At 48.7% G+C, this 282,728-nt stretch overlaps 3 protein-coding genes across 4 annotated transcripts in view; 1 reads left to right on the plus strand and 2 right to left on the minus strand.

Annotated features, from left to right (window-relative positions):
• The first annotated feature begins 5,175 nt into the window (after positions 1–5,175).
• On the plus strand, positions 5,176–194,230 carry LOC148140679 (IgGFc-binding protein-like). Its single transcript, XM_087978994.1, has 6 exons — positions 5,176–5,317; positions 166,826–168,055; positions 178,889–179,082; positions 181,523–181,890; positions 190,500–190,765; positions 194,064–194,230. The coding sequence occupies exons 1-6, from the start codon at positions 5,176–5,178 to the stop codon at positions 194,228–194,230; spliced, it is 2,367 nt and encodes a 788-aa protein (XP_087835120.1).
• Positions 194,231–205,375: 11,145 nt separating this feature from the next.
• On the minus strand, positions 205,376–243,462 carry LOC122541161 (IgGFc-binding protein-like). 2 transcript variants are annotated; one of them, XM_043677774.2, is made up of 7 exons: positions 242,722–243,462; positions 242,530–242,580; positions 234,043–235,272; positions 232,203–232,402; positions 222,940–223,307; positions 217,822–218,087; positions 205,376–206,106 (listed from the first exon to the last, which is right to left on the minus strand). In XM_043677774.2, the coding sequence occupies exons 1-7, from the start codon at positions 242,786–242,788 to the stop codon at positions 205,976–205,978; spliced, it is 2,313 nt and encodes a 770-aa protein (XP_043533709.1). In that variant the 5' UTR covers positions 242,789–243,462; the 3' UTR covers positions 205,376–205,975. The 2 variants fall into 2 exon arrangements, with proteins under 2 accessions (XP_043533709.1, XP_043533711.1); XM_043677776.2 differs by lacking the exon at positions 217,822–218,087 and adding an exon at positions 217,535–217,687 and having other exon boundaries at positions 205,971–206,106; positions 223,140–223,307.
• A 19,260-nt stretch (positions 243,463–262,722) lies between these two features.
• The window catches only part of LOC122541314 (uncharacterized), a 20,977-nt gene continuing 971 nt past the window's right edge, over positions 262,723–282,728 (minus strand). Inside the window, exons 2-13 of the mRNA XM_043677949.2 lie at positions 282,712–282,725; positions 282,460–282,607; positions 280,737–281,000; positions 279,546–279,652; positions 275,205–275,280; positions 274,694–274,927; positions 272,364–272,464; positions 270,976–271,057; positions 269,836–270,075; positions 268,870–268,959; positions 267,404–267,525; positions 262,723–262,972 (exon numbers count right to left, since the gene is read on the minus strand). Coding sequence (XP_043533884.2) covers positions 268,890–268,959; positions 269,836–270,075; positions 270,976–271,057; positions 272,364–272,464; positions 274,694–274,927; positions 275,205–275,280; positions 279,546–279,652; positions 280,737–281,000; positions 282,460–282,607; positions 282,712–282,725 — 1,336 coding nt within the window. The 3' untranslated portion in view covers positions 262,723–262,972; positions 267,404–267,525; positions 268,870–268,889. The remainder of the gene's footprint in view (positions 262,973–267,403; positions 267,526–268,869; positions 268,960–269,835; positions 270,076–270,975; positions 271,058–272,363; positions 272,465–274,693; positions 274,928–275,204; positions 275,281–279,545; positions 279,653–280,736; positions 281,001–282,459; positions 282,608–282,711; positions 282,726–282,728) is intronic.

Raw genomic sequence — 282,728 nt, forward strand, 5'->3', positions numbered from 1 at the left:
AAACGGGGGTCTCGAGCACAAGATGTTTTCACCAGACGCTGAGGGGGTGACCCGATAGAAGTATTTACGGTTTATGAGAAACCTGAATAGGGTGGATGATCAGAGGGTGGAAATGTCAAACCCTCGAGGGTGCAGGTTTAAGGTGAGAGGGGGAACATTTAAAGGAGGTGTTTGAGGCATGTTCTTTACCCAGTGGGTGGTAGGGGTGCCTGGAACACACCGCCAGGAGAGGCAGCAGAACGATAACACTGTTATTTACACACACACACACACATGAGCAATAGGGAGATACGGACCGTGTGCAGGCAAATGGGATTACTTCTGAATGGCATCATGGTCAGCACAGTCAGGGTGGGCCAAAGGGCCCGTTCCTGTGCTGCACTGCTCTATGAAAGTGGGAGCAGAGGTAAAGCGTTTTATCACACTGCGTGTGGTCAGATTCGGGAAGCTACTCCCTTGAGAGGGTGGGACGGGGGCAGATTCAGTCGAGGCAGGATTTAGACCACAGCCTGAAGAAAGAAATGAAGAGGGTGTGTTGTGGTAGTGAGGAGGCGGGAAACCAGCACCCAATGAATTTCTCATTCCACAGACAGGATCGGGGTTAATCTTAAGTTTGCACTCCAGTCTCCCTGTCTGTTCCCCTCGTCCAATGTATCAGCAGTGACCAACCCTCCAGTCTGACATCTACGGACGGTCCACCACACCTCCGAGATTTCCAAAGAATCGCACAACCTCCTTCATCAGGTGGTTGTGGAGCAGCACTATAAGTCACAGAATTTATAGCAAAAGATCAAAGTGTCATTCAACTGATGCGACATATTCAACAAATCTAGATTCTGAGACTTAACAGCAATGTCAGTTTGTTCAACACATGGCATCAGTTTTCATACAGATGTACAGCACAGAAACAGACCCTTCAGTCCAACTCGTCCATGCCAACCAGATATCCTAAACTGATGAAGGGCCTTTGCCTGAAACATCAATTTTCCTGCTCCTCGGATGCTGCCTGACCTACTGTGCTTTTCCAGCACCACCCTCTTGACAGATATCCTAAACTAACCCAGTCCCATTTGCCAGCACTTGGCTCATATCCCTCCATACCCTTTGGATTCATGTACCCATCCGGATGCCTTTTAGATGACAAAATTCCTGCTTTAACGGACAGACTGAGTGTGGAACTGTGGAAGAGTTGTATGGCACTTTGATCTTTTACTATAGACTCTGCACTCGCCCCTCTGAAAGTTCCCTTATTCGGTCACTCCCTCGTTTCAGCCTCTCTCCCACTAATGGATATGTGTTCTTGACATCTAACCTGCGAAGTCTCCCCAGATTCTCGGAGGTTTCGATAAAATCACCTCTCATTCTTTTAATCAATCTGTTCAGAGGTGCTGTAACACACCTCTGGAGTGGGTGGGACTTGAACCCAGGTCTTCAGGCTTAGAGGCAGGGACAATATCACAGACACAACCTTTCCCCTCATTCACCCAAACTCCAATGAATACATTGGATCATAGAGATGTACAGCACAGAAACAGACCCTTCGGTCCAACCCGTCCATGCTGACCAGATATCCCAACCCAATCTAGTCCCGTTTGTCAGTATTTGGCCCAGATCCCTCCAAACCCTTCCTGTTCATATACCCATCCAAATGCCTCTTAAATGTTGTAATTGCACCAGCCTCCACCACTTCCTCTGGCAGCTCATTCCACACACGTACCATCCTCTGTGTGAAAAAGTTGGCCCTTGGGTCTCTTCTACATCCTGCCTGGTCTCTAGCCTTGCCCCACGAGCTCCCTGAGGGAGCTTCGAACTTCCAAATAAACCTGTTGGACTGTGGCCTGGTGGTGTGAGCGTGTGTGCGTTTTAAAGCTTTGTCTGCCCCATCACTGTTAAAAGGAGGCTTGCTCCTTGTGCCCCTTCCCCCTCGCTCCCCCTGGAGGAGGGGGAGGGGGGGGGGCGCGGGGAGTGAACCGACCCCGGCTCACCTTGAAGCGCTCGGCGGCTTCCTTGATGGGGATGGTGCGGCACTTGGGGTGCTCCTTGGCCAGCTTGTCGCACATCAGCCGCATGTCATCCAGGCAGAAGACGGTGTAGGGCAGGTTATGTTCCTCGCAGTAGCTGCTGTCGGACGGGCTGAGCTCCAGGATCTTGCGCAGGGTCTCCACCAGCTTGGCGGCCAGCTCGTTGTCCACGATGTCGACCGGGGAGCACTCGCTGGAGCAGCTCGGGCAGCTCACCTTGCCGTCCTTGCTGATGACCAGCTTGGCCACGCAGTCCTTGCAGGAGGTGTGCCCGCAGCCCATGGTCACCGGGTCCTTGAAGAGCAGGCCGCACAGGGCGCAGGTCACCTGCTCCTTCAGCTTGTTGACCTCCTCCTCGCAGGCCATCTCTCCTTCAGCAGGCTGCAGGAACTGACTGAGGCTGGGGGCAGAGAGAGAGAGAGAGAGAGAGATTGCCAGTGCAGTCCTGACTCTGCCTGCAGAGCTCCGCCCTCCCCTGACCCAGTGCAGCCTGCCCAATGGCCATTACTCTAACATTGTTTCAGCTCCCAATAGGATCTCAACTCCTTGCCCTTGAATTTCCTTCCCAGCTCCCCTGGGAGCAAGAGACTGCTTTGAGCTTCTTTCTCTCTCTCTCTCTCTTTCTTCCTGCCCCTCCTTTCTCCCTGCCTCAAGTCAGGGAGCCCTGCTGCCACAGTGAGCTTTACATTTGCCCCCTTCTTTATTCAAGGAGAACGTGAGGACTGCAGATGCTGGAGATCACCTCCAAACGGACCCCACCACCAGGGATATATTTCCCTCCCCTCCCCTATCAGCGTTCCGAAAAGACCACTCCCTCCGTGACTCCCTCGTCAGGTCCACACCCCCCACCAACCCAACCTCCACTCCCGGCACCTTCCCCTGCAACCGCAAGAAATGCAAAACTTGCGCCCACACCTCCCCCCTCACTTCCCTCCAAGGCCCCAAGGGATCCTTCCATATCCGCCACAAATTCACCTGCACCTCCACACACATCATCTATTGCATCCGCTGCACCCGATGTGGCCTCCTCTATATTGGGGAGACAGGCCGCCTACTTGCGGAGCATTTCAGAGAACACCTCTGGGACACCCGGACCAACCAACCCAACCATCCCGTGGCTCAACACTTCAACTCCCCCTCCCACTCCACCAAGGACATGCAGGTCCTTGACTCCTCCATCGCCAGACCATAGCAACACGACGGTTGGAGGAAGAGCGTCTCATCTTCCGCCTAGGAACCCTCCAACCACAAAGGATGAACTCAGATTTCTCCAGTTTCCTCATTTCCCCTCCCCCCACCTTGTCTCAGTCAAATCCCTCGAACTCAGCACCGCCTTCCTAACCTGCAATCTTCTTCCTGACCTCTCCGCCCCCACCCTCACTCCGGCCTATCACCCTCACCTTAACCTCCTCCCACCTATCGCATTTCCAACGCCCCTCCCCCAAGTGCCTCCTCCCTACCTTTTATCTTAGCCTGCTGGACACACCTTCCTCATTCCTGAAGAAGGGCTCATGCCTGAAACGTCGATTCTTCTGCTCCTTGGATGCTGCCTGACCTGCTGCGCTTTTCCAGCAACACATTTTCAGCCCTTCTTTATTCAGCCCAATTTGTGAGCTCGCTGTCCTGCCGTCTGCAATCACAATCAGCAAATGTCTTGAAGGAAGTGAACCTTGACCAAGAGGCTCAAGGGGAACAGATGAAACTTAGGTGGCTCAGCACCAGGGACCCAGGTTCGATTCCCGCCCCCACTAGACTGGCTGGGTGGAGTTTCCACATTCTCCCCCTGTCTGTGTGGGTTTCCTCCCACAATCGAAAGATGCGCAGTTTAGGGTGAATTGACCTTGGGAATTTGCCCAGAGTGTTAGGTGCATTAGTAAATATAGGATAGGGGAACGGGTCTGGGTGGGCTTATACTGGGCGACTCTCCAGAGGGTGTGAATGGACTTGTTGGGCTGAAGGGCCTGTTTCCATACTGTCGGGAATCTAATCCAATCTTTAAAATAAGTCCAGGTTCACCCTCCCCATTACATCTGAGATTAGAATGTTACACCTTTGGATTCCATGATGGCCAGGCCAGCCACAAAGCTAGGCGCTGACTTTTCAGGTTCCTGCCCTCAAATGCTAGAGAGGGTCTTGAACCAGGTACCGTCCTGATTCAGGAAGAAGGGGTGTGGCCACCCCATTCCTGCATTTCCCATGGCTAATCCACCTAGCCTGCACATCCCCGGACGCTATGGGCAATTTCCCAATCCACCTGAGCTGCACATCCCTGAACACTGGGCAATTTAGCATGGCCCATTCACCCGAAGCTGCACACCTTTGGATTGTGGGAGGAAACTGGAGCACCCAGAAAAAACCTAAATGGGCACAGGGAGAACGTGCAAACAGACAGTTATAGAGTCACAGCACAGAAACTGACCATTCGGTCCAACCAGTCCATGCCGACCCAAGCTAAACTAGTTTGTGCTTGGCCCATACCCCTCCAAACATTTTTTTCATGTACTTGTGTTAGTGTCTTCTAAATATAATTGTGACCACATCCACCTTTTCCTCTGGAAGCGCATTCCATATACCAACCACTCTCTGTTTAAAAAAAACTGCCCCCATGTCCTTTTTAAAATGGTTTTCCTCACATCTTAAAATGTGCCCCCTAGTCTTGGAATCCCCCACCCTAGGGAAAAGACACCTGCCTTTCACCTTATCTACAGCCCTCATGATTTTATAAACCTCTGTAAGGACACTTCTCAACCTCCTACACTCCAGCGAAAACATCCAAGCTCTTCCTATATCTCAAACCCTCCGCTGTTGGCAGCATCCTGGTGACTATCTTCTGAACCCTCTCCAGCTCAATAATATCACAGGGTGACCAGAGTGGACACAGTTCTCCACAAGTAGTCTTACTAACATCCTGTACAATCTCAATATGACATCCTAACTCCTATACTCAAAGGACTGAGCTATGAAGTCAAGTATGCCAAATGTCTTTTTAACCACTCCGTGATGGAAACTTTAAAGAATTATGTACCTGAGCCAAAGTTGCCCGAAGCTGGAATCGAACCCAGGTCCCTGGCATGTGAAGCAGCAGTTCTAGCCACTATGCCACCCCTAATTCCTTATTTTTCATTAGCAAGCACTTTGGAAAGACAATAAGACAATGGATCAATACAAACGACATTGTGTTTTCAATGTAGCAACATATCCAAGGTGTTCGTGGGAGCTTGAACAAGCAAGATCAAACACCGAACCTGGTGAAGGCCTTTCACCTCAGGTGGCTAAAAACTTGGGCAAAGAGGCAGGTTTGTGGAGAATGTCTTTGGGAGGGGTGGTAGGGAGGCAGTGAGTTTGAGGGACGGAGTTCCCAGGCAACTGAAGGCACAGCCGTCAATGGCAGAGCAATTAAAATCGCGGTGTGAAAGAAGCCAGAGTTTGGAGGAGGGGAATATCTCAAAGGGCCGTGAGGTGGCAGGAGGTCAGGGAGGCGTAAGACTGCAAAGGGATTTGAAAACAACAAGGAGAATTTTAAAAGCAAAATATTCATTGACCCAGAGCCAATGTAGGTCAGATAGCACAGACAAATATATGACTGAGATGTTTTCAAGTCCTTTCCTAAGATTTTATGCTGCTTAGACAAACTCTCTGTAGTTATTGTAACAAGGTCTGCCAAGGGACCTCAGAATATGAGTTCCCTGTTTGGGGCTGTTAATCTGGCCTAACCAGGAAGCCCCGGCTGAGAGACGGAGTGTCAGAGGTTCTCCTCTCTCTGAGAGCTGGCTCTGAGGATGTCAGACTACGGTCTCGTGTGAATAACGGGTGACTGGGTGACAGGACACCGGCTTCTGTGGAGCTAGTTCACTATCGATTTTACTATTCCATCTGCTATAAGTTTTTAAAATTCTCTCATAGTACATGGAACGTGGGTGTTGCTGACTGGCCAGCATTAAGTGGCCATTCCTAGCTGTGGCCATTGAACTGTGTGGCTTGTTGGACCATTTCGGAAGGAAGTTGAGAGTCGACTCTATTGCTTCAAGTCTGGAATGACATGTAGGCCAGACCAGGAAGGATGGCAGAGTTCCTTGCCTAAGGGACATTAGTGAGTTTTTTTTCCTGACATTGGTTCCATGATCATCAGTACAATCTTAATCCCAGATTTTTTTTAAAAGCTGAATTCAAATTCCATCATCTGCCATGGTAGGATTTGAGTCCAGGTCCCTAGAATATTGGTTAGGTTTTCGAATGAATAGTCTTGTGATAATATCACTCAGCCCCAACTACAAATATCCCAATTATGGAAAACTTCCACCCTAACAAAGAGGTTATTCTGTCCAACCTGGTCAACACTTCAACAAGGGAGCTTGGTGTTTGAGAACATATAAAATCCTGAGTGATCTTGGTTGGTTTGGTTTGATTTATTAATGTCACACGTACCTAGGTACAATGAAAAGTTTTGTTTTGCATGCAATGCAAGCAGATCATACCGTGCACAGAAACAGAGCAAGGAATGTTACGGAAGCTGAGAAGGTGCACAAAGAGTGAGATCACCCATTAAATGTAAAAGTTGAGAGGTCCGTTCAGAAGTCTAACAACAGCAGGGAAGAAGCACTTTTCAAATCTATTGGTACACGTGGTTAAGCTTTTGCATCTTCTGTCCAATGGAAGAGTTTGGAAGAGATTATAACCGGGGTGGGAGGGGTCTCTTCCCGAGGCAGTGTGAAGTGTAAATGGAGTCAATGGATGGAAGGTTGGATTATGGCACGTACGAAATGAAAACCAAAAGAGCTGCGGGTGCTGTAAATCAGAAATGAATCCTGAAGTTTGCTGGAAAAGCTCTAGGCAGCATCTGTGCAGAGAAATCAGAGTTTTGAGAAAGGACCATTGGACCCGTGACGTTAACTCTGATTTCTCTGCACAGATGCTGCCGCACCTGCTGAGCTTTTCCAGCAAACTTCTGTTTTTGATTATGAATAGAATCCTGGGAGAGGTGAAGAAATGGAAAAAAGGCAAAGAAGGTGGGGAGTGCTGGCAAATCCAACAGGGAGCTGGATGGGATAACGGGCAGAGGAAATGACTGAGTGAGCAAGTGGACCATTGGATCCTTTCAGATCACGGCAGGGTAGTTGAGGGTAGATGCTGAGAGGAGGCTTCCTGCTGTGGGAGAGACTAAAATGCAGTGATAGAGGTTAAAGCAAGCGGTCTCCCATTTAAGATGAGGTCTTTCTTTCTCTCAGAGGCTGGTGAAGAGTAAGAGACGTTCTGATTTTTCTGAGCGATCTTGGCTGGTTTAGTTTGATTTGGTTTGGTTTATTCTTGTCACATGTACCTCGGGACAATGAAATGTTTTGTATGCAGTGCAATCAGATCATTCCATATAAAGTGCATGAGACACTGAAACAGAGAAAGGAATGGTATGGAAGATGAGAAGGTGTGAAAAGTGTGAGATCACCTTTAAATGTAAAATTTGAGAGGCCCATTCAGAAATCTAATAACAGCAGGGAAGAAGCAGTTTTGAAATCTGTTGGCACACAAGTTTAACCTTCTGAATCTTCTGTCCACTGGAAGAGATTATAACCGGGGTGGGAGGGGTCTCTGATTATATTGGCTGCCTTTCTGAGGCAGTGAGAAGTGTAAATGGAGTCAGTGGATAGAAGGTTGGCTTATGTAATGGGCTGTGTTCACAACTCTCTGTAGTTTCTTATGGTCCTGTGCATACCAGTTGGCATACCAAGCCATAAAGCATTCAAGTAGAATGCTTTCTATGGTGCACCTATAAAGATTGGTAAGAGTCTGTATGGACATACCAAATGTCCTCAGCCTCCTAAGGAAATAAAGGCATTCTTGACCCTAGCATCAATGAGAACATGGAAAGAATGTTTCCTCTTATAGAGTATACTCATAGAATCATACAGCATCGAAACAGACCAACCAGCCCATGCTGACCATGTTCCCAAACTAAACTAGTCCCACCTGCCTGCTCCTGGTCCATATCCCTCCAAACCTTTCCTATTCATGGACTTATCAAAATGCCTTTTAAACTCTAAAACTGGGGGGTTACAGTTTCAAAATGAAGATAAAATGTAAGATAAAGATGAGGCAAAATTATTGCACACAAAGAGTCATGAGCCTTTGGAGCTGTCTTCCACAAAAGAGGTTGGAAGCAGAGTCTTTGAACATTTTCAAGGCAAAAAGAAATAGAGTCTTGATAATGCAAGGGGTTGAAAGTTTATTGGGTGCCGAGAGGAGTGTCTATCAATCATATTAGCAAGCGATCAGGCCACTGCTGCACCTAATTTGTGTGTTTGTATGTAAGGCTGCGTGACCCTGCCCCAGAGAGTGGTGGAGATGGGGGCATTGAATATTTTGAAGGCAATGATAGATTGATTCTTGATGAATGGGGTGTGGGGAGTCAAAGGGTATCAGAGCTGAACAGGAAATTGGAGTCAAGGCCAGACTCAGATCTGCGGTGATTTTATCGAACAGTGAAGCAGACTCCTGCTCCATTTTGTCTCTTTGTATAATGTGCAACAATTGCATCCTGTCTGTGCATTTTGAGTTGCACAGTGCAGGCTAGAGATGGATAAGAGGTGGTCAGAAAAAAAGCTCAGATAAAACAAAACAGTCAAGACAGATCGGACCTGATCCGAATATGATGTTGTCACTTTGGGTTTGCATGAGGGGTCAGATGATTATAGTACTGAAATACGAATGAGTTCTATACTGACAAGAAGCCTACCTCAGAACTGCTATTATACATTAGAGCAATAAATCATAATGTTCATTCTGTTAAACATCTGAAAAATGACTTTTCTGGTTACATTTAATTTCTTCTTCTTTGAAATGAACTTGCACTTTATGCAGTTGTTTATAAAACCAGTCTTGTCTTCAATGACAGAGCACTTATTTGCTCAATTTTGTGCTCACTTACTATTCCAGCACACCCAGCACCAATATACAGTTGTTAAGATGTGGAGTCAATGAAGATATAAGTGAAGGTGGGCGACACAGTGGTTAGCATTGCCCCCGAACAGCCCCAAGAGCCCAGGTTCAATTCCTCCCTCAGGCGACTGGTGTGTGGAATTTGCACATTCTCTCTGTGCCTACATGGGTTTCCTCCAGTTTCCTCCCATAGTCCAAAGATATGCAGGTTAGGTGGATTGCCCATGCTAAATTGACCCATTGTGGCCGGGGATGTGCAGACTAGGTGGGTTAGCCATGAGGAAATCCGGGGTTACAGAGATGGGGTGGGATGTGGATTCAATGGGGGGAATGAACTGCTTCCACACAGTAGGCATTCCTTAATTCTATGAGATGCTTGTTTGACATCCCTTCCACTGCTTTCGACATTCACTCTGTTCACCAGAGACAACCCACGGCATCAATATGTGCTGTCGATAAGCTAACCTACTGCAGCTCCTCAAACAGCACTTTCTAAACATGGGACCTCTACTACCTTGAAGGTCAGGGACAACAAATGCAAGGGAACAATGCAATCTGCAGGATTCCCCTCAAAGCCAAGCACCATCCTGACTAGGAACAATATTGCCATTCCCTCACTGTCACTGGCTCTAAATCCTGGAACTCCCTCTCAATCAGTGCTGAGAGTGCTCCTGCACCCCCAGGAATGTAGCATTTCGAGAGTACAAGTCACCCCCAAGCCAGCGATGCTTGCATCCATGAATGAGTAAGTAAGAAAACCTGAACATCAGAAGTGATCTGCATGTCTGAGATTGCAATTGTTGTCAAGTTAGGATCATCTCTGTGGTGTGTGTTGGGGCCAGCTGTATTCATTGAATGTGGTAAATCTACAGCCAACAGATAAGAGGTATAGCTTCATCTGATCGCTCTGAGCAGATATCAGCATGCACCTTAGAGGTGAAAAGTCATCGCCCCAGCCCAGTTCCCACTGGCAGTCTGATTATACAATTTCAGCACTTGGCCTTCACTGTCAGGAAGTGCTGCATTGGATACAACTGATAAGCCATCAGTCATTTTCTTTGCATTTGCATTTGTTTACAGCCCACTTGTCACTTAGGTAACATTATCAGTTTGAAACGTTGTTTATGAATGTTTCGGATCATTAACCCTTACAATGCTGGTCGGAGCTCACTAGGTGGCCCTGGTTATGGGTGGCACACTGGCTCAGCGGTTAGCACTGCTGCCTCACAACTCCAGGGATGTGTTCGATTCCAGCCTTGGACTCCTGCCTGTGTGGAGTTTCCACATTCACTCCGTGTCTGTGTGGGTTACCTTCGGGTCTCTGGTTTCCTCCCATAATACAAAGATGTTCAGGTTAGGTGGATTTGTCATGTTAAATTGCCCATAGTGCTCAGGGATTAGATTACATTACAGTGTGGAAACAGGCCCTTCGGCCCAACAAGTCCACACCGACCCGCCGAAGCGAAACCCACCCATACCCCTACATTTACCCCTTACCTAACACTACGGGCAATTTAGCATGGCCAATTCACCTGGCCCTGCACATCTTTGGACTGTGGGAGGAAACCGGAGAACCCGGAGGAAACCCACGCAGGCACGGGGAGAACGTGCAAACTCCACACAGTTAGTCGCCTGAGGTGGGAAGTGAACCCGGGTCTCAGGCGCTGTAAGGCAGCAGTGCTAACCACTGTGCCACCGTGCCGCCCACTTACCACCGTGCCGCCCACAATGCCATTAGGTGCATTAGGTGCATTAGTCGGGAGTAAATGTAGAGTAATAGGGTAAGGAGTGAGTTACTCTTCAGCGGGTTGGTGTGGACTTGTTGGGCCAAATGGCCTGTTTCCCCACTGTAGGGAATTCTATGATATCCTTGGTTTGTGGATATCCACAAAGCCAACATTTGTTACTCATCCCCAACTGTCCTTGGCGACCCTTAGGTTAAACTCACCACTCATTGTTTCTCTCTGATGAGAGAGCATTCCTATGGTCCTCTGGGATGAAGCTGACTTTATGTTAACTTTCATTGAGTTGAGTGACTTGCCCAGCCATTGCAGAAGCCAGAAAGCATCAAGGCGTGTAGACCAGACTAGGCCAAGATGGCATATTTTATTTCCAAAAGGATTATAGTGAACCAGATGGATTTTTAACAATGATCTATTATCATTGTCATGGCCAACATTACTGAGATGAGATTTCAACTACAGGTTTATTAATTGGAGTTAAATTTCACCAGCAGCCCTAGTGTGATGTGAACTCATGTCCCCAGAACATTTTCATCAACCTCTGAATGGCTAGTTATTGTGAATTATTTATTATTAACATTAAAAACTATCTCAAAACTGAGAGATTGGAAGGACACATGACTGACAAAAAACATTTACATTAGTATAGCATCTTTGACAACCACATGGTGCCCAAAGTGCAGTGTAGTCATTGTTGTAACGTAGGAAATGCAGCAGCTGCTTTTTCACATAACAAACCCCCATCAACTGAAATAGGATGCTGACAGATAATTTGTTATTTCATATCATTTGAGGGTTTAAAAATTGACCAGGAATCTCAGGATAAGCTCCTGTGCTCATCTCCAGAGTCTTCACACACAAGATCCTTTTGCATCCACCTCAGAGAGCCTTGGTCTCACCTCAGACGTGGCACTGCCAACAGTGCAGCACTCCGTCCATACCAGACTGTCAGCCTAGATTAGTGCTTTGAAATTCTGGAGCAAAATTGAAACCCACAGCCTTCTGCCTTGGGCTGAGAACACTTACAACTGAGCCAAAGGTGGCTATACATGTATAAGCTCCACTCATAAAAACAGAGAAGATAGGAGCAGGAGTAGGCCATTTGGCCCCTCAAGCCTACCTTGCCATTAAGTACCCTAATCCCACTATCTCTCCACATCCATTGATTCTTCTACCTACAAGACCCATATCTATCTCCTTCTTAAAAACACATAACATTTTGGCTTCAATCTCTTTCCAGGGAAGTGAATTCCACAGGCTCTCTGAGTGAAGAACTTTCTCCTCATCTCAGTCCAAAAAGCTTTATTTATAAATAATGTCCCCCCTGGTTCTGGACTCCATCACCATCAGGAACACCTTTCCTATATCTCACCTGTTCAGTCCTGTTTAAATTTTGTAATATTCTATGAGATCCAACCTCATTCTTCTAACCTCAAGTGAATCCAATCATTACTGACCTAATCACTCCTCATGTGTCATTCCTGCCATCCCAGGAATCAATTTGGCAATTCTTTGATACACTCTCTGTATAGCAAGAATATTCTCCTCAGATAAGGAGAGCAAAATTGCATACAATCTTCCATGTGCCCTCTCCATTGGCCTGTATATTTGCAGCAAGACATCCTCGTTCCCTGTACGTGAATTCTCATGGGATTACCCCACTGAATGGATTGTAGTTCTCTTCAGTTTGCAATGTTCTAAGACATTGGTAGCAGGAATGATTTTTAGTTCCTTATTCAGATCTGCCAGCTGGTCTGTGAATTTGAAAAACAGTAGTGGGAAGGCTCAGCTGTTGCTTTTATTAGTTTAACAGTTGGGATGCAACAGAGAAAATCTTGTTGAATTTTATTGATGCTTCCTTGGAAAAATGAGCTCCTGACGCTATCATGAGGTGCCTAAAGTGAATCTTGCTCAAATCTCTAGCCCGAATGGGTCAGTGGGAATGCCAGTGAGAACAGCAGTCTAATTAATGACCAGTTTATAAAAGCAAAATACTGCAGATTCTGGAAATCTGAAACAAATGCAGAGAACCTTCAAAAAAACTCAGCAGGTTTGGTTGCATTTGTGGAGAGAGAAGCAGTTAATGCTTCAAGTTTGGTGTGAACTTGAAACAACTGGTCAGAACTAATGACCCGTTAAATCATTTCTTCTGCACAGGGGAAATTTACTTCTTTGGTTGTCTCGTGGACACCACAAGGATGGCCGGTGGATGAAGTGGAAAGTGATAGAGCTGAGGATGTACTCTGAGATTGGGTTGTTGTCCGGACTAAACTGCAGGCCATGACTGACCAAGATATGTCATTAGATGCTTCAAATAGGATAGTATTATAAATTAGTCACTATAACCACACTCTCAATAGAGACAGACACCTGGTGGTAGTTTAACCTAAGAGTCAAAGAACAAAGAACAAAGAAAATCTACAGCCCAGTAACAGGCCCTTCGGCCCTCCAAGCCTGAACCAATCAAAATGTCATGTCTAAGCCGGTCAGTCAATTCCTAAGCATCTGTAATCCCTCTACTCCCCACCTACTCATGCATTTATCCAGACCCATCTTAAATGAATCTACCGTGCCTGCCTCTACCACCTCTGCTGGCAACACGTTCCAAATGCCCACCACCCTCTGTGTGAAGTACTTGCCGCGTGTATCCCCCTTAAACTTTCCACCTCTCACCTTGAAAGCGTGACCTCTCGTTATTGAATCCTTCACCCTGGCAAAAAGCTTGTGTCTATCCACCCTGTCTATACCCTTCATGATTTTGTAGACCCCAATCAGGTCCCCTCTCAATCTACTTTTTTCTAATGAAAATAAACCTAACCTACTCAACCTCTTTTCATAGCTAGCACCTTCCATACCTGGCAACATCCTCGTAAACCTTCTCTGCACCCTCTCCAAAGCATCCAGATCCTTTTGGTAATGTGGCGACCAGAACTGTACACAGTATTCTAAATGCGGCTGAACTAATGTCTTGTACAATGTTAACATGACTTGCCAGCTGTTATACTCAATACCCCGTCCAATGAAGGCAAGCCTACTATATGCCTTCTTGACCACTCTATCCACCTGTGCAGCAGCCTTCAGGGTACAATGGACCTGCACTCCCAGATCTCTCTGCCCATCAACTTTTCCCAAGGCTCTTCCATTCATTGCATAATTCGCTCTAGAATTAGTCTTGCCTAAATCCATCACCTCACATTTGTCTGGATTGAAAACCATCTGCCACCTTTCTGCCCAACTCTCCAGTCTATCTATATCCTCCTGTATTCTCTGACAGTCCCTTATGCTGACTGCTACTCCGCCAATCTTCATGTCTTCTGCAAACTTGCTGATCATATCAACAGTGCCCTCTTCAGATCATTTAGCTATATTACAAACAACAGTGGCCCCAACACTGACCACTGTGGAACACCACTGGTCAACTTTCTCCGTTTTGAGAAACTCCCTTCAACTACTACTCTCTGTCTCCTGTTGCTCAACCAGTTCTTTATCCACCTAGCTAGAACACCCTGCACACCATGTGACTTCACTTTGTCTATTAGTTTACCATGGGGGACTTTATCAAACGCCTTAAAGTCCATGTATATGACATCAATGGCCCTCCCTTCATCTATCAACTTGGTCACTTCCTTGAAAAACTCTATTAAATTGGTAAGGCACAATCTCCCCTGCACAAAACCATGTTGCCTATCACTGATAAGCCCATTCTTTTCTAAGTATAAATAGATCCTATCCCTCAGTACCTTCTCCAGCAACTTTCCCACCACCGATGTCAGGCTCACTGGTCTGTAGCTACCCAGAATATCCCTACTACCCTTCTTGTACAGGGGGACAACATGAGCAACCCTCCAGTTCTCCAGCTCCTCACCTGTATTTAAGGATGCCACAAAGATGTGTGTCAGGGCCACAACTATTTCCTCTCTCACCTCCCTCAGCAACCTGGATGCATCCCATCCGGTCCTGGGGATTTGTCCACCTTAATAACCTCTAGCCTACCCAACACATCTTCCCTACTTCTGACAGTGTGATCCAGATTAATCAAACTTTTATCTCTAATCTCAAGATTCATCATGTTCCTCTCCTTAGTAAACAACTGATGCAAAGTAATCATTCAGAATCTCACCCATTCTCTCAGGTTCGACACACAGCCTTCCTTCATTATCCTTTAGTGGACCAATCCTTTCTCCAACTGCACCTCAAAAGCCATTCAGAAACTGCACATCTCTTTGCCATTCAGAAACTGCACACCTCTTTGTCCCAGCTGTTCAGGGACCTAAAAGCAATGTTAGAGGCAGCTTAATTTCTTTTTTCTTCATTCCCGAATGTCCTTGCAAAGTCTTTGATCAGACAACTTCTCTGGAGGATTCTCTGCAGCATGGAGAGAGTAAGAGCCCACAAACGCCTTTTTCTGGCTCCCAGGTACCCTTTAGTCCGTCCCTCCTCCATACACTTCCTGCAGCGTGTTGAAATGTCACAATAATTAATTTACTCGACGAAAATTGCTAATTATTTTCTCCCTCTGACCAATTTCAGATAAAACAGTGGAAAAGGAAGAAGGAGAAGAGCCTCTCTAAGTTTTCTGGGGCTCATTAGTTTGCAGCGGCGCCCAGAAGCATTTGCCAGCATGTTCAGCCTTTGAAACAAATGCTCAATGGAGGCGAAGTCACCCACAATTCTTTGCGCCCAGGAAAGTTATCTATCTGAAACACAGGACTTTGCGCCAGCTGCGCTTCGGACCTGCCTGGAGGCCAGTGCAGCTGCTGCCAGGACAGTGATCGTGAGTGGAGAAGGGGATGAGAGGTGGAGGGGAGAAGACGCCGGGGGTCTACTGTAGTGATCTAAAGTAGAACAACACTGAGAGAGAGAGAGGGAGAGAGAGGACAAAGCCGAAATGTAGAGGTATTGCACCAGCCCCAGTCACTAAAGATGCAATGATGTTAGAAGAGAGAGAGAGAGCTGGAAATACATGTAAACTGGGTACTCTCAGCAGGTCTAGTGCCCCTTATGGTGAGAAAGAGTTTGTAAATGGCTTATATTTTTATTTTACTTTTTCTCTCTCCTTGGTTGTCGCTGGCTGTCTTTTCGTTTGACACATCTACCAATTGCAGTTGTGACTGCAAATCACAGTAATTTCCATGTATTTTTTTTTTCTGTCTGCCTTTGAATGGATCATTATCGAACCTGTCTTCCAGAGCTCTCATATTACACTAGCTGAAAATGTGTTGCTGGAAAAGCGCAGCAGGTCAGGCAGCATCCAGGGAACAGGAGAATCGACGTTTCGGGCATGAGCCCTTCTTCAGGAATGAGGAAAGTGTGTCCAGGCAGGGACACCTCTGGGACACCCGGACCAACCAACCTAACCACCCTGTGGCTCAACACTTCAACTCCCCCTCCCACTCCACCAAGGATATGCAGGTCTTTGGACTCCTCCATCGCCAGACCATAGCAACACAACGGTTGGAGGAAGAGCGCCTCATCTTCCGCCTAGGAACCCTCCAACCACAAGGGATGAACTCGGATTTCTCCAGTTTCCTCATTTCTCCTCTCCCCACCTTGTCTCAGTCAAATCCAGCATCTGCAGTCCTCACTTTCTCCTCTCATATTACACTATCTAAGTTCATCTTACCTGTTCCTGGATCCAAATCTTTTTCCATCTCTCATTTCTTTTTACCTGTGGCACAGGAAGCACAATTTCTGACTGTTAGTCTACTCCCTTCCCTTTTGTTTATTTTCAAAATATAACCCATATGACGCATTTTACCTGAGCGATCACTATAATTCCCATTCAAACCTCAACCCTCCCCCATCCACACCACTCAAAACCTCATTTGCTAGTTCAAAGTCCTTGACTGAATCAAATGTCCCAGGATGTGCTTTGATCATTTTCCAAAGCGAAGTTTGATGCTGAGCCACACTGGGCAGAGGGCCAAGATCTCGGTCCAAGGTAGGTTTTTAAGGAACTTCTTAAAGGAGGAGCAGAGAGGTAAAGACATTTCTGGGGTGAATTCCAGAATGTAGAGCGCAGGTAGCTGATAGTGTACCAGCACGTTTAGGAGCAGAATTAAATCATTTGGCCCATCAAATTTGCTCTGCCTTTGATCATACCCACTGTGGTGAGATGATTAAAATTGGGGAAACTTAAGGGGCCAGAATGAGAGGAACTCTGATGTCTCAGAAGGTTAGATTAGATTCCCTACAGTATGGAAACAGGCTCTTCGGCCCAACAACTCCACACAGACCCTCCGAAGAGTAACCCACCCAGACCCATTCCCCTCTGACTAATGCACCTAACACTTCGGGTTTTTAGCATGGCCAATCCACCCTGACCTGCACATCTTTGGACTGTGGGAGGAAACCGGAGCAAACCCGCACAGACACAGGGAGAATGTGCAAACTCCACCCAGACAGTCACCCGAGGCTGGAATCAAACTTGGGACCCTGGTGCTGTAAGGCATCAGTGCTAACCACTGAGCTCTGTGCCACCCTAAGCTTGAGGGTTTTAGAACAGAACACAGACAGTGAAGTTTAATGAAGTGGAGAGGTGATGGAGGGACAGAAGTGGAGGTCAATGGTGGTATTGTTGTAACATGTGTCCTGTTGGTCATATACTAATAACATGAGTTCAAATTACCCAAAAACATGATGTGGAATTTAAATTAAATCCACAAATGGTGACTGTTAAATATCATTTTTGGTTAGGTTAGATTATCTACAGTGTGGAAACAGGCCCTTCGGCCCAACAAGTCCACACTGACCATCCAAAGAGTAACCCACCCAGACCCATTTCCTTCTAAATGATGCACTTAACACTACAGGTAATTTAACATGGCCAATACACCTGACCTGCTCATCATTGGACTGTGGGAGGAAACTGGAGCACCCAGAGGAAACCCACAGAGACACAGGGAGAATGTGCAAACTCCACACAGACCAAGGCTGGAATTGAACCTGGGTCTTTGGTGCTGTGAGGCAGCAGTGCTAACCACCGTGCCACCCCAATTTGTTGTTTCACAAGTCTATCTGGATCACTGATTTTTATCAACAAGGCAAATATGCCATTGTTTTTAGCGTTGGCCTACATGTGACTCTAGACCCAGAGGATAGGGGGCATGGTAACACCATTGAATGTCAAGGGGCAATAGTTACCTATCTCTTGTTGGAGGCTGTCATTGCCTGGCACATGTGTGCCCTGAATGTGAGTTATCACTCACAGCCCGAGACTGGATATTGACCAAGGCTTGTTGCAATCAGACATGGACTGCTACGGTATGTGAGGAGTCAAGAATGGTTCTGAACATTGTTCAATCTTCAGCAAACATTCCAACCTTTGATCTTATGAAGGAAGATTATTGATGAAGCAGCTGAAGATGGTTGGGCCTAGGACACTACCCTGAGGAACTCCTGCAGAGATGTCCTGGAGCTGAGATGACTGACCTCCAACAACCAAGACCATTTACCTGTGTGCCAGGTATGGCTCTGACCCGTGGAGAGCTTTCCTGTCCATTCCCAGTGAATCTAGTTTAACTTGGGCTCCTTGATGCCACACTTAGTTGAATACAGCTTTGATGTCAAGGGCTGTCCCACTCCCCTCCCCCCTGGAATTCAGCTCTTTTGTCCACGTTTGAACCAGGGCTGTAATGAGGTCAGGAGCTGAGTGGCCCCGACAGAACTTGAACTGGGCTCCACTGAGCAGGCTATTGCTCTGAAAGCACTGCTTGGTAGCACTGGTGATGACCCCTTCCATCACTTTGCTGCTGATCGAGAGTAGACTGATGTGTTGGTGATTACTGGATTTGATATGACTGACCTGGGCAATTTTCCACATTTCTGGATGGATGACAGTGCAGGGCTCATGCCCGAAACGTCGATTCTCCTGTTCCCTAGATGCTGCCTGACCTGCTGCGTTTTTCCAGCAACACATTTCCATCGCTGGACAGGAACAGCCTGGCAAGGGGATGAAGCTAGTTTTGGGTCACAAGCCATCTGTACAATCAATGGAATATTGTCAGGGCCTTTGGCTTCAGCCACTTCTTGGTATCACGTGGATTAAATCAAGTCAGCTGTGATGCTGGGACATTAGGAGGAGGCCAGGATGGATCGTCCACTTGGTCCTTCTGGCTGAAGATGATTGTGGCTTGTCTTTTAAGAGGTGCCATCTGAATGTAACTTGTTGGTATTCACCTATCAGCATCAGCCAATGCTAACTTTACAGCAGCAGCCACCTTGGGTAATGCCCTTGATGGTTGGGGGTTTCACTTCTGACTCTGTGGATGGTTGTAGAAGATTCATAGCAACCCCTGGTCGAATGGCATTAGAGTCAGTTATGTTTCCCAGGGATTTAAGGCAACAAAGATGACCCATTTCCCATCCCAGGAACTCAATTCTTGGAATGCCCTGGGAGTTGGGATCTGTGACACATTAATTGAAAGCGAAGGCAAGTTCTGCCTGTGCTCGCAGACAATTTAAGACAAGAGGTAAGACAGCACCAATGACCCATGACTGCTGTGTAACAGCTTCCCGGTCCTCAAACTGCTGTGATGTTCCTGCAGAGCCAAGGGTCACGTTCAGCGGGTGTGAAGAACACTCGCTGTTAGATGCACTCCATTAACTTTGGGACAGACATTAGCGGGGGCACGGATGGGTGAGTGAGACACTGTCGATAACCCAGCACTTGAGATTCCACATGACCACATTGGTGACCTCCAGGTAGATCAAAGGCAAAGCAGGAGATATAAAGCAGAGTGAGAGAGTCTGCGGGAGAGTAAGAGACCGTAAAGAAAGAGGATATCCTAACACTGCGAGCTGCACTGAGGTTTGTGTTGGAGTGACCAGGCAGAATTTCTGACTCAGAGAGAGATCACTGTTGGAGGAGCAGAATGCATCAGACTTTCGTGAGTTTGCAGCTAGTCATGTAGTACTGTCTTCTTTTCGGATGCTTGCTTCAGTTTGTGAAAAATGACAGTGCATGCGAACCCAGGAAAGTTGATTCGATATGTAATTCTAACTTTTACTTGCGCACACGTTTGTAGTACAGAGATGCGAGAAAAGTTATTAACCTTTCTGAATGCGAGGGAAATGGAACTGTACTATAGCTCTCAGACAGTTGGTACGATATACATATATTATGGTAAGACACAAAAGATTGCACATAAGACCAAGAGGACACACAAGATCTCTAAACAGGGTTTATAAAAACATAATCTGGATTACTAAAAGTAGCCACACAGGTTTTCAAAACCAAGCAAGTGGAATCAAAGATCTGGGGTTTGTTCCGAGAGGGGTAGATTTGAAAAGCAGTAAGGTTCTGTTAAACTTGTATCTAAGACCTTATAAGAATCTTGCACATTCAGAATTCTATATTATTGAACACCAGTGTATCTAGAAACTGGGGAAGGAGTATACAAAATTTACTCAAATGCTACCTGAATGAGAGGAGCTAATTGTCAGACAAACACTTGGGTTACCTGACACAGGGCTTCAAATTTATTAAAGAGTTTGACAGTATAGTCGATGGAAATACTTCCACTCGTGGGAGAGTCTAAAAGTCGGGGCAACAATTATCAGAATGTCACTAATAAATTCAGGAAAGACCACTGTACTCAGGGATCAGTGAGAAAATGGAAATTGCTGGCACAGGTAACTGGCTTCAAGGGGGAGCAGGTCAATGCATGAGCGAGGAAGGAAGAGAAGAAAGTGTGTGTTAATGGGAGGAGATAAAGAAGAGGAGGGTTGGTGGGGGACAGTAGGAGAGAGGTCTGTGCAGATCAGAATACACTATTATAGATGGTTGGGCCAAATGCCTTGCTCTGTGCTGCAATTAATATGTTACTCTTTGTGATGAGTTTAAACTTGAGCACAAGGTATGTGACCAGTAGCTTAAAAAAAGATGTTTTCATGCATGACCCCTCCACTCAGCTGATGTAGGTACCCTTGCTGTTTTATTTTGCTTGCCTGCCTGCTATTAAAGTATTGAGAACAGTGTTATCAGCCTTTTGCAATCCTGCACCCTGCAGCAATCCTGCCTGCTCTGAAGGGTGCCAACATGTTTAACCTTCACAGGAATAGTCCAAGATCGACTTGGGGCACCCAATAAAGGGAAGAGAGAAAGACTTGAATTTATGCAATGCTGTTTGCAACCACCAGATGACTCGAAAGCACTTCACAGCCAAGCCAGGACTTGGGGAAATACAGTCACTGTGCTAACGTAGAAAACTCAACAGCCAATGTCTCTGCACAGCAACTGCCCACAAGCAGCAATGCGTACATAACCAGAAACTATTTTTTGCTTCGTGACAGTAATCGAGGCTGAGATGTCAGTCAAGATGCCAGAGACAAACTCCAATGGAGTTTACCAAATTAATGTCATTAAATCAATCTTTCTCCAAATCCACAAAGGGCCAGATTTAATTTCACATCTAAAAGGCAGCACCTCTGACAGTGCAGTAATCCCGCAGCACCAAGTCTTCGACAATGTAGCACTAACTCAGTACTGACCCTCTGACAGTGCAGTAATACCGCAGCACCAAGTCTTCGACAATGTAGCACTAACTCAGTACTGACCCTCTGACAGTGCAGTAATACCGCAGCACCAAGTCTTCACCAATGTAGCACTACCTCAGTACTGACCCTCTGACAGTGCAGTAATCCCGCAGCACCAAGTCTTCGACAATGTAGCACTACCTCAGTACTGACCCTCTGACAGTGCAGTAATCCCGCAGCACCAAGTCTTCGACAATGTAGCACTAACTCAGTACTGACCCTCTGACAGTGCAGTAATCCCGCAGCACCAAGTCTTCGACAATGTAGCACTAACTCAGTACTGACCCTCTGACAGTGCAGTAATCCCGCAGCACCAAGTCTTCGACAATGTAGCACTACCTCAGTACTGACCCTCTGACAGTGCAGTAATCCCGCAGCACCAAGTCTTCGACAATGTAGCACTAACTCAGTACTGACCCTCTGACAGTGCAGTAATCCCGCAGCACCAAGTCTTCGACAATGTAGCACTAACTCAGTACTGACCCTCTGACAGTGCAGTAATACCGCAGCACCAAGTCTTCGACAATGTAGCACTAACTCAGTACTGACCCTCTGACAGTGCAGTAATCCCGCAGCACCAAGTCTTCGACAATGTAGCACTAACTCAGTGCTGTACTCCCTCACTATTGCACCTTCAACAGTGCAGAACACCCTCAGTACTGACCCTCTGACAGTGCTGTACTCCCTCACTATTGCACCTCCAACAATGGAAAACACCCTCAGTACTGCCTCTCAAACAGAGCAACACTCCCTCAGAACTGACCCTCTGACAGTGCAGCACTCCCTCAGTACTGACCCTCTGACAGTGTGGCACTCCCTCAGTACTGACCCTCCGACAGTGCTGCAGTCCCTCAGCACTGACCCTCTGACAGTGTGGCACTCCCTCAGCACTGACCCTCCGACAGTGCGGCACTCCCTCAGTACTGACCCTCTGACAGTCCAGTACCTCCTCCGTACTGACCCTCTGACACTGGGTGCTCCCTCAGGACGGACCCTCTGTTAGTGCAGCATTCCCTCAGTACTGACCCTCTGACAGTGCGGCACTCCCTCAGTACTGACCTTCTGACAGTGTGGCACTCCCTCAATACTGAAACCCTGACAGTGTGGCACTCCCTCAGTACTGACCCTCTGATAGTGCGGCACTCCCTCAGTACATACCCTCTGACAGTGTGGCACTACCTTAGTGCTGACCATCTGACAGTGATAGAATCCCTCACAATTGCACCTTCAACAGTGGAGAACACCCTCAGTACTGCCTCTCTGACAGTGCGACACTCCCTCAGTACTGACGCTCTGACAGTGTGGCACTCCCTCAGTACTGAACCTCTGGCAGTGTAACACTCCCTCAGTACTGTCAGAGCTGTCCTTTTGACAGGGCTGCACTCCCTCAGTCCTGACCCTCTGACAGTGCTGCGCACCTTCAGAACTGACCCTCTGACAGTGCGGCACTCCCCCAGTACTGACCCTCTGACAGTGCTGCACTCCCTCAGTACTGACCCTCTGACAGTGTTGGGCAACCTCAGCACTGACCCTCTGACAGTTCTGCACTCCCTCAGTACTGACCCTCTGACAGTACTGGGCACCCTCAATACTGACCCTCTGACAGTGCTGCGCTCCCTCAGTCCTGATCCTCTGACAGTGTGGCACTCCCTCAGTACTGATCCTGTGATAGTGCCGCACGCCCACTGTAGTGACCCTCTGACAGTGTGGCATTCCCTAAGTACTGACCCTCAGATAGTGCGGCATTCCCTCATTACTGAAAATCTGACAGTGCGGCACTGCCTCAGTGCTCACCCTCTGGCAGTGTAACATTCCCTCAGTACTGGCCCTATGACAGTGCGGCACTCCCTCAGTACAGACCCTCTGACAGTGTGGTGCTCTCTCAGTACTGAATGCCTGATAGTGCTGCACACCCTCAGTACTGACCCTCTGCAAGTGTGGCACTCCCTCAGTACTGACCTTCTGACAGTGCGGCACTCCCTCAGTACTGACCCTCTGACAGTGCGGCACTCCCTCAATACTGACCTGACAGTGCAGCACTCCCTCAGTCCTGATCCTCTGACAGCGTGGCGCTCCCTCAATACTTACCCTCTGACAGTGCGGCACTCCCTCAGTACTGACCCTCTGATAGTGCAGCACTCCGTCAGTATTGACCCACTGACAGTGTAGCACTCCCTCAGTAATGTGTGGTGCACCCTCAGTACAGACCCTCTGGCAGTACGGCACACACTCATTACTGACCCTCTGACAGTGTGGTGCTCCTTCAGTACTGATCCTCTGACAGTGTGGCACTCCCTCAGTACTGACCCTCTGACAGTGCAACACTCCCTTAATACTAACCCTCTGACAGTGTGGCACTCCCTCAGTACTGAACCCCTGACAGTGTGGCACTCCTTGAGTGCTGACCCTCTGACAGTGCGGCACTCCCTCAGTACTGACCCTCTGACAGTGCGGCACTCCCTCAGTACTGACCCTCTGACAGTGCGGCACTCCCTCAGTACTGATCCTCTGACAGTGCGGCACTCCCTCAGTGCTGACCCTCTGACAGTGCGGCACTCCCTCAGTAATGACCCTCTGACAGTGCGGCACTCCCTCAGTGCTGACCCTCTGAAAGTGTGGCATTCCATCAGTACTGATCCTCTGACAGTCCGGCCCGACATCAGTACTGACCCTCTGACAGTGTGGCACTCCCTCAGTACTGACCATCAGACAGTGTGGCACTCCCTCAGTACTGACCCTCTGACAGTGCTGTGCACCCTCAGTACTGACCCGATGGCAGTGTAAGACTCCCTTAATACTAACTCTCTGACAGTGTGGCACTCCCTCAGTACTGACCCTCTGAAAGTGCGGCACTGCCTCAGTACTGACCCTCTGACAGTGCGACACTCACTCAGTACTGATCCTCTGACAGTGCGGCACTCCATCAGTGCTGTCCCTCTGACAGTGCAGCACTCCCTCAGCCCTGACCCTCTGACAGTGTGGCAGTCCCTCAGTACTGATCCTCAGACAGTGTGGCACTCCCTCAGTCCTGACCCTCTGACAGTGTGGCACTCCCTCAGTACTGACCCTCTGACAGTGCAACACTCCCTTAATACTAACCCTCTGACAGTGTGGCACTCCCTCAGTACTGAACCCCTGACAGTGTGGCACTCCTTGTTTATTGAACCCTCAAACAGGGCAACACTCCCTCAGTACTGAACCCCTGACAGTGTGACACTCCCTCAGGACTGACCCTCTGACAGTGTGGCACTCCCTCAGTACTGACCCTCTGACAGTGCAGCACTCCCTCAGTACTGACCCTCTGGCAGTATGGCACTCCCTCAGTACTTACCCTCTGACAGTGCAGCACTCCCTCAGTACTGACCCTCTGACAGTGCGGCACTCCTGCAGTACTGACCCTCTGACAGTGTGGCACTCCCTCAGTACTGACCTTCTGAAAGTGTGGTGCACCCTCAGTACAGACCCTCTGAAAGTACGGCACACACTCATTACTGACCCTCTGATAGTGTGGTGCTCCCTAGGTACTGATCCTCTGACAGTGTGGCACTCCCTCATTACTGAGCCCCTGGCAGTGTTGCACTCCCTCAGTACTGAACCCCTGACAGTGTGGCACTCCCTGAGTGCTGACCCTCTGACAGTGTGGTGCTCCTTCAGTACTGACCCTCTGACAGTGTGGTACTCCCTCATTACTGAACCCCTGACAGTGTGGTACTCCCTCAATACTGACCCTCTGCCAGTGTAAGACTCCCTTAATACTAACCCTCTGACAGTGTGGCACTCCCTCATTACTGAACCCCTGACATTGCGGCACTCCCTCAGTACTGATTCTTTGACAGTGCTTGCACTGCCTCAGTACTGACCCTCTGACAGTGCGGCACTCCCTCAGTAGTGACCCTGTGACAGTTCGACACGCCCTCAGTACTGACCCTCTGACAGTGCAGCACTCCCTCAGTACTGACCCTCTGACATTGCGGCACTCCCTCAGTACTGACTCTTTGACAGTGCAACTCTCCCTCTGTATTGACCCTCTGACAGTGTGGCACTCCCTCAGTAGTGACCCTGTGATAGTTCGACACTCCCTCTGTATTGACTCTCTGACAGTGTGGCACTCCCTCAGTACTGACCCTCTGACAGTGTGGCACGGCCTCAGTACTGACCCTCTGACAGTGCGGCACTCCCTCAGTACTGACCCTCTGACAGTGCGGCACTGCCTCAGTACTGACCCTCTGACAGTGCGGCACTGCCTCAGTACTGACCCTCTGACAGTGCGACACTCCCTCAGTACTGACCCACTGACAGCGTGGTAGTCCCTCAGTACTGACCCACTGACTGTTGAACTCACCCTCTGCTTTTTACCATGTCTTTCCAATTCCAAAACCCTTTCAAATTTTTCTATGACAGATGACGATCTTGGACTGTCGGAAATTGAATTCAATTTCCCAAGTTTCAGTCACATTAACATTAAGGAGCTAAATATGGCTGTGTTAAAGCCATTCAGTAAATTTCGTTCTCTCTGTCTGTTTTTGTTTAATTTTGCCAACATTCAATGTAGCCAGGTAGCTGAATGCAATAACATTGTTGTTTTCTTCATACCTGTCAGAGACAGGTGTTCTTTCCAGACTATTGCCAATAATACAGACACAAAAACGTCTCAGGCAAGGTTCTGTTGGACTGTCGAGGTGACTGGAGACACTGGTGAAAATGACGGCTGTTGTGACAGTGAATCTTTTGCACATCCTGCTGTTTTATTTGGTGGTAGACTGCAATGGTGAGAACAGATCTCAAAGCAATTTACATTAACTGTGATATGCTCAGATCAACTTTGCAATCTGTGCTCTTGGTATTCTGTTCCCCTTCTGCTACTATCCTCACCAAGTGATCAAAATGCGATTTTTTGTGTTCAAAATGAAACTCAGTTTCGTTTTTGGTCAATTAGGCATTGACCGAATCATCCTGTTAACCTTTTCTGATTCTGTAGCCAAATATGAACCAACCCATACCATTCTCCATTCCCACCACTGTATGTCCCACACCACTGTCCATCCCACACCATTGATCATCTCACACAATGCCATAGAAATGACAAACCAAACCAATGATAATTCCACACCATTGTCTATCTATTATCACATCCCATTCATCATCACTGACCACCCCCTACACTGACTGTCCCTCGTCACTGATCTTCAGTAAACCACCAACTCACAGCACTGCTGATGCTCAAACACTAACCTCATGCTTACCACAGTCTAAACCTTCATTGACCATTCCTCAGCAGTAACCACACCTTATCTGTCCATCTCACATGCTGAACCTTCACTTGACAGTCCATCCTGCACCATCTGCTACCACCTCCCATGCCATGCCCCCCATCCTTCTGACCACACATCCACTCCCTAAACCACATCACTATCTGTTCCATGTTACTGACCAGTACAATTCACCAACTATCACTCATCAATAACCGTCAATCAACACTGATTATCGATCACCATTGACCATCTCACACGAGTGATCATCCCTCACAACTCCCCATCTACATCACTTCCATTACACACCCCTGTCAATCTCACACTGCTGATTATTTCCCTCACCACTGACCATTCCACTCCATGATCTACCTCCCACCACTGACCATCTGAGCCACTATAAGCCTAAGCTGCTGACCATTCCTCAGCACTGAGCATTCCTCAACACCATCCAATCCTCATTACACTCCATTGCTCAGCACTACCATCCCATGACATGGGATGACACTCGACTGTGCATCTAAGCCATGGACCATCCCACCACCGTCCATCCCACACCATAATCTAGCTCTCTTGCAGACCACCCCACACCACTGACTGTCCCACACCACTGACTATCCCACACCACTGACTATCCCACACCTCTGACGATCCCACACCTCTGACTGTCCCACACCTCTGACTGTCCCACACCTCTGACTGTCCCACACCACTGACTGTCCCACACCACTGACTATCCCACACCTCTGACGATCCCACACCTCTGACTGTCCCACACCACTGACTGTCCCACACCACTGACTGTCCCACACCTCTGACTATCCCACACCTCTGACGATCCCACACCTCTGACTGTCCCACACCTCTGACTGTCCCACACCTCTGACTGTCCCACACCACTGACTATCCCACACCACTGACTATCCCACACCTCTGACGATCCCACACCTCTGACTATCCCACACCACTGACTATCCCACACCTCTGACTATCCCACACCTCTGACTGTCCCACACCACTGACTATCCCACACCTCTGACTGTCCCACACCACTGACTATCCCACACCACTGACTGTCCCACACCACGGACTGTCCCACACCACTGACTGTCCCACACCTCTGACTATCCCACACCTCTGACTGTCCCACACCACTGACTATCCCACACCACTGACTGTCCCACACCTCTGACTGTCCCACACCACTGACTGTCCCACACCTCTGACTGTCCCACACCACTGACTGTCCCACACCTCTGACTGTCCCACACCACTGACTATCCCACACCTCTGACTATCCCACACCTCTGACTGTCCCACACCACTGACTATCCCACACCACTGACTGTCCCACACCACTGACTATCCCACACCTCCGACTATCCCACACCTCTGACTGTCCCACACCACTGACTGTCCCACACCACTGACTGTCCCACACCACTGACTATCCCACACCTCCGACTATCCCACACCACTGACTGTCCCACACCACTGACTATCCCACACCACTGACTATCCCACACCTCTGACTGTCCCACACCTCTGACTGTCCCACACCACTGACTATCCCACACCTCTGACTGTCCCACACCACTGACTGTCCCACACCTCTGACTGTCCCACACCACTGACTGTCCCACACCACTGACTGTCCCACACCACTGACTATCCCACACCACTGACTATCCCACACCACTGACTGTCCCACACCTCTGACTGTCCCACACCACTGACTGTCCCACACCACTGACTGTCCCACACCACTGACTATCCCACACCTCCGACTATCCCACACCTCTGACTGTCCCACACCACTGACTGTCCCACACCACTGACTGTCCCACACCTCTGACTGTCCCACACCACTGACTGTCCCACACCTCTGACTGTCCCACACCACTGACTGTCCCACACCACTGACTGTCCCACACCTCTGACTGTCCCACACCTCTGACTGTCCCACACCTCTGACTGTCCCACACCACTGACTGTCCCACACCACTGACTATCCCACACCACTGACTATCCCACACCTCTAACTGTCCCACACCACTGACTGTCCCACACCTCTGACTATCCCACACCTCCGACTATCCCACACCACTGACTGTCCCACACCTCTGACTATCCCACACCTCCGACTATCCCACACCTCTAACTGTCCCACACCACTGACTATCCCACACCACTGACTATCCCACACCACTGACTATCCCACACCACTGACTGTCCCACACCACTGACTGTCCCACACCACTGACTGTCCCACACCTCTGACTATCCCACACCACTGACTGTCCCACACCACTGACTGTCCCACACCTCTGACTGTCCCACACCACTGACTGTCCAACACCTCTGACTGTCCCACACCACTGACTGTCCCACACCACTGACTGTCCCACACCTCTGACTGTCCCACACCTCTGACTATCCCACACCTCCGACTATCCCACACCTCTAACTGTCCCACACCACTGACTATCCCACACCACTGACTATCCCACACCACTGACTATCCCACACCACTGACTGTCCCACACCACTGACTATCCCACACCACTGACTATCCCACACCACTGACTATCCCACACCTCCGACTGTCCCACACCTCTGACTGTCCCACACCACTGACTGTCCCACACCACTGACTGTCCCACACCACTGACTATCCCACACCTCCGACTATCCCACACCACTGACTGTCCCACACCACTGACTATCCCACACCACTGACTATCCCACACCTCTGACTGTCCCACACCTCTGACTGTCCCACACCACTGACTATCCCACACCTCTGACTGTCCCACACCACTGACTGTCCCACACCTCTGACTGTCCCACACCACTGACTGTCCAACACCTCTGACTATCCCACACCACTGACTATCCCACACCACTGACTATCCCACACCACTGACTGTCCCACACCACTGACTGTCCCACACCACTGACTGTCCCACACCTCTGACTATCCCACACCACTGACTGTCCCACACCACTGACTGTCCCACACCTCTGACTGTCCCACACCACTGACTATCCCACACCACTGACTGTCCCACACCTCTGACTGTCCCACACCACTGACTATCCCACACCTCTGACTGTCCCACACCACTGACTGTCCCACACCACTGACTGTCCCACACCACTGACTATCCCACACCACTGACTGTCCCACACCTCTGACTATCCCACACCTCTGACTGTCCCACACCACTGACTGTCCCACACCTCTGACTGTCCCACACCACTGACTGTCCCACACCACTGACTGTCCCACACCTCTGACTGTCCCACACCACTGACTATCCTACAAATGATGGACTAATGGTATTATTGCTGGGCTATTAATCCAGAGACCCAGCTAACGTTTTGGAGATACTGCCATGGTGGATAGTGGAGTTTGAATTCAGTAGAACATTCTGAAATTAGGAATCTACTGATGACCATGGAATCATTGTTGTTGGTCAGAAAGACCCATCTAGCTCACTAATGTCCTTCAGGCAAGAGAATACGCCATCTTCACTTCTTCTGGCATATATTTAATACCAAACCACATTCATGATTCTGAACTGATCTTTGAAATGGCCGAGGATGCATTGAGTTCTATCAATTGCTACAAAGTCTCAACAAAGAAATGAAACCAGATGGATCACCCAGCATCAATCCAGGCACAGGAAAAGACAATGGCAGGAACAGGCCTGTTGACCCCACAAAGTCCTCCTCACTAACATCTGGGGGATAGTGACAAAATTGGGACAGCTGTCCCACAGTCAAGATTAGAGTGGTGCTAGAAAAGCACAGCATGTCAGGCAGCATCCGAGGAGCAGGAAAATCGACGTTTTGGGCAGGAGCCCTTCAATAGGTCTCCTGATGAAGGGTTCCTGCCCTAAACGTTGATTTTCCTGCTCCTCGGATGATGCCTGACTACTGTGCTTTTCCAGAACACTCTCTAATCTTGACTGTGATCTCCAGCATTTGCAGTTCTCACTTTTGCCAGGGCTGTGTCACAGACTAGTCAAGCAACAGCTTGGCACAGTCATACCCATGGAATCATACCTTACAGACAATGTCCCAGACACCCCCATCACCATCCCTGGATATGTCCTGTCCCATCAGCAGGACAGATCCACAGTGGGATACAGTCGGGAGGGAGTTGCTCTGGGACTCCTCACCCCTGACTCTTGATCATGGGTAAGGAAACCTCCTGCTGATTACCACATACCGCCCTCCCTCAGCTGAGGAATCGGTACTCCTCCATGTTGGAGGCAGTAGTGAGGGTGGCAAAAGTACAAGATGTACTCAGGGTGGGGGGATTTCAATGTCCACCACCAAGAGTGACTCAGCAGCAGCAGTACGACTGATTGAGCTGGTAGGTTCCTAAAGGACAGAGCTGCTAGACTGGGTCTACGGCAGGTGGTGAGGGAACCAACAAGAGGGAAAAACAGGCTTGTCCTCATTCTTACTAACCTGTCAGCTGCAGATATATCTGTCCATGACAGTGTCAGTGTGAGCGACTATGCACAGCCCTTGTGGAGACAAAGACCCATCTTCACATTGAGAATAACTTCCATCGCTGTGTGGCACTATCACTGTGCTCAACGGGACAGACTTCAAACAGATCGAGCAACTCAAGACTAGGCATCCATGAGGCACTGTGGGCCAACAACAGCAGCAGAACTATACCCCAGTGCAATCTGTAACCTCATGACCCAGCATATCCCCCACTCAACCATTATCACCAAGCCAGGGGATTAACCCTGGTTCTGTGGAGAGTGCAGGAGGGTAGGCCAGGAGCAGCACCAGGCAGACCTGAAGGTGAGGTGTCAACCTGGTGAAGCCACCAAACAGGGCTACTTGCATCCCAACAGCATAAGCAACAAGTATGAGAGCTAAGCAATCCCACACCCAACGGATCAGCTCTAAACTCTGCAGTCCTGCCACATCAGGTCATGAATAGTGATGGCGAACTCACTGGAGGAGAAGGCTCCACAAATATCCCCATCCTCAATGATGGAAGAGCCCAGCTCATCAGTGTGAAAGATAAGGCTGCAGCTTTCCCGGCAATCTTCAGCCAGAAGTACCAAGTACCAAGTGGCGAAGAATCCCTCATGGCCTTTTCCAGTTGTCCCCACCATCACATATCACAGTCTTGAGCCAACTTGATTCACTCCATATCAAGACATAGTTAGAGACACTGGAATCTGCAAAGGTTCTTACAGCATTCCAGCAATAGTACTGTGCTCCAGAACTCGCCGCTCCCCTAGCCAAGCTGTTCCAGTCCAGTTGCGACACTGGCATCTATCCGACAATGTGGAAAATTGTCCAGGTACATCCTATTCACAAAAAGCAGAATAAATCCAACCTGGTCAATTACCACCCCATCGGTCTACTGTCGATCATCAGGAAAGTGATGGAAGGGGTCATCAACAGCACTATCAAGCAGCACCCGCTCAGCAATAACCTGCTCAGTGATGCCCAGTTTGGGTTCTGTCAGGGTCACTCAGCTCCTGACCTCATTACAGCCTTGGTTCATACATGGACAAAAGAGCTGAATCCCAGGGGGGAGGGGAGAGGGACAGCCCCTGACACCAAGGCTGCATTCGACCGAGTGTGGCATCAAGGAGCCCTGGCAAAACTGGAATCGATGGGTATGAGGGCAAACTCTCTACTGGTTATAATCATACCTGGCACACAGTAAGATGGTTGTGGGTCAGTCATCTCAGCTCCAGGACATCTCTGCAGGAGTTCCTCAGGGTAGTGTCCAAGGCCCAACTACCTTCAGCTACTTCATCAATCACTTCCCTTCATAAGATCAAAAGTGGGCAATTTCGTCAATGATTGTATAATGTTCAGAACCATTGTGACTCCTCAGATACTGAAGCAATCCATGTCCAAATACAGCAAGTCTTGGACATATCCAGTCTTGGGCTGAAAAGTGGCAAGTAGCATTTGTGCCACACAAATGCCAGCCAATGACCATCTTCAAGAAGAGACAATCTAACTATCACCCCCTGACACTTAATGGTGTTACCATCACTGAATCCCCACGATCAACATCCTGGGGGTTACCATTGACCAGAAAGTGACTGGACCGGCTATAAGACCAGAGGCTCGGAACACCCTGACTCTCTGAAGTTCGTCCACAAGGAATAAGTCAGGAGTGTGATGGAATACTCCCCACTTGCCTGGATGGGTATAGCCACAACAACACTCAAGAAGCCTGACACCATCCAGGACAAAGCAGCCCACTTGTTTGGCACCACACCTACAAGCATCCACTCCCTCCACCACCGATGCACAGTAGCAGCAGTGTGTACTATCCACATGATGCACTGCAGAAATTCACCAAAGATCTGTAAGCAGCACTTTTCAATCCCCCTGACTTCTACCATCTGGAAGGGCAAGATACATGGGAACACCACAATGTGCAAGTTCCCCTCCAAATCACTCACTGTCCTGACTTGGAAATATATCCCTGTTCATTCACCGTCACTGTCCTGGAATTCCTTCCCTTTGGCATTGTGGGTCAACCCACATAGACTGCAGCGGTTTAAGAAGGCAGCTCACCACCACCTTCTCAAGGGCAACTAGGGAAGGGTAAAAAAATGCTAGCCTGGCTAGCAATAGCCATATCCCACCAGTGAAGAAGACTACGATGCGTCAGTGTTTAACACTGTTGCCTCACAGTACCAGGGACCCGGTTCAATTCCACCCTCGGGCAACTGTCTGTGTGGAGTTTGCACATTCTTCCCATGTCTGCGTGGGTTTCCTCTGGGTGCTCCAGTTTACAGGGTAGGATGGGGGATACAGAGGTATTGAGTGCAGGTTAGATGAATTGGCTATGCTAAATTGCCCGTAGTGTTCAGGGATGTGTAGGTTAGGTGCATTAGTCAGGGGAAGGTAGAATAGTAGGGGAATGAGTCTGGGTGGGTTACTCTTCGGAGGGTTGGTGTGGATGTGTTTGGCCGTTCCCACACTGTAGGGATTCTGTGACTACTGGATGTAACACACAGCTGCCTAATGTACACTGACTTTCCCCACTCCTGGTCACTGTTCACCCTCCGTAGAACATGCCACATTGCTGATTCTATCTCAGTGCTGCCCATTTCTTCCTGCTGACAGCACTTCCCAAATGATAATTCACACTACTCACTATATCTCATTGACCATTCAATGAGATTGACCATTGACCATTCCTCAATGCTGATTGTTGCCCATTTCATGGTTCTGGACAAATTTTATTGGTGGATATGTCTCATTGTTGACCATTCCATACCGCTCACAGTATCATGTAACTGATAATGGTTAATTGCTACATAATGCCACTGCCCTACTATCAATCATGGAATCCCTGTAGTATGAAAGCAGGCCATTCAGCCCATCAAGTCCACGCCGACCCACTAATCCAGACTCACCCTACCCCTGCTACCCCACATTTACCATGGCCAATCCACCTAACCTGCACATCTTTGGACTGTGGGAGAAAACCCACTCAAACATGGGGAGAGTATGCAAACTCCACACAGAGACAGTTGCCTGAGCATGGAATTGAACCAGGGTCTCTGACACTGAGCTAACATGCCATCCCAAATCAGTGCTGTATGTACCGCACAACTGATCATATCTCACTGCTGCCAGTAACACATGTTAGACATCACACAGGGCTGACCATCCCACTCTGCTGACAATATCTGTTTGGAAAGCTAAAAGAATCTTATATTTGGTCACAAGGCAGTTAAACATGAAAGTCAGGAGATTATGCTTAAGCCCATGGGTGAAATGGTACCTGGACGTACTGTGCATAGTACTGGTCACCTTCTTCAAGAAAGAATGTAAATGGTTTAGCGGCTGTTCAGAGAAGGTTTAGTTGACACGTACCTGCAATGTGGAGGTTGTCTCAGGACGAAATATTGGACAGGCTGAGCTTGGATCTGATGGAAATTAGAAGACACAAAAGCAATATGTTTGAAAAGTTTAAAATCCTGAAGGATCTTGCCAAGGTGGATGTGGAAATGATGAGGCCTCTTCTGGGAAAATAAGGTCATTGTTTAAAAGTCAAGGACGCGTGTTTGAAACAGAGATGAAGTTGAAATTTCCTCACAGCGGGTCACGGGTGTTTAGAGCTCTCTTCCTGAGAAGCAAGTGGGGTGCAGAGTCCTTGAATTGTTTCAAAACAAAAGTAAATAGATTCCTGAAAATGAAAGAGGGGAAAGGTTATCATGCGTTGGGGGGAATATGAATTCAAGGCTACAAACAGGTCAGCCATGCTGTTATAGAATGGTGGAGCAATGTTCGAGGAATTGAGTGGTCCATTACAGGTTATACAGTCAGATGCTACACATCCGATAATGTTGCTGACATTTCCATCCTGCTGGTCATACTGAATAAAACTGTATCACCCATCTAGACCTGCTGATCACACTCAAAACCTCCATGTCACCCAATCCCACCTTGTTGATCATACTCAATACCGCTGTATCACCCAATCCCACCCTGCTGATCATACTCAATACCTCTGTATCGCCCAATCCCACTCTGCTGATCACACTCAATACCTCTGTATCTCCCCATCCCACTCTGCTGATCATACTCAATACCTCTGTATCGCCCAATCCCACTCTGCTGATCACACTCAATACCTCTGTATCTCCCCATCCCACTCTGCTGATCATACTCAATACCTCTGTATCACCCCATCCCACTCTGCTGATCATACTCAATACCTCTGTATCGCCCAATCCCACTCTGCTGATCACACTCAATACCTCTGTATCTCCCCATCCCACTCTGCTGATCATACTCAATACCTCTGTATCACCCAATCCCACTCTGCTGATCATACTCAATACCTCTGTATCACCCAATCCCACTCTGCTGATCATACTCAATACCTCTGTATCTCCCCATCCCACTCTGCTGATCATACTCAATACCTCTGTATCCCCCATCCTACCCTGCTGATCATACTCAATACCTCTGTATCACGCCATCCCATCCTGCTGATCACACTCAATACCTCTGTATCCCCCATCCTACCCTGCTGATCATACTCAATACCTCTGTATCCCCCATCCTACCCTGCTGATCATACTCAATACCTCTGTATCACCCAATCCCATCCTGCTGATGACACTCAATACCTCTGTATCCCCCATCCTACCCTGCTGTTCATACTCAATACCTCTGTATCACCCAATCCCATCCTGCTGATCACACTCAATACCTCTGTATCCCCCATCCTACCCTGCTGTTCATACTCAATACCTCTGTATCAAAAAAACCCACCCAGCTGATCATACTCCATACCTCCATACCACCCCATCCCACCCTTCTGTTCACACTCAATAACTCCATATCACCCCATCCCATCCTGCTGATCCCACTCATTAACTCTGTATCACCCACTACCACCATGCTAATCATACTCAATACCTCCATATCACCCATCCCACCCTGCTGATCATACTCAATACCTCTGTATCACCCCATCCCACCCTGTTGAACACACTTAATACCTCCATATCACCCCATCCCACCCTGCTCATCCCACTCATTAACTCTGTATCACCCCTACCACCCTGCTGATCATACTCAATACCTCTGTATTCACCTCTCCAGATGAAGGCCTTTTGCCTGAAATGTTGATTTTCCTGCTCCTCGGATGCTGTCTGATCTGCTGTGCTTTTCCAGCCCCACTCTGATCCACACTTCTATATCACCCCATCCCACCCTGATGATCATACTCAATACCCTCCATATCACCCTCTGCCACCTTGCTGATCATACTCAATACTTCTGTACCGCCTCGGAACACTTTAACCTCAGGGCATCAATATGGATTTTGACAGTTTCCTCATTTCCCCTTCCCCCACCCTCTTCTCTGACCTATCACCTCCATCCACACCCCCATTCAACTATTGTACTCTACGCTGCTTTCTCCCCGAACTGCACCCCCCACCCACCCACCCTGCCACCTCACTTAGCTCTCCACTCTACAGGCACCCAATCTTTGTTTCGGATGAAAGGCTTTGACCGAAAAGTCGATTTTCCTGCTCCTCGGATGCTGCTTGACCGGCTGTGCTTTTCCAGCACCACTCTTAACACCAATACCTCTGCATCGCCTCATCCCACCCTGCTGATCATACTTAATACATTTGTATCCCCACATACCATCCGGCTGATCATACTCAATACCTCTGTATCTCCCCATCCCACCCTTCTAATCATATTCAATACCTCTGTATCACCCAATCCCACTCAGCTGATCATACTCAATACCTCTGTATCTCCCCATCCCACCCAGCTGATCATACTCAATACCTCTGTATCTCCCCATCCCACACTGCTGATCATACTCAATACCTCTGTATCTCCCCATCCCACCCAGCTGATCATACCCAATACGTCTGTATCTCCCCATCCCACCCTGCTGATCATACTCAATACTGCCATTTCACCCCATCCCACCCTGCTGATCATACTCAATACCTCTGTATCTCCCCATCCCATCCTGCTGATCAAACTCAATACCTTTGTATTCCCCCCATCCCATCCTGCTGATCATACTCAATACCTTTGTATCACCCTATCGCACCCTGCTGGTCACAGTCAATACCTGTGTCTCCAAATCCCACTCTGCTGATAAAACTCAATAGCTCTGTATCACCCATCCAACCCTGCTGATCATACTCAGTACCTGTGTATTACCCCATCTCACCCTTCTGACCATACTCAATATCTGTGCATCACCCCATCCCACCCTGCTGACCATACTCAATGCTTCTACATCACCCCATCGCACCCTGCTGATCGTACTCAATACCTCTGTATCTCCCCATCCCACCCTGCTGATCATACTCAATACCTCTGTATCTCCCCATCCCACCCTGCTGATCATACTAAATACCTCCGTATCACCCCATCTCACTCTGCCGATCATACTCAATACCTCTGTATCTCCCCATCCCACCCTGCTGAACATAATCAATGCCTCCATTTCACCCCATCCCTCCCTGCTGTTCATACTCAATACCTTAGTTCCATCCCATCCCACCCTGCTGATCAGCATCCATGCCTCAATATCACGCCATCCTACCCTGCTGATCATAGTCAATACCTCTGTATCTCCCCATCCCACCCTGCTGATCATACTCTGTACCTATGTATTACCCAATCACACCCTTCTCACCATACTCAGTACCTGTGTATCACTCCATCCCACCCTGATGATCATCCTCAATACCGCTGTATCCTCCCATCCCACCCTGCTGATCATTCTCAATATCTCTGTATCACCCCATCCCACCCTGCTGATCATGTTCAATACCTCCATATCACTCCATCCCACCCTGCTGATCATGCTCAATAACGCTGTATCATCCCATTCCACCCTGATCATACTCAATACCTCTGTATTCCCCCCCCCGCTGATCATATTCAATACATCTGTATCATCCCATCCCACCCTGCTGATCATACTCAATACCTCTGTATCTCCCCATCCCACCCAGCTGATCATACTCAATACCTCTGTATCTCCCCATCCCACCCAGCTGATCTTACCCACTAACTCTGTATCTCCCCATCCCACCCTGCTGATCATTTCCATTAACTCTGTATCTCCCCATCCCACTCTGCTGATCATACCCATTAACTCTGTATCTCCCCATCCCACCCTGCTGAACATACCCATTAACTCTGTATCTCCCCATCCCACCCTGCTGATCATACCCATTAACTCTGTATCTCCCCATCCCACCCTGCTGATCATTCTCAATACCTCTGTATCTCCCCATCCCACCCTGCTGAACATACCCATTAACTCTGTATCTCCCCATCCCACCCTGCTGATCATACCCATTAACTCTGTATCTCCCCATCCCACCCTGCTGAACATACCCATTAACTCTGTATCTCCCCATCCCACCCTGCTGATCATTTCCATTAACTCTGTATCTCCCCATCCCACTCTGCTGATCATACCCATTAACTCTGTATCTCCCCATCCCACCCTGCTGATCATTCTCAATACCTCTGTATCTCCCCATCCCACCCTGCTGATCATACTCAATACCTCTGTATCTCCCCATCCCACCCTGCTGATCATACTCAATATCTCTGTATCTCCCCATCCCACCCTGGTGATCATCCTCAATACCTCTGTATCTCCCCATCCCACCCAGCTGATCATACTCAATATCTCTGTATCTCCCCATCCCACCCTGCTGATCATACTCAATACCTCCAAATCACAACATCACACCATGCTGGTCATATTCAATACATCTGTATCTCCCCGTCCCTCCCTGCTGATCATACTCAGTACATCCATATCACCCCATCCCACCCTGCTGATCATACACAATACCTCTATATCACCCCATACCACCCTGCTGCTCATACTCAACACCTCTGTGTCATCCCATTCCAGCCAGGTGATCAAACTCCACACCTCTGTATCTCCCCATCCCACCCTGCTGACTATAGCCAATACCTCTATGTCGCCCCATACAACCCTGCTAATTATAATCAATTTTTTTAATAATCAATTCTTTCCTGAAGAAGGGCTCATGCCTGAAATGTCGATTCTCCTGCTCCTTGGATGCTGCCTGACCTGCTGCGCTTTTCCAGCAACATTTTTTCAGTTCTGATCTCCAGCATCTGCAGTCCCCACTTTCTCCTAGAAAATTATAATCAATGCCCCCGTATCACCCCATCCCACCCTACTGATCACACTCAATACCTCTGTATTTCCCCATGCCACCCAGCTGATCACACTCAACACCTCTGTATCACCCCATCCCACCCTGCTGATCATACTCAACACCTCTGTATCTCCCCACCCCACCCAGCTGATCATACTCAACACCTCTGTATCTCCCCTTCCCACCCAGCTGACCATACTCAATACCGATGTTTTACCTCATCCCACCCTGCTGATCACAATCATTACGTCTGTGTCACCCATTCCCACCCTGGTTATCATACTCAATTCCTCTGTATCACCCCACCCCACCCTGCTGATCATACTCAATGCCTCCATATCACCCATTCCCACCCTGCTGATCATACTCAATACCTTTGTATCACACCTTACCACCCTGCTGATCATACTCAATACCTCTGTATCACCCCATCCCACCCTGCTGATCATACTCAATGCCTCCATATCACCCCATCCCACCCTGCTGATCATACTCAATGCCTCCATATCACCCCATCCCACCCTGCTGATCATACTCAATGCCTCCATATCACCCCATCCCACCCTGCTGATCATACTCAATACCTCCGTATCACACCATCCCACCCTGCTGATCATACTCAATACCTCTGTATCGCTCCATCCCACCCTGCTGATCATACTCAATACCTTTGTATCACACCTTACCACCCTGCTGATCATACTCAATACCTCTGTATTTCCCCATCCCACCTTGCTGATCATACTCAATACCTCTGTATCACCCCATCTCACTCTGCTGATTATACTCAATACCACTGTTTCACCCCATCCCCCCCTGCTGATCTTACTCAATACCTCTGTATCACACCATCCCACCCTGCTGATCATACTCAATACCGCTGTATCACACCATCCCACCCTGCTGATCATACTCAATACCTCTGTATCTCCCCATCCCACTCTGCTGATCATACTCAATACCTCTGTATCACACCATCCCACCCTGCTGATCATACTCAATACCGCTGTATCACACCATCCCACCCTGCTGATCTTACTCAATACCTCCGTATCACACCATCCCACCCTGCTGATCATACTCAATACCTCTGTATCACCCCATCCCACCCTGCTGATCTTACTCAATACCTCTGTATCACCCCATCCCACCCTGCTGATCATACTCAATACCGCTGTATCACACCATCCCACCCTGCTGATCACATTCAATGCCTCCATTTCACCCCATCCCTCCCTGCTGTTCATACTCAATACCTTTGTACTACCCCATTCCACCCTGCTGATCGGCATCCATGCCTCAATATCTCCCCATCCCACCCTGCTGATCATCGTCAATACCACTGTATCAACCGATCCCACCCTGCTGATCATACTCAGTACCTCTGTATCATTCCATCCCACCCTGCTGATCATACTCAGTACCTCGATATCACCCCACACCATCCTGCTGATCATACTCAATACCTCTGTATCACCCCTTCCCACCCTACTGATCATACTCTGTACCTATGTATTACCCCATCACACCCTACTGATCATATTCTGTACCTGTGTATTACCTCGTCTCACCCTTCTGACCATACTCAGTACCTGTGTATCACTCCATCCCACCCTGATGATCATACTCTGTACCGCTGTATCATCCCATCCCCTCCCGCTGATCATACTCAATATATCTGTATCACCCCATCCCACCCTGCTGATCATACTCAATACTACAGTATCACCCCATCCCACCCTGCTGATCATACTCAATGCCTCCATATCACTCCATCCCACCCTGCGGTTCATACTCAATACCTCTGTATCCCCCATCCTACCCTGCTGATCATACTCAATACCTCCGCATCACGGCATCCCATCCTGCTGATCATACTCAATACTGCTGGATCATCCCATCCCATCCTGCTGGTCATTTTCACTGCCTCCATATCACCACATGCCACTCTGCTGATCATACTCAATACCACTGTATCCCCCCCCCCCCCCCCACCCCCGCTGCTGATTATACTCAAAAATTCTGTATCATCCCATACCCCCCGCTGCTGATCATACTCAATACATCTGTATCATCCCATTCCACCCTGCTGATCATTCTCCATGCCTCCATATCACCCCATCACACCCTGCTGATCATAATCAATACTTCTCTATCACCCCTTACCTCCCTGCTGATCATAGTCAATACCGCTGTATCTCCCCTTCCCACCCTGCTGGTCATACTCAATACCTCCATATCACCCCATCCCACCCTGCTGATCAGTCTAAATATATCTGTGTCACCCCATCCCACCCTCTGATCACACTCAATACTTCTGTGTCACCACTGCTGGCCTTTCCTTACTGCTGACTGTATATCATTTCTTGCTGTACTACAGTTCTCCTGATAAAAGTGCAGCAGATAATGTGTCCCAGGCAGTCTCAAGTAAACAATTGGGAAAGCAATGATGGAGCATGAGAAAACGATGACAGGGAGAATCCAAAGATGCTTTATGAATATACCAATGAGGAAGACAAATCCTAGGATAAGTAGGGCTGATTATGAATCAAGGAGACATTTTCCTTGTCCAAAGCGTGACGATGAAAGTCTTTGGTGAATTGCTAAATGAATATTTCACATCTATCTTTACTCGGGAGAAGGAGGCGCATGTATAGAATTCGCAAAAATGGGATTGTAAAGTTCTTGAATAGATTCATAGAGGAAGTGAGGAGGTATTGGAAATTTTAGAGGATTTAAAAGTGGACCAGTCTCCATATCCAGATGAATTGTGTCCCAGGCTGTTGTGGGAGACAAATGAAGGGAATTACAGAGCCCCTTACCCCAATTTCTATCTTGTTTCTGTCCACAGGGTAGGTGCTAGAGAGCTGGAGGGTAGCTAATGTGGTTCCACTTTACAAGGAAGGATAGATCAGGGAACTATAGAACAGTGAGTCTAACCTCAGTGGTAGGGAAACTATTGAAGAAAATAGTGAAGGAGGAAATTAATCTCCGTTTAGAGTGGCAAGGTTTGCTCAAGGATAGTCAGCATGCCTTTGTCACAGGGAGGTCATGCCTAACAAACCTGGTTGAATGTTTTGAGGAGGTCATCATGTATTTGGATGAGGGTGCCAGCTGATGGAGTTTGTATGGATTTCAGCAAGGCCTTTGTCAAGGTCCCACATGGGAAACCGATGAAGAAGTTAAAAGCTCTTCAGATTCAGGGTAGCTTGGCAAGGTGGATCCAAAATTGGCTTAATGGCAGGAGGCAGGGGCTGGTGGCTGAAGGCTGTTTGTGTGACTCGAGCCTGATGTGATGTAGCATACCACAAGGATCAGTGTGAGGTCTCTTATTGTTTGTGATATTCGTAAATAATGTAGATGAGAATGTGGTGGGGGAATGATAACTAAGCTTGGGGATGACACAAAGCAGTGAGGAGGAAGATGTTACATTAGCAGAGATTGGTCAGATGGGCAGATCAGTGGCAGATGGAATTGAATCCTGGTAGATGTGAGGGTGATACACTTTGGAAGAAGGAATGAGACAGGAGAGCACTCACTAGGAATCTCAGAAGAACCGAGGTATCTTGAGCAGTTTGTTCACAGATCCCTGAAGGTGGCAAGTCAATAGCGTAGCTCAGAAAGCATACAGGACACTTGCCTTTGTCAGCTGTGGTGTAGATTATCAGAGGCAGGGAGGATATGTTGGGGCTGTACAGAACTTGGGTTAGGCCACAGCTGGAGTACTGTGGGCAGTTCTGATCCCCACACTATAGCCAGGATGTGATTGTACTGGAGAGGGGGGTGCAGAGGAGCTTCACCAGGATGTTACCCGGGATGGAGCAGTATAGCTACAGAAAGAGAGATTGGATAAGCCTGGGTTGTTTTCTTCCAAGCAGAGAAGATTCGGGGGAACCTGATAGAGGTGTATATGATTATGGCGGGCATGGACAGGGCGAATAGAAAACAGCTGTTTCCCTCACCTGAAGGGTCAATGACAAGGGGGCATGATTTTAAAATAAGAGGCAAGATGATAATAGAAGGAATGTGAGGAAAGTCTTTTTCACCCAGGGGGTGAAAGAGGGCACTGCTTAGGAGGGTAGTTGGGATGGGATACCTCATAACCCTTAAAAAGTACTTGGATAAACAGTTGAATTATCATAACATTAATGGCTATGGATCGAGTGCGGGAGAGTAAGACTAGTGTAGATAATGTATTTGACAGTAGACTCGACAGGCTGAAGGGCCTCTTTTCTACTGTATGGAGTCTGTGAACCCAGTACTGACTGTTAATGTCTCCTTACAATTACACATTACTGACCACTGCTTCATCGTTGTCTCCCCACTGACCATGTCTTCCTGCAGACTATATCTCACCGTGTCACACTGCTGCTCTTGACTCAGTGCTGAACTGTAGATCATAAGGCATTGCAGCAGAATAGGCCATTCAGCCCATCGAATCGACTCCAGCCTTTTCCTATAATCCTTGATTCCCTGACTGATTAAAAATCTATCTCAGCCTTGAATATACTTAATGGCACAGCCTCAACAGACCCCTTCGATAAAGAATTCTGCAGGTTTGGTATTTTATGATCGAAAAAAATTGCTCCTCATCTCTTTAAAATGTGCAACCCCTTATTCTGAGGTTAGACTGTCTGGCCCTTTACTCTTCCACAGGGGGACATTGTATATTCCAATAAATACAACCCAACCTACACAACCTCTGGTCATACCTCTCCATACCTGATATTAGCAAACACAGTCTCCAATGGCAGTTTATATTCCCTGAGATAAGATGTCCCAAAATTGTTCCCAGTATTTCAGCTGTGGTCCGATGAGTGCCTTGTACAATTTAATAAACCTCCTTTCTTTTATATTTCATTTTATTTGAAATGATGACCAACTTTCCATCTGCCTTCCCCAAAACCCACTGAACTTGAATGCTTTTTTGTGAATTACACACTCTGACTCCAAAATCCCTCTGTTCTGACAATTTCTGCAGTCTTTATCGAAGTAATTTTCATCTCCTCTGTTCTTCCTACCAAAACACATTACATCACATTGCCAGCTACCATCAGCCACAGTATCAGCTATGATGGAATGGCAGAGCAGACTTGATGAGAAGAATGGCCTAATTCTGCTCCTATATCTTGTGGTCTTACCTTATATTCCGAAAGTGTATTCCATTTGCAAAGCTTTTGCCCACTCGCTTAACCTGTCTGTATCCCTCTGCAGACAACTGTATCATCTGCAAACTTGGCTCATCCCCTCATCCAAGTCATTAATGTATATTGTAAATAATTGTGGCCCAATACTAATCCTTGTAGCGCTCTTTGAGGTTGCCAATCTGAAAATGCTCCCCTTATCCCAACTTTCTGTCTTCCAATAGTTAACCAGTCCTCTATCCGTATTAATTTACTACCTCCTGCATGGGTTTTTTTTACCTTATTAAGTGTGGTACCTTATCAAACACCTTCTGAAAATCCAAGTACAGGTAGACATCCTTTATCCGAAACCCTCGCGACCAGCTGTCTTTTGGATTTCTGAATTTTTCGGATAAAGGGTTAAGTGGCATTTTTATAGTAAAATTTAAAAAAAAATACCAAACAGCAGACCCACCTGTGATTACAATGAGCACTGAGACAGAATTGATGCCTGCCAGTGTTAGGCCATGCTGCTACGTCACACCCGAGTGATGTGGGTCAAGTGGGTGTGGAGTTGGGTCACCTGTTCACACACTAAACAACCTTGTTATACAGAAAAACACTTCAGGAAGAAAACTTCAGATTTTGGAGCTTTTTGGGTTTCAGAATTTCAGATAAATTCTGTATATTACATTCACTGCTTTCCCTTTATCTGTCTGGCTTGTTACCTCCTCAAATAATTCTATTAATTTTATGAGACATGCTTTCGCCTTCACGATTTCACTAACTAGCCTATGGTTAATTGTTTTCTCTTCTCTCCTTCCTTATTCAAACAGAGGTGTTACATTGGCAGTTTTCCAAATCCCTGAAGCTTTTCCAGAATCTCAGGATACTTGAATATTACTACCAGTGTATCCGATATCTCTATGTCTAACTTCTTTAATATGCAAAGATATATCCCATCAGGGCCATGAGGCTAATTGGTCTTTCTCCCCATTATTTCCTGAGCACTTTATCTCCAGTGATATTTATTTATTTTCTCTCCTCCTTCAGTCCTCGATTGGCCAATCTATCTCAGTCGACATGGAGATTAAAGTCACCCATGATTTATTTATTTCCTTGTTACATGCTCAAAATATCTCTGATGGATGCTTTGTCCCACTGTGCAGCTGCTGTAAGGGAACCTACAGATTACCCCTGTCAAAGTCTTTGTACTTAAAAATATTCATATGGATTTTCAGTTATGGAACCCAAGACCATTTCCTCCCATCATACCTATTCTACCCTTAACAAATGTATTCTGCATTACCCTACCATGCTGGCAATCCTTCCCATTGCTGACAAAATGTCCCCCACCATGAACCAAGCCTCATTGCTGACCTTATCACATTGCTAACCATCCCACACTGCTGTCCACTCCACACTGCTGACCATCTCTTTGAGGTGTCAAGACAGGTCGACGATTGTCGAGCAGTGGATGTGGTGTATATAGACTTCAGCAAGGCGTTTGATAAGGTTCCCCATGGTAGGCTCATTCACAAAGTCAGGAGGTATGGGATACAGGGAGATTTGGCTATCTGGATTCAGAATTGGCTGGCTGACAGAAGGCAGAGAGTGGTTGTAGATGGGAAGTATTTTGCCTGGAAGTCAGTGTTGAGTGGGGTCTCGCAGGGCTCTATTCTTGGGCCTCTGCTCTTTGTAGTTTTTATAAATGACTTGGATGAGGAGGTTGAGGGGTGGGTTAGTAAATTTGCAGATGGCATAAAAGTTGGAGGTGTCGTCGATACAATGGAGGGCTACTGCAGGCTGCAGCGCAACATAGACTGGATGTAGAACTGGGCTGAGAAATGGCAGATGGAGTTCAACCTGGATAAATGCGAAGTGATGCATGTTTGAAGGTCGAACTTGAATGCTGACTACAGGATTAAAGACAGGCTTCTTGGCAGTGGGGAGGAACAGAGGAATCTGGGTGTGCAAGTGAATAGATCCCTCAAAGTTGCCACCCAAGTGGATAGGGTTGTTAAGAAATCATTAAACACTTGCGGCTCTGAAACTCGATCCCCCTGTTATTGAAGTTCCACACTGCTGACCATCCCTCACTGCTAAACATCCCACACGGCTACCATCCCTCAATGCTGTCCATTCCACACTGCTGACCAAACTATTCTGCTGACCATCCCACACTGCTGACCATCCCACTCTGCTGAGCATCCCTCACTTCCGTCCATCCCTCACTGCTGACCATCCCACTCTGCTGTCCATCCCATACTGCTGACCATCCCACCGTGCTGTCTGTCCTACTCTGCTGTTCATTCCACATTGCTGACCATCCCATTCTGCTGTCCACTCCACACTGCTGTCCATCCCACACAGCTGTCCACTCCACATGGCTATCCATCGATCACTGCTACCCACTCCACACTGCTGCCCACTCCACACTGCTGTCTATCCCACACTGCTGTCTACTCCATGCTCCTGATCATCCTACACTGCTGTCCATCCCACTCTTCTGTCCATCGCCCTCTGCTGACCATCCCTCACTGCTGTCCACTCCACACTGCTGTCCTTTCCACATTACTGACCATTCCACACTGCTGTCCATCCCACACTGCTGTCCATCCCACTCTGCTGGACGTCCCTCACGGCTGACCATCCCACACTGCTGACCATCCCTCACTGCTGTCCATCCCACTCTGCTGGCCATCCCTCACTTCTGTCCATCCGTCACTGCTGACTATCCCACACTTCTGTCCATCCCACACTGCTGTCGGCCCCACTCTGCTGTCCATTCCATACTGCTGTCCATTCCACACTGCTGTCCATCCCTCACTTCTGTCCATCCCTCACTGCTGTCGGCCCCACTCTGCTGTCCATTCCACACTGCTGTCCATCCCATTCTGCTATCCTTTCCACACTGCTGACCATCCCACTCTGCTGACCATCCCTCACTGCTGTCCACTCTATACTGCTGTCCATCCCACACTGCTGTCCATTCCACTCTGCTGTCCATTCCACACTGCTATCCATCCCACACTGCTAATCACCTCACACTACTGTCCACTCCATGTTCCTGACCATCGCACACTGCTGTCCATCCCACTCTATTGTCCATCCCACACTGCTAACCATCCCTCACTGCTGTCCACTCCGCTCTGCTGACTATCCAACACTGCTGACCATCCCACTCTACTGTCGGTCTCACAGTGCTGACCATCCCACTCTGCTGTCCATCCCACTCTGTTTGCCGTCCCTCACTGCTGTCCTTTCCACCTTACTGACCATGCCACACTGCTGACCATGCCACACTGCTGACCATGCCACACTGCTGTCATTTCCACACTGCTGACTGTCCCACAGTGCTGTCTATCCCACACTGCTGTCCATCCCATTCTACTGTCCATTCCGCTCTGCTGACTATCCAACACTGCTGACCATCCCAGTCTACTCCCGTCTCACAGTGCTGTCCATCCCACTCTGCTGTCCATCCACTCTGCTGATCATCCCTCACTGCTGTCCATCCCACTCTGCTGACCATCCCACTCTGCTGACCATCCCACTCTGTTGTCCATCCCTCATTGCTGACCATCCCTCACTGCTGTCCATCCCACACTCCTGTCCATCCCACTCTGCTGGATGTCCCTCATGGCTGACCATCCCACACTGATGTCCATCCCACATTGCTGTCCATCTCAGAATGCTGTCCATCCTATTCTGCTGACCATTCCACACTGCTGTCCATCCCACACTGCTCTCCATCCCACTCTGCTGACCGTCCCTCACTGCTGACCATCCCACACTGCTGACCATCCCACACTGCTGTCCATCCCACATTGCTGTCCATCCCACTCTGCTGACCATTCCACACTGCTGTCCATCCCACACTGCTCTCGATCCCACTCTGCTGACCGTCCCTCACTGCTGACCATCCCACATTGCTGTCCATCCCACTCTGCTGACCATTCCACACTGCTCTCCATCCCACACTGCTGTCCTTCCCACTCTGCTGACCATTCCACTCTGCTGTCCATCTCTCACTGCTGACCATCCCACACTGCTGTCCATCCCTCACTGCTGTCAATTCCGCACTGCTGCCCATTGCTCTCTACTGTCCATCCCACACTGCTGACCATCCCACACTGCTAATCATCCCACACTGCTGACCATCCCACGCTACTGTCTATCTCACACTGCTGTCCATCCCATTGTGCTGAGCAACCCACTCTGCTGTCCATTCCGCACTGCTGTCCATTCCACACTCCTGTCCATCCCTCACTGCTGTCCACTCCACACTGCTGTCCATCCCTCTCTGATGACCATTCCGTTCTGCTGTCCATCCCACACTGCTGTCCATCCCTCACTGCTGACCATCCCACACTTCTGTCCATCCCACATGCTGTCCATCCCACACTGCTGACCATCTCACCGTGCTGTCGGTCCCACTCTGCTGACCATCCCACTCTGCTGTCCATCCCATTCTGCTGACCGTTCCACACTGCTGTCTATCTCACACTGCTGTCCATCCCATTGTGCTGAGCAACCCACTCTGTTGTCCATTCCGCACTGCTGTCCATTCCACACTGCTGTCCATTCCACACTGCTGACCATCCCACACTGCTGTCCATCCCACACTGCTGTCCATCCCACACTGCTGTCCCTCCCTCTCTTCTGTCCACCCCTCACTGCTGACCATTCCATACTGCTATCCATTCCACACTGCTGTCTATCCCACACTCTGTCCACTCCACATTGCTGTCAATTCCACTCTGCTGACCATCCCACACTGCTGTCCGTCTAACACTGCTGTCTATCCCACACTGCTGTCTACTCCAAACTGCTGTCCATCCCACACTGCTATCTACTCCATGCTCCTGACCATCCTACACTGCTGTCTATCCAACTCTACTGTCCATCGACTCGGCTGACCATCCCTCACTGCTGTCCACTCCACACTGCTGTCCATCCCACACTGCTGTCTACTCCATGCTCCTGACCATCCCACTCTGTTGACCATCCCACACTGCTGTCCACTCCACACTGCTGACCATCCCACACTGCTGTCCACTCCACACTGCTGTCTATCCCACACTGCTGTCCATCCCTCACTGCTGACCATCCCACACTGCTGTCCATCCCACACTGCTGTCCATTCCACACTGCTAACCACCCCGCAATGCTGTCCATTCCACACTGCTGTCCAGTCCACTCTGCTGACCATCTCACACTGCTGTCCATCCCACACTGCTGTCCATCCCATTCTACTGTCCACTCTGCTCTGCTGACTATCCAACACTGCTGACCATCCCCACTCTACTGTCCGTCTCACAGTGCTGACCATCCCACTCTGCTGTTCATCCACTCTGCTGACCATCCCTTACTTCTGTCCATCCCTCACTGCTGACCATCCCACACTGCTGTCCATCCCACTCTGCTGGATGTCCCTCATGGCTGACCATCCCGCACTGATGTCCATCCCACATTGCTGTCCATCTCAGAATGCTGTCCATCCTATTCTGCTGACCATTCCACACTGCTGTCCATCCCACACTGCTGTCCAGCCCACTCTGCTGACCGTCCCTCATTGCTGTCCATCCCACTCTGCTGACCATTCCACACTGCTCTCCATCCCACACTGCTGTCCTTCCCACTCTGCTGACCATTCCACACTGCTGTCCATCCCACACTGCTGTCCATTCCACACTGCTGACCATCCCACACTGCTGTCCATCCCACTTTACTGTCCATCGCAATCTGCTGTCCATCCCACTCTGCAGTCCATTCCACACTGCTGTCCTTCCCACACTCTGTCCATCCCACATTGCTGTCCTTCCCACACTCTGTCCATCCCACATTGCTGTCCATCCCACACTGCTGACCATCCCACTCTGCTGTCCATCTCTCACTGCTGACCATCCCACACTGCTGTCCATCCCTCACTGCTGTCAATTCCGCACTGCTGCCCATTGCTCTCTACTGTCCATCCCACACTGCTGACCATCCCACACTGCTAATCATCCCACACTGCTGACCATCCCACGCTACTGTCTATCTCACACTGCTGTCCATCCCATTGTGCTGAGCAACCCACTCTGCTGTCCATTCCGCACTGCTGTCCATTCCACACTCCTGTCCATCCCTCACTGCTGTCCACTCCACACTGCTGTCCATCCCTCTCTGATGACCATTCCGCTCTGCTGTCCATCCCACACTGCTGTCCATCCCTCACTGCTGACCATCCCACACTTCTGTCCATCCCACATGCTGTCCATCCCACACTGCTGACCATCTCACCGTGCTGTCGGTCCCACTCTGCTGACCATCCCACTCTGCTGTCCATCCCATTCTGCTGACAGTTCCACACTGCTGTCTATCTCACACTGCTGTCCATCCCATTGTGCTGAGCAACCCACTTTGTTGTCCATTCCGCACTGCTGTCCATTCCACACTGCTGTCCATTCCACACTGCTGACCATCCCACACTGCTGTCCATCCCACACTGCTGTCCCTCCCTCTCTTCTGTCCACCCCTCACTGCTGACCATTCCATACTGCTATCCATTCCACACTGCTGTCTATCCCACACTCTGTCCACTCCACAATGCTGTCAATTCCACTCTGCTGACCATCCCACACTGCTGTCCGTCTAACACTGCTGTCTATCCCACACTGCTGTCTACTCCATGCTCCTGACCATCCTACACTGCTGTCCATCCCACTCTACTGTCCATCCCACACTGCTATCTACTCCATGCTCCTGACCATCCTACACTGCTGTCTATCCAACTCTACTGTCCATCGCACTCGGCTGACCATCCCTCACTGCTGTCCACTCCACACTGCTGTCCATCCCACACTGCTGTCTACTCCATGCTCCTGACCATCCTACACTGCTGTCCATCCCACTCTACTGTCCATCCCACACTGCTAACTACTCCATGCTCCTGACCATCCCACTCTGTTGACCATCCCACACTGCTGTCCACTCCACACTGCTGACCATCCCACACAGCTGTCCACTCCACACTGCTGTCTATCCCACACTGCTGTCCATCCCTCACTGCTGACCATCCCACACTGCTGTCTACTGCACACTGCTAACCACCCCGCAATGCTGTCCATTCCATACTGCTGTCCAGTCCACTCTGCTGACCATCTCACTCTGCTGACCATCCCACACTGCTGACCATCCCATAGTGCTGCCCACTCCACACTGCTGTCCATCCCACACTGCTGTCCATCCCATTCTACTGTCCACTCTGCTCTGCTGACTATCCAACACTGCTGACCATCCCCACTCTACTGTCCGTCTCACAGTGCTGACCATCCCACTCTGCTGTCCATCCACTCTGCTGACCATCCCTTACTTCTGTCCATCCCTCACTGCTGACCATCCCACACTGCTGTCCATCCCACTTTACTGTCCATCGCAATCTGCTGTCCATCCCACTCTGCAGTCCATTCCACACTGCTGTCCTTCCCACACTGCTGTCAATCCCACATTGCTGTCCATCCCTCACTGCTGACCATCCCACACTGCTGTCCATCCCACACTGCTGTCCATTCCACACTGCTGCCCATCCCACACTGCTGTCCATTCCGCTCTGCTGACTATCCCTCACTGCTGACCATCCCACTCTACTGTCCGTCTCACAGTGCTGACCATCCCACTCTGCTGACCATCCCTTACTTCTGTCCATCCCTCACTGCTGACCATCCCTCACTGCTGTCCATCCCACTCTGCTGTCCATCCCACACTGCTGTCCATCCCACACTGCTGACCATCCCACTCTGCTGTCCATCCCTCACTGCTGACCATCCCACACTGCTGACCAACCCACACTGCTTTCTGTCCCTCACTGTTTCCATCCCTCACTGCTGTCCATTCCACACTGCTGACCATCCCACACTGCTAACAATCCCACATTGCTGACTATCCCTCACTGCTGACCATCCTATTCTGCTGACCATCCCTCACTGCTGTCCATTCCTCACTGCTGTCCATCCCTCACCTCTGTCCATCCCTCACTGCTGTCCATCCTTCACTGCTGACCTTCCCACACTGCTGTCTGTCCCTCACTGCTGACCATCCCACACTGCTGACCTTCCCACACTGCTGTCTGTCCCTCACTGTTGACCTCCCACACTGCTGACCAACCCTCACTGCTGACTATCTCACTCTGCTGAAACTCTCTCACTGCTGACCATCCCTCACTGCTGACCTTCCCACACTGCTGTCTGTCCCTCACTGCTGACCATCCCACACTGCTGTCTGTCCCTCACTGCTGACCCTCCCACACTGCTGTCTGTCCCTCACTGCTGAAGATCTCTCACTGCTGACCATCCGTCACTGCTGACCATCCCTCACTGCTGTCTATCCCACACTGCTGTCTATCCCACACTGCTAACCATCTCTCATTGTTGAAAATCTCTCACTGCTGACCATCCCTCACTGCTGACGTCCCTCACTGCTGACCATCTCTCACAATTAAGCATGTCACACTGCTTCCTGTTTCCACACTGCTGACTATTTCGTTATCTTCACCTGAACTGGCCATGTCTGATAGATGAACTAATAGGCATTGTCACTGGGCTGTGGACCCTAGTTCTGATCTTGCAATGACGAATGGTGCAGTTCGAATGGGGTAAAACAATATCTGGACTTATGAATCTAATGATGACCATGAATCCAATTTTGATTTTCTGGGTTTGCTTTTGGGCGATTAGATGCTGACCTAGCTAGTGACACCCCCATGCTGTAAATGAATTGAGAAAAAAGAAGTGATGTTAAAATCCCGCACACGCACAAAGAGAAACTGATAAGACAGATAGTATGAGTGTAGAAAAAAATATAATCGGGGTGACATAAATCTGTATCACCAGTCCAATTCATGAAAACTAAATGATGGTATTTTGACAATCCTTTTGGTATTCTGTTTTTAGTTCAGGTTGATCTGTTGGAGCTAGGGTCTTTCGGTATTATTTGGGTTTCATAAATAGTATCGTTTGGAGTCTCTGAATCTAGTTTTCCTGCTGTAACAGAATTTGAGACAAGAGAAAGGAGACAGGCCGAGATTTTGATGCCAAATCATTTCTGGAGGTTTGCTTGCCTTTGTGTGTGCATTTCCCCAACAGTCTCTGTGTTAACCTGCAGCCTGGCCATTCAGAGGCTTGTTACTATGCTGATTCCTGACAAAGGGATCCAATTCATCTGGACTCAATAGCCCCAGAAAGCGATATCAGGTAGCCCCACCTGTTTTTTTTTACCCAAGCTGCAAGCATTTCCTTGCACATTCTCTCCTTTTAAAAATGGTGTCCACTTTTCTCATTTTTAATACTCAGGTCCAACATTTTTTTTAAAAAAGTGACCTCTCACAAACCTCAAACATCATTTCAAAAATGAACTTCATCACAGATGCAATAACACATAAGACTTACACCTATTCATCCTCATTTGCCTCCTGTACCGTATTTAAATAATCCCTTGCCATCTTTCCCTTAAATTCTTTGCCTATCATTTTTACATTCTAGACAATGTATCTGCTGGCTGTCCTATTTTTAACCATCATCCCTCCAACATTGTTAAAGCTGCTGATCTTTCAACCCTGTGCACTCAGTCTCTTGCTCTCAATAAAAAAAAAATGATGTTAATCTGAGATAAAATCACTCAATATCTGTATCCAAATCTTTCCTTGAGACAGAAAAATAATCAAGTTGACTTGCTTTCTCAGTGCATCCTTCTGTGTAAGTATCTAAAATTGTTCTGAGTTAACCTATCTCCAAGGTCAATGCTGCTCGATTCTAGTCACTGGATTTTTCCTGACATTCTAATTCAGATAAATAATTTAACATTCCTGTTCAATCAAGTTCTCCTCAAAGGCATGATCCAGCAATGTCTTCCTCATATGCCTGCCTGCTGTTTCCCTGTTTCAGTTGCTTATGCAGTCACACTTGCTGTATTAATGTCCCACTTCCTCAGAATGGAAGGGAAACCTAATTGCTTCCAGTAACTGCCCGGTATCCATGTTCCAGGACAGGACTTCGCCTGAGCATCTATTATATTGAATAACCACCGCCATCTCAAAATGTCCTTTATATTTCTAACTGTTGTTCCAAGCTATGTTATCGCCATTGTGTCAGAGGCCACCGGATCTAAGCTTTCTGACCATTGTATTTCATTCAAATCGATCAAATCTCTTTCCCGACTATCAGCAATCAGCGTGAGGAATTGGCAGTCTCAGTTGCTTCAGGTTCCAATTCAGGTTTGATTATTTTACCTGAGTGTTCACTTACCTGCCCTTGATCTGCTCCTCTTTATCAGAGATGCCAGGGAATTTCTCCACTTCAAAGCCCAAATTGTATGCTTTGGGAACTATCTATACTTCCTCAAAATAGTTAAATGGATTTGCATTTGATTCCAACGGAGAATTTGTAGCAGGAAACTCAAAAAAAACCCCATTTTACGTTCTTCTAATTGTATAAGGTTACCACATGATAGATTAGTCAGTAGAGTTAAGTCACATGGGATCTCAGAGAAAGCTGGCCAATTGGATCCAAAATTGGTTTGACAATGGGAGACAGAGGATAGTGGTAGAGTTTTGCTTTTCAGAATGGAGACCTGTGATTAGGGATGGGTCTTCTGGCAAGCATGGGTGCTGGGTCCACTGTTATTTGTCATTTATGTAAAATGATTTACATGAGAATATAGGAAGCATGGTTAGTACGTTTGCAGATGACACCAAAAATGGTAGTGTAGTGGGCAGTGAAGAAAGTTATCTAAGAGTACAATGGGATCTCAATCAGCTGGGCCAATGGGCTGAGGAGTGGCAGATGGAGTTTAACTTAGATAAATATGAGGTGTTGCCTTTTGGTAAGACAAATCAGGGCAGGTCTTGCACACTCAATGGTAGGGTCTGGGGAGAGTTGTCGAACAGAGAGATCCAGGGGTTCAGGTGCATAGTTCAATGAATGTGGCCTCACAGATAAACAGGGTGGTGAAGAAGGCGTTTGGTACCCTTGCCTTCATTGGTCAGAGCATTGAGTATATGAGATGGGACATCATGTTGCAGCTGTAACATTGGTGGCGTCACTTTTGGAATACTACATATAATTCTGGTTTTAAGAAAGATGTTATTTAATTGGATAGGGTTCAGACAAGATTTACATGGATGTGACCAGGACTGGAAGATTTGAGTTATAAAGAGAGGCTGGTTAGGCTGGGACTATTTCCCTGGAAGGTAGGAGGTTGAGGGGTGACCTTATAAAGGTTTATAAAATCAAATGAGACATAAAAAGGTGAACAGTCAAGATCTTTACCCAGGAGGGTTCAAAACTAGATGACATAGGTTTCAGGTGAGGGGGAAAGGGACCTAAAGGGCAACCTTTTCACACAGAGGGCGGTGCATGTATGGAATGAGCTGCCAGAGGAAGTGGTGGAGACAGGTACAATTACAACATTAAAAGATATTTGGACAGGTAGATGGACAGGAACGGTTTAGAGGGATATGGTCAAAATGTAGGCAAATAGGACTAGTTTAGTTTGAAAAACATAGTCATCACAGATGAGGGTCTATTTCCATTCTGTATGAGTCTACAAGGGATGCCTACGTTTCCTTAACCTCCCCTTCAGTGCGCAATGTTCCAGAGCATAGCATGAGAGATTGAAACATGATTCACTGTTAAATAGTGTTCAACAGTAGAGACTGTTAAACAGTGTTCAATGATATGTCTATTTAATTGCGTAGTTTGCCTGAATTTCTCTGTTCTCTTTGGGGTGGCTCAGTAGTTAGCACTGCTTCCTCACAGTGCCAGAGACTTGGGTATGATTCCTGCCTTGAGTGAGTGTCTGTGTGGAGTTTGCATATTCTCCCAGTGTTTGTGTGAGTTTCCTCCCACAATCTAAAGATATGTGGGTCAGTTGAATTGGCCATGCTAAATTGCCCAGAGCGTTCAGGGATGTGTAAGGTGCATCACTCAGGGGTAAATGTAGGGCGGTGGGTTACTCTTTGGAGGGTTGGTGTGAACTTGTTGGGCCAAAGGGCCTGTTTCCACACTGTAGGGAATCCAGTCTTATTTATTGGGAAAATGTACTATTTCCTGAACATAACGATCAAGATTTAAACCTGATGGATTTGTTGTATGATTCCAAACATTTACTTTGTGTTATTCCAACCGGACAGACTCTCGTTATCCATCTTTTATTGTGACAGGATTATGAATGCCACATCTCTTGCCTCAGGCTTTAGATTTGGTACATTAATCCCTTGCTTCAGTTTAGTCAACAAGAGAAATAAGGCTTGAGCAAACTGAAGACAGTGAGAGCTCTCAAAGAATACAATGATAGCAGGAAAGAACTCAAACAAGGAATTCGAAGGACCAAAAGGGGCCAGAAAGATTTTAGATTAGATTAGATTAGATAGATTAGATTAGATTACAGTGTGGAAACAGGCCCTTCGGCCCAACAAGTCCACACCGACCCACCGAAGCGAAACCCACCCATACCCCTACCCCTACATTTACCCCTTACCTAAGTAAGGCAATTTAGTATGGCCAATTCACCTGACCCTGCACATCTTTGGATGGTGGGAGGAAACCGGAGCACCCGGAGGAAACCCACGCAAACACGGGGAGAACGTGCAAACTCCACACAGTCAGTCGCCTGAGGCGGGAATTGAACCCGGGTCTCTGGCGCTGTGAGGCAGCAGTGCTAACCACTGTGCCACCGTGCCGCCCACAAAGTGTCTTTGATTAAGGATTAAGGAAAATCCCAAGGCCTTTGGGATGTAAGGAGATTATATATAAGGAATATATAAAAGGAGCAGGGGGGTAGCTAGGGAAAGGAGAAGGTTAACTCAAGGGCAAAGGAGGGAGTTTATACGTGGAGCCTGAGGAAGTGGGTGAGGTCATTAATGAATATTGTTCATTGATATTCACAAAGAGAAGGACATGGTGAATGGTGAGTTGAGAGAGGTATTTTTATATTATAAGGCATATCAATATAAAAAAGATGTTGAGTGTTTTGGAAACCATCAAGATAGACATATCCCCTCAACTTAATGGGATCTATTTGAGGGAGGGAAATGAGGAAGTTGCTGGGGCTTGGTACAAAATCTTTGGATCCTCTTTAATCATGGGAGAGGTCCCAGAGGACCAGAGAATAGACAATCTTATTCCTTTATTTAAAAAGTGCAACAGGAATAATCCATGAAAGCACAGTCCTGTGAGCCTTACATCAGTGGTAGGGAAATTATTGGAGAAGATTCTTAAGGATAGGATTTACACACATTTTCAAAACTATGGACCTATGAGCTCTGGGCAGCATGGCTTTATGTGAAGAAGGTTGTGTCTCACAAACTTGATTGAGTTTTTTGAGGAAGTGACAAAGATGATTGATAAGGGCAGGGTGGTAGATATCCATATGAATTTTAACAAAGCCTTTGACAAGATCCCTCATGGCTGACTGATGCAAAAGGTGAATTCAAATGAGATCTGGAGTGAGCTGTTAAGATGGATACAGAACTGGCTCAGTCATGGAAGACAGAGCGGTGGATGGGTGATTTTCTGACTGGAGATCTGAGACCAGTGGTGTTCCACAGGAATCATTGCTGGGACCCCTGCTGTTTATGATATATGTATAGATGGAGGAGAATGTAGCAAGCTCACAGACAATACAGAGATTGGGGGAGCTGTGAATAGTGAGGAGATTGTTACTTACAGCAGGATGGAGATAGGCTGCAGACTTGAGTAGAAAAATGTCAGATGGAGTATGCATGATGAATCCTGTCTTACTAATGTGATTGAGTTTTTTTGAAGAGGTAACGAAGAAGATTAATGAAGGCAGAATGGACTTCAGCAAAGCTTTTGACAAGGTTCCACATAGTGGATTGGTTAGCAAGGTTGGATCACATGAAATCCAGGGCAAATTAGCCAATTGGATCCAAAATTGGCTTCAAGGTAGGAGACAGAGTGTGGTGGTAGTAGAGAATTGTTTTTCAGACTAGAGATCTGTAACAAGTGGTGTACAGCAAGGATTGGTGCTGAGTCCACTGCTTTTGTTTTTGTAATTTACATAAATGATTTGGCTATGAATATAGGAGGTATGGTTAGTAAGTTTACCAATTGCACCAAAATTGGCAGTGTAGTGGACAGTGAAGAAGGTTATCTCAGAGTACAATAGCACCTTGATCAGATGGGCCTTTGGGATGAGGAGTGGCAGATGGAGTTTCATTTTGATAAATATGTGGTGTTGCATTTTGGTAAGGCAAACCAGGACAGGACTTATACAGTGAATGGTATGGTCCTGGGGAGTGTTGCCAAACAAAAAGACCTAGGTGTAAAGGTACATATTCCCTTAAAAAAAGAGGATTTGCATGTGGACAGGGTGATGAAGAAGGTGTTTGGTCAATGCATTGAGTGTAGGAGTTGGGACATCATGTTGCGGCTGTACTGGACAGTGGTGAGGCCACTTCTAGGGTACCGCGTTCATTTCTGGTCTCCTTGCTTCGGGAGAGATGTTGTGAAACTTGAAAGGCTTCAGAAAAGATTTCCAAGGATTGGAGGGTTTGAGCTATAGGGAGAGGCTGAATAGCCTGGATCCTCTTTCAATGGAGCGTCACAGGCCAAGGGGTGACCTTATAGAGGTTTATAAAATCGTGAGGAGCATAGATAAGGTGAACACCCGTGATCTTTTTCCCAGGATAGGTGAGTCCAAAACAAAAGGGCATAGGATTAAGGTGAGCGGTGAAAGATATAAGAGGAACCTGAGGGGAAATAGTTTCATGAAGAGGGTGGTGTATTTGTAGAACAAGTTGCCAGAGGAAGTGGGTTCAATTACAACATTTAAAAGGCTTCTGGATGGGTATATGAATAGGAAGGGTTAGAGAGGTATGGGTCAATTGCTGGCAAATGTGACTAAATTAATTTAGGATGTCTGGTCAGAATCAACAGGTTGAACCGAAGGATCAGTTTCCATGTTGTATAGCTCTATAGCTCTATAACTCTAAATGTGAGGTGATGGATTGGGGAAGATCTAATATGGGAGGGAAGTATATTGTAAATGGCAGAACCCTTAGTGGCATCAACATAGAGAGGGATCTCGGCATACAGGTCCTGAATTCCCTGAAAGTGGCAACACAAGTGGATAAGGTGGTCAAGAAGGCAGATAGCTCACTTGCCTTCATTGGTTGGGCATAGATATAAAAAGTGATAAATAATGTTGCAGCTGTATAGAAATTTAGTTCGGCCACATTTGGAATGTAGTGTACAGTTCTGGTCGCCACACTACGAAGGATGTTTCGAGGCTTTGGAGAGGGTACAGAAACACTTTACCAGGATGTTGCTTGGTTTGGAGAGTATTAGCTATGAGGAGAGATTGGACAAACTTGGTTTGTTTTTCATTGAATGTCGAAGGATTGGGGGCAATCTGATAGAGGTTTATACAAATATGAGAGACATAGATACAATGGATAGTCAGAGTCTTTATCCCAGGCTAGCAATGGCAATTACTGGGGGACATAGGTTTAAGGTAAAAGGGGAAAGTTGAAAGGAGATTAAGAGGCAAGTTTTTGCCATAGAGGATGGTAAGTTCCTGGAATGTGCTGCTAGAGAATGTGGTGGAGGCAGGTACAACAGCAATATTTAAGAGGCATCTTGATAGATAGATGAAAAGGCAGGGAACAGAGGGAAATGGATCATACAGAGACAATAGCTTTTTAGTTTAGAAAGGCATCATGTTTTGCTGCATTCTTAATGGGTCAAAAGTCTGTTTCTGTGCTGTACTGTTCTTAATCCTTTGTTCTTAAAGCAGTGATTTCTTTACCACAATTAGAGTGTTCCTCTGAATTGACTTAATGCATGCTCTGCATCAACCTTACATTTCCTTCCAGAGATCATTACTGAATTTTATACAGCAATCCCCTTTGGACAGAGCTGTAATTGCCCTCAAAGAAATAGCTCTGTATAGCAGGTTATCATAAGCATAACTGTAATGGAGTCCTCGCTTTTTCTAAAATAATGGCCCTGTACGATTACTAACACTCGACTGACTGGTTCTTGGGAAACCGGTATAGGTATTAAAGGTGCTGATTGGATTACACGTTGAGGTTCTCATGTATAATCATGTACAGCCTGTTTCACAAAGCTGCACTGTGTGCCTGGGTGAAGCCTTAGCCAAGTAAAATACTGGTTAATTGATGCTTGAGTTTTCCCTATTCCTGCGCGTCCTGTCACAGGCATTTCATGTGCTACTCGCCTGACGAGATTTGGGCAATTCCACACTTGGACTGACAACTATCCATTCCCTGTCTGCAGCTCTGTCAGGATGTCTCCACTTGCTCATTGGAAATCCGTGTTTTATGTGACAACACTGCAGAACACCTCCAGCTGCTTGAGCTGCCTGTATTACTGTACTTAACTCTAGATCTACCTTCTGAGCCTCAGTTAGCAAAGGCTTACCATATCCTCCTTTTGAATCATTCCTATCCTTAAAGAACATTTCAGCTTTTGGAACATCTATTTCTGGTATTACAGTGGTCTCTGGTGATAGAAGTAGATTAGTCATTGCTGAGGTGAACACACATGATGGAAAGGTATCCAGTAGTTGAGCTTGTAACTGCTCCATCTCCTTATCCACACGTAAATTTTCCGTGACTATTGATGCAGCTGAAACCTTTCTCCAGTCAACTCACACACCAGGCCACTCACCAACAGTTACCACTCACTATCATTCACTATTTACAAACCCTCACCACTCACCAACAGTTACCACTCACTATCATTCACTATTTACAAACCCTCACCACTCACCAACAGTTACCACTCACTATTTACAAACATTCACCACTCACCAATACTCACCACTCACTGACATTCACCACACACTAATACTTAGCACTCACCACCAGTCACGACACACCACCAATCACCACTGACATTCCAATACTCAACTACAACAACTGTGCTTCCCCCATCATGGACCTTGCCTTACCAATGACTTTTCTGCAGCACTCTCCATCCAGAACATCATCCATAACATGCCACTGTCCAGCCCCCACCACTGCCGATCCCCCATCACTGTCCATCCCCATTACTGTCGTTCCCCCACCACTGTCCATCCCCCATCACTGTCCATCCCTCACCACTGTCCATTCTCCGTCACTGTCCATCCCTCATCACTGTCCATCCATCCCCCTGTCCATCCTTCACCACTGTCCATCCACCATCACTGTCCATCCCTCATCACTGTCTATACCACATCACTGTCTATCCCTCACCACTGACCGTGCCTCACCATTGACCATCCCCCACGACTGTCCATCCCCCATCACTGTTCATCCCACACCACTGTCCATGCCCATCACTGTCCATCTCCATCACTGTCCATCCCCCACACTGTCTGTTCCCCACCACTGTCCATCCCTCACCAATTTCCATCCCTCACCGCTGTCCATCCCCACACCACTGTCCTTCCCTCATCACGGTCCATACGCCACCGCTGTCCATCACCCACCAATGTCCATCCACACACCATTGTCCATCCCCATCACTGTCCATCACAATCACTGTCCAATCCCTCAGCACTGTCCATCCCTCACCACTGTCCATTCCTCATCACTGTCCAATCCCCATCACTGTCCATCCCCCATCACTGACCATCTCACACCATGGTCCATCCCCCACCACTGTCAATCCCCCATCACTGTCCATCCCTCACCACTGTCCATCCCCACCAATGTCCAACACTCATCACTGTCCATCCCTCACCACTGTCCGTCCCTAACCACTGTCCATCCATCATCACTGTCCACCCCACCCATGTCCAACACTGATCACTGTCCATCCCTCATCACTGACCATCCTCCACCACTAACAATCCACCACCACTGTCCGTCTCCCATCACTGTCTATTCCACACCACTGTCCATCTCCATTACTGTCCAACCCTCATCACTGTCCATCCGTCCCCCTGTCCATCCTTCACCACTGTCCATCCACCATCACTGTCCATCCCTCATCACTGTCTATACCACATCACTGTCTATCCCTCACCACTGACCGTGCCTCACCATTGACCATCCCCCACGACTGTCCATCCCCCATCACTGTTCATCCCACACCACTGTCCATGCCCATCACTGTCCATCTCCATCACTGTCCATCCCCCACACTGTCTGTTCCCCACCACTGTCCATCCCTCACTAATTTCCATCCCTCACCGCTGTCCATCCCCACACCACTGTCCTTCCCTCATCACGGTCCATACACCACCGCTGTCCATCACCCACCAATGTCCATCCACACACCATTGTCCATCCCCATCACTGTCCATCACAATCACTGTCCAATCCCTCAGCACTGTCCATCCCTCACCACTGTCCATTCCTCACCACTGTCCAATCCCCATCACTGTCCATCCCCCATCACTGACCATCTCACACCATGGTCCATCCCCCACCACTGTCAATCCCCCATCACTGTCCATCCCTCACCACTGTCCATCCCTCACCACTGTCTGTCCCTAACCACTGTCCATCCATCATCACTGTCCACCCCACCCATGTCCAACACTCATCACTGTCCATCCCTCATCACTGACCATCCTCCACCACTAACAATCCACCACCACTGTCCGTCTCCCATCATTGTCTATTCCCCACCACTGTCCATCTCCATTACTGTCCAACCCTCATCACTGTCCATCCCCCACCACTGTCCATCTCCCACCACAGTCCATCTCCCATCACTGTCCATCCCCCACCACTGTCCATCTCCATTACTGTCCAACCCTCATCACTGTCCATTTCCATCAGTGTCCATCCCTTATCACAGTCCATTCCTCACAACTGTCCATTCCCCATCACTGACCATTCCCCACCACTGTCCATTTCTCATCACTGTCCATCCCCCAGCATGGTCCATGCCTCACCACTGTCCATCCCCCATCACTGTCCATCCCTCACCACTGACCATGCCTCGCCATACTCCATCTCCCATCACTGTCTATCCCTCACCAATGACTGTGCCTCACCATTGACCATCCCCCTCGACTGTCCATTCCTCATCACTGTCCATCCCCGTCACTGTTCATCCCACACCACTGTCCATTCCCCGTCACTGTCCATCCCTCATCACTGTCTATCCCCATCACTGTCTATCCTACATCACTGTCTATCCCTCACCACTAACCGTGCCTCACCATTAACCATCACCCACGTCTGTCCATCCTCCATCACTGTCCATCCCCCATTACTGTTCATCACCCACCACTGTCCATCCCCATCACTGTCCATCCCCCACCACTGTCCATCCACCATCACTGTCCACCCCCACCAATGTCCAACACTCATCACTGTCCATCCCTCACCACTGTCCATCCCTCACCACTGTCTGTCCCTAACCACTGTCCATCCATCATCACTGTCCACCCCACCCATGTCCAACACTCATCACTGTCCATCCCTCATCACTGACCATCCTCCACCACTAACAATCCACCACCACTGTCCGTCTCCCATCACTGTCTATTCCCCACCACTGTCCATCTCCATTACTGTCCAACCCTCATCACTGTCCATCCCCCACCACTGTCCATCTCCCACCACTGTCCATCTCCCATCACTGTCCATCCCCCACCACTGTCCATCTACATTACTGTCCAACCCTCATCACTGTCCATTTCCATCAGTGTCCATCCCTTATCACAGTCCATTCCTCACAACTGTCCATTCCCCATCACTGACCATTCCCCACCACTGTCCATTTCTCATCACTGTCCATCCCCCAGCACGGTCCATGCCTCACCACTGTCCATCCCCCATCACTGTCCATCCCTCGCCACTGACCATGCCTCGCCATAGTCCATCCCCCATCACTGTCTATCCCTCACCAATGACTGTGCCTCACCATTGACCATCCCCCTCGACTGTCCATTCCTCATCACTGTCCATCCCCGTCACTGTTCATCCCACACCACTGTCCATTCCCCGTCACTGTCCATCCCTCATCACTGTCTATCCCCATCACTGTCTATCCTACATCACTGTCTATCCCTCACCACTAACCGTGCCTCACCATTAACCATCCCCCACGTCTGTTCATCCTCCATCACTGTCCATCCCCCATTACTGTTCATCACCCACCACTGTCCATCCCCATCACTGTCCATCCCCCACCACTGTCCATCCACCATCACTGTCCACCCCCACCAATGTCCAACACTCATCACTGTCCATCCCTCACCACTGTCCGTCCCTAACCACTGTCCATCCCTCATCACTGTCAATCCCCCCACACTGTCCATCCCCCACCACTGTCCATCCATCATCACTGTCCACCCCCACCCATGTCCAACACTCATCACTGTCCATCCCTCATCGCTGACCATCCTCCACCACTAACAATCCACCACCACTGTCCGTCTCCCATCACTGTCTATTCCCCACCACTGTCCATCTCCATTACTGTCCAACCCTCATCACTGTCCATCCCCCACCACTGTCCATCTCCCACCACAGTCCATCTCCCATCACTGTCCATCCCCCACCACTGTCCATCTCCATTACTGTCCAACCCTCATCACTGTCCATTTCCATCAGTGTCCATCCCTTATCACAGTCCATTCCTCACAACTGTCCATTCCCCCTCGACTGTCCATTCCTCATCACTGTCCATCCCCGTCACTGTTCATCCGACACCACTGTCCATTCCCCGTCACTGTCCATCCCTCATCACTGTCTATCCCCCATCACTGTCTATCCTACATCACTGTCTATCCCTCACCACTAACCGTGGCTCACCATTAACAATCCCCCACGTCTGTCCATCCTCCATCACTGTCCATCCCCCATTACTGTTCATCACCCACCACTGTCCATCCCCATCATTGTCCATCCCCATCACTGCCCATCCCCCGACACTGTCCGGCCCTCACCACTGTCCATACCTCACCAATTTCCATCCCTCACCACTGTCCATCCCCCACCACTGTCCATCCCGCATCATTGTCCATCCCCATCACTGTCCATCCCCCACCACTGTCCATCCCGCATCACTGTCCATCCCCATCACTGTCCATCCCCCATCACTGTCCATCCTCCACCACTGTCCATCCCCCACCACTGTCCATCCCCATCACTGTCCATCCCACATCACTGTCCATCCCCCACCACTGTCCATCTCCCATCACTGTCCATTCTCCACCACTGTCCATCTCCATTACTCTCCAACCCCCATCATTGTCCATCCCCACCACTGTCCACCCCCAATCACTGTCCATCCCTCATCACAGTCCATTCCTCACAACTGTCCATTCTCCATCACTGACCATCCCCCACCTCTGTCCATCCCCCAACACAGTCCATGCCACACCACTGACAATCCCCCATCACTATCTATCCCTCACCATTGACCGTGCATCACCATTGACCATCCCCAACAACTGTCCATCCCTTACCACAGTCCATCCCCATCACTGTTCATTCCACACCCCTGTCCATTCCCTGCCACTGTCCATCCCTCATCGCTGTCCATCCCCATTGCTGTCTATCCTACATCACTGTCTATATCTCACCACTGACCGTGCCTCACCATTGACCACCCCCCACGACTCTCCATCCCCATCACTGTCCTTCCCCCATTACTGTTCACCCCACACCATTGTCCATCCCCATCACTGTCCATCCCCATCACTGCCCATCCCCCACCACTGTCCATACCTCACCAATTCCCATCCCTCACCACTGTCCATCCAACACCACTATCAACCTCCCACCACTGTCCAATCACCATCACTCGCCATCCCCACACCACTGTCCTTCCCCATCACTGTCCATACACCACCCCGTCCATCCCCCACCAATGTCCATCCCCACACCATTGTCCAGCCCCATCAGTGTCCATCACAATCACAGTCCATCCATCAGCACTGTCTATCCCTAACCACTGTCAATCCCCATCACAGTCCATCCCCCATCACTGTGTATCCCTCACCACTGTCCATCCCCCTCCACTGTCCAATCACCATCACTCTCAATCCCCCATCACTGTCTATCCCTCACTACTATCCGTCCCTAACCACCATCCATCAGTCATCACTGTCCATTCCCATATCTGCCCATTCCCTACCACTGTCCATCCACCATCACTGTCCATCACCCATCACTTACCATCCCCCAACACTGTCCATCCCCTATCACTGTCCATCCCCCACCTTTGTCCAACCCCCACCACTGTCGATCCCCAATCACTCTCCATCCTATCAATGACCATCTCTCACCACGGTCCATCGTCCACCACTGTCAATCCCCCATCACTGTCAATCCTCCGTCACTGTCCATTCCCCACCACTGTCCAACCCTCATCACTGTCCATCCCACACCACTGTCCATCCCCCACCACTGTCCATCCCGCACCACTGTCCATTCACCGCCACTGTCCGTCTCCCATCACTGTCGATTCCCCACCACTGTCCATCTCCATTACTGTCCAACCCTCATCACTGTCCATCCCCCACCACTGTCCAATCACCATCACTCTCAATCCCCCATCACTGTCCATCCCTCACCACTATCCGTCCCTAACCACCATCCATCAGTCATCACTGTCCATCCCCATATCTGCCCATTCCCTACCACTGTCAATCCCCCATCACTGTCCATTCCCCACCACTGTCCAACCCTCGTCACTGTCCATCCCCCAACATTGTCCATCCCCCACCACTGTCCATCTCCCATCACTGTCCATCCCTCATCATGGTCCATTCCACACAACTGTCCAATCCCCATCACTGACCAACCCCCACCACTGTCCATCTCTCATCACTGCCCATCCCCAGGAGGGTCCATGCCTCACCATTGTCTATCCCCCATCACTGTCCATCCCTGACAACTGACCATGCCTCACCATAGTCCATCCCCCATCACTGTCTATCCCTCTCCACTGACCGTGCCTCACCATTGACCATCACCCAGGACTGTCCATCCCTCATCACTGTCCATCCCCATCACTGTTCATCCCACACCACTGTGCATTCCTCATCACTGTCCATCCCCACCACTGTCTATCCCACATCACTGTCTATCCCTCACAACTGACCGTGCCTCTCCATTGACCATCCCCCACGTCTGTCCATCCCCATCACTGTCCATCCCCATCACTGCCCATCCCTCACCACTGTCCATCCCGAATCACTGCCCATCCCTCACCACTGTCCATCCCACATCAATGTCCATCCCTCACCACTATCCGTCCCTAACCACCATCCATCCCTCATCACTGTCCATTCCCATATCTACCCATTCCCTACCATTCTCCATCCACCATTACTGTCCATCACCCATCACTTACCATCCCCAACACTGTCCATCCCCTATCACTGTCCATCCCCCACCTTTGTTCAACGCCCACCACTGTCCATCCCCCACCATTGTCCAATCCCCATCATTCTCCATCATGGCCGATTTCTCACAACTGTTCATCCCCATCACTGCCCATCCCTCACCACTGTCCATCCCGCATCACTGCCCATCCTTCACCACTGTCCATCCCGCATCACTGTCCATCCCTCACCACTATCCGTCCCTAACCACCATCCATCCCTTATCACTGTCCATTCCCATATCTGCCCATTCCCTACCATTCTCCATCCACCATCACTGTCCATCACCCATCACTTACCATCCCCCAACACTGTCCATCCCCTATCACTGTCCATCCCCCACCTTTGTTCAACCCCCACCACTGACCATCCCCCACCATTGTCCAATCCCCATCATTCTCCATCATGGCCTATTTCTCACAACTGTCCATTCGCCATCATTGTCCATCCCCCACCACAGTCCATCCCACACCACTGTCCATCCCCCATCACTGTCCATCCCCATCACGGTCCATTGCTAACAACTGTCCATCCCCCTTCACTATTCATCCCTCACTACTGTCCATCCCCCACTACTGTCCATCACCCATCATTGTTCATCCCCATCACTGTCCATCCCCCATCGCTGACCATCTCTCACCACGGTCCATCCCCAACCACTGTCAATCCCCCATCACTGTCCACCCCTCACAACTGTCCATCCGCCACCACTGTCCATCTCCCACCACTGTCCATCCGCAACCACTGTCCATCCACCATCACTGTCCATCCCTCATCACGATCCAATCCTCACCACGGTCCATCCCCCACCACTGTCAATCCCCCATCACTGTCCATGCCCCACCACTGTCCAACACTCATCACTGTCCATACCCCATCACTGTCCATCCCTCATCACTGTACATACCTCACCACTGTCCATTCCCCATCACTGTCCATTCCCCAGCACTCAGTCCCCATCACTGTTCATCCCCCATCACTGACCATCCATCATCACTGTCCATTCCCCATCACTGCCAATCCCCCATCACTGTCCTTCCCCCACCACTGACCACCCCTCACCACTGTCATCCCCACCACTGTCCAACCCCCACCACTGTCCATCACCCACCACTGTCCAACCCTCATCACTGTCCATCCCCATCACTGCCCATCCCCTACCGCTGTTCATCTCAAATCACTGTCCATCCCCCATCACTGACCATCCCCCACCACTGTCCATCTCTCATTACTGTCCATCCACCAGCACGGTCCATGCCTCACTATTGTCCATCCCCCATCACTGTCCATCCCTCACCACTGACCATGCCTCACCATAGTCCATCCCACATCACTGTCTATCCCTCACCACTGACCGTGCCTCACCATTGACAATCCCCCATGACTGTCCATCCCTCATCACTGTCCAACCCATTCACTGCCCATCCCCCACCACACTCCGTCCCCCACCACTGTCCATACCTCACCATTGACCATCCCCCACGAAAGTCCATCCCCCACCACTGTCCATCCAACATCACTGTCCTTCCCCATCACTGTCCATCCCGCATCAATGTCCATCCCCCATCAATGTCCATCCCCATCACTGTCCATCCCTCACCACTGTCCATCCCACATCACTGTCCATCCCACATCACTGTCCAACTCCCATCACTGTCCATTCCCATCACTATCCATCCCCATCACTGCCCATCCCTCACCACTGTCCATCCCGCATCACTGTCCATCCCTCACCACTATCCATCCCTAACCACCATCCATCCCTCATCACTGTCCATTCCCATATCTGCCCATTCCCTACCATTCTCCATCCACCATCACTGTCCATCACCCATCACTTACCATCCCCAACACTGTCCATCCCCTATCACTGTCCATCCCCCACCTTTGTTCAACCCCCACCACTGTCCATCCCCCACCATTGTCCAATCCCCATCATTCTCCATCATGGCCTATTTCTCACAACTGTCCATTCCCCATCATTGTCCATCCCCCACCACAGTCCAACCCAAACCACTGTCCATTCCCCATCACTGTCCATCCCCATCATGGTCCATTGCTAACAACTGTCCATCCCCATTCACTGTTCAACCCTCACTACCGTCCATCCCCCACTACTGTCCATAACCCATCACTGTTCATTCCCATCACTGTCCATCCCCCATCGCTGACCATCTCTCACCACGGTCCATCCCCAACCACTGTCAATCCCCCATCACTGTTCATCCCACACAACTGTCCATGCGCCACCACTGTCCATCCCCCACCACTGTCCATCTGCAACCACTGTCCATCCACCATCACTGTCCATCCCTCATCACGCTCCAATCCTCACCACGGTCCATCCCCCACCACTGTCAATCCCCCATCACTGTCTATCCCCCACCACTGTCCAACACTCATCACTGTCCATACCCCATCACTGTCCATCACTCACCACTGTCCATCCCACACCACTGTCCATCCCCATCACTGTCCATCCCTCATCACTGTACATACCTCACCACTGTCCATTCCCCATCACTGTCCATTCCCCAGCACTGTCAGTCCCCATCACTGTCCTTCCCCATCACTGACCATCCCTCACCACTGTCATCCCCACCACTGTCCAACCCCCACCACTGTCCATCACCCACCACTGTCTATCCCCCACCACTACCCATCCCCATCACTGTCCATCACCCACCACTGTCCATCTCCCATCACTGTCCATTCCACTCCACTGTCCATCTCCATAACTGTCCAACCCTCATCACTGTCCATCCCCCATCACTGTCCATCCCCTATCACTGTTCATCTCAAATCACTGTCCATCCCTCATCACGGTCCATTCCTCACAATTGTCATTCCCCACCACTGTCCATCTCTCATCACTTTCCATCCCCCAGCATGGTCCATGCCACACCACTGTCCATCCCCCATCACTGTCCATCCCTCACCACTGACCATGCCTCACCATAGACCATCCCCCATCACTGTCTATCCCTCACCACTGACCGTGCCTCACCATTGACAATCCCCCACGACTGTCCATCCCTCATCACTGTCCTACCCCATCACTGTCCATCCCATTCACTGCCCATCCCCCACCACTCTCCATCCCCCACCCTGTCCATACCTCACCATTGACCATCCCCCACGACTGTCCATCCCCCACCACTGTCCATCCCACATCACTGTCCTTCCCCATCTCTGTCCATCCCTATCACTGCCCATCCCCAACCACTGTCCGTCCGCCACTACTGTCCATACACCATCAATTTCCATCCCTCACCACTGTCCATCTCACATCACAGTCCATCCTGCATCACTGTCCATCCCCCATCAATGTCCATCTCCCATCAATGTCCATCCCCATCACAGTCCATCCCTCATCACTGTCCATCTCCCATCACTGTCCATTCCATTCACTATCCACCCCCATCACTGTCCATCCCTCACCACTGTCCATCCCTCATCACTGTCCATGACCCACCACTGTCCATCCACCACCACTGTCAATCCCCATCACTGTCCATCTCCCATCACTGTCCATTCCCCACCACTGTCCATCTTCATTACTGTCCAAACCTCATCACTGACCATTCCCCACCACTGTCCATCTTCATTACTGTTCAAAACTCATCACTGTCCATCCCTTACCACTGTCCATCCCCCACCGCTGTCCATCCCTCACCACTGATGATGCCTCACCATAGTCCATTCCCCATCACTGTCTACCCCTCACCACTGACCGTGCCTCACCATTGACCATCCCCCACAACTGTCCATCCCCATCAATGTCCATTCCCATCACTGTTCATCCCACACCACTGTCCGGCCCTATCACTGCCCATCCCCCACCACTGTCCGTCCCCCACCACTGTCCATCACCCATGACTGTCAGTATCCCATCATGGTGCATACCTCCCCAATTACCATCCCTCACCACTGTCCATCCCGCATCACTGTCCAATCACCATCACTCGCCATCCCCACACCACTATTCTTCCCTCATCACTGTCCATACACCACCGCTGTCCATCGCCCACCAATGTCCATCCCCACACCATTGTCCAACCCCATCACTGTCCATCACAATCACTGTTCATCCCTCACCTCTGTCCATTCCTCACCACTGTCAATCCCCAGCACTGTCAATCCCCATCACTGTCCAGCCCCCATCACTGACCGTCCATTTACCACTGTCCATCCCCCATCACTGACCATCCCTCAGCAATTTTGATCCGTCACCACTGTCCATTCCCCACCACTGTCCATCTCTTAACACTGTCAATTCACCATCACTCTGCATCCCCCAACACTGTGCATACCCCATCAGTGTCCATCACTCACCACTCTCCATCCCACACCATGGTCCATCTCCCATCACTATCCCTCTCCCATCACTGACCATTCCTCACCATTGTTCATCCCTCACCACTGCCCATCCCCATCACTGAACATTCCTCAACACTGTCCATCTCCCATCAATGTCCTTCACCATCACTGTCCATCCCTTATCACTGTCCATCCCCCATTACTGTCCATCTCTCATCACTGTCCATCCCCACCACTATCCATCCCCAACCACAGTCCATCCGCCACCACTGTCCATCCCCCACCACTGTCCATCTGCAAACACTGTCAATTCACCATCACTGTCCATCCCTCATCATGGTCCATTCCTCACCACGGTCCATCCCCAACCACTGTCAATCCCCATCACAACATCACTCACCACAGTCCATCCCACACCACTGTCCATACCCCATCAGTGTCTATTCCCCAGCACTGTTAGTCCCCATCACTGTCCATCCCCCATCACTGACCATCCATCTTCACTGTCCATTCCCCATCTCTGCCAATCCCCCATCACTGACCATCCCTCATCACTATCCATCCCCACCACTGTGCAACCCACACCACTGTCCATCACCCACCACTGTCCATCCCCCACCACTACTCATTCCCATCACTGAGCATCCCCAACCACTGTCCATCCCCCAACACTACCCATTCCCATCATTGTCCATCCCCACCACTGTCCATCTCCCATCACTGTCCATTCCCTCCACTGTTCATCTCCATAACTGTCCAACCCTCATCACTGCCCATCCCCCATCACTGTCCATCCCCTACCACTGTCCATCCCCCACCACTGTTCATCTCCCATCACTGTCCATCCCTCATCACGGTCCATTCCTCACAACTGTCATTCCCCATCACTGACCATCCCCCACCACTGTCCATCTCTCATCACTGTCCATCCCCCAGCACGGTCCATGCCTCACCACTGTTCATCCCCCATCACTGTCCATCCCTCACCACTGACCATGCCTCACCATTGACCATCCCCACGACTGTCCATCCCTCATCACTGTCCAACCCCATCACTGTTCATCCCAACACCACTTTCGATCCCGATCACTGTCCATCCCATTCACTGCCCATCCCCCAACACTCTCCATCCCCCACCTCTGTCCACACCTCACCAATTACCATCTCTCACCACTGTCCATCCCTCACCACTGTCCGTCCCTCATCACATTCCATCTCCAATCACTGTCCATTCCCATCACAGTCCATCCCCATCACTGCCCGTCCCCCACCACTGTCCGTCCCCCACAGCTGTCCATACATCATCAATTTTCATCCCTCACTACTGACCATCCCCCACCACTGTCCATTTCACATCACTGTCCATCCCGCATCACTGTCCATCGCCCATCAATGTCCATCCCCATCACTGTCCATCCCTCACCACTGTCCATCCCTCACCACAGTCCATCCCTCATCACTGCCCAACTCCCATCACTGTCCATTCCCATCACTATCGATCCCCATCACGGTCCATCCCCCACCACTGCCTGTCCCCCACCACTGTCCATCCCATCACTGCCCATCCCTCACCACTGTCCATCCCTCATCACTGTCCATCTCCCATCATTGTCCATTCCCATCACTATCCATCCCCATCACTGTCCATCCCCCACCACTGTCCATTCCCCACCACTGTCCATCCCCATCACTGTCCATCCCCATCACTGTCCATCTCCCATCACTGTCCATTCCCCACCACTGTCCATCTTCATTACTGTCCAAAACACATCACTGTCCATTCCCCACCACTGTCCATCTTCATTACTGTCCAAACCTCATCACTGTCCTTCCCTCACCACTGTCCATCCCTCATCACTGTCCATGCCTCACCACTGTCCATCCACCACCACTGTCCATCTCCATCACTGTCCATCTCCCATCACTGTCCATTCCCCACCACTGTCCATCTTCATTACTGTCCAAACCTCATCACTGTCCATCCCTTACCACTGTCCATCCCCCACCACTGTCCATCCCTCACCACTGACCATGCCTCACCATAGTCCATCCCCCATCACTGTCTACCCCTCACCACTGACCGTGCCCTACCATTGACCATCCCCCACCACTGTCCATCCCATCACTGTCCATTCCTATCACTGTTCATCCCACATCATTGTCCGGCCCCATCACTGCCCTTCCCCCACCACTGTCCGTCCCCCACCACTGTCCATCCCCCATCACTGTCAGTACCCCATCACGATGCATACCTCCACAATTACCATCCCTCACCATGTCCATCCCGCATCACTGTCCAATCACCATCACTCGCCATCCCCACACCACTATTCTTCCCTCATCACTGTCCATACACCACCGCTGTCCATCGCCCACCAATGTCCATCCCTACACCATTGTCCATTCCCATCACTGTCCATCACAATCGCTGTTCATCCCTCACCTCTGTCCATTCCTCACCACTGTCAATCCCCAGCACTGTCAATCCCCATCACTGTCCAGCCCCCATCACTGACCGTCCATTTGCCACTGTCCATCCCCCATCACTGACATTCCCTCAGCAATTTCGATCCGTCACCACTGTCCATTCCCCACCACAGTCCATCTCTCAACACTGTCAATTCACCATCACTCTGCATTCCCCAACACTGTCCATACCCCATCAGTGTCCATCACTCACCATTGTCCATCCCTCACCACTGCCCATCCCCATCACTGACCATTCCTCAACACTGCCCATCTCCCATCAATGTCCTTCACCATCACTGTCCATCCCTCATCACTGTCCATCCCCCATTACTGTCCATCTCTCATCACTGTCCATCCCCACCACTGTCCATCCCCAACCACTGTCCATCTGCCACAACTGTCCATCCCCCACCACTGTCCATCTGCAACCACTGCCAATTCACCATCACTGTCCCTGCCACATCACTGTCCACCACTCACCACTGTCCATCCCACATCACTCTCCATCCCCATCACTGTCCATCCCTCATCAGTTTACATCCCTCACCACAGTCCATACCCCATCAGTGTCCATTTCCCAGCACTGTTAGTCCCAATCACTGTTCATTCCCCATCACTGACCATCCATCATCAGTGTCCATTCCCCATCTCTGCCAATCCCCCATCAATGTTCATCCCCCATCACTGACCACCCATTATCACTGTCCATTCCCCATCTCTGCCAATTCCCATCACTGTCCTTCCCCATCACTGACCATCCCTCACCACTATCCTTCCCACCACTGTCCAATCCCCACCACTGTCCATCACCCACCACTGTCCAAACCCCACCACTACCCATTCCCATCACTGTCCATCCCCAACCAGTGTCCATCCCCCACCACTACCCATTCCCATCACTGTCCATCCCCACCACTGTCCATCTCCCATCACTGTCCATTCCACACCACTGTCCATCCCCTACCACTGTCCATCTGCTACCACTGTCCATCCCCCACCATTGTTCATCTCCCATCACTGTCCATCCCTCATCACGGTCCATTCCTCACAACTGTTATTCCCCATCACTGACCATCCCCCATCACTGTCAATCTCTCATCACTGTCCATCCCCCAGCACGGTCCATGCCTCACCACTGTTCATCCCCCATCACTGTCCATCCCTCACCACTGACCATGCCTCACCATTGACCATCCCCCACGACTGTCCATCCCCCAGCACTGTCCAACCCTATCAGTGTTCATCCCAACACCACTGTCTATCCCGATCACTGTCCATCCCATTCACTGCCCATCCCCCACCACTCTCCATCCCCCACCACTGTCCACACCTCACTAATTTCCATCTCTCACCACTGTCCATCCCCAACCACTGTCCATTCCCATCACTCTCCATCCCCATCACTGCCCATCCCCCACCACTGTCCGTCCCCCACAACTGTCCATACATCATCAATTTTCATCCCTCACTACTGTCCATTCCCCACCACTGTCCATTCCACATCACTGTCCATCCCGCATCACTGTCCATCGCCCATCAATGTGCATCCCCATCAATGTCCATCCCCATCACTGTCCATCCCTCACCACTGTCCATCCCGCATCACTATCCATCCCCCATCAATGTCCATCCCCATCAATGTCCATCCCCATCACTGTCTATCCCTCACCACTGTCCGTCCCTCATCACTCTCCATCTCCAATCACTGTCCATTCCCATCACAGTCCATCCCCATCACTGCCCGTCCCCCACCACTGTCCGTCCCCCACAACTGTCCATACATCATCAATTTTCATCCCTCACTACTGTCCATCCCCCACCACTGTCCATCCCCATCACTGTCCATCCCTCACCACTGTCCATCCCTCACCACAGTCCATCCCTCATCACTGTCCAACTCCCATCACTGTCCATTCCCATCACTATCGATCCCCATCACAGTCCATCCCCCACCACGGCCTGTCCCCCACCACTGTCCATCCCATCACTGCCCATCCCCCACCACTGTCCATCCCTCATCACTGTCCATCTCCCATCATTGTCCATTCCCATCACTATCCATCCCCATCACTGTCCATCCCCCACCACTGTCCGTCCCCCACCTCTGTCCATCCCCATCACTGTCCATCCCCATCACTGTCCATCTCCCATCACTGTCCATTCCCCACCACTGTCCATCTTCATTACTGTCCAAACTACATCACTGTCCATTCCCCACCACTGTCCATCTTCATTACTGTCCAAACCTCATCACTGTCCTTCCCTCACCACTGTCCATCCCTCATCACTGTCCATCCCTCACCACTGTCCATCCCTCATCACTGTCCAACTCCCATCACTGTCCATTCCCATCACTATCCATCCCCATCACTGTCCATCCCCCACCACAGTCTGTCCCCCACCACTGTCCATCCCACCACTGTCCATCCCATCACTGTCCATCCCTCACCACTGTCCATCCCACATCACTGTCCATCTCCCATCATTGTCCATTCCCATCACTATCCATTCCCATCACTGTCCATCCCCCACCACTGTCCGTCCCCCACCACTTTCCATCTCCATCACTGTCCATCCCTATCACTGTCCATCTCCCATCACTGTCCATTCCCCACCACTGTCCATCTTCATTACTGTCCAAACCTCATCACTGTCCTTCCCTCACCACTGTCCATCCCTCATCACAGTCCATGCCTCACCACTGTCCATCCACCACCACTGTCCATCTCCATCACTGTCCATCTCCCATCACTGTCCATTCCCCACCACTGTCCATCTTCATTACTGTCCAAACCTCATCACTGTCCATCCCTTACCACTGTCCATCCCCCACCACTGTCCATCCCTCACCACTGACCATGCCTCACCATAGTCCATCCCCCATCACTGTCTACCCCTCACCACTGACCTTGCCCCACCATTGACCATCCCCCACCACTGTCCATCCCATCACTGTCCATTCCTATCACTGTTCATCCCACATCATTGTCCGGCCCCATCCCTGCCCATCCCCCACCACTGTCCATCCCCCATCACTGTCAGTACCCCATCACGATGCATACCTCCACAATTACCATCCCTCACCATGTCCATCCCGCATCACTGTCCAATCACCATCACTCGCCATCCCCACACCACTATTCTTCCCTCATCACTGTCCATACACCACCGCTGTCCATCGCCCACCAATGTCCATCCCTACACCATTGTCCATTCCCATCACTGTCCATCACAATCGCTGTTCATCCCTCACCTCTGTCCATCCCTCACCACTGTCAATCCCCAGCACTGTCAATCCCCATCACTGTCCAGCCCCCATCACTGACCGTCCATTTGCCACTGTCCATCCCCCATCACTGACATTCCCTCAGCAATTTCGATCCGTCACCACTGTCCATTCCCCACCACAGTCCATCTCTCAACACTGTCAATTCTCCATCACTCTGCATCCCCCAACACTGTCTATACCCCATCAGTGTCCATCACTCACCATTGTCCATCCCTCACCACTGCCCATCCCATCACTGACCATTCCTCAACACTGTCCATCTCCCATCAATGTCCTTCACCATCACTGTCCATCCCTCATCACTGTCCATCCCCCATTACTGTCCATCTCTCATCACTGTCCATCCCCACCACTGTCCATCCCCAACCACTGTCCATCCGCCACAACTGTCCATCCCCCACCACTGTCCATCTGCAACCACTGCCAATTCACCATCACTGTCCCTGCCCCATCACTGTCCACCACTCACCACTGTCCATCCCACACCACTCTCCATCCCCATCACTGTCCATCCCTCATCAGTTTACATCCCTCACCACAGTCCATACCCCACCAGTGTCCATTTCCCAGCACTGTTAGTCCCCATCACTGTTCATCCCCCATCACTGACCATCCATCATCAGTGTCCATTCCCCATCTCTGCCAATCCCCCATCAATGTTCATCCCCCATCACTGACCACCCATTATCACTGTCCATTCCCCATCTCTGCCAATTCCCATCACTGTCCTTCCCCATCACTGACCATCCCTCACCACTATCCTTCCCACCACTGTCCAATCCCCACCACTGTCCATCACCCACCACTGTCCAAACCCCACCACTACCCATTCCCATCACTGTCCATCCCCAACCAGTGTCCATCCCCCACCACTACCCATTCCCATCACTGTCCATCCCCACCACTGTCCATCTCCCATCACTGTCCATTCCACACCACTGTCCATCCCCTACCACTGTCCATCTGCTACCACTGTCCATCCCCCACCATTGTTCATCTCCCATCACTGTCCATCCCTCATCACGGTCCATTCCTCACAACTGTCATTCCCCATCACTGACCATCCCCCATCACTGTCCATCTCTCATCACTGTCCATCCCCCAGCACGGTCCATGCCTCACCACTGTTCATCCCCCATCACTGTCCATCCCTCACCACTGACCATGCCTCACCATTGACCATCCCCCACAACTGTCCATCCCTCATCACTGTCCAACCCTATCACTGTTCATCCCAACACCACTGTCTATCCCGATCACTGTCCATCCCATTCACTGCCCATCCCCCACCACTCTCCGTCCCCCACCACAGTCCACACCTCACTAATTTCCATCTCTCACCACTGTCCATCCCCAACCACTGTCCATTCCCATCACTCTCCATCCCCATCACTGCCCATCCCCCACCACTGTCCGTCCCCCACAACTGTCCATACATCATCAATTTTCATCCCTCACTACTGTCCATTCCCCACCACTGTCCATTCCACATCACTGTCCATCCCGCATCACTGTCCATCGTCCATCAATGTGCCTCCCCATCAATGTCCATCCCCATCACTGTCCATCCCTCACACTGTCCATCCCGCATCACTGTCCATCCCCTATCAATGTCCATCCCCCATCAATGTTCATCCCCATCACAGTCCATCCCTCACCACTGTCCATCCCTCATCACTGTCCAACTCCCATCACTGTCCATTCCCATCACTATCCATCCCCATCACTGTCCATCCCCCACCACAGTCTGTCCCCCACCACTGTCCATCCCATCACTGTCCATCCCTCACCACTGTCCATCCCACATCACTGTCCATCTCCCATCGTTGTCCATTCCCATCACTATCCATTCCCATCACTGTCCATCCCCCACCACTGTCCGTCCCCCACCATTGTCCATCCCCATCACTGTCCATCCCTATCACTGTCCATCTCCTATCACTGTCCATTCCCGACCACTGTCCATCTTCATTACTGTCCAAACCACATCACTGTCCATTCCCCACCACTATCCATCTTCATTACTGTCCAAACCTCATCACTGTCCTTCCCTCACCACTGTCCATCCCTCATCACTGTCCATGCCTCACCACTGTCCATCCACCACCACTGTCCATCTCCTTCACTGTCCATCTCCCATCACTGTCCATTCCACACCACTGTCCATCTTCATTACTGTCCAAACCTCATCACTGTCCATCCCTTACCACTGTCCATCCCCCACCACTGTCCATCCCTCACCACTGACCATGCCTCACCATAGTCCATCCCCCATCACTGTCTACCCCTCACCACTGACCGTGCCTCACCATTGACCATCCCCCACAACTGTCCATCCGCATCACTGTCCATTCCCATCACTGTTCATCCCACACCACTGTCTGGCCCCATCACTGCCCATCCCGCACCACTGTCCGTCCCCCACCACTGTCCATCCCCCATCACTGTCAGTCCCCCATCATGGTGCATACCTCCACAATTACCATCCCTCACCACTGTCCATCCCGCATCACTGTCCAATCACCATCACTCGCCATCCCCACATCACTATTCTTCCCTCATCACTGTCCATACACCACCGCTGTCCATCGCCCACCAATGTCCATCCCCACACCGTTTTCCATTCCCCTCACTGTCCATCACAATCACTGACCAATCCCTCAGCACTGTCCATCCCTCACCACTGTCCATTCCTCACCACTGTTCATCCCCCATCACTGTCCATCTCTCATCACTGTCCATCCCCCAGCACGGTCCATGCCTCACCACAGTTCATCCCCCATCTCTTTCCATCCCTCACCACTGACCATGCCTCACCATTGACAATCCCCCACTACTGTCCATCCCTCATCACTGTCCAACCCCATCACTGTTCATCCCAACACCACTGTCTATCCCGATCACTGTCCATCCCATTCACTGTCCATCCCCCACCACTCTCCGTCCCCACCACTGTCCACACCTCACCAATTTCCATCTCTCACCACTGTCCATCCCCCACCACTGTCCATCCCCATCACTGTCCATCCCCATCACTGCACATCCACCACCACTGTCAGTCCCCCACCACTGTCCATACACCATCAATTTCCATCCCTCACCACTGTCCATCTCACATCACTGTCCATCCCGCATCACTGTCCATCCCCATCAATGTCCATCCCCATCAATGTCCATCCCCATCAATGTCCATCCCTCACCACTGTCCATCCCTCATCACTCTCCATCTCCAATCACTGTCCATTCCTATCACTGTCCATTCCCATCACTGCCCATCCCCCACCACTGTCCGTCCCCCCCCCCCACTGTCCATACATCATCCATTTTCATCCCTCACTACTGTCCATCCCCCACCACTGTCCATTCCACATCACTGTCCATCCCGCATCACTATCCATCGCCCATCAATGTGCATCCCCATCAATGTCCATCCCCATCACTGTCCACCCCTCACCACTGTCCATCCCACATCTCTGTCCATCCCCCATCAATGTCCGTCCCCCATCAATGTCCATCCCCATCACTGTCCATCCCTCACCACTGTCCATCCCTCATCATTGTCCATCTCCCATCACTGTCCATTCCCATCACTATCCATCCCCATCACTGTCCATCCCCCACCACTGTCCGTCCCCCACCACTTTCCATCCCCATCACTGTCCATCCCTCACTACTGTGCATCTCCCATCACTGTCCATTCCCCACCACTGTCCATCATCATTACTGTCCAAACCTCATTACTGTCCATCCCTCAGCACTGTCCATCCCTCATCACTGTCCATGCCCCACCACTGTCCATCCCACACCACTGTCCATCTCCATCACTGTCCATCTCCCATCACTGTCCATTCCCCATCACTGTCCATCTTCATTACTGTCCAAACCTCATCACTGTCCATCCCTTACCACTGTCCATCCCCCACCACTGTCCATCCCTCACCACTGACCATACCTCACCATAGTCCATCCCCATCACTGTCTACCCCTCACCACTGACCGTGCCTCACCATTGACCACAACTGTCCATCCCCATCACTGTTCATCCCACACCACTGTCCGGCCCCATCACTGCCCATCCCGCACCACTGTCCATCCCCCACAACTGTCCATCCCCCATCACTGTCAGTCCCCCATCATGGTGCATACCTCCCCAATTACTATCCCTCACCACTGTCCATCCAAAATCACAGTCCAATCACCATCACTCACCATCCCCACACCACTATTCATCACTGTCCAGACACCACCGCTGTCCATCGCCCACCAATGTCCATCCCCACACCATTGTCCACCCCCATCACTGTCCATCACAATCACTGTTCATCCCTCACCTCTGTCCATTCCTCACCACTGTCAATCCCCAGCACTGTCAATCCCCATCAATGTCTAGCCCCCATCACTGACCATCCATCACCACTGTCCATTCCCCATCACTGTCCATCTCCCAACACAGACCATTCCTCACCACTGTCCTTCACCCACCATTGCCCATCCGCCATCACTGTCCATCGCTCACCATTGTCCATCCCCCACCACTGTCCAATCACCATCACTCTTCATCCCCATCACTGTCCATCCCTAACCACCATCCATCCCTCATCTCTGTCCATCCCCATATCTGTCCATCCACCATCACCGTCCATCACCCATCACTGACCATCCCCCAACACTGTCCATTGCCCACCACTGTCAATCCCACCACTGTCAATCCCCCCACTACTGTCCATCCCCAATCACAGTCCATCCCCATCACTGTCCATTCCCCGCCACTGTCCATCCCTCACCACTGTCCAGCCCATCACTGCCCAGCCCACATCACTGACCAGCCAGTTACCACTGTCCATCCGCCATCACTGATCATTCCTCACCAGTGTCATTCCACACCACTGGCCAGCCCATCACTGCCCAGCACGCATCACTGACCATCCATTTACCACTGTCCATCCCCATCATTGACCATCCCTCAGAAATTTTGATCCGTCACCACTGTCCATTCCCCACCACTGTCCATCTCCCAACACTGTCCAATCACCATCACTCTGCATCCTCCACCACCGTCAATACCCCATCACTGTCCTTCCCTTACCACTGTCCATCCCCCAACACTGTCCATACCCCATCACTGTCCATCACTCAACACTGTCCATCCCACACCATGGTCCATCCCCCATCACACTCCATCCCCCATCACTGACCATTCCTCACCATTGTCCATCCCTCACCATAGCCCATCCACATCACTGAACATTTCCCAACACTGTCCATCTCCCATCAATGTCCTTCACCATCACCGTCCATCCCTCATCACTGTCCATCCCTCACCACTGTCCATCCTCCATTACTCTCCATCTCTCATCACTCTCCATCCCCATCACTGTCCATCCCCAACCACTGTCCATTCCCCACCACTGTCCATCTTCCAACACTGTCCAATCACCATCACTCTCCACTGTCCCCCATCACTGTCCATCCCCCACTGCTGCCCACACCCATCACTGTCCATCACTCACCACTGTCCATCCCCCACCACTGTCCATCCCCATCACTGTCCGTCCCCCACCACTGTCCGTCCCCCACCACTGTCCATACACCATCAATTTTAATCCCTCACCACTGTCCATCCCACATCACTGTCCATCCCGCATCACTGTCCAACCCCCATCAATGTCCATCCCCATCAATGTCCATCCCCATCACTGTCCATCCCTCACCACTGTCCATTCCTCATCACTCTCCATCTCCAATCACTGTCCATTCCCATCACTGTCCATCCCCATCACTGCCTTTCCCCCACCACTGTCCGTCCCCCACCACTGTCCATACATCATCAATTTTCATCCCTCACTACTGTCCATCCCACACCACTGTCCATTCCACATCACTGTCCATCCCGCATCACGGTCCAACGCCCATCAATGTGCATCCCCATCAATGTCCATCCCCATCACTGTCCATCCCTCACCACTGTCCATCCCTCATCACAGTCCATACCCGACCACTGTCCATTCACCACCACTGTCCATCCCATCACTGTCCATCCCTCACCACTGTCCATCCATCATCACTGTCCATACCCCACCACTGACCATCCACCACCACTGTCCATCCCCATCACTGTCCATCTCCCATCACTGTCCATTCCCCACCACTGTCCATCTGCATTACTGTCCAAACCTCATCACTGTCCATCCCTCACCACTGTCCATCCTCCACCACTGTCCATACCCCATCACTGTCCATCTCCCATCACTGTCCATTCCCCACCATTGTCCATCGTCATTACTGTCCAAACCTCATCACTGTCTATCCCTCACCACTGTCCATCTCCCACCACTGTCCATCCCCTTCACTGTCCATCCCTCACCACTGACCATGCCTCACCATACTCCATCCCCATCACTATCTACCGCTCACCACTGAATGTGCCTCACCATTGACCATTCCCCACAACTGTCCATCCCCATCACTGTCCATCCCCATCACTGTTCATCCCACACCACTGTCCAGCCCCCATCACTGTCAGTCCCCCATCACGGTGAATACCTCACCAATTTCCATCCCTCATCCCCCATCACTGTCCATCCCCAACACTGACCATTCCTCACCATTGTCCATCCCTCACCACTGCCCATCCCCATCACTGAACATTCCCCAACACTGTCCATCTCCCATCACTGTCCTTCACCATCAGTGTCCGTCCCTCATCACTGTCCATCCCTCACCACTGTCCATCCCCCATTACTGTCCATCTCTCATCACTGTCCATCCCAATCACTGTCCATCCCCAACCACTCTCCATTCCCCACCGCTGTCCATCTCCCAACACTGTCCAATCACCATCACTCTCCATCCCTCATCACTGTCCATCCCCCACCACTGTCCATACCCTATCACTCTCCATCACTCACCACTGTCCATCCCCTACCACTGCCCACCACTATCCATCCCTCATCACGGTCCATTCCTCACAACTGTCTATTCCCTGTGACTGTCCATCCCTCACTACCGTCCATCCCCCATTACTGTCCATAAACCATTACTATCCATCCCCATCACTGTCCATCCCTCACCACTGTCCATCCCCCATTACTGTCCATCTCTCATCACTGTCCATCCCCATCACTGTCCATCCCCAACCACTCTCCATTTCCCATCGCTGTCCATCTCCCAACACTGTCCAATCACCATCACTCTCCATCCCTCATCACTGTCCATCCCCCACCACTGTCCATACCCTATCACTCTCCATCACTCACCACTGTCCATCCCCTACCACTGCCCACCACTATCCATCCCTCATCACGGTCCATTCCTCACAACTGTCCATTCCCTGTCACTGTCCATCCCTCACTACCGTCCATCCCCCATTACTGTCCATAAACCATTACTATCCATCCCCATCACTGTCCATCCCTCACCACTGTCCATCCCCCATTACTGTCCATCTCTCATCACTGTCCATCCCCATCACTGTCCATCCCCAACCACTCTCCATTTCCCACCACTGTCCATCTCCCAACACTGTCCAATCACCATCACTCCCCATCCCTCATCACTGTCCATCCCCCACCACTGTCCATACCCTATCACTCTCCATCACTCACCACTGTCCATCCCCTACCACTGCCCACCACTATCCATCCCTCATCACGGTCCATTCCTCACAACTGTCTATTCCCTGTGACTGTCCATCCCTCACTACCGTCCATCCCCCATTACTGTCCATAAACCATTACTATCCATCCCCATCACTGTCCATCCCTCACCACTGTCCATCCCCCATTACTGTCCATCTCTCATCACTGTCCATTCCCATCACTGTCCATCCCCAACCACTCTCCATTCCCCACCGCTGTCCATCTCCCAACACTGTCCAATCACCATCACTCTCCATCCCTCATCACTGTCCATCCCCCACCACTGTCCATACCCTATCACTCTCCATCACTCACCATTGTCCATCCCCTACCACTGCCCACCACTATCCATCCCTCATCACGGTCCATTCCTCACAACTGTCCATTCCCTGTCACTGTCCATCCCTCACTACCGTATCCCCCATTACTGTCCATAAACCATTACTATCCATCCCCATCACTGTCCATCCACCATCACTGACCATCTCTCACCATGATCCATCCCCCATCACTGTCAATCCCCCACCACTGCCCATCGCCCACCACTGTCCGTTACCCACCACTGTCCATCCCCCATCATTGTCAGTCCCCCATCACGGTCCATCCCTCACCACTGTGCATCCCCACACCACTGTCCATCCCGCATCACTGTCCAATCACTATCACTCTCCATCCCTCACCACTGTCAATCCCCACACCACTGTGCATCCCCACACCACTGTCCATCCCGCATCACTGTCCAATCACCATCACTTGCCATCCCCACACCACTGTTCTTCCCTCATCACTGTCCATACACCACCACTGTCCATCGCCCACCTATGTCCATCCCCACACCCTTGTCCATCCCCATCACTGTCCATCACAATCACTGTCCATCCCTCACCACTATCTATTCCTCAGCACTGGCCAATCCCCAGCACTGTCAATCCCCATCACTATCCAGCCCCCATCACTGACCATCTATCACCACTGTCCATTCCCCATCACTGTCCATCTCCCAACACAGACCATTCCTCACCACTGTCCTTCACCCACCACTGCCCATCCGCCATCACTGTCCATCCCTCACCATTGTCCATCCCCCACCACTGTCCAATCACCATCACTCTCCATCCCCATCACAGTCCATCCCTAACCACCATCCATCCCTCATCTCTATCCATCCCCATATCTGCCCATTCCCTACCTCTGTCCATCCACCATCACCATCCATCACCCATCACTGACCATCCCCCAAAACTGTCCATTGCCCACCACTGTCAATCCCCCATCACTGTCCATTCCCCACCACTGTCCATCCCTCACTACTGTCCATACCCCATCACTGTCCATCCCCCACTACTGCCCATACACCATCACTGTCCATCACTCACCACTGTCCATCCCCCACCACTGTCCATCCCACGTCACTATCCATCCCTCATCACAGTCTATTCCTCTCATCTGTCCAATCCCTGTCACTGTCTATCCCTCACTACCGTCCATCCCCCACTACTGTCCATCAACCATCACTGTCCATCCCCATCACTGTCCATCCCCCATCACTGACCATCTATCACCACGGTCCATCCCCCACCACTGTCAATCCCCCACCACTGTCCAATGCTCATCACTGTGCATCCTCCATCACTGTCCATCCCTCACCACTGTCCAATGCTCATCACTGTCCATACCCTATCACTGTCCATCCTTCATCGCAGTCCATTCCTCACAACTGTCCATTCCCCATCACTGTCCATCGCCCAACACTGTCTAACACTCTTCACTGTCCATCTCCCACCACTGCCCATCTCCCATCACTGTCCATCCCCCATCAGTGTCCATCCCCAAACACTGTCCATCCCCAAACACTGTCCATCCCTCAGCAATTTCGATCTGTCACCAGTGTCCATTCCCCACCCCTGTCCATCTCCCAACACTGTCCAATCACCATCACTCTGCATCCTCCACCACTTCCATACCCCATCACTGTCCATGCCTCACCACTGTCCATCCCCCAACACTGTCCATACTCCATCACTCTCCATCACTCACCACTGTCCATCCCACACCACTGTCCATCCCCCATCACAGTCCATCCCTTATCACGGTCCATTCCTCACAACTGTCCATTTCTCGTCACTGTGCATCCCTCACTACCGTCCATCCCCCTCTACTGTCCATCACCCATCACTGTCCATCTCCATCACTGTCCATCACCCATCACTGTCCATCCCCATCACTGACCATCCCTTACCACTGCACATCCCTCACTACTGTCCATCCCCTACAATTGTCCATCCCCATCACTGTCCATTCCGCACCTCCGTCCATTCCTCATCACTGTCCATCCCCATCACTGTGCAGCCCACATCACTGTCCATTCCCCACCACTGTCCATCCCCCATCCCTGTCCATCGCACATCATTGTTAATCCCCCATCATTGTCCATGTCCCACCACTGTCCATCCCCATCACTGTCGATCCCCCATCACTGTCCATTCCTCACCGCTGTCCATCCCTCATCACTGTCTATTCCCATCACTGTCCATATCCCACCACTGTCCATCCCACATCTGTGTCCATCCCCCACCACAGTCCAACACTCATCACTGTCCGTCCCCCATCACTGTCCACCCCACATCACTGTTAATCCCCCATCACTGTCCATATCAAACCACTGTCCATCCTCCATCACTGTCCATTCCCCATCACTGTCCATCCCCATCTCTATCCAGTCCTCACACAGTCCAACCCTCACTACCATCAATCCCCCACTGCTGTCCATCCTCATTCCTGTCCATTCACATCACTGTCCATCCCTCACCACTGTCCAACCCTCATATCTGTCCATTTACCATCACTGACCATCCCTTACCACTGCCCTCCCTCACCACTGTCCATCCCCTACCATTGTCCAACCCCATCACTGTCCATTCCCACCACAGTCCATCCCTTATCACTGTCTATCCCTCATCACTGTCAATACCCCATCACTGTCCATCCCTCATCACTGTCCATCCCCCACCACTGTCCATCCCCCACCACTGTCCATCCCTGATAACTGTCCATCCCTGACTAACGTCCATCCCCCTCTACTGTCCAGCGCCCATCACAGTCCATTCCCCATCACCATTCATCCAACGCTGCTGTCCATCCCCATCACTGTCCATCCCTCACTATCGCCCATCCCCCTCTACTGTCTAGCACCCATCACTGTCCATCCCCCTCACCAACCATTCCCCTCTACTGTCCATCACCCATCACTGTCCATCCCCATCACTGTCCATCCCCCCATCTCTGTCCATCACACACCATGGTCCATCACCACTACTGTCCATCCCCATCCCTGACCATCCCCCACCATTGTCCATCCCCATCACTGTCCATCACAATCACTGTCCATCCCTCACCTCTGTCCATTCCTCACCACTGCCAAATCCCCAGTACTGTCAATCTCCATCACTGTCCAGCCCTCATCACTGACCATCCATCACCAATGTCCATTCCCCACCACTGTCCATCTCCCAACACAGACCATTCCTCACCACTGTCCTTCACCCACCATTGCCCATCCGCCATCACTGTCCATCCCTTACCATTGTCCATCCCCCACCACTGCCCAATCACCATCACTCTCCATCCCCATCACTGTCCATCCCTAACCACCATCCATCCCTCATCTCTGTCCAGCCCCATATCTACCCATTCCCTACCTCTGTCCATCCACCATCACCGTCCATCACCCATCACTGACCATCCCCCCCAACACTGTCCATTGCCCACCACTGTCGATCCCCCACTACTGTTCATCCCCAATCACTGTCCATCCCCATCACTGTCCATTCCCCGCCACTGTCCATCCCTCACCACTGTCCAGCCCATCACTGCCCAGCCCGCATCACTGACCAGCCAGTTACCACTGTCCATCCACCATCACTGATCATTCCTCACCAGTGTCATTCCACACCACTGTCCAGCCCATCACTGCCCAGCACGCATCACTGACCATCCATTTACCACTGTCCATCCCCATCATTGACCATCCCTCAGAAATTTTGATCCGTCACCACTGTCCATTCCCCACCACTGTCCATCTCCCAACACTGTCCAATCACCATCACTCTGCATCCTCCACCACCGTCCATACCCCATCACTGTCCTTCCCTTACCACTGTCCATCCCCCAACACTGTCCATACCCCATCACTGTCCATCACTCAACACTGTCCATCCCACACCATGGTCCATCCCCCATCACACTCCATCCCCCATCACTGACCATTCCTCACCATTGTCCATCCCTCACCATAGCCCATCCACATCACTGAACATTTCCCAACACTGTCCATCTCCCATCAATGTCCTTCACCATCACTGTCCATCCCTCATCACTGTCCATCCCTCACCACTGTCCATCCTCCATTACTCTCCATCTCTCATCACTCTCCATCCCCATCACTGTCCAACCCCAACCACTGTCCATTCCCCACCGCTGTGCATCTTCCAACACTGTCCAATCACCATCACTCTCCACTGTCCCCCATCACTGTCCATCCCCCACTGCTGCCCACACCCATCACTGTCCATCACTCACCACTGTCCATCCCCCACCACTGTCCATCCCCATCACTGTCCATCCCCATCACTGCCCATCCCCCACCACTGTCCGTCCCCCACCACTGTCCATACACCATCAATTTTAATCCCTCACCACTGTCCATCCCACATCACTGTCCATCCCGCATCACTGTCCAACCCCCATCAATGTCCATCCCCATCAATGTCCATCCCCATCACTGTCCATCCCTCACCACTGTCCATTCCTCATCACTCTCCATCTCCAATCACTGTCCATTCCCATCACTGTCCATCCCCATCACTGCCCATCCCCCACCACTGTCCGTCCCCCACCACTGTCCATACATCATCAATTTTCATCCCTCACTACTGTCCATCCCACACCACTGTCCATTCCACATCACTGTCCATCCCGCATCACGGTCCAACGTCCATCAATGTGCATCCCCATCAATGTCCATCCCCATCACTGTCCATCCCTCACCACTGTCCATCCCTCATCACAGTCCATACCCGACCACTGTCCATTCACCACCACTGTCCATCCCATCACTGTCCATCCCTCACCACTGTCCATCCATCATCACTGTCCATACCCCACCACTGACCATCCACCACCACTGTCCATCCCCATCACTGTCCATCTCCCATCACTGTCCATTCCCCACCACTGTCCATCTGCATTACTGTCCAAACCTCATCACTGTCCATCCCTCACCACTGTCCATCCTCCACCATTGTCCATCGTCATTACTGTCCAAACCTCATCACTGTCTATCCCTCACCACTGTCCATCTCCCACCACTGTCCATCCCCTTCACTGTCCATCCCTCACCACTGACCATGCCTCACCATACTCCATCCCCATCACTATCTACCGCTCACCACTGAATGTGCCTCACATTGACCATCCCCCACAAATGTCCATCCCCATCACTGTCCATCCCCATCACTGTTCATCCCACACCACTGTCCAGCCCCATCACTGCCCATCCCCCATCACTGTCCGTCCCCCACCACTGTCCATCCCCCATCACTGTCAGTCCCCCATCACGGTGAATACCTCACCAATTTCCATCCCTCATCCCCCATCACTGTCCATCCCCAACACTGACCATTCCTTACCATTGTCCATCCCTCACCACTGCCCATCCCCATCACTGAACATTCCCCAACACTGTCCATCTCCCATCACTGTCCTTCACCATCAGTGTCCATCCCTCATCACTGTCCATCCCTCACCACTGTCCATCCCCCATTACTGTCCATCTCTCATCACTGTCCATCCCAATCACTGTCCATCCCCAACCACTCTCCATTCCCCACCGCTGTCCATCTCCCAACACTGTCCAATCACCATCACTCTCCATCCCTCATCACTGTCCATCCCCCACCACAGTCCATACGCTATCACTCTCCATCACTCACCACTGTCCATCCCCTACCACTGCCCACCACTATCCATCCCTCATCACGGTCCATTCCTCACAACTGTCTATTCCCTGTGACTGTCCATCCCTCACTACCGTCCATCCCCCATTACTGTCCATAAACCATTACTATCCATCCCCATCACTGTCCATCCCTCACCACTGTCCATCCCCCATTACTGTCCATCTCTCATCACTGTCCATCCCCATCACTGTCCATCCCCAACCACTCTCCATTTCCCATCGCTGTCCATCTCCCAACACTGTCCAATCACCATCACTCTCCATCCCTCATCACTGTCCATCCCCCACCACTGTCCATACCCTATCACTCTCCATCACTCACCACTGTCCATCCCCTACCACTGCCCACCACTATCCATCCCTCATCACTGTCCATTCCCTGTCACTGTCCATCCCTCACTACCGTCCATCCCCCATTACTGTCCATAAACCATTACTATCCATCACCATTACTGTCCATCCCCCATCACTGACCATCTCTCACCATGATCCATCCCCCACCACTGTCCATCCCCCATCATTGTCAGTCCCCCATCACTGTCCATCCCTCACCACTGTCCATCCCCCATCACTGTCCATCCCGCATCACTGTCCAATCACCATCACTCTCCATCCCTCACCAGTCAATCCCCACATCACTGTGCATCCCCACACCACTGTCCATCCAGCATCACTGTCCAATCACCATGACTCGCCATCCCCACACCACTGTTCTTCGCTCATCACTGTCCATACACCACCACTGTCCATCGCCCACCAATGTCCATCCCCACACCATTGTCCATCCCCATCACTGTCCATCACAATCACTCGCCATCCCTCACCACTATCTATTCCTCAGCACTGGCCAATCCCCAGCACTGTCAATCCCCAACACTATCTAGCCCCCATCACCGACCATCTATCACCACTGTCCATTCCCCATCACTGTCCATCTCCCAACACAGACCATTCCTCACCACTGTCCTTCACCCACCACTGCCCATCCGCCATCACTGTCCATCCCTCACCATTGTCCATCCCCCACCACTGTCCAATCACCATCACTCTCCATCCCCATCACTGTCCATCCCTAACCACCATCCATCCCTCATCTCTGTCCATCCCCATATCTGCCCATTCCCTACCTCTGTCCATCCTCCATCACCGTCCATCACCCATCACTGACCATCCCCCAGCACTGTCCATTGCCCACCACTGTCAATCCCCCCACTACTGTCCATCCCCAATCACTGTCCATCCCCATCACTGTCCATTCCCCGCCACTGTCCATCCCTCACTACTGTCCATACCCCATCACTATCCATCCCCCACTACTGCTCAAACCCCATCACTGTCCATCACTCACCACTATCCATCCCCCACCACTGTCCATCCCACGTCACTATCCATCCCTCATCACAGTCCATTCCTCTCAACTGTCCAATCCCTGTCACTGTCTATCCCTCACTACCGTCCATCCCCCACTACTGTCCATCAACCATCACTGTCCATCCCCTTCACTGTCCATCCCCCATCACTGACCATCTATCACCACGGTCCATCCCCCACCACTGTCAATCACCCACCACTGTCCAATGCTCATCACTGTGCATCCTCCATCACTGTCCATCCCTCACTACTGTCCATACCCCATCACTGTCCATCCCGAACTACTGCTCAAACCCCATCACTGTCCATCACTCACCACTGTCGATCCCTCACCACTGTCCATCCCCCATCACTGTCCATCCCACATCACTGTCCAATCACCATCACTCTCCATCCCTCACCACTGTCAATCCCCACACCACTGTGCATCCCCACACCACTGTCCATCCCGCATCACTGTCCAATCACCATCACTCGCCATCCCCACACCACTGTTCTTCGCTCATCACTGTCCATACACCACCACTGTCCATCGCCCACCAATGTCCATCCCCACACCATTGTCCATCCCCATCACTGTCCATCACAATCACTCGCCATCCCTCACCACTATCTATTCCTCAGCACTGGCCAATCCCCAGCACTGTCAATCCCCATCACTATCCAGCCCCCATCACTGACCATCTATCACCACTGTCCATTCCCCATCACTGTCCATCTCCCAACACAGACCATTCCTCACCACTGTCCTTCACCCACCACTGCCCATCCGCCATCACTGTCCATCCCTCACCATTGTCCACCCCCCACCACTGTCCAATCACCATCACTCTCCATCCCCATCACTGTCCGACCCTAACCACCATCCATCCCTCATCTCTGTCCATCCCCATATCTGCCCATTCCCTACCTCTGTCCATCCACCATCACCGTCCATCACCCATCACTGTCCATCCCCCAACACTGTCCATTGCCCACCACTGTCAATCCCCCCACTACTGTCCATCCCCAATCACTGTCCATCCCCATCACTGTCCATTCCCCGCCACTGTCCATCCCTCACTACGGTCCATACCCCATCACTGTCCATCCCCCACTACTGCTCAAACCCCATCACTGTCCATCACTCACCACTGTCCATCCCCCACCACTGTCCATCCCACGTCACTATCCATCCCTCATCACAGTCTATTCCTCTCAACTGTCCAATCCCCGTCACTGTCTATCCCTCACTACCGTCCATCCCCCACTACTGTCCATCAACCATCATTGTCCATCCCCATCACTGTCCATCCCCCATCACTGACCATCTATCACCACGGTCTATCCCCCACCACTGTCAATCCCCCACCACTGTCCAATGCTCATCACTGTGCATCCTCCATCACTGTCCATCCCTCACTACTGTCCATACCCCATCACTGTCCATCCCCCACTACTGCCCAAACCCCATCACTGTCCATCACTCACCACTGTCCATCCCCCACCACTGTCCATCGCATGTCACTATCCATCCCTCATCATGGTCCATTCCTCTCAACTGTCCATTTCCCGTCACTGTCCATCCGTCACTCCCATCCATCACCCACTACTGTCCATCAACCATCACCGGCCATCCCCATCACTGTCCAACCCACATCACTGACCATCTCTCTCCAGGGTCCATCCCCTACCACTGTCCATCCCTCACCACTGCCCATCCCCACCACTGTCCATACCCTATCACTGTCCATCCCTCATCGCAGTCCATTCCTCACAACTGTCCATTCCCCATCACTGACCATCGCCCAATACTGTCCAACACTCTTTACTGTCCATGCCCCATCACTGTCCATCCCTCACCACTGTCTATCCCTCACCACTGCCCATCTCCCATCACTGTCCATCCCCCATCACTGTCCATCTCCAACCACTGTCCATACCCCACCACTGTCCATCCCTCAGCAATTTCGATCCGTCACCACTGTCCATTCCCCACCCCTGTCCATCTCCCAACACTGTCCAATCACCATCACTCTGCATCCTCCACCACTGTCCATACCCCATCATTGTCCATCCCTCACCACTGTCCATCCCCCAACACTGTCCATACCCCATCACTGTCCATCACTCACCACTGTCCATCCCACACCACTGTCCATCCCCCATCACTGTCCATCCCTTATCACGGTCCATTCCTCACAACTGTCCATTTCCCGTCACTGTGCATTCCTCACTTCCGTCCATCCCCCTCTACTGTCCATCACCCATCACTGTCCATCCCCATCACTGTCCATCACCCATCACTGTCCATCCCCATCACTGACCATCCCTTACCACTTCGCATCCCTCACTACTGTCCATCCCCTACAATTGTCCATCCCCATCACTGTCCATTCCGCACCACTGTCCATTCCTCATCACTGTCCATCCCCATCACTGTGCAGCCCACATCACTGTCCATTCCCCACCACTGTCCATCCCCCATCCCTGTCCATCCCACATCATTGTTAATCCCCCATCATTCTCCATATCCCACCACTGTCCATCCCCATCACTATCGATCCCCCATCACTGTCCGTTCCTCACCGCTGTCCATCCCTCATCACTGTCTATTCCCATCACTGACCATCCCTTACCACTTCGCATCCCTCACTACTGACCATCCCCTACAATTGTCCATCCCCATCACTGTCCATTCCGCACCACTGTTCATTCCTCATCACTGTCCATCCCCATCACTGTGCAGCCCACATCACTGTCCATTCCCCACCACTGTCCATCTCCCAACACTGTCCAATCACCATCACTCTGCATCCTCCACCACTGTCCATACACCATCATTGTCCATCCCTCACCACTGTCCATCCCCCAACACTGTCCATACCCCATCACTGTCCATCACTCACCACTGTCCATCCCACACCACTGTCCATCCCCCATCACTGTCCATCCCTTATCACGGTCCATTCCTCACAACTGTCCATTTCCCGTCACTGTGCATCCCTCACTTCCGTCCATCCCCCTCTACTGTCCATCACCCATCACTGTCCATCCCCATCACTGTCCATCACCCATCACTGTCCATCCCCATCACTGTCCATCACTCACCACTGTCCATCCCCCACCACTGTCCATCGCATGTCACTATCCATCCCTCATCATGGTCCATTCCTCTCAACTGTCCATTTCCCGTCACTGTCCATCCGTCACTCCCATCCATCACCCACTACTGTCCATCAACCATCACCGGCCATCCCCATCACTGTCCAACCCACATCACTGACCATCTCTCTCCAGGGTCCATCCCCTACCACTGTCCATCCCTCACCACTGCCCATCCCCACCACTGTCCATACCCTATCACTGTCCATCCCTCATCGCAGTCCATTCCTCACAACTGTCCATTCCCCATCACTGACCATCGCCCAATACTGTCCAACACTCTTTACTGTCCATGCCCCATCACTGTCCATCCCTCACCACTGTCTATCCCTCACCACTGCCCATCTCCCATCACTGTCCATCCCCCATCACTGTCCATCTCCAACCACTGTCCATACCCCACCACTGTCCATCCCTCAGCAATTTCGATCCGTCACCACTGTCCATTCCCCACCCCTGTCCATCTCCCAACACTGTCCAATCACCATCACTCTGCATCCTCCACCACTGTCCATACCCCATCATTGTCCATCCCTCACCACTGTCCATCCCCCAACACTGTCCATACCCCATCACTGTCCATCACTCACCACTGTCCATCCCACACCACTGTCCATCCCCCATCACTGTCCATCCCTTATCACGGTCCATTCCTCACAACTGTCCATTTCCCGTCACTGTGCATCCCTCACTTCCGTCCATCCCCCTCTACTGTCCATCACCCATCACTGTCCATCCCCATCACTGTCCATCACCCATCACTGTCCATCCCCATCACTGACCATCCCTTACCACTTCGCATCCCTCACTACTGTCCATCCCCTACAATTGTCCATCCCCATCACTGTCCATTCCGCACCACTGTCCATTCCTCATCACTGTCCATCCCCATCACTGTGCAGCCCACATCACTGTCCATTCCCCACCACTGTCCATCCCCCATCCCTGTCCATCCCACATCATTGTTAATCCCCCATCATTCTCCATATCCCACCACTGTCCATCCCCATCACTATCGATCCCCCATCACTGTCCGTTCCTCACCGCTGTCCATCCCTCATCACTGTCTATTCCCATCACTGACCATCCCTTACCACTTCGCATCCCTCACTACTGTCCATCCCCTACAATTGTCCATCCCCATCACTGTCCATTCCGCACCACTGTTCATTCCTCATCACTGTCCATCCCCATCACTGTGCAGCCCACATCACTGTCCATTCCCCACCACTGTCCATCCCCCATCCCTGTCCATCCCACATCATTGTTAATCCCCCATCATTCTCCATATCCCACCACTGTCCATCCCCATCACTATCGATCCCCCATCACTGTCCATCCCCCACCACTGTCCATCCACCATCAGTGTCCATATCCCACCACTGTCCATCCCACATCAGTGTCCATCCCCCACCACTGTCCAACACTCATCACTGTCCATCCCCAATCTCTGTCCACCCCACATCACTGTCCATATCAAACCACTGTCCATCCTCCATCACTGTCCATCCCCCATCACTGTCCAGTTCTCGCACAGTCGAACCCTCACTACCATCCATCCCCCACTGCTGTCCATCCCCATCCCTGTCCATTCACATCACTTTCCATCCCTCACCACTGTCCATCCCTCATCTCTGTCCATTTCCCATCACTGACCATCCCTTACCACTGCCATCCCTCACCACTGTCCATCCCCTACCATTGACCATCCCCATCACTGTCCATTCCTACCACAGTCCATCCCTCATCACTGTCAATACCCCATCACTGTCCATCCCTCATCACTGTCCATCCCCCATCACTGTCCATCCCCCACCACTGTCCATCCCCCACCACTGTCCATCCCCGATATCTGTCCATTCCTCACTACCGTCCAACCCCCTCTACTGTAGAGCACCCATCACAGTCCATTCCCCATCACCATTCAACCCACGCTGCTGTCCATCCCCACCACTGTCCATCCCTCACTATCGCCCATCCCCCTCTACTGTCTAGCACCATCACTGTCCATCCCCCTTACCAACCACCCCCCTCGACTGTCCATCACTCATCACTGTCCATCCCCATCACTGTCCATCCCCCCATCTCTGTCCATCACTCACCATGGTCCATCACCACTACTGTCCATCCCCATCCCTGACCAACCCCCACCACTGTCCATCCCCATCACTATCCATCTCTCACCACTGTCCATTCCTCACCACTGCCCAATCCCCAGCACTGTCAATCCCCATCACTGTCCATCCCCAAACACTGTCCATCCCCCACCACTGTCCATCCCTCAGAAATTTCGATCTGTCACCAGTGTCCATTCCCCACCCCGTCCATCTCCCAACGCTGTCCAATCATCATCACTCTGCATCCTCCACCACTGTCCATACTCCATCACTGTCCATCCCTCACCACTGTCCATCCCCCAACACTGTCCATACCCCATCACTGTCCATCACTCACCACTGTCCATCCCCCAACACTGTCCATATCCCATCACTGTCCATCACTCACCACTGTCCATCCCACACCACTGTCCATCCCCCATCACTGTCCATCCCTTATCATGGTCCATTCCTCACAACTGTCCATTTCCCGTCACTGTGCATCCCTTACTACAGTCCATCCCCCTCTACTGTCCATCACCCATCACTGTCCATCCTCACCACTGTCCATCACCCATCACTGTCCATCCCCATCACTGACCATCCCTTACCACTGCGCTTCCCTCACTACTGTCCATCCCCTACAATTGTCCATCCCTATCACTGTCCATTCCGCACCACTGTCCATTCCTCATCACTGTCCATCCCCATCACTGTGCAGCCCACATCACTGTCCATTCCCCACCACTGTCCATCCCCCATTCCTGTCCATCCCACATCATTGTTAATGCCCCATCATTGTCTATATCCCACCACTGTCCATCCCCATCACTGTCGATCCCCCATCACTGTCCATTCCTCACCGCTGTCCATCCCTCATCACTGTCCATTCCCATCACTGTCCATCCCCCACCACTGTCCATCCACCATCAGTGTCCATATCCCACCACTGTCCATCCCACATCTGTATCCTTCCCCCACCACAGTCCAACACTCATCACTGTCCATCCCACATCACTGTCCACCCCACATCACTGTTAATCCCCCATCACTGTCCATATCAAACCACACTTCCATCCTCCATCACTGTCCATTCCCCATCACTATCCATCCCCCATCACTGTCCAGTCCTCGCACAGTCCAACCCTCACTACCATCCATCCCCCACTGCTGTCCATCCTCATCCCTGTCCATTCCCATCACTGTCCATCCCTCACCACTGTCCATCCCTCATCTCTGTCCATCTCCCATCACTGACCATCCCTTACCACTGCCATCCCTCACCACTGTCCATCCCCTACCATTGTCCATCCCCATCACTGTCCATTCCCACCATAGTCCATCCCTCATCACTGTCTATCCCCCATCACTGTCCATCCCTCATGATTGTCCATCCCCCACCACTGTCCATCCCCCACCACTGTCCATCCCCGATAACTGTCCATCCCTCACTACCGTCCATCCCCCTCTACTGTCCAGCACCCATCACAGTCCATTCCCCATCACCATTCATCCAACGCTGCTATCCATCACCATCACTGTCCATCCCTCACTATCGCCCATCCCCCTCTACTGTCTAGCACCCATCACTGTCCATTACCCTCACCAGCCATCCCCCTCTACTGTCCATCACCCATCACTGTCCATCCCGATCACTGTTCATCCCCGCATCTCTGTCCATCCCTCACCATGGTCCATCACCACTACTGTCCATCCCAATCCCTGACCATCCCCCACCACTGTCCATTCCCCACCTCTGTCAAACCCCCACCACTGTCCAACCCTCATCACTGTGCATCCTCCATCACTGTCCATCCCTCACCACTGTCCATCCCCACCACTGTCCATACCCTATCACTGCCCATCCCTCATCGCAGTCCATTCCTCACAACTGTCCATTCCCCATCACTGACCATCGCCCAACACTGTCCAAAACTTTTCACTGTCCAAACCCCATCACTGTCCATCCCTCACCACTGTCTATGCCTCACCACTGCCCATCTCCCATCACTGTCCATCCCCCATCACTGTCCATCCCCAACCACTGTCCAACCCCCACCCCTGTCCATCCCTCAGCAATTTTGATCCGTCACCACTGTCCATACCCCATCACTGTACATCACTCACCACTGTCCATCCCACACCACTGTCCATCTCCCATCACTGTCCATCGCTCATCACGGTCCATTCCTCACAACTGTCCATCACCCATCACTGTCCATCACCCATGACTGTCCATCCCCATCACTGACCATCCCTTACCACTGCGCATCCCTCACTACTGTCCATCCCCTACAATTGTCCATCCCCATCACTGTCCATTCCTCATCACTGTCCATCCCCCATCACTATCCAGTCCTCGCACAGTCCAACCCTCACTACCATCCATCCACCATCCTGTCCATCCCCATCCCTGTCCATTCCCATCACTGCCCATCCCTCACCACTGTCCATCCCTCATCTCTGTCCATCTCCCATCACTGACCATCCCTTACCACTGCCCATCCCTCACCACTGTCCATCCCCTACCATTGTCCATCCCCATCACTGTCCATTCCCACCACAGTCCATCCATCATCACTGTCTATCCCTCATCACTGTCCATACTCCATCATTGTCCATCCCTCATCACTGTCCATCCCCCACCACTGTCCATCCCCACCACTGTCCATCCCCCATAACTGTCCAACCCTCACTACCGTCCATCCCGCTCTACTGTCCAGCACCCATCACAGTCCATTCCCCATCACCATCCATTCCACGCTGCTGTCCATCCCCATCACTGTCCATCCCTCACTATCGCCCATCCCCCTCTACTGTCCAGCACCCATCACTGTCCATCGCCCTCACCATCCATCCCCCTCTACTGAACATCACCCATCACTGTCCATCCCCATCACTGTCCATCCCCCCATCTCTGTCCATCCCTCACCATGGTCCATCACCACCACTGTCCATCCCCATCCCTGACCATCCCCCACCACTGTCCATCCCTCATCACTGTCCATCCCCCACCACTGTCTATCCCACACCACTGTTCATTCCCCACCACTGTCCATCCGTCATATCTGTCCATCTCCCATCACTGACCATCCCTTACCACTGCCCATCCCTCACCACTGTCCATCCCCTACCATTGTCCATCCCCATCACTGTCCATTCCCACCACAGTCCATCCCTCATCACTGTCTATCCCTCATCACTGTCCATACCCCATCATTGTCCAACCCTCATCACTGTACATGCCCACCACTGTCCATCCCCCACCACTCTCCATCCCCCACCACTGTCCATCCTCCATTACTGTCCATCCCTCACTACTGTCCGTCCCCCTCTACTGTCCAGCACCCATCACTGTCGATCCCCCATCACTGTCCATTCCTCACCGCTGTCCATCCCTCATCACTGTCTATTCCCATCATTGTCCATCCCACACCACTGTCCATCCCACATCACTGTCCATCCACAATCAGTGTCCATATCCCACCAATGTCCATCCCCCATCACCGTCCATCCCACATCACTGTTAATCCCCCATCACTGTCCATATCACACCACTGTCCATCCCCATCACTGTCCATCCCCAACCACTGTCCAACACTCATCACTGCCCAAACCCCATCAATGTCCATCACTCACCACTGTCCATCCCACACCACTGTCTATTCCCATCACTGTCCAACACTCATCACTGTCCATCCCCCATCACCGTCCACCCCACATCACTGTTAATCCCCCACACTGTCCATATCACACCACTGTCCATCCCCCACCACTGTCCATCCCACATGCCTGTCCATTCCCCACCACTGTCCAACACTCATCACTGCCCATACCCCATCACTGTCCATCCCTCATCATCGTGCATCCCCCACCACTGTCCATCCCCCACCACTGTCCATCCCCGATAACTGTCCATCCCTCACTACCGTCCATCCCCCTCTACTGTCCAGCACCCATCACAGTCCATTCCCCATCACCATTCATCCAACGCTGCTATCCATCACCATCACTGTCCATCCCTCACTATCGCCCATCCCCCTCTACTGTCTAGCACCCATCACTGTCCATTACCCTCACCAGCCATCCCCCTCTACTGTCCATCACCCATCACTGTCCATCCCGATCACTGTTCATCCCCGCATCTCTGTCCATCCCTCACCATGGTCCATCACCACTACTGTCCATCCCAATCCCTGACCATCCCCCACCACTGTCCATTCCCCACCTCTGTCAAACCCCCACCACTGTCCAACCCTCATCACTGTGCATCCTCCATCACTGTCCATCCCTCACCACTGTCCATCCCCACCACTGTCCATACCCTATCACTGCCCATCCCTCATCGCAGTCCATTCCTCACAACTGTCCATTCCCCATCACTGACCATCGCCCAACAATGTCCAAAACTTTTCACTGTCCATACCCCATCACTGTCCATCCCTCACCACTGTCTATGCCTCACCACTGCCCATCTCCCATCACTGTCCATCCCCCATCACTGTCCATCCCCAACCACTGTCCAACCCCCACCCCTGTCCATCCCTCAGCAATTTTGATCCGTCACCACTGTCCATACCCCATCACTGTACATCACTCACCACTGTCCATCCCACACCACTGTCCATCTCCCATCACTGTCCATCGCTCATCACGGTCCATTCCTCACAACTGTCCATCACCTATCACTGTCCATCACCCATGACTGTCCATCCCCATCACTGACCATCCCTTACCACTGCGCATCCCTCACTACTGTCCATCCCCTACAATTGTCCATCCCCATCACTGTCCATTCCTCATCACTGTCCATCCCCCATCACTATCCAGTCCTCGCACAGTCCAACCCTCACTACCATCCATCCACCATCCTGTCCATCCCCATCCCTGTCCATTCCCATCACTGCCCATCCCTCACCACTGTCCATCCCTCATCTCTGTCCATCTCCCATCACTGACCATCCCTTACCACTGCCCATCCCTCACCACTGTCCATCCCCTACCATTGTCCATCCCCATCACTGTCCATTCCCACCACAGTCCATCCATCATCACTGTCTATCCCTCATCACTGTCCATACCCCATCATTGTCCATCCCTCATCACTGTCCATCCCCCACCACTGTCCATCCCCACCACTGTCCATCCCCCATAACTGTCCAACCCTCACTACCGTCCATCCCGCTCTACTGTCCAGCACCCATCACAGTCCATTCCCCATCACCATCCATCCCACGCTGCTGTCCATCCCCATCACTGTCCATCCCTCACTATCGCCCATCCCCCTCTACTGTCCAGCACCCATCACTGTCCATCGCCCTCACCATCCATCCCCCTCTACTGAACATCACCCATCACTGTCCATCCCCATCACTGTCCATCCCCCCATCTCTGTCCATCCCTCACCATGGTCCATCACCACCACTGTCCATCCCCATCCCTGACCATCCCCCACCACTGTCCATCCCTCATCACTGTCCATCCCCCACCACTGTCTATCCCACACCACTGTTCATTCCCCACCACTGTCCATCCGTCATATCTGTCCATCTCCCATCACTGACCATCCCTTACCACTGCCCATCCCTCACCACTGTCCATCCCCTACCATTGTCCATCCCCATCACTGTCCATTCCCACCACAGTCCATCCCTCATCACTGTCTATCCCTCATCACTGTCCATACCCCATCATTGTCCAACCCTCATCACTGTACATGCCCACCACTGTCCATCCCCCACCACTCTCCATCCCCCACCACTGTCCATCCCCCATAACTGTCCATCCCTCACTTCTGTCCGTCCCCCTCTACTGTCCAGCACCCATCACAGTCCATTCCCCATCACCATCCATCCCACGCTGCTGTCCATTCCCCATCACTGTTCATCCCCATCAATGTCCATCCCTCACTATCGCCCATCCCCCTCTACTGTCCATCACCCATCACTGTCGATCCCCCATCACTGTCCATTCCTCACCGCTGTCCATGCCTCATCACTGTCTATTCCCATCATTGTCCATCCCACACCACTCTCCATCCCCACCACTGTCCATCCCACATCACTGTCCATCCACAATCAGTGTCCATATCCCACCAATGTCCATCCCCCATCACCGTCCATCCCACATCACTGTTAATCCCCCATCACTGTCCATATCACACCACTGTCCATCCCCATCACTGTCCATCCCCCACCACTGTCCAACACTCATCACTGCCCAAACCCCATCAATGTCCATCACTCACCACTGTCCATCCCACACCACTGTCTATTCCCATCACTGTCCAACACTCATCACTGTCCATCCCCCATCACCGTCCACCCCACATCACTGTTAATCCCCCACACTGTCCATATCACACCACTGTCCATCCCCCACCACTGTCCATCCCACATCCCTGTCCATTCCCCACCACTGTCCAACACTCATCACTGCCCATACCCCATCACTGTCCATCAGTCACCACTGTCCATCCCACACCACTGTCCATCTCCATCACTATCCAACACTCATCACTGTTAATCCCCCATCACTGTCCATATCACACCACTATCCACCCTCCATCACTGTCCATCCCCCATCACTGTCTAGCTTTGGAACTGTCCATCCCTCATTACCATCCATCCCCCACTGCTGCCCATCCCTATCCCTGTCCATTCCCATCACTGTCCATCCCTCACCACTGTCCATTCCTCATCACTGTCCATCTCCCATCATTGACCATCCCTTACCACTGCTGATCCCTCACCACTTTCCATCCCCTACCATTGTCCATCCCCATCACTGTCCAGCCCACACCACTGTACATTCCCCATCACTGTTCATCCCTCATCACTGTCCATACGCCATCACTGTCCATATCCCACCAGCGTCCATCCCCCATCACCGCCCATCCTACATCAATGTCCATTCCCCATCACTGTCCATTCCTCACCGCTGCCCATCCCTCATCACTGTCCATCCCCAACACTGTCCATCCCCCACCACTGTCCATCCCCCATCACTGTCCATCCCCCATCACGGTCCATTCCTCACAACTGTCCAATCCCTGACACTGACCATCCCTCCTACTGAAAATGCATTGCTGGAAAAGCGCAGCAGATCAGGCAGCATCCACGGAGCAGGAGAATCAATGTTTCGGGCATGAGCCCTTCTTCAGGAATGAGGAAAGTCATCCCTCACTACTGTCCATCCCTCACCACGGTCCATCGCCCACCAGTGTCAGTCCCCCATCACTGACCATCCCTTACCACTGTCCGTCCCTCACCATTGTCCATTCCCCTACCATTGTCCATCCCCATCACTGTCCATTCCTCACCACTGTCCAGCCCTCACCACCATCCATCCCCCACCACCATCCATCCCCCATCACTGTCCAGCCCACACCACTGTCCATTCCCCATCACTGTGCATCCCTCACACTGTACATACCCCATCACTGTCCATCCCCCACCTCTGTCCATATCCCACCACTGTCCATCCCCCATCACCATCCATCCCACATCACTGTTAATCCCCCATCACTGTCCATATCCCACCACTGTCCATCCCTCACCACGGTCCATTCCCCATCACTGTCCATCCCTTACCACCGTCCAACCCTCATCACTGTCCATCCCTCACCACTGTCAATCCCCCTTCCCCCTTCACTGTCCATCCCCCACCTCTGTCCACCCACCACCACTGTTTATCCCCCATCACTGTCCATCCCTCATCACGGTCCATTCCTCGCAACTGTCCACCCCCCACCACAGTCCATCCCCATCACTGTCCATGCCCCACACTGTCCAACACTCATCACTGTCCATCCCCCATCACTGTCAACCCCACATCACTGTTAATCCCCCACACTGTCCATATCCCACCACTGTCCATCCCTCATCACTGTCTATTCCCATCACTGTCCATCCCACACCACTGTCCATCCCCACAACTGTACATACCCCATCACTGTCCATCCCCCATCTCTGTCCATATCCCACCACTGTCCATCCCCCATCACCATCCATCCCATATCACTGTTAATCCCCCATCACTGTCCATATCACACCACTGTCCATCCCACACCACTGTCCATCCCCATCACTGTCCAACACTCATCACTGTCCATCCCCCATCACCGTCAACCCCACATCACTGTTAGTCCCCCACACTGTCCATATCCCACCACTGTCCATCCCACATCACTGTCCATCCACCATCAGTGTCCATATCCCACCACTGTCCATCCCCATCACCGTCCATCCCACATCACTGTTAATCCCCCATCACTGTCCATATCACACCACTGTCCATCCCCCACCACTGTCCAACACTCATCACTGCGCCTACCCCATCACTGTCCATCAGTCACCACTGTCCATCCCACACCACTGTCCATCTCCATCATGTCCAACACTCATCAGTGTTAATCCCCCATCACTGTCATTATCACACCACTGTCCACCCTCCATCGCTGTCCATCCCCCATCACTGTCTAGCCCTGGCACTGTCCATCCCTCACTACCATCCATCCCCAACTGCTGTCCATCCACATCCCTATCCATTCCCATCACTGCCCATCCCTCACCACTTTCCATCCCCTACCATGGTCCATCCCCATCACTGTCCATCCCCACTACTGTCCATCCCACATCACTGTCCATCCACCATCAGTGTCCATATCCCACCACTGTCCATCCCCATCACCATCCATCCCACATCACTGTTAATCCCCCATCACTGTCCATCCCACACCACTGTCCATCCCCACCACTGTACATACCCCATCACTGTCCATCCCCCATCTCTGTCCATATCCCACCACTGTCCATCCCCCATCACTGTTAATCCCCCATCACTGTCCATATCACACCAATGTCCATCCCCATCACTGTCCATCCCCCACCACTGTCCAACACTCATCACTGCCCATACCCCATCAATGTCGATCACTCACCACTGTCCATCGCCCACCACTTTCCACCCCTCATCATTGTCCATCCCCCACCACTGTCTATCCCACACCACTATTCATTCCCCACCACTGTCCATTCTGCATCACTGTTCATCCCCATCAATGTCCATCCCCATCACTGTACATCCCTCACCGCTGTCTGTCCCTAACCACTGTCCATCCCTCATCACTGTCCATCCCCCACCACTGTCCATCCCCATCAATGTCCATCCCTCATCACGGTCCATCCCCCACCACTGTCCATCTCCAATCACTGTCCATTCCCCAACACTGTCCATCTTCATTACTGTCCAACCCTCATCACTGTCCATCTCCCATCACTGTGTATCCCCCACCACTGTCCATCCCCCATCACTGTCCATCCCTCATCATGGTCCATTCCTCACAATTGTCCATTCCCCATCACTGATCATCCCTCACCACCGTCCATCCCTCACCACCGTCCATCCCCTAATACTCTCAATCCACCATCACTGTCCATCCCCCACCAATGTCCAACACTCATTAATGTCCATCCCCATCACTGTCCATCACTCACCACTGTCCATCCTACACCACTGTCGATTCCTCATAACTGTCCATTACCCGTCACTGTCCATCACTCACTACCATCCATCCCCCACTACTATCCATCACCCATCACTGTCCATCCCCCATCACTAACCATCTCTCACCATGGTCAATCCCCCACCACTGTCAATTGCCCATCACTGTCCATCCCCAACCCCTGTCAAACCCTCATCACTCTCCATCCCCATCATTGTCCATCTCCATCACTGTCCATCCCTCACCACTGTCCGTCCCTAACCACTGTCCATCCCTCATCACTGTCCAACCCTCATCATTGTCCATTCCCCATTACTGTCCATCCCCACCACTGTCCATCCACCACCGCTGTCCATAACCCATCACTGTCCATCCCTCATCACGGACCATTCCTCACAACTGTCTATTCCCCATCACTGACCTTCCCTCACTGCTGTCCATCCCTCACCATGGACCATCCCCATCACTGTCAATACCACATCCCTGTCCATTCCCCACCACTGTCCAACACTCATCACTGTCCATCCCTATCACTGTCCATCCCTCATCACGGTCCATTCCTCACCACTGTCCATCCCTCATCACTGTCCATCACTCATCATTGTCCATCCCCCTTCACTCTCCATCCCCCACCACCGTCCATCCCTCATCACTGTCCATCCCTCACCACTGTCAATCCCCCATCACTGTCCATCCCCCACCACCGTCCAACGCTCATCACGATCCATCACCCATCACTGTCCATCCCCACCTCTGTCCATCCACCACCACTGTCTATCCCCCATCACTGTCCATCCCTCATTATGGTCCATTCCTCGAACCTGTCCATCCCCCACCTCTGTCCATTCCCCATCACTGTCCATCCCTCATCACTGTCCAACCCTCATCATTGTCCATTCCCCATTACTGTCCATCCCCACCACTGTCCATCCACCACCGCTGTCCATAACCCATCACTGTCCCTCCCTCATCACGGACCATTCCTCACAACTGTCTATTCCCCATCACTGACCTTCCCTCACCGCTGTCCATCCCTCACCATGGGCCATCCCCATCACTGTCAATACCACATCCTTGTCCATTCCCCACCACTGTCCAACACTCATCACTGTCCATCCCTATCACTGTCCATCCCTCATCACGGTCCATTCCTCACCACTGTCCATCCCTCATCACTGTCCTTCTCCCATCACTGACCATCCCTTACCACTGCCCATCCCTCACCACTGTCCATTCTGCTACCATTGTCCATCCTCATCACTGTCCATTCCTCACCACCATCCATCCCTCATCACTGTCCATCCCCCATCACTGTCCAGCCAATACTACTGTCAATTCCCCATCACTGTGCATCCCTCACCACTGTCGATACTCCATCACTGTCCATCCACCATCACTGTCCATATCCCATCACTGTCCATCCCCCATCACCATCCATCCCACATCACTGTTAATCCCCCATCACTGTCCATATCCCACCACTATCCATCCCCCATCACCGTCCATCCCACATCACTTTTAATCCCCCATCACTGCCCATATCACACCACTGTCCATCCCCATCACTGTCCAAACCTCACCGCTGTCCAACCCTCATCACTATCTTTCCCCCATCACTGTGCATCCTACACCATTCTCCATCCCCCATCACTGTCCATATCCCACCACTGTCCATCCCCATCACTGTCCATTTCCCCATCACTGTCCATCCCTCACCACTGTCCATCCCCTATCACTGTCCATCCATCACACCTGACCATGCCTCACCACTGTCCATTCCCCACTACTGTCTATCTCCACCACTGTCCAACCCTCATCACTAACCATCTCTTACCACTGTCCATTCCTCAACACTGTCCATCCCCATCACAGTCCATTCCTCACAACTGTCCATTCCCCGACACTGCCCATCCCTCACTACTGAAAATGTGTTGCTGGAAAAGCACAGCAGGTCAGGCAGCATCCACGGAGCAGGAGAATCAACGTTTCGGGCATGAGCCCTTCTTCAGGAATGAAGAAAGTCATCCCTCACTACTGTCCATCCATCACACCTGACCATGCCTCACCATAGTCCATTCACCATCACTGTCTATCCGTCACGACTTACAGTCCCTCATCACTTTCCATCCCCAACTGTCCATCCACCACCACTGTCCATCCCCATCACTGTCCATCCCCATCACTGTCCATCCCTCATCACTGTCCATCTCCATCACTCTCCGTCCCATCTCTGTCCATCCCCCACCACTGTCCATCCCACCACTGTCCATTCATCACCACTCTCCATCCCTCATCACTGTCCATCTACCATCCCTGTTCATCATCTTCACTATTCATTCCAGACCACTGTCCATCCCCATCACTGTCCATCCCCCACCACTGTGCACCTCCCACTCCTGTCCAATCACCATCACTCTCCACCCTTCACCGCTGTCCGTCCCCCACCACTGTACATCCCCCATCACTGTACATCCCTCATCATGGTCCATTCCTCACAACTGTCCGTTCCCCATCACTGTCCATCGCCCAACACTATCAATCCACCATCACTGTCTACCCACACTAATGTCCAACACTCATCACTGTCCATCCCCATCACTGTCCATCACTCACCACTGTCCATCCACATCACTGTCCATTCCTCATAACTGTCCATTCCCCGTCACTGTCCATCACTCACTACTATCCATCCCCCACTACTATTCCTCACCCACCACTGTCCATCCCCCATCACGGTCCATCCCTCATCACTGTCCATCCCCTATCATTGTCCATCCATCATACCTGACCATGCCTCACCATAGTCCATTCCCCATCACTGTCCATCCGTCACGACTGACAGTTCCTCATCACTGTCCATCCCTCACCACTGTCCATCCCCATCACTGTCCATCCCATCACTGTCCACCCCCCACCACTGTCCATTCCCCTACCACTGTCCATCCCCATCACTGTCCATTCCTCACCACCGTCCATCCCTCATCACAGTCCATCCCCCATCACTGTCCAGCCCATAACACTGTCCCACCACTCTGTCCATCCATCACCACTGTCCATCCCTCATCACTGTCCATCTCCCATCACTGTCCTTCCCTCATCGTGGTCCATTCCTCACAACTGTCCATTCTCCATCACTGTCCATGCCTCACCACTGTCCATTCCCCATCACTGTCAATCCCCCGTCACTGTTCAGCCATGGCACTGTCCATCCCTCACTACCATCCATCCCCCACTGCTGTCCATCCCCCATCACTGTCCATCCCCATCACTGTCCATCCACCACCACTGTCCATCCCCATCACTGTCCATCCCATCACTGTCCATCCCCCACCACTGTCAATCCCTCATCACTGTCCATTTCCAATCACTGACCATCCGTTACCACTGCCCATCCCTCAGCGCTGTCCATTCCCCCACAATTGTCCATCCCCATCACTGTCCAATCCTTACCACCGTCCATCCCTCATCACTGTCCATACCCCATCACAATCCAGCCCACACCACTGTCCATTCCCCATCACTGTGCATCCCTCACCACTGTCCATATCCCATCACTGTCCATCCCCCATCACCACCCATCCCACATCACTGTTAATTCCCTATGACTGTCCATATCCCACCACTGTCCATTCCCCATCACCGTCCATCCCACATCACTGTTAATCCCCCATCACTGCCCATATCACACCACTGTCCATCCCTCATCACTGTCCTTCCCCCATCACTGTGCATCCTACACCATTGTCCATCCCCCACCACTGTCCATATCCCACCACTGTCTATCCCCCATCACTGTCCATCCCTCACCACTGTCAATCCCTCATCGCTGTCCATCCCTCACCTCTGTCCATCCCATGTCACTGTCTGTCCATCACACCTGACCATGTCTCACCATAGTCCATTCCCCATCACTGTCCATCTGTCACGACTGACAGTCACTCATCACTTTCCATCCCACACAACTGTCCATCCACCACCATTGTTCATCCCCATCACTGTCCATCCCATCACTGTCCATCTCCCACCACTGTCCATCCCACCACAGTCCATCCATCACCACTGTCCATCCCTCATCACTGTCCATCTCCCATCACTATTCATTGTCTTCACTATTCATTCCAGACTACTGTCCATCCCCATCACTGTCCATCCCCCACCACTGTGCACCTCCCACTCCTGTCCAATCAACATCACACTCCACCCTTCACTACTGTCCATCCCGCACCATTGTACATCCCCCACCACTGACCATCCCTCATCAAGGTCCATTCCTCACAACTGTCCGTTCCCCATCACTGATCATCCTTCACCACTGTCTATCACTCACCACGGTTCATCGCCCAACACTCTCAATTCACCATCACTGTCCATCCCCCACCAATGTCCAACACTCATCAATGTCCATCCCCATCACTGTCCATCACTCACCACTGTCCATCCCACACTACTGTCCATTTCTCATAACTGTCCATTCCCCGTCACTGTCCATCACTCACTACCATCCATCCCCCACTACTATCCATCACCAATCACTGTCCATCCCAATCACTGTCCATCCCCCATCACTGAAAAACCCTCATCACTGTCCATCCCCATCACTGTCCATCTCCATCACTGTCCATCCCTCACCACTGTCCGTCCCTAACCACCGTCCATCCCTCATCACTGTCCATCCCGCACCACTGTCCATCCCCCACCACAGTCAATCCCCCATCACTGTCCATCCCCCATCACTGTCCATCACTCACCACTGTCCATCACCCACCACTGTACATCCCCCATCACTGTCCTTCCCTCATCGCAGGCATTTCCTCACAACAGCCCATTCTCCATCACTGTGCATCCCTCACCACTGTCCATTCCTCATCACTGTCCTACCCCCATTATTGTCCAGTCTGGGCACTGTCCATCCCTCGCAACCATCCATCCCCCACTGCCGTCCATCCACCATCCCTGTCCATCTCCATCACTCTCCATCCCTCACCACTTTCAATCCCTTATCACTGTGCATCTCCCATCACTGACCATCCCTTACCCTGCCCATCCCTCACCACTGTCCATTCCCCTACCATTGTCCATCCCCATCGCTGTCCAAACCTCACCGTTGTCCATCCTTCATCACTATCCTTCCCCCATCACTGTGCGTCCTACACCATTTTCCATCACCCACCACTGTCCGTATCCCACCACTGTCCATCCCCAATCACTGTCCAACCCTCATCATTGTCCATTCCCCATTACTGTCCATCCCCACCACTGTCCATCCACCACCACTGTTCCTACCCCATCACTGTCCATCCCTCATCACGGTCCATTCCTCACAACTGTCCATTTCCCATTACTGACCATCCCTTACCACTGTCTATCCCTCACCACTGTCCATTCCCCTACCATTGTCCATCCCCATCACTGTCCATTCCTCACCATCGTCCATCCCTCATCACTGTCCAGCCGCATCACTGTCCAGCCCACACCACTGTCCATTGCCCATCACTGTGCATCCCTCACCACTGTCGATACCCCATCACTGTCCATCCACCATCACTGTCCATATCCCTCCACTGTCCATCCCCCTTCACCATCCATCCCACATCACTGTTAACCACCATCCCTGCCCATATCACACCACTGTCCATCCCCATCACTGTCCAAACCTCACCACTGTCCATCCCACATCACTGTCCTTCCCCCATCACTGTGCATCCTAAACCATTGTCCATCCCCCACCACTGTCCATATCCCACCACTATCCATCCCCATCACTGTCCATTCCCCCATCACTGTCCATCCCTCGCCATGGTCAATCCCTCACCACTGCCCATCCCTCATCACTGTCCATCCCTTACCACTGTCAATCCCTTATCACTATGCATCTCCCATCACTGACCATCCCTTACCCCTGCCCATCCCTCACCACTGTCCATCCCCCGCAACTGTCCAAACCTCACCACTGTCCATCCCTCATCACTGTCCTTCCCCCATCACTGTGCATCCTACACCATTGTCCATCACCCACCACTGTCCGTATCCCACCACTGTCCATCGCCCATTACTGTCCATCCCCCATCACTGTCCATCCCTCACCACTGTCCAACCCTCATCATTGTCCATTCCCCATTACTGTCCATCCCCACCACTGTCCATCCACCACCACTGTCCATACCCCATCACTGTCCATCCCTCATCAGGGTCCATTCCTCACAACTGTCCATTTCCCATCACTGACCATCCCTCATCACTGTCCATCCCTCACCATGGTCCATCCCCCATCACTGTCAATACCACATCCCAGTCCGTCCCCCACCACTGTCCAACACTTACCACTGTCCATCCTCCTCACAGTCCATCCCTCATCACGGTCCATTCCTCACAACTGTACATTCCCCATCACTGTCCATCCCTCACTACCATCCATCACCCATCACTGTCCATCCCCATTACGGTCGATCCCCCATCTTGTCCATCCCTCACCACAGTCCATGCCCCACCACTGTCAATCCCCCATCACTGTCCATCCCCATCACTGTCCTTCCCTCATCGTGGTCCATTCCTCACCACTGTCCATTCCCTATCACTGTCCATTCCCCATCACTGTTCAGCCCTGGCACTGTCCATCCCTCACTACCGTCCATCCCCCACTGCTGTCCATCCCCCATCCCTGCTGAAAATGTGTTGCTGGAACAGCGCAGCAGGTCAGGCAGCATCCAGGGAACAGGAGAATCGACGTTTCGGGCATAAGCCCTTCTTCAGGAATGAGGAAAGGTTTGTCCAGCAAGCTAAGATAAAAGGTAGGGAGGAGGGACTTGGGGGAGGGGCGTTGGAAATGCGATAGGTGGAAAGAGGTCAAGGTGAGGGTGATGGGTCAGACTGGGGTGGGGGCGGAGAGGTCAGGAAGAAGATTGCAGGTTAGGAAGGCGGTGCTGAGTTCGATGGATTTGACTGAGACAAGGTGGGGGGAGGGGAAATGAGGAAACTAGTGAAATCCGAGTTCATCTTCGTAGGCGGAAGATGAGGCGCTCTTCCTCCAACCGTCGTGTTGTTGTGGTCTGGCGATGGAGGAGTCCAAAGACCTGCATATCCTTGGTGGAGTGGGAGAGGGAGTTGAAGTGTTGAGCCACAGGGTGGTTGGGTTGGTTGGTCCGGGTGTCCCAGAGGTGTTCTCTGAAACGCTCTGCAAGTAGGTGGCCTGTCTCCCCAATATAGAGGAGGCCACATCGGGTGCAGAGGATGCAATAGATGATATGTGTGGAGGTACAGGTGAATCTGTGGCGGATATGGAAGTTTCCTTTGGGACCTTGGAGGGAGGTGAGGGGGCAGGTGTGGGCGCAAGTCTTGCACCTCCTGCGGTGGCAGGGGAAGGTGCCGGGAGTGAAGGTTGGGTTGGTGGGGGGTGTGGATCTGACGAGGGAGTCACGGAGGGAGTGGTCTTTACGGAATGCTGATAGGGGAGGGGAGGGGTGGGCGGCACGGTGGCACAGTGGTTAGCACTGTTGCCTCACAGCGCCAGAGACCCACGTTCAATTCCCACCTCAGGCGACTGACTGTGTGGAGTTTGCATGTTCTCCCCGTGTCTGCGTGGGTTTCCTCCGGGTGCTCCGGTTTCCTCCCACAGTCCAAAGATGTGCAGGTCAGGTGAATTGGCCATGCTAAATTGCCCGTAGTGTTAGGTAAGTGGTAAATGTAGGGGTATGGGTGGGTTGCGCCTTCGGCGGGTCGGTGTGGACTTTTTGGGCCGAAGGGCCTGTTTCCACACTGTAATGTAATGTAAAATGTAAAAATGTAATGTAAATATCCTTGGTGGTGGGGTCCGTTTGGAGGTGGCGGAAATGACAGCGGATGATGCGCTGTACATGGAGATTGATGGGGTGGTAGGTAAGGACCAGTGGGGTTCTGTCCTGGTGGCGGTTGGAGGGGCGGGGCTCAAGGGCGGAGGAGCGGGAAGTGGAAGAGATGCGGTGGAGAGCACCGTCGACCACATCGGGGGGGGGCGGAAATTGCAGTCCTTGAAGAAGGAGGCCATCTGGGTTGTACATTTTTGGAACTGGTCCTCCTGGGAGCAGATGCGGCGGAGACGAAGGAATTGGGAGAATGGGATGGCGTTTTTACAGGGGGCAGGGAGGGAGGAGGTGTAGTCCAGGTAGCTGTGGGAGTCGGTCGGTTTGTAGTAGATGTCCGTGTTGATTCGGTCGCCTGAGATAGAAACAGAAAGGTCTAGGAAGGGGAGGGAGGAGTCCGAGACTGTCCAGGTGAATTTGAGGTCAGGGTGGAAGGTGTTGGTGAAGTGGATGAACTGTTCAACCTCCTTGTGGGAGCACGAGGCGGCGCCGATACAGTCATCGATGTAGCGGAGGAAAAGATGGGGGGTGGGGCCAGTGTAGTTGCGGAAGATGGACTGTTCCACATATCCTACGAAGAGGCAGGCATAGCTGGGGCCCATGCGGGTGCCCATGGCTACTCCTTTCGTTTGGAGGAAGTGGGAGGATTGGAAAGAGAAGTTGTTCAGGGTGAGGACCAGTTCCGTCAGGCAAAGGAGGGTGTCAGTCGAAGGGTACTGGTTGGTACGGCGGGAAAGGAAGAAGCGGAGGGCTTTGAGTCCTTCGTGATGGGGGATGGAGGTGTGCAGGGACTGGATGTCCATGGTGAAGATAAGGTGTTGGGGACCGGGGAAGCGAAAATCATGGAGGAGGTGGAGGGCATGGGTGGTGTCCCGAACGTAGGTGGGGAGTTCTTGGACTAAGGGGGACAGGACCGTGTCGAGGTATGCAGAGATGAGTTCGGTGGGGCAGGAGCAGGCGGAGACAATAGGTCGGCCGGGGCAGTCAGGTTTGTGGATTTTGGGCAGGAGGTAGAAGCGGGCGGTGCGTGGTTGTGGGACTATGAGGTTGGAGGCGGTGGATGGGAGGTCCCCTGGTGATGAGGTTATGGATGGTCTGGGAGATGATGGTTTGGTGGTGGGAGGTGGGGTCATGGTCAAGGGTGCAGTAGGAGGAGGTATCTGCGAGCTGGCGTTTGGCCTCAGCGATGTAAAGGTCAGTGCGCCAAACTACTACCGCGCCTCCCTTGTCTGCTGGTTTGATAGTGAGGTTGGGGTTGGAACGGAGGGAGTGGAGGGCTGCGCGTTCCGAGGGTGAGAGGTTGGAGTGGGTGGGAGGGGTGTGGGAGTTCAGGTAGCGGTTAATATCGTGGCGGCAGTTGGCTATGAAGAGGTCGAGGGCAGGTAGGAGGCCAGCACAGGGTGTCCAGGTGGATGGGGTGTGTTGGAGGCATGAGAAGGGGTCGTCAGAAGGTGGGCAAGAGTCTTGGTTAAAGAAGTAGGCGCGGAGGCGAAGGCGGCGAAAGAATTGTTCGATGTCACGCCGCGTGTTGAACTCATTAATCCGGGAGCGTAGGGGAATGAAGATGAGGCCTCTGCTGAGGACTGATCTTTCACACTCAGAGAGGGGTAGGTCTGGAGGGATAGTGAAAACACGGCAGGGCTGGGAGCTAGGACCTGGTGTGGGGCAGGAGCTGGGTGTGGGGGCGTGGTTAGGCCTGGGGGCGGGGATGGAGATCGGCGTGGAGGCGGGGTTGGGCGTGGTGATGGAGATCGGCGAAGGGGTCGTTACTAACCTACACGACCACAACACCGCATGTGTCTCCGCCCCCACGCCAATCTTCGTCACCACGCCTAACCCCATCCACACGACGATATCCGTCACCACGTCTAACCCTGCCCCTTCGCCGATCTCCATCAGCACACCAGGTCCTAGCTCCCAGCCCTGCCGTGTTTTCACTATCCCTCCAGAACTACCCCTCTCTGAGGATGAAAGATCAGTCCTCAGCAGGGGCCTCACCTTCATTCCCCTACGCTCCCGGATTAATGAGTTCAACACGCGGCGTGACATCGAACAATTCTTCCGCCGCCTTCACCTCCGTGCCCACTTCTTTAACCAAGACTCCCGCCCACCCTCTGACGACCCCTTCTCATGCCTCCAACACACCCCATCCACCTGGACACCCCGTGCTGGCCTCCTACCTGCCCTCGACCTCTGCATAGCCAACTGCCGCCGCGATATTAACCGCCACCGGAACACTCCACCCCTCCCACCCACTCCAACCTCTCACCCTCGGAACACACAGCCCTCCACTCCCTCCGTTCCAACCCCAACCTCACCATCAAACCAGCAGACAAGGGAGGCGCGGTAGCAGTTTGGCGCCCCGACCTTTACGCCGCTGAGGCTAAATGCCAGCTCGCAGATACCTCCTCCTACTGCCCCCTTGACCATGACCCCACCCCCCACCACCAAACCATCATCTCCCAGACCATCCATAACCTCATCACCTCGGGGGATCTCCCATCCACCGCCTCCAACCTCATAGTCCCACAACCCCGCACTGCCCGTTTCTACCTCCTGCCCAAAATCTACAAACCTGACCGCCCCGGCCGACCTATTGTCTCCGCCTGCTCCTGCCCCACCGAACTCATCTCTGCATACCTCAACACGGTCCTGTCCCCGTTAGTCCAAGAACTCCCCACCTACGTTCGGAACACCACCCATGCCCTCCACCTCCTCCATGATTTTCGCTTCCCCGGTCCCCAACGCCTTATCTTCACCATGGACATCCAGTCCCTGCACACCTCCATCCCCCATCACGAAGGACTCAAAGCCCTCCGCTTCTTCCTTTCCCGCCGTACCAACCAGTACCCTTCCACTGACACCCTCCTTCGACTGACTGAACTGGTCCCTGAACAACTTCTCTTTCCAATCCTTCCACTTCCTCCAAACCAAAGGAGTAGCCATGGGCACCCGCATGGGCCCCAGCTATGCCTGCCTCTTCGTAGGGTATGTGGAACAGTCCATCTTCCGCAGCTACACTGGCACCACCCCACACCTTTTCCTCAGCTACATCGATGACTGCATCGGGGCTGCCTCGTGCTCCCACAAGGAGGTTGAACAGTTCATCCACTTCACCAACACCTTCCACCCTGACCTCAAATTCACCTGGACAGTCTCGGACTCCTCCCTCCCCTTCCTTGACCTTTCTATTTCTATCTCAGGCGACCGAATCAACACGGACATCTACTACAAACCGACTGACTCCCACAGCTACCTGGACTACACCTCCTCCCTCCCTGCCCCCTGTAAAAACGCCATCCCATTCTCCCAATTCCTTCGTCTCCGCCGCATCTGCTCCCAGGAGGACCAGTTCCAAAAATGTACAACCCAGATGGCCTCCTTCTTCAAGGACCGCAATTTTTCCCCCCTGACGTGGTTGACGGTGCCCTCCACTGCAACTCTTCCACTTCCTGCTCCTCCGCCCTTGAGCCCCGCCCCTCCAACCACCACCAGGACAGAACCCCACTGGTCCTCACCTACCACCCCACCAATCTCCATGTACAGCGTATCATCCGCCGTCATTTCCGACACCTCCAAACGGACCCCACCACCAAGGATATATTTCCCTCCCCTCCCCTATCAGCATTCCGTAAAGACCACTCCCTCTGTGACTCCCTCGTCAGATCCACACCCCCCACCAACCCAACCTCCACTCCCGGCACCTTCCCCTGCAACCGCAGGAGGTGCAAGACTTGCGCCCACACCTCCCCCCTCACCTCCCTCCAAGGCCCCAAAGGATCTTTCCATATCCGCCACAAATTCACCTGCACCTCCACACACATCATCTATTGCATCCTCTGCACCCGATGTGGCCTCCTCTATATTGGGGAGACAGGCCGCCTACTTGCGGAGCGTTTCAGAGAACACCTCTGGGACACCCGGACCAACCAACCCAACCACTCTGTGGCTTAACACTTCAACTCCCCCTCCCACTCCACCAAGGATATGCAGGTCTTTGGACTCCTCCATCGCCAGACCACAACAACAGGATGGTTGGAGGAAGAGCGCCTCATCTTCCGCCTAGGAACCCTCCAACCACAAGGGATGAACTCAGATTTCTCCAGTTTCCTCATTCCCCCTCCCCCCACCTTGTCTCATTCAAATCCATCGAACTCAGCACCGCCTTCCTAACCTGCAATCTTCTTCCTGACCTCTCTGCCCCCACCCCAGTCTGACCTATCACTCTCACCTTGACCTCTTTCCACCTATCGCATTTCCGATGCCCCTCCCCCAAGTCCCTCCTCCCTACCTTTTATCTTAGCCTGCTGGACACACCTTCCTCATTCCTGAAGAAGGGCTTATGCCCGAAACGTCGATTCTCCTGTTCCCTGGATGCTGCCTGACCTGCTGCGCTGTTCCAGCAACACATTTTCAGCTCTGATCTCCAGCATCTGCAGACCTCACTTTTTCCATTCCCCCATCCCTGTCCATCCCCATCACTGTCCATCCCTCACCACTGTCCATCCCTCATCACTGTCTATCCCTCACCATTGTCCAACACTAATCATTGTCCATTCCCCGTTACTGTCCATCCACCACCACTGTCCATACCCCATCACTGTCCATCCCGCAACACGGTCCATTCCTCACAACTGTCCATTCACCACCACTGACTATCCCTAACCACTGTCCATCCCTCACCATTCTCCATCTCCCATCACTGTCAATACCACATCTCTGTCTGTCCCCCACCACTGCCAACACTCATCACTGTACATCCCCATCACTATCCATCCCTCATCACGGTCCATTCCTCCCAATTGTACATTCCCCATCACTGTCCATCCCTCACTACCATCCATCACCCATCACTGTCCATCCCCATCACTGTCCATCCCCCATCTCTGTCCATCCCTCACCACAGTCCATCCCCACCACTGTCAATCCCCCATCAGTGTCCATCCCCCATCACTGTCCATCATTCACCACTGTCCATCACCCACCACTGTCCATCCCCCATCACTGTCCATCCCCCGTCACTGTTCAGCCCTGGCACTGTCCATCCCTCGCTACCATCCATCCCCCACTGCTGTCCATCCCCCGTCCCTGCCCATCCCCATCACTGTCCATCCCTCACCACTGTCCATTTCCCATCACTGACCATCCCTTTCCACTGACCATCCCTCACCACTGTCCTTTCCCCTACCATTGTCAATCCCTATCACTGTCTATTCCTCACCACCGTCCATCCCTCATCACTGTCCATTCCCCATCACTGTCCAGCCCACACCACTGTCCCTTGCCCATCACTGTGCATCCCTCACCACTGTTAATCACACATCCCTGCCCATATCACACCACTGTCCATCCCCATCACTGTCCATCCCTCACCACTGTCAATCCCTTATCACTGTGCATCTCCCATCACTGACCATCCCTTACCACTGCCCATCCCTCACCACTATCTATGCCCCATCACTGTCCAGCCCACACCACTGTCCATTCCCCATCACTGTACATCCCTCACCACTGTCGATACCCCATCACTGTTCATCCACCATCACTGTCCATATCCCACCACTGTCCATCCCCCATCACCGTCCATCCCACATCACTGTTAATCTCCCATCACTGCCCATATCACACACTGTCCATCCCCCATCACTGTCCAAACCTCACCGCTGTCCATCCCTCATCACTGTCCTTCCCCCATCACTGTGCATCCTACACCATTGTCCATCCCCCACCACTGTCCATCCCCAATCACTGTCCATTCCCCCATCACTGTCCATCCCTCACCACTGTCCATCCCGCACCACTGTCCATCCCTCACCACTGTCCATCCCTCACCACTGTCAATCCCCTATCACTCTGCATCTTCCATCACTGACCATCCCTTACCCCTGCCCATCTCTCACCATTGTCCATTCCCCTACCATTGTCCATCCCCCACAACTGTCCAAACCTCACCGCTGTCCATCCCTCATCACTGTTCTTCCCCCATCACTGTGCATCCTACACCATTGTCCATCACCCACCATTGTCCGTATCCCATCACTGTCCACCCCCATCACTGTCCATCCCCATCACTGTCCATCCCCAATCACTGTCCAACCCTCATCATTGTCCATTCCCCATTACTGTCCATCCCCACCACTGTCCATCCACCACCACTGTCCATTCCCCATCACTGACCATCCCTCATCACGGTCCATTCCTCACAACTGTCCATTCCCCATCACTGACCATCCCTCGCTACCATCCATCACCCATCACTGTCCATCCCCATTTCTGTCCATCCCCATTACTGTCCATTCCCCATCTCTGTCCATCCCTCACCACAGTCCATGCCCCACCACTGTCAATCCCCCATCACTGTCCAATCCCCATCACTGTCCATCACTCACCACTGTCCATCACCCACCACTGTCCATCCCCTATCACTGTCCTTCCCTCATCGTGGTCCATTCCTCACAAGTGTTCATTCTCCATCACTGTGCATCCCTCACCACTGTCCTTTCCCCATCACTGTCCTTTCCCCATCATTGTCCAGCCCTGGCACTGTCCATCTCTCACTACCATCCATCCCCCACTGCTGTGCATCCCCCATCCCTGTCCATCCCCATCACTGTCCATCACTCACCACTGTCAATCCCTTATCACTGCGCATCTCCCATCACTGACCATCCCTTACCTCTGCCCATCCCTCACCACTGTCCATTCCCCTACCATTGTCCATCCCCATCACTCTCCAAACCTCACCGCTGTCCATCCCTCATCACTGTCCTTCCCCCATCACTGTGCATCCTACACCATTGTCCATCCCCCACCAATGTCCGTATCCCATCACTGTCAATCCCCCATCACTGTCCATTCCCCCATCACTGTCCATCCCTCACCACTGTCCATCCCCGATCACTGTCCATCCCTCACCACTGTCAATCCCCCATCACTGTACATCCCTCATCACTGTCCAACCCCATCACGGACCATCCCCATCACTGCCCATCCTCACCACCGTCCATCCCCTATCATTGTCCATCCATCACACCTGACCTTGCCTCACCATAGTCCATTCCCCATAATTGTCTATCCATCACGAATGACAGTCCCTCATCACTCTCCATCCCCCACGACTGTCCATCCACCACCACTGTCCATCCCCATCACTGTCCATCCCCCACCACTGTCCATTCCCCTACCATGGTCCATCCCCGTCACTGTCCATTCCTCACCACCATCCATCCCTCATCACAGTCCATCCCCCATCACTGACCAGCCCACAGCACTGTCTATCCATCACCATTGTCCATCCCTCATCACTGTCTATGTCCCATCACTGTCCTTCCCTCATCTTGGTCCATTCCTCACAACTGTCCATTCTCCATCACTGTCCATCCCTCACCACTGTCCATTACCCATCACTGTCCATCCCCCCCTCACTGTTCAGCCCTGGCACTGTCCATCCCTCACTACCATCCATCCCCACTGCTGTCCATCCCCATCCCTGTCCATCCCCATCCCTGTCCATCCCCATCACTGTCCATCCCTCACCACTGTCCATCCCTCATCACTGTCCATTTCTAATCATTGATCATCCCTTACCACTGCCCATCCCTCACCACTGTCCATTCCCCTACCATTGTCCATCCCCATCATTGTCCATTCCTCACCACCGTCCATCCCTCATCACAGTCCATCCCCCATCACTGTCCAGCCCATAGCACTGTCCCACCACTCTGTCCATCCATCACCACTGTCCATCCCTCACCACCGTCCATCCCTCATCACTGTCCATCCCACACCACTGCCCATTCCCCATCACTGTGCATCCCTCACCACTGTCGATACCCCATCACTGCCCATTTCACACCACCGTCCATCCCCATCACTGTCCATTCCTCACCACCGTCCATCCCTCATCACTGTCCATCTCTCATCACTGTCCATCCCACACCACTGCCCATTCCCCATCACTGTGCATCCCTCACCACTGTCGATACCCCATCACTGCCCATAGTACACCACCGTCCATCCCTCATCACTGTCGATCTCCCATCACTGTCCATCCCACACCACTGCCCATTCCCCATCACTGTGCATCCCTCACCATTGTCGATACCCCATCACTGTCCATCCACTATCACTGTCCATATCCCACCACTGTCCATTCCCCATCACCATCCATCCCACATCACTGTTAATCCCCATCACTGCCCATATCACACCACTGTCCATCTCCATCACTGTCCATTCCCCCATCACTGTCCATCTCTCACCACTGTCATCCCTGATCACTGTCCATCCCTCACCATTGTCAATCCCTCACCACTGTCCATCCCTCATCACTGTCCATCCCTCACCACTGTCCATCCCCTATCACTGTCCATCCATCACACCTGACCATGCCTCACCATAGTCCATTCCCCATCACTGTCCATCCGTCACGACTGACAGTCCCTCATCACTTTCCATCCCCAACAACTGTCCATCCACCACCACTGTCCATCCTCATCACTGTCCATACCGCACCACTGTCCACCCCATCACTCTCCATCCCCCACTACCGTCCATCCTCACCACTGTCCAACCCGCATCACTGTCTATCCCCCATCACTGTCCATCCCTCATCACAGTCCATTCCTCACAACTGTCCATTCCCCATCACTGACCATCCCTCACCACTCTCCACCCTTCACCGCTGTCCATCCCCCACCACTGTACATCCCCCACCACTGTCCATCTCTCACCATGGTCCATCGCCCAACACTCTCAATCCACCATCACTGTCCTCCCCCACCAATGTCCAACACTCATCAATGTCCATCCCCATCTCTGTCCATCCCTCACCACAGTCCATGCCCCACCACTGTCAATCCCCCATCACTGTCCAATCCCCATCACTGTCCATCACTCACCACTGTCCATCACCCACCACTGTCCATCCCCTATCACTGTCCTTCCCTCATCGTGGTCCATTCCTCACAAGTGTTCATTCTCCATCACTGTGCATCCCTCACCACTGTCCATTCCCCATCACTGTCCTTCCCCCATCATTGTCCAGCCCTGGCACTGTCCATCTCTCACTACCATCCATCCCCCACTGCTGTCCACCTCCCATCCCTGTCCATCCCCATCACTGTCCATCCCTCATCACTGTCAATCCCTCATCACTGTCCATCTTCCATTACTGACCATCCCTTACCCCTGTCCATCCCTCACCACTGGCCAATCCCCTACCATTGTCCATCCCCATCACTGTCCATTCCTCACCACCATCCATCCCTCATCACTGTCCATCACCCATCACTGTCCAGCCCACACCACTGTCCATTCTCCATCACTGTGCATCCCTCACCACTGTCGATATCCCATCACTGTCCATCCCCCTTCTCTGTCCATATCCCACCACTGTCCATCCCCATCACCATCCATCCCATATCACTGTTAATCCCCCATCACTGTCCATCCCCCAACACTGTCCATTCCCCATCACTGTCCATCCCTTACCACTATCCATTCCTCATCACTGTCCATCCCCCACCACTGTACATCTCCCACCACTCTCCATTCCCATCAATGACCATTCCCCACCACTGTCCATCCACTACCACTGTCCATCTCCCATCACTGTGCATCCCTCACCACTGTCAATCCCTCATCACTGTCCACCTTCCATCACTGATCATCCCTTACCCCTGCCCATCCCTCACTGCTGTCCATTCCCCTACCATTGTCTATCCCCATCACTGTCCTTCCTCACCACCGTCCATCCCTCATCACTGTCCATCACCCATCACTGTCCAGCCCACACCACTGTCCATTCTCCATCACTGTGCATCCCTCACCACTGTCGATATCCCATCACTGTCCATCCTCCTTCTCTGTCCATATCCCATCACTGTCCATCCCCCATCACCATCCATCCCATATCACTGTTAATCCCCCATCACTGTCCATCCCCCACCACTGTACATCTCCCATCACTGTCCATCCCTTACCACTATCCATTCCTCATCACTGTCCATCCACTACCAATGTCCATCTCCCATCACTGTCCATTCCTCACCACTGTCTATCTCCAACACTGTCCAACCCTCATCACTGTCCATCCACCATCACTGTCCATCCCCAATCATGGTCCATTCCTCACAACTGTCCATTCCATACCACTGACCATCCCTCACCAATGTCCATCCCTCAACATCATCCATCCCTCACCACTGTCCATCCCTAAACACCGTCCATCCCTAAACACCGTCCATCCCCCATCACTCTCCATCACCCGCCACCGTAATCCCTCATCGCTGTCCATCCCTCACCACTGTCAATACCCCTTCACTGTCCATCCCCCACCACTGTCCAACCCCCATCACTGTCCATCCCCTACCACTGTCCAACACTCATCACTGTCAATCCCCCATCACTGACCATCCCTCACCACTGTCCAACCCTCATCTTTGTCCATTCCACATTACTGTCCATCGCCCAGCACTGTCCTTCCCTCACCACTGTCCATTCCCCATCACTTAACATCCCTCACCATTGTCCATCCCTCACCATGGTCGATCCCCGTCACTGTCAATACCGCATCCCTGTCTGTACCCCACCACTGTCCAACAATCATCACTGTCCATACCCCAACACTGTCCAACACTCATCACTGTCCATACCCCAACACTGTCCATCACACACCACTGTCCATCCCACACCACTGTCCATCCCTATCACTGTCCATCACTCACCACTGCCCATCCCACACCACTGTCCGTCCCCATCACTGTCCATCCTCATCACGGGTCCATTCCTCACAACTGTACATTCCCCATCACTGTCCATCCCTCACTACCATCCATCACCCATCACTGTCCATCCCCATCACTGTCCATCCTCCATCTCTGTCCATCCCTCACCACAGTCCATCCCACACCACTGTCAATCCCCCATCACTGTCGATCCCCCACCAGTGTCCAACACTCATCACTGTCCATCCCCATCACTGTCCATCACTCACCACTGTCCATTACCCACCACTGTCCATCCCCATCACTGTCCTTCCCTCATCGTAGTCCATTCCTCACAACTGTCCATCCCCATCACTGTCCATTCCTCACCACCGTCCATCCCTCATCACTGTCCATCCCCATCACTGTCCAGCCCACACCACTGTCCATTCCCCATCACTGTGCATCCCTCACCACTGTCGATATCCCATCACTGTCCATCCCCCATCTCTGTCCATATCCCACCACTGTCCATCCCCCATCACCATCCATCCCATATCACTGTTCATCCCCCATCACTGTCCATCCCCCAACACTGTCCATTCCCCATCACTGTCCATCCCTTACCACTGTCCATTCCTCATCACTGTCCATCTCCCACCAATGTACATCTCCCATCACTCTCCATCCCCATCAATAACCATCCCCCATCACTGTCCATCACCCATCACTCTCCATCCCCATCAATGACCATCCGTCACCACTGTCCATCCCACACTACTGTCCATCCACAATCACTGTCCATCCCCATCAATGACTATTCTGCACCACTGTTCATCTCCCATCACTGTCCATCCTCCATCACTGACCATCCCTTACCACTGTCCATTCCTCACCACTGTCTATCCTCCACGACTGTCCATCCCCCATCACTCTCCATCCCCATCAATGGCCATTCCCCAAAACTGTCTGTCCCCACCACTGTCCATCCCTCATCACTGTCCATCCCCCATCACTGTCCATTCCCCACCACTGTCTATCTTCACCATTGTCCAACCCTCAACACTGACCATCCCTTACTACTGTCCATTCCTCATCACTGTCCATCTCCCACAACTGTCCATCCCCCATCACTCTCCATCCCCATCAATGACCATTCTCCACCACTATCCGTCCCCCACCACTGTCCATCCCCCTTCACTGTCCATCCCCCATCACGGTCCATTCCTCACACTGTCCATTCCCCGACACTGACCATCCCTCCTACTGAAAATGTGTTGCTGGAAAAGCGCAGCAGGTCAGGCAGCATCCACGGAGCAGGAGAATCAACATTTCGGGCATGAGCCCTTCTTCAGGAATGAGGAAAGTCATCCCTCACTACTGTCCATCGCTCACCACGGTCCATCGCCCACCACTGTCAGTCCCCCATCACTGTCCATCCCCCACCACTGTCCAACCCTCATCACTGTCCATCCCCCATCACTGTCCATCCCTCACCACTGTCCATCCCTCACCACTGTCCATCCCTCATCACTGTCCATCTCCCATCACTCTCCATTCCCCACCACTGTCTATCTCCACCACTGTCCAACCCTCATCACTGACCATCCCTTACCACTGTCCATTCCTCATCACTGTCCATCTCCCACCACTGTCCATCCCCCATCACTCTCCATCCCCATCAATGACCATTCCCCACCACTGTTTGTCCCCCACCACTGTCCATCCCCCATCACGGTCCATTCCTCACAACTGTCCATTCCCCGACACTGACCATCCCTCCTACTGAAAATGTGTTGCTGGAAAAGCGCAGCAGGTCAGACAGCATCCACGGAGCAGGAGAATTAACATTTCGGGCATGAGCCCTTCTTCAGGAATGAGGAAAGTCATCCCTCATTACTGTCCATCCCTCACCACGGTCCATCGCCCACCACTGTCAGTCCACCATCACTGTCCATTCCCCACCATTGTCCAACCCTCATCACTGTCTATCCCCCATCACTGGCCATCCCTTACCACTGTCCATCCCTCACCACTGTCCATTCCCCTACCATTGTCCATCCCCATCACTATCCATTCCTCACCACTGTCAATCCCTCAGCACCATCCATCCCCCATCACTATCCAGCCCACACCACTGTCCATTCCCCATCACTGTGCACCCCTCACCACTGTACATACCCCATCACTGTCCATCCCCCATCTCTGTCCATATCCCACCACTGTCCATGCCCCATCACCATCCGTCCCACATCACTGTTAATCCCCCATCACTGTCCATATCCCACCACTGTCCATCCCCCAACACTGTCCATTCCCCATCACTGTCCATCCCTTACCACCGTCCAACCCTCATCACTGTCCATCCCCCACCACTGTCCAACCCTCATCATGGTCTATCCCCCATCACTGTCCATCCCTCATCACGGTCCATTCCTCGCAACTGTCCATCCCCCACCACAGTCCATTCCCATCACTGTCCATCCCCCACCACTGTCCAACACTCATCACTGTCCATCGACCAGCACTGTCCATCCCTCACCACTGTCCATTCCTCATCACTGACCATTCTCCACCACTGTCCATCCCCATCACTGTCCATCCCCCACCACTGTCCATCCTTCATCACTGTTTATCCCCCATCACTGATCAACACCTTAACTCTCCATCCCATCACTGTCCACCCCATCACTCTCCATCCCTCACCACTGTCCATCGCCACACCACTGTCCTTCCATTATCATTCTCCATCCCCTACCACTGTCACTTCCCATCACTGTCTATCCCCCATCACATGAATGCCCATCTCCTACCTTCTCCTGTTCATCCCACACCACTGTCCATCGCCACACCACTGTCCTTCCGTTATCACTCTCCATCCCCCACCACTGTCTATCCCCCATCACTGTCCATCTCCCATCAATGTGCATCCCCATCTCTGTCCATTTCCCACCATTGTCCATCCCCCATCACTGTCCATTCCCCTATCACTGACCATCCCCATCACTGTCCATCCTCCATCACTGTCCATCCCCATCACTGACCAACACCTTCACTCTCCATCCCATCACTGTCCATCCCCATCACTCTCCATCCCTCACCACTGTCTATTGCCACATCACTGTCCTTCCGTTATCACTCTCCATAGCCCATCACTGTCAATTCCCATCACTGTCCATTTTTCACCACTGAGCATCCCCCACCTCTTTCCATCCACCATCACTGTCCATCCCTCACTACAGTCCATCTCCATCACTCTCCATCCCCCACCTCTGTCCATCCCCCACCGCTGTCAATCCCTCATCACTGTCCATCCCCATCACTGTCTATCCCCCAACACTGTCCATCCCTCATCACTGTCCATCCCAATCACTGTCCATCCCACACCTCTGTCCATCCCCCACCGCTGTCAATCCCTCATCACTGTCCATCCCCATCACTGTCCATCCCCCACCACTGACCGTACCCCATCACTGTCTATCCCTCACCATTGTCTGTCCCTCACCACTGTCCATCCCCCACCATTGTCCATCCCTCACTACTGTCCATCCCCATCACTGTCTATCCCCATCACTGTCCATCTCCATCACTGTCCATCCCTCACCTCTGTCCATCCCCATCACTGTCCATCCCCACACCACTGTCCATCCCACACCTCTGTACCTCCTCTGGTGTCAGCACATCCTCTCTCAAGTAAGGAGACCACAACTGTCCACAGTACTCTAGGTGTGGCCTTACCAACACTCTGTGCAGAACATAGAACAGTACAGCACAGTACAGGCCCTTCAACCCTTGGAGTTGTTCTGACCTTTTCTCCTACTCTGAGATCAAACGAGCCTACATGCTCTACAGTTTACTCTCATCCACATGCCTATCCAAGAATCACTTAAATGTTCATAATGTATCCAATTCCATTACCACTGCTGGCAGTGTATTCCATGCACCCACTACTCTCTGTGTAAAAAATCTGCCTCTGACATCTCCCCTCATCCTTCTTCCAATTACCTTAAAATTATGCCCCCTCATGATCGATATTCCCACCTTGGGGAAAAAAGGCTCTTGTTCTCCACTCTATCTATACGTCTCATCATCTTGTACACCCCTACCAAGTCACCTCATATCCTTGTTCGGTCCAATGAGAAAAGCCCAGGCTCCATCAACTTTTCTTCATAACCTCCCTATTTTTTAAACTCCATCCCTCTGGCAATGAAGGACAAAATTCCATTTGCCTTCTTAATTACCTGCTGCACCTGCAAACCAACTTTTTGTGCTTCAAGCACAAGGACACTTTGCACAGCAGCATGCTGCAATTTTTCAACTTTTAAATAAAAGCCCGTTTTGCTGTTATTCCTACCGGAATAGAAGATGTTACATTTATCAACATGGTACTTCATCTGCCGTTCCCTTGCCCATGAATCTGACCTATTTATATCCCTCTGCAGACTCTCACTGTCCTCTGCACACTTTGCTCATTTCAGTGTCAACTGCAAAATTTGATACACTGCACTTGGTCCCCAACTGTAAATCCTCAATGTATGTCCAAACCTGACCAATGTCCACTCCACACCACTGTCCACACCACACCCCCCCACCCCCCACCCCTGCACCACTGTCCTTCCCACAGAAATGACCATCTTGCACAACTGATCATCTTCCACTACTGTCCATTCCAGGTCAATGTATATCCCTCACAACTGACCTTCCTACACCACTGACCTCCCCTAACGCTGACCATCCTTCACCCAGGTCCATGGCACACTAAGGTCCATCTCTCAACATTGATCATCCCTCGTGTGCCTATCCAAATGTATACATATATGGCCACTGTCTATACCATACCACAGACCAGCCCTCACTAATGACTGTACCCGACCTCTGCCTATCTCACACCATGTCCATCTCACACCACTGTCCACCCCAGACCACTGCCAATCCCACACCATTGTCTGTCCCAGACCAATGACCATCCCTCACCACTGACCAAGCCCTATCATTTTCCATCCTACTCCCGCTGTCCATCCCTGACGAATGTCTATCCCACACCACAGCCCAACCCTCACCACTGCAAATTCCTGAAACTGATCATTCCCTACAAATGACCATCGCCACCACTGTCAATGTACATGTCCATCGCTCACCACTGACCTGCTCTTGCTCTATCCATCCCACATGAATGCCCATCTCCTACCTTTTCCTGTTCATCCCTCACCACTGTCCATCCCACGTGACAAAACAACCATTACCACTGCCCATCCCTCAGTACTGCCCATCCCACGTGACAGACCATCCATTACCACTGTCCATCCCTCAGTACTGCCCATCCCACGTGACAGACCATCCATTAGCACTGTCCATTCCTCACCACTGCCCATTCCATGTGACAGAACATCCATTACCACTGTCCATGTCTCACCAAAGTCTGTCCTAGCCACTGCCCATCATGTGTAACTCACAATCCCAAACCACTGTCCATCCCTCAGCACTGACCACATGACTGACCATTCCACACCAATGTCCAACCCACATTGCTGAACATCCCCCACCTCTGTCCATCCCAAACCATTATTCATCCCTCATCACTGACCATTCCCGCATCATTGTCCATCCTGTGACTGTCCATCTGAAACTTTCATCCATCCCATACCACTGTCCATCCCTCACCATTGACCATTCCCCTACACTGTCCATCCCATATCGATGTCCACTACACACCACTGCATTCCCCACTACTGTCCACCCCACACAACTATCCAATTCCCATCACTGACCATTCCTCAGCATTGTCCATCCCACATTACAGACCATCTCACACCACTGACCATTCTTTATGATTGTCCACCTCACACCACTGTTCAATATAACCATCAACATCAAGATCCATTACACACCACTATCCAGCCCCATAAATGACCATTCACCACCACTGTCCATCCACATCAATGTCTATTACACACCTCTGATCATTCCACACTACTGACCATTCCAAACCACTGTCAATCTCACACCACTGACAATCCTTAACAATTGTTCATCGCTTGCCACTGCCCATCCTTCATCACTATCTATCACACATCAATGTCTATCTCACACCAAGTCCGTCTCAAAGCACTGCCATCGTACACCTTTCACTAGCCCACACAACTGTCCATCCAACACCAATGTCCATCCTTTAGCACTGATGAATCCCTACCATTGTCCATCCTGATCAATGCCCATCCCACACTACTGACCAACACCTACCATTGTCCATCTCCTACTACTGGCCATTGCTCACCACTGTCAATTCCATGCCAATGTCCATCCCACACTACTGAGCATCCTCTACCAATGCCAAATCCACACCACTGTCCATCCCACACCACAGTTCATCCACCACCACTGTCCATCCCATCATTGACCATCCACTATGCATGTTCATCTAACACTACTGACTATCGCCCACTGCTGAGCATTTGTTACCACTGACCATCCCCTTCACTGTCCATACCACACCACCACAACAGCACACCACTGACCATACCACACTTCTGTCCCTCCCAAACCACCAACCATCCAAACCACTGTCTATCCCATACCACTGACTATCCATCACCACTGTCCATCCCACATCAATATCCATCCCACATCACTGCCTATCCATCACCACTATCCCAAACCATGGACCATTCCACACCACTGGCGATGTCCTACACCTGTCCATTCCAAGCTACCATCCATCTCACACCACTGTCCATCTCTCATCACTGACAATCTCCTACCACTTACCATCCCATACCAATGTCCATCCCCTACCTACATCCATCCCACACCATTATTCATTCTGCACCACTCACCATTACCCACCACTGTTCATCCCTCACCACTGTCCACCCCCACCACTGACCTACATTCACCACTGTCCATCCCTCACCAATCTCCATTTCACACCTTGTTCATCTCACTCAACTGACCATCTTTCACCACAGTCATCCCACATCACTATTCACGTATAATCACTGTTTAACACTCACCACTGCCCATTGCACATGATAGACCATCCCACACCTCTGTCCATCCCTCACCACTGTCTACCCTGGCCCACTATCCACTGCCCATCACTGGCCATCCCTCACTACTGTTCATCCCATACCATAAGCCATTCCACACCATGAAAATATCCTAGGAATTTTCATCCCAATCTACAGTCCGCCCCACACTGTTGTTAAATACACACCACTGACCACTATTGCCCATCCAAACCTACTGACCATTCTTTATACTGCCAATACCAAACCACTCACTATCCCTTAACATTAAGTAACCACTCCAACAGTCCATTCTTCACCACTGACCATCCCCATCACTGTACATTAGACACCACCAACCCATATCCCACCACTGATCATACTACACCATTGCACACCAGTGAACATCCACCACCTCTGTCCACCCCACACTTTTATCCATTCCCCTATTACTGACCATCCCACACCACTGTCAATCCACACCACTGACCATCCCATACCACAGAACATCCTAACCCTCTATCTGTCTTACACTACAGTAAATCACACACCACTGTCCATCCCCTACCACTGACCATTCTGCATTACTGTCCATTCCCCACCACTGACCACCCCACACATGTCCATTCTCACTATTAACCATCTATACCACTGTCCCTCCCGTACCGCTGTCCAACCAACATTAGTGTCCATCCCTCACCATTGTCCATCTCACAGCATTGACCATCCTTCCCCATTGCCAGTTTACACAATTGTTGAGCACTACCGCTGTCCATTCCACCTCTGACCATTCCAAATCACCTCCCATACCACTGTCTATCCCACACTACTATCCATCCCTTACCACTGTCCATCCTTCTCCACCATTCATCCCTCATCACTGTCCATCCCACAGCACTAAACATCTCAATCCCCCATCTGTCCATTATACAACACTGTCCATGCCACACCACTGCCCCTTTCATATCACCATCCATTCCATACCACTGACCAACCCACATCACTTTACAAACTTGACCAATGTCCATCCCACACCAATATCCATCCCCATCACTGCCCTTCCCACAGACCTCACAATCCTGAACAACTGACCATCCTCACTGCTGCCTATTCCAGGTCAACATTCATCACTGACCATTACTAAAAACTGACCATCTCCACCACTGACGTCCCACACCACTGACCTAACACTACCATTCTGCCTCTCCCACCAAATTCCATCTCACACCTCTGTCCATCTCACACTACTGTCCATCTCTCACCACCATTCACCCCTCACCATTGTATATTCTGACCACTGTGCAACCCAGAACATCCTACACCGATATCTATTCCACAACACTGATCAGCCCCATGAACATCCACCCCAATTCACTATACATACCACAACAAAGACCATCAAATACCATTAGGAGAAAGTGAGGACTGCAGATGCTTGAGATCAGAGCTGAAAGATGTGTTGCTGGAAAAGCGCAGCAGGTCAGGCAGCATCCAAGGAGCAGGAGAATCAACGTTTCGGGCATAAGCCCTTCTTCAGGAATGAGGAAGGTGTGCCAAGCAGGCTAAGATAAAAGGTAGGGAGGAGGGACTTGGGGGAGGGGCATTGGGAATGCAATAGGTAGAAGGAGGTTAAGGTGAGGGTGATAGGCTGAAGAGGGGGTGGGGGCAGAGAGGTCGGGAAGAAGATTGCAAGTCAAGAAGGTGGTGCTGAGTCTGAGGGTTGGGACTGAGATAAGGTGGGGGGAGGGGAAATGAGGAAGCTGGAGAAATCTGCATTCATCCCTTGTGGTTGGAGGGTTCCTAGGTAGAAGATTAGACGCTCTTCCTCCAGGCGTCATGTGGCCATAGTCTGGCGATGGAGGAGGCCAAGGTCCTGCATGTCCTTGGCGGAGTGGGAGGGGGAGTTAAAGTGTTGAGCCACGGGGCAGTTGGGTTGGTTGGTCCGGGTGTCCCAGAGGTGTTCTCTGAAACGTTCTGCAAGTAGGCGGCCTGTCTCCCCAATGTAGAGGAGGCCACATCTGGTGCAGCGGATGTAGTAAATGACGTGTGTGGAGGTGCAGGTGAATTTGCAGCCACCAACCCAACCTCCACCCCCGGCACCTTCCCCTGCAACCGCAAGGAATGCAAAACTTGCGCCCACACCTCCCCCCTCACTTCCCTCCAAGGCCCCAAGGGATCCTTTCATATCCATTCCCCTCACCAACCCAACCTCCACCCCCGGCACCTTCCCCTGCAACCGCAAGGAATGCAAAACTTGCGCCCATACCTCCCCCCTCACTTCCCTCCAAGGCCCGAAGGGATCCTTCTATATCCATCCCAGGTGGACTAATTCTAATACCGAACAACCCAGATGGCCTCCTTCTTCAAAGACCGCAATTTCCCCTCAGTCGTGGTTGACGATGCTCTCTACCGCATCTCCTCCACTTACCGCCCCTCCGCCCTTGAACCCCGCCCCTCCAATCGCCACCAGAACAGAACCCCCTGATCCTCACCTACCATCCCACCAACCTTCAGATACATCATATCATCCTTTGTCATTTCCGCCACCTTCAAACGGACCCCACCACCAAGAATATATTTCCCTCCCCACCCCTATCAGCGTTCCGGAAAGACCACTCCCTCCACGACTCCCTCGTCAGGTCCACACCCCGCACCAACCCAACCTCCACTCCCGGCACCTTCCCCTGCAACCGCAAGAAATGCAAAACTTGCGCCCATACTTCCCCCCTCACTTCCCTCCAAGGCCCGAAGGGATCCTTCCATATCCACCACAAATTCACCTGCACCTCCACACACATCATTTACTGCGTCCGCTGCACCCGATGTGGCCTCCTCTATATTGGGGAAACAGGCCGCCTACTTGCGGAACGTTTCAGAGAACACCTCTGGGACACCCGCACCAACCAACCTAACCGCCCCGTGGCTGAACACTTTAATTCCCCCTCCCATTCAGCCAAGGACATGCAGGTCCTTGGCCTCCTCCATCACCAGACCATGGCAACACGACACCTGGAGGAAGAGCGTCTCATCTTCCGCCTAGGAACCCTACAGCCACAAGGGATGAATGCAGATTTCTCCAGCTTTCTCATTTCCCCTCCCCCCACCTTATCTCAGTCCCAACCCTCAGACTCAGCACCGCCTTCTTGACCTGCAATCTTCTTCCCGACCTCTCCGCCCCCACCCTCTCTCCGGCTTATCACCCTCACCTTAACCTCCTTCCACCTATCACATTCCCAACGCCCCTCCCCCAAGTCCCTCCTCCCTACCTTTTATCTTAGCCTGCTTGGCACACCTTCCTCATTCCTGAAGAAGGGCTTATGTCCGAAACGTTGATTCTCCTGCTCCTTGGATGCTGCCTGACCTGCTGCGCTTTTCCAGCAACACAGCTTTCATCAATTACCATTGTCCATCCCTCACTACTGCCAATGCTGGACACTGTTCATCACTGGCCATCTCAGATCACTGGCCATTCCCAACCACTGTCCATCCCAAACCCACTCTTTATCCCTCAGCACTGTCCATCACTGAAAACTGCCTATCCCACATCACAGACTGTTACAAACCAATTTTCATCCTACACCAATGTCCATCCCTCACCACTGACTGATCCCTACCACAGTCCATCTCATACCTATGTCCATTCCACACCAAGGCCATCCCATGCCAATGTCAATTCCATATCATGTCCATCCCACATCAATATCCATCTCAAACCACTGACCATTCCCAAGCACTTGAATCCTTCACTACTGTCCATTACTCAGCTCTGTCCATCCCACACCATCCTCACTCCTGACCAATCCCTACCACTGTGCATTCCCAACCACCAACCATCCTCAATTACTGATTATTTCATGCCACTATCCAACCCATTCCACTGACCAATTTCACAAATGACCATTGTCCATCACTGACCATCCATATCAATGTCCACCCCACAGTCATGGAACTCCCACCACTTCCATTCCTCAACATTGTCCATCTCACACTAATGTCCATCCCCTACTCCTGACAATCCCCAACAGCTATCCACCTCCCACCACTGACCATCCCACACCAATGTCCATCTCCCACCCAAGACTATCCCACACCAATGTCCATCTCCCTCCACTGACCATCACACACCAATGTCCACCTCTCACACCTGACCATCCCATACCAATGTCCACCTCCCACCACTGACCATCCCACACTAATGTCCACACTCACACCTGATCATCCCATACCAATGTCTACCTCTGACCACTGACCATCCCACACCACTGACCACCTGTCACCACTGACCATCCCACAACAATAACCACCTCCTACCACTGATCCTCCCACACCAATATCCACCTCCCAACACTGACCATCCCACACCAATAACCACCTCCTTCCACTGACCATCCCAAACCAATATCCACCTCCCACCACTGTCCATACCATACCAATGACCATTTCCCACCACTGACCATCCCACACCAAAGTCCACTTCCCACCACTGACCATGCCATGCCAATGTCCACCTCCCATCACTAACCATCCCCACCAATGTCCACCTTCCATCACTGACCATCCCTCACTAATGTCCACCTTTCATCACTGATCATCCCACACCAATGTCCACCTCCCACCAACTGACCATCCTACATGTTAGTTGATCTCAAACCACGGACCGTTCTTCAACACTGTCCATTACTGTCCAGTGAACATTGTTCAGCAACTCTCCACTGGCCATCCACACACAAGACTATCCAACACACAGGCTGATGCACAACACTGACCATCTCACACCACTGACCACACACCACTGACCATCCCACACCAGTGACCGTCTCATACCACTGACCATCTCATACCACTGACCACACACCACTGACCATCTCACACCACTGACCACACACCACTGACCACACATCACTGACCATCTCACACCACTGACCACACACCACTGACCATCTCACACCAGTGACCATCTCACACCACTGACCACACACCACTGACCATCTCATACCACTGACCACACACCACTGACCATCTCACACCACTGACCACACACTACTGACCACACATCACTGACCATCTCATACCACTGACCACACACCACTGACCATCTCACACCACTGACCACACACTACTGACCACACATCACTGACCATCTCATACCACTGACCACACACCACTGACCATTTCACACCACTGACCACACACTACTGACCACACATCACTGACCATCTCATACCACTGACCACACACCACTGATTACTCTAGTCCACATTATTGACTGTATCTTACTGGAGAGAAATCATACTGGTGAACATATTGTACTGGTTACCACGTTTCATTGCTGACCAAAATGATTGCTGACTATATCACACTGTTAAACAGTTAGTATTCTTGTGCATATTTGACTGACCATGCAACAATGCTGACCATAAATCACTGGTGAGCATTCATAATGCTGATCATATCCTTTCGCTGGCTGTACCTCCATACTGACCATACCTCAATGCTGGTAATAACTAATACAACCATATCACATTGCTGCCCATACCATAGTGGTGACTGATCCCCACTATGCAACACCACTAACCTTAACTCACTCCTGACCATATCACATAACTCCCCATATCACGCTGCTGATCCTTCCTCAAGCCTAACCTTTCTATGCTGCTAATCTGCTCTCATTCCAAACATGTCTCATAACTGACTATACCTCACAGCTGACAATATCTCACTGCTGACCATCTCTCACTGCTAACCATAATTTGCTATTGACCATCCCACACTGTTGACCATTCTGCACTGCTAACTATATCTCCCCGTTCTACCCTTGCCTTATGGCTAACCATATCACATTGCTGACCATAACTTATTACTGATGTGCCACAGAGCTTCCAATACCACAATGCTGATCATTTCTCATCCTTCACTGCGTGAAAAGCTCATAAAATGTTTAATTTATCATGAGTTGGGAGGTTATGCTTGTTATACAGCCCACAGGTGAGATGGTTGTGCACAGTGTCGGTCACCTTATGTAAGCACTGGGGGCATTTCAGAGAAGGTTTACTTGACTAATATTTGCAATGGGAAAACATTGCCTTTTGGGGATCGGCTGGAGAGTCTGGCTTTTATCTGCTGGAATTTAGAAATATTACAGGTGATTTGAATGAAATATATGGTATCTTGAAGGGTCTTGATAGGGTGAGTATAGAGAGAATGTATCCTCTTACGGGAGAAACTCAAAATTGAGGTCACTGGTTAAAAATCATTCCATGTCATCCCATCCATGTCACTGACTATTGCACATTCCTGTCTCTCTGGCACCATTGTTCATCCTCCAGCATTATCCACTCCATGCGACAGTCCATCACCACTAACCATCCTTAACCACTGATGATCCCCGTAGTATTTTCCACCTCACACAGCTGACAATTGCATACCACTGTCCATTCTGTCTGTACAGCATGCAAAACAACACTTTTCATGGTATCTTGGTACATGAATCAATAATAAATCAAATCAAATCTTCGACATTCATTCAACAACACAGATCATAACACATCACTGGCCATCCAAACTCAATGCCTATCTACATCTCAATCCATACCATACTTCAGTCCATCGCACACCATTGTCCATCTCACACCACTGTCAGTTCAAAAATTCTGTCTATTCTAACCACTGTCCAATACACTACCGTCCATCCCTCACCACCTTCCAATGCACATCGCTGTCTATCCCACACACTGTCCATGCCACTTACAGTCCCTCCAACAATTCTGTCCATCCTAATGACTGACAATCCCACACCACTGTCCATTTTACACCACTGTGTATCCCAAATCACCGCCCATCCCACATCACTGTCCATCCTGACCACTATCCTTTGGATTCTGTCCATTCCAGCCATTGTCCACCCTGACCACTGTTCCTCCCATACTACTGGCTGTCCCACAGCTCTTATGTTGCCAGCTGAATGTACTGCTAGACCAGTGAGGTCCCAGAATGAAATTTGGATAGATCTTTCAAAGATATTTTAGTTAATGTATGGTTATTCACTGAAATATAGTCACACACGGCAGCAGATTTTTTTTACAGCAGAAATGTATTACACAAAACATAGTGCAAAATCAACCTTTTTAGATATAGAACTGATAGAAAGATCTCAAAATACCCGACAAAACAATGTTTCAACCTATTTGTTAACAACATCACTTTGCAGTGGTACAAATACAGATAAATTACATCTCAGGATCCAACCATAAAGCCATGGAATCTCCTTACATGAGTACTCAAAAATCTGAGTGCTTATACTTTCTCAGCTTTGAATAATGTGCAGTGTTCTAACTAAACATTCCTGGTCATGAGGTCGCATAAACTAAACTTTTCTGCTGATGTAATATATTTCCTTTAAGAAAACTTCTTTTGAGGAGAGAGAACATATTTGCTTCTTATCCAAGTCAGGTCGCCTCTAAACTGCCAACAAAGCCCCACAGTCTCTGGGTATCCTAAACTAAAACCTATCTTTGATTACCCTGAATCCAAAGCAATCTAATGGCCTTCAATTCTTACTCTGCTGGTCATAAGGCACTCCAGTATAAAACTTCTTCCATTAATGCTTCTGAAAGTCCTTCATCTCTGACACATACTGGATTAGATCAATCTTCTGAAAGAACAGCCTGACCTTTTTTTTAAAATAATAAATAGAACTTCACGAAAGTGCTCAACACCCACTTGCTGCTGTTTTTTTTTAATCCAATCCCTCTCTCTGTCTCTCTATACATAAATAAACCTTTTTCATCACATTTCTTCCCGAAGTAGCATTGCCATTTCCCATCAAAAATTCTTATTAACTCTATTTCTATGTTATATTAACAGTAATATATTTGCATTAAACATGCAAAGAATTAATGGTAACTTATTGCACCCAGGTCCATTTGAATTGTAGCATTCAATATCCTTCACATATATGCTAGTTAAAATGTCAGCTTCACCATTGTCGTTTCTCAGGTGCATGAATTATTAATAAATTGTATGGCTGAAGGATTAAACTCCACCAAAACAATGATAAGTTATTTTCCTGAAATTTCTCCAAAAGCAACAGGTTGCAGCCCATATAATGATAGTATCTTCAGTGTTGTTGGCAATTTAGATTTCAAACCAAAGTGGTGCCAATGCAAGACCCAATGTCCCTTTGTGTACCAACAAATATTTCTTTTGAAATTTCTTTGAAAATTACCTGAAAGGCTATGCCATCCCCTTTTCTGAGTCTTGTTATAAAATAGCACCCACAAGAATGTCATTGGCATTAGCAGCCAGTTTGAGTGGCATCTCAAACATTGCCAAAGTCATGAAGTTGTTGGTACAGCATTCAAGTTGTAAAAGGTACTATGACTTTTTAAATGTCTATTCAATTTTTCTGTCTTTCAATAACAAATGGATCATAAGAACATAGCAGTTATGAAGATTGGAACAAATAAGTCACATTTGCTTGGCCATTTCACTCTGGGCTGGATTTATAAGCAAAGTGGTATTTGCATCCAAGCAACAGTTCAAGCAATTGGTATAAATGATCTTCCAAGGTCTGGTCGAAATACCACCAAGCCATCAATATAAACCATGTAGTCACTCTTGATGACTTCATTGATTTATCATTGGGACTTTGTTGGTGCATTTTTAATTCCAAACTTGACTCTGCATTGATAAAGTGCATCTGGAATTACAAAAGCTGCTATTTCTGTGACTTTATCAATGAAAGAAGCATGCCAAAATCCTTTTAGTAAGTAAATTTTGGTGATGAATCGTGCATATCCAATTTTTTTCAGTGCTGTCCTCCAATCCTGGAATAGGGCATTAATCCAATTTTGCTGCTGTATTGACTTTGGATCCTAAAAATTCTGTATTGATTATTGTAATCAGTTTTGGCATCATCACAGTAAGTGAACTCCAGCTACTAGCTCTCAGTTCAATATTATAATTGTCCATTATGAATTTAATCTCTCTTCTCACTTGAGTAAATTTGTCTGGACTAAGTCTTTTTACAGTCAATAAATTTTCTATATTAGTATCTTGAATAAGCAAATATGCTTTGCATTGCCTATTTACAAAATTTGGTATATTAATCTCTAAGAGTCCTTGTAAGTCACTTAGATGCATTTCTGGAAAATAAAATATCATGCTATCTAACATCTCAAACATTTCTATTTTATCCAATCTGATTTCTGGAGCATCAACTTTTGAGTTTCAATTTTTGATTCACTTTCCCACTGTGCTGGTGTCTTCATTTCATTGTTTCTTTCCTTCTCTATTATAAATGCATTGTCTCATGACTAGCTTCCCTGTCATAAGAGGTCTTTAATGTATGAACATGAGACACTTGCTGATTTGTCATTCTGCCTGGAGTACTCACTACAAAACTTACATTGTTTAGTTTCTTATTGATTTGATAAAATTTAGTGATTCTTGCTTTTAATGATTCCCCAGTGACAAGTAACAACACAAATACCTCATCTCCAGTATTAAAACTTTGGCCTATTTACCTAATCTAGGTTTCATTGTTTGTTGAGCACGAGTCAAATGTATGTTTTTGGCAAAATTACATGATTTGGTTAATTTCTATTGAATCTCCAATGTAGGCAAGGAGTCTCTGAATTTTGTTTTATTTGTTTTTGTTTTATCTGTTTGGGTGATCCTCTCTTTATCAGTTCAGAAGGACTGATTTCTGTGGGCTTATTAGGAGCATCCTTAATGGCACTCAGTAGTAATTTAAAAAAATATAATTCCATTACCTTAATTGCGGAACATTCCTGACAATAAGGTCTAATTAGATCTTTAAAGTTTGATGTCACCGTTCCAATGTACTTTGAGATTGTGGTTGATAAGGAGAAGATGTAAATTGTTTATTTTTAATCTATCCAATATTTCTTTACATTTTTATGACATAAATTTTAACATTTGCTCTCCCTGTATTTCTTTAGCAGCAATAGTTGGTTGAAAACAATCTATCTTTTCTACAGCTGTTTTTGCAGCAATCTTTTCTAAAGTCACTGAGTCAGAGATATTCGTAATGATTAAAATATGTTGATTCCCATTCCTGTTTTTAAGTAGGCATCCTACAAAATCTTTTTGGTGCACCCCCAAATGATATTTTGAAAGGTGGTAACTGGATTAATGACACACGTTTAATTAATGTTTGGCACATCCCCAGTACTTGACATGTTTGAAATGTCTTACAAAATATAACAAAGTATGTGACCATATCTTTATGAAATCCTGGCTTAAAAAAAAAATTTAGCCTGTGTTTCCCCAATACCTAAGTGACCTACCATTAGAATTTTATGAGCCACAGAAACACTCATGACACGTGATGAAACATTCTCCATTCCTCATCAGCTTGAATTTGAGGTGGTCTTCACTTCCTCAATTGTCTTTTAACTTGCAAAGGAGCAACATGCAGGTACTAATTCTGATTTAATTTTTGAGTGAGCTTATTAGTATAACCTTTTATTTAAGGCCTTTTATTTGCATTTCTATTAAAGAAAATGGTTAAAGATGTCAGACTCATTCTCTTCATCTTTGTCCAGTTTATTTGCATATTCAAATCTTGTACCTGATTCTAAGCTATTGTCTTTTTTATAATTGACTCTTCCTCTCTAATTCAATAAGCCTAAAGTCTAGTCCCAAAACAGTCAGGAAACAATACTAGATATTCCTCCTGTACAATATCAGCTTCTTCTACCTCTACAGGTGTCTACACTGCTCTCAGTAAAGTAATTAGTTTTGAACTAGCTGGATGATTTCCCAAGATAAGATTTTCCCACCTCAGACGACTGACTGTGTGGAGTTTGCACGTTCTCCCCGTGTCTGCGTGGGTTTCCTCCGGGTGCTCCGGTTTCCTCCCACAGTCCTAAAGATGTGCAGGTCAGGTGAATTGGCCATGCTAAATTGCCCGTAGTGTTAGTTAAGGGGTAGATGTAGATGTAGGGGTATGGGTGGGTTGCGCTTCGGCGGGGCGGTGTGGACTTGTTGGGCCGAAGGGCCTGTTTCCACACTGTAAGTAATCTAATCTAATCTAATCTAATCTAATCTAATCTAATCTAATCTAATCTAATCTTCTTCAAGATTGAATTGCTATACAAAGATTTGTTTCATTACTCCAACTACAAAGATTCTATTTGTGAAATCATTCTTTAATCTGACTATATAATGGAACTGATTTGTAACCTCCATGTGGACGTAACATTAATATTTTCTCCTTGATTAACTCCTCTAGAAGACAATATTATTATCAAACATCATCAGTGACTGAATTGCTATAGTGTCCATCAATATCTTTATTGGTTTACCCCTTTGGTTTGAAACCAAAGGAAATTTCTGTTCCTTTGACATAAAAGGAACAGGATCTCCAATGGCTTGATTCTTTTTTAAAAAAAATCAACATTCAATGAGTAATGACTGTCCTGAGTCATCTCTCTACATAGCGCACCCTAGGTAAACATGTTCCCTTTGTACTTCGACTGCAGTTTTAATACCTAGTTTCTCTCCTGATGCCCTCTTTTCTGAGGATACCTTAGATGTTCCAGCTACTGCAATGGGTTTCCCATTCACCTTCCAGCAAATGACTTTGGTATTTCGCATCCAATTACAATGTAAACACGTTAACTTGTTCAAATTAGTTTTTGGTTCTAGCTCTTTTATTACTCATTGTTACCTGAAACTGGCACCTCTTCCATCTACAGATTTTCTATTTCTCTAATTTTCTTATGGATTGCCCTATGGCTATCTCCCCAACTTTTGGAATTGCTTCTCTGATCTTTAACAGTTGACATTCTCTAAACGAGTTTTCAAGTTGTAGGAATGCTAATTTTGAATATTCCCCTGTCATACCTTCCTTAATGTTCTGAAAATGTTCCTCTATCTTCACCGAACAAAACCACTGATCCCACAACATTTACTTTTCTCTTGCATATTCTACACATGTCTAGTTAGGCTTGATTTTTTGTGTTTCTCAATAATAATTGACCATCTTTAAGGACAATCTCATAAGCATTCAGTATTCTTTTTTAGCAGTTTCATCGTTTGCAGACTGTTCTTTTGACAAATTTGTGTACAAACTGTCGGTGTCCAAACATTCTGTGGCATCAAAGTCTGTGAATCTTTTTATCACTTTATCAGCCAATTTACCTTTGCAAATGAGGTGAGATAGCTCCTTACTCCATGCTCTGTAAGTTTAGACCACAAGTGCAGATTTTTAGATAAATCATTTGCTTCATTTAATCAGAATTAGCCTCTGAGTTGCTAACTCTTTGTTCTTTCTTTGCTGAAAACATTTCTCTGGCCAAGTCACGTTGTCTGAGTTCTCTCTCTTTGGAGTTCAAGTTCTCTTAAGCCCATCTCCCTTTCCACTGCTGCTTCCCTTTCCTTCTCCTCCCTTTCCAATTCCTCTCTCTTCATTTTTGTTTCTATTTTTCTGCCAACTCAAACCTTTTCAGTTTCCTCTCTCTTCCTGTTTTTTTTCTCAACTTCAAGATTATTTTTTCACTTTCAATTGTATCTTAGCTAATTCCAACTTTGACATTTCAATTCCAAGTTTCCCTTTTTCAGAATGTTAGATCATCACTTTCAGCATCTCCTGTTTGCATGGTCCTAGTAACATTTCTACCTTTAGTTTAGCTCTTAGCCTTTCATTTGTCATCACTTATTGGTATTATTCTCTATTCAGGGTTCTTTTTTAGTTGCATTTTTATAAAAGAAAAGCTTCACTGCCTGTATCCTCATCCCATTTATTTAAATTTTCAAAATTGGTATCTGATTACTGAATTTCCAAGTTATTTCCCTTTTTATAGACCCTTACTTTCTAACTTTATGAGCCTGGAATCTGATCCCTAAGCAATCAGGAAACAATGCAAGATATTCCTCCTGTACCATCTCAGCCTCTTCTACCTCCATTACTCTTTGTGAAGAAATTAGTTTTGAAGTAGCTAGATGATTTCCCAAGGTAAGATCAAATTGCTTTCGAAAGACTTGTTTCGTCACTCCAACTACAACTTTTCCATTTGTGAATTCATTCTTTAATCTGATTCTATATAATGGAATTGATTTGTAACCTCCATGTTGTAACCTCCATATACCTGAAAATAATATCTTCTCCGTAATTTCAAATAATAACTGTTGTGTACTTTACTCCCAGTAAACTCTCCACAACGCTCAAAGGCAATTTGACATTCTATTCCATGCAATAAATTTCCCACAACTCTCCACTTTTTCACATTTGTCTCCATTTATCTATTTCTATCAAAGAAGCAAATCCAATTGAAATCCAAACAAAATAACGCCAAAAATCTGAAACAAAGCAGAAACTGCTGGATAAACACAGTAAGCCTAGGCAGCATCTGTGGAGAGAGAAACAGATTTAAAGTTTCGAGTCCAAATAATCTTCTTTGGAAATTGAAACATTAACCCTTCTCTCTTCATTGTTGCTGCCTTGGCTTACTGTGTTTATCCAGTGCTGTTATTCCTTCTTAAATTCAAAAATTTCAAATCCCAGCTGAGAGCTGTCACTTGTGAGTTGCCCAGCTGACTGTGCAATGGAGAAGTCAGACTCCAGAATTAAATCTGACCTGAAAGATTTTTTTGCTATTTTCATTTATGTGGTAGTCATTCAATGGTACAGAGTCACATGGTACAATGATAACAATAAGTCAATCAATTAATAAACCTGGAGAAATTACATCTCTATATTAAATCTTTAACTTAACAGTTCTGATTCTCTCTCTCCACTGTCAACAACTCGGCTAACTCCCTTTTACTTACTTGTGAACTGTGGACTCTTCTTACTTGAATGCTCACAAAACTGAGAGCTTAGACTTTCTCAGCTGCTGATACCAATATGGTTCTAACCAAATCTCCTGATCTGAAAGTTATACAAACCAAACTTTTCTACAGCGATAATTTACTCCCTTAACTGCTTTGAGAAAACTCTTTTCTAAAAAGAAGGTATATTTACTTCTGACCCTGGATAACTCTGAACTGTTCTAAAACCTCAGTCTCTGGCTTCCCAAAGCTAAAATCAATTTTTGATTACCACAAGGGGGAAAAATTAATAGTCTACAATGTTTACTCCACCTGTTTTAAACCAACACTGTATTTAAAAAATGTAATTAACACCTCAGGAGGTCCCCGCTGTCTGACAGATACTGGGCAAAATTACTGTCCATGACAAATCATTCGCAATGACACACTGTGAACTATCCCTCACCAATGTATGTCCAATTTCTATCTTCCTCCTCAGACCATCTGACATCAGTATCCATCCAATACCCCTGTACATGACAGGGATTAACTTACCATTAACCATCACATGCCACTTTCCATCCCACATCACTGTCCACTCTACTGACTGTGCTGCATAACTTTACAATGCACCCCAGCCCATCCTACACATCCATCCATCCGTCAGTACAGATCAGCCAACATCACTGGACAACACACATCACTGGCCATCTTCCAAACCACTGATCATTCCCAATTGGGAGTCTATTCCTGACACAGGCCCTCATAAACTAACCATTTCAATGCACTGATTCTCCCACCTCACACTGAGCAACACACACCACTGACTAGAGCACACCACTGCAAAAAGGCATCCATTCCACACCATTTGTAGCTCTCACTCTTGAGCAATGGTTCAGCACCAACCATTGCTCAACACTGACCATCCCACTCCACTGACCATCCCACTCCACTGAGCATCCCACACCACTGACAATTCCACACCACTGGCCATACCACAGAATCACTATCACGCACCCAACCACCTCTCACATTGATTGTGCCATGTCACTGATCCTCGCACAGCACTCAATACTACACACCTGATCACCTCACACACTGATACACCCACATCACTGACAGACCCATACCATTAAACATAACCAATGACTGCTCATCTCATACCACTATCTATCTTAAACCACTCTCCTCTTCTCATAATGCTGCCTGTCCAACACCACTGACTATCACACACCTCTATCTAACTGACCACAATTACAATCTTACACCACTAATTACTCACACCACTTTACATAATGACCTCTGTCAATGCAACCCTGAGTCCTTTCCTCACTGCTGACCTTCCTGGCTCATGAGTGACCATCATTCAACTCTCACCATCTCACACCACCCTCTGTCCTATACTACTATCCAGCCTAGGCCATAGTCCACTTCTTGTCTCTGAACATTCCTCAGCATTGATCATGCTACATCTGAACCCATTAATTACCACTGACCATCACACAACAGGGACCATCCCATACCAGAAACCAGGCCACCACAGTGTGCATCCCACATAATGCTCCATCATACATCACTGATCATCCCACATCACTGTCTATTCTTTATTACTGTCCAGGACACACTACTGAATATCCCATAAGTCAGACAACCCCACCCCATTGTCTGTTACTCACCACTGACCATCTCACACCATATTCCAAACCACACCAGTAACCACCTTGGCACACTGACCATCCCTTACAACTATCCATTCATTCCTACCACTGTCTATCTCAGACCTCTGTCCAGAAAAAGAAAACTGACAATCCCTCACCACTGACCATCCACGGTGTTCATCCCACATAGTTGACCATCCCCAACTATTGACCAGAATACACTATTGGCATCTCTCAAAACTGGCCATTCCACATCAAAGACCATGGTCCACTGCTCAGCACTGACCATCACACACTTGTGTCCAACACATATCATTGTCTAAGTTAAACATTTGGGAGATTGACAATGCCATACCACTTTCCAAACCACACCACTGTTCATCAGATAACATTGGCCATGCTACATCATTCTCCATCGATTATAACTGTCCATCCCACACCCCTGATCTACTCTTACTATTGTCTGTCTAATACCATGTCCTTCACTTGCAACTGACCAACCCTCACTGCTGATCATCCAACACCATGGCCCATCCTTCATCACTGGCCATACTTGACCACTTACCATCCCCCCGCAGTGCCCATCCCACAACACTGACCATTCCTGAGGCTTAACCATTCTACCCTACAATTCATTGCTCACCACTGTCTATCTCACACCACTGACCATCTCTCATCCCTGACAATCGCAAGTGTCCATCCCTTACTACTGACCATTCCTCAGTACTGCCTATCCTACATCACTGTCATCACTCATCGCTGTTCATCCCAAACCACTGACCATGCCATATCCATTCATCACTGCTGACCAAGCCACACCCACTGTCTATCACTCACCACCAACCAGTCCACAGCATTGACCACCATACACTATCTAACTCTGATGTAAACTCTTCTTGACTGTCAGGTTAGAATTCCTGAAGAAGGGCTTATGCCCGAAACGTCGATTCTCCTTCTCCTTGGATGCAGCCTGACCAGCTGCGCTTTTCCAGCAACACATTTTTAAGCTCTGATCTCCAGCATCTGCAGAACTCACTTTCATCTACATGGGCTCCCAGTGCAGGTTGCTGGTTATTATCACTCTGAAGAGCTTGATGCTCTTAACCTTTCTTTCTGATGTCAATGACCAATTCTTTAGTTTTGCCGACATCGAGAGAGAAAGAGGTTGTTGTCATTGCTCCACGTCACCAAGCCCTCTATCTGCCTTCTGTACTTACACTCATCATTGCTAGAATGATCGTTACTCACAATGGGCCATCCTTCGATATGGACCATCACAACCAATAATCCATCTCCGATTACCATTGGCAATTGTTCGTTTGAGACTTTAACCAGTAAGGCAAAAAGAGACCATTCAAAGCAGTTACTCAGTAAACTTATGTTATAAATACTTCAGTACACAGCAGGGCAGTGACTTTACTGGGATGCTATGAGACCTGTGCTGTGGTTCAGCTTTAAGCACAGGTTCGATACTGGGTGTCTGGTATCTCTCCATCATCTCTCGGGGCTTCTGCTGCTACATGGACAGCAGGATAATTTCAATTTCAAACTTAATGCAAAGCTGTTGTTTGATGATGTTTAACTCCCCTGGGCCAGATGGGATATACCAAAGGTTACTACGGGAAGTGAGGGAAGAGATTGCTGCGCCTTTGGCGATGATCTTTGTATCCTCACTGTCCAGTGGAGTAGTGCCAGATGATTGGAGGGTGGCAAATGCTACTGCCTTGTTCAAGAAAGGGAATAGGGATAACCCTGAAAATTACAGATCAACCAGTCTGATGCCAGTGATGGGCAAAGTATTGGACAGGATTCTGAAAGAGCAGATTTATGATTACTTGGAAAACCATTGTTTGATCAGAGATAGTCAGCATGGCTTTGTGAGGGGTAGGTCATGCCTCACAAACCTTACTGAATTCTTTGAGGATGTGACAAAACACATTGATTAAGGCAGAGCAGTGGATGTGGTGTACATGGATTTTAGCAAGGCGTTTAATAGGGTTTCCTGTAGTAGGTTCATTCAGAAAGCAAGGAGGCATAGGATACAGGGAAACCTCTCTAATACAGAATTGTCTGGCCCATAGAAGACAGAGGGTGGTGACCAGTGGTGTTCCACAGGGATCGGTTCTGGGACTTCTGATCATTGTGATTTTTTAGAAATGACTTGGCTGAGGAAGTGGAAGAGTGTGTTTGTAAGTTTGCCGATGACATGAAGGTTGATGGAGTGGTGGGTGTGCGGAATGCACTGCCAGCAGTGATAGTAGAGTTAGATACATTAGGGACATTTAAGCGATTCTTGGATAGGCACATGGAAGATAGTACAGTGAACGGTATGTAGGTTAGTCTGATCATAGAGTAGGATAAAAGGCCAGCACAATATCGAGGGCTGAAGGGCCTGTTGTGTGCTGCACTGTTCTATGTTAGCTCTTTCCAGGCCACAGCCTGATCAATTACAACATTAAATTCTGTTTGGACCCAATGAGGTGAGGTTATTGTTAATCGGTTTAAGGAATGGATGATGAATCTTGAACTAACTTTGAAGGGTAACGAATATTTACTGATGTCACCTCTTACTATCTCTTGACTAATCCTTTAAATTGTCAATTGGCCCATCCTTTCCATTTGATTTCGTTAGTGTCACTTTCATTAGCTTTTGCTTGGACAAGAGGCGAAATGATGGTATGTTTGTTATCAGTTTGTTTTTGGAATGAGCATGTCTGTTATGAAACCCAGTGATTGACACTTATTGAAGTAAGTCTTCAGAGGCCAGCATCCCATCACAAATCATTCTTTATGAACGACAACAGCACGGCTTCTCGCTGGGTCAGGCATTTGGTTGGCGGGGGAGGGGGGGTGGGGTGGGAGTGCTCAATATCCCTGACATTCACCCTTTTCTGTCAGCCAGGGCTCCCTTTTCGGGGACCATAACAGCCCCAATCAGGGAACTCATAGTCTATGAGGCCCAACTAGACATAGGATGGTTCAATTCCTTGGAGAGCCTCCCACGGTACTTTAACAAGGGGTCAGATTCCCCCAACTGGGAATCCCATGTGGGAGGCACGTAACTCCAGGGATCTCACCTCTTGCACCTGGAGCACCTCGATAGACATTCCCTCCCTTCTCCAGGACGTGGAAATGTTGAGGCAGCTACTTCTGCCGTGCCCATCTCTGATTCAAAGACAATGTCTGATGGAGAGGGTGAATCAACAGGTCACTAAATTATTCCTGAAGGCTCTGAAGGGCAGGGCTGGGTTTGCTCCTGCACAGCCTGTGAATTTGCAGCTTGCAAATAGTCAAGATGCTTATTCAGGATAGTCAGACCCGCCCAAACTTTAAAAGTCCCTGTTTCTGACCTTATGTCGACCATGTCTCTTACCCATGCGGGGCCATTTCCGTGATTCTTGAACCAAAATGTTACTAACAGGTATCAGAATGTCTCTCACCCTTGGCGAAGTCCTGGGTTTTTCTTTGGAGTTCCAGATCCTGTTTCACCCCAACTCCCACCCTCAATGTGTGGCAAAAGACATGTGCGGTTTTCCTATCATCACTCCAGTGTTTGACGAATGGACTCTGTGCAAGTGCAGCCAGTTTGAGTGGGTGTCTACAATGGCTAAAAGCATCGAATCCATGTACAGGCCTGCAGAGTGGACATACAACTGACTCCAAGGCTTACCCAGCCGTTCCCAAGGAGGTGGGGAAGATACTGGTGATCATTTTTGCCCTTTTAACACTCTGGGCACTAGCCACCAGCACAGCTATATCTCCATGCAAGCCTAGCCACCAGACTTAAATTCTTGCCAACATCTGCAAGAATAATAGGGTAGTTATGGTAGGGGATTTTAACTTTCCAAACATCGACTGGGACTGCCATAGTGTTAAAGGTTTAGATGGAGAGGAATTTCTTAAGTGTGTACAAGACAATTTTCTGATTCAGTATGTGGATGTACCTACTAGAGAAAGTGCAAAACTTGACCTACTCTTGGGAAATAAGGCAGGGCAGGTGACTGAGGTGTCAGTGGGGGAGCACTTTGGGGCCAGCAACCATAATTCTATTCGTTTTAAAATTGAAGGTTTGGTTAAGAAAAAGAAGGAAGCATATGTCAGGTATAGACAGGATAGATCGAGTGAATCCTTAGAAGAGTATAAAGAAAGTAGGAGTATACTTAAGAGGAAATCAGGACGGCAAAACGGGGACATGAGATAGCTTTGGCAAATAGAATTAAGGAGAATTCAAAGGGTTTTTACAAATATATTAAGGACAAAAGGGTAACTAGGGAGAGAATAGGGCCCCCCAAAGATCAGCAAGGAGGCCTTTGTGTGGAGACACAGAAAAAGGGGGAGATACTAAATGAATATTTTGCATCAGTATTTACTGTGGAAAAGGATGTGGAAGATATAAACTGTAGGGAAATAGATGGCGACATCTTGCAAAATGTCCAGATTACAGAGGAGGAAGTGCTGGATATCTTGAAACGGTTAAAAGTGGATAAATCCCCAGGACCTGATCAGGTGTACCCGAGAACTCTGTGGGAAGCTTGAGAAGTGATTGCTGGGCCTCTTGCTGAGATATTTGTCTCATCGATAGTCACAGGTGAGGTGCAGGAAGAATGGAGGTTGGGAAATGTGGTGCCACTGTTTAAGAAGGGCGGTAAAGACAAGCCAGGGAACTATAGACCAGTGAGCCTGACCGCGGTGGTGGGCAAGTTGCTGGAGGCAATCCTGAGGGACAGGATGTACATGTATTTGGAAAGGCAAGGACTGATTCGGGATAGTCAACTCAGGTAGTGTACAAAATCCATGCAAGGACTGCACAAAACACTACATAGGACAAACAGGAAGACAGCTAACGATCCACATCCATGAACACCAACACCACCACGAAATGACACGACCAGCTATCCTTAGTAGCCACACATGCAGATGACAAGCAACATGAATTCGACTGGGACAACACTACTATTATAGGACAAGCCAAACAGAGAACAGCCAGGGAATTCCTAGAGGCATGGCACTCATTCACAGATTCAATCAATAAGCACATCGACCTGGACCCAATATACCGGCCACTGCAACGGACAGCTGGAACTGACAACCAGAAGCGGCAGATTCAAACCACTACAAATGCCGGAGGAAAGATCACTGAAGCACTTCACAGGAGGCTCCCAAGCACTGAGAATGTCACCTCGACAGGGGACGAAACGTCTGCAACACAAATTCCCAGCTCGGCGAACAGAACCACAACAACGAGCACCCGAGCTACAAATCTTCTCACAAACTTTGAACTGATTAGCAAGGTTAGATCTCATGGAATACAGGGAGAACTAGCCACTTGGATACAGAACTGGCTCAGAAGACAGAGGGTGGTGGTGGAGGGTTGTTTTTCAGACTGGAGGCCTGTGACCAGTGGAGTGCCACAAGGATCGGTGCTGGGCCCTCTACTTTTTGTCATTTACATAAATGATTTGGATGCGAGCATAAGAGGTACAGTTAGTAAGTTTGCAGATGACACTAAAATTGGAGGTGTAGCGGACAGCGAAGAGGGTTACCTCAGATTACAACAGGATCTGGACCAGATGGGCCAATGGGCTGAGAAGTGGCAGATGGAGTTTAATTCAGATAAATGCAAGGTGCTGCATTTTGGGAAAGCAAATCTTAGCAGGACTTATACACTTAATGGTAAAGTCCTAGGGAGTGTTGCTGAACAAAGAGACCTTGGAGTGCATGTTCATAGCTCCTTGAAGTCGCAGGTAAATAGGATAGTGAAGAAGGCGTTTGGTATGTTTTCTTTTATTGGTCAGAGTATTGAGTACAGGAGTTGAGAAGTCATGTTGCAGCTGTACAGGACATTGGTTAGGCCACTGTTGGAATATTGCGTGCAATTCTGTTCTCCTTCCTATCGGAAATATGTTGTGAAAATTGAAAGGGCACAGAAAAGGTTTACAAGGATTTTGCCTGGGTTGGAGGATCTGAGCTATAGGGAGAGGCTGAACAGGCTGGGGCTGTTTTCCCTGGAGTGTCAGAGGCTGAGGGGTGACCTTATAAAGGTTTACAAAATCATGAGGGTCATGGAGAGGGTAAATGGACAAAGTCTTGTCCCTGGGGTGGGGGAGTCCAGAACTGGAGGGCATAGGTTTAGGGTGAGAGGGAAAAGTTATAAAAGAGACCTAAGGGGCAACTTTTTCATGCAGAGGGTGGTACGTGTATGGAATGAGCTGACAGGGATGTGGTGGAGGCTGGTACAATTACAACATTTAAGAGACATTTGGATGGGTATATGAATAGGAAGGGTTTGGAGGGATATGGGCCGGGCGCTGGCAGGTGGGACTAGATTGGGTTGGGATATCTGGTCAGCATGGACGGGTTGGACCGAAGGGTCTGTTTCCATGCTGTCCAACTCTACGACTCTATCTCCATCTTAGACACCCCTGGAGGAGTTCAGCCCAGTATCTGGTGTCAACCTTTTTCTTGGGACAATCATACTTGTTCCACATAGAAATATGCCATTCTCTACAGTGAGCTGGCCTCTCTGGGTCCAGACATGTTTCAATTTTAGTTGCGAAGGTCCTTCAGTTACACCCATTTTGCATAGTCACAATAAATATCCTGCCGATGGTCTCTAATCATCTTGTTAAGGGTTAAATCAAATTCACAAGCTTCTGCCAGTCATCTTAACCTCGTCCGAAACCCTAATGTGGATTTCCCCAGTTCTTGAATTGCCAAGTAAAAGTGAAAGCATCTCGGAATTAGAGGGCCATAATGTTCTTTAATTATGTCACTCAATTCTTGAAATGTTTTAGCATCTGGTGCTTCAAGAAAAGTCAGGCCCCTAATGTCAGAAAAAGCTGCAGCTCCACAAGCTGTCAGGAGAATTGCATGTTGCTTTTCCTGTTTGCCACAATGTCATTTGCCCAGAAAAAATAATGTATTCTTTCCACGAACTGGGCCCAGTCCTCGATGGTAGGGTCGAATGAGTCAGGCTTCCCAAACAGAGGCAGAATGTATGAAAATGCTTACCCGTGTCTTCAAAATGATTGCTGCGAGTGAGTTCCTTCAGGATTGTGCTTTACTCTCTTTGCAACTGAAATAACTCTTCAGCGGCTGACATCGCATCATCAATCGCCCTTCATTTGCAAATGCCCAGAGCTCTTGACAATAGCGCTACCTCTCACTGAGTCAGGCATTCAGGGGCTCAATATCCCTAATCTTCATCCTTTTAACCCAGCCAGGGCTCCTTGCTTGGACCAGATTAACAACCCAAAATCAGGGAACTCATACTCTACGCGATTCAGCTCTTTGATCTTGTTACAATCATTGCACTCATAATCTCAATCTTTGCTAAATGGGCAAATATCCTGTTAAACCATATACTTCTTAATGAACACCCATTCTTTCTTACAGTCGACATGTTAGGTGAAGTCTTTTGTGCTATCTCTCCAGTGTTTGAATAGTTGGAAAGAGTTTTTAATTACCTTTTTTGAAAAAAAAAGTGTAAAATGTTGCTTATAATCTTAAAACTAGATAAAGAATGCAGAACACAAAGTACTATTCTGGGCAAATTGATGTCTGTCTTGTCTAAAAAGAGTGGAGTAGTGAAATATTCTCAGGTTCATATAATATCAGATTAAATATTGAATATTTTTTGTGCGATTATAACTAAATTAATTATCTACTGTTAGTTTCCCTACTAATCCTGCACTACCCCATCCCACAGTCTATCTTTCTGCAGTGATCGTCACACACCCCACTGTGCAACCAACATAACTTTATATCCCTTACCACTGTTCATCTCCTTCATCATTGATCATCATCTAGAGCGAATTATATAATGAACGGAAGAGCCTTGAGAAAAGTTGATGGACAGAGAGATCTTGGAGTGCAGGTCCATTGTACCCTGAAGATTGCTGCACAGGTGGATAGAGTGGTCAAGAAGGCATATAGTAGGCTTGCCTTCATCGGACGGGGTATTGAGTATAAGAGCTGGCAAGTCATGTTAACATTGTACAAGACATTGGTTCAGCCGCATTTAGAATACTGTGTACAGTTCTGGTCGCCACATTACCAAAAGGATGTGGACGCTTCGGAGAGGGTGCAGAGAAGGTTTACGAGGATGTTGCCTGGCATGGAAGGTGCTAGCTATGAAGAGGGGTTGAGTAGGTTAGGTTTATTTTCACTAGAAAAAAGGAGATTGAGGGGGGACCTGATTGTGGTTTGTAAAATCCTGAAGGATATAGACAGGGTGGATAGAGACAAGCTTTTTCCCAGGGTGAAGGATTCAATAACGAGAGGTCACGCTTTCAAGGTGAGAGGTGGAAAGTTTAAGGGGGTTACACGCGGCAAGTACTTCACACAGATGGTGGTGGGCATCTGGAACGCATTGCCAGCAGAGGTGGTAGAGGCAGGCACGGTAGATTCATTTAAGATGGGTCTGGACAAATGCGTGAGTAGGTGGGGAGTAGAGGGATACAGATGCTTAGGAATTAACCGACAGATTTGGACAGTCGATTTGGATCGGCTCAGGCTTGTTCCTGGGCTGTAAATTTTCTTTGGCCTCTTTGTTCTTTGTATCCAACATTGACAACTCACATCACTGTCAAATGCAACTAAGTATCCCACAACATTGTCTATTCCTCATCACTGACTTATCCCACACAATGCCTATACCACATGACTGTCCATTGTCTAAAACTAACCAGCTCACACCACTTGCCAACACACACTACTATCCATCTTATAACCTCCACTGACCACCCTACAGCACTATTCAACCTTCAAAAATTTCCATCGAAAACAATGCCAATCACACATCATTGACTATTCCTCAGAACTGACCATCACACCGCACTGTCTACCCTACAACACTGTCCATTCCACATCATGGTCACTTCCTGCCACTGTAACTCCAGAGCACACCACTGAATAGGCACCACCATGACCAATCTCACTCCACTGACCATCGCACACGAGTAATTGTCCACAATGATTATATAACAATGAATGCCACCACTCCAAATTCTAACCACCACACCACTGTGCATCACTTATCACACATCCAACACCTCTGTCCATCTAACACCACAGTTCATCGAACATCACTGTCCATCTAACACCACTGCACATCTAACACCACTGTCCATCTAACACCACTGTTCATCGAACATCACTGTCCATCTAACACCACTGCACATCCAACACCACTACCCATCTAACACCACTGCCCATCTAACACCACTGTCCATCTACCACCACTGTCCATCTAACACCACTGTCCATCCAGCACCACTTCGCATCTAACACCACTGCCCATCCAACACAACTACCCATCCAACACCACTGCCCATCCAACACCACTGCCCATCCAACACCACTGCCCATCTAACACCACTGCTCATCCAACACAACTACCCATCCAACACCACTACCCACCCAACACCACTGCCCATCTAACACGACTATCCATCTAACACCACTGTCCATCTAACACCACTGCACATCTAACACGACTATCCATCTAACACCATTGTCCATCTAACACCACTGCACAACTAACACGACTATCCATCTAACACCACTGGCCATCCAGCACCACTGCCCATCTAACACAACTGTCCATCTAACACCACTGCCCATCCAACACCACTGCCCATCCAACACAACTACCCATCCAACACCACTGTCCATGTAACATCACTGTCCATCTAACACCACTGCCCATCCAACACCACAGCCCATCTAACACCACAGCCCATCTAACACCACTGTCCATCTAACACCACTGTTCATCGAACATCACTGTCCATCTAACACCACTGCACATCCAACACCACTGCCCATCTAACACCACTGTCCATCTAACACCACTGTTCATCGAACATCACTGTCCATCTAACACCACTGCACATCCAACACCACTGCCCATCTAACACCACTGCCCATCTAACACCACTGTCCATCTACCACCACTGTCCATCTAACACCACTGTCCATCCAGCACCACTTCGCATCTAACACCACTGCCCATCCAACACAACTACCCATCCCACACCACTGCCCATCCAACACCACTGCCCATCCAACACCACTGCCCATCTAACACCACTGCCCATCTAACACCACTGCCCATCCAACACCACTGCCCATCTAACACCACTGCTCATCCAACACAACTACCCATCCAACACCACTACCCACCCAACACCACTGCCCATCTAACACGACTATCCATCTAACACCACTGTCCATCTAACACCACTGCACATCTAACACGACTATCCATCTAACACCACTGTCCATCTAACACCACTGCACAACTAACACGACTATCCATCTAACACCACTGGCCATCCAGCACCACTGCCCATCTAACACAACTGTCCATCTAACACCACTGCCCATCCAACACCACTGCCCAACCAACACCACTGCCCATCCAACACAACTACCCATCCAACACCACTGTCCATGTAACACCACTGTCCATCTAACACCACTGTCCATCTAACACCACAGCCCATCTAACACCACTGTCCATGTAACACCACTGTCCATCTAACACCACTGTCCATCTAACACCACAGCCCATCTAACACCACAGCCCATCTAACACCACTGCCCATCTAACACCACTGACCATCTAACGCCACTGACCATCTAACACCATTGCCCATTCAACACCACTGCCCATCCAACACCATTGCCCATCCAACACCACTGTCCATCTAACACCACTGCCCATCTAACACCACTGCCCATCCAACACCATTGCCCATCCAACACCACTGCCCATCTAACACCATTGCCCATCCAACACCACTGCCCATCCAACACCACTGCCCATCTAACACCACTGTTCATCTAACATCACTGCCCATCTAACACCACTGTTCATCTAACATCACTGCCCATTCAACACCACTGCCCATCTAACACCACTGCCCACCTAACACCACTGCCAATCTCACACCACTGCACATCTAACACCACTGTCCATCTAACACCACTGACCATCATACACCACTGCCCATCCAACACAACTACCCATCCAACACCACAGCCCATCTAACACCACTGTCCATCTAACACCACAACCCATCTAACACCACTGCATATCTAACACCACTGTTCATTTAACACCACTGACCATCTAACACCACTGTCCATCTAACACCACTGTTCATCTAACATCACTGACCATCTAACACCACTGTTCATCTAACATCACTGCCCATCTAACACCACTGTTCATCTAACACCACTGACCATCTAACACCACTGTCTGTCTAACACCACTGCCCATCTACCACCACAACCCATCTAACACCACTGCATATCTAACACCACTGTCCACCTAACACCACTGCCCATCCAACACGACTATCCATCTAACACCACTACGCATCCAACACATCTGTCCATCTAACACCACTGTCCATCTAACACCACTGCCCGTCTAACACCACTGCCCGTCTAACACCACTGCCCATCCAACACCACTGTCCATCTAACATCACTGCCCATCCAACACCACTGCCCATACAACACCACTGCCCATACAACACCACTGCCCATCTAACACCACTACCCATCCAACACCACTGCCCATCTAACACCACCGCATATCTAACACGACTATCCATCCAGCACAATTGCCCATCTAACACCACTGTCCATCAAACACCACTGCCCATCCAACACCACTGTCCATCCAACACCACTGCCCATCTAACACCACTGCCCACCAACACCATTGCCCATCTAACACCACTGCCCATCTAACACCACTGCCCATCCAACACCACTGTCTATCTAACACCACTACCTGTCCAACACCACTGGCCATCGAACACCACTGGGAATCTAAATCCTCTGTCCATCTAACACCATTGCCCATCCAACACCACTGCCCATCCAACACCCCTGCCCATCCAACACCACTGTTCATCTAACATCACTGCCCATCTAACACCACTGTTCATCTAACATCACTGCCCATTCAACACCACTGCCCATCTAACACCACTGCCCACCTAACACCACTGCCAATCTCACACCACTGCACATCTAACACCACTGTCCATCTAACACCACTGACCATCATACACCACTGCCCATCCAACACAACTACCCATCCAACACCACAGCCCATCTAACACCACTGTCCATCTAACACCACAACCCATCTAACACCACTGCATATCTAACACCACTGTTCATTTAACACCACTGTTCATTTAACACCACTGACCATCTAACACCACTGTCCATATAATACCACTACCCATCCAACACCACTGCCCATCTAACACCACTGCCCATCCAACACCACTGCCCATCTAACACCACTGCCCATCCAACACCACTGCCCATCCAACACCATTGCCCATCAAACACCACTGCCCATCCAACACCACTGTCCATCCAACACCACTGCCCATCTAACACCACTGCCCATCAAACACCACTGCCCATCCAACACCACTGTCCATCCAACACCACTGCCCATCCAACACCACTGTCCATCCAACACCACTGCCCATCTAACACCACTGCCCATCCAACACCATTGCCCATCCAACACCATTGCCCATCCAACACCACTGTCCATCTAACACCACTGCCCATCTAATACCACTACCCATCCAACACCACTGCCCATCTAACACCACTGCCCATCCAACACCACTGCCCATCTAACACCACTGCCCATCTAACACCATTGCCCATCCAACACCACTGCCCATCTAACACCACTGCCCATCCAACACCACTGCCCATCCAACACCACTGCCCATCCAACACCATTGCCCATCCAACACCACTGTCCATCTAACACCACTGCCCATCTAACACCACTGCCCATCCAACACCATTGCCCATCCAACACCACTGCCCATCTAACACCATTGCCCATCCAACACCACTGCCCATCCAACACCATTGCCCATCCAACACCACTGTCCATCTAACACCACTGTCCATCTAACACCGCTGTCCATCTAACACCACTGCCCATCCACCACCATCGAATGAACAGTAGTGGCTGGCTCCTACAGCTGACCAGTGCATGCCTTTGAAGATTTCACACCAAATGCTATCACCTCTGTCTGTCCATTCAACATGTCCAATGCTCATTGACCTTCCCACACTATTGACCTTCCAGCACCAGGGACCAATTTCCATTTCAACACACCCTGTAACTCAAGTCTTATTTTTCATTTCTAACTGTATCTTAACTAATTCTGGTTGTGAGAGTTCAATTTCAGCTTTCCTTCCTAATTGTAATTGTTGCATTGTGTCTTTAAGCAGCTCGTCCTTGCTGGATTATGCTTTTATTTCCAACTTTCAAGTTACCTGCTTACTCTCTCAGTTTAGCCTTTAAAAAGATTGCAAATATTTTATCTATCCATCAAGTCATGAAAAATTACACCTTTATCCAAACTGTCTATGTGTCTACTTAACAAATGCCTGGGTTTTTTTCCTTGTTGTGAACTATGCAGAAAATTCAATTAATTCTTACCAAAACTGCTGAAGTTATTTTTATTCCAAAATATGAGAGCCTAAACATTCTCAATTTTAATAACTGGCAGATTTCTAAGCAATCTCTCCCGGTTTGAAAGTTTTACAAACTAAATCCTACTGCTGATGTAACTGGTCTCCAAACCTCCCTAAACTCCTTGCAAGAGATAAGCCATACTAAATTCTAAATAGAATGCAGCTGAACTAAATTTTAAAGGAGATTTGCTATGATCTAGGTTCCTGCAAACCAAAAACAAAAGCTAATGGCCTTACATGTTTACAATATCTGTCATAAACCCAATAGTATAGACATATTTTCATTAAAAGCACAGTGGTCTAAAGCCAACTGCATTTTGACAAAATAGTTTGGATTAAGATCAGTTTTGAATTAAGATCAGGATTAAGATTTGGATTAATTTGGATTAAGATCAGGACTCACTGATCATGTTCTTTATTTCTCTTGAGTTCATGTGGTAGCAAACAATATATGTCTACCTCTATTGCTTTTGCTCCCAGCTGATCTTATGACTGTGCAAGTCAGCTCCAAGACGGAAATCTGGCTTTTTCTTTTTCTTGGTTTTAACAAGGTGTTCTTTCACTGAAATGCTACAGATTTGATTCCAACATGAAAACAGAAGTTTATTACATAAAATAAATGAAGCAAAAGATAGACTAAACCAAAATATGTACTATAACACATGTTTAACGATTCAGAAATACATGGTAGCATACAATCCCATTAATCTGAACAACACTCTTCCATATTACACCAGAGAGAATTTCCTCCTCTATTACTTCTGTAGGGTTTGACATAACTGTGGCTTCAATTCCCAGTCTTAAGACTCAGATAGCCTCTTCCTTGAGTCTTCATATAATTGAACATAGACTTTATCAGCTTCAACTAAACAGCTTTAGGATTTTGTCTAAATGCTTCTGGTCCCACAACTTTAAAAACTGAAATCCTTGCACTGCAGTAATCCATTGCTTCAGAGTTCCAGACTATCTCACTACTTCAGGAGCAACTGTCTTAAGCATCCAGCTTCAACCAAGACTTCTGCCAAAAGTGCCAAATGCAAACACAAAATCGTTGCTTCCACTGATGAGCGTTTCACAAAGCAAAACAAAAATCCTTGCAATTTCCAGAACTGACTAACCCTGAATGCCTAATGCACAATCCTTTACTTTGTTCAATCTTCCAACAAAAAAACAATTCCCATGAGCCTCTAAGAACGCTCTTTCTCAGACTGCTTCTTTTAAAGGACCTCACTATGTTGCAGAAATACTTAGGAGTTCATCATTAAACCCCTCCAGACACACTGACCAAACCAGCATGCTACTAATTCCAGGACCAAGTGCTAAGATATATGATATGACTATATAACACACAAACCTTACATCATGCTATTTTGTTATCTATTTTGTTATCTAACATCCAAAAATGTTATTGATATATAAATTATGCACTTTTTCACATTCACCACAGATCATTCCAAACTGTTTGCTCTCTCAGAGTGTGCCACTGACCATCCACCACCTCTGAACATCCCACTCCACTAACTGTTTGGCCTTCCCTACTGGCCATCCCACATCACTGACCAACTCACATCATCTGTCCATCCCTCGCCACTGACATTCCCACTCTACTGTTCATCTAACATTAGTTTACTGACCATCTCACACTATTGTTCCTCCACAGCACTATCCATCGTCACTGTCCATCTCAACCAGTGAGTGCAAGAGGGTATGCGAAGAACAGAGCCAGGCAAACATAAATAGGAGGTATCAACCTGTTGATGTTACAACATAGAATTAATTGTACATCAAGCAGCATGAGCAGCAAGTGATAGATAAGGCTGAGTGATTCTGAATGGATGAGATCTGCTAAAGCCATTGAGTCATAGAGATGTACAGCATGGAAACCATACCCTTCGGTCTAACCCGTCCATGCCGACCAGATATCCCAACTCAATCTAGTCCCACCTGCCAGCACCTGGCCCATATCCCTCTAAACCTTTCCTATTCATCATATCCCTCTAAACCCTTCCTATTCCTGATCTACCTTGGCCTCCTCTAGAGGGAATTTGCATCAATTGTCTTCAACCAGTCCGATTCACTCCACATGATATCAAGAAGTGGTTGGAGGCACCAGATACTGCAAAAGCTATGGGCCCTGGCAGCATTCTGGCAATAGTCCTGAAGACTTGTGCGCCAGGACTAGCTGTGTCGCTATCAAAGTCATTCCACTACATCTACAACACTGACGTCTAACTGAGAATGTGGAAACAAAAATTAGGACAAATCTAATTCAGCCAATTACCACCCTATCAGTCTACTCTCGATCATCAGTAATGTGATGGGATGTTCCATCAACAGTACTGTCAAACATCACCTGCTCAGCAATACCTGCTCAGTGATGCACAGTTTGGGGTCTGCCAGGGGCACTCAGCTCCAGATCTCATTACAGCCTTGGTTCAAACACGGATAAAATAGCTGAATTCCAGAGGGGAGGGAAGAGGGACAGCCCTTGGCATTAAGGCTGCACTTGACTGCGTGTAGCATCAAGACACCCGAGCAAAACTGGCATCGATGGGTATCAGGAGATAAGTTCTCCGCTAGTTAGCTCCATACCTGGCACATAGGAAGATGGTTGTGGCTGTGGGAGATCGATCAGTTCAGCTTCAGGGCATCTCTGCAAGAGTTCCTCAGGGTAGTGTCCTCAGGCTCAACCATCTTCAGCTGCTCCATCACTGTCATTCCCTGCATTAAAAGGTTAGAAGTGGGGATGTTCATCGATGATTGCACAGTGTTCAGCACCATTGACATCTTCCCAACCACCAAAACAGTCCATCCCATATGCAGCAAGTCCTGGAGTGTATCCAGTTTTATGTTGACAAGTGACAAGTAACAGGTGTATCACATAAATACCAGACAATTACTATCTCCAACAAGATTGAACTTAACCATCACTGTTTGACATTCAGTGACATTAACATTGCTGAGTCTCCCATTATCGACTTCCTGTGAATAACATTGAACGTTAATGGAACTGGACTAGCCATATGTATACAGTGCCGACAAGAGCAGGTCAGAGGCTAGGAATCCTGCAATGATTAACTCACCTCCTGGCTCCACAAAGCCTGTCCACCATCTACAAGGCACAGGTCAGGAGTGTGATGGAATGCTACCCATTTGCTTGGGTGAGTACGGCTCCAATAGCATTCAAGAAGGTCAACACTATCCAGGTCAAAACTGCCTGCTTGATTAGTACCACATCCACAAACCCTCATTCCCTCTCATTACAGAAGAACAGTAGCAGCAGTGTGTAACATCTACAAGATGCACCACTGAAATTTACCAAGGTTCCTTAAACAGCACATTCCCAACCCATGACCAGTTCCATCGATAAGGGCAAGTGCGGCAGATACATGGAAACACCACTAACTGCAAGATTCCTTCTGAGCCACTCACCATCTTGACTTAGAAATATACCATCATCCCTTACGTGTGGCTGAGTCAAAATCCTGGAATTTCCTCCCCAAGTATTAAGTGCCCACCTACATCAAATACCTAGCAGCATTCAAGAGGGCAGCTCACAATCACCTTCTCAAGGGCAACTAGAGCTGACACAGCCAGAAAAGTTCACATCTCAAAACAAAAGTCGACATGACTAACTATCCTACACCACAATCTATCTCTCACTGTTGGCAATCTTGCATTACTGCCGATCCCATATCATGATCCATCCCATCCGACTAACCATTCCCAAACCACTGGCCAGCTCTCATGACACTATCGCTGATGATTCCACTCCACCAGGCAGCACTGTTTATCCCACACCACGGCCTATCTCACTCCACTAAATATAATTTGCAACTGTCAGAACTGACCACCGCACACTACTGTCTATTCCACACAGTGACCATCTCACACCACTGTCCGTCCATCATCACTATCCAGCCATTACTGCTGGCATTCTCATTCTATGGACCATCCCTTACAACTCACAGTCCATCACACAAAACTTTCATCCCATACCATCCATCACCATTGACCTTCCAACACCACTGACTATTGCACATTACCACTCATAACTGACCAGGTCAGGCTACTATCCACCACCCACCACTGACTATCACACACCACAGTCCACCACTCAACACTTTCTGTCCCATACCTATGTACCATTGTCCTCCAACACTGACAATCTCTCTCGCTGTCCAATGGACACAACTCATTGCCCCAAATTCATGTTAATCCCATGTTTCTGTCCATTTCTCACTTCTGGCCAACACTCATCAAAGTATATTCTACGCCATTGTCCTTTCCACATTGCTGAAAGTCCCAAACCACTGACCATCTCACATCGCTGTCCACAGCACCACTGCCCATCCCACTTGACTGGGTTATAACTGACAACTGTCCAGCCCACCAAACTGACTGTCTCACACCACGGTCCAGTCTACACAAACTGACCATTCCTCATCATTCTTTGTCCCACACTTCTCACGACTGTACACTGATGTCCATCCCATAGCACTAACTGCCTCTCACCCGCCACGAATGACTGACTGCCATTCACCACTATACAAGCCACATCATTGACCAGATCACACCATACACTGTCTCAAACCACTGTGCACCCTCTCACTAAGCTGTCCATCATAGGGTGTGGCCTCATGACCTTTCCCCATCAGGTGCTCTATGCTTCGTGACTTTTTGTGTACACCTCCAATGTCAATGTTTCGCTATGTTGCTCACCGGAATGGAAGTCATTCAATTTCTAACAAATTCTGAATTATTCAGCAGATTCCACTCAATCACTTACTTCAGGGAAAAAATTCATCTTAGCTTTTCTGCAAAACTATGACCGTTCTGCTGTTCTCACCATACACATGGTCACTCATGATAGACCGACAGTAGTGACTGTGTCTATCGCTCAGCCAGCATATAACCACTCAGTGGCCATAGCAAAGAACAGCACTGGCATGATAGTTTTGAATTCCACCTACATGCTGTTGGGTAACCAGATGTCAAGGAGTGCCATAACCGTGATATCTAGTGAAGAAATCACCCTCATCGCATTAAATGGGAGATCGAAGACCTATGATACATTTCTGACTTTGCCAACCACTGTCCTGGGTACAAAGTATTATATCATCACCTACAGCGTGGATAGTCTGTATAACATGAAGCAGTTTGCTGTTGTTAACAGCAATGAGCATGTTCTGATCACTATAACCGTTAGTGGTTCTCTCACCTTCAATGGGACCCAATACAGTGGCAAAGAGAGTTTCTCGTTCATCATGGAACCCAATGAGGCTGTTCAATTTCAGAGTAGCACAGACCTGACTGGGACGAAGGTCAGCTCCTCAAAACCCGTGGCTGTCTTCAGTGGGGACCAATGCATCACCGTCCCGCCCAGCAACTGCGACCACATCGGGGAGAATTTGTACCCGGTGGACAAGTGGTCGGATTCCTTCATCGTTTTCCCCCTCATGAAGAAGAAAAAGGAGGACATCATCACCATCATCGCCTCGGAGAACGACACCACCGTGCAAGTTCACACCGAGGCAGGAGACAATCAACTGCTCCTCCATGATTCGGCTCACATCAACGTTACCGTGACCGGCGGGATAACCCTGAAATCCAACAAGCCCATCATGGTCATTTACTTATTCACCGGGGGCAGCAACCCAATTGTGTCGACCTTTGACCCCTTCCTGTTGACGATCATCCCTTCCATCTTCTTCAGCAATTACTATGTCTTTGTGACCATGCAACGTCTGTTCAATTACCTCCTCGTCGTTTCACCGGGACACAATGTCGCCAGCATTGACTTAGATGGCAGGCTGCTGAGTGCCTACCCCTTTGAGATTTTGCACTTTGCGGGCTTCACGGGCATCAGAATCTACCTGGGCGAAACCAGAGAGCGACACGTCATCTCGCATCCTTCTGTTCACTTCGCAATCTATATCTATGGGATCGGGCGAGCTGAGTCTTACGGATACCCCATGGGTAACATACAGCCACCCATCAGTAAGTGTCTCCTTGCTCATTATGGGGTGGTTTTGAGGGGTTTAAGTCACTGGGCTAGTGTTTGGGAGATGTTTGCTCAAAAGCCCACCTCAGCAGCTAGTGGAGTTTAACTTCCATTCAATTGTGGGTTGGGTTTAGCATTAGCATTAGCATTTGGGTTAGGGTTAGGGTTCAGGTTAGGGTTAGGGTTTGGGTTAGGATTAATGGAGTCATAGATAGAGTCATAGAGATGTACAGCATGGAAACAGACCCTTCGGTCCAACCCGTCCATGCCGACCAGATATCCCAACCCAATCTAGTCCCACCTGCCAGTACCCAGCCCATATCCCTCCAAACCCTTCCTATTTATATACCCATCCAAATTCCTTTTAAATGTTGCAATTATACCAGCCCCCACCACTTCGTTTGGCAGCTTATTCCACACACGTACCACCCTCTGTGTGAAAACGTTGCCCCGTATGTCTCTTTTATATCTTTCCCCTCTCACCCGAAACTTATGCCCTCTAGTTCTGGACTCTCCGACCCCAGGGAAAAGACTTTGTCTATTTATCCTATCCATGCCCCTCATAACTTTGTAAACCTCTATAAGTTAACCCCTCAGCCTCCGATGCTCCAGGGAAAACAGCCCCAGCCTGTTCAGCCTCTCCTTATATCTCAAACCCTCCAACCCTGGCAATATCCTTGTAAATCTTTCAAGTTTCACAACAACTGTTACAGTTAGTGTTAGTGTTAGGATTGTGTTAGTGTAAGGGTTTGGTTGAGGGTTAGGGACATGGTTAAGGTTAGGGTTTGTGTTAGGTTTAGGGTTAGGGTTGGGCTTTGGTTTGGATTCGTGTTACAGTTAGTGTTAAGGTTTGGGTGAGGGTTATGGTTAAGGTTAGGGTTTGTGTTAGGCTTATGGTTTGGGTTAGGCTTAGTGTTAGGTCGAGAATTTGGGAAAGGGTTCGGGTTAGGTTTACAGTATGTTTAGGATTTGGGTTAGGTTTTGGGTTTGCGTTAAGGTTAGGGTTTTGGCTGGAGTTAGTGTTATTGTTAGGATTTGGGTTTGGACTAGGGTTTGGGATAGAGTTAGGGTCAGGGTTATGTTTAGGATTTGGGGAGCCAGGAGAGTTAACCAGAGTGGAAACTTACAGCTTCTAACTATATAGATGCTGTTACAACCTCTGATTGCGCTCACTCATGTCCTCCAGACCCATTCTCCCCTTGCTGCGGCCCAAGACTGCCTGCAATGAGACAGCCAACTCATGGTGGTTTGACCTGAGGGGTTACTCTGGCAAGGGGTTTGAGAAGGTAACCTCAGCTGGTATGGCAATTGAACCCATCACTCTGTGTAGCAATCCAGCCATTTAGCCGGCTGAGTTAACAAAGCACCACCACCCCCTCCACCCTCAACCAACCCTATTCCTCTTGCCACTAAACTCACATGGGGAGGCAAAGGCGATGTAGGATGAGCAACTGGTGCTGACTTTGCCACCAATGCCTAACTGCCATTAAAATGTGTGGGAGTGGGAGGTGGGGTTTGGGGGTGTGTGGGGGATGACGGGGGGTAGTGGTGGTGATGGTAGGAAGACAAATGAGAATTATAGGGCTAGAAGAGCCTGAATTAAGCCAAAGATTCTCAAAGCATGGTCATGTAAGTGGCCTATGGGTTGGTCCAAAGGCAGAATCTTTATTCCCATGACACAGTCGCAAGGCCAGAAGTGTGATCACCCATGATGTGCATTTTTTTTAAAAAATGATTTTCCCTTACCGTGACACCCCTGCGATCAGAATGTCAACACGCAGAGCTGAAAACAATGACCGAGCAGCTCAACTGAAGGCTGATGTACTCCAGCTTTGACCCAGATGCCACCTTGTTGCCGTCTCAGCAACAGCAGTGCCATTTGCTCCATCAATTCTGATGGGTGTCTTCGCCCAATCAAGTGGAAAGGAACGTGGGTTGGTGGGGAGGAGAGGGTGGGAGTGGGTTGGCTGCGGATGAAGTGAGATTCACAGCTCTCCCACTGTTGAGAAGCTTTGAGAGCCACTGGGTTACCAATGATCAACGTCAGAAGGCAATTTTTTTTTTTTTTTGCTCAGGGTTTTCTCTCTGCCCCAACGGCTTGCAAGTCATGGATCACACAGAAAGGATCAGGGTGGTTGAAATGGTCTTGGCCAATGAACTTGTCATGACTGCCCATGACATGTCCCATTTGCTATTTGGTCCGACTGAAGCCATTGCAGTTGAGTATCGGACCAGAGATATAATCGTAAACCAATTCCTGTAACTAGAAAGAAGCAAATACAGAAATTGCTGGAGAAACTCAAGAGAATCGGTGAAGAGAGAATAAATGCTTCAAGTCCACTGTTTGCCATTAGGCTAGTATATTGTTGTAACTTCAGATATTCATGGTATTCAAATTTACTCATCTCCTATGGCAGGATTTGAATCTGTGACCCCAGAACTTGAGTTGGCTTCTCAATTGCGAGTCTAGCTACACTACCATGATACCACCACTTCTCAACTGAATTGTATTCAGCCTACCTTTTTATTTTGCATTTAAAGACAAGAATATTAAACACAAAAGCTTCGGGAAGCCAATTTTCACTGGTGGGTTGTGGGTGGGGGAGGGCATGTGTTGGATGGATGGTCTGAAGTCCATGTGGAAGGTTGCCTCGGGAGCTTTACGTCAAGGGCAGAGGAGTCTGCCATTTTGGAGTGGCAATGAGGAGAGAGTCATTGCCTTCAGAAGGTCATGAAGGCTTTGAATTCTCTCTGTCAGAAAGCTGTGAATGCTCAGTTATTCAAGGCTGAGCTGTGGACTCGAACAGAATCAACAAATACCCTGGATCGGATAGATAAATGGGATTGAAGTGAATCAGCTGCAATATTGTATGGTGGAGCAGGCTGAGGGAGCAGTATGTATTCATCAAGGATTAATTCCCGCCTATACATTATTTAGGGGAGGTGATGGCCCTAGTGGTATTACTGTTAATCCAGAGACCCAAGTAATGTTGTGGGGACCTGGGTTCAAATCCTTCTATGCCAGATGACGGAATCTGAATTCAAAATAAAATCTGGAATTAAGAGTCGAATGATGACCAAGAAGCTATTGTCGATTGTCAGGAGAACCCCAGCTGGTTCATTCATGGAAGGAAGCTGTCATCCTTACCTGGTCTACATGTGACTCTCTGTGGGTCTGTGACTCAACTGCCGCTTGGGTAATTAGGGATGGGCAATAAATGCTGGCCTAGTCAGCGATGGCCTCATCCTGTGAATGAATAAAGCAAAAAGTTACATGGGAGACTTATTCAAAATATTCAACCTAAATAGCAAAGAGAAAGTACAGTTTTATGGTTAATGAGGAATAGATATTGGGGAATAGATCAAATTTGGGAAGACGTGATAAATCAAGCAGTAAGGTCAAGGCCAAATAGAAAGATATTAATATGAGAGGTGATAAACATAACATGACAGAAATGGTTAGAAAGTATGTATCTAAGAGTCAACCAACAGAAATGAGTGGAATTTATAAATAATATAAATGGATCTATCTCAAGGCGCAGTATCTGAAACCATGTTGCAATTGAACAAACCGGATGAACTGAGAACACGAGTAGAAATGAATATGTATGATTTAATAGCCATTACAGACTCACTGCTGCAGACTGACATTGATTGCAATCTGAATCTTGAAGAGTACAATATATTTAGAAATGACAGAAAAAAACGGAAAAGGTGGAGGGGTGGCTGTGCTAGTTAATGTTAGTATTAGCATAATAGAAAGGCATTACCTAAATTTAAGAAACTGAGATGTGGAAATATTTTGTGTGGGAATTAGAAATTATAAAGCCAAGAGTCACATATCTGAGTCTATTAACTGTAACCAGATGGTAGTGTGAAGCATTAAGGAAGAAATAAAGAAAGCTTGTCAGAAAGGCGTGGTGACATGCATGGGACATAGCGATCTGCATTTCAACTGGAAAGGTCAGACGAGCAAAGGGTTGCCTAACTGCGGATTTTGTGGACTGTTTCAAGGATAGTTTCTTAGAACAGCATATTCTGGAACTGACCAAAGAGCAGACTATACAAGATCTGGTATTGTGCGATAATTAATGAACCCATCTTGAAGGCAGACATCAATTTTACATTCAGTTTGAGGGAGAGAGGAATGGTTCTGGAACTATTTTTTAAATAAGAAAAATTATGATGGCTGAGAGCAGAGTTGGGATAAAGTGCATTAACAAATAAGATTAAGGTCAATAGTGTTCCAGTAGCAGACATTTAAGAGGATACATCAAAACGTGGGCCCCGCAGGGAGTTGAATTATTATTTCCCTCTCCAACTCCATTTTGATTCAATCCTTGCCCTCTCCTTCACTGTTTGATCATGCAGCATTGCCCTTTGAGAAGGGCACTGCTTGTCACTGGCCACTCGGGTGTTTCCTTTCTTCCTGATGGTGGAATATAAATAAGGATTTACGCACTTGTTCTTCACTGTGTCCGACATCTGCACACACATAACATGAGTGCTGGGGAAAATTATGAAAAAAGGACACTTCAAAATACACAGGATAGACACATATCAAGGAGGAAGGAAAGTTCCAAGAGATGGTCCCAACATGTCTGGTTAACTTGGAATGTTAAAGAAAATTTTAAACTAAAAGGAAGCATGTAATTTTGCTCATACAGGTGGCAGGTCAGAAGATTTGACAGAATATGTTAAAGAAAGTTAATAAAGAAAAAGTTGGAGAACAAAAGAGAGGTAGCCAGAAATATGGAAAAAAAAATTGAAAGATCTTCTATAAATATTTAAAGGTAACAATGTCAACATTGGTCCCATTGCAAATTATCTGTGGAATCAATAATAAAAAATAAGGTAACGGCAGATGAATTGAACATGTATTTTGCATCAATCTTCGCAATTTAAGAATGCAAATAATATTGCAGAATCAGTTATAAATCAGGAAATTGAGTAGAGTCAATATGATTTTGTGGAAGAGAATCCATGCTTAACCATTCTGTTGGAGTTCTTTCAAGAGGTAACACCTGCTGTGGATAAAGGTGAATGTACTGAACTGAGAATTATCGAATTATAAAGTGTCTCATCAAAGGTTAATGTGGAACATTTTTTTAAAAAAAAAGAATCAAAGGGTAGGGGGTAGCACACTGGCTTGGATACAGACACAGGAGAAAGGTTTGGCAAGATGTAATTAGTGATGTGCCACAAGGGTTGGTGCTGGCAACTCAACTATAAATTGCTTAGATAAAGGGAAAAAAAGGATTGCCAAATTTGCTGGTGAGAGATCGGTAGGAAAATAAATTAGGAAGAGGACACGAGAATGCTACAATAAGACATTGACCGATCAGGTGAGTAGGCAAAGATGACCAACTGGAGTGTAATTGGAAAAATGTGAAGCTGTTCATTCTGACTGTAGGAATGAGTAAGAAGCATACTGTTATAACATAGAACATAGAACATAGAACAATACAGCACAGAACAGGCCCTTCGGCCCGCGATGTTGTGCCGAACATTTATCCTAGCTTAAGCACCCATCCATGTACCTATCCAATTGCCGCTTAAAGGTCACCAATGATTCTGACTCTGCCACTCCCACAGGCAGCGCATTCCATGCCCCCACCACTCTCTGGGTAAAGAACCCACCCCTGACATCGCCCCTATACCTTCCACCCTTCACCTTAAATTTATGTCCCCTTATAACACTCTGTTGTACCCGGGGAAAAAGTTTCTGACTGTCTACTCTATCTATTCCTCTGATCATCTTATAAACCTCTATCAAGTCACCCCTCATCCTTCGCTGTTCCAACAAGAAAAGGCCTAGCACTCTCAATCTATCCTCGTACGACCTATTCTCCATTCCAGGTAACATCCTGGTAAATCTTCTCTGCACCCTCTCCAAAGCTTCCACATCTTTCCTAAAGTGAGGCGACCAGAACTGCACACAGTACTCCAAATGTGGCCTAACCAAAGTCCTGTACAGCTGCAACATCACTTCATGACTCTTGAATTCAATCCCTCTGCTAATGAACGCTAATACACCATAGGCCTTCTTACAAGCTCTATCCACCTGAGTGGCAACTTTCAAGGATCTATGTACATAGACCCCAAGATCCCTCTGTTCCTCCACCTGACTAAGAACCCTACCGTTAACCCTGTATTCCGCATTCTTATTTGTCCTTCCAAAATGGACAACCTCACACTTGGCAGGGTTGAACTCCATCTGCCACTCCTCAGCCCAGCTCTGCATCATACCTAAGTCCCTTTGCAGCCGACAACAGCCCTCCTCACTATCCACAACTCCACCAATCTTCGTATCATCTGCAAATTTACTGACCCACCCTTCGACTCCCTCATCCAAGTCATTAATAAAAATTACAAATGTACGATGTACGATTTCAGAGTTCCAAGCTGTGGAGAGACCTGGGTGACTTTGTGCAGGAATCACAAAAGGTTAATTTGCACGAGCAACAAGTAATTAGGAAATCTAACTGAATGTTACAACTTGTCATGAGGGAATTGTATACCAGAGCAGGGAGGTTATTGTTCAATTAACCAGAGTAGGAGTAAGACCGCATCTGGAATAAAGTGCACAGTTTTGGTCTTCTGATTTAAGGAGCATTGTAAATGTGTTGAAAGTAGTTCAGAGCAGGTTTACTAGACTAATACCTGCCATCTTTTGTTAAAAATCACACAACACCAGGTTATGATCCAACAGGTTTACTTGGAAGCACTAGCTTTCAGAGCGCTACTCCTTCATCAGGTGGTTGTGGAGTATAAGATCATAAGACACAGAATTTATAGCAAACCTTTACAGTGTGATGTAACTGCCATCTTTTGAGTTGTCTTATGAGGAAAGATTGGCCATGCTAGGCTTGCATCGGCTAGAGTTCAAAAGAGTTAGAGGTGATTTGGTTAAAAGATCATAAGAATCTTGACAGGCTGCAGATAGGCTATTTCTTCCAATGGAACATTCTAGAACAAGGGGTCACTACTCCAGGGTTACCCACCTAAAACAAAGATAAGATCAAGTCTTGTCTTGTAGATGGTTGTGATTCTTTGAAACTTTCTTTTGGAATAGGTGGTGGAGGCAGAGTCTTGAACATTTTTAAGGCACAGTTGGATCAATTGTTGTTAAGAAAGAGGTCAAAAAGTTATCCAGATAGGCAGGAATGGAGAATTGAGGTAACAGTTTAGTGGCTATGATCTTATTGCATATGGACCAGGTTAACAGGGGACGAATGGTCTACTGTTGATCCTAATTAGCATGGCTATAATCCTAACTTGACAAAAATGTGCAAAAAAGACAATTATTGTGGCGGTATGTTATAGCTCAATTGGTGAGTCCATATTGCAGTGACAACTTGCACTTTGCATGCATGTTGCAGTCTGGAGCTATGGATAGTGATGATAGTGCTTTCTTTCCTCATGTGGCAAGCCAGGAATCTTTCCCATTCTCACTGACTGCCATTGCAAGGATGTGTAGATTGTAACTCCATCTGTTCAGCTGCATTATCACAGAATTCCTACAGTGTGGAAGAAGGCCATTCAGCCCATTGAATCCACACCAACCCTGCGAAGAGCATCCCATCCTGACCCATCCCATCCCTCTAACCTTGCATTCCCCATGTTTCACCAGCCTAACCTACACATCCCTGAATGCTATGGGAAATTTGGCATGACTGATCTACCTAACATGCACATCTTTGGAGGAAACCCATGCAGACACAGGGAGAATGTGCAAACTTCACACATTCAAGGGTGGAATCGAACCCGGGTCCCTGGCGCCGTGAGGCTGCATTGCTAACCACTGAGCCACCATGTTGCCTTTATGAATGCACCTTGCTTGGCCATCAGGTTCTGGGCTGGGTCTTCAACTCAGAGCTGCGAGCTCAGAGGCAGAGACCTCCACAAGCCTTCCTAAGTACCTCGATAACTTACCATTACATGTGATGTTGAGGTTTCTTTCAACTGGAAATATTACTGTGGTGTCTGATACACATCTAATTCAATATCACCAATTGTGCAGTTAGCCAAAGTTTAAAGGATCCCCAATGAGGGCTCTCTTGATTAGAATTGAGGCACCTTGGTTGGCAAAGCCACAAAATAACTGCTTGCCTCTGGTCAGGCGCAGACAGTTTGGATAGAGTGTTAACTGTCGACACGTTAACTGAAAATAGCACAGATAGAGAAATTTTCCAGTATCAAAATGTTTAAAGCTTGACAAACATGGAGGATGATAATGATGGGTTAGCCAAATGGGCACTCAAGTGCCAAGTCTGAGTGCCAAGTATGCATTCTGGGAGGTAAGGTGCCCTCGAACTAGATGTCTGCATCTCAGGGGATTAAAAAAAGCGATTGCAGAGATCATAGAGTCATCGAGATGTACAGCACAGAAACAGACCCTTCAGTCCAACTCATCCATGCCGACTCCATATCTTAAATTAATCTAGTCCCATTTGCCAGGATTTGATCTATATCCCTTCAAACCCTTCCTATTCATATACCCATCCAGATGTCATTTAAATGCTGAAACTGTACCAGCCTCCACCACTTCCTCTGGTAGATCATTCCATACACGCACCACCCTCTGCACAAAAGCATTGCCCCTCAGGTCCCTTTTAAATCTTTCCCCTCTCACCTTAAATCTACGCCCTCTGATATTGTTGTAAATTTATAAAATGACCTCGGATCTGGAAAGGTCACAGCAAAGTAGCAAAAGTAAGAAGGAGACAGAGAATGGGAAACTTACTAGTTAGTAAGTTAGCTTAACATCTGTGAATGAGAAAATGCTCGAACACATTATTAAATAATTTGCAAAAAGACATTCAATTTGTAAGAAGGTACAATGTCAAACCAATGGATACAAGTTAAAAATATGATTTAAGATGGAAACGAGATGGAAATGAGATGGAATTTAATTTCTCAGAGGATATTATTCTGAGGACGTTTCACCCCCTACATCCCTCCCTCCAACCCCCAAGAGCAATGGAAGGTGCATCATTGATTACAGCCGTACCAAGACAGACAGATGGCTTGACAAGAGAGTCAGTCAATGGCTTTTAGAGTCATAGAGTCATAGAGATGTACAGTATGGAAACAGATCCTTCGGTCCAACCCGTCCATGCTGACCAGATATCCCAATTTTGTTGCAGGCAGGAAAGCAGAGTTAAGGCCACAACCAGATGCCATGTTTTGAATATTGACGGCAATGAGCCATGGTCTAAGGGAAAGGTGACGACTGCAGATCAGAGTCAGAAAGTGGAGTGCTGGAAAAGCACAGCCGGTCAGGCAGCATCCGAGGAGCGGGTGAATCGAAGTTTCGAGCATAACCTCTTCATTAGGAATGTCCTGATGGTCTAGAGATACAGGGTAGGCCATTTAGGACTGAGGTGTATCGAGATCCCTTCGCTCGGGGGGGCGGGAGGAGGCGGGCTGGTGAATCTTTGGACCACCTTACGACAAACAGCTGTAGAAGCAAATTCATCGAATATATTTTAAAGAGAAATACTGAACGGTGGAGCAGACCCGCTGGGCCAAATGGCCTAATCCTGATCCTACTTTCTACAATCATATTGAAGGCCTTGGTAGGCTCAAAGGGCCAAAGGATTGACTCCTGTTTCTTATTTCCTATTACCTTAAGGTCTTGTTCTTGTCAGCTCAGAGTTCCATCTTATTTGTCACTGCAAAATGAGTGCCCCCCCCCATTTTATGTATATAAGGCCACCTGCCATACAAAGTACATAGCACAGTGCTGCCCCTGCATCATTTGATTTTCTATTTTTGACACAAATCATCTGCATTAAGGAGTGGAGATTACAATTGATAAAAACCTAAATTGTCAAACTGTAGTAGAGTGTTAGGGTTCTTGAGGGCATGCCAGTGAGATTTACCAGAGTGGAAGCAGGGATGGCAGATTTTAATTATAAGGTTAGGCTGAATATATTTAGGTTATTCTGCTTGAAGCAATTGTAATTGAGGGGAGATTTGATAGAGGTATGTGAGAACATGATAGGTTTATATAAGGTATGCAAAGAAAAGATATCTCACTTACCTAAAAACCACAGGGACTAGGGGACACAGATTTAAGGTTTTGAATAATCATTTTAGGGATGGTGTAAGGAAATGCATTTTTTTTACACAGGAAGGAAGAGATAAAGATTTGTGAAGGCAGTGGAAATAGAGATGATCAATGATTTCCAATGGAAACTGGACAGCACTTGAGAGAAATACAATTGCGGAGCAATGGGGAGGGAGCAGGGGATTGGAGCTACGCGGATTGCTCTTTCTCGAGAGCTGGCACAAGGTCAATGGATCAAATAGCCATAATGCCTCTGTGACGATCCTCTCCCACTCCTCAGACAATTACCCACAAACAGTGGGGCAGCAGTGGTTAGCACTGCTGCCTCACAGCGCCAGGGACCTGGGTTCGATTCCAGCCTCAGGTGACTGTCTGTGTGGAGTTTGCGCATTCTACCCGTGTCTACATGGTTTTCTTCTGGCTGCTCCAGTTTCCTTCTACAATCCAAAGATGTGCAGCAGAGGGTGGATTGGCCATGCTAGGTTGCCCATTGTGTCCAGGGATGTGTAGGCTAGGTGGATTAGCCATGGGAAATGCTGTGTTACGGGATAAAGAAGAGAGTGGGCTGTTCTTCAGAGGGTTGGTGTGGACATGATGGGCCAAGTGGCCTGTTTCCAAACTGCAGGGATTCTATGATTCCATCTTTGTCCAACCTGCTTTCTCCTCTAACAGACATGAGTGAGGTATAAAACAACCTGTTCCCTTCCTCAATAGGCATGGTGCGATGCTAACACTTTAACCCTGTTTATTTTAGAACAGGAGAAATGGGGCTCATTGACCTGCCTTCCCGAGGCTGCCGTGTACATGTTGCCATCCAGTGTGCTCACCAGTGCCAAGTTATCAACCAATGATGTACACCTCATTGACCCGACGTGCCATGCTGACCAGAGAGATGAAAACTGGGTCATCATCACAGCTCCATTTAATTCCTGTGGCACCACAATCATTGTACGTGGGTATGGTCTTCCTGAGGTTGGGTTTAGCAGCTTCTGGTAAATCAGCAAATCTGTGAGCTGGGTGGGTCTGAATTGGTGATATTGATCTGAAGGCACAGTTAAGGGGAAGTGATAGCATTCTGATCAGTAGTGTTGTGTTTTGGTAATAATTTCACTAACTGGCAATGATAGTAGAAGAAACCATGAAAGAACTTAAAGTTGGTGCACTGGCAATGTCATCAGGCTAATTATTCAGTGAATGGTAAATAAACCCTGAAAGAACTATGGATGCTGTAAGTAGACAATAGACAATAGGTGCAGGAGTAGGCCATTCGGCCCTTCGGGCCAGCACCACCATTCATTATGATCATGGCTGATCATCCTCAATCAGTATCCTGTTCCTGCCTTATCCCCATAATCCTTGATTCCACTAACTTCAAGAGCTCTATTCCTCTCTTTCTTGAAAGTATCCAGAGACTTGACCTCCACTGCCTTCTGGGACAGAGCATTCCATACACCCATCACTCTCTGGGTGAAGAGGTTTCTCCTCAACTCAGTTCAAAAATAAGGGGTAGCCATTTAGAACAGTGTCTTCTGGTTCTGGACTCAGCCATCAGCGGAAACATCAGCTTCCTGCCTCCAGAGTGTCCAATCATTTAATAATCTTATACGTCTCAATCAGATCCCCTCTCATCCTTCTAAACTCATGTATACAAGCCCAGTCGCTCCAATCTTTCAACATATGATAGTCCCGTCATTCCGGGAATTGGTCTCGTGAACCTACCCTGCACTCCCTCAATAGCCAGAATTCCTTCCTCAAATTTGAAGACCAAAATATCCCAGGTGCGGTCTCACCAGGGCCCTGCACAACTGCAGAAGGACCTCTTTGCTCCTATACTCAATTCCTCTTGTTATGAAGGCCAGCATGCCATTAGCTTTCTTCACTACCTGCTGTACCTGCATGCTTGCTTTCATTGACTGATATACAAGAACACCTAGATCTCGTTGTACTTCCCCTTTACCTAACTTGACTCCATTTAGGTAGTAATCTGCCTTCCTGTTCTTGCCACCAAAGTGGATAACCACACATTTATCCATTGCAATACTGACACTTCCGATTCTCTCGTCTCCCTCTCAAATTGCAGAAACAAATTAGAAACGAAAACACAACTTGCTAGAACAGCTCAGCAGATCTGGCAGCATCCGTGGAGAGAAATCAGAGTTAACCTTTTGTCCTCTGAGGAAGGGTCACTCGTTCCTAAATGTTAACTCTGATTTCTCTCCACAAATGCTGCAAGTCCTGCTGAACTTTTCCAGCAACTTCTGTTTTTGTTTGTGTTAGTAATTCGGTGCTCTGGGTTAATATTTTGCTGACATGGATTTGAATCTCACTTTGGCAGGTGGTGAAACTTCAATTAAAAAGTTAATTCTGGTTCACGCAAAGTTAATTTCACTCATGCCATTTAGGGAAGGCAAATCTGCCATCCATACCTGGTCTGGTCTACATAGTATTCCAGACCCACAGCAATGTGAGTGACTCTCATCTACCTTCTGGGTAAGTAAGAATGAGCAATAAATGCTAGGCCTGGCGAGCAACACGTAAATCTACACTCAGAATCCCTATAGAGTGGAAGCAGACCATTCAGCCCACTATCAATCCTCCAGCCCACACACTTCTTGTCACCTTGCATTTCCCATGGCTAATCCCCCTAACCTGCACACTATGGGCAATTTAGCATGGCCAACCCACCCTAACCTGCACATCTTTGGACTGTGGGAGGAAACCGGAGCACTCGGAGGAAACCCACACAGACACGGGGAGAATATGTCAACTCCACAGAGACAGTCACCCAAGGCTGGAATCAAACCCAGGTCCCTGGTGCTGTAAGGTAGCAGTGCTAACCACTGATCCACTGTTCTGATATAAACAAGTACACAAAATGGCAATCAGTCTAGGTTTGCAAAACTTGGCCTGTGCTCCCTTGTGTTTGACGTGAACCATACCAACAGGCAATAACAGTGGGCCACTCAGCCCTTGGAACCTGCTGGCCCATTCAATGAGACGCCAGCTGAGTTCATTTCAACCTCAACTCTGCATTCCTGCACGATGCCCAATAACCTTTCACCCTTTTGGGAAACAAGAATCTATCATACTTAAAGATATTGAAAGATTCAGCATCCACTGCCTTTTGAGGAAAGGAGTTTCAAAAACTGACAAACCCCTGAGGGGAAAGGAAGTATCAGCTGATTGAGGTGTTTAGAGATGATGGAAGGAAGAGATACTGAAGTCTTTCTCTCCCCCTCCACCCGCCCCCCCCCCCCCCACCCCCCCACCCCTGCAGGTCTGCTTTGTTTTCATCCACTTGACAAAGCCTCAAGTTGCTTTCAGATATAATTTTGCTGCCTATTCAACCTATGCCTCACTGTTTCATAACGTCCCATTTTCATTGTAGAATGAGACTGGGAAAATCGCTTACTTCAACATCGTGTACGGAACTGCCCCTCAAACCTCGATCCATCGTCTCCAAATCAAACTGAATTGCGAGATGTTGACTGTTGAGAACATCACCATGGCCTTCGTGCCCCGCACCCTATATGCATCCCACTTGGGCCACTACAACGTGTCGTTCACACTGTTTCACTCTGAAGCCTTCAATGACCCAGTTCGGGATTTCCCTTATGAGGTGGAGCTGAACAGGACGCTGTATGTCCAGATGAAGGCAGAGACCACTGACAAGGGAGTGGCAATATTTACCGACAACTGCGTGTCTGTCCCGTCACTGAACGCCAACATTGTAGCTTACACTATCATTGAAAACGGGTAAGCTTTGCAGCTCTCTGTTTTTAGTTTGGTGTAGTGTGGGACATTCGGGTCCTGTACGAACAGGTTATTCTGGGGTTCCCTCCCTGGGTTGCACCTGGCTCACATTTGTATCTGTTGTGCTGACAATGAGTCGTAGGGCCCCTTCCATCCAACTCCTCCAGACGTTTTAAATTAAGCTCACTTGCCAGCATTTGGCCCATATCCCTCCAATCCCTTCCTATTCAGATATCCATCCAGATGCCTTTTAAATGCTGTAATTGTACCAGCCTTCACCACTTCCTCTGGCAACTCATTCCATACAGGCAACACCCTCTGCCTGAAACATTTGCCCCTTCGGCCCCTTTTAAATCTTTCCCCTCTCACCCTAAACTCATGGCCTCTAGTTTTGGACTACTTACCCTAGGAAAAAAAGATTTAGAACATTACAGCGCAGTACAGGCCCTTTGGCCCTCGATGTTGCACCAACCTGTGGAACCAGTCTGAAGCCCACCTAACTACACCAATCCACTTTCATGCATATGTTTATCCAAAGACCATTTAAATGCCCTTAAAGTTGGCGAGTCTACTACTGTTGTAGGCAGGGTATTCCATGCCCCTACTACTCTCTGAGTAAAGAAACTACCTCTGACATCTGTCCTATATATGTCACCCCTCAATTTAAAGCTATGTCCCTTTGTGCTAGCCATCACCATCTGAGGAAAAAGGCTCTCACTGTCCACCCTATCTAACCCACTGATTATCTTATATGTCTCAATCATGTCACCTCTCAACCTTCTTCTCTCTAATGAAAACAGCCTCAAGTGCCTCAGCCATTCCTCATAAGACCTTCCCTCCATACCAGGCAACATCCTAGTAAATCTCCTCTGAACCCTTTCCAAAGCTTCCACATTCTTCCTATAATGCAGTGACCTGAACTGTATGCAATACACCAAGTGCAGCCGCACCACCATTTTGTACAGCTGCAACATGACCTCATGGCTCTGAAACTCAATCACTCTACCAATAAAAGCTAACACGCTGCGTGCCTTCTTAACTACCCTATCAACCTGGGTGTCAACTTTCAGGGATCTATGTACATGGACACCGAGATGTCTCTGCTCATTTACACTACCAAGAATCTTACCATTAGCCCAGTAATCTTTATTCCTGTTGCTCCTTCCAAAGTGAATCACCTCACACTTTTCCACATTAAACTCCATTTGCTACCTGTCAGCCCAGTTCTGCAGCTTATCAATGTCCCTCTGTAACTTACAACATCCTTCAGCACTATCCACAACTCCACCGACCATGATGTCATTCACAAATTTACTAACCCATCCTTCGACGCCCTGATCTAGGTCATTTATGAAAATAACAAACAGCAGTGGTCCCAAAACAAATCCTTATGATACACGACTAGTAACTGAACTCCAGGGTGAACATTTCCCATCAACCACCATCCTCTTCTTTCAGCTCGCCAGTGTCTGCTCCAAATCACTAAATCATCCTCAAACCCATGCCTCCATATATTGTACAATAGCCTACTGTGGGGAAACTTATTAAATGCCTTACTGAAATCCATATATACCACATCAACTGCTTTACCCTGATTCACCTACTTGGTCACCTTCTCAAAGAACTCAATAAGGATAGTGAGGCATGACCTACCTTTCACAAAACTGTGTTGACGATCCCTAATTAACTTATTCCTTTTTAGATGATTCTAAATCCTATCTCATAATCTTTTCCAACACTTTACCCACAACTGAAGTAAGGCTCACTAATCTATAATTACCAGGGTTGTCTCTACCCCCCTTCTTGAACAAGGGGATAACATTTGCTATGCTCCAGTCTTCTGGCAGTATTCCTGTAGACAATGATGACATAAAGATCAAAGCCAAAGGCTCTGCAACTCCTCTCTGGCTTCCCAGAGAATCCAAGGATAAATCCCATTCAGCCCAGAGGATTTAGCTATTTTCACACTTTCCAGAATTGCTAACACCTCCTCCTTGTGAACTTCAATCCCCTCTAGTCTTGTAGTTTATTTCTCAGTAATCTCCTTGACAACATCGTCTTTTTCCAGTGTGAATACTGACGCAAAATATTCAATTAGAGCTTCTCACTCAACCACTTCCTTCCTGCCTGACAGGTACATACTTATCAAGGACACGCAGTAGCTGCTCCTTGAATAAGCTCCACATTTCAATTGTGCCCATCCCCTGCAGTTTCCTTCCCCATCCTATGCATTCTAAATCTTGCCTAATCGCATCATAATTACCTTTCCCCCAACTGTAACTCTTGCCCTGCATTATTTTCCTATCCCTTTCCATTGCTAAAGTAAACATAACCATATCGTGGTCATAATCACCAAAATGCTCGTCTACCTCCAAATCTAACACCTGGCCAGGTTCATTACCCAGTTCTAGATCCAATGTGGCCTCTCTCATTGTTGGCCTGTCTACATACTGTGTCAGGAAACTCTTCTGTGAGCATTGGACAAATATTGACCCATCTAAAGTACTCAGACTATAATATTTCCAGTCAATATTTGGAAAGTTAAATGCCCCCATAAGAGCTACACTGCTACTCTCGCTCCTATCCAGAACCATCTTTGCAATCCTTTCCTCCACAGGCCTTGTCAATTTAGCCTATCCATGACTCTTATAGCTTTATAAACCTCTATAAGGTCACCCCTCAGCCTCTGGTGCTTCAGGGAAAACAGTCCCAGCTCAAACCCTCCAACCCTGGTAACATCCTTGTCAATCTTCTCAGACCCCTTTAAAGTTTTAGATCCAACTACAAAGTACCCTAAATTGCCACAAATTATTATCAATCGGGGACAATAATAAAAAAAAAACACATGCATACCAATGTGGTCTATATTGGAGTTGTAACATCACTCACTTTATTCCAGGCTGTGGGAGTGTAATAGTAATCGCACTGGACTAACAAACTAGGCTGGTGCCCTAAGATGGGTGTTCAAATTCCTCAACAGCTTAATTGCCTTTGCAAAACTGTTATAATTAATCAAAACAACATTCTCTGACCGGGAGGTTGGTCACAGCAATAAAGGTATTGTGTGGCATGGTGGCTCAGTGATTAGCAAGGCTGCTTCACAGATCCAGGGACCCAGGTTCAATTCTTGCCTTGGGTGACTGTCTGTATGGAGTTTGCATGCTCTCCCTGTGTCTGGGTGCTCTGGTTTCCTCATGCAGTCCAAAGACCTGCAGGTTAGGTGGATTGGCTGTTCTAAATTGTGTACACTGGGTGGGTTTAGCCATAGGGAATGTAGGGTTATAAGGTGGTGGGGCGGGATGCACTTTGGAGGGCAGCTGTGGACTTGATGGGCTGAATGGCCTGCTCCCACAGTATGGGGATTTTATGAATTTAATGGGAATTGCTATAAAAATCCATTGGGTTAATTCTAACTTGTTAATATTGCTCTCTCTGCTGATTCTACCCTGCATGTGACCTATTGAGTTGAGGTTAACTCTGAAGCTATCCAGCAGCTCAAAGGCAATTAGGGAGCAACAGCAAAATGCTGGCCACACCCCAATGAGTCCTTTATTTTTAAAAGTATCCATGTGACTCCACCTTAGCCAGTGGAATGCAGTCAAAGGATGAGGCAATGCAGTGCAGATCAATCGTAGGGCCAGAAAAGTGTGTGTGCCTCTTGCTCCGTGAAAATCTGGTTGCAGTTGAACGATAATCACAGTTATAAATGAAAGGGTAGTGTTCCAGATTTGTTTACAGAAATGCCATCACAGACATTAGGTCAGTGGGTGCAGACTCGCTGGGCTGAACGGCCTCTTCTCTGACTCTGTCTGTGATGCTAAGACTTGTTGCCCAGAGAGACTAAATGTCGATATAATCCAGTCTCTGTTGTCATGTAGCAAGCATGACCGATTATTTACACAACCCATACTCCCAAAAGGGGCAGTGCGACAATAATTAGAATATCCTTTCGTTTTTGGCGATGTTGGTTGAAAAATGAGTATTGTTCTTTTTTTTTTGAAAAACAGCGTTTTTAACATATTAATATTCTTCATATTAAAATGAGATTAACATCCCACTTTAAAAGAAAAAGGCATCCCCGTGAGCGAGCTCCACTTTGAATGTTTAGCTTGTTAAAGTTACCTGGGCAACTCACATGCAACATTTCTGTGATTTTATGAGGAGTCCTTTCGACAAGAGGAACACTCTACATCATCCATTCATTGCATTTAATTGTCTATCCTGAAAGTTCCACTTGGGAATCCATGGGGTTTTTTTATTCCCCCTACATTACTGCCATAGAGCAATTGTGCTTATAATCCCCAGCACTCGTGTGTGTCTGTGTGTATGTGTGTGCACGTATTTAGATGCAAGACCCGGAGAAAAACACCAAGTGAAAATAACTTTATTAATATTCCCCCACTGGGAAAGACACCCATGTGGCCAATGCAGCAGTGTTAAGCAAAGCCATGCATGAAAAAAAGGAATAGAGGGGTTGTAGGGATTAAATCAAAATAGAATGGGAGTAGGGGGGGCTGGAAATAAAGCACTTCACTCCCTGTGGTGCCCAAGCCCTCCTTTGGGTGGCACGGTGGCTCAGTGGTTAGCACTGCTGCCTCTTAGAGCCAGGGACCCAGATTCGATTCCCGCCTCGGGTGACTGTCTGTGTGGAGTTTGCATATTTTCCCCGAGTCTGTGTGGGTTTCCTCCAAAGGTGTACAGGTCAGGGTGAATTGGCCATGCTAAATCGCCCAAAGTGTTAGGTGCATTAGTCAGAGGGAAATATATGTAAGGGGAATGGGTCTGGGTGGGTTACTCTTCAGAGGGTCGGTGTGGACATTTTAGGCCAAAGGGCCTATTTCCCCACCGTAGGGAATCAAATCTAACCTAAATGTATCGTGGGTATTGGTGCTCCTTCTCCAAGGATATCCCACATTGGAATTCATTATGGCTATGTTAGAATTTGAATAATTGTCACATAGTCAAGTGAGTACTGTGAAAAGTTTGCAAGTCACCACGTACGGCACCTTCTCAGGTGCAAAGGTAACTTAGATACAGATTCTAACGTAAAAGTTACACATCAGCAAAATAATTATAGCGATGACAAAGACACATTACACCATCAGAGAAAACTAGCTTTAATTAAAATACACATTAAAACATTTCCAATGTAATTAAAACAGCCAGTCAGTCAGTGAGCTCAAAATCTCATTGTCCATGCACCTGCTCCTGTGGCACAGTGGCTTAGTGGTTAGCACTACTGCCTCACCATGTTCGATGCCCACATCGGGTGACAGTCTGTGTGGAGTTTGCACATTCTCCCCATATCTGCATGGGGTTCCTCCGGGTGCTCTGCGCTCCTCCCACAGTCCAAAGATGTGCAGGGGACGTGGATGTGCCATGCCAAAATGTCCCAGGGATGTACAGGCTGGGTGGGTTAGCCATGGGGAATGTAGTTTTACAGGGATAGGGTGGGGAGAACGTTCTGTGGGGGGTGGAGGGGGGATTCTGTTCAGAGGGTCGGTGTGGACTCAATGGGCTGAATGGCCTGCTTTCACACTGTAGGGACGCAAAGATAACAGTGAGCTCAGAAACTGAATTGACCTGCACCTGTAGCCTTTGCCCTGCATGCATCCAATCAGGGATGGGCATGATACAGGACACACTTTACTCTAATTAGTTGTCTTTCGGAGTAGACATAGAAACAGGAGGAGGCCGTTCAGCCTGTTCGCTGAGATCATGGCTGTTCTGTGGCATAACTGCCTTTGCCCCATATCCCTTAATCAGGAAGGGCTTATACCCGAAAAGTCGATTCTCCTGCTCCTTGGATGCTGACTGACCCGCTGCGCTTTTCCAGCGCCACACTCTCGACTCGGATCTCCGGCATCTGCAGTCCTCACTTTCTCCAAAAGGAAATCCATCTCAGATTTAAAACTAACAACCGATCCCACATCCACTTCTATTTGTGAAAGAGAGTTCCGAACTTCTATCACCCCTTGTCCATTGAACAATTTCCCTAACGTCTCTCCTGAATGGTCTGGCCCTAATCCTCAGACCATGGCCCCTAGTTCTAGAATCCCCAACCAGTGGAAATAGTTTCCCTTTATCTGCCTCATTGCTTTGTGTTAATACCTTGAAGAATTTGATCAGATCACCTCCCCCTCCACCCCCAACCTTCTAAATTTGAGAGAAAATGGGCCTCATTTGTATCATGAAAGCAAGAACTACAGACGCTGGAAATCGGAAACAGAGATTGAAATTGTTGGAGCTAGTTCTGAAGAAGGGTCACTGGACCAGAAACATTGACTCTATTTTGTCTCTCGACAGATGCTACCAGACCTGCTAGGTTTCTCCAGCAATTTCTGGTTTTAATTTGCATAACCTCTCCTCATAACCTAACCGCTGAAGCCCAGGTATAATTCGTGTAAACTTACCCTGCGCTCCAAGGCCAACATATCTTTCCTCAGGTATGGAGTCCAGACCTTTGCGAGAGAGCTCGGCTCATCCAACGCGTTTTTTGAGGAAACTCTGACCCCCACCCTCACCTAAACAGCAAACAGATGAAAAAGACAAGCATTTGTAGATGCTGGAAATCAAAAACAAAATCAAATATTGCTGTGAAAACTCGACAGGTCTGGCATCATCTGTGGAGAGAAAGCTGAGTTAACGTTTTGGGTCCAATGACCCTTTTTCAGAACTAATGATAGCTTGGAAAAGAGGGTGCTAGAAAAGGGGAAAGAGTAAATGATAGGTGGAGGTGGAGGCAAGAGAGAGAGTAAACAAGTTGGGTAGTAAGGGGTAAAGGTCATGAATAGTTGCTAATGGGGTCTGTTAGTGGCTGGCAATGGGCTGTGTGTGGAGGTTGGGGTAAGATCGTGAGAGAAAATTAGGTTAGATTCCCTACAATGTGGAAATAGGCCCTTCGGCCCAACAAGTCCAACCCTCCAGAGAGTAACCCACCCAGACCCATTTCCCTCTGACTAATGCACCTAACACTATGGGCAATTTAGCATGACCAATTCACCTGACCTGCACATCTTTGGACTGTGGGAGGAAACCCATGCAGACACAGGGAGAACGTACAAACTCCACACAGACAGTCACCCAGGGCTGGAATTGAACTTGGGACCCTGGTGCCGTGAGCCACCGTGCCACCCACATGCTCAAGCTCCAAAATTGTTGGAGTTGAATATTGAATCCAGAAAGTTGCAGCATTCCCAAGCAGAAAGTGAGGGTGTGTTCTTCCAGCTAAAGCAGCAAACCCAAGACAGAGATGCTGCCCATGGAACAGGGTGGTGAGTCAAGAAGGCAAGTAACCAGAAATTCAGGGTCATTTCTGCGGGCAGACTGCAGGTTGTCCTGTCTGCACTTTCATTCCCCAGTGGAGAGGAGACCACAATGTGAGCAGCGAATGCCATAGACTAGATTGTGTTGCTTTTCCTAAAACAGCAGTCCCAGGCAGGATTTCCCAAGAGCATTCTGTGTCCCTCAATAGGAGGATTCTCCATAACCACCTGATGAAGGAGCAGCATTCCAAAAGCTAGTCCTTTCAAATAAACCTGTTGGACTCTAACCTGGTGCTGAGTGATTTTTTAACTTTGTACACTCCAGTCCAACGCCAGCACCTCCAAATCACTCCTAAATAGGGAGTGGCAGACTTAAAGAGGCAGCTAAATAAAGTTTAATAATTTAGCAACACTGCACTTGGTCAGGGCTGTGATTTCATGGCACACATTGTGTCTCTGCCTTGACTCCTTTTTTAATTATTACTTTGTGGGACTTGGGTGTTGCTGGCTGGGCCCAGCATTTATTGCCCCGTTCCCTAGTTGCCCCTTGAGAAGGTGGTGGTGAGCTGCCTTCTTGAACCGCTGCAGTCCACCTGCTGTGGGTTAACCCACAATGCCCTTAGAGAGGGAATTCCAGGATTTTGATATATTTTCAAGTCAGGGTGGTGAGTGGCTTGGAGGGGAACTTGCAGGTGGTGGTGTTCCCAAGTATCTGCTACCCTTGTCCTTCTAGATGGAAGAGGTCGTGGCTTTGGAAGGTGCTGTCTGAGGATCTTTGGTGAACTTCTGCAGTGCATCTTGTAGGTAGAGTCAGAGAGCCATACAGTCATACAGCACAAAACAAACTTTTCTATCCTAGTCTGTGCTGACCATAGTCCCAAAGTAAACTAGTCCCACCTGCCTGCTCCAGGCCCATATCCCTCCAAACCTTTCCTATTCATGTACCTATTCACTGCTGCAACTGAGTGTTGGTGGTGAAGGGAGTGGATGTTGGTGCCCATCAAGTGGGGGCTGCTTTGTCCCGGATGGTGTCAAGCTTCTTGAGTGTTGTTGGGGCTGCCCCAGGCAACTGGGGAGTATTCCATCACCCTCCTGACTTGTGCCTTGGAGATGGTAGACAGGCTTTGGGGAGTCAGGAGGTGAGTTACTCATCTGTTTGAGCCATTGTATTTATGTTGAGTTTCTGGTCAATGGTAACCTCCAGGATGTTGATGTTGAATAGTGCGGGATTCTTCAGTGAAGTTAACACCATTGAAAGTCAAGGGGCAGTGGTTACATTGTCTCTTCTTGGTGGCTCTGGACCTGACTGTGTTGTTTTTGGGTTTTGCTTTGCACTGTCTCCTGCAGTTGTGCCAGGGACGCCACACTTAGGTCACACCAGTCGAGCGATACGAGGGAGCAGCGTTTCAGTTTCCACGTGTTTAAGTTTCACGACTATCCGAAGGTCTACGTGCTGTGTGAGGTGATGATCTGCCACAAGAACTCCCTCCCTAACCGATGTGCCCAAGGCTGCTTACCTGGCAAACACAAGCGGGCGCTCAGCACACGGGACGATAAAGTCAAGTCAGCGCGCCTCTCGCAGGGTCCCATCATCTTCCGTCGTGACTTTGAAGGTGGGTCTTCACTTGGGAGACGGGTCACAAGTATCGAGTCACCGTTTCTCCCCGGTTAACGGGCAACATTGGTCCCGGAAAACTGTTCCTCACTTAACAATAACAAAGCAAAATCCCAAAGAACTGGAAATCAGGAACAGAACCCATAATGGTTAGAGAAACTCAGCAAATTTGGCAGCATCTGTGGAGAGAGAAACAGAGTTAACCTTTCGGGTCCAGCAACCCTTCCTTAAGAAGTGCTTGCAATTGTAAATGAAGGGTCGCGTTCCTAGTTTATCTTTTCTCATATAACCTAATTTTTCTAACTGATCTGTTCTGAGATGTAATTATGCCCCTCTGTAGCAGGTGAGACTTGGATGTGGGCCTCCCCGTCCAGAGGTAGGGATACTATTACTGAGCCATAACATTCCCAGTTTATTTACAGAGATTGGATCTGAGTTAATATGTCAGTGTACATAGGTGAACACAGACTCGATGGGCCAAAGGGTTTCTTTGTGTTGTATGTCTCTCTCTGACTCTAAGACTTGCTGTACAGAGACTAACGTCAAATATAGTGTAGTCTCTATTGTAATGTAGCAAGCATGGCCAATCATTTGTATGCACCTTGCTCCCACAACTGGCAGGGTCACACATAATTGGATTGACAAAGGTTGACACCACTGATGAGATTGGTTGAGAAATAAGGTTCTGAGACCTCAGAACTGTTCGGTGGAAGCATCGTTAGACCCAAACTGTTAACCCTTCTTTCTTTCTCCATGAATATTGCCAGACCTGCTGAGTTTCTCCTGCCATTTCTATCTTTTTTCTTTCCTTGACCTGATCCTCGGAGCTAGAGACTCCGGGTTCAGGGGTCCCACTGGTTTATAACAGGGGGCCAGCATTATCCTTCCAGCATGTACCAATGGCAGGCGGACGATATTCCTGGTCAGACACCAGATGGAAAGCTGGAAGGCTATACCACCACTGTCAGTTCCAGAGCCCACTGACGGCAGTACCTAATCTTGATTTGTACTTGTGTTTCCATCAGAGCCCTAGCCCTGATTGTTCTGAACTAAAATAAAACTGGTCCCCTGGCATAGGTATATTAAAATAAAAGTCCCTATATCACCATACGATACATATCAATGGTATTCAGTATGATCTTGATGTATTAATAATTGGTTTCAAAGGAACAGTACTATGGAAGATTTTTCTTTATATCTAGTAAGTCTCGTGCACACAATGTGTGTCTCCCTATCACCAAATCACCCATATGCTTTTTCCACCTATTAACCACTACCAGTAAATCACCGAATGATTGATTTGGCTACAAATCCCATTAAGGGCAACGTGAGCCGTCAAAGGTGATGGAGAGTTGGGATTGGGGGTGGGGGTGGGGCGGGGGGAGCTGAATCAAAATGGAACTGGAAGGGGAGACCAAGCACTCTACCCCTGTGGTGCACTATGGATGATCGAGAGTAGTTCGTGTACCCAACAGATCAACATTATGTCTGACAAAGATCGACGTACAATCTGCGTTTCTCTTCTTGCATCACAAGCTTTTCTTAGCAGTGACATCAGAAACACATTTATTCCTGGACCAATGATGAGATATTTGCAACAGAACTCTATTGTGGTTAATTTGTTTTCATTGATTCCAAGCAACACCCCACATTGGGAGTTAGTGTGTTATGGACCAAAGCAGACTCCCCTCAAAATATTTTAAGAAGGTAGTCTAGACCTTAACTTTCTCTTATTTTTAAAGGTAAATGTGAGGTGCCATGTTTCAAATGCAATGCGACTAGTCAAACCAGTCGATGTTAAACAAAACACGATTTATTTAAATACTGTAGTTAAAATACAGCCAAAGAAAGAGGAATTTAGAATTACTTTACTCTATTAGAAAACTTAGCAGAATAATAGATACAGTAACTATCATTAATTAAGTATTCCAATGCAGTAACATCCCATGAACACACCCATTGGCCAAAAAGGAAATTTAGATAAAAATAGGTTTTTCTTCCAGGTAACCCAGCAGCAGAGGAAGACCCCAGCTTCTAGCTGTAACAGAGAGGTGGAAAAGATAGCTTCTACTTCTTTAAGCCCACAACAGCAACTGCTTAAACCTATACTTAAAAGATTTTTTAAAAACTGAGAAGTCGTGGTCTGTGAGAGCTGGCCACACCCAGCCTGGCTGCTTCTATTGTTCCAACTTTTAAAAAAAACCAAGACCTCATAAGCTGTTTACTTTCTTACAGACAGTTTTACACCTTTTATGAATCTCTCTTAAAGAAGACAAAATAACCTCTAAAAGCCATAGAATAGTTGCAAGTGTGTCCATGTGAATCATTTCATCAGTTACCGCTGTGTGTAACTGTCTAAATATTGCATTGTCAAGAAAAAACAAAAATGCAAAAGCACAGTCACCATAGTTTCAGACCACAGGGCTGCTCTCTCATTAGAGAGGTGACTGGAGGTGGTTTAACCTGAGGGTCATCATGAGGGGACAAGTTGAGAAAGAGAGTCCTTGATGATAGCCTCAGTTGATACACTGTTGGCATCACACTGTAAACCGTCCATCCAGCAAACTGAGGAACGATTTTCAGGGCAGTGGGGAATGTAACTGGATGGACCCTGCAAGAAGCTGTATCAGGATGATCGGCCGAATGGCCTCCAGTGCTGTACCATCGCGGGGGAGAAACTTGTCTACTTTGTACTCAGGCAAGGCGGGGGCCTTATCACATTAGCCACACCTTTAGGTTCCCAAGTCTACGTGAGCTGCCGTTGCTCTGAGTAAATTTCAAAGCCTGGCCTTATTTCAAACAAGGCATGGCATAGTGGATCAGCAGCTAGCACTGCTCCCTCACAACGCCAGGGATCTGGGTTCAATTCCAACCTCAGGTGACTATCTGCATGTTCTCCTTGTGGATCTGTGGGTTTTCTCTGGGTGCTCTGGTTTCCTCCCCTAATTCAAAGACATGCAGGTAAGGTTTTTTTGGCCATGGGCAATACAGGGGTTAGGGGCGGACCTTGATGGGATGCTTTGCAGAGGGTTGGTATAGACTTGATGGGTTGAATGGCCTCTCCCACACTGTAGGGATTCCAAGTATTGGTACAAAGATGAGTCTGTTCATGACAGATGGATATACCAGGATGGGACAACACTAAATATTAGCTCAGTCCATCCTTGATCCAATAAGTCACTTCCGCTCAGTGCTGGAGGCGGGGTAAAGTATTAGAACTTTTACCGAGCTGTCTTCAGGGGTCAGTTGAATTTGTGCTGCCTCTTACCATGTCTGTTTAATTTTCTTTGAACCAGAACTCATCCGTCTGCAGGTGAACTCAGAGAGGAAGGGGAACAGCAGCTATGCCCCCATTCTTGGGGTGCTTTCGGGGGGATTTCTGATTTCTGTCTTTGGCTTGATGTTCCAGAGAAGATACTACTTACAACAGTTCCACGGATTCCGGAGGATTCCAAGTAGTTGAACACGCCGTTGGGAGGCGATCTCCATGTCAGTTCCTTCATCTGTGTTGGTTGTGGGTTTAAACTGTTCCACAGAACAATTGAAACCTTGATCAGCAGTTGCTTTTCCCTCAACGCTGAACGAATGATAACATAACATTTTGTGAATCACGCAGAAGCCTCATTAATTAGATCTGATCATCAAAACTGCCTGAATTGCGGCAAATCTCCAAATGCTTGATTACTGTAATTTTACAAAAATCTTAGCTGCCTGTCTTCTGCTCAACTGAAATAAAATTGAGATGTCAATGGCAACCCAGCTCTTAGTGTCTTCCTGTGACTTCAAAACAGTTCATGCACGGCTGCTCCTTACTTTCCCGTCTATGTGACCCAGCACTGCCTAAAGTGAACCCACTCCGAGGAATGTGTTATGCACATCCCTGGAGCAGGTGGGCCTTGAACCCAGGCCTCCTTTAGCTCAGAGAGAGGGGGACACTATCACTGCGCCACGAGAGCTGCACAAACACATTACTGAACCGGCTGATGTGGAAAAGATCTCCTGGCATGTTGAACCATGTTTATATATGGGCAGCCCAGCCAGAAATTGGCTGCCTGAATAAGTGGACTAGCCGAACGAATTCACTCGCTGTAGTGGTACCAGACTGAATTGCGGGGCTATCTCGAATAAAGAGAGAGAGAGACAGACAACTGGTGGTGGTTTAACCTAAGGCAAGGGAGAGTTGGAGCGAGGGAGCCCTTCCTAGTAGCCTCGGCCAGTGTGGAGATTGAACCCTTCTTGCGGGTGTAACCCTGCATCACAGGCCAGTTGACCAGCCAACTAAGCCAACCACCCACAAAGTGCATCAGCAACATGGCAATTTTGCAGATGAATTTCAACCATCCTTTGCAAATAAAGGATGGGATTGAAACCTGAGGTCAAATGATGAGATAGAAACCCCTACAGCTGGGAGTGTCTGTGGAGAGTCAGGCCATTTGGCCTATTGAGAGTATACCAGCCCCTCCAAAGAGCATCGCACTCCCTATCCTGCATTGGCCATGGCTAATCTGCATAGCCTGCACATCCCTGGGTAATTTAGTCTGGCCAATCCACCCTAACCTACAAGCCTTTGGACTGTGGGAGGAAACTGGAGCAAATTCACGCAGAGTCAGGGATGATGTGCAAACACCACACAGACAGTTGCCTGAGGAATCAAACCTGGGCCCCTGGTGCTGTAAGGCAGTAATGCTAGCCACTGAGCCACTGAGCCACTATGTTGCTCAATGCCATGAGGCAGAATGTGCTAGAGAAACTCAGCAGGTGTGGCAGCATTTGTAGTGGGAGAAAGAGCATTAATGTTCAGAGTCCAGTTACCCTCTGTTATGATACTGGCCAACCGACCCACAACCCCAGATCAATGTCCTGAGGGAACTGGTTCAAATCCCAACATCTAGTGAAATTTGAATTGAATAGAAATCTAGCATAGTTGCAACCACTGGAAGGTTTCTGTAAATATTAACCTGGTTCAGATCCGGCCTATAGCCTTATCTGGTCTGACCTACATGTCAGCCCAAACCTACAGCAATGGAGAGGTTGACTCTTAACTCCAGTCTAACTGGGTATGGCCAACCAGTGACGCCAATATCCCAAGGATGAATACATATTAGCAATTTTAAGAAGATTTGTAGCTCAGGTTGAGGTTCTGGATGTACGTTTGCTCACTGAGCTGGAATGTGTTACCAAGTCCAAAGATGTGCAGGTTAGGTCAATTTGCCATGCTAAATTGCCCATAGTGTTCAAAGATGTGTTAGTTAGGGATAAAATGCACAGTAATGGGTTTGGGCGGGATACTCTTCGAAGGGTGGGTATGCTCTTGTTGGACCGAAGGGCCTGTTTCCACACTGTAGGGATTCTCTCTGATTCTAGTATAATGCCGAAACATCTGAAAACGAACTTTCCAGCTCAGCGAGCAAACCTGCATCCATGAATACATATTCTTCAAAAAATTACAGTGGAGTAACTTTGAGTCATGAGTGATGGAGCAGCTGTCCTGCAGAAAGTTGCTGAGAAATAGGTTGCAGAGGTTCATAACCTCTGCCTGTGTATGTTGGGAAGTGCTGAGGGGAGGCTCCACAGACGCTGCCAGCTATAGGGATTTCCAGCATTTTCTGGCTCTGTTTTATTGATGCTAATAACTCGGAGCAGGAATAGGCCATTCAGCCCTTTAAGTCGGTTCCACCATTCAATACGATCATGGCTGATCTCATCTTGGCTTCAACTCCACTTCATGCCCCTTCCCCCTCACCCTTTAATCCATTATTAATTAAAAATCTGACTGTTTCCTCCTTAACTTTACTCACTGTCCCAGCAACGACTGCACTTCATGGCAGTGAATTCCATAATACACGAGTCTTTCAGAGAAGTAATTTCTCCTCGTCTTGGGTTTAAATCTGCCACTCTTTATCGATATTGTCTGATGCTGGTGACGCGTTCAAACAGTGACTATAATGCACCATCTCTGTCTTCTTTTACATCATCATTGACCAGGCTGAACAGGCTGGGGCTGTTTTCCCTGGAGTGTCGGAGGCTGAGAGGTGACCTTATCGTGATTTATAAAATATGAGGGGGGCGTGGATAGGGTAAAAACACAAGGTGTTTTCCCTGGGGTGGGGGAGTACAGAACTAGAGGGGCATAGGTTTAGGGTGAGAGGGGAAAGATATAAAAGAGACCTAAGGGGCAACGTTTTCAAGCAGGCGGCGGTGGTTATATGGAGTGAGCTGCCAAAGGAAGTGGTAGAAGCTAGCATTTAAAAGGCATCTGGATGGGTATATGAATAGGAAGGGTTTAGAGGGATATGGGCCAAGTGCTGGCAAATGGCACCAGGTTAATTTAGGATATCTGGTTGGCATGGACGAGTTGGTCCAAAGGATCTGTTTCTGTGCTGTATAACTCTATGACTCTATTGGTAACTAACATTTTCCAGTTTTAACCAAATGCCACAAACCAGGAACAACCTGTTCCATGGAACTGGAGCAAAAAGAAATGAGATGATCTTCTTGAAACGCATACAATTCGGAGAGAATTTGGTAGGAGAGAAGCAGAGAGGGTATTTCCCCTCACTGGGGTAATCTAATCTAAGGTCGCAATTCCAAAATTAGGGGCAAGCAGTGAAAGGTGGATATGAGCTACATTCCCTTTTCATTTTAAATCTCCTGTGTGTCTCTCTGAGCTCCACATGCAGCTGTGAGTTCCAAAACTGCAGCCACGTGACTTAGAGGGAATGTTGGGATGTGAGGAAACGTTTCTTTCCTCTAGGAGAATCGTTGCAACTTTCACAGAATCCTACTGCACAGATAGAGGCCATTCAGCCCATCGAATCTGCACCCACCTTCTGAAGAGCCTCTTGCCCAGACCCAACTCCCCACCCTAACCCTGTAACTCTGTATTCCTCATGGCTAACCCACCTAGCTTGTGCATCCTTGGACACGATGAGGCAATTTAGCATCATGTCACCCACCTTAACCTGCACATCTTTGGACCGTGGGAGGAAATCTGAACAGCCGATGGAAACTCAGAAAAGCATCAGGAGAATACGCAAACTCCATACAGCCAGTTGTCCAAGTGAGGAATTGAACCCCGGTCCCAGGCATACTGAGACAACAGTACTAACTACTGAGCCACCCTTTCTTCCCAGAGGGCAATGTAAGCTGGATTATCAAATACATTCAAGAAGGATGTGTGCAGCTTCCTGTTTGATCAGGGGTTGTGAGGGAGGTGGAAAAACATGTGTCTGCATTAATCTTTCAGACTGAGAATGATCCTTGCATAGAGTCATAGAGTCATGGAGATGTACAGCACAGAAACAGACCCTTCGGTCCAACCCGTCCATGCCCACCAGATATCCCAACCCAATCTAGTCCCACCTGCTAGCACCCGGCCCATGTCCCTTCAAACCCTTCCTATTCATATACCCATCCAAAGGCCTCTTAAATGTTGCAATTGTACCAGCCTCCACCACATCCTCTGGCAGCTCATTCCATACACGTGCCACCCACTGCGTGAAAAGGTGGCCCCTTAGGTGTCTTTTATATCTTTCCCCTCTCACCCTAAACTTATGTCCTCTAGTTCTGGACTCCCTGATCCTAGGGAAAAGACTTTTTGCAGTACTTAAACATGGGGAGGCCATCGCACTGTGAGATACCAAGCGCCAGAGACCCGGGTTCAATTCCCGTCTGTGTGGAGTTTCCACATTCTCCCCGTGTCTGCGTTGTTTCCTCCAGGTGCTCTGGTTTCCTCCCACAATCCAGAGATGTGCAGGTCAGGTGAATTAGCCATGGGAAATTGCCCTATAGTGTTAGGTGCATTCGTCAAGGGGAAATGGGTCTGGGTGGGTTATGCTTCAGGGGGTCAGTGTGGACTTGTTGGGTTGAAGGGCCTGTTTCCACACTGTAGGGATTCTATTTGAATCAAAAGTGGCTTTGTTGCCCAGGAAACCGAGGTTGAGGCCACAGTTATGTCAGCTTTGATTGTATTAAATGGAGTAGTAGACTTGAAGGGCCAAATAGCTCACTTCCATTGCTTCTTACATACAATCCTTGCAATGTGGAAGCAGGCCATTCAGCCCATCGACTATGCACTAACCCTACGAATAGCACCCCCCCCTCCCCCCCAACCCTATTCACTTAACCCTGCACTTCCCATGGCTAACCCACCTGGCCTGCACACTATGGGGCAATTTAGCACGGCCCATCCACCCTAACCTGCACATCTTTAGATTGTGGGAGGAAACAGGAGCACCTGGAGGAAATCCACATAGACACAGGAAGAACGTGCCCAAGGCAGGAATCATACCCGGGTCCCTGGTGCTGTGAGGCAGCAGTGCTGACCACTGAGCCACCATGCCATCCTCAGTATAGGGCAATAGGATTTAGGACTAGAACCAGCCATTTGTCGCTTGGAGTCCACTCTATGATTGATCTGGTTGTGGTCTCGTCTCCACAGCCTGTTTGCACCCTTTAACCTGTGACTGCCTTATCTGTCAAAGCTCCAGCTCACTCAGCCTGGAATGAAAGACTCAACCAATGCCAGCTCTGGGGGATGAGATCTGACCACTCTGACCAGCCTCTGAGAGAATACATTTCTCCTCATTACTCTCTTCAAGGGGAAACTTTGCATTCTTAACCATGTCCTATCAGTTAGTCTGCCCCTCAAGAGAAAACATCTCCCACCTTACCCAGTCCCTTCAGCCCCTTACCTTTCAATAAGATCACCCCTCTTCCTTGAAACGTCAATGGATTCATGCTTAACCTGTTCAACATTTCTTCATAAGATAAGCCCCTCATCGCAGGAATGAGTCAAGTGAACCTTCTTTGAAGTGCTTCTCAAGCAATTTCACCCTGTTTCAAAAATCAAGACCAAAATGGTACGCAGTACTTCAGACATGGTCTAGTTAGGGGGACAGATAGAAGCTTCTGTGGGGACGAGAGAGACTCACGGTTGGTGTGTTGCCTCCCAGGTGCCAGGGTCAGTGATGTCTCTGATCGCATTTTTGGGATCCCTCAGAGGGAGGGAGAGCAGTCCCAAGTCGTGGTCCACATTGGCACCAACGACATAGGTCAGAAGAGAGATAGGGACTTAAGGCAGAAATTCAGGGAGCTAGGATGGAAGCTTAGAGCTAGGACAAACAGAGTTGTTTTCTCTGGTTTGCTGCCCGTGCCATGTGCTAGTGAGGTAAGGAATAGGAGAGAAACGAGTTGAACACGTGGCTACAGGGATGGTGCAGGAGGGAGGGTTTCGGGTTTTTGGATAATTGAAGCTCTTTCTGTGGTAATTGGGACCTCTACAAACAGGGTGGTCTTCATCTAAACCAGAGGGGTACCAATATCCTGGGTGGGAAATTCGCTAAAGCTATTAAGGTGGATTTAAACTAATACAGCAGGGGGATGGGAACCAAAATTGTAGGACAAGTACAGAAGAGGATGAGAGTAGGGAGTTCCCAAATCAAGTATCTGACACTGGCAAGCGAGAACCTGGTTTGGAGTGTGTGTACTTCAACACGAGGAGCATCCGAAATAAAGTGGGTGAACTGGCAGCGTGGGTTGGTACCTGGGACTTCGATGTTGTGGCCATTACGGAGACATGGATAGAGCAGGAACAGGAATGGCTGTTACAGGTTTCGGGATTCAGATGTTTCAGTAAGAACAGAGAAGATGGTAAAAGAGGGGGAGGTGTGGCATTGTTGATCAGGGACAATATTACAGTTGTAGAAAGGATGTTTGGGGACTCGTTAACTGAGGTCGTATGGGCTGAGGTCAGGAAAGGAGAAGTCACCATGCTGGGAGTTTTCTATAGGCCTCCGAATCGTCCCAGAGATGTAGAGGAAAGGATAGCAAAAGGATTCGCGGTAGGAATGAGAGAGGCAGGGTAGTTGTCATGGGGGACTTCAACTATCCAAATATTGACTGGGATCACTACAGTACGAGTACTAGAGATGGGTCAGTTTTTGTCCAGTGTGTGCAGGAGAGCTTCCTGACACAGTATGTAGACAGGCCTACAAGGGGCGAAGCCACTTTAAATTTAGTACTGGGTAACAAGCCTAGCCAGGTGTTAGATTTGGAAGTAGGTGAGCACTTTTGAGACAGCAATCACAATTCTGTCAGGTTTACTTTAGTGATGGAAAGGGATAGGTGTACTCCACTGAGTTACAGCTGGGGAAAGGGAAATTATGATGCAATTAGGAAAGATTTAGGAAGCATAGAATGGGGAAGGAATCTGCAGGGGATGAGCACATTAAAAATGTGGAGCTTATTCAAGGAAAAGCTCCTGTGTGTCCTAGATAAGTATGTACCTGTCAGGCAGGGAGGAAGATATAGAACGCGTGAGCCGTGGTTTACTAAGGAAGTGGAATCCCTGGTCAAGAAGAAGAAGAAGGCTAATGTTAGGACAAAATGTGAAAACTCAGTTAGGGTGCTTGAGGGTTACAAGGAAGTCAGGAAAGACCTAAAAAGAGAGCTCAGAAGAGCCAGGAGGGGGCATGAGAAGTTGTTGGCGGATAGGACCAGGGTTAACCCTAAGGCTTTCCATAGGTATGTCAGGAAAAAAAGAATGACGAGAGTTAAATTAGGGCCAATCAAGGATAATAGTGGGAAATTGTGTGTGGAGTCAGAGGAGATAGAGGGAAGCACTAAATAAATATTTTTCAACAGTGTTCACTATAGAAAATGAAAATGTTGGCGTTGAAGATACAGAGATACTTGTATCTAGACTAGAAGAGATTGAGGTTCACAAGGAAGAGGTATTAGAAATACTGCAGAGTGTGAAAATAGACAAGTTCCCTGGGCCAGACGGGATCTATCCTAGGATCCTCTGGGAAGCAAGGGAAGAAATTGGCATTGATCTTCAAATCATCATTGTCTACAGGAATAGTGCCTGAGGACTGGAGGATAGCAAATATGGTTCCCTTATTCAAAAAGGGGAGTAGAGACAACCCTGCTAATTATAGACCAGTGAGTCTCACTTCAGTTGTTGGTAAAGTGTTGGAAAAGGTTATAAGAGATAGGATTTATAACCATCTAGAAAAGAATAATCTGATCAGGGACAGTCAGCACGGTTTTGTGAAGGGTAGGTCGTGCCTAACGAATCTTATTGTGTTTTTTGACAAAGTGACCAAACAGGTAGATGAGAGTAAACTGGTTGATGTGGTGTATATGGATTTCAGCAAGGCGTTCGATAAGGTTCCCCACAGTAGGCTATTATACAAAATGTGGGAGACATAGCAGTTTCGATCAATAATTGGATTGTAGTTGATGGAACATGTTCATCTTGGTGTCCATTTACTAGCGGTGTACCGCAAGAGTCGGTGTTGGGTCCAATGCTGTTCGTCATTTTCATAAATGACCTGGATGAAGGCTTAGAAGGGTGGGTTAGTAAATTTGCGGACGACACTAAGGTCGGTGGAGTTGTGGATAGTGACGAAGGATGTAATAGCTTGCAGAGAGACATAGATAGGATGCAGAGCTGGGCTGAGAGGTGGCAAATGGAGTTTAACGTGGACAAGTGTGAGGTGATACACTTTGGCCGGAGTAATCGGAATGCACAGTATTGGGCTAATGGTAAGATTCTTGGGAGTGCAGATGAGCAGAGAGATCTCGGTGCCTATCATGTCTGCGCCTAGCTGAATTAACTAGACCCCTATTCTAACCCCCAGTCCAGAATGTGGCCTGTAGCTTTGCAGTTTACAGCACTACAGGTGCAGATCTTTTCAAGAGTTTCATTGGTTCCCTCCTCAACCCCCAAATTGAGACGTTAACTCCCCCTCTGGGTTAAAGAGTGCTTCGTCGTGCCTTCTCTAATTCTTCTGCCACCTTCAATCTGTGTCTCCTGATAACTGACGTCTCTCCTTGGGAAAGTTGCCACCCAGATTGACAGGGTTGTTAAGAAGGCATATAGTGTTTTGTTCTTTATTAATAGAGGGATTGAGTTCCAGAACCAGGAGTTTATGCTGCAGCTGTACAAAGCTCTGGTACGGCCACACTTGGAGTATTTTTTACAGTTCTGGTCACCGCATTATAAGGAGGATGTGGAAGCTTTGGAAAGGGTGCAGAGGAGATTTACTAGGATGTTGCCTGGTATGGAGGGAAGGTCTTACAAGGAAAGACTGAGGGCCTTGAGGCTGTTCTCATTACAGAGAAGAAGGTTGAGAGGTAACTTAATAAAGACATACAAGATAATCAGAGGGTTAGATAGGGTGGACAGGGAGAGCCTTTTTCCAAGTATGGGGAAGGCAAACACGAGGGGACACAACTTTAAAGTGAGGGGAGATAGGTATAAGACAGATGTCAGAGGTAGTTTCTTTACTCAGAGAGTAGTAAGGGTATGGAATGCTTTGCCTGCATCGGTAGTAGATTCGCCAAGTTTAAGTACATTTAAGTCGTCATTGGACAGGCAAATGGACGTACATGGAATAGTGTAGGTGGGATGGGCTTCAGATTGGTATGACAGGGTGGCGCAACATCGAGGGCTGAAGGGCCTGTACTGCGCTGTAATGTTCTGTGTTATATGTTCTATATATGGCTGCACTTAAACTTCCCTAGTTACTCATTCCAGTCCCTTTGAATAAATAACAATCTTCAATTCCTACTCACTTGGCCTACCTGCATACTAACCTGTGATTCATCTACCAGGATACCCATATCCTCTGTACTTTTGAGTTCTGCAATCTCTCTCTAATTAAATAGTATTTTGATCTTCTGTTCTTCCTACCAACATAGAAAACTTCACACTTGCCCATGTTTATAGAACTAGACAGCACAGAAAGAGACCCTTTGGCCCATCATGTCTGCGCCTAGCTGAATTAACTAGACCCCTATTCTAACCCCCAGTCCAGAATGTGGCCTGTAGCTTTGCAGTTTACAGCACTACAGGTGCAGATCTTTTCAAGAGTTTCATTGGTTCGCTCCTCAACCCCCAAATTGAGAAGTTAACTCCCCCTCTGGGTTAAAGAGTGCTTCGTCGTGTCTTCTCTAATTCTTGTGCCACCTTCAATCTGTGTCTCCTGATAACTGACGTCTCTCCTTGGGAAAGATTGTCTTCCCTTTCCACTTTGTCCAAGCCTCTTGTTATTTTGTACACTCCTCAATTATTACCCCTCAGCCTCATCTGTCCCTAGCTATCCAATTTCCCCTCACAGCTTCAAATTTCAAATCCTGGCAACATTCCTGTAAATCTTCTCCGCGCTCCTCCTGCTGCAATTACATATTTCCTGTTGTGACGATGCTGTGTCTTTAAAAAAAGATTATTTTGTCTGTGGTTTTTGTTTGAAGAGAGGTGGTAAAGCTAGAGGTTTTGAAGAGTCTCATTTAACAATGGAAGGGGAGTGGCCAGTTTAGTTCTCCCAGTTCAGGTTTTTATTTTAGCTAGCTTTCGCTGTAGCTGTCACAAGATGTGTGTGTGTGTGTGTGTATGGGTGTGTGTGTGTCCGTCCAGAGGAGTTGCAAGCTTCAGTAGAGAATTTCACTGAAATCTGTCTTTGCATGTTGCTCTGTGCTGCCTGTAAGAATTTGTATTTGAATTTACCTTTTTGTCAAAGGGTGCGTTTATGGGATTGGAACAGTTACTTAGTAATAGTTACTGTATCAGGTCAGTTAAGTTTTCCAGTGAAGTTATTCTAAAGTCGGTTTTATTTTGCTTGTGTTTCAACTGGACTGTAGGGTTTAAATAAATTCTGTTTTGCTTAAAGCTGAGTGATTTGACCAACTGCAGCACACCTGGAATACCCCATTCACTCCTGCCTTTAAAATAATAAAAAGTTAGGGTCGAGGCCACTTTCTTCAAAGATTTTGAGGGGGTCTGAACTGGTCCATAACACTGTGATGTGTAATAGTATACAAAACTGCAGCTTTGGCCTAACCAGTGTCTTACAGAGTATCAGAATTAGTATTCACTACCTTGCCCAATAAAGGCCAGCAACCCGAATGCCTTCTTTACCACATTATCTCCCGGTTGATCCATCACGAGGAGATCTGTGCGGACATGCACATCCAAGTCTCTCCCTTTCTTTCCCCCTCCTTTCTCTTGTGCCTTCCCCAAATGCATAGCCGTGCACTTCTCTAGACTGAGTTCCATTGACCAATTATCCGCCCATCCACCAAATTATTGATGCCTTTATTAGTGTCGCCTGCAAACCTCCCAATTGTATCTCCCAATTTTAAGTCTAAAAATAATCCATCTGCCAAATCTCTGCCCACTCCCTTAACGTGCCGATATCCCTTGGTAGATTCGACCTCCTCGTGATAACATACTCTCCCAGCTCTTGCACTCGCAAATTTAGCAACCATACGTTCAGTGTGCTCATTCAGAGCATCGGAATGGCTATCCCTGTCGGAGTTGCTATCCTCATTTCATAGATGCTGCCGAATCTGTTGAGTGCCTCAAAGATGTGGGGCTGCTGTTTCGGATCTCCAGAACAGGGCTTATTGATATGAGGGCGCCTTTGCACATTCAGTTTCTAGGGAGCCAGTTCTGTTTGGGCACTAGCTCACAGTGAGTCCATTTATGGACTGTTAAAGCTTTTTGGTTAGCAGTCGTTATTTTCCCTTGGGAACAGCCTGATGTCATCTGCTTTGCTTGACAAGGAATGAATGTACAGGGCAGGAAGAACTGTGATCAGGTCTGGTGCAATAAATACTTTAATCGAGCTCAGTAGGTACACAGAGAATTAACTTCAAATCAGAGTGATCATGACAGTGATTTTGTTTACTTTCACAGCAGTAGCAATCAGCCCATTTAATCATTAACTCTTAAAAAAAATTGCCATCATATAAAAGCAACGCTTCAAAATAAACTGATTCGAGTTCATTTTTTTTTTTACTCTCCTGGTTATTTTAAATTTGTTTTACAGGAAAAAATAAAATCATTATTAATTGAAGAGCCAAAAGGTTACAATCTGAAGCCCTGACAGATTTCTCACCCACTCCCTCCCCGCCCCCCCCCAGCCATTGATAGGTTTGTACATCTAGGGGCTTAGCCCTGCAGTCAGGACACAGGGAATTCCAAGTGGACAGCCTTAGAGAAGGTATGTGTGCGCAATACGTGAAAACGTACCTTGGGTGATCTGGGGATGGGGAGAGAAAACACATTCAGTTTTGTACAAGAGCACTTCTGGATGTAGGCAGAAAGAGAAAGGGCGAAAGGAGGATTTGTGCTTCATTCACACCCGCGCGGGTTTCAATTTTTATTTTAAAACCCCAGTTGCTGGATACAGCAACCCACTCAGTTTTGCCGCAAGTAGTATTTTCTTTGCAGGATCAAAGCGGTGATCAGACTCAGACAGACGGTCGAAAGCAAGCCAAACATATACACGGAATAATTGGCCCCTTTCCTTTCGAAATTGGCACGGCCTCCTGCACAAAGATTGAGGGAGCGGAAGCGGGGGGAGGAGGGGGGGTGGGAAGAGAAAAAAAAAACACAGGAATTAACTTGCCATCTCAGTTTGCTTTGGTGATTCTTCATCTGCTCTCAAACGGATGGAAGACTAGCCCCCGCTCATTGGATAACTTTGTTTTAAAGTTACAAACTTGGCAATAATGATCAGGTTCAATCTGAGGATAACCACCAGGCTGCTCAATATTACCGGCCGTTGCATTCCAATTGCACTTCGAGAGGTGAGGGAACAATTGCAGCCCAACCTGCCCGCCTTGAGGATCAGGTGCAAAACCCAATTTTGATCTCCATGGTAACCAGCGTTGCATACTTCTTTTATTCAGTTGTGGGCCGTGAGCGTGTCTGGCTGGGCTAGCATCTGTTGCACATCCCTAGTTCCTCCTAAGAAAGGTTTGGGAGGGAACTCGAGGATTTTAACCCATCAACACTGAGGGAACAATGATATGGAACATAGAACACTACAGCGCAGTACAGGCCCTTCCGCCCTCGATGTCGCACTGACCTGTGAAACCAATCTGAAGCCCATCTAACCTATACTATTCCACTTTGAACCATATGTTTATCCAATTACCATTTAAATGCCCTTACATTGGCGAGTCTACTACTGTTGCAGGCAGGGCGTTCCACGCGCCACCTACTCTCTGAGTAAAGAAACTACCTCTGACATCTGTCCTATATCTATCACCCCTCAATTTAAAGCTATGTCACCTCATGCTCGCCATTACCATCTGAGGAAAAAAGGCTCTCACTGTCAACCCGATCTAACCCTCGGATTAGCTTATATGTCCCAATTCATCACCTCTCAACTTTCTTCTTTCTAATGAAAACAGCCTCAAGTCCCTCAGTCTTTCCTCATCAGATCTTCCCTCCATACCAGGCAACATGCTAGTAAATCTCCTCTGCACCCTTTTCAACACTTCCACATCCTTCCTATAACGCGGTGACCAGAACTGTACGCAATACTCCAAGTGCGGCCCTACCAGAGTTTTGTACAGCTGCAGCATGACCTCATGGTTCTGAAACTCAATCCCTCTCCCAATAAAAGCTAACGCACCGTATGCCTTTTTAACAACCCTAGCAAACTGGGAGGCAACTTTCAGGGATCTATGTGTATGGACACAGAGATCTCTCTGCTCATCTACACTACCAAGAATCTTACCAGAAGCCCAGTAATCTTTATTCCTGTTGCTCATTCCAAAGTGAATCACCTCACACTTCTCTGCATTAAACTCCGTTCACCACCTCTCTGCCCAGCTTTGCAGTTTATCTATGTCCCTCTGTAATCTGCAGCACCCTTCAGCACTAGCTACAACTCCACCGACCTAAGTGTCATCCACAAATTTACTAACCCATCCTTCGACACCCTGATCCAGTTCATTTATAAAAATGACAAACAGTAGTTTCGATGTTTCTAGGATTCTCTGTAGGAATTCTAGGATTCTATGCTTGGAAGGTGCTGTCTAAGGGTGGGACGTAACATGGATTGCCCTCTGAACATTTAAATTCCCTGATGCATGATAAAGTTTTCTTTTTGCCAGTATTTGATGTGCCTGGCCAACCTGCCCGAGTGAAAATGGTGGTGAACTTCTGGTACACCCACAGCACCATTCCGGGTGGACTTCCAGGATTTTGACCCTCCAACAGAGAAGGAAAGGCAACACAGCTCCAATTCAGGATGGTGCATGACTCGGAGGGGAATATGAAGTCGTTGGTCTCACCAGAAAGAGATGATTGCATCCACTGTGCAGATATAATTCCTGGAGGCTGCTGTGCTAGTTCATAAAGTACAGATGGTTGTGTTTTTTAAGACTTGTTGGTTTGAACTGTAGCAATGTTGGCTTAAATTGGTTCATTATTGGTCCATTGGGAAGGTAATGGTCTAGTGGTAATCCAGAGACCCAAATAATGTTCTGGGGACTCAGGCTCAAATCCAAATGGTGGAACTTAAAAATCAGAAGAAAATCTAGAATTAAGAATCTACTGATGATCCGGAAATCATGGTCAATTGTTGGAAAAACCCATCAAATTCACTAATGTCCTTCAGGGAAGGAAACCTGCCATCCTCACCTGGCCTGGCCTACATGTGACTCCAGACACACAGCAATGTGGTTTGTCTTAATTCCCCACTGAAATGGCCTAGCAAGCCATTCAGTTGTACCAATCGCTACAAAGTCTCGAGATATGAAACTAGATGGATCATCAGGTATCAACATAGGCATTGGAAAAGACAGGCCTGTCGACCCCGCAAAGTCCTCCTCACTAACATCTGGGGGCAAGTGACAAAACTGGGAGGGCTGTCTCACAGACTAGTCAAGCAACATCCTGACACAGTCATACTCATAGAATCATACCTTACAGCCAATGTCCCAGACACCACCATCACCATCCCTGGATATGTCCTATCCCACCGGCAGGACAGACCCAGCAGAGGTGGTGGCACAGTGAGATACAGTCAGGAGGGAGTTGTCCAGGGACTCCTCAACCTTGACTCCGGATCCCATGGAGTTTCATGGATTCAGGTTAAACAGGAGCAAGGAAACCTTCATACTGATTACTACGTACCGCCCTCCCTCAGCTGAGGAATCGGTACTCCTCCATATTGAAGAAGAATTGGAGGAAATAGAGAGGGTGGCAAGGGCACAATATGTACTATGGGTGGGGGGATTTCAATGTCCACCACCAAGAGGGACTCAGCAGCAGCAGTACGACTGATCGAGCTGGTCAGGTCCTAAAGGACAGAGCTGCTAGACTGGGTCTGCGGCAGGTGGTGAGGGAACCAACAAGAGGGAAAAACAGGCTTGTCCTCATTCTTACTAACCTGTCAGCTGCAGATATATCTGTCCATGACAGTGTCAGTGTGAGCGACTATGCACAGCCCTTGTGGAGACAAAGACCCATCTTCACATTGAGAATAACTTCCATCGCTGTGTGGCACTATCACTGTGCTCAACGGGACAGACTTCAAACAGATCGAGCAACTCAAGACTAGGCATCCATGAGGCACTGTGGGCCAACAACAGCAGCAGAACTATACCCCAGAGCAATCTGTAACCTCATGACCCAGCATATCCCCCACTCAACCATTATCACCAAGCCAGGGAATTAACCCTGGTTCAGTGGAGAGTGCAGGAGGGTAGGCCAGGAGCAGCACCAGGCAGACCTGAAGGTGAGGTGGAAGTGAGCACTGCAGATGCTGGAGACTAGAGTCGAGAATGTGGTTCTGGAAAAGCACAGCAGGTCAGGCGGCATCCGAGGAGCAGGAAAATCAATGTTTCAGGGATCAGCCCTTCATCAGGCATGAGGTGTCAACCTGGTGAAGCCACCAAACAGGGCGACTTGCATCCCAACAGCATAAACAGCAAGTGATAGACAGAGCTAAACGATTCCAAAACCAGCAGATCATCTGTGCAATTCTGCCACATCCAGGTTGTGAACGGTGGTGGACAATTAAACAACTCACTGGAGGAGAAGGCTCCACAAATATCCCCATCCTCAATGATGGAAGAGCCCAGCTCATCAGTGTGAAAGATAGGGCTGCAGCTTTCCTGGCAATCTTCAGCCAGAATTGCCGAGTGGGTGATCCATCTAGGCTTCCCCAGTGGTCTTCAGCATCACATTTCCCAGTCTCCAGCTAATTCGATTCACTCCACGTGATATCAAGAAACGGTTGGAGACACTGAATACTGCAAAGGCGATGGGTCCTGACAACACTCCGGCAATAGTCCTGAAGACTTGTGCTCCAGAATCTGCCGCTCCCCTCGTCATGCTGTTCCAATACAGTTACAACACTGGCACCTACCTGACAATGTGGAAACGTGCCCAGGTATATCCTGTACACAAATCTAATCCTGCCAATTACTGCTTCATTACTCTACTCTCAATTATCAGTAAAGTGCTGGAAGGTGTCATCAACAATGCTCTCAAGCAGTACATCCCAGCTTGGATTCCAACACTCAGCTCCTGACCTCATGCTTCAAACGTGAACAAAAGAGCTGAATTCCACAGGGAAGGTGAGAATGACATCAAAGCCACATTCAAACGAGTGTAGCATCAAGGAACCCTAGCAAAACTGGTATAAATGGGTATCAGGGGCAAACTCTCCACTGGTTAGAGTCATACTTGACACACAGGACAATGGCCATGGTCGTTGGAGGTCAGTCATCTCAGCTCCAGGACATCTCTTCAGGAGTCCCTCAGGGTAGTGTCCAAAGCCCAACCATCTTCAGCTGCTTCATCAATGAACCTTCCCTCCATTATAAGGGCAGAAGTATAAGCACTACCGCGGTTAGGTGGTAGTGTGGGGGGTTAATTAAAAAAAAGTATAACAGAAAATGTTGATTTAATCCCTACCCTCCCCTTCACTGTTTTGATCACACAGCATTGCCCTTTGATGTGAAGGGCACTGCTTGTCACTGGCCACTCGGGTGTTTCCTATCTTCCTGGTGTTGGAAATTGAATAAAGATTCGTACACTTTGTGTCTATCACTGTGTCTCACACCTGCACACACACACCATGGGGGTTGGGGAAAAAGTAAGCACTACCGCAGTTAGGCAGTAGTGTGGGGGTTAAATAAATAAAAAAGGGCAGAAGTGGGGATGTTAGCTGATGATTGCACAATGTTCAGCACCATTCCTCAGGCACTGAAGCAGTCCATGTCCAAATGCAACAAGATCTGGACAATATCCAAGCTTGGGCGAACAAATGGCAAGTAACATTCACATCACACAAATGTCAGTCTGTGACCCCCCCCCATCATCAATAAGAGACAATGTAACCACCGCCCCATGACATTCAATGGTGTCAACATCACTAAATTCCCCCACTATCAACACCCTGGGAATGTATCATTGATCAGAAACTCAAATGGCCTCATCACTTAAACACAGTGGCTATAAGAGCAGGTCAGAAGCCATGAATACTGCAGTGAGCAATTCACCTCCTGACACCCCAAGCTTGACCATCAGCTCCAAGGCACATGACAGGAGTGTGATGGAATACTCCCCACTTGCGTGGGTGGGGGCAGCCCCAACAACACTCAAGAAGCTTGACACCATCCCAGACAAAGCAACACGCTTGATTGGCAATACATCCACAAGCATCCACTCCGTCCACCACTGACGCTCAGTAGTAGCAGTGTGTACTACGTAAAAATGCACCCTCTGGCAGCACCTTCCAAACCCATTAACACTTCCATCGAGAAGGGCGAGGGCAGCAGATACGTGGGAACACCTGTGAGTTCCCCTCTAAGCCATTTATCATCCTGACTTGGAAATATATCGCCATCCCTTCACTGTCGCTGAATTAAAATCCTGGATTCCCTCCCTGAAGGCATCGTGGGTCAACTCACAGCAGGTGGACTGCAGCGGTTCAAGAAGGCAGCTCACCACCACCTTCTCAAGGGGGTAACTAGGGACGGGAAGCTGGTTCCAGCCAGAGACACCCACATCCCACAAAATGAATAAATTAAAAGATGTATTTGTTTTGAGAGGGAATAGAGAAAGTATCAAAATCGCAACTAAAAATGAGGATGAACCCATCCATGCTTGTCGGATTTTTCACACACTGGATGCCTTTTGCAGCTCCAGGAATGACAAAAAACATGCACCTGGACTCGCAACTGCCATATTGGTCAAGGTTGGAACACTGGCCTGCTATCCCTTGCGAACTGGAGCAACATTTAGGAATCTTTGCTAAACAAATAATGTCCCTATTTGGAGTGCCACCAGAAGATGGGATTCTTCCGAGCAGTGGGTGCTGGCAGCACCGAGGACAGTCACATCCACACATGATCCAATAAGCCAACCTCTATGGGTCTGACCCATAAGGTAAGATTGTCTAATACTTACCCAAACACAGAGCAGGTCAAGAGATTGTACAGGATACTGTTAACTCCACTTCGTATCCCCTTAGCACTGCTGCCTCCAGCCGGGTATACCTCACCCATCTTTTCCAAATGCAATCATCCACCACTCCATCATCAGAATCCCTCACATTTCTGACTGAAACAACCAACTATATGTGGCCTAATATCCAAGCTATTCCAAAATCAATATTCAGCTTTCCCAATCCAATGTTCCACACTTGCAGACCCAATATCTCATCCATTCTTGAACCAATTGCCCTCTAATTCTAATCCAACAGCCCATCCTTTCCCAATTTATGAGCTCATCATTAACAAACTGATGTTGCACTCCCCTCATCATCAAGTATCCCACTCATCCCCCGCATCACAGTTCCCAATCCAACATCCCACTCATTCCAGGACCAATCATCCACCCTTTTTGACCGAATTAACCAATTTTTGTAAACAAATCACTGAATCAATCCCAATCCAGCATGCCTCCCTAATCCTGAGCCAATTGCCTATTTTTCCTAAACCAATGGCTCACACTTTCCAGTATCCACTGCAACTCCTATGGCGGTCTTGGGTAGTAAGGCATTATGGGTGGAGCTGAGAAATAAGAAGGGTACAGTTACATTGTTGGGACTGTATTACAGACCTCTCAACAGTGAGCGTGAGGTAGAAGAACAAATAGGTAAACAGATTACGAATAGATGTAGAGACAATAGGGTAGTGGTGATGGGAGATTTTAAATTTTCCCAACATTGACTGGGATACACTTAACGTCAGAGGTCTGGATGGAGTAGAATTTGTACGAAGCATCCAGAAGAGTTTTCTAGAGCAGTATGGCAATAGTCCGACGAGGGAAAGGGCCATATTGGACCTGGTACTGGGGAATGAGTCAGGACAGGTGGTAGAAGTTGGGGATTTCTTTGGGAACAGTGACCACAATTCTGTAAGTTTTACAATAATCGTAGAGAAAGAAGAGAGTGGTTCTAAGGGAAGAGTGGTAAACTGGGCCAAGGCCAATTATATCAAAATTAGGCAGGAGCTGGGAAATATGGATTGGACACAGCTATTTGAAGGGAAGTCCTCATTTGAGATGTGGGAGGCTTTCAAAGATAGGTTAAGACAGTGCAGGTTAGGAATGTGACGTTGAAGGCAAAGGATAGGAAGGGCAAGATTTGTGAACTGTGGGTGACAGGAGAAATTGTACGACTAGCCAAGAGGAAAAGGGAAGCATACATAAGGTCTAGGCAGCTAAGAACAGAATGGGACCTGGTGGAATATTGGAAGAGTAGAACAAGTCTTAAACAAGGAATCAAGCGGGCTAAAAGAGGTCATGAAATAGCTTTAGTCAGGAGAATAAAGGAGAATCCCAAAGCATTTTACTCTTATATAAGAAGCAAGTGGGTAACTAGAGAAAGGATTGGTACACTAAAAGATAATGAAGGAATGCTGTGTGCTGAATCTGAGAGAATGGGTGAGATTCTGAATGATTACTTTGCATCAGGGTTCACTGAGGAGAAGAACATGATGAATCTTGAGATTAGAGATAAAAGTTTGATTGGTCTGGATCACGTTGGCATAAGTAGGGAAGATGTGTTGGGTAGGCTAGAGGTTATTAAGGTGGACAAATCCCCAGGACCGGATGAGATCTATCCCAGGTTGCGAGAGGAAATAGCTGGGCCCCTGACAGATATCTTTGTGGCATCCTTAAACACAGGTGAGGTGCTGGAGGACTGGAAGGTTGCTCATGTTGTCCCCCTGTAAAAGAAGGGTAGTAGGGACATTCCGGGTAACTACAGACCAGTGAGCCTGACGTCAGTGGTGGGAAAGTTGCTGGAGAGGGTACTGAGTGATAGGATCTATTTATATTTAGAAAAGAATGAGCTTATTAGTGATAGACAACATGGTTTTGTGCCAGGGAGATCGTGTCTTACTAACTTGATAGAGTTCTTCGAGGAAGTGACCAAGTTGTTAGATGAAGGAAGGGCTGTTGATGTCACAAGCATGGACTTTAGTAAGGCGTTTGGTAAGGTTCCCCATGGTAAACTAATGGAGAAAGTGAAATCATATGGTGTGCAGGGTGTTCTAGCTAATTGGATAAAGAACTGGTTGAGCAACAGGAGACAGAGAGTAGTAGTTGAAGGGAGTTTCTCAAAATGGAGAAAGATGACCAGTGGTGTTCCACAGGGGTCAGTGTTGGGGCCACTGTTGTTTGTAGTATACATAAATGATCTGGAAGAGGGCACTGTTAGTGGAGTTGCAGAAAGTATAAGGGACTGTCAGAGAATACAGGAGGATATAGATAGACTGGAGTGTTGGGCAGAAAAGTGACAGATGGTTTTCAATCCAGAAAAATGTGGGGTGATTCATTTAGGCAAGACTAATTCTCCAGCGAATTATACAATGAATGGAAGAGCCTTGGGAAAAGTTGATGGGCAGAGAGATCTGGGAGTGAAGGTCCATTGTACCCTGAAGGTTGCTGCACAGGTGGATAGGCATATAGTATGCTTGCCTTCATCGGACGGGGTATTGAGTATAAGAGCTGGCAAGTCATGTTAACATTGTACACGACATTGGTTCAGCCGCATTTAGAATACTGTGTACAGTTCTGGTCGCCACATTACCAAAAGGATGTGGACACTTTGGAGAGGGTGCAGAGAAGGTTTACGAGGATGTTGCCAGGTATGGAAGATGCTAGCTATGAAGAGAGGTTGAGTAGGTTAGGTTTGTTTTCATTAGAAAAAAGGAGATTGAGGGGGGACCTAATTGAGGTTTACAACATCATGAAGGGTATAGACAGGGTGGATAGAGATAAGCTTTTTCCCAGGGTGAAGGAGTCAATAACAAGAGGTCACTCTTTCAAGGTGAGAGGTGGAAAGTTTAAGGGGGATACACGTAGCAAGTACTTCACACAGAGGGTGGTGGGAGTTTGGAACGTGTTGCCAGCAGAGGTGGTAGAGGCAGGCATGGTAGATTCATTTAAGATGCGTCTGGATAAATGCTTGAGTAGGTGGGGAGTAGAGGGATACAGATGCTTAGGAATTGACCAACAGGTTTAGACAGTACATTTGGGTCGGCTCAGGCTTGGAGGGTCATAGGGTCTGTTCCTGGGCTGTAAATTTTCTTTGTTCTTTGTTCCTTCCTAATTATCCACCCTTCCTGGTCCAGCACCACATATACTCTTGAATCAACGCCCACCTTTCCTGATCCAATAATCCACCCACTCCCAAAGCAATTGTCCACCCTGGTCAATATAACTGGTGGACTTTACCAGTTTCCTCATTTCCCCTCCCCTCACCTTACCCCAGTTCCAACCTTCCAGCTCAGAACTATCCTCATGACCTGTCCTACTTGCCAATCTCCCTTCCCACCTATCCACTCCACCCTACTCTCTGACCTATCACGTCCATCCCCACCCCCATTCACCTATTGTACTCTATGCTACTTTCTCCTCACTCCCACCCCCCTCTCATTTATCTCTCCACTCTGCAGGCACCCTGCCTCTATTCCTGATGGAGAGCTTTTGCCCAAAACGTCGATTTTCCTGCTCCTCGGATGCTGCCTGACCTGTTGTGCTTTTCCAGCACCACACTGATCTGAACTCTGGTTTTCAACATCTGCAGTCCTCACTTTTGCCCAGCCAATATAACCTCCCACTCTAAGAACCTCCTGTTCACAGGATAATTAACCACTCTTTCCAGTACAAATTCCCAATTTCCCAAAACAATCGATCACACTTTATGATCCACCACCTTTTCTAAAATGGGTTATTTCACAGTATCTGGACACCCCTAGTGAAACCACAATACCTTCCCTACTTTTCTCCTTAGAAGTGGGGTAGTGAGCTGCCTTTTCAAACAATTGCATTCCTTAGGATGCAGGAAAATTACAAATGCTGAGAGTTAGGGTGCTATAGGATATTTGACCCAGTCATAATGAATGAGCCACGACATGGTTTCAGATCAAGATTATATGTGACTTGGAGAACTTGCAGATGTTCCCATGGATCTGTAGCCCTGGTCCTTTAGGTGGTGGACACCTCAGGTTTGGAGGGTGCTGTCGAAGGAGTCTGTGTGCATCCTGAAGATGGCTCACGCTGCTGCCTTGTGCACCAGTGGTAAACAAACTGAACATTTAAGTGATGAATGGGGGTCTGATCTCGCGGACTGCATTACCTTGGATGTCCTTGGGGCTCTTTGAGTTGCACGCAACAAGGAAAATGGGGAGTACTCCTTCATACCCCTGACATCTGCCTTGCAAATGGGCAGCACAGGCTTTGTGAAATCAGGAAGTGAGTTACACCATGCACAACTCCCCAGCCTTTGGGTGTACAACATCATTTATGTGACTTGCCCCATTCAGAATCTGGTCATTGCTAATCCCCAGGATGTTGGCAGTGGAGGATTCAGTGGCTGTAATGGCATTTAATACCAAGGTGGTGTGGTTAGATTCGCTCTTGCATATTGCCATTGCTTGGCACTTGAGTGGTGCTAATGTTACTTACCACCATCCCCAATTCCAAGGGAAGGCAATGGCCTAGTGGTATTATCATTGAATTGTTAATCTAGAGGCCCATATAATGTTCTGACCTGGGTTCAAATCCCACTATGGTGGAATTTGAATTCAATAAAATTCTGAAACTGAGAACCTAATGGTGACCATGAATCCATTGTCATGGGCGAGAAAATCCATCTGGTTCACTAATACCATTTAGGGAATGGAATTGCCATCCTTACCTGATCTGGGCTCCATGTGACTCCAGCAATATGGTGGATTCTGAACCATTTTCTGAGCAATGAGGGACAGACAATAAAGGCTGGCCTAGCCAGAGATGTGTAAGAATGAATGAAAAGAAAATTGAATAGCTATCCTCCCAGAAGCTTAATGACTTTCCCGCTCAGTTGAGTTTCTCAACTCAACTGCCTAACATTCCACACTTCCTTTTCCAATATTCCACACTCCATTCCATGACTCCTAGGGCTCGGTGGTTAGTGCTGCTGCCTCACAGCGGAGGAGAAAGTGAGGACTGCAGATGCTGGAGATCAGAGTCGAGAGTGTGGCGCTGGAAAAGCACAGCAGGTCAGGCAGCATCCGGGATGAAGGGCTTATGCCTAAAACATCGATTCTCCTGCTCTTCAGATGCTGCCTGACCTGCTACGCTTTTCCAATGTCACCCTTTCAACTGCTTCCTCACAGCTCCAGGTTCCATCGTCGGGTGACAGTCTGTGCACACTCTCCCCACATCGGCGTGGGTGTCCTAAGATGCGCAGGTCAGGGTGGATTGGCCAGGCGAAACTGCCCATAGTGTGCAGCGATGTGCAGGCGAGGTGGATGAGCTATAGGAAACGTAGGGTGACAGGGATTAGGTAGGAGATGCAGTTGGTCTAGGGTGGGATGTTCTTCGGAGGGCGGGTGCGTGTGGACTTGATGGGCTGAATAGCCTGCTTCCACACTGTAGGGTATTGTACGATTCGCCCGCCCCCATCCTCCCCAACCACCCCATCCCCAAGCCAATTGGCGCTGCCGGCTCACTTACCTAGTGTGCCACGGGCCGGACCTTCCATTCGGCTGTGCCAGTGGCTCGGGGGGCCTTGCCAGCTCTGCTGAGGGAGAGCCCGTGGTTCAACCCCGCCGTGTCCCGGGCCAGGATTCGCACCTTGTGCGCCCAATCGCGAAAGTACCCCAATTTCTAGGCCCACAGTCAGGGAAAAAGTATGCGGAGATGCTATGGCCACGGCTTGTACAGATCGCGACCCGCGGTGGGTGGGTGGGGGTAGAGGAGGGTAGGAATATTAAAGGATCGAGGTGGGAAAAGCAACACACCGAGTGAGCTGGCCGGAAACACTATGGGTCCCTGGGAGAGATGAGCGGCCTTGACTTTACTCTCCATGGATCGCAGCTCCCGCTTCCTCCGGGTCGGCACACAACCCCGCTCACACCGGTTGGGGGAGGAGTTGGAGTGACACAGGATGAGGTCGCAGAAGATGTAGACCTGCGGGAAGTCCTCGAACTTGAACACGTGGAAACTGAAACGCTGCTTCCTGAGGTCGTTGGTCTTGTAGGTCCTGAACGTCTCGTCGTTGACGCAGCTGCAACACAAGGAGAAACTGAGCGTTAACATTCGGAGGTGTCTCTCACGGTGGGCTAGAGGTCTCTTCAACCCAGGCTGGTCAACCCCACCCTCCCGTTGGTTACGTTGAGAGGGAGGGAGACCAGGTGGGTTGTGAATAGAAACAGAATTTCAACCGATCTGTGGAGGCAAAGCAGACTGACCACTTTGAGCCCGTCTTCAGAACTTACAGTAGCCAGAAACAGTATTTTCTAGCTATGAAGAGAGGTTGAGTAGAGTCATAGAGATGTACAGCACAGAAACAGACCCTTCCGTCCACCCTGTGCCAACCAGATATCCCAGCCCAATCTAGTCCCACCTGCCAGGACCCAGCCCAACCTCTCCAAACCTTTCCTATTCATATACCCATCCAGATGCTTTTTGAATGTTGTAATTGTACCAGCCTCCATCACTTCCTCTGGCAGCTCATTCTATACACATACCACCCTCTGTGTGAAAAGGTTACCCCCTTAGGTCCTTTTATGTCTTTCCCCTCTCACCCTAAACCTATGCCCTCTAGTTCTGGACTCCCCCACTCCAAGGAATAGACTTTGTCTATTTACCCTATCCATGCCCCTCATAATTTTGTAAACCTCTATAACGTCGCCTCTCAGCCTCCGACGCTCCAGGGAAAACAGTCCCAGCATATTCAGCCTCTCCCTAGAGCTGAAATCCTCCAACCCTGGCAACATCCTTGTAAATCTTATCTTAACCCTTTCAAGTTTTACAACATCTTCCGTTAGGAAGGAGACCAGCATTGCATGCAATATTCCAACAGTGGCCTAACTAATGTCCTGTACAGCCACCACATGATGTCCCAGCTCTTGTACTCCACACTCTGACCAAAAAAGGAAAGCATACCAAATGTCTTCTTCACTATCCTATCTACATGTGACTCTATTTTCAAGGAGCTATGAATCTGCACTCCAAGGTCTCTTTGTTCAGCAACACTCCCTAGGACCTTACAATTAAGTGTATAAGTCCTGCTAAGATTTGCTTTCCCAAAATGTAGCACCTTGCATTTATCTAAATTAAACTCCATCTCCCACTCCTCAGCCCATTGGCCTATCTGATCAAGATCCGGTTGTAATCCGATGGAACCTTCTTTGCTGTCCACTACACCTCCAATTTTGGTGTCATCTGCAAACTTACTAACGATACCTCTTATGCTCACATCCAAATCATTTATACAAAAGACAAAAAGTAGTGGACCCGATACTGATCCTTGTGGCACTCCACTGGTCACAGGCCTCCAGTCTGAAAAACAACCCTCCACCACCACCCTCTGGCTTCTACCTTTGAGCCAGTTCTGTATCCAAATGGCTAGTTCTTCCTGTATTCCATGAGGTCTAACCTTGCTAACCAGTCTCCCATGGGGAACTTTGTCGAATGCCTGACTGAAGCCAATACAGATCACGTCTAACGCTCAGCCCTCATCAATCCTCTTTGTTACTTCTTCAAAAAACTCAACCAGGTTTGTGAGACATGATTTCCCACGCACAAAGCCATGTTGGCTATCCCTAATCAGTCCTTGCCTTTCCACATATATGCACATCCTGTCCCTCAGGATTCCCTCCAACAACTTGCCCACCATCAACATCAGGCTCACCAATCTACAGTTCCCTGGTTTGTCCTTACCACCCTTCCTAAACAGTGGCACCACGTTAGCCAACCTCCAGTCTTCCGGCACCTCACCTGTAACTATCGATGATCCAAATATCTCAGGAAGAGGCCCAACAATCACTTCCCTAGCTTCCCACAGTGTTCTAGGGTACAACGGATCAGGACCTGAGGATTTATCCACTTTTATGCATTTCAAAACATCCAGCACTTCCTCCTCTTTAATATGGACATTTTTCAAGACATCACCGTCCATTTCCCTACATTCTATATCTTTCATGTCCTTCTCCACAGTAAACACTGATGCAAAATATTTGTTTATTATCTCCCCCATCTCCTGTGACTCGACACAAAGGCCGCCATGCTGATTTTTGAGGGGCCCTATTCTCTCCCTTTTGGCCTTAATGTATTTGTAAAAACCTTTTGAATTCTCATTAACCCTATTTGCCAAAGCTATCTCATGTCACCTTTTTGCCCTCCTGATTTCCCTCTTAAGTATACTCCTACTTCCTTTATACCCTTCTAAGGATTCACTTGATCTATCCTGTCTATACCTGACATATGCTTCTTTCTTTTTCTTAACCAAACCCTCTATTTCTTTAGTCATCCAGCATTCCCTATACCTACCAGCCTTCCCTTTCACCCTGACAGGAATATACATTCTCTGGATTCTTGTTATTTCATTTCTGAATGCTTCCCATTTTCCAGCCATCCCTTTACCTGCAAACATCTGCCCCCCCAATCAGTTTTTGAAAGTTCTTGCCTAATACCATCAAAATTGGCCTTTCTCCAATTTAGAACTTCAACTTTTAGATCTGGTCTATTCTTTTCCATCACTATTTTAAAACTAATAGAATTATGGTCGCTGGCCCCAAAGTGCTCCAAAACTAATAGAATTATGGTCACTGGCCCCAAAGCGCTCCCCCACTGACACCTCAGTCACCTGTCCTGCCTTATTTGCCAAGACTAGGTCAAGTTTTGCACCTTCTCTAGGAGGTACATCCACATCCTGAAGCAAAAACATTTATTGTACATGCTTAACAAATTCCTCTCCATCTAAACCCTTAACACTATGGCAATCCCAGTGTACGTTTGGTAAGTTGAAGTCCCCTACCATAACCACTCTATTATTCTTACAGATAACTGAGATCTCCTTACAAATTTGTTTCTCAATTTCCCTCTGACTATTAGGGGGTCTATAATACAATCCCACTAAGGTGATCATCCCTTTCTTATTTCTCAGTTCCACCCGAATAACTTCCCTGAATGTATTTCCGGGAATAACCTCCCTCAGTACAGCTGTAATGCTATCCCTTATCAAAAACACCACTCCCCCTCCTCTCTTGCCTCCTTTTCTGTCATTCCTGTAACATTTGTATCCTGGAACATTAAGCTGTCAGTTCTTCTCATCCCTGAGCCATGTTTCTGTAATTGCTATGCTATCCCAGTCCCATGTTCCTAACCATGCCCTGAGTTCATCTGTCTTCCCTGTTAGGCCCTTGCATTGAAATAAATGCAGTTTAATTTATCAGTATTACCTTGTTCTCTGCTTTGTCCCTGCCTTTCCTGACTGTTTGACTTGCTCCTTTTCCCAACTGTACCAGTCTCAGATTGATCTCTTTCCTCACCATCTCCCTAGGTCCCACCTACCTACCTTACTAGTTTAAATCCTCTCGAGCAGCTCTAGCAAATCTCCCTGCCATTATAATAGTCCCCTTCCAATTCAGATGCAATCCGCCCTTCTTGTACAGGTGATGTCTACCCCAGAAGACATTCCAATTTTGTTAGTTCTTTTATTGAGTTTGGTGGGGGGGGGGGGGGGTGAATGGACAGTTGGAATGGGAGGGGAGAGACAGAGACAGAGAGAGAGAAGACAGACATAGGGATGCTTGATGATCAATTGAGGAAGAAGATAATGGGGACTATGAGTGGGTCAAATGGCTTGGGATCCACTGAAAGCAGCCCATGTCAATCCAGGGCTTGGGGTATGGGAGCGAATTAAGGAGATGGTAGGAGGGTGTTACTTGCACTTCGATCACTGCTCACCATGTGATCTCCTGTACATTGGGAGTCACAGTGTGGAAGTGTCAGTGTTGGACTGGAGTGGACAAAGTTAAAAATCACACAACACCAGGTTATAGTCCAACAGGTTTATCTGAAAGCACTAGCTTTCTGAGCACTGTTCCTTCGCCAGGTAGCAGTACTGCAAAAGCTTGTACTTCCAAATAAACCTGTTGGACTATAACCTGGTGGTGTGTGATTTTTAACTATGTTGGGAAGGGGAAATGCAGATGGGGTGGACCACTTTGGAGAACACCCACATTCTGTAAAAGTGATTCCAAGCCTCCACTTGCCTATCATTTCAAAACGCCACCCTGTCCCCTGGCCAACACACCCACCCTGTCCCCTGGCCAACACGCCCACCCTGTCCCGTGACCAACACACCACTCTGTTCTCTGGCCAACACACCATCCTAGTCCCCTGGCCAACACACCATCCTAGTCCCCTGGCCAACACACCATCCTAGTCCCCTGGCCAATACGCCCACCCTGTTCCCTGGCCACCAGACCACCCTGTTCCCTGGCCACACACCACCCTGTTCCCTGGCCAACATCTCTGCCTCGGGTCTGCTGCAGCGCTCCAGTGAAGCTCAGTGCAAGCTGGAAGAGCAGCATCGCATTTTCCTGTTCGGGACCCTGCAGCCTTCAGGACTCAATATGGCGTTCAATAATCTTAGAACCTGAACACCTCCATCGATGTCCTTTCTCCACTCCCTACTCCAGGCCCTGTATTGACACAGGCTGCGATCAGCAAAGCCGACCCATTTCACCCACTCATAGACCCCACGATCAGCTTTTCTTCCTCCCTGGCTTACCATCGACCATCCCTTATAGAAAGAGGATGGGGTGGGTAGTGGGACAAAGAGGATGGGGGGTGGTGGGACAAAGAGGATGGGGTGGTGGTGGAGCAAAGAGGATGGGGGGGTGGTGGAGCAAAGAGGATGGGGTGGGTGGTGGGACAAAGAGCATGGAGGGGAGTGGGGCAAAGAGGATGGGGGCTGGAGGTGGGACAAAGCAGAACAGGGGACTGAGTTGGATGGTCAGCATCCACGGTGTTTGTTTTTTGATTTGCATCCCGAGCGAGCGAGCGAGGAGAGGCGGCACCGTCCGTTGCACGGTCAGGTCCGCGGAGGAGGTCCCGGCGGCATTTACCCGTTCTGGAGAATGACGTACGGCGCGTGGTTGGAATTGAGCATCGGCGCAGACAGGCAGGTGTCGGTGAAGATCTGCACCCCTGTGTCGGTCGTCTCCGCCTCCATCTGCACAAACAGCGTGTCGTTCAGCTCAGCCTGGTAAGGGAACTGCGCGATGGGGTCGTTGAAATTGATGGAGCGGAAGAAGCGAAAGGATACGTTATAGTGGCCGAAGCGGACCAGGTGATTGGTCTGCAGCATGAAGCCCATGGTGATGCTCTCGTTCAGCGACATCTCGCATTTCAGCTCGATCTCCAGCCGGTGAATGGGAGTGCGAGGAATACTGCCGTACACCCTGTTCATGTACACTATCTTTCCAGTTTCGTTCTGCAACAATGACAAAAACAGGATGGTCACTCAATGTTCAAATAGTATTGAAGCAAGAATTTTTTTTTTAAAATAGGGTATATACTCGTGTAAGCGTCGAATTTTGTAGACTACATTTTAAGGTTAAATTTATGGGGTCAACTATTACATGGGTACTACTGTCGAGGGGCTGAAGTTCATGCCCGTCAATTGACAGCTAGACTAGAATCCCGGAGCAGTGGGACAGTCAACAGAATGGTGTCCCAGAGCAGAGTGGGATGGCTGGCAGAAAGGATTCCCAGAGTGGAGTGGGACGGCCATACAAAAAGTGAATACTAATTATACTTAAGAAATCCGAAGCCCAATGTCAGGGTGAATTATGAGAAGAACTGGGGTCGACTTTTACACGAGCTATATGGAAAATACCAGATTTATTTTGGCCAAAAATAGGGGGTCAACTTTTACATCAGATTGACTTTTACTTGAATATATACGGTAAGTGTCTCATGGGATGTTGGGCTGGGCCAGTATGTAATGCCTTTCACCTGTTGCCCTTGGAGAAGGTGGTGGGAGGCTGGGTGATGATACTATGCCTTCAACAGGTGTGTTTTGTCCTGGGTGCTTATTTTAAGGAGATAAGTGGTAAGCTGTCTACTCAGAGACACTAGAGTAAACGATTTGTGAGGCCTTAGGTTTTTTTTAAAAGTTGAAACAATAGAAGCAGCCTGAATGGGTGGAGTCAAGTTCCCACACAACCAGGATTTCTTAGTTTTTAGTTTTTCCATGGGGTCTTGAAGCTGGATGTAGAAGCTGGGTTTTTTTCTCAGCTTTTACAGTGAAAAGCTGGGGAGGGTGTTCTCTTCCTGCTGCTTGAATGTGAGACAACCTGTTTTTTTCTGAATTTGCCTTAGCTGATGGTGTGTTGATGGGATGTTATTACACTGGAACATTTACTGTTTACCACAGGTAGTCCTTCCATAATGTGATGGTTGCGTTCTTGTGCAACTCTGCATTGTAGAAAACTCGTGCTTAAAGTGTTGCCGATGTAATCACATTACAGCCAACACACGTTTTAAAAGTTTGCACTTTTAGAAACATCGTCCCCAATTTGTCAATCGCATTACAGGAAATTTGTGTTAACAAAATGTGTGTTATAGTAGAACAACCTGACGTTGAATAATCTGTTATGTTAACATTTCCAATAGAGTTGAGTTATTCCAATTCCTCCTTCATTTTATTGTATTTTAACTGCAGTGGATGGAGAAGGTGAGTTTTGCTTCCGATCTGGTAATTTGACCCATCAAATTGCATTCAGAATGCAAAACGCCTGGCACTGGCCTTTAACATAAGAAGTTAGGATCAAGGCTATCTTCTTCATATATTTTGAGAGGGTTTGGTCTGGTCCATAACAGTTGCCTTCCTGAACTGCTGAGGTACGGTTCTATCAATAACATGGGGTGAAAAAATAATTCCACACATATAAGGACACAAAGCCCTTGTTTGGTTTCTCATTTAAGTTGGATTTGCTCAACGTGGTAGTCAGCATGTTCCTAACCAACCCGTTCAGAGATGTTATTACACACCTTTGGAGAAATGGGACTTGAAGCCAGGTTCGACCTGACTCAGAGGGACTGCTAGCCCAGGGCTGCTCACACATATAAACAGCAGCTGGTGGACTCAAGTTAGCGGAGTCCCAGCCATGTCTTGTGCTGGCTGGAACCAGTTCGAACTGGCTCAGCTCCGAGGAATGACGTAAGGTATAAATCCTGATTTGGTGGGACGGCCACTGAGACATTCCTCATGGTGGCTTTGGGGTGAAAAGGCACAGTCTCGCCTGATAACCAGAACCATTGAGAAGTCAAGACACCGCAGTTTGGGAAGGTAAAGAGAAAGGATTGCAATGAAGGATTTCGGGTGTGCCAGCAGCAAAACCTCGCAAATTATGGAGGAGCCTGCACTTGGAAGTATGGAGATTGCACCCAGTACATGGAGAATGGCCTGACCACCATGAGCTCCTCTTCTCAAGTATTGGCTTTTGAAGTCTTTGACTGCTCATTTCAGTCGGTGAACGCATAGATTTTAGTCCTGTATGAATTGCATGCCTTTTTTTTAAACCCTTTCTTAACCAAACGGTGTGAATTATATCTCTCTTTTAACTGAACTAATAAAGTTAGTGGTCAGTTGATACAGATTTGACTCTCCTTCCTCTTTGTGCCAAGCCAATAACTGTTGCTGAGAGTGGTGACCAGGTAACACTAACACTGCACCGTGACAGCCCACTCAATGTGGTCACCAGTCATGACAGGGCCCATGAATGAATAATCAAGCCACTGAGGCAGGGGTTAGGGCATTCCAATTGGCTTCAACTGTCCCTGTGTGAAAAGGGACAAACCTGCTGTGCGCCCGGCTGTGCAGTAAATGCTGCGAGGTGATGTGTGGAGCCATTGTGTAAACTGGAAGGCAGGGCTTTTGTGGTGCAGTGGCAATGACTCTACCTCTGGACCAAGAAGTCTGGGTATAAGTCCCACCTGCTCCAGAGGTGTATCATTAACATCGCTGAGCAGGCTGCTGAGAAAATATCTCTAAGGCCCTGTCAGCCGAAGAGGTGCCAAAAAAACGCAATGTCTGAACCTAATCGGTCGCTCTCAAATTGCAGCCGCGTACCACTTGCCACTGTGGGCTAGGAGGATGACATCATTGGGCCAGGGATCAAAGATTAATGCCGTATGGACTTAGGTTCAAATCTGAGGCATGAGCACATTAGCTTTTTCTTGAAATAAACACGTTTGCCTTTTAAAATAGAATCTGACAAACTTGTTGTGGAGTCACCCACCATGGAAACAGACCCTTCGGTCCAACCACTCCATGCCCACCGCAATCCCAAACTAAACCAGTTCCACCTGCCTGCTCCTGGCCCATATCCCTCCAAACCTTTCCTATTCACGTACGTATCAAAATGTATTTTAAACATTGTAACTGTACCCGCATCCACCACTTCCTCTGGAGGGTCATTCCACACACCAACCACTCTCTGTGTAAAGAAATTGCCCCTCTTTTCTTTTAATTTATTTTTTTTTAAGTTGCTCTCCTCTCACCTTAAAAATATGTCCCCTTGTCTTCAACTCCTCTGCCCTAGGGAAAAGACACCTGCCTTTCACCTTATCTAAACCCCTCATGATTTTACAAACCTCTATAAGGTCATCCCTCAGCCTCTTGCACTCTAGTGAAAAAGTTCCAGCCAATCCCTGTATCCCTGGCAACATCCTGGTAAATCTCTCCTGAACCTACAAGAGGGGTCATTTGATTTTTTTGTCATTTCAACAACCTAACGAGCTTTCTGGAATGTTCCATGATGATTGTCAGGGATCTGCCTCGATGTGTGAAAATAGCACTTCCCTGTGGGGTTTGCAGCTGCTATTTTTCCCTGTGTGTGGAGCCTTTTCTGTGCCTCTTGCAGAGAAGGGTGTTGGGACTGGTTCCGCCCGGGCCGAGTACTGGTGGTGGTCCTTTTGGCATACACCGACAATGTGCTTCTGATGCTCACCCAACCCGGCTGACCTGGGGAGGATGTGCAAGTGCCAGGCCATGAGCTGGGCGGCATCTTCCGCTGGATCGACTGGGTCAAATGTTCCAGGCTCCTGGTCGGCATGTTGTGAGTGGACTTTCTGCCGAGGGTTCAGCTGGAGTACCACCCATCTCCTCTACCTGGGGTTCTACCTCAGCCTGGCTGAGGAATCCTGGCCGACGAACTGGCAGGAGCTGAAGGCCAAAGTCTCGGCTCACCCAGGCCGCTGGTAGGTCTGCTCCGAGTGCTGCCCATAAACCAGCTGGTGGCTGCCATGCTGTGGTACCAGCTGGTCCCTTTGGATCCCCCCTCTTGGTTTTGTAGCTGACATCCAGAGAACGTCGATCGACTTCTTCTGGGACAAAAAGATGCACTGGGTCGCTGCGCAGGTCCTGAGTCTCCCTATTGAGGAGGGCGGTCAGTCGCTGGTGTGCGTCCGCACCCAGGTCACGACATTCTGCCTTCAGACCTTGCAGCGATAGCTTTACGTTGAGCCTCCTTCTAGGTGGTGCGCCCTGGCGAGGTAACTTTTCTGCCAGGTGCATAACCTCAACTACGACACGCAGCTCCTGTTCATCGACTGTAACTGTTTGGAGGTCGCCCTCAGGACATTGCCTGTCTTTTACCAGGACCTGATCATTGTCTGGAACGTGGCCCACTCGCATCAGGGAGCGGTAACCCAGGAATCCTCACCTTGTGTAATGTTTTGTTCAATATACGGTGACACAGTAAGGAGACACCATTGTGTATATACTTTAGTATTCACTTTCTCCATCACCAGGAAAACACTCATGTGGCCTACTGAACATTAGTAAGCACATCCTGTCAAGGGCAATGCTGTCATTAAAATGTTGTGATGGGGGAGTTAGGTAGAGAGAGGGAGGGGACTAACTCAGAATAGAGTAGGAGAGGGAAATGAAGCCCTCCATCCCTCACCATGCCCAACTCTCCCTAAAGGCATCAAGAGCATCGATGGGCACCTTGTGCTGCCTCTCCAGTGAGACTGGGCTCGAATGTAACCACGGAAGGAGGTGAAGGCAGAGATGACCGCAGGAAGGGCGTGGCTGCAGGGTGGGGGGGATGAGGGTAAGCAGGGTCTGGGATGTGCTGGGTGGTGGGGGCTTCGGCACAAATTGGCACGCAGGGTGCCCTGAAAGGGTGGGCACCGGTAGAAGGATGCTTAGGTGTGCGGTGAGAGCCCATTCGTGAGGATGTACTTCATGCCTGGACCTGCCACTCATGGGAGTCTGCGCCCCACATGCTGGGCCCCCTCTGGAAACACACATCGTCTCTCCCTCTCTCTTTCTCTCTCTCTGCCTGTCTTAGGGAAGCAAAATTCTGGGCTCTGTATGGACTGCTGCTGAACACCATTCACCTCCTCCCCTCCACCCAGCGCCCGGACACGCCTTGGCATGCCCGTTTACAGCCGGGGATCACTCAGTTTTGGGGGAAGGGGGGGCACTCCACAGGAGTCCTCCTGCTTTCCCTTGGGGAACCGGGGTGTTGCACACAGCAGTCACTTCTAAACTGCGGCTGAGTCGTAGACTGTGTGACCACGCGGGTATTGGATGTGGGCATTTGTGCCCCCTTTTTAGTTACCTGTGGGTTGCACTTCAGCCCCACGCTCCTGATCTTTGGGTGCCCAGCGTGGAGGGGTGTGGGCAGGTTGGAGGAGCTCCTCATGGGTTTGCTCCTGGGCAATAAGACAAGTTCAGGCAGCCAGGCTATGGAGGGGGGTCATATCTGTTGTCTGCTTGCGCCCCTTCTGTGGTTACGTTCGATCCCCGGTCTCAGTGGAGGGGGAAGCACTTCACTTCACTCTACAACCCTATTTTGATTTAATCCCCTCCCTTCCTCTCCCTGACTGCCCCACCGTCACATTTTAATGACAGCATTGCCCTTGACAGCATGTGTGTATTAATGTTCAGTAGTCCACATGGGTGTTTTCCTGGTGATGAAAAAAGTGAATACTAAAGTATACACACAATGGTGTCTCCTTACTGTGTGACCATGAATTGAACAAAATGTTACAGAAAGCCACGGATGATTTGGGGAAAATATAAGCATTACTGCTGGGGCCTCTTGGATTCAGTTGTAGTTGTAGAGTCAGAGCTGTCCAGCACGGAAACAGACCCTTCAGTGCAACTCATCCATACCGACCAGATATCCGAAATGAAACTGACCTCATTTGATCTGTACCCTCTAAACCCTTCCTATTCATATACCCATCCAAGTGCCTTTTAAATGTTGTAACTGTTCCAGCCTCCACCACTTCCTCTGGCAGCTCATTCCATACACACACCACCCTCTGTGTGAAAAAGTTGCCCCTCAGGTCCCTGTTAAATCTTTCCCCTCTCACCCTAAACCCATGCCCTCTAGTTTTGATCTTCGCTGCACTGGGGAGAGAAAATTTTGGCTATTCACCCTATCCATGCCCCTCATGGTTTTATAAACTTCTGTAAGGTCACCCCTGAGCCTCCGACACTCCAGGGGAAAGAGCCCCAGCCTCTCCGTATATCTCAAACGCTCCAACCCCGGGCAAAGTCCTTGTGATTTTTTTTTTCTGCACCCTTTTAAGTTTAACAACAGTCATGTGGGGAGAAAGAAAACAAATAAATTGTGGCCCCCTGGGAGTCCTCTTGTGATGCAACAAAGATAGCAGAGCAAATAGAAAAGACAAGCTTTCTGGAAAGTTCCATGATGACGGAAAGGGATCTCCCTCCATGTGTTGAAATAACACTTCCTTTGGGATTTCACAGCTGCTACAATTGAGGTGCACTCCAAAAAGACAGGAACCACCAATGTGCAAACACTTGACTCCTGGTCTGTCAGGTAAAGAAATCAACCACCCCAACAATCCTCCTTGTTTGTGGGCGGCACGGTGGCACAGTGGTTAGCACTGCTGCCTCGCAGCGCCAGAGACCCGGGTTCAATTCCCGACTCAGGCGACTGACTGTGTGGAGTTTGCACATTCTCCCCGTGTCTGCGTGGGTTTCCTCCGGGGGCTCCGGTTTCCTCCCACAGTCCAAAGATGTGCAAGTCAGGTGAATTGGCCATGCTAAATTGCCCGTAGTGTTAGGTAAGGGGTAAATGTAGGGGTATGGGTGGGTTACGCTTCGGCGGGTCGGTGTGGACTTGTTGGGCCGAAGGGCCTGTTTCCACACTGTAAGTAATCTAATCTAATCTAATTAAGACAATTCAATTGACCTTCACCTCCAGGGTGGGAAAAGGAAACACCTGCTTCACAGACATTAAACTGCAAACTACTTGGTTTATGGTTAAAAATCACACAAGACCAGGTTATAGTCCAACAGGTTTAGTTGGAAGCACTCGCTTTCAGAGTGCTGCTTCTTCATCAGGTGGTTGTGGTGGTCTCCACAACCACCTGATGAAGGAGCAGCTCTCCAAAAGCTAGTGCTTCCAATTAAACCTGTTGGACTATAACCTGGTGTTGTGCGATTTTCAACTTTTTACACCCCAGTCCAACACCAGCATCTCCAAATCATGACTACTTGGTTTAAGACTTGTAGAAGTGCAATACTGTCTTTAATGGTACCTTTCGTGGGTGCGTGCCATGCACTTTGACACAGCTGTGGACCTTTCCAGAGTGAGTGTGTGTGTGTGACTCAACAATCCTCCTTGTTTAAATCTGTGAAAGGCTGCTGCTTTTAAGTTGACTGCGCAGTAACAGGGATTCTGACAACACAAGTACACGAGCTTTTGAAGGTAAGGCTGCGCTGATCACAGACACAAAGGAGGAGCATTGTGTGCTTTCAGTTAATTTCTGCATGTCTGTAACAGCGACCACACAGGATATGTTTATCAGAAGGCGAGATAAGGATGTGAGAATGAAAAGGAATAAACAATATGTCATTGCAAGTAAAGAGAATGGGGGAGGCTAGACTGGAGAATGAAAATCAAGGGTGCTGAAAATTCTTTGCAATTCAATTGTCTCATGAAGGGATGTTGAGTGTTTAAATGAGCAAGACATATTGAAAAATAGAAGATTCTCAGGAGCTTGACAAGGTAGATGCAGAGAGGTTGTCTCCCCTTGTGGGAGAGTCTAGGCACAGAGGGAGTCATCTCAAAGTAAGGGGTGGCCCATTTAGGAGAGAGATGAGGAGGAATTTCTTCTCTCAGAGCAGAGTGAATCTGTGGAATTCTTTACACAGAGGGCCGTCCGGGCTGGTCCGTTAAGTATATCCAAGGCTGAGATTTTTAATCAGTGAGGGAAACAAGGGTTACGGAGGGGAAGAGAGGGGAGAGTAGAGTTGAGGATTATCAGATCAGCCATAATCTATCTCACTGAACGGTGCCTGTCTGTTTGGAACGTGATCACAAACGTGTGCATCTCCCCTTTGGTCTTGGTACACAGCTGAAACTTTATTGCTGGAACAGCACAGCAGGTCAGGCAGCATCTAGGGAACAGAAGATTCGACGTTTCGGGCACATGCCCTTCTTCAGGAATGAGCAGAGAGTGTTCAGCAGGAGAAGATAAAAGGTAGGGAGGAGGGACTTGGAGGAGGGGCGTTGGAAATGTGATAGGTGGAAAGAGGTCAAGGTGAGGGTGATAGGTCGGAGTAGGGTGGAGGCGGAGAGGTCAAGAAGAAGACTGCAGGTCAGGAAGGCGGTGCCGGGCTGGAGGGATTCGGCTGAGACAAGGTGGGGGGAGGGGGGATGAAGAAACTGGTGAAGTCCAAGTTCATCCCCTGTGGTTGGAGGGTTCCCAGTCGGAAGATCTTGGTACACAGCCCCAGTGTGGGGGCAAATTGCTGCAGATGCTGAAATCTGTACTGCAAACAACCAACCCTGGAGACCAGAGCAGGTCAGACAGCACCCATGGGGAGTGAGCAAGCTCATGCTCCCAGTCTGGACGACTCATTTTCAGAACTGAAGTGTGCAGGGGACAACATTTATGCTCATGGTTTTTGAGGGGGGGGTGGGGTGGGGAAAGGGACAGTGGGTATAGGGTGCTGGTGGATAAAAGACATTGGGAGTTCAGACGCACCACTGCTCTGCTCCCCCAGCACCCTGCACCCTGCACCCTGCACCCACAACCACCGCCCACCCCCCACAAACTCTGTCCCCTCCACTCTCGAGGCCAGCTCTGACGAGAGGTCACGTGGGCCTCCCCCTCGCTGGGATGCCGTCTGGAGTCAAAGCCCCGCCCCGTGCAACGATGAAGCCCCGCCCTTTCCGTCCCCGCGCGCCAGTTTCCCCGAGCCCGCCCGCCCGCTCGCCGCGCGGTCGGGGTCAAGTCCGGGTCGGGTCCACCCCAGCCCACAAACGGCGCACGCGCGTGTGTGTGTGCGCGCGCGCGCTTCGGGCAGCCGCGCAGGCGCAGCACTCACAGTGACGGTGGTGCCGCAGGAGTCGAAGGGCGCGGTGATGATGATCCAGTTCTCGTCCTGCTGGTGGGCGCGGCACGTGGGGTCAATGAGGTGCACGTCGGACACGGTGACCCCGGCGCTGACCAGCATGCTGGACGGGAAGGTGTACTCAGCCGCCTGCGACAAACACACAAAGTTCGCCGACCTCTTCACGTCCACGACTGATGGGGAAAGAAAGCACAGAGAGATGGACCCAGCCGAGCGCGGGGTGGGGGGGGGGATGGGATGGGAGTGGGGGGGGGTGGGAGTGGGGGGGATGGGAGTGGGGAGTGGAATGGGGGGAGTGGGGTTGGGAGTGGGGGGTTGGGAGTGGAGTTGGGTTGGAGGGTGGGAGCGGGGTTGGGGTGGGAGTGGGGGGAGTGGAGTTGGGGTGGAGGGTGGGAGTGGGGGATGGGGTGGAGGGTGGGAGTGGGGGATGGGGTGGAGGGTGGGAGTGGGGTTGGAAGGTGGGGGTGGAGTTGGGGGTGGGGGAGTTGGGGTTGGGCGTGGGGGTTGTTGGGTGTTGGGGTTGGGAGTAGGGGGGGTTGGGTGTGGGGGTTGGGTGTGGGGGTTGGGAGTAGGGGAGGTTGGGGTTGGGAGTGGAGGGGGTTGGGTGTGAGGGTTGGGGTTGAGGTGGGATTGGGAGTGGGGCGGGGAGTTGCTGAATGTTTCAGGAACTGCACGGTGCGTCCGAACGTTCGAACCAGGAGGCCATTCGGCCCCTCCTCCACCACCACCACCACCTACGACCGGGACTTACTTCATCTCGGCCTCAACTGCACTTTCCCGCCCGCTCCCCATAGCCCGCCAACCCGTTACTGATTTAAAAAAATCCACCTACTCCTTAAAGTTACTCAATGTCCCGGCACCCACTGCACATTCTGGGGTAGTGAGTTCCACCCACACGAGACCTTTTGAGAGAACTAGCTCTTCCTCATCTCTGTTTTAAGTCTCCCACCCTTTAGCCTGAAATGGTAACCTCTTGTTCTAAGTTGGCCCACGGTGGAGGGTGGTCCTCCTCTCTACTCTGCATTGTCAAATCCATTTAGCATCCTGCACACCTCAATGGGGTCGATCGGCTCTCAACCTTCTAAACACTGGCCACTATCGGCCTAAGCTAATCAATGATGAGCTGTTCAGTCTAATCTCACCTTGCTGCACTCAGTCAGTGGCCCGGACTCTCTCAACAGTGGAGGGGGGTATTTGAAGGTGCACTTGCCCCAATTCAATGTAGAGGTTAATGGGTATTTGAACCACTAAAGTGTCTGCCAATCCCATTACACCCATTGTCCAATTTTCAAGTCCTCTTTCAAACAACACTACTTTGGCACAGGGAGGCCATTCAGCCTCTCTAATTTCACTGCTAAAAGGTCAAGGTTATTACCAAATGGTAGACTCCTGAAATAGTGAAAATTTAGCTTACGCTGCATATTGGATGGGGTTTCATCGGAGACTCGTTCCTTTTCTGAATTCACTCACGGGATGTGGGTGCCCCTGGCACGGCCCATTGCTGAGGGCCTGGAGGGCAGTTAGTTAAAAGCCAACCCCTCATTGGAGGACCACGTCTGGAGGTCGGGCCAGGTGAAGATGGCAGATTTCTGTCCTGCCCTACAGGACACTGGTGGATTGAATAGGTTTGTTTTGCATTTAAACCAACCGACCCCTTTTATTGAATTCAAATTTCATATTCAAACCCCTTAGCCTGGTATCCGTGAATTACAAGCCCAATGGTAATAACCACTGACTTCTCAAAGCATCTGTCTTCCGACACTATCAAACCTTGCACAAACGCTCAAAAATGGGACAAGAGAAAGGCACTTACTGCTGATGTTCTTCTTGCCACCCATCGAATACGCGTAGGACTCCCCCCGAGCGACCCCGTAAACGTAGATCCCAAAGAGGGAGTCGGCGTGAAATATGACATAGCGGCTGGCGGTTCTGCCCAGGTAGACCCGGGTGGCGGTGAAGTCCCAGAAGGTGGTGTTCTCCGTCTGGAAGCTGGCCAGCGGCTTGCCGTCCAGGATGATCTGGCTGGACGTCGGCGTTGACGACACGATCAGGACGTAGTTGTAAAAGTTGGCCATAGTAACGAAGACGTAGTGGGCGCTAAAGTAGGCCGGCGGGATGACGTTGACCAGGAAGGGGTCGAAGCTCTGGACCAGGGAGGTGCTGCCCCCGGTCGACAGGTAGGACACCATGACCGCTTTGGCCGAGTTGACGATCATGCCGCTGGTCACGGTGAGGTTGATGTGGCTGCCCTCCCTCAGGAAGACGTTGACGTTGCCCTCGATGCTGTAGACGTTGACGGTGGTGTCGTTCTCGGCGGCCATGATGGTGATGATGTCCAGGCTGTCCTTGTCCAGCAGGGGGAAGACGGCGAAGGAGTAGGACCACTTTGTCACCGGGAGCAGCTGCTCGGCGATGTGGTCGCAGTCGGCGGACGAGAGCATGATGCACCGGTTGCCGCTGAAGACGGCCACCGGCTTGGCGGAGGCGACCTTGGTGCCGGTCATGTCGACCTCGCTCTGGAACTGAACGGCCTGGTTCGCCTCCAGGATGAAGGAGAAGGTCTGGTCATTGGCGTACTCCGTGGCGTTGTACTCCACTAGACCCACCACGGTGATGGTGACGAGCACCCGCTCGGAGCCAGGGTTGGCGACGGCGAACTGCCGCTGGTTGGACTTGACCCCGTTGTAGGTGAGCACGTAGTAGGTGGTGCCCAGGTTGGCGACGGGCAGGCTCAGGAAGGTGTCCTGCGTGTTGTAGCGGGTGTTCAGCACCACCACGGAGATGTCGACGTCCGAGGTGATGAGGATGGCCTTCCGCGACACGTCGTTGCCCTTCAGCATGTAGGTGGGCTCCAGGTTAATGACGGCGCTGCTGCTGGCCGGGATGGTCTGCGACCGGTGCAGAGGGGGGCTGTAGACGGACACGTTCACGTTGGCCGTCTTGTCGTAGGTGATGATGTTCAAGGTGAGGACGGCGGAGCTGGAGTGGTTCTCCAGGAAAACGGTGACAAACCTCCTCCCGGAAATGATCAGACCGGTGGAACCTGTCAACAAGGCTGTGCGCTAGTTAGGCGAACGGGAAACGATCTCCGGGGAGTCTGTGCAAGCGCGCGCGAGGCTGCGGGAGGACTGGTTTGTAAGCCAGAGGCTGGACTTGTCGTGAAACCGCCATCCCCCCAGACCTATGGCATGAGTTACTAATTCAGGCGTTGGTTAGCTCAGTTGGTTGGATGGCTGGTTTCGAACACAGAGTGATGCTGATAGTGCAGGTTGGACTCTCACCACCTTCCCCCCGCCCGGGTGAGGTTACCATGAAGGACTCACCCCTCATCTGAGGCATAATGACCCACAAGTTAACCTCACTGCCTCCCTCTGGTGAGAGAACAACCTTACAGTCCTCTGGTGACTTTCATTGAGATGCATTGGTCTTCAATGATAAACAGCCATTTAAATCAGCTCCAAGTGCCTCAAGGCGTCTGGGTTATGTTGTCTCACTTAACTCGCTGGGTGAGAAAGGACCGCTGGATCTCCCATGATCAATAACCTGGGGAATCCTGTACCAGTTATATAAAAACTGCAGCTACAATAGGAGGTCAGAGTTTCGGAAATCTATGGCGATTAAATCTCTTCCTGTCTTTCCAAACCTTGCCACAAAACGGGAACGTTGGCATACTTCCCACTTGTCAGCAACATCCAAGACGTTTGCCACCATCCAGGCAGGGAGTTTTTTTGCTGTTGTGTAGGAGGTGACCTTATAGAGGTTTATAAAATAATGAGGGGTGCCGATAAGGTGCAGGTTTCTTTTCCCTGGCGTGTGCGATTTCAAGAGTATTTTTAAGATGAAAGGAGAAAGATTTTTTTTTGAAAAAGACATCTTGGCAACTCTTGTTTTACACAGAGAATCATTCGTGTATGGAATAAACTTCCAAAGGAAGTGGTGAGCACGGGTACAGTTACACCATTTAAAAGACATTTGGATAAGTTCATGAATAGGAAAGGATTGGAGGGATATGAGCCAAATGCAGGCAGGTAGAACTAGTTTAGTTTGGGAACACGGTTGGCATGTTGGACCGAAGGTTCTGTTTCTATGCTGTGTGACTATATGACAAAGCAGCTCATATAATTGGCACCAGATTCATCACCTTCAACCTTGACTCCCTTCACAAAATGCACTGCAGCAACTAATCAAACTCTCTGATGGCACCTTCCAAATCTGCAATCTCTGCACTTTAGGAGGACAAGGACAGAAGATGCAATGGGAACACACTACCATCTGAAAGTACCTCTCCAGGTCACGCTCCCATCCTGAGCTGGGAAACATTTTGTCGCTCCTTCACTATCACTGAATCAAACAGCAGTGAAGGATTAGCAACATGCTTCTAAATCAGGATGGTGCGTGGCTTGAGGAGAAATTCGTGAAATGAAATACAAAGGCAGGATACTTCTGAAATGTTGAGAAATTGGAAAGTGTTCGTGTACAAAAGGACCTGGGTGCCTTTGTCCAAACATCACTAAAAACGAAGGCAAAATGGATTCATCACAAGGGGATTTGAGCACACAAGTAAAGGTTATTGTGCTGTAACTGCACATGAAGCACTGTGCATAGTTTTGGCCTCTTTATCTAAAGAGAAGTTTACTTTGCTTAGAGGGAGTATAATAAAGATTCACTAGGTTAATCCCTTGGATTCCCTTGAGTTTTGAAGAATGAGAGGTGATCTCATTAAAATTAATAAAATTCTTACAGGTTGGATGTAGATAAAGGGTTTTCCTTGGCTGGTGAATTTAAAACCAAGGGACACCAGCTCAAAATAAAAGGTAAGCCATTCAAGATTGAGATGAGGAGGAATTTCTTTACTCTAATATATCACCATTTTGTCCATCTGTTTAGTCTAAGCCCTTTTGCAGCTAACTGCAACCGACTAGTCAACTTGTTGTGTCTCTGAGCTCTCATCGCCTGAAATACAACAATGAAATTTGTTGATTTAGACCTGGGGTGAACAGCTAAGGCCCCTGCTCCAATCTCCATATGGGCCATCGTTCTACATCAATGAGAATGAAGTCTATGGATGAGGACAGGCTGTTTAGCACAGAGATGGAGTCATTGAGTCAAAGAGATGTACAGCATGGAACAAAACCTTCAGTCCAACTCAACCATGCTGACCAGATATCCTAAATTAATGTAGTCTAATTTGCCAGCACTTGACCCATATCCCTTAGACCATTCCTATTCATATACCCATCCAGATGCCTCTTAAATGTTGCAATTGTACTCCTCCATCACTTCCTCTGGCAGCTCATTCCATATACGCACTACCCTCTGTATGAAAAAGTTGCCCTAAGGTCTGTTTTAAATTTTTCCCTCTGCCTTCAGAGCCCTCTCGATTTGAACTCCCCTACCCTGGGAAAAAGACCTTGTCTATTTGCCCCATCCATGCCTCATGATTTTATAAACCTCTATAAGGTCACCCCTCAGCCTCCAACACTCCAGAGAAAACAATCCCAGCCTATTCAGCCTCTCCCTACTGCTTAAACCCTCCAATGCTGGCAACATCCTTGTAAATCTTTCCTGAACCCATTCAAGTTTTACAACATCCTTCCCAGAGCAGAAAGACCAGAACTGAATTGCCAGCATTTGGCCCATATCCCTCTAAACCCTTCCTATTCATGTGCCCAGCCAAATGCCTTTTAAATGTTCCAATGATGATGATGAGTGATTTCACTGGTGAAGAAGGTAAATCTTTAGAATTCGTATCATAGAGGACTATGGAAGCTCAGTTGTTGAGTGCGTTCAGGACAGAGAACAATAGATTTCTAGATATTTCAGACAGAAAAGTTGTGGGGAGAGTGGGGAAAATGGTATTGACAGAGATCCTCAACGATCTAGTTGAATGGCAGGGTACACTCAATGGGCTAAATTGGCTCCTATTTTATACTACGTTCCATGTTGTTATGTTCCTCTAATCCTTTCTTCCATCTCCCTGTTTCTCAACCAGTTTTAGCCAAAACAACAAGGTTACCTCCAATTCCCTGTACTTTCATCTTTGCTCATAGCTTATTGGGTCGAACCTCATCAATGCCTTTGAAAGTCTCAATGGAGAAGATCCATTGAACCTTGATCAGTTTGTTACAGTGACCACCTCAAAACTACTGTTCAGTTCTACTGGCAGCTCTCTAGTCTCTGTTGACTCACTTAGACGAGTCCATAGTTGTTCAGTGACACCACTCCTGATAATCCATCCCAGTAACTTCCCTACAATCCCCCATCAGAACCAATCATTTTCAGAAGGTGAATTGAACAAACATCTCCAGAAAGGAAAACAAAATGGTGGGTGATGGGGAGCGAGCACAAGACCAACTGGGTCACTCCGTCTGGGTCACTCCGTCTTAAGAGTCAGCTCAGACATGATACTGACTATCTGTACTATGTCACTTTCAAATTTGGAGTGATATAGAAAATACTAATACATTTACTCACTTAATACCTCAACCTGATTTTTTCCTCTAACTTACATCCTCTCAAGTTCTTATTTGCGATTCCCCATCTTCACAAGTTTTGCCTTTCCACTGCACTATTAGATTAGATTACATTACAGTGTAGAAACAGGCCCTTCGGCCCAACAAGTCCACACCGACCCGCCGAAGCGAAACCCACCCATACCCCTACATTTACCCCTTACCTAACACTACGGACAATTTAGCATGGCCAATTCACCTGACCCTGCACATCTTTTGTGACTGTGGGAGGAAACCGGAGCACCCGGAGGAAACCCACGCAGACACGGGGAGAACGTGCAAACTCCACACAGTCAGTCGCCTGAGGTGGGAATTGAACCCGGGTCTCAGGCGCTGTGAGGCAGCAGTGCTAACCACTGTGCCACCATGCCGCCCTATTGATCTGTCCTTCTTTGTGACAATGCACAAAGTGCAGGTCTGTCACGTCTCTTGATGCTCTTCATAGAGTTCCTTATCTTTGATTCGCCTCCATTCAGATTGTCTTGATGTGTTCGCCTCCAATAGTGTATGTAAGTGGGTTCTGCAATCCCATGTCGGATCTTCCGCAGTGAGCATGCGCAATAATCCCTCCAATGTCCTTCATTGCCAGGCACAGCCCCTTGCTTTTCTTCAACCTCTCCCTCTCCAACCTCGTTTGTTGGTTCCGATTGCTTATCTACACAAGTGGTCAGAAGTGGAGGGGGCACGGGGAGGCATAGCCTTTTAGAGTTTATATTGTGGCAATTACTTCTTTAAATATTTCCCCCGCTGTTTGTCCGTGGGGTTCCCCGTTGATAGCTTGTTTCATTGTGGCGAGTTCACGGCTCATCCCATGAAAATCTGCCCTCGTTCCAACTCAAATTCCAGCGGCCTCAGACTGAATAGGGGGCGCTCTCGCCACTAAATCGCAAAGCTCTGAGTTCAAGTCCCACGCCAGAGCAGGCAAACAAAACTGAAAGCTGTCGTGAAGTACTGAGGAAATGCTGTGCTGATAGAGGTGATTTCTCCCCTGCTGAAATGCTAAACTGAGCCCCTCTCTTTCAGTGTGGGTGGACTGTTATGCGAGAGAATTGGGGGAGTTTTACAGCAGCGGTTTCAGGGTAACGACGAGACGTTTCCCTTTCCAGGTATTCTTTTTCACTGCATTCAAATGGCACCCAAACTAATGGAGTTCAGTTCAAACCTGGGTCCCCAGGATATTGAATAAAGGTAACAGAATGAGAGAAACTCAGCAAGTCTGGCAGCATCTGTGTAGAGGGAAACTGTTAAAGCTTTGAATTCAGTGACTCTTTCCTCAGGATAATTGGGAAAGGGTAGTGCATCTGCTGATGTTCTTGTTAGCATCATAGAATCCCTACAGTGTGGGAGCAAGCCATTCGGCCCGTCAAGTGCACACCGACATTCCCCTCATCCCCACAATGCCGCATTTCCCATGGCTAACACACTTAGCTTGCACATCCCTGGGTCAGTTTAGCATGAGCTGAAAATGTGTTGCTGGAAAAGCGCAGCAGGTCAGGCAGCATCCAGGGAACAGGAGAATCGACGTTTCGGGCATAAGCCCTTCTTCAGGAATGAGGCCAATTCACCCTAACCTGCACATTTTTTGGAATATGGGAGGAAGCCCACACAGACACGGGGAGAATGTACAAACTCCACACAGACAGTCCCCCGAGGCTGGAATCAAACCCAGGTCCTTGGTGCTGGAAGACTGCAGTGCTAACCGCTGAGCCACCGTGCCACCCCTAAATGGTGAATGCTCACCACCCGATATTTCTCTCTCTCTCTTGGTTTGTGGTCAATTATCTTTGTTTGCCTATCACCTTTTCTCTGTCTGTCGCCTCTATTTCCACATACTCTATTCCACCCCACCCCATTCCACGTCATCAGCCTAAAACCACCATTTCCCAGTTCTGGAAAGGTCTGAGGAAGGCTCACTCCAAATTTCCATTCGGATTCTCTCTCTACAGCTTTTCGCGTCCCCGCCCCTACCACGAGTCTTTCGTATCACAGAAAAAGACCCTTCGGCCCATCGCACTATGGTCAGAAAAAAAAATCTAACTCCATTTTCCAGCACTTAACCCGTAGCCTTACATGCCTTAGCGCCGTAAGGGCAGGTCTAAATTTAGCTCTGAAGAAGGGCCACTGGACCTGAGATTTTTTTTTCTCTCTCTCTCCCTCTCCAGATGCTGCCAGACCTGCTGAATTTCCCCAGCAATTTCTCTTTCTGTTTGCACACCGACACCTTCACTTCTGCCCCAGCACTTGGGTTGGATGGTTACTACTCTGCCTTGCCAGCGCCCCACCGTCTCCTGCTCCCAGGTTTGGCCCTGGCGAGGAATTCAGGTTCTGGCCAGGTCGCCTGACCGACAATTACGGGGACCTCCTGCTGCCCTTCCAGCAGGAGTTGGGAGCCGGTGGGTCGGAGCCAGCGGGGCAATGGCGCGTGAGAAAAAGAACCCTTTAGCAGCCACTTCAAAGGGACACGGCGACCTACTCTTCCAATTCCAACGAGCCAGGGATATCAGTGAGCGGCTTCCGCGGATTGAGCTGGGTTTTGTAGAAGGCGATTGTGCGGCACTAATGCCCCCTGGAGCTTCACGGTCGGTTTCTTTCCGCGATGAGAGGCGGACTTTGGAGAGTACCACAGAGGTTGGAGTGACCTGACGGGAGGTTTGATTCAGTCATTACACTTGGCCCGAGCCATTAGCCGAGACCTTCAGAGGCTTGAGGTTACATTAAACATTCACGGGCTCGAAACACACATTCAGAGGCAAGCACAAGACCTGATGGGAAATCCGATTTCGTTCCTGAGTTTGCAACTGCCAGCCAAAAGGCAGAGCGAGAATCGAGAGGAAACAGGAAAGCGTGTGCCCCTCAGAAATGAATTAAAAATGATAAGTTTACAGGGGGCTCATTTCCCACCGCACTAGAGCAGTCTGTGCCGCAGGGAGAAAGGGGGTTTCAAACAGTCGCATCAGACTCATAACGTTAAATACTGTTTTGTTTTTGTATGCCGGATAAACCGAGCAGCAGCATGTGGACAGAAGACAGAGTTAATGCTTCCCGTTGGATTAACTCTTGCTTCTGTCCACCGATGCTGCCAGACCTGCTGAGTTTCTCCAGCAATCTTTCCGTCCACCGATGCGGCCAGACCTGCTGAGTTTCTCCAGCACTCTCTGAGTTTGTTTCAGACTTCCAGCCTCCGCAGTAATTTACTTACAAAGTTATGATTGAGGGGAGAATTAACCCGGGTCAATTCTGTTCGGTGGACGAAACAGACCAGCAACCCTCTCTCCCGAGCGCCCATAACTTTCCCTTGCTGGGAATGTGATAGTAAACCATCACCCCCCCCCCCCCCCCCTTCCAAAACAAAAAGCCAGAAGTTTGCAACTCATTGTCACATTTAAAAATTCTTTCCAATGGGGAGGGTCAGCGAGTGGGAGGCAACAGTCAAATTTTCAGCTAACCAATGCAGCCCCATTGGGGCCACAGACAGAAAGTGTGGGGGTGGGGGGGGGTCTCTCCGCCCATTCCCACCCCCAACCCCCCCCCCCCCCCCCAAACACACGCCGAAGTCAGCGCCGGCGCAAAATCGGGTGGAGGTTACGAATTGGGTTAAAATGAGCCTGGAAAACGGGAGGGGTGGGGGGGGGGGGGTTGTGGAGATACCAGAAATACGAAATTCAAACAATATTTTCGCAGGAAATAGAAGGGAGGTGGGTTTCGAAAATTGCACCGGTTGATAACAAAATTTTGAAAACAAAACGAGAGGCACGGGGGAATAATTTTGTTTCCGAATTGAATCTTACCAGCCGTGGGTACAGTGGGGGCTGCAGAAGCGCTCCATCTACTATTGAATTCTGCAAGACACAAAGAAAAGGCAGGGTGGTGAGCGGAGACGGAGGGGAGTGGGTGTGGGGGGGGGGGGGGGGAGGAGGTGGGGGGGGGGGGGGGTGGGAGTCAAGGTGCAGTTTCTGAGTTGGAAAGAGTCCAGTACTCACCGCCGGAGCACAGCAAGATGTACAATAACAGCGAAGAGACGCAGCTCCCGCGTCCCCTTGGACCCATAGTGCAGCACCGTCCGTCTCTGACTCACTGGGATCCTTTATCCAGCCTTCCCCGTTCGGCGTAAGGTCTTCGTAAACAGCGTGCAAGTTGGAGAGGAGGGGGGGTGGGGGGGGGGGGAGATGATTATTTCGGTAGATGTCTGTTCTGTTGAACCAACTGGGCTTCGCCCCCCTTCCCCACTCAAACCCCCAAGCCCTGCCTTGCCCACATCAGGAGATGTTCAGGCTGCAGCCGGGTTCAAGCTGCTGTTTGGCGGATGCTGAAGACTTGGCAGCACACACACACACAGTCTCCTGGGGGAGAAGGGATCCTCAGGGAACCTCTCGGACTTACCCCTAGATTTATAGTGAAACCTGCCAATGGATTCCCAAAATTTTTTTGTTGTTGTTATTTTCTTTCGCAGTTCCCGGGAGTGGTCGATGTTGTCAGCGTCAACAACGGGATAGGACTCAAACAATATACAAAACATGGAAATAACGCTGCCCTTTAGAAGTTAGGCTGCTCCGGAGGGCGGGCCGTGTTGTTGTGACAGCGTTCTTGCTTTTGGGGGGGAAAAAAAAAGCCCCCTTTTGGGTGACAACAAGTGACAAAGGAGTTGGAACGAGTTGAAAGAAAAGTGACTGCAGCTGAGGTTGCCGGCTGATTTGTTTCTGTCTCTCTCTCTCTCTCTCTCCTTTCCCTGTCTCTCTAGTGAAACATTCACCTGCCCTCGGTCACACCTTGTTCTCCTTAACAGTGTTCTACCAGTAATGTTCCTGGCATGGGGAACGTACTGAACCAGGTCATCTCCCTTATCACCCTCAGTCCCCTCCCCACCCCTCACCCCCCCCCTCCCCAACCCCACAGGGAGCACAGCTCTGTGTACACTTTCAGGCAAGATCCATCAACTGGTAAACCAATAAACAGCAGAAAGATTTGAAATGATAGCCCCCTGTCTGTATTATAACAAATAACACAGCCTTCTCTATGTTATATGATTATACAGCATGGAAACAGACACTTGGGTCCAACTCGTCACTGCCAGATGCCCTAAACTGAGCTAGTCCCATTTGCTACATTTGGACCAGCATTGGCTCTAAACCCTTCCTATTCATGTACCCATCCAAATGCCTTTCAAATGTTGTGATGATACCCACCTCCAGCAATTCCTCTGGCAGCTCGTTCCATACATGCACCACCCTCTGTGTGAAAAAGTTGCCCTCTGGTCGCTTTTAAACCTTTCCACTCTCACCTTAACCCTACACGCCTTCATTTTGGACGCCCATACCCTGGGGGGGGGAAAAAAGACCCTGGCTATTCCCCTTACTCTTGCCCCTCATGATTTTATAAACCTCTATATAAAGTTATCCCTCAGCCTCCGAAGCTCCAGGGAAAAAAAACCCCAGCCTATTCAGCCTCTCTCAAAGCTCAAACCCTTCAACCCTGACAGCCCTTGTAAATCTTTTCTGAACTGTTGATACATGATGTTGCCTCTGTGCAGACAAGCCTATGGCTGGAATTTAATCATTTGTTGAGAGTCATTAGAGCCCGACAGCACGGAGACAGGCCCAAACTGGTCCATGCCGACCAAAATGTCCATCAACGCTAACTCCATTTCCCTGCACTTGGCCCCATACTCCCATTCTTCTCCTCCTGGGATGCTGCCTGACCTGTTGTGCTTTTCCAGCACTACACTTGTCGACTCATACCCTTCTGAACCTTTCCTAACCACGTATTTGTCCAAATGCTTTTTAAATGTTGTTAATGTGCCCACTTCCACTGGCAGCTCATTCCATATGCGTACAACTCTCTCAAAAAAAGGTGCCCCTCAGGTTCCCTTTTTATTTTTACCCTCTAAACTTAAACTGATGCCCTCTAGTCCTCGATTCCCCAATCCTGGGAAAAAGATCGAGTGCATCCACCCTATCCATGCCTCTCATGATCTTATACACCTCTATAAGGTCCTCCCTCAGTCTCCAATATTCTGAAGAAAAAGACCCCATCTTGCCCAAACTCTCTGTATAACTTAGACGGTTGAGTCCAGGAAACATCCTTGTAAATTCCGTTTGCACTCTTTCCAGTTTAATAACATCCTTCCTCGAACAAGGGGACCTTTTTTAAAAACCCACAGATTGAAATCATCAACCTACATTGCTGCTTTTACAGATCGGCTTAATGTTGGCTGGGCTCCTGAAGGCATTCTCTGAGGTGACTGAAGTGTGTTCAGAGTGCAGTCAGCATTGCCAAGTTCCCGGGAGCTTCCTGTGCCTGAGTTGAGTCCTCCCAGGTTGAGCAAAAGCAGAGCGGAGGCCTTATCCATGTGGCAGTAGGACTTTGGTCAATGTAGAGAAACTGCATTTGCTTTTGGGAGGGTGGGTATTGGTTAGGTGACCTCAGGATGAGAAGACGCGTTTGCACCTTTTTTGCCATTTGCTTGGATCACAATTGTTCCTTAACTGAACTGCATTTGCACGTCTTAGAGTCATAGATAAATGTGCAGCACGGATACAGACCCTTTGGTTCAACTTGTCCATGCCGACCAAATATCATAACCTAATGTAGTCCCATTTGCCAGCACTTGGCCCATATCCCTCTAAACCCTTCCTGTTCATATACCCATCCAGATGCCTTTTAAATGCTGTAATTGTACAAGCCTCCACTTCCTCTGGCAGCTCATGCCATACATACACCACCCTCCCTGTGAAAAAGTTGCCCCTTAGGTTCCTTTTATATCTTTCCCCTCTCATCCGAAACCTATGCCCTCTAGTTCTGGACTTCCCCATCCAGGGAAAAGATCTTGTCTAGTTATCCTATCCATGCCCCTCATGATTTTATAGAAATCACCCCTCAGCCTCCAACACTCCAGGGAAAACAGCCTCAGACTATTCTGTCTCTCCCTATAGCTCAAATCCTCCAAACCTGGCAACATCCTTGTAAATTCTTTTCTGAACTCTTTCAAATTTCAAGACATCCTTCCAATAGAAAGGAGACTAGAATTGCTTGATGCCACAATCCATAATACAGGGCTCCTAAAGTGGGAGTCATGACCCCAAGTGGGCTACAGGTTTGGGCTAGCAAGCACTGAGATAGCAATGACTGAATTCCAACAGCTATGCACTCCCAACCTTCCAACAGGCCCCTGCTCTCACTGACATCCACTCCCCCCCAACTGCATTCTCCCTATTCTTACAAGGTGTGACAGCAATTTTCAAGTCTTGAGATTATGGTGAATGGGAAATTGTTTGTGAGAGACTACCGGCACTTACAGAAAATCTATCCATCTCAGGTCTGAAATATTCAACGGGATTCCGGCTTCAACTTCTTTTCATTTCTTAATTCGTGTGATTTTTCGCTGGTACCTCAACTGAGAATCTCACGAAGCAACCACATTGTCACAACATCAATCACATTGTCACAGGTAGGCCAGAACAGATAAGGATGGCAGATTTTCTTCCTGAAAGGGATACTAGTGAAGCACATTATGTTTTCCCCCCATTCCAATGCTGCCACGTTCAGGCAGAGTGCCTCTGACATGTCCTCCTTTTTCCCTCAGCTGAGGATCTCCCCTCATCCTGGGCCACAGAACCCTCAGCCATGTCTGACCCATCTCTTGCTCTTCTGCCCTCACCCCTTCCCATTCCTCCCAGAACAACGATAGGGTTCCCATTGTCCTTGCTGTCCACCCCACCAGCCTCCGCATTCTCCAGTCATTTCCCCCTCTACCTACAGTACCAATGCCAAAAACATCCTCCCCTCCCCTCCCGTCCCCTCCCCTCCCTCTACTGTCAGCACTCTGGCCCCTTCCTTCATCACTGCTACCACTTGCACTCTGCTCCATGGCACCTTGCCAATACAAACACTTGCCCGTTCACCTCATCCCCTCCTCACTGTCCAAGCTCAAACATATCTTCCAGGTGAAGCAACATTTCACTTGTACTTTCACATTTTGGAAAGGCAAATCAGAGAGAGAGAGACTTATATGTTAATGGTAAGGTCCTGGGGAGTGTTGCTGAACAGAGATCTTGGAGTGCAGGTTCATAGTTCCTTGAAAGTGGTATCTCAGGTAGATAGGAGAGTGAAGAAGGCATTTCGTGTGCTTTCCTTTATTAATCAGAGCATTGAATATAGGAGTTGGGAAGGCATGTTGCAGCTGTACAGGTCATTGGATGGGTCACTTTTGGAATATTGTGTGCAATTCTGGTCTCCTTTCTATTGGAAGGATGTTGTGAAACTTGAAAGGGTTCAGAAAAGATTTACAAGGATGTTGCCAGGGTTGGAGGGTTTGAGCTACAGGGAGAGGTTGAATAGGCTAGGGATGTTTTCTCTGAAGCATCAGAGGCTGAGGGGTGACCTTATTGAGGTTAATAAAATCATGAAGGGCATGGAAAGGGTAAATAGACAGAGTCTTTTCTCTGGGGTGAGTGAGTCCAGAACTAGAGGGCACAGGTTTAAGGTAAGAGGGGAAAGATTTAAAAGGGACCTAAGGGGCAACATTGTCATTCAGAGGGTGGTGCATGTATGGAATGAGCTGCCAGAGGAAATAGTGGAGGCTGGTACAATTACAACATTAAAAGGCATCTGGATGAATATATGAATAGGAAGGGTTTAGAGGGATATGGGCCAAGTGCTGGCAAATGGGACTAGATTGGGTTGGGATATCTGGTCGGCATGGACAGGTTGGACCGAAGGGTCTGTTTCCGTGCTGTACATCTCTGTGACTCTCTGACTCTAATGCCATCATTGCTTACAACATGATCTTTACACTGGCGAGGCCAGACACATACCAGATGACTGCATGACCAAACATGTGCATTCTGCCCGTAGCAATGATCCCAATTTTAGCCATTTCAATAAACCACTGTGCTATTGTACTAATGTTTCTATCCTGGGGCTGGTCTGATCTTCCAACAAAGCACAATTAAAGCTGGAGGAACAACACTCCTTTTCTGTCCAGGCACCTTCCAGAACATAATCCCAAATTAAACCAGTCCAACCTGCCTGCTCCTGGCCCATATCCCTCCAAACCTTTCATATTCATGTACATATCCAAATGTATTTTAAATGTTGTAACTATGCTCACATCCACCACTTCCTCTGGGAACTGCCCTCTACGTGAGAAAATTGCCTTCATGTGTTTTTCAACTCTCTCTCTCCCCTCACTTTAAAATTGTGCCCCCTCGTCTCGAAATCCTTAACCTGAGGGGAAAGATGACTACCTATACCCCTCATTATTTTATAAACTTCTACAAGGTCACCCCTCAACTTCCTATGCTCCAGTGAAAAAAAATCCCAGCCTTTCCTAATAACTCAAACCGTCTGTATCCAGCAACACCCTGGATCTTGCTTTGTTTTCAGCAGAATGCATCTATTTTCTTCTCTCACTCCCTCATTTGCACCACTTTGACATCTCTATGTCTCCTTTCCTGTTATCACTCCCTTTGTCATTTGCCAGGGTTGGAGGATTTGAGCTACAGGGAGAGGCTGACTAGGCTGGGGCTGTTTTCCCTGGAGCGTCAGAGGCTGAGGGGTGACCTTATCGAGATTAATAAAATCATGAGGGGCATGGAAAGGGTCTTTTTCCTGGGGTGGGGGAGTCCAGAAATGGAAGACATAGGTTTAAGGGGAGAGAGGAAAGATATAAAAGGGACCTAATGGACAACCCTTTAAATTTTCTCCCCCTTGTCCACAGTATGAAAAAAAATTATTTCCAGTTCCTTTCAGTTCTGAGAAAAAGAGTCGTACTGGTCTTGACCAGTCAGCTGCTTCTCTCTCCACAGATGCTGTGGGACCAACACTTCCTTTTGCCTCTCTTTCAGATTTTCAACATTTGATTTGATTTTCTTATTTTATTTCCGGTGTCAGAATTCCAGAATTTTGAAGGAACAGTGACGTAGTTCAAAGTCAAGATGTATGGCTTGGAGGGGAACTTGCAGATAATGGTGCACCCATGCTCCACTTCCCCTACCCTTCGAGGGGCTAGAGATGCTGTCAAAGGATACTTGATGAGTTACTGCATTGCATTTTACAGGTGGAACATATGTCACTGTGTGTCATTGGTGGGAGAAGAATCATTGTCAATGTGGTGTCAATCAAGTGGGCTGCTTTGTATCGAGTCTCTCCAGTGTGTTTGGAACTACAGCAATAGGGGTAAGTCTACTGTATATTGATTTTTGGTAAAACTTGAACACAGATTCCTAAATCTCATTGCTTCTCCACAGTTCCTGACACCTGACCATTTAGAAAATATTCTCCTTTGATCTTTTTAAACTTCTCCGCATTGAACTCCATCTGGCACGGTTCTGCTTGAGACCTTAATCTGTCCACGTATCCATGTTTGTAACTTTCTGCTCCCAATTTACATGTCCTATGTGGTACATTACCACGTCTATTTACTAGAAGTGTTCAAAATGACTAAGAACGTGATCAAGTAAATAGAGATAACATGTTTCCACTGACGAAGTGTCAATAACCAAGGGGCAGATATTAAGATAATTGATAAAAGAACCAGAACAGGAGATGAGGAGATTTTGTTTCTTTACTTAGCAAGTTATTATGATCTGGAATGTACTGCCTGAGGGGGTGGTGGAAGCACATTCAATAGTAACCTTCAAAAGGTGATTACCTATGTACCTGAAAAGGCAAGATCGACGGGCAAAAGGCAAGGGAGCAGCACTGATTACAAAGAGCTGGTACTGACATGTTGGGCTGAATGGTCTCCTTTTTTAGACCTCTGCTCAAGGGCTAGACTGACCTAGAGCACCCTGACCTTTACTTTTGGGGGCAACACGGTGGCTCAGTGGTTAGCACTGCTACCTTACACCGCCAGGGACCCGGGGTCGATTCCACCCTCCAGCGACTGTGCAGGGTTTGCACGTTCCCCACGCACCCCCCCCCCCCCCGCCCCCCGCCCCCCCCCCCCCCCCCCCACATTTCCACCAGATGCTCCAGTTTTCTCCCACAGCCGGAAGGATGTTAGGTGAACTGGCCATGTTAAATTGCCCGTAGTGTCCAGGGATGTGCAGTTAACCATGGGAAATGTAGGGTTACCAGAGTTAGATGGGAAGATGGGTCTGGGTGAGATGCTGTTGTGAGGTTGGGTGGGGGGGGGGGTGGGGGTGGTCAATGTGGATTTGATGGGTTGAATGGCCTGCTTCCACACTGTACGTATTCTAGAATTATGGAATTCCCTACAGTGTGGAAGCAGGCCATTCGGCCTGATTCTATAATAGGGAAGGTGAAGAGGCAGATCCTAAATCCATCCCACCAAAATGGAGAGATATCATTGGCACCAATTTGATATACAGTAGCTATCCAGAAAATATGGCAAACGACCTCCCTAAGAGCCTACATTGGTGTGTCAGCATGTGAGCTGTGGTACCATGCCACTGGAAAGTGACAGTAGAGGCTCTCCAGGGTCCTACCATTCATCATGGATTCCGTAGCTTTGTTTGTCTTGCCCAGTGGAGCACCTTACACTTATCTGAGTTGAATCCCATTTGCCTCTGATCGGCCCATCTGTATCCTCCGTAATCTAAGCCTACCCACCTCACTATTTACCATGTCACCAATTTTCACATTGTGCGTGAAATTACTAATCAACCCTCTTAACATTCAAATCCAAATCATTTGTATGTACCACTAGCAGTGAGGGCCCCCAGTACAGATCCTTGCAGAAATACAGGCTTCCCGTCACCAGAACACCTCTCTCCTACCATCCTCGGCTTCCTGCCACTCAGCCAATTCTGGGTCCAACCTTCGAAACTTCTTTGGATCCCATGGGCTCTTAGTGCTGCTATCAGTCTCCCATGCAGGAGCTTCTCAAAGGCCTTGCTGAAGTCCAAGTGGACTATGTCAAATGTATTGCACTCTTCAATGCGCCTAGTCACTTCTTCCATCAAGTGGCTGACAAGAAATCTCTCCTGCACTTACCAAATGCTGTTGCCATGTACAGAAGAACCTCAATTATCCGAATGACATGGGTAGGGTGTATTTCACACAATTAATTGAATGCCGGATAACATAGTTAGCCAAGAATCGGGACCTTGTGATTTAACGGCGGCACGGTGGCACAGTGGTTAGCACTGCTGCCTCGCAGCGCCAGAGACCCGGGTTCAATTCCCGACTCAGGCGACTGACTGTGTGGAGTTTGCACGTTCTCCCCGTGTCTGCGTGGGTTTCCTCCGGGTGCTCCGGTTTCCTCCCACCATCCAAAGATGTGCAGGGTCAGGTGAATTGGCCATGCTAAATTGCCCGTAGTGTTAGGTAAAGGGGTAAATGTAGGGGTATGGGTGGGTTACGCTTCGGCGGGTCGGTGTGGACTTGTTGGGCCGAAGGGCCTGTTTCCACACTGTAAGTAATCTAATCTAATCTAAAGTAATCTAATCTAATCTTTTTGGATAATCTGAAAGTCGGTTAATCGCGTGCCGGATAATCAAGGTTCCTCTGTATTGGATTTATGGGTTGATACCAAATTTGTTTGGCAGCTACGAAACAAATATGCCTTCACTGACTATTTCGGTCTGAGTGGGACTTGAACCGAGAACTTCTAACTCAGAGACAAGAATGCTCCCCATTGTGTCTTAAAACTCCTCCACTTCTTTGTTATATAATTTGTACTGATACTTTCCCTCCCTTCCTTCCTGTCTCTCTCTCTCTCTCTCTCAGTTTTCAGTTTCACAGAGATTTTGAAGTTTGTGTCACATATAGACAGGGTGGTTAAGAAGGCGTTTAGCATGTTTGCCATCGTTGCTTAGTCCTTTGAGTGTAGGAGTTGGGACGTTATATTCAGGTTGCACAGGAGGTTGGTGAGGCCCCTTCTGGAATATGGTGTCCAGTTCTGGTCACCCTGTTGTAGGAAGGATATTATTAAGCTGGAGAGTGTTCTGAAGAGATTTACCAAGATGTTGTCTGATCTGGAAGGTTTGAGTTATAAAGAAAGGCTAGATTGCGTGAGACTTTTTTTCACCGGAGCCTAGGAAATTGAGAGGTGACCTGACAGAAGTGCATAAAATAATGAGGGGTATAGATCAGGTTAATGGCAGTTGTCTTTTCCCAGGATGGAGGATTTCAAGACTAGGGGGCATGTTTTTAAGGTGAGAGGAGAGAGATTTAAAAAAGACATAAGGGACAAATTCTTTATACAGAGGGTGGCTCGCATGTGGAATGATGTTCCTGAGGAAGTGGTGGATGTGGGTACAATTACAGTGTTTAAAAGACATTTGTATAAGACCATAAGACATAGGAGTGGAAGTAAGGCTATTCGGCCCATCGAGCCCACTCCGCCATTCAATCATGGCTGATGGGCATTTCAACTTCACTTACCCGCATTCTCCCTGTAGCCCTTAATTCCTTGTGTATAGGTACATGAATAGGCAAGGTTTGGAAGGATATGGGCCAGGAGCAGGCAGGTGGGACTAGTTTAGTTCAGGATTATGTTCGGCATGGCCTGTGTCTGTGCTGTATGAATCTATGACTTGATATTTTCCCTACAGCTTATCAATTGCTGTCTTGACTACATTCATAAATTAAGAGAAAACATTGCAATGCTAAAAGGTTAGAGGTACATTTACATACATGTTAAAAAAGGAACAAATTAGCAAAGGAGGAATTATAATTGTGAATAAAAAAATGCCAGAGATTGTAAATAGACCTTTTAGTTTTTATTTAGCAGAATTCACAAAAGATCATACCGGAAATTGTAGGGAGCTACCATTCCAGTGAGAACAAATCACTTAATTAGCAGGAGTAGAAAAATGTAGCGAAGAAAATAATGGAACTAAAAATCAACTAATCCCCTAGACAACAGCCTGTAGCCAAAAGGATGTTGCTGCAAATATGGAAACACAGGTAAATGAGGGAGATTATTGATAAGCTAAGCTGCAATCAGTCATTGGGAAAATGTGCTGCAATCTGTTTACTGGGTCTTGGTAACAGGGCACTTGTGTATATATATATATATATATATATATAGAACCATGACAAATTAATTTATTAGACTCTTTTTAAACATGTGACTAAGAAGATAGATAAAGGAGAACAAGTGGCTGCATTACATTTTGGCTTTCAGAAGAATATTTAAGAAAGTGCCACGAATCAGATTGCTACACGTGATTAGAGTCCATAAGATCACTTGGAATTTACCAAGATCTGAGAATTGGTTCATGGAGAGAGAAAACAGGGATGAGGAAAGAAATGGAACATTTTCCGGTTGGATCTGGTTACGTGCCACAAGGATCGAGGTTATCGTTCGCTGTTTCAATGACATCCACAAAGGAACAGGAGTAGACCATTGATCGAATTGAGCCTGGTCTGCTACTGAAACAGATCATGGCTGATCACCAAACTCAATGCCATCTTCCTGCCACTATCTCCACATCCCCTGATGTCATTACTCTTCCAACCTTTACTCATTTCTGTCTTGAACATTTTAAATGATTGCACTTCCCACTTTCTTGGTTAGAGGCCTGCAACGATTCACCACCCTCTGGTGAAGAAATTCCTCTTCATTGCAGTTTTAAATGCCTTACCTTCAGATTATATCCTTTGGCTTTGGACTCACCAGCCAAGGGTAACTTACTTTTTTTTAACCTATATCTACCCTGAAATAAATTTGTAAGTTTCAATGAAATCACCTCTCAGCCTTGAAAGCTCTACAGAAATACAGGCCCGGAAGGTCTTCCTGAAGGAATCCCAATATCCCAGGGATTGTTCTGCTGAATTTCCATTGAATGCCCCCTGTATATCCATTCATAAAGAATTCCCTATGCTGTGTGAGAGAGAAAAACTTCCTCATCTCTGTCTTAAATTGATAACTCTTTATTCTGAGGCTTTGCCTTCTGGTCCTAATCTCTTCCACAAGGGGAAACAACCTCTCAGCATCTGCCCTGTCAAGCTCCTGAAGAATTTTGTATGTTCCAATAAGGTTGCCTCTCATTTATCCACATTGGGTACAGTGGGACTGTTTTACAAGGAAAGCAGTAGATTGGGACCCTACTCATTCTTCCAAACACCAATGAGTACAGTCCAAACCTACTCAACCTTTCCTTGTAAGACAGCCTCTCTGACTGGGTCGTGAACATTCTCTGGACTGCCCAATGCCAGTATATTCTTCATTAGATAAGGGGACTCAAACTGTTCACAGTATTCTAGGTGCAGCCAGACTAGTACTTTGTATACTTTTAGCAAGACTCCCCTATTTTTATACTCAATTCTCTTTGAAATAAATGCTAGCATTCCATTTGCTTATTGCCTGGTTAACTGGTGTGCTAGCTTTCTGTAATGTATGCATGAGACCTTTGTGCTGCGGTCTTTGTCAATTGCAACAATATTCTGCTCCTCTACTCCTTCTGCCAAAGTGCACATCACATTTTCTCATATTGCATTGGGTCTGCCAAGCTTTTGGCCACTCACATAACCTTGTCTATATTCCTCTGTAAACTCTGTGTCATTTTCACCACTTACTTTCCCAGCCGGTTTTGTATCACTCCCACACTTGGCCATCGTATGCTCAATTTCTGTTTTCCAACTCATTAATATAATTGTGGCCCTAGCATGGATCCCTGCGACATCTACCAGTTACAGATTTCCATTCTGAAAATGGCCCTCCCATCGCAACTCCATCTGTCTTCCATTATTTCGCCAATCCTCTGTCAATGCTAATATATTACTGTCAACACCATGAACTCTCATCTTATTTAAAAACTCAGCACAGGGTACCTTGTCAAATATTGTTTGGAAATCCAAATACATCACATCTACAGGTTGCCCCTTTACCTATCCTGCTTTTTGCCTCCTCGGCAAATATTTCAGGCAAGATTTCCCATTCCTGCTGATTTTCCCTGATTATTTTATGTGTTTCTGAATCCTCTGCTATTATATCCTTTATGACACCTGAAGCTGGAATCAAACCCGGGTCCCAGGGGCTGTGAGACTGCAGTGCTAACCACTGAACCACTGTGCCACCCTTGGACTTTTCCAGAGTTTAAACATTTTAAAAATCACACAACACCAGGTTATTGTTCAACAGGTTGATTTGGAGGCATTAGCTTTCGAAGTGCTGCTTCTTCATCAGGTGAACCACTTGGTAAAGGAGCAGTGCTTCAAAAGCTAGTGCCTCCAAAGAAAGCTGTTGGATTATAACCTGATGTTGTGTGATTTTTAACTTTGGCCATCCCAGTCCAACACCAGCACCTCTGAATCATTAAACATTTTAGGGAGATTTCTACTCGTGTGTCTATTTTCTCTGTAGGTACTTTCTTTAAAATCATTGGATACAACCTATCAGCTCCAAGGACCTATCAGCCTGTGGCCCCATTAGTTACCCCAGTACTTCTTTCCTATAATAACAGTTATTGTACTTATTTCCTCCCCTCTTTGAATCTTGATTATTTAGTAATGTTGGAATGGTAAGTTCTTGCAAAGAGCCTGGATGAGGTTCTTCGATGTTCCAGAGTATGAGTCATCCATCAGCCCGATGCCATCTGCAATGGACAAGGCAGAACAGTTTATTCTTCTATCATTTAATAGCACTGGTACTCCTAACTGGGCCTCCTCTAGGGTGCGTGAAGGCAGATCCAGGGCAATGTTGCGAAGTGTTGGAAATCAACGTGGCGGGGCGTCTTTTCCCCTGGGTGGGGAATTTCAAGACCGGGGGGGCATATTTTTAAGGCAAGAGGATAAAGACAGAAAAAAAGACAAGGTAGAGTGGTTCGTGTGTGGAATAAACTGCCTGAGGAAGTGGTTGTTGTGGGCACAGTTACAATGTTTAAAAGACATTTAGATAAATTCATGGATAAGAAAGTTCTGGAGGGATATGGGCCAAGCAGAAACAGGTGGGACTAGATTAGTTTGGAATTATGTTCAGCATGGACTGGTTGGTCCGAAGGCCCTGTTTCCGTGCTGTATGACTAAAGTGTATACAATTAGCTTTGGGAAAATAGACTCGTGAGGGAGCCTTGATTAATAGTTCATGCCCTAGAGAGTCCAGACTCTTCTGCAGATCCACAAAGATAACTGTGAGATCCTTCTGAGTCCTTTTGGCACCTTGAATGTTGTTATCGAAAACTGTAATGTGTTCGTTGCAATCTGGGGTCATAGCTAAGATCCTCTTTGTGTCTGGGGTTTAGACTGACTGTGGAACTGAGTCTCTTCGCTATCAGTTTTGTAAGCAAGTTAGGTAAAATGGGCCCAATCATGATGGGCTTCCAGTTATCGATATTTCTCAGGCATTCCTGGTCTTCAGTTTTAGGAATCAAGATAGTTCAACTCTCTGAGTCATAGAGTCATACAGCACAGAAACAGAGCCTTCGGACCAACCAGTCTGTGCTGACTATAATCCCAAACTAAACTCTTCCTACCCGCCTGCTCCTCGCTCCTTTCCCTCCAAACCTGTTGTATTCTTTTTGAAGGTATCTGGAAATGAACACAGTCTCAGCCATAGGGGGAGCAGCTGAGGCAGATGTGTGGCATCCTAATTATGGATTGCTTGAATGTCATCCAGTTTTATGCCATCTGAGCCTGCCTGGGTCTGTCTCCATGGTAGCAACATTAATCACTTCCACTTCTAAGGAACTATAAACTGTACTCCAAGGTCTCTTTCAGTCACACTCCCGAGGACCTTACCATTAAGTGTATAATTTGAAAATGCCCTGATTTGCCTTTCCAAAATGCAGCACCTCACATTTATCTAAATTAAACTCCCATCTGCCACTCCTTGGCTCATTGGCCCATCTGTTCATGATCCCGTTGTGATCTGGGGTAAACTTCACTGTCCACTACACCTCCAATTTTGGTGTCATCTGCAAACTCATTAACTATACCTCCTGTGTTCACATCCAAATCATTTATATAAATGACGAAACATAGTGGACCCAGCCCCTTATGCTTTCTGCTACTCCACCAATCTTTGTGTCATCTGCAAACTTGCTGATCATACCAACAGTGTCCTCTTCAGGATCGTTTATGTATATTACAAACAACAGTGGCCCCAATACTGACCCCTATGAAACACCACTGGTCAACTTTCTCCATTTCGAGAAACTCTCTTCAACTACTACTGTCTGTCTCCTGTTGCTCGACCAGTTCTTTATCCACCTAGCTAGAACACCCTGCACACCATGTGACTTCACTTTCTCCATTAGTCTACAATGGGGAGCCTTATCAAACACCTTACTAAAGTCCATGTATATGACATCAACAACCCTTCCTTCATCTATCAACTTGGTCACTTCTTCGAAGAACTCTATTAAATTGGTAAGGCACGATCTCTCCCATACAAAACCATGTTGCCTATAAATAGATCCTATCCCTCAGTACCTTCTCCAGAAACTTCCACACCACCGACGTCAGACTCACTGGTCTGTAGTTACCCGGAATATCCCTACTACCCTTCTTGTACAGGGGGACAACATGAGCAATCTTCCAGTCCTCCAGCATCTCACCTGTATTTAAGGATGCCACAAAGATATTTGTCAGGGCCCCAGCTATTTCCTCTCTCGCCTCCCTCAGCAACCTGGGATAGATCCCATCCGGTCCTGGAAATTTGTCCACCTTAATAACCTCTAGCCTACCCAACACATCTTCCCTACTTATGTCAACATGATCCAGACTAATCAAACTTCTAGCTCTAATCTCAACATTCATCATGTTCCTCTCCTCAGTGAGCACTGATGCAAAGTAATCATTCAGAATCTCACCCATTCTCTCAGGTTCGGCACACAGCCTTCCTTCGTTATCCTTCAGTCGACCAATCCTTTCTCTAGTTACCCGCTTGTAATGAGGCAGACTTGATCAGGGAGCTGAAGATGAAGGAACTCTGAGGGGGTGGTGGCCATAATATGAGAGTTCACTGTGCAGTTTGAGTGGGAGAAACCCGAAATCAGATGTAATGGTATCATAATTGTCTAAAAGATATGAGAGAGGAGCTGGCCAGAATTGATCGAAAGGGAAACCTAGCAGGGAAGACTGTGGAGCAGCAGTGGCAGGAATGTTTGGGGGTAATTTGGGACGTAGAGCAGAAATTCAACCCAAGGAAGACAAAAACATATTAAGGGGAGGATGGCGCAGCATTCCAGAGCTTCAACAGAGTCAGGCTGCAGTGATGAATATAATGGCTTAGTAAGGAGAAGGTACAAGGTCTGATGAGCAAATCGAATGAACTGAACCCCTGAGTTCTGAAGGACATAGCTGAGGAGATTGTTGAGGCATTGGTGTTGATCTTTCAGGTATCACTGGAGTCAGGGAGGGTCTCAGAAAACTGGCAAGTGGCTAATGTAACACGCCTGTTCAAGAAAGGAGGTAGCAAGAAAGGAAACCATAGGTTTGTCAGCCTGACCTCTGTCATCCATAAGATTTTAGATTTGATTATTAAGGATGAGATTGCAGAGTACTTAGAAGTGCATGGCAAAATAGGGCAGAGTCAACAGGGCTTCGTGAAGGAGAGGTCATGCCTGACAAATCAGTTGGAATTCTTGGAGAAGGTAATGAGCAAGTTAGACCAAAGAGGGCCAGTTGACGTGATCTAATGTAGATTGCCAGAAGGCTTTTGGCAAAGTGCTGCACAGGAGGCTGCTATATAAGAGCCAAGAATCAAGATACTGGCATTGATGGAGGACTGGCTGAGTGGGAGAAGGGGACAAAGGAGTCTTTTTCAGGATGGCAGCTGGTGACGAGTGGAGTTCTGCAGGGGTCAGTGTTGGGACCACAACTATTCACATTATACATTAATGACCTGGATGAAGGAACTGAGGGTATTGTTGCAGATGACACAAAGATAGGTGGAGGGGCGGGTAGTTGTGAGAAAGCGGGGAAGCTGCAGAAGGACTTGGATACACTAGTCAAGTGGGCACAGAAGTGGCAGATGTAGCGCAGTATGGTGAAGTATGAGTTATACATTTTGGTAGGAAAAATTGAAACATAGACTATTTTCTAAATGGGAAAAGGCTTCTGAAATCTGAAGCACAAAATGACTCGAGTCCTCATTCAGCATTCTCTTGAAAGTTAACATACAGGATTCAGTTGGCAGTTAGGAAGGCAAATGCAAAGTTAGCATTCACACAAGAGATGTACTGATAAGGGTGTGTAAGGCTCAGGTCAGACTGCATTTGGAATATTGTAAGTGGTTTTAGGCCCCATCTCTAAGGAAAGATGTGCTGGCATTGGAGGGGTCCAGAAGAGCGGTCCCAGGAATGAAGGGCTTGTCACTTGAGGAGAGGTTGACGACTCTGGGTCTGTACTGATGGCGTTTCAAAGGATGGGGGTGGGGGTGGTGGGATCTCATTGAGACTTAAAGGTACCTGAGAGGCCTGGGTAGAGTGGGTGTGAAGCAAACGTTTCCAATAGTAGGAGAGACGAGGATCTAAGGGCACTGTCTCAGGGTGAAGGGATGACCCTATAGGTCTGAGGAGGAAGTTCTTCAGTGAGAGGGTGACTCTGTGGAACTGATTGCCGCAGATGGCTGTGGAAGCCAAGTCATTGAGTCTGCTTAGGACAGAGATAGCTTGGTTCTTGATCTGTAAGGGAATGAAGAGTGATGGAGAGAAGGTAGGAGAAGGGATTGAGAAACATACCCATGATCGAATGGCAGAGCAGACTCAATAGGCTGAATTGTGCAATTCTGCTCCTTTATCTGACAGCATCCAGCAGTTTCCACATGTTGCAGTGAAAATCCATCCAGCTATCATTATACTTTATTAATTACTGTACTTTAGAATGCCTGCTCATTACACTTTATTGGAATTAAAACTCCAGTATCAACCTTATACTTAAGCAGCACATTTTTAGGACAGGAGGGGAAACAGACTACAGACCTAAGCACAAACTGAAGTCTTTACTTTTACTTTGAAGACTAGAGATCTTCACCAATCCTTGCCATGCACTGTTCAGGCTGTCCTTTCTATAGGCTGTGTGCCTTTTATTCTCTCCTGCTCATGTTTCCTTCTGGAGACTTCAGTTCCTGCGGTAAAACCTTATTTAAAGCTCAGCTTTCACCCTTTGCTCTCAAATTCCCACTTTGAACAAAATTTCCAACCTATACCCACTCAGACAATTGGTGCAAGAGTAGGCCATTTGGCCCTTCCAGCCAGCACCACCGTTCATTATGATCATGGCTGATCATCCACAATCAGTATCCTGTTCCTGCCCTATCCCCATAACCCTTGATTCCACTCTCCTTAAGATCTCTATCCAGATCTTTCTTGAAAGTATCCAGAGACTTGGCCTCCACTGCCCTCTGGGGCAGAGCATTCCATACACCCATCACTCTCTGGGTGAAGAGGTTTCTCCTCAACTCTGTTCTAAGTGGCCTACCCCTTATTTTTAAACTGTGTCCTCTGGTTCGGGACTCACCCATCAGCGGGAACATGCTTCCTGCCTCCAGAGTGTCCAAACCTTTAATAATCTTATACGTCTCAATCAGATCCTCCTCATCCTTCTAAACTCAAGTGTATACAAGCCCAGTCGCTCCAATCTTTCAACATATGATAGTCCCACCATTCCGGGAATTGACCTCGTGAACCTAGCTGCACTGCCTCAATAGCCAGACTGACCTTCCTCAAATTTGGAGACCAAAACTGCACACAATACTCCAGGTGCGGTCTCACCAGGGCCCTGTACAGCTGCAGAATGACCTCTTTGCTTCTATACTCAATTCCTCTTATGAAGGCCAGCATGCCATTAGCTTTCTTCACTGCCTGCTGTACCTGCACGCTGCTTTCGTTGACTGATGTACAAGAACACCTAGATCTCGTTGTACTGCCCCTTTACCTATTGTGACTCCATTTAGATAGTAATCTACCTTCCTGTTCTTGCCACCAAAGTGGATAACCACACATAACATCCTCCTCACATTTCACACTGCCACCCAGCTTTATGTCATCAGCAAATCTGCTAATATTACTTTTAATGCCTTCATCTCTATCATTCATGTACATTGTGAACAGCTGCGGTCCCAGCACTGAAGCTTGTGGTACCCCACTGGTCACCGCCTACCATTCCGAAAGGGGCCTGTTTATCCCTACTCTTTGCTTCCTATCAACCAGCCAATTTTCAATCCAAGTCAGTACCTTGCCCCCAATACCGTGTGCCCTTTGTCTCCTTCAGCTGAAGTCTCCATTCCCAGTGAAGGCCACAGGCTATTTGCCTTTCTTACTGATTGTTGCATCTGTGTGCTGGCTTTATGTGACTCATAAAAAAAAGGAAGTCGGGGCCCTTTAGACACAAACATTTCCCAACACTGTCACAGGTGGGACTAGTTTAGTTGGGATTATGTCCAGCATGGACTGATTGGAGCGAAGGGTCTGTTTCCCTGCTGTATGACTATAAGTGGTCATTGGCCAACATTAGCCACTGCTGTCACCTTTACAACAGCATTAGTAACCTATTCAATGACAGCACAGGGTTAGAAAGACACAGACATTCAGGGCCCTCTTGTGGCACTATTGTGGTAGTGTTCCTACCGGTGCTCCAGGTTAGAGGGGATAGGGGCTAAAAGCTGGCAAATGGGACTAGATTCATTTCGGATACCTGGTTGGCCTGGACAAGTTGGACCGGAGAATCCGCTTTCGTGCTGTACATCTCGATGACTATGACTCTGTGATTGCGAGTAGTGAGATAAGGACATCAGCAGATACAGACAGACAGACTGATGGGGGACTGAGGGCATTCAGTCTTTCCTTGCAGCTCAAACCCTCCAATCCTGGCAATATCCTTGTAAATCTTTCTAACCCCTTTCAAGTTTCACAACCTCCTTCCTACAGCAAGGAAACCAGAATTGAGCGCAGTATTCCAAAAGCAACCTAACTAATGTCCTGTACAGCCACAACATGACTTCCCAATTTCTGTACTCAATGCTCTGCCTAGTCAAGGCAAACATACCAAACATAGCCTTCATCCCGTCTTCCTGTGACTCCGCTTTCTAGATTAGATTAGATTACATTACAGTGTGGAAACAGGCCCTTCGGCCCAACAAGTCCACACCGACCCGCCGAAGCCCAATCCACCCATACCCCTACATTTACCCCTTACCTAACACTACGGGCAATTTAGCATGGCCAATTCACCTGAGCTGCACATCTTTGGACTGTGGGAGGAAACCGGAGCACCCGGAGGAAACCCACGCAGACACGGGGAGAACGTACAAACTCCACACAGACAGTCGCCTGAGGCGGGAATTGAACCTGGGTCTCTGGCGCTGTGAGGAACCACGAACCTGCAAATGAGGTCTCTCAGTCTACTTCCCAATTTCTGTTAGAATTTGATGTGGTTCAATGAGATCCTGTGATCATAAATTCCAAGTCGTAGAAACTCCAGCCTCTCACGTGACCTCTTGTCAAGTCAGGGACCAACCTACCTAGTGAACTCCCATTATTCTCTTTCTAAAGCGGTAAAGGAAAACACTGATGTTGGAGATCAGAAATAGAAGAATACCGAAGAAACTCTGAAGGTCTGACATGGTCTGTGGAAAAACAGAGTTACTGCTGAGTCTGCAAAGTCTCTTCTTTAGCACGGAGTTCCAAAACTAGAACTCTGTGGTCGCGCTCTCTCTACAGACAGTGAACCTGCTGTGTATTGTCAGCACATTCTGTTGTAATTTCATGTGAGGGATGCAGATATCAAGAGGGGGATTGTACGTGTGGGGTCACACGTTTGACAAGAGGTGATCCTACGTGGCAATGAGTCTTGGGAACACGCAGTGGGGTGCAAGGTTCAGATCCGTTCCAGTCTTCAGAACAATGCCAACTGAGACTTTTACTGAGTAAACTTAGTCTGACGAAGGGATGACGCACCCACAGCAGATGGGAAAGCACGCTGAAGTTCCTCCATTTTAAATGGAGTCCACGCAGCCTTTTAGACTGAAGATAAAGTATTTGTACAGCAGTACTCCTGTAACTGAGCCCCTCACTCCTGTACAGAGAAGTAATGGAAATGGCAAACAACAAAATGCAGCACCTGAGACTTGGTAAAAACTAGAGATACTTTGTTCCTCTGCGATAGAAAGTCTTTACAAAAATATTGTACAAAACATACGTTAGGCAGATACATATATATAAATAAATAAATACATTGTTTGATTGTATTACGTCACATCTTGATCAAAGCTGCTCAAGCACATTCTCGGCTTGGTTCACCCTCAAGCAACCAAACCCAAGGAGCTGAAGGTGGCGGGGGCATGCTCTGGTCAGGGCGGATTCAGGCTCACACGGCGGTACTCTGAAAGACAAAACATAAAGAAAGTCTTTGAAGAAGTTACTGAAAAGATTGATGAGGGGAGAGCAGTAGACGTTGTTTATTTGGACTTTCAGTAAAGCCTTTGACAAGGTTCTGCGTGGTAGGCAGGCCAACTACGCTGGGTCACATGGGATTCGGGCTTGCCAATTGGACACAAAATTGGCTTAACGGCAGCAGACAGTGGTGGTGGTGGAGGGTTACTTTTTGTACTGGAGGCCTGTCACTAGCAATGTTCCACAGAGATCTGCTCTTGGTCCGCTTTTGTTTGTCATTTATATATGAGACTATATGGCATTTGGATAAGAATATAGAAAGCGTGCTTAGTAAGTTCACGGACAACACCAAAATTGATGGCACAGTCGACACTGAAGACGGTTTTCTGAGATTACAAAGGGATCTTGATCAAATGGCTAATGGGCGGAAATACGGCATATGGAGTTCAACCTGGATAAGTGTGAAGTATTGCATTTTGGTACAACATACAGGGGTAGGACTTGTACAATTAATAGTAGGGTCTTGGATAGCATTGTAGAACAGAGGGACCTAAGGGTTCAGGTACATAATTCTTTGAAGTTTTGTGTCACATATAGACAGGGTGGTTAAAGAGGAGTTTGGTGTACTTGCTTTCATTGCTCAGCCCTTTGAGTACAGGAATGGGGAAGTCATTGTTGAGGTTGTACGGGACATTGGTGAGGCCTGTTCTGGAGCACTACGTCCAGTTCTGGTCGTCAAGTTGTAGCAAGGATATTAAGCTGGAGTGGGTTCAGAGGAGATTTACCAGGATATTTCTGGGTATGGAAAGTTTCAGTTATAAAGAGTGTAGGAAGTTGAGAGGTGACCTTACAGAAGTTTCTAAAACCATGAGAGGTTAATGCTAGGTAACTTTTATCCAGGATGGGGAATTTCAAGATTAGGGGGCATATTTTTAAGGTGAGAGAAGAGAGATTTTTAAAAATACATTGAGGCAATTTTTTTTTTTTACACAGTGTTTTGTGTGTGAAATGAACTTTGAGAAACTGGTGAATGCAGACACTGTTACAATGGTTAAAAGATATTTGGACAGGTACATGAATAGGAAAGGTTTTGGAGGGATATGGGCCAGGTGGGACTAGTTTAGTTTGGGATTATGTTCAGCATAGACTGGTTGGACCACTGGTTGGACCGAAGGGTCTGTTTCCGTGCTGTATGACTATAAGTGGTCATTGGCCAACATTAGCCACTGCTGTCACCTTTACAACAGCATTAGTAACCTATTCAATGACAGCACAGGGTTAGAAAGACAAAGACAGTGGGAGCCCTCTTGTGGTGCTATTGTGGTAGTGTCCCAGGTTCAAGTCCCACCTGCTCCAGAGAGTGTGTCATAACATCTTTGATTAGGTTGACGGGAATAAAAAGGTTAAATCAAATAAAGGCACTGGGAATCAGCCAATGACAGCACACGTTAAAGGAAAAGGAAAAACACGTTTGTTCAATGGTAACACTGCTATTGTGGGCCTTTTCCTGGAACCCCTGGGGTTTAGGTAAGAGATACTGATGAAGGAATGGATATTTCATCTACACACACACACACACACACACACACACACACACACACACACACACACCCAGACAGACAGACACACCCCCACACCCACCACGGACAGACACCCACACAGAGACACACCTACACACACATCCCCCCACAGACACCCCCACACCCAGACACTCCCACACACCCCCAGACACCCACACATAGACACACCCCCCACACAGACCCACCCCCCCAGACACCCACACATAGACACACACCCCCACACTGACACCCAGACACATACAGACCACACCCCCAGACACAGGCACCCACACAGACACCCCCCCACGCAGACCCACCCTCACCCACCCAGAGACACAGACACACACACAACCACACCCACATCAGACACAGGTACCCACACAGACACACACACACACCCACATACCCACTCCCACACACACACCCACACCCACCCACATACCCACGCAGACCCACTCCCACACACACACACCCACCCACATACCCACGCAGACCCACTCCCACACACACACACCCACCCATATACACATACAGACACAGACACACCCACAGGTCTGTCAGACTGTTTCTTCAATACTCACTACGGGCTGTGCAGAAAGCTCCTCCAGCTGGGAGTAGGGACTGGGTAAGCCAAAGAGACCGACTCAAACTCCCTAACCTCTCCCTGCGAATTGTCTGCAGCTGAATCGGACTCTTCCTGCCACCCTTGCATCCTACTTGAGACCGAGCTGAGCTTCTCACTTCATCCACGTCGACCACGCTCAATTTCACAATTCCCAGCCCCCAAGTTACAATTGCTCCGTAACTTCACTCACCCCACTCTCCAGTCCCACTGACACAGCTAACCCCTGGGGCTGCATGGTGGCTCAGTGGTTAGCACTGGGACAAAGTGAGTACTGCAGATGTTGGAGATCAGAGTCAAGAGAGTGGGGTGCTGGAAAAGCACAGCTGGTCAGGCAGCATCCGAGGAGCAGGAGAATTGACATTTCGGGCAAAAGCCCTTTATCAGGAATGAGCGATGGTTACACTGTTTACCCAGGGACCCGGGTTCGATTCCAGCTTTGGGTGACTCTCTGCGTGGGTTCTCCCTGTGTCTGCGTGGGTTTCCTCCAGGTGCTCTGGTTTCCTCCCACGGGTCAAAGACGCGCGGCTGAGGGTGGATTAGCCATGGGAAATGCAGGGTCATGGGGCTGGAGGCGGGGATACTCTTCAGGGAGTCGGTGCAGCCTGCTTCCACACTGTAGGGATTCTAACATTCTAAAATTCTGGCCCCTTGTACATCTCAAATTGAACCCCTTCACTGAAGCTTTGGAGACTCTGCTCTCTGCAACCTTCTGTGTGACGGAAATTAAGCATGTGTTTGTGAGAGAGATGGACACAGTTTTCAGAAGTACTGAGAACATCCAGTAGAGGGAGCTTAAAGACACAGAGAGACAGAGAGAGAGAGAAAGACAGACAGACACATGGGGGTGGGGGAGAAAGAGAGAGAGACAGACACAGGGGGAGGGGGAGAGAGAGAGAGAGAGACATGGGGAGGGAGGGAGAGAGAGAGAGACACACACACACATATGGGGAGAGAGAGAGAGAGAGAGAGACACACACATACAGAGAGAGAGCATGTAGAGAGAGTGTGCATGTATGTGTGAGAAGTGTGTGAGATGTACTAACACCATAGCACAGTGAGCTTGCAGACAGCGGAGGTGTGGCTCTGTGACAGAGACAATGCATGTGTGCCTGGAGACTGATAAAAAGCACCACTCTTCGCCGAAGGCTGATCTTCCCTCGCTTCTAAACCTCTGACTGAGCAGCAGCCAAATCTTTCCCTTCGACTTCCTCTGAGCAACTGCATGGGCCCCACGGGCTCTCCCTTTTGCTCACTGCCCGGTCCAGTGACCTCCTGTGCATGTCAACCTTGGAACATGCAACAGCACTTGGTACCGCCCGCAAGGGGCCTGGTCCTTCAGAAGTAAATGCAAGGCCTTGATGAGAGTCTACACAGCCCCTGATGCTGCTGCATGAGCTGGGACACCCAGGGCTGCTGTTCTCAGTCTCTGTGCTGACACAGCCCAGGCCCGAAAAAGAGGGTAAGTTAGCATCTTGTCACAATATCCTTAGCTAGAATTCTGAGGTAGCTACTGCTGAACTTGGTGTGAAAACCTGATATTACAATGGAAGACTTTCATACGTTAAGGAGCTAACAGTGCTTCCTGCAACATTAAAATTGGTTGTGTAAATAAAATAATGTCACTTATTTACAGCTTAAAACGTTCACCCATGACTCAGTTATTGCCACTCAACTGTTTTCCCGAGGACTTCAGTTCTTCTGAAACTTCACTTCCCCTGTCCTAATGCACACCCAGTTCCTGTGCTCCCTCAGGTACACTGGCTCCTCGTCAAAACGCGTGGTGCTGGAAAAACACAGCCAGTCAGGCAGCATCTGAAGAGCAGGAGACTTGATGTTTCGAGCATAAGCTCTTCATCAGGAATGCGGGATGAAACACATTGCTTGAAACATCGACTCTCCTGCTCCTCGGATGCTGCCTGACTGGCTGTGCTTTTCCAGAGCCACACTTTTTGACGCTGATCTCCAGCATCTGCGGTCCTCACTTTCTCCTAGTCCACTGGCTCCCAGTCCAGCCACTTCTCGGATTGTAAAATTCCCATCCTCAGTTACAGAAGCTGTGTTGCTGCCTGCTGTCTGTCATTTCTCTCATTCCACAGCTTACGGGAAACATCTGCGCCCCTGAATTCTGACCTCTCGCACGTCCCAATGCTAATTACCGCTCTGTTATTGTTTGAATGAGATTCCAGGCACAGCAAGCTGCTGGTGAAGGAGATTAATGGCAGCTGCCAAGCCGTACCTTGCCCAGGTGTGAACTGCTGGCTCCTGACTCTGATCCTGGGACACGGCGTGCAGTGTCTGCTCCACCGGTGCCTGGGATTCCTGGATGCAAACACCTTGCTGTTCCAAAAGCGCTGTCAACTGGATTGGGGGGGGGAGGGGGGAAGAGATAAGCGGGTTAGTAACCAAGTTAGGAACGGTGAAAGGAGATTCTAAAATGATCATTTCGGTCTGTGATTTCCCCACCCGGCCGCACTGACATGGATGTGAGGTGCTAGACCAACAGAATGGCACCCTGAGAATGGCAGGATGGATTGATGGGAGTCGATGGTCACGTAGTAACTACAATACTGGACCCGCTCTGGGGGCCATGACTTTAAATACCATCGAGGAAACTCATTGGCAGGATATGGGCTTCACTGGTTGGTCTCGCATCCGTTGCCTGTCCATAGCTAGCTTCGAGGTGGTGGTGATAAGCCATGTTTTTGAATCTCTGCCAGGGTTCCTTCAGCGCTCCAGTTGTAGGGACATTCGCAGTGCTCCTCAGGAGCCAGTTGCAGGATTCTGACCAAATGACCATGAGGATAAAGTCAAACGTTTCCAAACCAGGACGTGGCTTTGGCCTACAGGGGTTCTGGCAAGCATTCCCAACTTGCTGCAGAACACCTAGCCTCTGTCTCGTTCTCGTAACCATAGCATTTACAAAGCTGGTCCCAGTTCAGGTTCTTGGTCAATGGTAACCCCCAGGATGCTGGTCATGGGGAGTTTAGTGATGGTAACATCACTGAATGCCAAGATGCAATGGTTAGATTCTCACTCGTTGAAAATCATCATAGCCAGGCCCTATGTGTGGGCATGAATGTTACTCACCACTTTTCAGCCCATGCCCAAGGATGTCCAGACTTCACTGAATTGGGACGTGGATTGGTTCCGTATCTGAGGAGCTGTGAATGATGCGGAACGTTGTGCAATCATCGGTGAACACCCCCATTTCTGAGGTGACTGAGCTCCCACAACCACAACTTCCTATGTGCCAGGTATGACTCCAACCAGCAGAGAGACATCCTTCCGTTCCCCACTGACTCTAGATTGGAGAGGACTCCTCAATGTGACCCCCCCACCTCTGGATTACAGCTCCTTTGCACATGCTAGGACCAGGCCTGTAATTTAACAATCAGTAATATCTGGAATTGAAAACAAGTCTCAAGTGAGGGGGACTGTGACAACTATCATTAACTTTTGTGAACGCCCATCGGGCTCACTATAACGTCCTTTAGGGGAAGTGATCTGCTGTCCTTGCCCCAGTCTGGCCTCGGCAAGGAAGAACAGAATAGCTGAAGGGTTAATCACAGCAGGACAGCTATCAGACAGGCCCATGGGAGGAAGCAGGAAGAGCGCTCAGTGGTACCCGATCCATGGGGTGGATGGACGCAGGGAATTGGACCACAGTCCTGAGCAGCACAAATTCCTGTGGGTGTAACCAACCTTGATGTAATTTCTTGCTCTCACACCTCCTTCACCATTGTAGCAATCGTGGTTATTGGACTGAGGGGAATAGAGTGGGTCTTGGTATACCTATTAAAAAGAAAAATTAGCAAATTGTGTTAGTCAGGAGTCATTATAATCACATAACACTCCACCACGTGCACAGACATGCACAGTCCTCTTATATACACATACCTCAACATAGAGGCTGTACCAATGCAAACACTAACCCCCCCTCAAATTACACGAGACCCTTCATGTTATACCCAGGAAATCCTGACACTGTTTCAGTATAGCCTCAGACACACTCTCCACAACCCCCCTCACCCAAATTGTATCCTTACTGTTCCATTATTCAAGTTTGTGACGGTCAGGATATTAGGCGGCACTGCTACCACAGCACCAGGGTCCCAGGTTCGATTCCACCCTCGGGCAACTGTCTGTGTGGAGTTTGCACATTCTCGCCGTGTCTGCGTGGGTTTCCTCCGGGTGCTCCGGTTTCCTCCCACAGTCCAAAGATGTGCAGGTCAGGTGAATTGACCATGCTAAATTGCGCGCACTGCTAGAGGGAAATGGGTCTGGGTGGGTTACTCTTCGGAGGGTCGATGTGGACTTGTTGGGCCGAAGGGCCTGTTTCCACACTGTAGGGAATCTAATCTAATCTAATCTAATCTTCCCAAAGTACTTCCCAGAGGATCAGTGGAAAACAAACAGGTCGTTTTGTTGGAAGCTGGGTCAGTGACAGAAGGCTAGATAGAACTGTGTCAGGGATAACGCTATAAAGTTAACAGCTCTCATATCCTGACAGGTCACCACCCCCCCCATCCCCCCCCAACTGATGGACTGGCAGGAAAATCACCAATCGAACCCATGTCTCTCTCTCTCTCTCTCTCTCTCAAATAGCTGCCCTGGGAGAGGTCCCAAAGGAAGGTCTGGGATTTCTAGCTTTTCATAAAAGGTTCTTACACATCCAACAGTGCCCTGGCCATTTCTTCATCACTCTTCAGCCGCAGGCTTTGCTTGAGTGAGTTCCAGCGGTCGATCTCCTTTCCGATGTCAAGCGCCCCGCGCTGCTTGCACCGGCAATTCCTGGCCGGACTAGCCATCCGCTTTCTCCGCCTCGTCATCGCTGCCTGCAACCCCTCCGTGTCGCTCTCAGATACCAAGTCCGCCTCAGTGCAGCAACCCTCCTCAAAACTGATATCGCTGGCAGGTGGAGGGAGGGAGGGAGAGTATCGTTTTAGAGAACGGGAGAGCACGCGTGCGAGAGGCAGCGGGAGATTAACAAAGCACGCGATGCCGAGTGAACAGCGCTCGCAAGACCATGTGAGGGCGCGGGCAAGTGAGCAGTGAAAGAGACAGAAAGAGAAAACAAAACGTGCACAAGACAGACTGTGAGACAGCACGAGGATGGGAGATAGGTGGAGGGCTGGTGTGAGGGGGAGGCGATGCGGGGGACAGTGGATGGACATCAGGATTCGGGGGCACGTGGAGGGAACGGATATCTGCGCAAGAGAAAGCATCTGCTCAACACAGACAGAAGGAGACTCACTCCTGGCTTGCAGTGGAGTCAGTAACCAGGGGTAACCCTTTATTGGTTCAAACACAGCACAGGGGCTAGGATCTGGAATGTGCTGCCCGGACCGGTGCCGGACGGGGATTCCATCCCTCTGGGAAGTGAATCGGAATTAGATCTGTAAAGGGGAATAGATTGATGGGATTCTGGAGGGGAGGAGCAGCCTGGAGCTTCCCCCTCTTTCTGCTCTGCAACACCAGAGTGCAAGAGTTAGAAAAGGCTTGCTGGCCAGCAGACAGACAGACTGTCTCGTCAACACACTCTGGTCACCAGACAATGGGGAGGATGACCCGAGATAGAGGCAGGATAGGATCCACAATCAACGTTACCACAGAAAGAGGCGACCCCCCTCCCAAACCCGGCCCCTGCCGATCCCAGTGCTTTCAGCCGAAACCGTTTGACACTGTGCGCCTCTTCCTCTCGAGAGAACGTGCCCTGCTCACGAAGGTGGTCCTGTCAGTTACATGGACAGGTCCTCTGCTCCCCGCTGTGAAACCCAGCTTCCTAGGGCTGGGAGCTGCTCCTCTTACCTGCTCGGATGTGATAAGGTCACCGTGCTGTCTGAACCCGTCGAGGCCGCTGGGGAAGGAAGGCTGCATGGGTCCTCTCGCTCTGCAGAAAGAACAGGACAGGTTCACCGCCACTGACTGGCGTCTGCCGAGCACCCTCAGCACAGCAACTAATGTAACTTTTTTTTTTAAGAGCAGAAAGGTTTTCCTGGGTTAGGTTAATGGCTATCGCTGGCAAGTCCGTCATTTGGTGCCCATCCCTAACTGAGCAACTTGCTAGACTACTTCAGGGAACAATTCCAGAGACAATTCCACGTTGCTGTGGGTCTGGAGTCATGTGAAGGCCAGACAGAGCAGGAACAGCGGATTTCCTTCCCCAGCAGACAGGAACGAACTATAAGGCCTTCAGCAATAATTTACGGTAATGTGACAGTTGTCATTTAGAACTCTGAGCTCAAAAGCTGCATGAATTCATGTAAAACTCAATTATCTCACTTTTTAGATTAGAATCAATCTAAACATCATGGCATAGACAAAGAACACAGGGGGCTAACACCTTCAACATATTGTCCAGCTATCACCATTGTTAACAGCTAACCCGAGAATGCAACTTTTTAAACAAAGGTTTTGTGATTTACACATGAAAGAAGTGAAACTGTCATGGTATTCAAACAGATGAAAGACTTAACAGACAATCAATTTTTCAAAGTATAATTTCAGTTACATCACACTAAGTCTTTGCTATAAATTCTGTGTGTTAGGATTGAGCCCTCCACTACCACCTGATGTGCTTCCAATTAAACCTGTTGGACTATAACCTGGTGTTGTGTGATTTTTAACTTTGTACACCCCAGTCCAACACCGGCATCTCCGAATCAAGATTATCTTTGCAAGGCAACATTTTGTTGGCTGAATTTAAATTCCCCAGATGTTTCGGTGGGATTTGAACTTGGTAGCCACACAGTAGCAGCCTGGGCCTCTGTGTTACAGGTACACAATCCTTTATCCACTGTCCTTGGGGCCAGTCGATTCTCGGATTTCGGAACTTTTCAGATTTCAGAATAAATGACATTTGCACAGTGAAACTTTAAAACAATCTTACCGAACAGCAGAACCACGCATGGCTAGCAGGAACACTGAGACACAATTGAGGCCTGCCAGTGCTGGGCCACACCACCATGTCACATCTGAGTAATGTGGGTCGAGTGGGTGCGAAATTGTGGCACTCGATTGCTCGCCAAACAATCTTTTTATACAGAAAGCAACTTCGGATTTCAAAGCTATTTTGATTTCAGAGTTTCAGATAAAGGATTGCGGACCTGTACTAGTTCAATGACATCAGTGTTGTGGCATAATCTTTTCCTACGTATCCTGCAGGACATTCATCACTGAGCCACATCAGCTCCTACCTATTTTGATTTCAGGATAGGCTGTCCCACCGTCCTCACCGACGCAGATTCGGATAATATCCCCATCGGAAGGTTGCTGTCTCTCGGGGCCTTCGGCACGTCTAGAGAATGAAAAACACCGATTCTGGTGACAACCTTCACGTTGTGAGGTCCTGCGCCCCCCTCGCCTCGCCCAAACTTTCTTTATCAGTGGAATTAGGTGACTCACCGGTTACTGAAGGGAGTGTGGGGACCAGAAAGTGTTAATGGCGAGGGAACTGCTGAAGCGGAATCGCAATGCTCTGGCTCAGAGGGGCAGTGTTTGCACTGAACTAGAGACAGAGCATTGTAAAAGTTAGCTCAGGCTCCTCACTTGAGCACTAGCACTGTATTGCGACTTCCTTGACTGTAAACTATCATAGAATCCCTCCGATGGGGAAACAGGCCACTTGGCCCAACAAGCCCACACCGACCTCCGACATTTACCCCCGACTAACCTACACATCCCTGAACACCATGGGACAGTTTAGCATGGGCCAATCCACCCTGACCTGCACATCTTTGGACTGTGGGAGCACCCGGAGGAAACCCACGCGGACACGGGGAGAATGTGCAAACTCCACACAGACAGTCACCCGAGACGGGAATTGAACCTGGGTCCCTGGCGCCATGAGGTAGCAGCGCTAACCACTGAACCACCGTGCCGCCCCAAACTGACATGGATATTTGGCGCTGCCTGACAGGTGAAATGCCACAAGTTTGCAACTTGGTAAAGGGGTGCACATTTTTAGTTGTACAAGACAATGGCTGCTGCTAGAGTATTAAGAACGCTGAGTCAGAGTGATACCAGGAGCTTTGACAAACTGCCTGACGACAGCCTCTGACTGATTCAACTGCAGTTTGCTTCAGGTCTGTAAATGTAGAGCAGTCAGAGCTCCGGAGCTAACAGACAGAAATCATCTTTTCCCATGTTCTCTTGATGCAAAAGCTTATATTTCTAGTTTTTTTGCTTTTCTTTTAAAGAATTCTCAGACAGGGGAAGACCTTGGGGTCCACTGGATTAAAGTGAAAAATGACCAGCACTTTACAGACACTGACACGTCATCATTGCTAAAAATCAAAAGAAAGAGAGATAATTTAACTCGTGACTTTAGATCCTGAGAACTTTGTTTTTCCTGTCATTATTCTTCCATCTATAAAATTTCTGTTAAATGGTTGTTTTATTTTCATAAGTGTTTGTGTGTTTGGGATTTTTAAGAGGTAGCGATTAGGTTTCATTGCAGCTGTACAGTAATTGGAGTCATACAGCATGGAAACAGATTTTACTGTCCAACTCATCAGTCTCCACCAGGTTTCCTAATCTGAATTAGTCCCATTTGCTTGCCTCGAGCCCCAAATCCCTCTAAACCCTTCCAATTCATATACCTGTCCAGATTTATTTCAAATCTTGTAACTGTACCTGTCTCTACCACCTCCTCCTGGCAGCTTGTTTCATATACGCACCACCCTCTATGTGAAAACATTACCCCTCAGGTGCCTTTTAAATCTTTCCCTCTCACCTTTAAACCTATGCCCTCTAGTTTCAGACTCCCCACCCGGAATCAAGGACCTTGGCTATTCACCGTATCTATGCCCCTCATGATTTTATCGATCTCTCTAAGGTCACCCCTCGCTCCAGTGTCAAAAAATAGCAGCTATCCAACCTCTCCTAACTCAAAAACTCCAGTCCGGGTACGATCCTAGTAAATCTTTTCTGCACCCTATCCAATCTAAGAACATCCTTCCTTTAGTAGGGCAACCAGACTGTAAGTAGTTCTCCAAAAGTGACCTCATTAACCCGCAGTATGGCTGCGACATGACGCCCCAACTCCTGTATGCAATGCTCTTGACTGGTGAAGGTAAGCGTGCCAAACACCTTCTTCACCACCCTGTCTACCTGCGACACCACCTTCAAGGAACTATGTACCTGCAGCTCCAGGTCTGTCTGTTCGACAAGACTCCCCAATCCTTTAATTCCCCGCTTTCTTTTTAAAGTGGATTGCAATGGGTAGTTATTTCCTGAAGATGACAAAACTTGGTGCAAATTGCTTTGATCTGGAATAACAGTCAGACAGACAAATTGGTCAGCTTGGTAGCCCAATTGGGATTTGATAGATTTTCTGTTTGCTTGCAGAACAGTTGGGGCTTGATGGTCGACACACTCTTCCCAGTTAGGATGTGGCAAGGGATACAGATGACAGGAAGAGAATCGCGACAAGAGTCGAATTGTTCAGGTTCAGGTGCTGTGGTTGTGGCGAGGTGCCCCTCGCTCAGGAAAGGGGACCAGGCAAAAGTACGCTGTTGTTACTTACGGCTCTGACGGGACAGCCAGGTCTGTCCCAGTGTTTTTCGCCTCCTTGCTTTCGGGATCGCGGTGACTGAACGCACGGCCCTCGCTGTCGGACTCCCACTCGGCGGGTTCCGTTTTCGCTCTGGGGCTGGGGAACGACGGACGCGCTGTGACCGGATATTTGGAGATGCCATCAGAGGCAGAACCTGCATCGCTGAACAGGGAGCTGTCCGTCTCATCCTCGATGCTGCCGATACTAAGATGGGGCAGGGCAGTTGAGAGACAGAGACAGAGAGAGCGCAAGCAAATATCGGGAAATGATCGGAATGCAGACCGCGACGGTGAACATTATGTTGTGTGTGTGCGTGTGTGTGTGGGGGGGGGGGGGGGGAGGGGTGGGGGGTTATCACCTGACTGGAAATCTCAGTGCACATTCACACATGCCCAAACTGCCCACGAGAAGCATTACGTGCCCAGAGGGTGGGTGGGAAGGAAGGAGAGGTGGGGTCACAGTCCACATGGAGGAACGGTACCTGCTGGGGTGCGACAAGGTCACAGTCGATTCTGATCCCACTGACAGCGACGGGACACTGTCCAAGTCAGCTTGTTCTAGGAGAAACATCAGCAGAAATGAAACCACTCACCCAGATGTCTGGGAAAAGTCATCGGAGAATTTACAGTGAGTTTACAGTGTTTCCACACTGTAAGTAATCTAATCTAGAAATAAAAAGCTTGCAATGTCTCAAGTTCACTGCCGAACCTCAAAGCATCCTGAAGCGTCTGTGATTTGAAAAGTCCTGTGTAAGTACAATATGTTTCTTTCCTTCTTTCTTGCACCTTAGATGTTCTCTGTTGTGACCGCCGAGCAGTTAGTTGGCTAACTGATTAAATCTGGTTTCTCTAAGTTCCAATTCAGCTGGCTGTCAATACAAGGTTCCTCACTACACCCAAAGCAAACAAAAGCAACTAAGGAAACAGTTTCGTGACTGGAGGCAGGTGGTGATTGTTTCCCTATGTTTTTCTATTCTCCCAACCCTGTAGAAATTGGTTCTTGCTCTGTTAAAGAGAAAGGAGCGAGTGGTGAATGCCTGGTTAGTGGTTAAGCTCAATCCAACAGGTTAGAGTCACAGAGGTTTACAACATGGAAACAGATCCTTCAGTCCAACTCATCCATGCCAACCAGATATCCTTATCTAATCTAGTCCCATTTGCCAGCACTTGGCCCATATCCCTCTAAACCCTTCCTATTCATCGACCCAACCAGATGCCTTTGAAACTTGAAAGGGTTCAGAAAAGATTGACAAGGATGTTGCCAGGGTTGGAGGATTTGAGCTACAGGGAGAGGCTGAACAGGCTGGGGCTGTTTTCCCTGGAGCGTCGGAGGCTAAGGGGTGACCTTATAGAGGTTTACAAAAGTATGAGGGGCATGGAGAGGGGTAAATAGGCAAAGTCTTTTCCCTGGGGTCGGGGAGTCCAGAACCAGAGGGCATAGGTTTAGGGTGAGAGGGGAAAGATATAATAGAGACCTAAGGGGCAATTTTTACACGCAGAGTGTGGTACGTGCATGGAACAAGCTGCCAGAGGATGTGTTGGGGGCTGGTACAACTGCAACATTTAAGAGACATCTGGATGAATATGAATAGAAAGGGATATGGGCTGGGTGCTGGCAGGTGGGACTAGATTGTGTTGGGATATCTGGTCGGCATGGACGGGATGGACCAAAGGGTCTGTTTCCGTGCTGTACATCTCTATGACTCTATGCCTTCCAGTTCTGGACTCCCCCACCCCAGGGAAAAGACCTTGCCTATTTACCTTATTCATGCCCCTTACGATTGTATAAATCTCATTTTATACAAAGTTAATAGCAACATTAATAAATGAATAATATAATTAAATAGTTAATTAAAACTTGCGAAGGATGGCAGTCTGGTGCTGTGAGGAGAAAGTGAGGTCTGCAGATGCTGGAGATCAGAGATGGAAATGTGTTGCTGGAAAAGCGCAGCAGGTCAGGCAGCATCTAGGGAACAGGAGAATCGACGTTTCGGGCATTAGCATTCCTGAAACGTCGATTCTCCTGTTCCCTAGATGCTGCCTGACCTGCTGCGCTTTTCCAGCAACACATTCCCAGTCTGGTGCGGTGTCAATTCTATGGCATGTGGAAGCTCCTGGACACCATACTGGACGATGCTGGACATGCACGTCAGCTGTAAGTAATGTCCAAGCAGCTTCAGCTCAGAGTTTGAGTTGGAGACTGAATTACATATACCATTACACATCAGGGAGGGGGAAAGTCACCTGGATTCTTAATACCAAGAAGCAGTCACTTTAAATCGAAGAGAGTCTTCTGATTTGTCAATGGTCAGGGACGGGCAGTGTGACTGTGAGTGAGGCTATTCAGGGGGACTTGGAGGTCAGGACTGCCAGCCTCTACAATGGTCCAGTAGGTCTGAAGTTCTCTTGCTTTACTTTTTACAAAACCGACATGGACGTCGCTGACTGGGACAGCATTTATTGCTCGCCCCTAGTTGCCCTTGAGAAAGTGAGGGTGAGCTGCCTTCTTGAACTGCTGCAGTCCACTTGTTGTAGGTTGACCCACGATGCCATCAGGGAGGGAATTCCAGGATTTAGAACAACCAAAGGGCCCTGCATTTTTTTTACAGGAGACTCTGATCAGACAAAGGTGCAGGGTAGGCCATTCGGCCCTATGAGCCAGAACCACCATTCATTACAATCAGTATCCTGTTCCTGCCTTATCCCCATAACCCTTGATTCCACTATCTCTAAGAGCTCTGACCAGCTCTTTCTTGAAAGTATCCAGAGACTTGGCCTCCACAGCCTTTTGGGGCAGGGCATTCCACACAGCCACCACTCTCTGGGTGAAGAGGTTTCTCCTCAACTCTGTTCTAAGTGGCCTACCCCTTATTTTTAAGCTGTGTCCTCTGGTTCGGGACTCACCCATCAGCGGAAACATGTTTCCTGCCTCCAGAGTGTCCAATCCTTTAATAATCTTATATGTCTCAATCAGATCCCCTCTCATCCTTCTAAACTCAAGTGTATACAAGCCCAGTCGCTCCAATCTTTCAACATTTGATAGTCCCGCCATTCCGGGAATTGGTCTCGTGAATCTACGCAGCACTCCCTCAATAGCCAGGATGTCCTTCCTCAAATTTGAAGACCAAAACTGCACACAATATTCCAGGTGCGGTCTCACCAGGGCCCTGCACAGCTGCAGAAGGAATTCCTCTTGTTATGAAGGCCAGCATGCTATTAGCTTGCTTCACTGCCTCGTGTACCTGCATGTTTGCTTTCATTGACTGATGTACAAGAGCACCTAGATCTCGTTGTACTGCCCCTTTACCTAACTTGACTCCATTTAGGTAGTAATCTGCCTTCCTGTTCTTGCCACCAAAGTTGATAACCACACATTTATCCACATTAAACTGCATCTGTCATGCATCCATGTACTCACCTAGCCTGTCCAGGTCACCCTGTATTCTCCTAACATCCTCCTCACATTTCACCCTGCTCCCCAGCATTGTGTAATCAGCAAATTTGCTAACATTACTTTTAATGCCTTCATCTATTAATGTACATTGTTAACAGCTGCGGTCCCATCACTGAACCTTGTGGTAGGCCACTAGTCACTGCCTGCTATTCCGAAAGGGACCCATTTATCATTACTCTTCTTTTCCTGTCAGCCAGTGAATTTTCAATCCAAGTCAGTACCTTGCCCCCAATACCACGTGCCCTAATTTTGCTCATTAATCTCCTACGTGGGACCTTGGCAGGGCTCCTTCAGAAATGTAGAGGCATGCTTCCATTCCAACATGTCTCTTGTGGTGGGGGACTGCTGTGGGAAGGCAACCCAGGTCCTTTTTATCTGCTGTATTTTGTCACTAAAGGGTGTCAGCATCACAGTCAGCCACTTTGACATCTGCTGTCAAAGGGTAAGTACATAAAGGTGAGAGGTTAGGGCGCCTGAAGAGTAGAGGTCCAGGTGAGCACGTGCCATACGTTAGTGGTTAGTTGAAAACTTACCCAAGGGTTAGACTGGTTATTTATTAACCAACTTATCCTAAGCAACTATTTACTAAACGGCAGGGGAACCATTCCACTCCCCCCCCACCCCAAGTTCTCAGGTTTAAGCGATACTTTCAGAGGGTCTGAGGATCAGGGGAATTGACCAGTGGAATTCTCAATTTCCTGGGCAATTCCTTTGACGCAGGTCAAGCCGGGACTTTTGCAAGCTCAACTCCCACCCACACGGCACGATTATCCGGCCGGCGGCCGGCGGAAAATCCGGACCAATGAGTTGTCAGAAGGACGGAGATGGGTTGAGAAGAGTGAGGGGTGGCTTGGTCGAAGTCTGTAAGATCCTGATCCTGAATGGTATTGACACGAGAGAGACGGAGAGAATGCTTCCTTTTGTGGGCGGGCCTAAAGCGAAGGGCACTGTTTCGTAATTAGCGGTGGCCCTTTATGGGCAGGAAATGAAGAGGAGCAAAGGGACGCCGTGCACACGTCTGGAACTCTCCATGGTAAAGTTTGGGAGTGGGGGTCATTACCCACAGATGTGGGTAGATTCTTGATGGGTGATGGAGTCAAAGGTTACCGGGGGATTATCAGAGGTTATCCACCCACCCACCCACCCTCCGGATCAGAACGCCAGAAGAACTGAAGTGTTTGGGGAGCACAGCACAAGTGGTTTAGGTATGGTCCACTGCTCCCCAGTTTCATCCACTGCCCTGAAGTGAAAAAATGCAGCTGTGGGAAGTAATCAGTTTACAGCACATGGATTAAACCGCCACCCTTGCCCCCATCCTTCTACGCCCTGGTCCTGACGGACATCAAAAGCACCTGAAGGAAGTACAAACCATTATCCTCCTTGGCTGAATCGCGATTGGTGTCTGCCGCTTCGTCGAGGTCAGCCTCCTGGACGGTGCGACTGGGACCCGGCTGATGCATCTGCTTCTCGATAAACCTAGGAAATTCAAGTCACGTTGGCTAAGCTGAAGGTGGTGTGGAGGAGAGGGGGTCGCTTCAAATATTCAGGCGAGACTGCAGTGAAACTACGTCAGGTTGCCACCCCCCCCACCCCCATGCAACCCCGGACCCTGAGCTGGTCTAGTTGATCATGCCATTCCCAGAGTGGACTCCCTCCTGTTGAACTGGTATCGGATCCCTCGGGACCACCGGGTCTCCAGTCCATGCCAATGACTCATCTTCGGCTCAATAATGTTGGGGGCAACCAATGGCCCGGCCCAACTCCTTACCCCTCCCCCGCTCAACCCTGATGCCGCATGCAACCAGTGCCCAGAGGAGCCGGCTTGGAGCTCCACAGTCTCACTGCCTGACGGATCGCCAATCACCTCCCCCCCCCGGCACCCCCCCAAAGTCCTGACGGGTGATGGGCGGCATGGTGGCTCAGAGGTTAACACTGCTGTCTCACAGCGCCAGGGACCCGGGTTCAATTCCAGCAACTGTCTGTGTAGTACATTGTTAACATGTCTGTGTGCTCCAGTTTCCTCCCACAATCCAAAGATGTGCAGGTCAGGGTGGATTGGCCATGCTAAATTGTCCAGGTGTTCAGGGATGTGCAGGTTAGGTGCATTAGTCAGGGATAAATGTAGAAGCATGGGTCTGGGCGGGATGCTCTTCGGAGGGTCGGTGTTGCCCTGTTGGGCCGAAGGGCCTGTTTCCACACTTTGGGACACACAAACAGACTGCCATTTCAAACAGTGGTTTCCTTGGCTGGGTGGGTGAGAACTGAGGCAGCCACGTTAGTGTGTAGCCCCGCGACCAAGACTTTACAATTTCTTCCAACATGTTCTTCCACACTGGCAAGACTGCTGCTTGTCACCCACTCCCAGTGGCCTTTGAGGTGCTGGTGGCGACCATGCCTTCCCGAACCGCTGTGGACCTTGTGGTGCACCGTTAGGGAAGGAGTTCCCAGCCAGGACAGGGAATTTGCAGAATCGATCGGGACGGGGGGAGGACAAACCCCTGTAGGATGTGCTGAGCTCAGACCCTCAGAGTTAAGGAAGGGCAGGGGAAAAGGGACTTACACATCCAGCAGCACCCTGGCCACCTCCTCATCGCTCGGCCAGCCGAGCTCAGCCTTCACCAGACCCCAGCGAGCCGCCTGGTTGCCGATGTAGACCCTCCTCCGCGGATGCGGGGCGCCCCGTCTCGGCCTCTCCCGGGTGGCCTCTTCCAATGGGAGCAGGAGCCTCCCCAGCGGCACTCTCCCGCCCTCCCGCCAAGTCTGCTCGCTGTCAGGCTCCGTCCTCGGGAGATCGGGCGAGCTGCTGCTGCTGGGCGGCGCAGACCTGGGAGAGCGAAAGGAGAGTCACCCTCTGCAGAACGTGGCTTCGCTCTTCCACCCCTGGAGCCAGCCCACCCGCGTCCCCTTCGGGATTCAGTCAAACTGATCCGCCATCGCATGGCATTGGGGAGAAATAATGATGCCTGTGCATTCAAGAAATAAGGTTTGCAGCCTGAGCTATCACGTGATATACGTCACGAGATTCATATAGAGAGGAACCTCGGTTATCCAACATTCGATTAGCCAAATATTGGATTATCCGGCAAGATTGCAAGGTCCCAATGCTCAGCTAAACTATGTTATTTGATATTCGATTATCCAGAATTTGAATAACCGAAATACTTCACGCCTGTGTCCTTCGGATAATCGAGGTTCCCCTGTATAGACAAGTCATCCAGTTACAACCAAGTTCCAGTCAAGGAGTGAGAAAAGTAAACAAACAAATCCCGCAGGGAATTGGTGGGTGGCACATTAAAGGAAGGGTAACGTCGAATTAAACTGCAAACTGATGCAAAATTCCGACATTTCTGGCACTTACGTCTGAATGCACATGTACACTGCAAATCTATGGGGTTAGAATATGGCTAGAGACCAGTTACAACATTTATCGCTGCCCTCTTTTACCAGGAGACATTAAAACGCACAATTGATGACATCAGGTAGGATGCAGTCAAATAAATATGGTAAACCTTCACTCACAGGGATTCTCTCTCAACTGGAATTTCTGACAGAGTGGAATTTGTTGCTTTAAGATGCTGGGCACTTCCAGAGTTCAATTAACATGCTCATTTAAAAAAGAAAGCTAACATTGATAAGAGTCAATTTTAAATTTGCAGATGTTGTTATTGGGCTTCACACCGATTCAAACCAGGCCGGAACACTGATATCGTGTTCCATTCAGCACAACTGACATCTTTTTCTTTGAAGGAGTCGGACTGAAGGCCACGGCGTCAGCCTGGTCTTCTGTTGTGAAAGGCTGCATATAAATTTGCAGCAGCAGTAGGCTATTCAGCCCCTCACATCTGCCCCACTTTACTATTCCCGTTCCGGTGGTTAGCACTGCTGCCTCAGAGCGCCAGGGATCCGGGTTCGATTCCAGCCTCAGGCGACTGTCAGTGTGGTGTTTGCACATTCTCCCCGTGTCTGTGTGGGGTTTCTCCGGGTGCTCCGGTTTCCTCCAACGGTGTGCAGGTTATGTGGACTGGCTATGCCAAATTGCCTACAGTGTTCAGGGATGTGCAGGCTTGGTGTGTTAGCCAGGTAGGGTTACAGGGATAGGTTAGGGTGGAGTGTGAACGGGTGGGATGCTCTTCGGAGATTTTGTGTAGACTCGATAAGCCAAATGGCCTAATTCCATACTATAGGGGCTCTGTGATTCTACACCTTGTGACCATGCAACCTACAATAGAGGTCGGTACCTTCCCTCAAATGGGAATTCAGTCCCACACCAAGTATCAGGGTACCTGTCCGAACGGGGCCTTTTCCCTCCAGGTTTTGATTCACTGGGAGTGTCCTTCTTCCAGCTCGCAGATGGTAAAGGTAGCTTCCTCTCGGTGCCGATGCCGGCTGATGGCCAGAAGGGAATGACACCGCGGACAGCAGCCTCCTGCTCTAGAAAAGCCAGAGACAAACAGCGCGCCAATTATTATCAGCCACCCGACGGGGGGGGAAGCGCCTTCTCCTTCTTGTACTGAGACAGACTGACCGGGGTTTACCTTTCCTGAGGGCACTT

Source organism: Chiloscyllium plagiosum, unplaced genomic scaffold (genome assembly GCF_037043375.1).
Source record: "Chiloscyllium plagiosum isolate Xiang-an unplaced genomic scaffold, Cpla_swu_hap1 HiC_scaffold_35, whole genome shotgun sequence".
Taxonomy (NCBI): domain Eukaryota; kingdom Metazoa; phylum Chordata; class Chondrichthyes; order Orectolobiformes; family Hemiscylliidae; genus Chiloscyllium; species Chiloscyllium plagiosum.

Coding starts and splice junctions, on each gene's coding strand:
- LOC148140679 (XM_087978994.1), top strand. CDS start 5,176: ATGGATCAATACAAACGACATTGTGTTTTCAATGTAGCAACATATCCA. Junction 168,056..178,888: donor TAACATACAGCCACCCATCA/GTAAGTGTCTCC, acceptor TGTTTATTTTAG/AACAGGAGAAATGGGGCTCA. Junction 181,891..190,499: donor TACACTATCATTGAAAACGG/GTAAGCTTTGCA, acceptor TGTCTCCTGCAG/TTGTGCCAGGGACGCCACAC.
- LOC122541161 (XM_043677774.2), bottom strand. CDS start 242,788: ATGGGTCCAAGGGGACGCGGGAGCTGCGTCTCTTCGCTGTTATTGTAC. Junction 242,581..242,721: donor CATCTTGCTGTGCTCCGGCG/GTGAGTACTGGA, acceptor TGTGTCTTGCAG/AATTCAATAGTAGATGGAGC. Junction 218,088..222,939: donor TACGTCATTCTCCAGAACGG/GTAAATGCCGCC, acceptor CTTGTGTTGCAG/CTGCGTCAACGACGAGACGT.